At 39.8% G+C, this 288,358-nt stretch overlaps 1 protein-coding gene across 5 annotated transcripts; it reads left to right on the forward strand.

The window, feature by feature from the left end:
• Nucleotides 1–13,539: 13,539 nt before the first annotated feature.
• Nucleotides 13,540–237,258, forward strand: SIPA1L1 (signal induced proliferation associated 1 like 1). Of its 5 annotated transcripts, none has more exons than XM_065635160.1 (23): nt 13,540–13,649; nt 85,056–85,152; nt 104,807–104,883; nt 156,857–158,677; nt 168,023–168,153; nt 168,792–168,980; nt 177,624–177,798; nt 186,142–186,245; nt 188,725–188,882; nt 192,062–192,638; nt 193,759–194,033; nt 197,379–197,657; nt 206,021–206,170; nt 211,213–211,337; nt 214,088–214,206; nt 216,661–217,100; nt 223,178–223,417; nt 224,475–224,640; nt 227,936–228,179; nt 231,104–231,250; nt 233,727–233,841; nt 234,340–234,421; nt 235,171–237,258. In XM_065635160.1, exons 4-23 carry the CDS (start codon nt 157,180–157,182, stop codon nt 235,312–235,314), a joined length of 5,358 nt encoding a protein of 1,785 aa, XP_065491232.1. In that variant the 5' UTR covers nt 13,540–13,649; nt 85,056–85,152; nt 104,807–104,883; nt 156,857–157,179; the 3' UTR covers nt 235,315–237,258. The 5 variants fall into 5 exon arrangements, with proteins under 5 accessions (XP_065491232.1, XP_065491236.1, XP_065491233.1 ...); XM_065635164.1 differs by having other exon boundaries at nt 227,957–228,179; XM_065635161.1 differs by lacking the exon at nt 104,807–104,883.
• Nucleotides 237,259–288,358: the final 51,100 nt, after the last annotated feature.

The raw sequence follows: 288,358 nt of genomic DNA on the forward strand, positions 1-288,358 counted from the left end.
TTTGAATAAGCCAAATCAATTTTTGACAATGTTGTCTTTGTGATCTCTCCAAAATGCCTTCCCATCCTTCCCCCAACCCCAGTCTAACTCTTTTCTTTTTTTTTTTTTTTGGTCTGATAAGTAATTTTACATTCATTGGCATTGCTTGCTTGTAATCAGAGAGCCATTCCAGCAGCCAGCAGATGTTTAGAGACAGCATCTGCCATTCTTATTTAAACCAGGGAGGGTTTGATCCCAGGAGATGTCCTTGCAAAATCAATGGGACTGTCTGCTGTAAAAGAAATGCTTAGAAGTAAGATAGGTAGAACTGAGCTTGCAGAGGTTTCAGGGGAATTAAGCAGGTGTGCATGAGGAGCTGGCACAAGCTGACTTCACAACAGTAATTCACTCAGTGGTATTGACGTGGGAGAGAATTTCAGATGAACCGTGGAATAAACCGAGCTACTGGCAACATTCATTCCTGCCTCCTTCCTGTATGCTGCATGAGAGTGAGATTGTTTCAGGACAAAGAGCTCCACTTCCATATTTCTGTTGCAGTGCCTCTACTGTGTATGACAAAGGACAGCATACTGTAAAATAGCCTACAGCAAGGCCAGGTGTGGAGATTGTAATAAATAGGTCTGTGTCTCTTTAGAAGAATGAGGAGCTCAGACACTGCTTTCGTATCTTTACATGATGGTGGGTTCTGTAACGGGGCTCCCAGCTAGCTGGAAGCCATGTAACTTCATACCTGTGGCTAAAGTTGGTAATATGCAGCACATTGCAAAGAGGTGCTTGTGTACTTCGGGTGTTGCTGGAAATGCATGACACAGTGGAAGATTTTACAGATACCCTGCATAAACAACTAATAAGGGATTTTCGCTCGCACTAGTTGTGAAGATTCCAACAGCAGAGGAAATGAAATGCTATCTCCTCTAGAGAACCTGCTGGGATACATTTAAAGCCTCCGCTAATATGTTACACAGATGTCTGTTCTGACTGTTTATAACAATCCTCTGTGGCCGATGGCACCACTCGCAGGAATGTGATGTCCACGAGAGGTTTTCTTCAAGATGAACAGGATTTCTATTAATCCAACTTGATAGTACAGAATATCGCATTTGCTGGTAGCATAATACATGACGAAGATGCCGAATGACTAATAACTGGGTAAATTTTACTATAACCGGGTTGTAATATACAGTTTCAAAACCCTGTTTATTCAGATTTACTACTTTGATGCTTGCCTATTGACATCTTTTATTGTGATAACTGGCCACCTGCTAGTCTCACTTCTCCCTTCAACGTTTTTTTTTGGTCCAATTAGGTCTTATAAAATTTTGAAATCCCATTGGTCCCTTTTCTGTTTTCCCATATGGTTTTAGGCCGTGGCCTCAGATGCACATTATGGACATCACTCCATGTTAACACTGAACTACCCCTTTTACAGCACTGTGGTAATGTCATTTATTCCCACCTCCCAGGCCACCGGAGCCACAGAGGCATCTTTGTGTAAGTGACAGTCAGGTCCCAGGAATCCAAATGTGAGGTCCTCTTGGCTATGGCTGTGTTTAGGAGTATGATAACAGAAAAAACATTAAGCAAAAAGAGCAAAATTGGCTTATCTAGTGTCACATCAGCAGTACTTTGGGTTGCCAGGAGGAAAGCAGGATATTGGGGAGACTGAGTTGCGGTGGGAAGCCAGGCTCATTAGAAAAGACAAGTGATTTAACATGGCCCTTCACGGTAAGTGCCTGCAGCCTGCTGATTGCTAAAGCAGCACGGAGAGGATCTGTAGAGGAGATTACACAACCAACCAGGCAAGCTAGCGAAGTCTGCTATGATGGCAACAATTACAGCAGTTTCCATTGGAAAAGAGGGTGCTAGTAATGCTCTTATGCCTCTGAAGATCACCTAGAGTAAGCATTACTTGGTTTACCTGGTTTGTAAGCTTTTTTTTTTAGATTGTTTCTTTTGTCAGTTCAAAGAGGATTATATGAATTGTTGCTCCTTCACATGTCTCTATGAATTATCCTTAAGATGAGCCTTCCCACTTCAGCTGCATACAGAGACTTGAACCCTGATCACATGAATTGTAGGACAAACTTTAAATTCTGTGGGACTGCTCATGATTAAAGTCAAGAATGTGTTTGTTCTCTGGTGAAAGAGGTGGGAGAAAATATCCTGTCACAAGAACCCATATTCAATCAGCCAACAGAGGTAGCTACAGAGTAGCTGCTCTTCAGGTAGCATTCTTAAAATCAAATAACTGAAACCAAATTTTGCGGTAGCTGCACAGAATGCTATCCACAGACCATGAGGGCAATCCATAAAAGCACAGTTAATGATAACATCTGATTTTTTTTCAAATGTGATTTTTCAAACCACCAACCATAAAAGACAATAATAGTCTCAAAAATTAGCAGATAGAGAGTGTCTTGTTCTTGCCTGGTCCCGGTCGCTTTGTTGGAGTGACTGGCAAGCACTAAACCTTAAAGGGTTGCATAAAGTTTACACTAAATACCCTGACAGAGTGAAGATCGGTTTCTTGGTAGGTTTAACAGTAAGATTACTTGTATTTTGTAGCTTTACAGTGTTACCTAGAAATCCTTCTACTGCCAGTAAGAAGTGACTGTAAATGGTAGAGGTGCGCCAAGAGCCACAAAGCACTGTACAAACTTGGTCCTGTTCCTGCCAGGGCTCAGATGGGTAGTGACTCCCACTGAACTGACCTGTCATGTGCATTAAGCTGCGACAATATGTGCATATTGACACAAAAAGAGCCTAGATCAACATAGCCACTTGCAAAATGAAGGGCATAGACCGATTCGGAACTAATATTATACAATGTAAGAGAGAAAATTTGAGCCAAAAACATTAGTACAAATACTTAAGACAGTCGGAAGCGTCATGGGATGTTTAATATCCACACAGAATACAGCACTACAGCGCTAAAGCTCTCACCTGGAAGATAACATCAGGAATATTTCACTCTGTGAGCCTGCATTAATTGTGTGTTTACATTTTGAAAAGGGCAGCAGGGACCTATTTAAAAACAGACAAAAAAAAAATCCTTCATCAGCAGCCATATCTGCCTTCTAGCCAAATGCATTTCTCTGATGTTAGAGCAGGAATCTGATTTCTATTAAACCAGTATAAATCTTAAAAACCTGTCAGTCAAATTTTATGTTGGTGAGGGGTTCCATTGAAGAACTTTCCTCTCCCTCATTTCTTAGAAGCAATAAAGATAAATGAAAAAAAAAAAAAGCTGGAGGATTTGCAGCAGAAAAAACCTGCAAAATTATTGCATGTGCTTTTTCAGTTACAATGATCATGTACAATCATGAACTATTTGATTGCTTGCAAAAAATGTGAAGTGTTATTTGTTCCTTACATAATTGTCATATTTGTTTCATCAAGGCTTAAAATTATTAATATAAGCATGTTTTCAAGCAGTGACCCAGTAGAAAAATAATGAATTTTTATGCTATTTGTCAACAAACTATAACAAAGACGACATAAAGACATGAAATAAAAAGGGGAAAACAAATTGGAAAAGGGATCTAAAAGTACTTGTACACAAAACTAATTTCTTGTAATTTTAAAGTCCAATCTCAGTAAAGGTCATTTAAGTATTTAGGCAAGAAATACACACTAGGAAAAGTGCACTGCTGCATTTACAACTATCACCTTCAATTCAGAGGGCATTGCCAAAAATGCCACTTTAATCTGCTTAAATATAGATTTTCTAATTACTACCCCTGGGGCAACTACCACGGAGAATGGCCGCATATAGGATGTCTAGACAACTAATGCTTACCTCATTTTTACAATACGCTTACATTTCTATTGAGCCTAGAGATCACAGGAGGCCAGACATAAAAGTTACTAATCCATTAATGTTCCTTGTTTGTTTCGTGCAGGGTTTATGAATTGTTGCAGTGTTGAAATACAGTGACTTCAGGGGTTATCAACAGATGTCTCAGATTAATGAGTCATAATTACTGTGATTCAGCTAGGTTATGGGTTTTTTTACAGAAAAGAAATTAACTCCATCACATAATATCATAGAACAACCGCGGCAAATTTAACTGCAATATCTGCCTAGTGGGGAAAAAAATGGAACTATGTATTCCCAGTACAGAAAAGAACCATACAGAATTGAAATTGGGTAAAAAAAGGCAAAAATCATAAAACTTGTAAGGAAGATGTTCAGACAGGAAGTCCTGCAATCCATGTGCCTCATAAATAGATCAGCAGACCCATCTGTGTCATTAGGTGACTTAAGAGACACAGCAACTGAAACAACATATATTATTTCACGAAATGGTGTATGAAACCCTGTGTGTGTTTTTCGTAAACACAAAAGCTTGAAATTTGGAAAAGAGAGATAATATTTTCTTGAAACTCAAAATACCTGTAGAACCAGTGGTGAAAATATTAGGTGTTTCAGGCTGTTCAAAGTGAGGGGGAAATCTAAAGTAAGTCTGGAGATAGGGGTGCAATGATGTCACTGGGATGTCTCATTAAGGCAGACGGTCTTAGATTTTAATCCCAGGAGGGCTTTCAGAAAACTAAGAAAGAAATGTAAGGATTTATTCACCAGAAACTGGGACAGGGAATTCTACAGTTATGACAACAGCCTGAAGTACAACTGTGGCAGCTGCTCTAGACCAGAACTGTTAAGAATATAATGAACTCTTCCACTGAGTTTTAATTGAGGGGAATATATACATACATGTAAAATAGCCCCATTAATTTCTGAATAGTTTTTGTACAGCATTATGTAGGGCTTTTACCTTTTCTTGAATGAAAATGAAAGATAACTTTTTCTTCAGTTTAAAAAGCTTTTGACTCTAAAAATCCATTGTTTTCCAGTCTTGAAAATGAAAAATATTGAAATACATTTCTTCTCTGCTTTCACTGAAATGAAATGCACATTTTGGCAGCAGGACTTTGGCTGGCATTCTGAGATATAGTTCATTAGTCCCTTGGCAATTGCAGAAGATTTTTTCTTAAAACAGGGTCTCCAGGCAGTTTTTTTTCTCAGCTCCCTTCCCCAGATAATTGCCAGAGGCCCCATTTTACAAGCTCCTCTGTATTTTTTTTTTCCTGAGGTTCTGATACCACTGGGATTTGATAGTCTTAAAATGTCGTCAGTACCTCCAGCTCTCAAAGCTCCAGCCTGGTATTCACGCTCAACAAGCTCTGTGGCCACATACATCTACGGTTTACGCAAGTATACTTGGGCTTCCTCCTGTAAATAATTTTTGTCTGATTGCATAAGCTAATTTAAAAACCATTCAGCATTGAATGAACATTTATATCAACAAATCATATTTCTGTACTCTGAAACCACAATTTACAGTTAAAAAAAATAAATTTTATTGATTCTGCTTGTGAAACTTCTGTGAAGTTTGAACAAGGATGGATAGGCAGGATGGAATATTCGACCCTTGAGAAGAAAAGTTTTGTTAAGTAGCAAGAGGACTTCCTCAGAGAATATTGTTTTCAGGCCACAGGATACTTTCAAAGCTTCTGTGATTCCACAGACCTGGAGGAGCTTTAGGCTAGGCCAGACCCTTCTGTTTTACTTCTTAGCAGCAAAAATAAATCTGTATTGGTGCACTCATATTACTTGCTCATTGATTTACTTTAGATAACTCCTTAGTTTCTGCAATTATACTGGCTATAGGTTAATATAGGTGTTCTTACAACATAACTAGTTAATAAAAAGCTTGCAACACATATTTGTAACTTTACAGCATGTTGAAGAATCTTATGGTGAAGAAGTACTATGGCACAAGACAAAAATGCAATTCTCCCTCTTTCATGTATTTCATGTGAAATATAAGCTGCAAAAAAGGAATAAAGAACTGTGTATATGCCTGGCACGTTTCCTTTACAGATTCCTGCACCTGTCCTTTGAAGATAACTTCAGTTTCCTGCTTGTTCTTAGGTTGAATTCCAATTGCAGTTCTAAGTTCAATTGCAGTTTTAAGTTGAATTGCAGCTGCAGTTCTAACGTGCTCCTTTTTCAGTGGAGGCTTCTTTGGCAAAATATCTGGAAGATGACTGCATAGCGGCTGAAGCCTGCTGCACACACAGCAAATGAAGAGGAAAATGGATAATGAGTTTTGGACAGCACGAAGTGATCTTATGAGATCTTAATTTATTAATCACTTCCAGGCAACCTTCTACATCCTGCAATCAGATTTTCAGACCCTGTTGAGGCAGAAAGGCCAATCAGAACCAAAGGATGCAAGGGTGGTTGCTGGAGCAAAGTCATATGGTTTCTGCAAACCCTAGGGAGCAGATACTGGGGAGAGAAAATTCTGATTTCCCTCCCCCCCCATATATTTGTGTTGACAGAGTGGGCATGAGATGGGAAGGTGGGAAGGTCTTTTCCAGACAGAAAAGGTGAGATTCAAGCCTGAGATCTACACAAAAATTTGGTGATAGATGGTGATCTAGCATGAGCCACATGCAGCTGAATAACCAAAATAGAAGTCTAGTTACAAAGCATAGCTTGCTTCATTCACTTAATGTACTCTGGGAGTATAAATATACTTCTAAAATATGCACAGTAACTATAGGTGGCTTAACTCTTTTAAAATTGTGGAAAATAATTTCGCATTTTAGCCACGTTCCAGAATCTTTTTGTCAGTTTGGGAATGTCAAGAATCACATTCCTCCTGCTATATGAAATCTTCAGACAAACAGCAGAATGACTAACACTCTTTGCTATGGAAAGAATGAAATTGAGTATTCAGAGTTGCCAAATGCAGAATAAACAAACTGATATAATAATTTCCCCCTCTCTATCCATTATGGTGATCTCAGTTTGAGTTTCAACATCAGTACAGAAATCCTCAGACAGAACAGATTTCTGAGCCGATAACATCTCTTTAAATGTCATATTAGAAGAAGCAACTTACTCTGCTGAAAACTTGAAGTCAGTGATACCACAACATTACCCTCTCTTGGTAATGATACCATCTCCTCTCCAAAGTAATTGTTTCTTCCACAACAATTTAAGCAACAAAAGCTTGTGACTGCAATTTGTGATTCTAAGAGATTTCTCGGAACATATCCCAGAACTCCTGGTGATTGGCAGCTCTGTAAAAAGCAATAGCTAGCCCAACTATCCATCAAACAAATGAGTGGTAAGTCATTTGGAATCTCTCCCAATGCTATTCGGTCTTCTGTAGAATTTAATTCTGTTGTGTGTAGGAGAGGTTTCCCAAAGGTTAATAACTGTGTCATTTTATATTTTGCTCAGAAAACTGAGAGCTAGAAAACTGTATTTCAGGCTAATTGTGTATAAAATAGTTTAGAAAATAGTCACCTTGAATTATGGACATACAAAAATGAAATGTATCTGAAGGCTTTTTATTTTATGTTTTCAGAATGAATCATTCAAGTTTGTTTAAGAATTCTGCTCAAACTTACTAGACATTGCTAACCATACTGTTTTTTGTTTTCCTCTCTTTTTAAATGAATCTACAATTAAAGTCCAAGATAAGAGTAGGAGATACCTCCATTCCTTAGTACTCAGAGCCTGGAATTCTTTGCTGAAGATAAATGCTTATTACAAGTAGAAAGAAGAAGTTACTCTTTCATTTTGAGATGTTGCCAGCAGGAGGGTGCTGCTCTTTTCTGCCTGGACAAAACTTGCCCTGAAAATGGAGCACTTGGGTTACATTTCTCTGTGGACCAGATGAATCTCCAGCTACATCTCCCACTTTCCAGGCACATGCTGTAAGCATGCTGTTGTGACCTGTTCTTGGTGGCAATGTTCTCCCTGACTTCTGCTGAAATTTTGCCGTTTCCTAGAAAGGAAGACAGGATTTCTGGTGCCAGAGAAAGACCATAGAAGTCAGTCCTGAGACACTGTCTTTGGACAGTTTCTGAATATCATCCAGAACATGTTCTTCATAAAAGACAGAAACAACCCTTGGAGCAAGAACCAAAGCACATTTCCTCCTTCCAGCTGACTTGTCTTAAATTGTACACTCATTTGCAGAATAAAATGGACTTCCTTCTCTAGATATAAGCTGTTCAGGAAAGCTATAAAGAGGAACGCCAATTTAGATATTACATTTGAACTCAATGTACAAGTACCATCAGTGAAGAACAGCCCAGAGAAGCACAAAGAAGCAAGACTCAAGGGAAATAAGTGGTTAAGAAAGGAAGAGTCAGGCAAAGTTTGGTAGTCTCAAGGTAAAAGGGCAGCTGAGCTGGAATTGTGACCTCTTCCACCCCTATCACATTCTACTCCAGCTTCTGTGAATTTTCTCTAAGTCTAGTCCTTGAACCAAACTTTTTAATTAATGCTTTTGTGCCTCTCATGCTGAAGTTCGACACTTCTGTGCAGGGTAGGCTGACACTACCATTAAGCAAAAGAATCCTCCTTAACCTGCCCTCCTGGCTGTCTGTTCCTGTATCTGTATCATGTTCTCCCGTGTAACAAGAGAAGCATTTATTGAGGCCACGCTGTAAACTGGATCTGGCTGCAAGCTAGTGGTATTTTTCCTGCTGGGTTGGTTTCTGGTGGGTTTCTCAGAGTCAGTTGGCTGTAGATTCACGTGAACATGTGTGCAGCACAAAGGTTGGGGCAGTACAGGGGCAAGAACAAGCAGCCAGGAGGGAGAATGAGCAAGGTGTGGAGTGGACAGATCTGCCTCTTCCATTAGCAGTGCCTGTCTTGTCAGTCATTAGCAGTGTACGCTGTCTTGAAGTGTTGTTTAAGCCATGGTTACTCTGGGGTGCCTGAGGTTTGGTTTGCAGAAGCATTCACAATTACAAGTGAATTCCTGGGGAGATGTGCTTCCTTGAAAAGAAGAGGTATCCCTTGCTAACCATATTGGAAAAACAGGTGCTAGCTATTTGATCTGCAAAACGGGGATAATAAAATTACCTTACAGAAAAGGGGTAAAAATTCACTTGTTGCTGTTCATGAAACATTCTGTTCTGATAAAAGCTCCAGATCAACCTAGTTGGCAATGCATTCACCTGTCTTCAGAGCTAATGGATAACAGCATGCAGAAAGGAAGGTGGGGAGCTAAGCTCTGATTCCTCAGGCTTCAGAGAAACTGTGGAGAAATGTGTGTAATCATGTAACTGCAATTTATATTACAGAGTGTATATGCCCAAGAAATCTCAAATAAATGTATCAGCAGGTAGTATTTGATGCTTATTACTTATGAGTGTTTGACTTTTCACCCCTAATCTTTTAACATATGGGAGTTTTGTGTTAAACACAGCCTATGAAAGCACTTTGGAATTCTGCTTGTTTTAAAATACTTGAATAGTACACTTTGATGACTGACATTGTCGCATCACTTGAAAATTTGAAACAACCTTCTCTCCACAAACGTCTCCTTTGCATCATCATCATCTCAGACAAGGAAAATTTCTAATTTTCCTTCTCTTTTCTTGCACTTTCTCCTAAGTCTGTAGTACTACAACTACTTAACACATTATGCTGAATTAGTGAGCATTGGTCTAACCAGATATGTCCTTGTTCCAAGTACTGAATTAAAAAAAAAAAAGTAACACCAAAATAATATTCTTAAGCATTCTGGTGTGCATCCATTTTTTTTTTTTACAATAATCAAGGTTATTAACTGTGCCTTTACTATTGAAAAGCCTTCTTGATTCATTAAGTTAATGTGTATGTGCTTTGGTACCTCTATAAATGCAGACTTGAGACATATTCTGAGTGTGTGTTTTGCAATTTCTTTTCCGAGGATTATCTAGCTGTCTAGGTACTAAGTGGCTCTCATTAGTACAGTTTCTGGGCCTCTCTTCTCTATTCCAGTGGTTTGGCAGTCCACTGAAATGCAAAAGAACAACGCAGATCCTTGCAAATGATGAGAAAGAGCCTACTGACTGCAGAGCACGACACACAGGCTTGGCAGGAGGAAACTGCAATGTGGATGGGTTCCTCTGTGAGCCCATGTACAGCTGAGAGGTCACAATTCTGGCCTGTCAGACTTGACACTGATCATTTAATTTTGTACTTCCTACTTGACAATCCCTTTGCAACAGCCTTCAGGCTCACCCACACACTTTTTTCTGTGCTGCTGCTTTGTCACAAATGCTCCTGTATCCTCTCTTTCTTTTCAAATCCTTTTTGAGGGAAATTATTCGATATTTCTACTAAGTTAGAGATACCAAAGTCAGAAATGTTTCTTTGCATTTATTGAAAAATACGTTTTTCCCACTTCTACCTAATGTGTATTTCTCACCTTGAGTTTTAATGACCTCGAATACTTTATGCCCAATTAGTAATCACCCATGCCAATTAAATGGAACAGATTTACTTCAGGGTGAATTCCTGTAAGCTGCAGAGAGGGTTGTTTGAAGATGCCTGTGAAGTCCCTTAGAGAGTTCAATGGTGACTGTACGAGTTGCTGGAAGTTATAACTGGTGAAGTCAGAGACTTCATGTCAGAAAATGCCTGTTGGTGAGTAAAAAAAAAGAACACAGAAGTTATAGTTCACAAGACATTGCCTTTCCTGCCAAAGCTGGCTAAAGAAGTTGCCTCTTATTCCTGCCCCCAGTGCCTCAAAGCAAAACTAGCCTTTTCTTATGTCAGTATAACTGTTTATGTGCTATCAACTGGATCACTGAAATGATCCGTGTTAAAGACAATCCTCTAAAACCCCCAAGCCAATAACCCTAGAAAATAATCTAAGACCCTAAAACCTTCCCCCACACGCTGACTTCCTGGGACCATGAATGAGATAATGGACCTTTTCCATGTCCTGAAACTCACTGATCGTGGGGTCTAACAAATATCTCTACACAAATTACTTCATCTATTTTTCTGGTGTGTTGTATATCCAAATCATAATACTTCTTGGAAGGGCGTGCTGTGTACAAACTTTCACATGTTCATTGTTCATCAAAGAATAAATTACGCACTCTGTTTCAGGGTGGTTCAGATTCTTAGTCAAATTTTCCCTATGCTTCCAGTAGCTCTGGCCAGCCCTAATCAGAAACAATCCTACTACTTTTTCATAAAGCCAAACGTTCAGAGAGCAACATAAATGTTAATTAATTTACTCGCACGTTGCTCCTCTGAGGTAAATAACTGTATCATTTTCTCTTTCTGTTTAAAGGAGACTATTAAAACAGAAATGAAGTGACTTCCTTATGGTAACACAGCAAATTAGTGGCAGAAGAAGGGTTGGCATTCAGAAATTCTTGGGGTTCTTGGGGCTTTTCTACACAGGGAAACAGGAACATTGGCTGTGCATCCTTTATTCTGCAACAGCTAGTCAAGCAGAGGCCAGTGTGTGAGCGCTCTGTGAAAGGGATGGGAGTCCTTCTGTTCTGGAATTAATTGTGCATTATTGAGGCAAGGTAATTGTTTTGAAATAAAACTCCTCTTATCCCTCTTACTCTAGATCAGCATTCTGATTATTCTCTTATATAGGCAGGAGGTAAACTCTAAATTCTCCTCCTCTTCTCCCTCTCCAAACTTAGTTAATCATTGCTTAAACATAAAGGCACAAAAATGTTTGTACTTCCATATAAAGAAAATAAATGAGTTCTGGGTACCCCGAGACCTGTGAGAACATGCATTGTTCCTGAGGGCTGCTGCCCCCCTAACCGCAGTTCTAGACACCATACATGTGCAGAATGCGGTGAGAACATTGGCTCGGCTGTGCCTCCCGCCAGCAGCCCCCACGCCGTGACCCCGGCACTGGCAGATGTCACCTCTTAGACCTGGGATGCAGGGAGAGGCAGCAGGGCCTGGGAGCAGCAGCCAGCTCCAGCGCTGGGCTGCGGCCAAGGCTGTTGCCTCCACCGTGGCCTCATCGCAGACAGCACGTAGGCCGGGCTGGTGCTCGGTGTCAGAGCCTCTCCCTCCCTGTGTGACCCTTCCGAACATCTCCCTCATCTTACATTCTGACACATCAGCACTGTGTGAAGGAAGATCATAGAGACAGCTGGAGAATGCACTGGCCTCATTAACCTCATTACGGACCTTGCAAGCCACAGCTTCACTCTCTGGATTCTTCTGATGAAGACAAATTCAGTAATTGCACACCACTGTTCCTGATGCTGCAGTCACATCCAGCACTGTTGTGCTTATACTCCTGAGGACTATAAGCCTGTTTGGACTTCTCTTTGTAAGAGTGGAGCTAGAGCTGCCATTAAAAAACTTTTCATTTATGTAAAATACGCCGAGCTTTTCAGATGGCTGATGTAAGATAAATGTATTTAAATACCAAAAATGTTCTGATTTGTTTTTCTGGACTGCCAATTATCTTTTTTTTTTTTTTCATGCCAGAGCAGCACTGGAATTGGTTCTTCATCCATCCAGAACATTCCTTCTGCTCGGCACGGTGAGACAGGGAGTGTTTTTGTGACCCGGTAACACCTGCAGGTGTCATGACCTCAAGCTGAGGTACCTCTAAGGGCATGATTGCACTCTGGAAATCCACCCAGGTATTTTTACAGTACCTAACACTGTGGTATTTAAAGATCAGTACTAAAGATCCGTTAGGAACGTCTTCAGAAGCTTGCAAGCCGTTTGGATATGTACGCTTTGTTGGTCTTTGCTGTCCAGACGTTCCTGGAAAGCGGACGGGGCGAAGCCAACATCTCGGCAGTGGAGCAGCTGCTCACCACAGCTCGGTTGCTCTGGCTATCACTGTGCTGCACGCTGCTGGAACGTCGCCAGCCCAAATCAGAGACGTTTTCTGGAGTGCCCTAATTTCAGAGGCAGCTCAGGGAAAGCTTCACTTACTTCGGTTGAACTGAGATTGTTAATGTTCTGTCAAGCCAAGGACGATAACGACGACCAGCAGAATATTCAGAAAGACCCACCCACAGCTGATCTTGTTCAAAATGTGGGCCATTTGCAAACAGGCTGGTGTTCCTGCAGAACAAGGGGCGATGCTGATGCATGCTTGTTTTTTTATGTGCCTACCCATGCCATTAATTAGTTAACTATGGTGAATACCTAGAGAAATAATTCATCTTACTTTCACTGGCATTAAAAAGAGATCCATGTATACTATCTGTACAGTACTAGAAGGTTTTGCCCATGTGTCAGCAGCTACAGTGATGTTCTCCCTATAGCTCTCCAGGAAGCTGGAATTTGATCTAACGATCAAAAAGAAAAAAAATAAAAAGAGCATTTTAATGCAAAAAGTTCTGAGAGGTGCAACACTAAAGCGTATCCGGCGCGCCCCGAGGAGGCGCGTACAGGTCGCTGATATGAGTGACCTTGGCTCTGTACCCAGCGCACGAGGGGTTCCGTGAGCGCGGCCCCGCCGCCGCCCGGGGCAGACACGCACCGCCGCGCAGCTGCCCGCGGCACCTCAGCCCCGGCTCCCGCCTCCCAACTCGCAGCGGCCCCGCGGGGGAGGCGGGCGGGGCGGGTCACGGCTGGGGCGCAGCGCGCCCGGCGCAGGCCGAGCGCTTGGCCGTTGCTATGGGAACGCGCGCGGCGCCGCTCGGCCCCGCCCCTCGCTGCCGGAGCGCGGGCGGCGGGGCAGCCACTCTCGCGAGAGCTGCGGCGGCGGTGGGCGGGGCAGAGCGGAGCGGCGGAGTGAGCTCATCCCGCGCGCGGGCGGGGAGCGCCGCGCAGCGCAGCACAGCCCGGCGCGGCACGGCACAGCCGAGCGGAGCCGAGGCAACTTTGTTGGGTGAGTTACGAGCGGGAGCGCCGAGCCGGGGCGGACGGCGCGCTGTCCGCCTGCTTCCTGCCGCGGAGCCGGAGGCGGGAAGCCGCCGTGCCGCTCACCCAGGGGGTGTGTGTGTGTGTGGGGGGGGTGTGCGTGGGGGGAGCGGCCCCCAGCCCCGCGGCGGCGCGGCCCCTGCCCGCCAGCCGGCGCCCCGGGGTTGGCGGGGGCGCGGGGAGGCGCTGGGCGCCCGGCCGAAAGTGGTCTGCAGAGCCCCGCTCCTTTGCCGGGCGGGCGGCGTCCGGCCCGTACCCCCCCGGGGCGGCGGGGACCCGCCGAACCGCTGACCGGGGCGTCCCCCCGCCTTGCCGGCAGCACCGGAGCGAGCCGAGCCGGGCGCTATTTTCCGGATTTGTGTCTCTTTCTCCTCAGGAAAGGCAGCCCGGAGCGGGAGCAGCGCGGCCGGCGGGCGGGCGGCCGGAGGCGGCGGTGAGTGGCGGCCGCTCCGCTCCGCGCCGTGCCGCTCGGCGGCGGCTCCCGCGCTGCCCGTCCCCTGCGGAGGCGGCCGCGCCGAGGGCGCGCTCCCCCGCGGGCCGGGAGCGGCGCGCTGCCGGCGTTCCGGGCTCGATAAATAACTTCTTCGGCGCTGTAAGTTGTACTTCAGCCTCGTTTCTTGCTTTACTCTCTGTGGCTAGCGGGAGGGTGTGCAGTCGTGCTGGTTTTGTTCTGAGCCGGTGCTGAGACCACGGTAGTGATAACAATTAGGTAATTGGAAGGCAGTGCCGGTGGGGATGTTCTGAAAGCTCAGCTCATGAAAGAGGGGGTGGAGGAACAAAATGTTTGCGGATGGTTGATTCCTTCGCTAGGAGCCTGGAAAAGTGGAAGAACAGGGAATGCCTTAAACTGACTCTTACTGAGAGGGAGGAGGAGATGTTGATGGAGAAGCAACGAAGGGTAGAAGAGAAAGGGATAACCTTCCTCAGCTGAGTTTGTTTGCTCTTCCCCTGTTTTATGTTGCGTGAAGTCTTGATATTAGTGTTCTCGTGCTATATGTAAAAATAACTATTGTTTGCACTGAGTAACTGGGTTGCAGCTTCAGTTTGTTCAATGAGGAATTCACTCATTCATGTCTGGTAAAGCACTGATACAAAATGAGAATTGCTCAACTTAATGAAGATCTCCTTGTATAACCTTGGCCACAACATCTGTCTGCTTTATGTGGAGGAGGCATGCTTTTTACTCAAGAATACAGAGGCATTTTTGGGATAATATTGTTTATGAAATCGCTTTTAAAAGTTTTATGTGCAAAATCACTTTAAAAAATTTTAGCGATGCTGCTTTAATGAGCCCGTTACTGCATGCTGAATGTAGTGCATCTGTGAGCACGGAGCCTTAGTTGGTAATACAATGCAAATTTGTTTTCAGAGTAAAGGTGTCAGATTTCATTAGGTTCCAGATCTGTATGGATGAAGCAAGATTGACGTTTTCTTTAGAAAGCAGTCCTTTCATCGTGGAGTTTTGATTGAGGTGTGGTTTTTTTTTTTTTGTTTTTTTTTTTTTTTTTTTTGTTTTTTTTTTACTAGTTAACTATGGGAATTAAGCATTAGTTGCCTTTTATTTAAGGCATAAACCGGTTTTGTAAAAGAGAAGAGAGTCTCTCCCCCCCTGGTTTTTGCCTGTTGTCACTGCAAGTACTAACTGGATAATAAGCATCTGTGTTTTCTCTGGTGGAGGGTTTGGTTGTTATTTATTTGGAAGATATTACTGGGCTAACCTGTCTTGCCCTTCAGCTGGAGTGGTGGGAGAGACAGGTGAAAGTACTAAGGTAAAAGTTTGTGGCAGTTGTAATCACAGAGATCTATAAGTTGTATTTCACTGTCTTGACCTTCATGCCTTAGGCCATCAGATGCCGCACCAGTTATTAATCCAGAAACAGTGTGGGAATTTCAGATTTCTTTTTTTTCTTTGTTATAAAAATGCATGTGTTCTATTTAGGTAAACCGAAAAAGAAAAGTTTCGTGATTGAATGGTTTACGTAAATACTATGTCCCTACTTTATTGGTAGGTAAGTAGGGACAGAAGATTTTCTTTTTTCCGCATTTTAACAGGATTTATTTATGGCCAGTCGATTAAAGGAGTGCACTTAGTTGCTCAACAGTGTATTAAGAAGGTATTGATGCTAATAAAATGCTTAGTTTTAATGTTGCTACTTTCAGTTGTGGTTCATAGAACCACTTAGCTCATGAACTTAGAAGCAAAATGGGATGTCAGCTCTGTTGTAGGGCTGCAAAAGTCGCTTGACTAAAAAGATGAGCAGGTGTAGAGGCAGGCACTGACACAGAACTGTGACAGTATGGAGCTGCAATAGGGAATAAAAACTTAATAAAGACGCGTGTAGTTCATAATCTGCTTTTTCTATAATAAAATGTGTGATTGTTATTTCACGCGTGCGTAATTGGTTCTAGGTTTGAAGAGCCTCCCCCCCTTTCATGTTTATCTGAAATGTTCTTTTAATGTTTGGGATTAACTTGTGAGTAGCTGTTGTTTTAAAAACCATGTCCAAATGTGGCCTCTCCCCACTCCCAGGTTTTCAAGGAGTTTTTTTTTTTATCATGCTTATAAGCATTCTGCTGCTGCTTTGAGTTTTTTGTTCTTATGTAGCTCTTTTTGTCCTCTCAGTTTCATAAATGTGTCTCAAATACATCCTTTAAAATGTCTATTTCAGAATTATCAAGTCTGCCGCTATAAACACATTTTTTTTATTTCTAAGGTAGGAGAAGGGAACTTAAATTAAGAACATAAAATATTCCTAATAGTTATTTTGAATTTTAGTAAGGTCATGTTCTTACAGCTAAGGAGGATTATTTTGGATATACATTGGGAAAATGAGAGGTAGGCTAGTAAGAGAAAGGGTTGAGGCCCATTTATATTTCTCTTCTATTCATCTATCTGTTTTGTCCTATAGTATGCCATGTCTGTTCTAGAGAAGAAAAAGGAACAGTTTTCTCTGTATCAGTAGTTTAATCCCTTCAGCAAGGGGGTTGCTGCAAGCTATTAAGTTCTAACTGTTGTTGGTTGGAAATCCTGAGTACTCTACTGGGGTAAAGCAGCAGAGCTTCTGCCTGCATCAAAATTTCAGTCACACAAGTTGGCTTCCCTAATTCTGACATTTTTAGAGGTTTAAATTTATTCTTGTTGACCTTAAGTGTTGGCTGGTTGGCAAACAATTTTGATTTGTTGTTTCCTTGGCTTTCGTAGCTTTAGGCAGATTCCTTTTATTCCTCAGCAGCTCCTTAATTTAAATATTTTGAAAGTCAGTAAGATATTATTCAATTATCTGTTAATATCTTTTTATATCTTTGTTTTGTTTACTTAACTATCTCTTTTAGATTTTTATTTTATTCATTTATTCTGTTATCTGTTCGTTTAACTTGTTAATAAGTTATGACAGAAATACAGCAATACTAAGTGCAGTTACTTGTTTCATTTATCAGTATAGATTTGTATATTCTAAAATCTGCTAGGTGAGGCTTCTGTTGATTTGGCATGTAAAATTAATTGTATGTTAAGTATCTGTGAGTGGGGGGGAAATGTTATAGTGTTCTGGTTTTTATGTTTCCACGGAGATATGACTTCAGTGACTTGATTTCAAGTATATCGCTCTAAATAGCAACTTTTAAATAGTCTAAGCTTTATATTTCACTGAGCTCAGTTTAACATTGGAATGAAGACTCTCAAGCTGGAGGTTTCTAAAGTGAGATTTTATGGGCCTATGAGAGTTGAGATATTCTTTAATGAAAGGCGAGCAATGTTTTCTGGCAGTGGAACATTACCAGCAATAGTTAACTGAAGGCACAGTTGTAAACCTACAGAATGTGGCCATGGGTGAGGCTGAGCGACAATTTCATGGTTTTGACTAATGATTTTTAATCCTTACGCAGTTGGCAGTGCAAGACTAACACGGTCTTGTAGCAGTTTTGGTGTTAGCTTTGGCACTAGTTTTGTACTCTGAGCTTTGGGAAATCCTTTAGGAGTCACAGGGCACTAGAATTCATTGGTTATTTGACTGTGTTTTTGAACATGAATCAGAAGATGAAGTGGTTTTACAAGTCTATTTTTGCATGTATAAAGCTAAATTATGTCATTTTCTTAGTCTCTTTAATTTTGAATTCTGTGGCACCAGTTTGCTGGGTGGGTTGTTTGATTTAGATTCTGCCACATGTCTTTTATGCTAAGCGTTTACAAGTCTTTGTTTTCTTTATGGAAGCATGTTTTAAGGAGCAGCACTTCATTTGAATGTGGCGACATAACGCTTTTCATAATCTTGATAGTTGGTGAATTGTGTGATTGCTGAGTATTTGTCAGTGTTTCGGAAGTCTGAGTCTGTAAGTGGATCCTCTCTTGCAAACTTGTATTTGTTTAGTAAGATCAAAATAAATTTGTGACTTTTTCTATTCGTACTAGTTAATCTTATGTCGGATGCTGTGGCTCTCGTTCCCTGCACGGCAGATGGATGGATGTCTGTTTTGAAGAGAGCCAAAGTTCCTGACAAATGCACAACTGTACAGAACAACTTTTCTGAATGTGGGTTATTTAAAACCATAATACAGAAAGAAGAGTTGTTACTGGGCATAGTGGATCATGCTTAGGCCTAAGAGGCACTTTTGAAATTGTTGTTTGATGTTTTAGTATTCTTTTGGCTTTTGTCTCAGGCTCTGTAGAAAGGGAAGAATACTTTATTCAGATGGATGTTAAAGATTAGTGAAGTGCTTTTTGAAGACAGAGTTTTGTTTCATAAGTTGTCAAAATTGAAACTGCTGGCATAGAGCATATAGTTGTTTTAAAGTTGGATTGTTCTTCATTATTCCTTATGGTTTACCTTCAGTGCTTGAAAACTTTTTGGTTATTTCCACGCACCACCCCCCCCCGATTTTTGTGTTGATTGTTTACCTTTTGAGGTAACAATTTTTTTTTTTTTTACCTCTAAGTACTCATTTAGACCTTGGAGAGACTGGTTTTTATGCAAACGTTGAACTTGTACATTAATGTGGACTTTTATCTTAGTGAAAGCATTTCATGTTAATCCTGAAATATATCTTATTTTTTGCAATTGATGATGTTATAGTGGATTAAAAACCTCCGCTAGCCAAAATCAGCAGAAGGCAAGCTCTTATTCCAGCCTGCTGGAAAGCATGGGTCAGAAATTGAGTGTAACTTAGGGAAAAGTTGCTTGTTGAGTCTGCTTGGGAAACTTAGTTATATTTAAAATACTTGGCTGGCATTATTTTGTGAATTTTCACTATTTCATTTCTGGGTGGGGGAAATTGCCAAGCATCTTCCTTTGCTCTGTAGCTCGCTTTGCTGCCTGTCTCCTTGTAGTGGACAGTGGGGTTCCAGGAGGTGCCAAGGGCTGCTCTTGTAGCACTGCTCTGCTCTCTGAATTTCTTGAATCGCCATGCATTTTAGAGCACCATCGGCTGAATTAGTTGTCTTTTGACCTTTTAATTCAAATGACAGGCTTATTGTATGCTGATGGGATGTGAAATTGGATTAATACAGAACTCTTTTTTTTAATAGTAGCAGATAATATCTGTGAAACAACTGCTGTGATAACAGAACTTTCTGTATGCCGGTTGTTCACATCAGCAGCGCTGATAGATATCTTGGGTTTTCTTGTTGGTGGTAATACAGACAGCTCCCTCTAAAGAGTTGAACTTTTTTTTTTTTAAACACCTACATTTGTTGGTTTGACCTAAAGTTGCATAGCCCCAAGAACATTTTTACATTGTTCTTGCAGCTTTTCGAAATGACTGAAATTGTATTTTTGTATTGCCTGGTGTGTGGGGTGTGTGTGTGGTTTTTTTTGGTCTTGTAATAAGCTGCTGGTCTTCATGCTCACTCAACATGGTAACTTTACACTGTCATATGATGTATTGGGTGCAGGTCCATGATAGCTGGTGTTTTACAAGAGAGATTATAATTTTCTTATTTATAACTATTTTCCCCTTTCTTTCTGGTTCAAAGAGTGCTGCTTTCCTTCATCTGACTTCTGTGTTGGTATCTGTGTTTGACTTTGTCACTTGGTCTTACACTGGCAAATAATTTGGCGGAGTAGAAGTGGATCTCTGGCTGAAGGTGAGGGTGGCGAGTCTCCCAGATTGACACTTAGTATTTCAGTAATTTTCCTTTAGACAGAGTGTAGTCTGGCCTCCTAAACTGGATGTCCCCAACACAGATGTGGATTGTCGGTTTGGACAGCTATGACCACCAAGGATTGGGCCAGGTTTGCTGAACTTCTGGGGAGGGATTTCTAGCTTAGTTTCCTCTAGGAGGAATCCAGATTATACACACCAAAACAAAATGCTGGTGTAGATGCAGTTCAAAGAACTTTTAAAAATAAAGACCATCCTTGTACTTGTAGCATCTTTTTTTTTTTTTTTTCCCTCTTAATGTGAACCAGTTTTACTTTGGTGTTCATCCCCTGTCATGTCTTCTGCTTGGGTAGCAGCACTGCCACCGGTGTCAGTTTGTCATGGCTTCCTAGTGCTGGCTCTCAGGTTGCAAACCTGCAACAGGAAACTCTATTTCCTTTATCTGTGGGCCGGCCAGAAAGGAGGGTTATTTATTTATTTTCACAGAAGAGGAAACCTACGCATCTTGAACACTTATATTTTGGTAAGTCCAGAGCACAAATTTGCTTTTGCTGAAGAAATTGTGGCAAAAATCAGTGTGTGGTGATATTTCTTTTAAAAATTTTTTTTTCCACATTTCTGAAGTGCAACATGATTTTGTCTCCATGTTTAAAAGAAAAAAAAATACAATGGGTGATGAAACTCAAACTGTAGGCTTAAATGTGTTACTGTTACACAAAAGTCATTACAGTTCTTATCTCTGAACTATTTAAAGATCTTTTTATTTTTTGTGGACAAGGCTTTTCACTTTCTGAATTACCCATCTGATTTTTAAAAAAATGTTTTAAAAACTAAAATGTTTGATACTATTTTGGGAATGTTGTTGCATGTGTCAGAAGACAATATGAGACCCCACTAAATAAATCTTAGAGGGCCGTCCCTGTTTCTGCTGCATGCCGTTTAGATTTCTATGACTTTTTTTTTTTTTTTTCAAATTGGAAGGGCTGAAATTGATTTTTATGCTTTCAGTCCATGCAGAAGTGCTGCATAATTGTACAGAAGAAAGCTACGGCTTAACATTCTCATGCCTTGAAAATAAACATATCTTTGTGAATTACATGATACTGGCACTGAGCTTTTACTTTGCAAATGTATTTATCAGCTTACTGCATGACTCATAATAAACTAGTTCAATAGACTGAACTGTATTGATTGTAACAGCAGCCAGAATAAAGAGTGAAATCTGATGCTTTCCCCCAGCTTTTTAAAACAAACATTTAGAAGTGAGAAAAGATAGGAGATACTTATGTAAATCTATCTATGTAGTTTGTCCTTTCCTTGGATTTTTTTTTTCTTCACTCTCTCCCTTCTTTTGCAGTCCTTGAAGAAGGCAGTGTTGACAGAAAGTCAGTTTTAATTCCCCCCCCCCGCCCCCCCCCTTGACTTGTGCAGCATCTTGCAGAGTAGTCAGGATCTTGTACTTGACATAACTCTGGGAATTTCCTTAATGTCCTAAATCTGGTATTATTTATTGCGTTGCCATACAGAGAGACCATAGGAGAATCTTTGCTAGGATACTTTTGTTAATATAAGCAAAAGGAAAATGCTAATACAATCTTGAAACATGCCATTCATTCGAAATTGAAAAGGCCTTTTTGGGATTTTGAGCTCTGTGGGTTTTTAGAGCATGTCTGTGCAGTGAAATGAATGGCCTTTGGGACTGGAGTGCTGCCTGACACCGACACTTCCACTTTGCAATTTGAACTGTGGGAGAAGCTCTAAGGAATAGTTTGAGAGCCATAAGTTAATTCTTGCCTTATTGTACAATTGCCTCCCTATCTAGACAGAGCCAGAAGATCTGCAGAGCCACATAGGTGTGTGGTTGTGTGTTGTTTTTTTTTTTAATAGTGTACTAAAATTGTCAAGGCTTTTAAAATTTTAATTGTACTTCTATTTTTAGGCAGAAAACTTTTAATGTTAATTAAAATGCTAGATGACATTTGAGAACAGAAGAGGTTATTCTGTCTCCAAACAACAGCATTAGGATGGGGTGTGAATGTGCAAGTGTACTATATATTCCAGATTTAATCACTTGTATATATGTAGTGTTGATGCAGTAAAGACTTTCAAATTTGTTGGTAATTTAAAGTGTATCTCCAGTAAAACAAAGGTATGATAATAAGCAGTAATTAAATGTTGCAAAGGGTGTTCATCACTGTTATTTTAACAGAAGTCATTATCTGTTGATTGCTGGCATCATTAAATCTAAATTTTTTAGTATGCAAGTCAGTGCTTACATACCTGAGCAGCTCAACTGAGGTTTTTCATTCTTGCATCATTGAAGTATCTTTTTGCTCTTGGATCTTAAGTCTGATGACTCACCTCAAACTGCCAAAAACTTCATGCCTTCCAAGGCTAAGAGTGCAAATGTTGTGAATGTGGCCTTTAATTAAGAGATACTGTGTCTTTTTTGAAAGTTGAGGAGAGAGGAGCAGTCAGCTTCATTCGGAACAATTTAGCAGTTGTGCAGAGCTGACCACATGAAAAATAAGGGTTAGGTAGCAAGGTAGATGTTGCTTCTTGTAAAAGTAAAAAATGCTCAGAGATAGATATCTGAAGTGCTGGGGGAAGAAGGGGACTTTTGCTGTTCCTTATTTTTTCTAAACCTGCACTTTGCTTAAAAACAAACCCAAAGCAATTTATAGTAGCTGCCAAATATTTCCAAGCATGATGCAGTCAACCTTTAGGTGACAGGTTTCTTCAGGTTCTTGAGTTGGGGGATTATGTGATTTGGGGCTAGATAAGAGGCATCACAAACTGATGAGAGAAATCAAGGAGCGGCTGAGGAAGGAATTTGTAGATAAAATCCTAATTTCATCTTTCAGTTACATGTAATAGGAAAAGGCAGTTTTAATTAACAAGGGTCAACTTTGAAGAAATAATTGAAATTGAGTGCTGGTGGATTGCTTACTTGTTTGGAACAGGTTGCAAGGGAAGGTAGTGTTGTAAACATTAGGAAAGCTGGAGAGGATAATAACAGTAAGAATTTTTGGATCATTGCCTATTTAGACAGGAAAAAAATTGGTTCAGATAGGAGGAGTTGTAAATCATTGTAGTGTTGTTTGCTTTACCGTTGTCAGTTTTTTCTAATGTGAAGGACTAAAAGATTTTTTGCAGAACAATGAGCTTCCATTTGACATGGTATTAAAGCATCCAGAATAAGCATGACTTAGACTTACTTTCTGGTAGATAACAACAGTACTGAAAAAGCAGTTTGTTCTGTTTAAATATTGGAGCTGAAACTGTACGATCAAGTGAATTGTATCTTCTGTTTCTCCTTCTCCCTCCCTCTTTTTCCTCAGTGTTATAATTTAGAAAAGAAGGGTTCAAAGATGTCTGTGATTTTTGTAGCTTTAAAACTGAGAGAAGAATTGAAGATCTATTTGAAGGGAGGTGGGAGGAGAATCAGTAGAACTGTATACAGATGAAGTTAAATGCTTCCAGCTGTGACTGGTCTCTTAAATTTGAATCCTGCTTACCTTTGGAATGACTTGCTTTTTTTTCAGGTATTGGCAGAAAAGATGTCTAGAAGGAATTCTTACTTGAAACTTAGCTACAAATTAGAACTTCATTGCTTGTGACAGATTAGTACATGAGGGGTAGCATAGACGGTGGTACCTGGTTGCATGGTCTTTCATTCACTTTTTTTTACATGGGGGAAGAAAATGGCTTGTGGAACAGTGCTGCTCTATTTCAGTGACATTTTACAGGTGGCACCAAAAACTCTTGGCTCTGTGACAGCATGTGGGTGTTATGTGCTTGCAGGTAAAGTAATTTAATGTTAGCATTTAATAGTACTTTTGAAAGTGAAGTAGTTGTATGCATAGTATAATGCAAAGTACCCTTAAATAGTGGTTAGTTTCTGCATTATGCTATTTTCTTGTTGCTGATAAAGGAGATTGAAAAACCTTTCTATCTTAGCAGTTCAAAGCAGTTCTCCTGGGAAGACAAATCGTCTTTGTAAAGATTGTGCGTGTTTTTTTCTTTTTGAATCCTCTGTTAGTGCTGAGTGGCTTTTCTGTTTGCACTGAGTTTCTGACTTTAAAATGTTGATAGCAGTAGCTGTCTTGTTTGCTGTAGCCCTTCTTTGTTATCACTTTAGTACTCAGCTGAGTTGCCAAAAGCTCTTGAAATATATGGAAACTTCAGTTTGGTTGGTTTTTTGAATAATGGCACCCTAGGTTGCAAGGCAAAGTGTTATGTTATCCCTGTGTTGAAAAATTGGCATTGAAGATTTAGGATACTACTGAAGTGCCACTGCTGTTCAGTTTATAACCATGTTAATTAGTGCTGGATGTCATTGAGATGAACATATGCAATATTAATAAAACTACTTGTGAAATTCAACTGTTGACGTGATCTCATTGAATAGCTGTACTGAAAAGTTGCTTGACTCTTCCCCAGAAGAAAGGTAACTACAATGTGTCCCTTGGGAACAGATCATCTGGTCTCGGGTTGCCTCTTCTCTCTGAGATGCTGAATGGTTGGAGATGTGGCTGCAGGGACTGTTAAAACAGCAGTATACAGCTTTGAGCCTGCTCTCTTCTTGGGGCCTTTTCTTGTCTTGTGAACAAAAACCAGTTGTCCCAGTGTCATGATTACATGTGAGGGGAAGGCTGTTGCTTCTGGTAAAGTTAATATGATCTGATCGGCTCCTTTTCTGCTGCTGAAAAGAAGGGGGGAATGTGTGGGTAAGGTTCTGTAAATTGCTTCTACTGGTGGTAGAAGCAATTGCATCTGGGATAGAGTTTGATTTTCTTACACCCTCCAGCTTAGTTTTGGACAATAATACTACCTAACTTGATTTAAAAAAAAAAAGGGGGGGGGGAGGAGTGAATCAAGCAGGATAATTATAACAGTGACAATATGTAAGTATTTTATACTTGTGTCTGTACTTCCATGGACTGGAAAGGGCCAGAGCCCTAATCTGATATTTTAGGCAAAATACAGAATCATATACATAGCTAATGTGGTGTGGTGTAGCTGCATGATAATTGTGCTGCTCTGCATTGAGTGCACTCGACTTTACTCTTTTATGGGTACTGATGAGATTGTATTTTGATGTGCATTACTGTAATATCAGTGCCTCGCATTCATTCATTAGTTTACCTCATTGACTTTGTGAAATAAGGAAATGCAGATGCCCTTGAGCAAGTTGTTTTAATACACGCATGAGAAATCTGTGATAATGTTCAGAGCAGAAGCTGCCTTGGGCTTTAGATTTCTTCTTTGTATGGACAAATATATTCATAACTAGCTGTGAAGCTGTACTGGAGACTCTTGAGCCAGCTCTGAGGAATCTAGGGACTTTGTCTGCACTTGTCTGCAGCCTGTTTTCTGCTCTGAAGAGGGGCTGAAACCCCTTCTGTTTGCTGGGAACAGTCCATAGCCCTGTGGGATCTCCTGTACATCAATGTCTGTTAATAAACTTGAACAAAACCATGCTGGAGCATGTGGTAACAGTTTACTGGTATGGACACTTGTGGATTAGTGCTCAAACCTGTGCACCGGCCTTACTTGATTTTGTTGTTAAAGCTTTAGCTCACAGTGCCTACGTGGCATAATGCAACACTGCTGAGTCGGTGGCTTGCATCTGCATGGCATTTACTAGCAGTGGCACAGCGTTATGTATGAACCGACCAGCACAATGCTGTCCCCGAACTCGGTAAGCCCTGCTGAACGGGAAGGCTAATGTGGCTCTTGCATTTCTGGCTCCAGTGTTAGTCCAGTAGGTTTAGCTCAAAGGTCAGAAGATCAATGTTGCCAATGTAATAGCTGGTGTGCTACAAATTAAAGTAATACTGGAATAGATTGCTTTTGATTTTAATTGCCTGCGAGGCATCCCTGTCTTAGTGAACTCCTATGCATCTTGACTGGTAGGAGTAGAGAATGAGATGGTCTATAAAACTACAAAAAGAATAAAATAGACTGCACACGAAAAGAGTAAATAAAACGTGTAGAAATTGTCAAATTGGAGGCCATTAATATATATGTAAAGTATTCCTGTATATCTGGATTAATATCGGGTGTGGGCTCTCAAAATGTTGTCTGGAAGAATTGTATTCGAAAGTTACATGTGAAGCACTGCCTGGCTGTACTTCAGAGAATGTCTGTGCTGATGCTGTGCCTTCTGAGAGTCGGCCAGTGTGCCTCATGTTGTCACTCCTGCAGATTTTCCATTTAGGTTTTTGTCTGGTTCTAGCAAATGTGCAGATAGTGTCCTTTAGCTCAAAGCTAGGTCGAATATCTGTGCTGCGTGGCAGTCACTGCTGGGATTGCACAGTCTCTGTGTCTTGGATTTCTGATAACAGATTTGAGGCAGGATTGCCCTTGAAGTTTTTGGTTTTCCGTAGAAACTAACTTGTGTGGTTATGCTCAGTGCATGCCTGCCTGTTTGCTTTTTTCCTCTCTAACACTTCTTCCTTCTCCCCACTCTCCTAAATATTTTGAATTCAAAGGCTGTTGTTCTAGCCCCTTGTGCACACCCGGGGTCCAACAGGCTTTGTATGAAAAGACTGTCTGGGTGAGACTGAGCCAGTGGTGGCAAGAGCTGCAGCATGCACAAAGATCTTGTTAGTTGCCAAAGCAGCTGTGTGGTAAACACAGTTGTGTGGGAGATACTTCAGCTGGAGCTGCCCAGTCTGGTTAAGTATGACAGAGAGATTTGAAAGTACCAAGCTTCGTTATAATAGTTCATGTATAGACTTCTGTCAGCTCTTCCTTCCAAAAAATAAAGTGCAGATGATGAAAGACTGGGGGAGCCTGAAGTGAAATTTGTATTGAGACTGCTTAATAGTTTTGACAGTTAAGTGTCCTGTGAGGGCTTTTTTTCCCTTTCTCTCCAGAATTGTTCACAGTACTATTGTGTGAACAGCTTTTGTGTTGTGTGTGTTGGTGTGAGTTTTTTTCTTTGTTGTGTGTGTGTAAGAAATCACTTTGTATCAGGGAAAATGTCTTTCTTCAGCCCCTTATGTAGCCGCTATTGATGGGAAATGGAACATTGGTTACCAGTAGCTTTCTCATACCAGCTTTTCTCAAGAATAATCTTATCCAGGTGCTACTGAGATGTGTGAGTGTTTTAAGGCCAGGCTCATCCTCTGATGGATGTTTGCAGGAACACAAACACAAATGGGATCCTGCTCTCTCACAGTCCTACCAATTCACTGTCACCAGATGCTCCCGGCTTCCTCTTGGCTGACTGGTGTTTACTGGCAAGTTGCTGTAAGGCTTTGTTGAAAGGAGGTGATGTGATGGGTCTGAAAGATTTTTGTTCTTGCTTTTGCTTGTCTGACCAGCTAAAACTGTGGCATTTTTCTTGTCCAGATTCTTTCTGTTCTGTTTGAGAAGCCAAGCAGGTTGATTTGGTATCTAGTCAAGAGATTCAGAGACTAATTGTTCTGGTCTCTAGGAGACCATCCAAAGAGGACATCTGGACTTTAGGAAAAGATTTTATCTTCTGCACTTGCACCACTTTCGAGTGTTGGACAATAAGGATGCAGGTAAAGCAGGATTTATAATGATTTATTTTTAAGCTTGGGATTGATTACAAGGTAGGTTTGCAATGTGAGATATGTCCCTTTTTAGGGAGGCAAAACAAAGTGTTTATATATATCAGAGAGGGGAAGTGTTTAAATAAGCTATGTATTGACTTAAGTTGGCTGTGACAGCAGCACCATGTGAAGCAGTAAGGGAGCCAGACTCCTCTCCTTGCCGTTCAACCCTCCATTTCATCCTCTTGATCTCAGCAGCTGCTGTATGATGTGCAGTCTGGGCTCAGGAAGCTGTCATTGCTCCTGAGAGAAGAGATCTTTGACTCCTGTTCCCTTCAAGAGTTGAGGACAATACTAGTCTCTTCATTTGCACTGACTATTCGAAAAGCCTAATACTAGACCCCAAGGATTCACGTATTCTCTAGGATAATAACTTTTCAATTTTTTTGGGTGCCATGATAATACAGATTTGCAGTGTAGGTGACAGTAGTCTGTCAAAAAGCATGAACCTTTTTTAGCCATTCAGCATCAATCAGCACTGGAGTCTTGGGCCGTAGAGCTGCTGCAACACATAGCGCTTTTAACTTTCCTCTTGGTAAAAGGAGGAGAGAAAAATAGCGCAGAAAACTTTGTTAGTTGGTGGGAAGAGTGTGTAATAACATATCCAAACTTATCTTAAGGCTACAAAGTTAGAACATCGGTTTAACAATGCTACAAGCAGGGCTTTAGGACTCCCAATACTGGATAAAAAATAAAGTGGTCATATGCAAAGTATTAATCTCATAAATTATTCTGTTTGCTTTAATTAAAGCAAAAATAAAATACATAGCAGGTTGCAGCATGACTTATTTGCATTAAGCATTTTAGACCACTGTGATTTTATACTGGATCAGATAAGCACTTTCCTGCCACTGATACCAATTTGGTATCATGTTCTGGCACACTTGAAAAAATTTGATCACACCCCTAAGTCTCATTTGGCTCAAACTTACCATGGTCGGTGATGTGGTACTGCAGAGATTTGCTGTTAATGGTTGTGAAACCACCATTTCATCTTCTCTAAATTCCTGACAAATTTATCTCTACAAATGTTTGAGAAACTTTACTTTTCATTTTTTAAAATTTGTAACTAGTAAGTAACTTCAAATACTGTTTGTTTTTATTCAGTGTTTGAATGATTAAGTAGTGATGCTCTTTCCATGCATTGTACAACCACTATTGCCTGAATTGTGGAAGGATGCTTTTAGATGTGGTAAACACTAATCTTCATTACATTTATCTTCATTTTGTTCATTATCTATTCTTAATGTTATGCCAAAACCAAAGCCTGTTTCTAGTTTGTAAAAGGAGGGCAAGAAAAAACTCCCAGTGAAGCAGATTCTTTCTTGAATTCTTTTAAATTTCTTTGATAGATATAAAACCACAAATCTTTTTATCTGGAGAATTTTTTTTTTTTTTAAAAAAGGGGCCATTACAGGAAAAGATTTTAATGGGATCATAAATGCTCTATTTGGTTGTCTTATTAGACATGGCTTTGAAATGGGATCTCCTTCTGAAGGCATTTACATATTCAAAGTTCTCAGTAATTGACCTGAATCTACTATGAGCTGCTAGTTATGTTTCGAGACACAAATTGGTCTCATCTTTTAAAGTCTTTTGACCTTTCTTTGAAAGAAGGGGAAACAATCTGCTGGGATTGTGACTAAGTGTATTTTTTTTTTTTTCATACTCAGTTTCCAACAGAATAGGAGATGCTGAGGTTCATAAGTAGTGTCATGAGTGCTACAGAATGTGTCTGAATCTCCAGTGTCAAAAAGTGCAAGGTGAGGAGATTCATCTGTTGTTGTAGTGGTGGGAAAGTTTTGACAAAATGTTTATCAAGGACATGGCTTTAGATTTCATTTTTAATTTATTTTGATCTACGGCAGGCTTTAAAAATTTCCAATTATTCTCATAGGCATTGCGTTTAAATTTTATCTTTAAAAGAAAAATAAAAATCCCCAGTAGCATTTATCGGTAATGTTTAGAAAGAGGGAGAAATACTTGTTTCATTCAGTGTGGGTTTTTTTTTGTGTGTGTGTGTGTGCAATGAAACAGGGCTGTGTTCTATTTACATTTTCTACAAGCTGAGGAGTTTTCTCTTGGCTTGATTATTGGATTTCAGTAACTTAAATTTATGATATGATCACGTCTAGAGGCATCAAACAACATACACAAAATATACACGATGCAAGTGTACCTGAGATTCTGCAGATGGATGTGTGTGTACAGACTCTCCCATTTTTCTGGAGGCCGACCTTCACTGGCTCTGCAGACTTGGTCACCTCAGCGGTTCTGGGTTGTTATGTGGCAGGGACCTCTAGAGATCCTCTAGTCCATGCCTGCTGCTCAAAGCTGGATCAGCCAGAGCAGCTTCCTTGGGACACTGGCCAGTTGGGCTTTGTACATCTCTGAGGATGAAAACTCCACAGTCTCTCTGAGTGAGCTGTTTCAGTGTTCAGTCATCTTCAAAGTAATTTTTTTTTTTTAATGTTTACAGGATGTTTCTGGTGTTTAACGTGTTGCAGTTGTTAAGTATTTCTGAACATTGCTTCAGCACAGTGCCTGTCAAGGGAAAAGATTCTCCAGGATACTATTCAGAAATTGTTTAATTTCTATTCTTTTTCTGTTTGTGAGCCACATAGCAATGCCAAGCTAGTGCGATTCATTGGGTCTCTCCATTAGATAAGCAACAGAATGATAAATTCACTTTTTGATCTACTAGTCTGATACAGCTCTTATCTAATATGTTAAGCTTTCTGAAAAGCTTTTAAGGAATGTCATCTATATCACTGGTGTTCTGCTGGCCTGTAGAAGCAGGTGACAGTCCTTCTGCACGTGTGCACGAAATGTCCAGCCTTTCTGTGGAAGGTTGGCGCACACATGCTCTAGGTCTGAACCTTGCGGTTAAAGAGTTTTGATGCATACATGCGAGTCAGAGCCTGCTACAGGTCTGTGGTTTTTTTGTGTGTGGTGTTTTTTGTGTTTTGTTTTTTTTTCTGAAGATGCAGGATCTCTTTTCCTCATGAAAATGGTGGAAAAATGCATAGAAGACAGTTTATTGCTTCATCTTTGTACCTCCTGAATAGCTCAGTACTGTAGTCTGAACCATACTTCTTCAGGGAAAGTGATATTTTGTGTGCCTTGCTGTTAATTTTTCTGTTGACCCCACTTCTAATGGTAACTAAAGCGTAGCTCAGATTTTAGGTGATGGTGGTTTTGTACCAAATAGGATGTGGCACAGCTGGTTTTGGAAACCGTACTCTTTCCGTGCAGTCAGTATTTTCTAGATTTCTTGTTTTGCACTGTAGTAATTCAATAACTTCAGTAGTCAGAAAGCAGCATCAAAATCGGGATGAACATTTTGATGGGCAGTCTCAGAGCTGTAGCTGATTTAGGCTGAAAGGAACCTCTGGAGATTGTTTGGTCGAACCCCTCGTGCTCAAAGCATGAGCACCGTAAATCAGAGGTGTGCAGTGGTAGTGAGTTTAGCTTAGTCTTTGCTATAATCTTCCTTTAAGTAGATGTAGAAAGCAAGATGATCCCCCAAGCATTTTGCAGAGTAGCAAACCCAGGTGTCTCAGCCCGTCCTTGTTCCTCACACACTTCAGCTCTCTAATCGCTCGGGGTTCTCTTTTGCTGAACTTGCTTCAGTGCGTCTTGTAGATACTGGGCAGTGTAGAGCTGGACACATTGGTTCAGCTGAGGTCTCGCTGGAGCTGAAGAAAAGTGAGTGTCTCTTGCTGGGTTTAGGCACAGCGCTGACAGGCTCTGCAAGGCAAATACCGTAACTTAATATTCCCTACAGCTTGAGATGGTGTATTTTCAGAAATGTCTATTTTTATTCTTAGACGCATGAGGAACCTTTGACTGAATCATTTTTTTACCATATCACTGTTTCCAGAAAGGATTATTTACATTATCGGGCTTGAAGTAGATGTTCTAATTTGTAGCCAGACTGTTTCATGCAGCTGCAGATTTAATCAATATATTTCTCTGCTCTTTGAAGTTGTTTTTTTTCCTACATTGAACGGGGTAAGCACACATCATTTTAGTTATTTTGCTGTGTGTGGCATGTTATATTGGTTTATATTGTATTTCTTCAAGCCAGACATCAAACAAACCATTGTGGTTGTCTGACTTTGAGTGGAAAAAGTAGTTTTCTGCCTGCCTTATTCTTTCTGTCAGCTTTCAATTTATAAATTACTGTTTGTTTATTTGATCTGCATGCAGGGATGCACTTTGCACCATATTTTAATGTGTCATCATTAATAGAAGTCATGCCAGAATAAATACCTATGGAAGAAACGTGAAAGCAGACATTCTCAGAAACACTGAGTATGGGAACAAAGCAATGATGGGGAACAGCGAAGCGACAGTGTGTGTGTTTTTGTCCAGGGCTGATAAATCTTCCACATGAACCAGTGGGAGAAGACACTTTGTCCTTGCCACTAATATATTTTACCAAATTGCTTGTGACATCCCGCAGGCTGCACGGCACTGCCAGAGCAGGAGGTGGCTGTGATAGAAGCTGTCCTGGTGCGGAGTCCAGGTCACCCAGAATTCAGAATCCAACCCTTGAGTTGGGTTCAGGCCTCTCCTATGCTAACATTTTCAGTCATAGGACTTTGATTTTGGCCAAACACTAACTTTAGCTAAAACTTGCAGGGACCTGCACAACATTACTTTTTTTTGGCAACTGCAGCACTTGTGCTGTGGGCTGTCAGCAGCTTGGATCAATAGCTTTGTTTTTTAGATACCATGTGGTGTTTCAGGACATAAACACAGGCTGCAAGCTGATTTGTCCTTGTCACAGCTGTCTTGCCTTTCACCTCATGGGAAAAGATTTATCAGACATAATTATGTCTAATTGAGCCACTCTTGCTATCTCGCCAGTGTTACTTTTTTCTGTTAATTTGATCAGTGGACACAGATGAGATAAAAATGTAAACAGTGCCTATTTGAATGGCTTCATGCTTCTTGGATTATTTAATTGATTCTTTTAATCTGCCGTGAAATTATGTGGGTTGTCATGCAGAGTGTCAACCAGCTCCAGTTTTCTACCTCTTACAGTTGTATTCCCATGAGGAGGGCTTATTCTTTTATCACCTGTACAGGACAAACATATTTTTGTAATGCACCTGCAACCTGCTTTCTGTAGTCTTAGGTGTGGGCTTTCTAAACTACAATTTGTCCTTTAAAACAACTTGTAAAAGTGTGTGCTGTTCACGAGACACTGGTCTGTGTTAAAACTACTTGTCCAGAACATCTTTTTAAACCGTCAGAGTAGTGTATGTCTACTTTCTTTTTCTTAGTTTGCTTTCGTATCAGCTTCAGGTGAACACTGACTGCCCCCTCACTGCCCCCCTGCCCTTTGCTCTTTTCATGTCACCAAAAAAAAAAAAAAAAGTACCTGCAGTATTCATGGTTACAAACTTCTTAAAGTTTGAAACTATTAAATGCATTTTTTTACTGAAACTTCACTGTTCAGGAGCTTTTAAAATAACACTGGAAGGCTTATCAGCTAAGATGTTAATACAGCTAACGGTGATACTTTCTGCTTCTTTTTAATGGATTTCAATTTTGTTGCTTAGATTCCTAACCTTAATTTTGAAATAATCTTTATAGTAGATTTGGGTCAACTGGAACTCAGTAAACTTGTAGCAAACTACATTTTGGTTTATACATGTAATTCACAGAATGACAGAATGGTTTGGGTTGGAAAGGACCTTTAAAGATCATCTAGTCCGAAAGCAATGGGTGGGGAGTCTCTGACTTACAAAAGCCACCCCTATTTCATACAAAGTATGGGAAGCTGTAAAGGTGTTATTGTTTCTGGGTGAAGGTCTGGATATCCTGAAATACAAATAGTATTTGTATTTTGAGGACTCAGTGATCAGGATATGAAAATAAGAGGAAAGGGAAATAGAACTTGTTCGTTCAGATTTGAGTTTCCTTTGTTTGAACTGTTCTGTATGTGGAATTGCTTATAGGGTGGATAAGCTGAAGAAAACTGCAGTATCGTAAACTTGAATTCATTTTTCTTTCTTTGCCACTAAGTGTATTATTAAATGGTGGTGGTTGTTAAAACTGGATATTGTTAGTGGTAAAATATTAGAATGATTAGAAATATTTACGACTTGTAGCCTAAGCCAATCTGTAGATGGAGAGGGAGGTTTGCATATGTGTGGCATTTATTCTAAAACTGTGTTCTGTCATTGTGTTCCTCTAGGACAGTGGTCTACACCAGATAAGCATTTAGTGTATGTCTTGACTGGAGTATGTGAATTATGCATTTGGCTCATTTTTGCTTTTGAATATCTCGCTGGCTGTACTTGCATTTCAGTATATACCAAATGCAGGTTATGGAAACTAAACCTGCTTTAAAGTAACTGCAGCCAAGACGAATGCAGGCCTGTTTCTCTTTAGTCCCTGACTTCCCAACTGGGACATTCAGAGAAATAATCTAGCAACTGTAAATTTGTTCTTGTTTTTGGTTTCCACACCCTCAACCTGAAATACCACCCAACCTCCCAAAAAGCTGCCAGGAAAAAGTGTCAATTCCTGGTTAAAATGCCTCCTCTCTCTTGGCAATCATACAGTGTGGGAGTGCTGCTCTTCCCGTGCCAGTGTGCTTGTAGAAGGTCCAGCATGTCTCGCCCTGGCAGCTCCTGCAATGCTCTTATCAGGGTGTGCCTGGAGAACGGCGGCTCTCGCGCTGCGATCTGCATGTCACAAAAGTAATGGGTCAGCCTGGAGGGAGCTGAATGTTTCCCCGTATGTCATGTATGAAACTCTAAGGGATGCCCGTTTTTAAAGTTTCTTACACTTGGTTCATAAATTTGTATTCTTGTGACTGTGACTGATGTAAAATCGCTTGAGCAAACAGGAGAATGGGTTTAGTGCTGAGGAGCAGAAGGCACCAGTGGGGCACTAGTGTTTAATGGAACCATTGGCTAATGAACACTGGAAGAGGAAAGAAATTAATGGGCTGGAGGGATGCGCTGCTGTTGAACTCTAGACCTGTACCAGGATGTCTTTTCGTTGAGAGCCTTTACTAAGAAAAATATGCTAGTAATTTGGCATACGGCTTTATAGCGTGACTGTACTGATCCCTGCATCTCCTGAAAGGTAAACCTTAACTCCAGCCTGCGAAAAGAAGTAAAAACTGATATTAGAATGTGCTTTCCAGGTACAATCACATTTCCATATTTTTAAATCGAGGCTAATAATAAACATTAATGCTTGTAATTTTGGCACTTTATTGTGATAATGACTTTCAGTTAAATTGTGTGCCAGAAGCTTCTTGGCTATATACATTTGCTGGGACATAAACATTTCATTTTTAGAATTTACCGAAATGCAGTTCTTGTCATGTGTAAAGTAAGCAGGAGACCAAGTTAAAAAACTTGAAGTAGCTTTGTAGAGCTAAGGCTACTGCTGTACTACTGCTGAGAGACTTTGGTAAAGATCACCTTAAGTAATCAGAGGAAGATTAATTGGGGGGAAGAAAACCCACCAAGCTTGTTATGACTGGTTATTTCTGCTAATAAACATATGGATCTGGCAAGTTCTCCTCCAGTCTTCAGATTTCTGTTCCTTTAGCAGAACCAAGTGGTTCAGAGCTGTGTTGCTCCTGTGCTTGTTCAAGTTACTGCTATGGGATGTGAACAGGTGATGTTTTCAGCAGTTAAGTGCTCAAACTGATGGTTCAGCTAAAGGACGATCTTGCCAAAAGGGCATTTTTGTTTTGAACAAATTGCACAAATTGATTCCTTTTGTATACCTAAAGGAATATTGAGGCATATGGTGCGTCCATAACTGAACTTGCCATGTAATCTATCACTTCACTCTGTGAATTGCTTATATGGTTACAACTGTGACTAAAATTTTTCTTGATAAGATTTTTACAAAAGAAGAGAACACGTATGGAATATTTACCTTGGAAGAAGGTATTTTTTGTGTGTGTGTCATGATGCTGTTGCCATAAAATCAAATCTCCAACTTCTGATATATTTTAGGTGAAAACCATTCTTTGGACTTGACCAGATATTAACTCTGACAGGAATGAAAATCTGAAGATTTTTTTTTTGAACCTACAACTATCTAAAGGAGTTGATGAGCAGGGTAAGAATTCACTTATCTTGCGTAAAGCTTGCTTTTGCGGATATCCGGCTACTGTAAAATAGAAGGTGCCAATTCCTGCTATGTAAGTGGAAGAAACAAAGGAAATTATGAAGGGTAAAGACTGCAGTCAAATTCTGTCTTTCTCCATTCCAGCATAAGGCAAAATCATTGTTCTAAATACTTAAACCTGGAAAACTGTATTGGCAGACATGAAGGGCTTTCCACAGTACAGATACATGGTGGCAGAACACTAAGGTGGTTGAGGGCAAGGAGATGAATTTTTTGCTGTCTGTTCATTTTGAAATGTAAGAATAAAGAGAAGTGCCGTGTTGGTTATGAAACCTGAGGGAAGCAGGGCATTTTTTTGGTATATTTAATATATGGAGGTCATGACTGTTACTGAGGAATAACTTCAGGGTTGCTTTCGGTTTGAAATGTTGCAAAATGCATTTCATTTGAATTCGAAAAGTTGTTTTTGTTGTTGTTTTTTTTTCTTCTCGGATATTGGAGTTTTGCCTGATAATTTTTTGGCATGGAGTAGAAAGCTCACATTGTGAAGAAGCTTGAGCAGAAGTGGGCTGGGAATGAAACCTTCTATTACTTTTGAACATCTATTCCACAGTGTATGACTAAACCATATCTGGATTTTTCTATTATTTCACTTCTTTAGCTTCATAACTGTAGGTGATTCATCACAACAGTTTCTGACCTTGGTTCTTGTGGACTCTATGTTGTTAATGGACTCAAAAGTAGAATGACTTTTTAAAAAATATGTGGTAGGAATTAAGAAGGGTCTTGATGGCCAGGAAAGATCATCCTGTGGCAGAACGGACTTAGTACAGTGACTTTACACTTTGAAGCTCTTCTATTGCTACCAAAGAAAATGTAATTCCTACAATGTAGTGCTAACATGGATTTGGCTTAATTTTTTTTTAAACATGAAGGATTTCTGTCTCTGACATGATGGAGGAGCAGAAACTATTTTGCCTGTGTGCAAGTGTATTTTTTTCATGTTTTCTGAAACAGGAACAGCTGAGGGAAGAGTAAAAATGCTGTTAACATACACTGTGGTATTACAGATAAGCTAACAATTGTTTAGATCCTCTTTGCCCCTTGCAGATTAGAAAATTATTGAAAATGTTATGTTTTTCTTTAGTGCCGCCATTTGAGGAGTACTTAGAAAAGCTCTTCAGTGTAATGAGTTGAGTTATTCTTCCCGAAAATGGTTTATACTTTGTCTTTTAATTGCAGTTTGGGCTGTTTTTGGTAGAAGGGTATTTTGTGAATTTTCAAAGTTTTAGGTAACTGCTACCTAAGGTAAACTATACAGACATATCCCTTGTTAATCTGTTGCGTGCCAAACAGCTCTTTTCTGAATGGTAGTGAGCCGGTTTTATGTGCCCAAAGGAGCGACGCATGGTTAAGACAGAATATATTGTTTATTTGTTTTTATTTGAATGCTCTAAGTTTATATAAGTGCCTTAGACTGAAATGTGCTTAAGTGCAGGGTTCGGAGGCCAGGATTTCACTTGCTCTCCTTTGCAGTTTTGACATTGAGAGAAGTGTCTCCCAAATCTGTTTCACAGCCTAGGAAAGGGAATCACAATGTAATATACTTAATGATGAACCAGAGTGCCTTGTGTGTCAGATCTACACCTGAAACTACCTTATGAGTGGCCTCTCTCCCTGGCATGTCACAGCTGCAGAAGTCATTGAGTCATTTTGCTGTCTCTGTCCTCCCCACCTGGTACATACTAGTGCAACTGAGAAGGCAGTAGAGAGGCAAGAAGCTGCACCAAAAGATTTGCTCATCAAACCACATCCTAAAAATAATGTGGGAAGTTTAGGTGTTTCTGGGTCTCTCTATATTGTCTTCTCTGAAGACCAGCAAAGCTAGTAAGTACATTTTTAAAGAGCAGTGAATCAAACTGGAAATCTGAAAATGTGAAAGCAGGTGTAACTTTTATTTGTAAAACAAGAAGAACGTAAGTTGTAACAAATACAACCTTGTGAGTATAGTGCAGCTGCTGTCTCATTCTGAGAGAAATTCACGGACACAATTATTCTGTAATTCTTTTGTTTTTATATGCTTCTGCATGAGGATGTTAATAGAGGCTGCTGTGGGTCATTTTGGACATTAGGAACTTGGATGAGACAAAGTCTCTTTATACAAAACGCAGCTGTTGGATGAGAATAATCTAGTTATGTTTAATCTATGCTAGAAATCTATAAGTAGCAGATTATTTTTCTTTTTTTTTTTTCCCCTCCTGTTTGGAGTGTGTCACTTCTTTCATTTCTGACTGCAGTTCTGGGGGGTGTCAAGGAGAAACAGCCCACCTAAACAGTGTCAGTGATCTGAGGTATTTATGAATCTTCTGTGTGTTCCTGTAATGAAACTTACTGTCATGTTTTTTTCCCTCTTTCAAACCTCTATTGCAATGGCATAGGTATCACTGCCAGCTCTGTGCATGGCAGACTGCTTCTGTGAATGCATTCCAACAGGTGTGTTTTTTGTTTTTCTGGCGTTTATTTTGCAATTTAGTATGAACAGAATACTTTACATCTGTATTTCAGTCTAGTTTGAACAAGTTTAGCTCAAGTAGTGGTTGAGTTGTGGTTTTTATGGAACGATTGTTTGGCAAGCTTTGTCTGTAAACACTTTGGTGTTTTCAGCACATAGTATTTTGGGGCAGCCATAATGCAGTTGCATCATCTTAAATTATGTGCTTTACAAATAAGAGATGTTTATAAGGATTGAATGCAAGCCTTGACCAGTTGAAAATTTGGTGGATGAAAAAGAATTGAACTTCTTGTCAGTATCCCAGCCTTTATTTTAAAAACTTTTTCTTTTCATTATATGCATAGTTCAGTGTAATATGAATCTTCTGATGGTACAGGAATGTGTGGGAATTGTTTCAGGTTTTATAGGGGCTCCTTAATGCAGCATGTTGTTCAGCTTTGGTTGTTCGTCTGTAGTTTCAGGTGACTCATTTGTGACCCTTGTGACATTTCGCCCCCTCCCCTGCCCCAAATGGTGGCTAGGAAACTTTTGATTTAATAAGAGAAAGTTCTGGTAGCATTCAGGAAATGCAGAATATCCTATGTACTGAAAAATGAGAGAACAACACTTCTGATAATCTGAGGATGACTTAAACCAGTTTTGATGAATAAGCATCTACGTGTATCAGTTTTGGGAACTGTTAAATTGAAGTCTTAAATACTGCTAAAACGGTACCTAACAGTACCGTATTTTTAAAGTGTTCTACTAGCTTTGAGACTGCCAGCGCCAGAGATGACACATTTGGGGGTGTTAACATTAAAAAGCGCCTGATCTTCAGTGGATTCACTTCCTGAAACAAACTATAATTCTGACCCTGGTGATGTCCTGTGGTCACAATTTATATATTGTGGAGAAGAAAATTGCTCTTAAATTCCTTGTTAACCTCTGGTTGTCTTATTGAGATTTCACCAATTGTTGTATGCCATGGATAACTGTTTCCTGGTTTGTGTTCATGATTTTAGTTGTCTTTTTGGTGTGTTTTTTTTTTTTTTAATCCCACCAAGGCCATAATTGTCCGTAATTTTTGTTTATATGGAAACTGTGCTGTATCTCTGTCACTTTTTCTCTAGTCCCTCTATCTTTTTGAACAATGCGAGTTGCAAACAGTCAGGAAGAACCGTGGCAGATTGTTTGTGGCAATGACTTCTGTTTTAGTTTCCTTTCTAAAATATCCCAGTTCTCTTCACTTGCCTTTTGATGGTGTAAAGCTGATACTTTCAATGAATTATCCATATTGACTTCAAGTCTTTTTCTGAAGGGTTAACAACAAATGTGAAGCCTGTCAACATGTAGATTCACTTGCGGTTGTTTTTTCCTTCCTTGCCTTTAGTGGCAATGAATTTCATTTAATGTTTTATTTCACAATCAGCCCATCACTGTGCAAACCTTCTGTAGCTGTACACAGTAACTTTCAGACAAGGTTATTCTAATTCCGAATCTGACTCTCAAACTTTTTAGCTTTGCAAAGTTTACAAAAGTTTGTTATTTTACTCCATGTTTATGAGCATAGGTCAAAGTGTAGATCTGTGAGAAAGGTTATCGGTGTATCATCCTCTTCCCTTTTTATTTTTTTCAACCCTTGGTCACCATTTAAAAAAAACTTATTGCTTCTGTTTATCTACCACTTCATATTTGTTGATTGGTTATAATTTCCAGGTAATTTGTTGCTCTATCATCCTATGAGGATTTGGTTTCTTTAAGAGCCTTCCGTGAGAGATCTTGCTATTCTCCTAAACTTCCACGTGTTCTTGAACATTTTGGATGTATTATATCGAATACTTTTTATATACTCATTGTCTCCTTTAGCAAATCCTATAATAAATGGTTGGACTTCTTTCCATGGCAGTTGGGGTGCTTTACTGTATACCTTATTGTAAAGCACCGATGTTTTCCTTTGAACTGGCAAGCGAAGTAAGCTGAATAACAAAGAGTATGTCTAGCAGAGCCAAAAGGCGCACCTTGTAGTTGTGGCAATGGCATGAGATAACAGGTCAAAACACATCCGGAGTTGTGTTGTGCTGCCCTAAACCTGAGCTCCTGCACAGTAGAACTGGAAATATTTGCAAGACATGCGTTCCCTGCCAGCTGAAAGGCAACCACACCCTGACGGGTTTGCTACACTCGTGAAGGTGCACTTTAATATATTGTGAACAGTTCCTCACCTTTGCTGTGTAATGAGAAGCTGATCTAATGAAACTTTTGAAAGGAACAAGTACTATAAATCTCAGCTTTACTTAACAGGTTCTTTTGTTTCAGCGCTTTAAACCGTTGAATAAAATGTGTGACTGCAATTAACTGCGTGTGTTTAGGACTGTGAAAGAGCCCAGGTAGCACTTTTTGCCTGTTCCCTGTGCCCCAGTGCTGGGGAGGTCTCAGGAGGTGCTGCCGTCCCCAAACCTTCCTCCTCACCCACTGGATAAATCAATGTTCTGCAGATCCAGAGGTGTGGCTGAGACCTCTCAGTGTCCTGGTAGTTGGCCGATGGTCAGAGCTGTACTGTGTAGAGAGGGGGCTGGGACTGCATGTTTTGAGAGCCAGTACAGTAATGATAAATAATCATTTGCACTTGATTTTGAGGATATCTGAGAGGCATCATGTTGCATTTCAGATAGCAAGGAGAAGATGCTCTGGATAATTCTAGTCCATTTGCCTTTAGAAGTATTTCTCTGGGACTTTTAGGTAATATAAAAAAAGGAAATCTCTGGCTGGGCTCTGGGGTTGCAAAATGCCATATGTAATACTTGTGAAGCAGTACATGATTGAAGTTGTTTCTGATAGTGTCTCAAGTGATATATGTTAATTTTAGAATGATATTCTGAAAAAACACATAATAATCCTCACGTAATTAGTGTTTCATGGATGGTAATGTTCTGTGTAAGTTTACTTTGCTTTTGAAAATTAATTGCAATTACAGAATGATGCTCAGTGATACTTCTGAGATAAGTCTGTTCGTTTGTGTTGCACAAAAAAAATTTACATGACTACAAGATAAACCAAACAAATCCTCTTAAAGTTTCATGTTGGTATCCACAAAGATAAAATCCTCTTTTCTGACCCGTTCTTGGGCATGAAGTCTTGGGAATAACAAGGATATTTACTGCTTTTAATTGTACCCAAATGATGATTTTTTTTTTTTTGTGGTCAATGACTACATTTTTTTCTTGTCTTTTATTTCTAAGTGCTTTTATAGTTAGAAGTAGTGCCTGATGGAGAAAATACAGAAGTGTTGGTTTTGAAGATGTGCTCCCAAACATAATTATTGCTCAGTAATATAATGAGATATTTGTAATGTAATAATGCTTCTTCCGTTGTTCTGTAGGTTCCTGTGATGGCACTTTTACCAATTCTGTTTACTTTGAAATGAATTCTTATGTTCTAAATCATTGTTGCAGATAGCAAGCATACATTTTTATTTTTGAAGTTGTTTGCTGTTTTAAGGAATAAATCGAACTTTCGTTGATGGCAGCTCAAGTACTAGAACACAGAATGACAGTTTCCAATAGAAAGTGCCACCTCATAGAACTGCTGTGAAGCCACTAAATGTGGTTCTATCTGAAGCCTGAAGAAGATAGCAAACTATCTAACTGGACGTGTTGTTTTTCTGTGTACTCGCCGGCCATCAGTTTACCTGACTTATGCTTTGATTACTGCTTGTCCTTTGTTACTTTTGGTATTCCATACCCAGGTGGGTCCTGGGATCATGCTGCACTTCAGCAGATGGTAATTTAGAAGAGTCAGTCAGTGGTTTCAGCACTGAAGAATCTGCCTCAGATTTCATAGATGAAGTGGTCAGTAGGTAAATTTTAGTATTTAAAAAACTGGGGGAAAAATACCCCAAACCCCAAAACTTTTACTGGTAAATTTCCATAATCAAACACAAGCTCTCTTGTATCTACCTTTTAGTTTGAAGTTGATGCTTATGAGGTCCTTATAAGATATTTATTGCCACTAACTTGCTCTGCTGATGCTATTTGTTCATCATGGCAACTTGTGAATAGGGAGCTGACACATAAACTGCAGGCAGACCATGAACTGAAAATAATCTGTAAACTAACTACTTCAGCTGGAAAGTTACTGGGAGGCAAAATGATCCTTCCAAATTACCTGGCTGCAATTATGTCTTGAAACAGAGCAGTTTGGGGTAATCTGGGAGAATACAAAAGTTAAGAAATTTGTGTGCTATTCCTGGATTTTGAGTAAAACTCTATCACTGATGAATATTTACTGTATTTTTGTATGCAACACCCCCCCCCTTCTGTTTTATAAAGAGCAGTACTACTTTCTGCTCTTTTTCTTGTTAAATGTTGGAGAGAGTAAAGAGTGTGATATGATTAACCTACATTAAAATAATTAGAACCATACTTGTATAGTGGTTCTTCACTGATAAAAGAACAATTTAAGTGTATTTTTCTTTGTAATTAGGTTAATTAGCTGCATTTTCATTACACTTCTACAATCACCTGTTTTTAAAACAGAAGCAGTATTATCTCAGTATGCCATGTTACTGTGTGTAATGGGCTATAATAATAAACCACAATTCTAATTTTGAAACTATATTCAACAACACTTTAACATTTGGAGTTTTGTGTGCCAGTAAAGAAATTTTAGCAAGCTTTTTGTAGATGAGGAAGACCTTACTTAGTGCATTTGGCGATAAAAATATTTTGAAATGAATTCTGGTAATCTGAGGCATCCTTGACACATTCAGGAAAACAAATATAATGTATGTACATTTTAATTGTGGATGACATCAAGTCTCGCTAGGTATGTGATCAAGGCAATTGAAACTACATGTGGTTTAGCATTGGAGTCGAATCTCTGTGGGCTGCCTGATGCAGAACATTGTATTTATTTAATGAATGGTTCTATTTCTGAACTTCCCTTGGCAAGTTGCAGTTGGCTAGTGAGATTGAAAGATTTAGTATAAAAATTTATCTTCTAAAACTACATATTAAATTTTAGGAATAGCTTGTAAGATTGTGAAATTGCAAGATTGGTAAAACAGTGTTTCTTTCTAAAACATTTTCAAAGTAGTCTACTTATGAAAAAATTATAAACCCATAAAAATCGTAAAGCTTGAAGCCTGCTAAGCATACATGACTCTTCATCTCCACTGATAATTAGGAACAGCTCTGGATATTCCAAGGTCTCGTCTGTGTGCTGTACTAAGGCCTCCTGTCTCTTAAGAAAAGCGGCATTGTATTCTTGGATTTCTAGAAAGGTGTCATTATCAGATGGAACTAAAAGCCAGGCTTTGTTGCCATGACCAATTAATGTAGAACGATGTTATACTGCCAAATTATGTTAAGAATGGTACTGGTAATAAGCATTCCAATTTTAGACTTATTTCATTTTTCAGACTTCGCATTTCTAGAGTAGATGAGCTTTTTATTTGAAACTCTGAAATGGTTGTAAACTAATAACCTCACAAAAATATTTTATTATTTCTCAGGGAGAATTTTCAAAGATATCTTTCATCTATGTGCATACTCAAGATTAAATGATTTGTTATAGTGATTTTTATTTACGATTGTACGTTTGTGCTGATTATTGTCTTAACTTGTATTTGGCAAAACATGTTATTTTATTGTTGCCTTCTGTTAAAAGTGACTTTCACTACTTTTTTCTTTTAAATATAACCCATAAGCAGAAAGCTGGTGTTACAACCTTTTAAGTTCACTTGTTGCCACAGCATAATTGCATGAAAATATACAGATATTTACACCAGGAAGTTTTGAGTTGCTGAGAGTTTTATGTGGATAATGAGCAGAAGACTGCTTTAACGTGTCATACAGCTGTGGTGACCATGAACGAATGCTTTGAGCTTTCATTTATTGCCTAGCTTATTAACTGCCTTCGCTTTGTGGGGAACACAGTCCTATATTTGCATGGTAATATTTTTTTACTTTGCAGTGTAGATTGGGGTAGAACATCTTTGGAGCCAAATAGTTTGATCCAGTTTGAATTAGCTTACAGGTGCATAAAAACCAGGTATGGATTTAAAAGAGCAAAATTCAATTAACAAAGAATTTTTTTCCCCAGCCAGTTTCTAGAAAAATTATAGGAACAAGTAATGCAAAACAATGTGAGAACTTTGCTCATGTACTAAACATTATGCCACGAAGACCAACTTCTACATTATTATAACAATGTATATTATTATAACCATACGTAACAGTGTATTTTATATAGTCTGTATGCATATTTCAGAGTGCTTATGGTCTTCATACTCTAGGAGAGAGCTGCTGCATGCAGTACCTGTAAAGGTTGTTTTCTGTCATGTCTGGTTAATGAGTATTTCATCTAATAAGTCTGTTAGTTCCTGAAAATAATATCTGCTTGTAGAAATCTTAGTAGCAAAGTCTATCCAGTAGCTTGAGCTGCGAGTTATGCTTGCAGCTGGGTGGAAATACTGGATTTCAGGGAATCAACTTTTGAGGAATCGGGCAATAGAAGATGGTGATTTTCTTACTGTGTTTCTTTTAATGTTTCTATCTACTGCTATTGATAGTCCTATCAGAAGTATATTACTCTGCAAAAGATGAGTTGAGCTGAAGAACTTTAATCACTTACTATGCATTTCTAATGGAAGAAAATTAATGTGCAGACCTCCGGTACTATTCTTTTTATCCTTTTTATGAAGCAATCTTTCTTTCTACTGAAGCTGCAATTCGTCATCTGTTTCCAATGTCAAAGGATAGACAAAGAGCTTTGAAAGCAATAATTACTTAAAGGCATGTGAGAGAGAGATCTTGCACTGGAATCTTCAGTCTATTTTTGCTCATCCTGTCCATTAGTGGTTTTTGTATTTTGTCCACTCTTTAGCATGTTTTTTTTCCAGTTAAAAGTGAAGTGTGGGGTGATACAAACTCTGTAAATTCTTCCTTTTGAGTTACAAGGCCTTTGAAGACTTTGACCACTCATCAAGAGAAATGGATTTTCAGAGTATGAATTCTGATGCTTGCATATATTTTACAAACTAGGCTTCAGTTTGGGGCAACATTTTACTGGCATCCGTTACTACATAGCACAGAGCTGCCTTGTGAGGAGCACCGACTTCTTTGTAGGCTGCCAGGAAGTGTATGTGGGTTGGCGGCATGAATGCCATCTTTGGATGAAAATTTTCATGCCAGGATTAAGCCACAAAAAGTGGAAGGAAAAAACAACAAGGCTGAGCCTGTTACTTAAAAATATATTTTAGTTAGTTAGTCTTTCAGTAGAGAAATGCTGAAAAATAAAAGCCAGCAGTTGCTTGATGTTGCTTCACATTTAGACGCTTTAAGCTTTTCTAAAACAATTTGAAATTTCTGAGTGATTTATTTTAAAAAGGGCATTTCAAGATCTCCTGCTTGCTCACCATGCAAATGAAAGTGAATGTTATCTAGTTCAGTTAAGTTCTTTGGCTACTGCCTTTAAGTAGAATTTTAGAGTTATTAGGTGCTTTGCAATTCAGCATTTGGTTTCTCATCTCAAGTGGGAATAAAACTAAAGTCACTGTGTTCCTTGACCCACAGTTTTGTGGTAATTGTATAATGCACTCAGAATTTGTGAACACAAAAGATGAGGTGAAGGGCAAATCACATAAGTTATTTAATGAATGCAATGGGATTTAAAATGTCCGAGAGTATCACGTTTTCATTAAATATCCCATTTCCTACTACATAGTTTTCCAATATAGATTCTGATTTCCCTAGTGGAAACACATTGTTCTGAAACCACGTGCAAAAAAGTAATTTAGCTAAAATTTGGCAAAGGGTCCTAAAATTAAGTTTAAAGCCTGTATTGAAACTGAGATTTGATCTTTGTGGTAGGTTACAGAACTGACTGATTCCAGACCTTGTGTTTGAAAGTCAGCTGCCACAGCATATCCAGTTGGAGTGTCCTGTGTAGTTTTGGCTTCAGCCAAAGATAAACCAGGATCCCATATGCAAGGTGAGGCTTTGTGGTGGAGGCAACCTAAAATTGCACTGCTGCTATATAGTTCTGCTGGAGCATTCTGCTTACCTTTCTTGCAATAGTACTAATATATGGGCATAGAGACAGTGAATCAGATCAGCTTGTGGATCTGTGCAGGCTTTTTAGTTTTGTGTGTTGGTTTTTTTTGTGTGGTGTGGGGTTTTTTTGGTTGGTTTATTTGTTTTTGGTGGTGTGGTGTTTTTTGTTTTGTTTTTCACAGCCAGAGCAGCAGGGTGATGCAACTTGCTGCGTACTTGTGTGGACACAAGGGAGGATTGCGATTGTGTGGCTGAGACAGCATCTTCTGCCAACAACTGCATTGTTGGATGGTCCTAATACCATTGTAAAATTTCAGTGTTTTACTGCTTATGGTCTCAGAATTTTGCTTTGCATGTCGTCTTAATATAGTAAAATAATCTAGCTGTAGAAAAATTAAGCCTGATCAGTTTAACTGTATTCTGAAATATTTTAAGAAAACCTTTCAAATTCTGAATAGCTCTTTTCCTTCCTTCTTTTTTTCTCCATTATAAAAAAAACAACCAACCAAAAAAACCCCAACCAACAGCACTCTGAACTATTTTCTGCAGTTTTGTTGCATCAACTTCCTTTTTGTGTATGATCATTATTTCCAGAAGCAGAGAACTATGACAGATTAGTGTATTTTTTGATTTAAAAAAATTTGTAAGACAAGAAAACGCTGTATAACTGCTAAGGCCTATGCAATTAAAGTAAAAAAGTAAAAAGTTTGGTTTTTATTTAAACTAGTGATAAACACAGCATATCATCACGAAAGAGAGCTGTTTTCTGCTGATGACAGTTTATTTTTGAGGGAATGTATTCGAGTAATGCAAGAAAATTGTATCAAAATTGTGATCGCTTTTGTAAGGTACGCAGCATTTTCTGCATATTTAATTCTTTATTTTCTTCATATTCCTGTTTGGTATTTTGTGTTGGTTGCTATACTTCTGTAAAAGATTGCTGTATTGTGCCATCACTAAACAGTAAATGTTGCTTTTTATAAAATGCATTGTGTAACTTGTTTGTGTCTTGGCTTCCTTATGGAAAGGATGTCCTGTATTTGTTTACCTCTGTGGATTGTCATATTTTCTTGTCAGTTTTATAAATGCCATTGCATTTAATATTCTTATGCTTTCTATATTATGACAAAAAGATTTGATGATAGTGAGTTATTGGACTGTTCCTTATTACACATGCTTTGAAAAGAGAGCTTGACTAGAAGTAAACATTGAAGTTAGCAAATATTTCTGAAATGTGTTTGAGTGTGTTAGACTGGGGGGTGTTTAGAATGGGCACGCGTCGGCTGTGGAAAGAAAGGTGCAAAGCAGAGAAAAAGTCGGAACATGTAAGTATCGTTAAGGGAAGGAGACTCTGGTGTAGTGGCCCTGTATGACTGGAACAAGGAGGTGCGGCAGTGTTGTGGTAACAGTGGATGTGCATCCTCCTCCTTTCCTGTTTGTACCTTCTCTAAAAAAAAAAATAATAAAAACAGTGATTGGACTATTCAGTAGAGCTTCTTTTAGACAGCAAGTATGCTCATTTGGAAAGTAAGAATGGCAGAATGTCTCTAGGTTTGTGTCGGTTTCTCTGTCTCTTGCTTCCAAGTGGGTGGTTATCAGGAAATCTTGCAGTCCTGTGTCTGGTAGGGATAAGAGCAAACCATGGGTGCTGGGAAACGGTTTAAGTCACTTATGTGAAATTTAACTTGAGATTCTGCTTTAGGAAAAATGTCCATATGCTGAAAAATGTCAACACATGTTCATAGAAATGAGTAATTATGAAGTGGAACTTGACTGAGTCTCCCTTAATGTTCATATTAATTTAAAAAACCATAAAATTACTTTTTCTAAAGTAAATTGCTGAACTTTATTTCTCTGGTCCTTTAGATAACCAAATCTTGTTGATATGGAATAGTACATTATTGGGCTGTGAAAGAGAAAAGATAAGCATGATTTCTAAATGAATATGCTAAAAATAATTTTCCAGAGTGTAGACATGAGTGTTACTGTGAAGATGGTGCAGATGCTCATAATTGGATCAGTGAACATGATGTCTCCTTATCCTGTTTTAAAAAATTGTAATGAAATGTGCTCAGTCACTGGTGTTGAATGCACTGTTGCGTTAGTAATTCACAGTTTTGTCTCAGTTTGGGAGGATCTGGGGCTTTAGTTTGTTATGGAGCTAAAAAGGCTTGAGTGCCTTTTGGATGGTGTGAGGCAGACAGGGCTGTATCCAGGGTTATCTGGCCTTTGTGTTGGTGTGGAAGGGTATGAGCTGCGCTTTTTGTTTTTTCCCCAAAAAATATTCATAACAGTTTGCTGTCAAAGCAACTGTGAATTTTGGAACTGCAGGCAAGAGGTTGCTTTGCTTTTGTGTATTAGTTCAGTCATAATACCTGTAGAAAACACAAACGTTCTATTGTGAGACTCTACCTGCGAATAGATAAGGAGCAGTGAGGACTGAAATAAGGATTGCTGCTTAGGCTTGTTCTTAGATGCTTGTACTCATAAACATTTATTATTTTCTTGGGTTTCTCATGTCTTATCATGTTTTAACTGCATTTCCATTTATTATAAAAAGCATTTATAAACTCTCAGTTGGCATAGTGTCTTCAGCTGCAATGCTAGCTATTTAATAATAGCTTGGACTATAGTGTAATGAACGTTGTAAATTTTATTATGCTTTTTTGAAGTTCTATTAATTTGTTCACTTTCTTTGTCAGGTCACTATAAATAAAAGGGTGTTGCCTTTTAATTTTAAGTTTAATATCTGCTAAATTACTTCTAGGCATGTGGTTCTTTTAAAAGTATAAAACAATATGGAATGGTGAAAAGGAGAGTTTGCCTATACAAAGCTTTATTAGAGACTACTTTCTACCTGTCTTGAGAAAACTTTATGAAGGTAGGAGGGATGATGTGAAGTGGTTTAAAGTGTTTGATTCTTTCATTATTATTACCCTACAATTCTTCATCTTATGCCTTTGTGCAGGTGAGAAAGATGTCTACACCTGTTGGTGCATGCCATTGCAGCATGACTTCTCAAATTCTCAGAGAAAAACACCGTATCGAGACAGACCAAAGCTGGCTTTGAAAAGGGCCCCGTGCTTTTCCCACTACCACATAGTCCCCCGTTCCCATCTTCCCAATTTCAGCTGCAGGGATTCTGTGAGTGGTGTTTATCTAAGATAGGCTTGGCTCCTGCCTAACCTGCCGCCAGACTCTGCCCTGAAGAAGTGAGGTCTCACTTGTGTTACCCTTGGCTGTGAGCAAGTGGTTTGGGTTATTAGTATCTCTAGCTAAACTGACAGTGTACAAAACAAGTTTGCCTGGGACCTGCGTTTGCACAGTGAGGTTTGGTTAGACTTTTCTTCTCTGCCTGCTTCAAGTGCCTGCTCTTCAGGGCACAACATGACGACCAAGGTCAATAGCATGTATAAGGAAGACAGCAAAGTGTCTTCTTTTCAAAATACAACCTTTTGTCTTCTACTGTTTTCACATGCAGAGGATGGATTTGATGTTCCCAATTTTTCATTTTATGTAGTGTTAATTAGAATGATTCATAGAATGGTTTGGGTTGGAAGGGAACTTTAAAGGTCCCAAATATTCATCAGAATATTGCTGAAATGGATCCTGGATTTATGTTTGTACAGGCCAGTTTTCATTGTGACATGCTTTCAAGGAAAGGATGGGGCTGAAGGCTTAACTTTCTTTTTAAATTAAATTAATGTCCTTTGTTGCAAGTTTAGTTCCTACAAATCTTAACATGCATTGCTGGAGTCAAGAGTTTGTTTTAGCCAGACTGGATTTAGCAGCGCTGTTGCTCAGATGTAATTAGAATGCTTTTTTTTATATGCTTTGGTCCTAATACAAAGAGAACCTGGCAGCTTATTTGAAGAATAGTTTCTCTGCAGCTAGATTGGTCTGCTAAATAATTTTAAAGTGTATGTTTAAATGTGTATAGTAAGTGTTTTTAGAGCTCTCTGAGGGAGACCAGAGAGAACACCCAGGTGAGTGCTGGGCAGCACAGCAGTGAGGAGCAGATACGCAGGTTCTGGTTGAGACAGGGCATTGTCTTGGATCAGGTTTCTGTCTGAAAGTCTTCTTTGTTTGGAAAGATGGAAAACTACCATTTCTTTTATAAGGCCTAACTAGAAGTTTCTGAAAAGCTTTGAGTATAACAGCTATATGTACTGTGTGATTGTATCACACAAAATAGAGGGTAGGAGGAGAAAAAACTGCAATGTAATTCTTGCAGCATTGTGAAAACTTAAGGCTTTGTTATTTTTCAAATACTGTCTTTACATTTAAACAACTTTTCTGCTACTGCTTCCCTCTAATCTTTAGCTCTTCCAATAACAAAACAAGTGTCCTGGTTTTGGCTGGGATAATTTTCTTCCTAGTAGCTGGTATAGCTCTGTGTTTTGGATTTAGGATGATAACACAGGGATGGTTTTAGTTGTTGCTGAACGGTGCTTACACTAAGTCAAGGACTTGTCAGCTTCTCTTACTGCTCTGCCAGTGAGTAGGCTGGTGGTGCACAAAAAGTTGGGAGGGGACACAGCCAGGACAGCTGACCCCAACTGACCAAAGGGATATTCAATACTATATAATGTCATACTCAGCATATAAAAACTGGGGAAAGTTGGCTGAGGGGTGTCAACCACTGCTCAGGGAGTGGCTGGATGTTGGTCAGTGGGTGGTGAGCAACTGCATTGTGCATTACTTGGTTTCTATGCTCTGTTATTATTGTTTTATTTATTTATTTTAACTTATGTCCTATTAAACTCTTTATCTCAAACTAGGAGTTTGACCTTTTTTCCAATTGTCTTCACCCGTCTAACTGGGGGCAAGTGAGTGAATGGCTGCATGGTGTTCAGCTGCTTGCCAGGTTAAACCACAACAAGAAGAAAGAAGAGTGTCTACTTTTTAAAAAAGGGAGGTAGAAGAAGAGTGGAGCATCTGTATGCAGTTTTGGCTAGTTGGTGTGGTGGTATGTGGGTTTTTTTCTTTCCCTTTTTTAAAGATGCCAGGAACTGGTGAAATTAGAATTGTTTGCAGTACTGGTTGTTTATCTTTTCATACAACTGTAGAGCAACGCTCTGCCCCTCGAAGTTTAAAATGGAGTGGGTATTGGTTTTGAACTGCAGACACTGATTTCACCCCCTTTCCCCCTCCCTCTTTTTTTCAGATTTTAATGGTAACCTCTTGGCTGGAGCTTTTTAGTTGCTAGGGCTAGCACTAGGTGGAATTCTTCTTCTGTTTCTAGTTTGTTTTGTGGGGTTTTTTGTGTGTGGGGTTTTTTAGTTAAAAATAAATGGGAACCCAGTATGTGCAAATAGTATGCTGGAGGCAGATGCCAATGGGACAACTTAGAAACTCACCTATCAAGGTGCTGACCATGGACTACTTCCCTTGGCAAGAATTCTGCAAGAGCAATAACACGTGGTTTATCAGCTTGAATGCAGGTGGCTAGCAAGCATTAATGTGCATGCTAGCATTTTTTGTCAGTAGCGATGCTGGAATATAATGGAAAACAATAATACTGGAGAACCACCACTTTTCTGGGAGCTTGTGTGTGGGAGACTTGTGATGAGCAGGAGACTTTCTTCTTCAGAAGTTTTGTCATCAGTGTAGTTTGAGAGAAGGAACAGGTTTATTTGGTAGAAATATTAACTTATTTGCAAACGGTCTTGTCTTTAATATTTAAATCCTAAGTTGATGCTACTGAACAATAAATTCTTGCTTTCTCCAAGAATGCTGTATTTTTGAGAAACACACAGCAATATTACTTTTTGTACTGTATTTAAACACCTTTGTAGTGGGTGAAGAAATGGAGCAGCTTAAGTATATGAACCTATTGGGGGGAAAAGAAAGAAGCAACACAAACAAAACAAACCAACCAACCAAACAAAACCAAAAAACCCCAAACAAAAACAAACACAAAAAAGCCAACAAAACCAAACTCTTTACTTTCTTCCTTAGCACGTTAAAATTTTCTTTGTCTGAAGTGAAACACATTTTGGTTTAGTTGCTAAATATTCAGCCCCATTACAGTGTCAGAGTTGCAGACTGTTTCTCAGAGGAGGTTTGGGGAAGGGTAGCCATCCTGTAGTCTAAAGATACATTGTGGTTGAAGTCGAGGCCAGTAGGCAGTTGCAGATTGTATTTTGGTCACGTGATTTAGTTCACAAAAATATAAATTACAGGATTAGACTTATGTGCATGTGTGAAAGTTTTTCATTTGGCGTTTTAGGTTTGTCTGCATGCTTTCCTCAGAGTTTTAATAGCACTCAGAATTGTTAAAAAATAATTTAGAATGCGAGAGACATGATTTAGCTGGAAGACACCATTACACTTTTTTTTTCCAGAAGATAATACTCCATTATATGTTATGTGTGTAGCAATACTTCTGCAGGCCTTTATGATATGAAAACAATGTAAGACACCTTTCTGCTTGTTTGGAGTATATAAATTCCAATACATAAAATGTGGACTAAACATTGCTCTTAAAAAGGCATATATGAGTGGTGAAACAAGAATTTTCAAGTAACTACAAAAAATATATGGAAAATGCAAGAACAAGGAGGAGAGTATGAGGAAATTGGAGGTGAACTAGACCGTAAAGAGATGGCTTGAACTATTTTAAAGCAGGTGGTGTGTTTGGAATCTCTTTCGGGTTGTGACAACAGGGCAACAGCAGCAGCAGCATTTTTTCTCTTGAATGAGCTCCAAACTTTACTTAAAACCTATTATATTAGCAACAGAGTGCCCAGAGTGCTCTGGTGTCATTCTTACTGCCTGCATGCTTCATGGGTTAAGAAAGGGTTGCAGATTTCAAGTGGAGGTGGAAAAGGATTCCAAGGAAGATTCATATTTTAATCCATTTAAAATTTATTCCTGATTGCAGTAGGACATGGACTTCTTTTTCGTAATGATTAGTACATTCAGCCATGATGGACTAAGTCTACTCCTGCTGGAACTGAAAAGCAGAGAGTGCTTTGTTGTGAAAATATATGTTTTCTACAGTAAGGAAATCTTGGTCAGTGACAGCATGATGTTTACAGCAATTACAGAAAACAAAAGGCATATTCATTCTTGATGAAAGATTTGGCTGATATGTAGGAATTGTTGTATACAGAGACTAAGTCTGAACTCTGTGCATCAGCTACTTGATAAAGCCACAGACTTCAGTTTGGGCAGTAGTGGTGTCTTGGGGCAATGCTATATGACCAGGGAACAAAACCAGTAAGATGCAACTGAAGGTTTAGCACTTCTTGTGTAATGATGAAAGGTCGTAAGGTTTTAAAACTGGATTCTTTATACTGAAGAGCATGCTTCCTTATAAACTTGAGCAGTTTCCTAGGACAAAATTCAGGTGTACCAAATGATGCCAAACAAGATTTTTAAAAATGAAATGCTTATTACATATTAGCAGGGAAAGATTAGCTTTTCCTCATGAGCAACATGAGTAATATAGATACAGTTTTAATATGCCAGTTTTCTTCACTGCTACCAGCTTTCTTGGGCGCACTTGGAAAACTCGTTACTACTTCTTATTTCATCTTGTCTTTTGCCATTTTTTGAAATTGAAAGCTGTTATTAATATTGTCATGTTTTAAAACATGAATCTATTTTTATTAAACTCCAAGCCCCAAGGGCTAGTCAGTTGAAGCTGTTATGAGACCAAAAGCCTGAGATTTGATGGAGTTTGGGAAACATTGTGCCCTCTGAAAGTAAGTCAGACTTTCTGCTTTTAAAGATAACCTATCAGAAAAACCCCGTGGAAGTTGGGCTTGTGCGGCTTTAACTTGCTGCTTTGACAACCACTGCTGCTCACTTTTTTATAAAGCCTTTTTTTAACTCTGTGCGTGAGCATTTTACGTGCTGGTTCCCTTTTTCTTTAAGGGTTATATGCTTCGCGGAGTCCCTCAGGTTTTACTTCTAAGTGCTTATCAGAGAGGCCAAAATGTACCTGTTATCTTTAAGTAACAAACCCCATTATGAGACAACTGGAAAACCCCTCCATCACTGCTTCTCCAGTACCTCCTCTTTCCCAGTTCCTCTGCTGCAGCCATATAACCATCAAGCCGTTTCACCAGCACTTTGTCGGTTGTTTTGTGTGCTGTCACTTGGCCAGATGACTGCCAGCTGGGGATTATTTTTGTGTCTTCCTTGCCAGGCAATAGAGCCTTATAGAGGCAAGCTGTGTGGGAGACGGCAGCAGGGAGGGGAAGTATTTGTGGAGGTGTAATATATATATTTAAAAGTTCAAAGAATCACTTTTTGTAAGCGTAGGCTAATCTGTTATTTTCCCGGAGGATAACCTGTCTTTCTGTAGTTCAGTGGAATTAGCTAACAGTGTTTATGGGGATAAGCTCAAAACAACATGAAAGTTATATAGCTTTTTTAAAAGGTTATTTTCTAAATACTTATCTTAACCTGTTGAAGCAATTAGTGTTTTTTTTTTTTAGCCTCTCTAAAAATAAATTCTCCCACTTCTGTCAAAGTTTGTGTGTAAATGGTTGCAGTGTGGAGTAAAAAGCCTGAAAGATAAATAGGACAGCTGCTACTTACAGCAGAAGGGAAAAAATGTACTTTATAATTCTTGCATACATTTAAAAATTGGTTCACTGGGATTTTTCACTAATTAATTTTCTGAAGTAATTTGGCCCTTGGGGTAATTTTAGGGGGCTGTAAATACTCAGAGTGTTGGAGTTGAAAGAGCATTTTTCATGTGTTTGCAGAACTAATTCCTTAAATGTTCTCTTGACAGTTCATTTTTCACATCGTGAATCGTGGTCATAATCAATATCTTGCCTTTAGCAGGTAGCCTACTGTACCCTTTTTGGGGCGAGCCCCACACCTGAATTGGAATAGTAGGGGTGAACTGAAGAAGCCTTACTGAGAAATGGTGTACCAGTTGTTGGAAAATAAATACTTTTTACTTTTTTGCCTTTCTTAGAAAAACATAGTTAATTGATTAGATGATGAAAGAACAGCTTTCTTGTTTTTTGGGAGCAAAGGCTCAAATTTTGAATTATTAGAACAGAGTTCGATTAGACAATCTGTTGTAACTGGTTGAAGGTGCGATATTTGCATATCAAAAAAACCCCAAACCAACTTAGCAACATGTATTTTGCTAGGGAGTTTAGGAGGAGTCTGTGGTGCTCCAGTGTGATGCTTCCAACAGCAAAGCAGAATCATCTGAACGTTTTCTGTATCTCTTGTTCCTGTTCTTTTTCAAACTACATATGTAGAAATAGATGCTGTCGCTTCAGGGGACTGTTGGATGTATTGAATGTATTGTGGTCCTGCTGCAAATTCTCTAGGGAAATGTTAGCTTTGAAGAAGTTCACCTTCAGGCAGCATGAGGAGTTGCACAGCATTTGATGTCATGGTGGCCCTGGATTGATTTGTTTGAGTTGTTTGTTTTGTTTTTCTCTCCTGTCTCCTCTTCCCCTCCTCCCCCTGCTCCCCCCTATTAACTTTAGATGTAGTCAGGACACATTACGGACTTGAACGTTCTGCCTGAACGTTTGCAGCATTTGTCAGTATTTATCCAGGGGTTGTCCTCAAAGGGCAAATGAGGTCACCACTGTCACTGGTGTGGGAATTGGGCTGTGAGCTGGAGCTGCAGTGATACTGACCAGCCAGGGTAGAGGATGGCACAGCCCTGCAGCCTGGTCCCTTCAGGCAGTGCTGCCTGAGGAGCACCAGGTCATCGTGTGGTGAGGTGGCTCTCAGGGGTGCCTTGAGTTGGCCATGAGTAACTTCCTTTGTAACACCGCTCCTAGTGCGATTACAAAGTTGGTTTTGGTTTTTACCGTCATCGAGCAAGGATGGGTGCAGTAGTTTGGCTTAGACTGGTAGAAAATACTTCTGAACATTGGAGTGGAAGGGACTTAAAAGCCCGAGGGTATAAATTTAGTCATTTGAAACAGATTTCCATCACTGGTGTGGATAAGGTCTTTTTAAAATCACTTCCAGAAATTGCTTTTACCTGCCTGCATTGCTGTGCCTGAGTCTTTTGTGGATCAGATGTGTGTTACTAGGGAGATGATGAATTCCTGAGCTCTGACTGCAGCAGCTTAAACCAACCGAAACGCAAGGATTTGCGTGCTGCATAATTAAATGATAACTTTACAGAATTTATGCAGATCAGATAGAAGCAATCCAAACAAGGTGTTGCACAATAGAAAATGAACTTGTACATCCTTAACTATATGGCATCTTTCCCTCTGGCAGAGACAACACAGTTTCAATATTAATTGCCTAATGCTCACAGTATGACAAGAAGTTTAGGTAATTATCCTAGGAACTGGCTTTGTTTTTTCTGCACCTAATACAAACTAGGTCCTATTTTGATTTGAATTTGTTATGCGCTATAGTAATAGAAGTATTTAACAGTGTTTAATTCTTACTATGTGTGCTTTAGAATCACAGTCACAGGGAATTTTTATGTCCCTTGAGGAACATTTTGATACTCTTGTTCCTGAAGTCTAACTACTGTGTTTCCCAATAAAATCAAACACTTTATGCTACAGCCTGTATTTCATGTAGCTGCTGCTCCTGAGCATGGCGTTCACATTCTGTAATTGCTCTGTGAGTATTCAGATATAAATCTTTTACCCTTTCTTGTCTAAATCATCTTGAGGGTGGTGGGGGTTTTTGTTTGTTTGTTTTAAATCTGTATGGTGTGGCATATCAAAGCATTAGTTTACAATATGATGGCTGAAGACAGACTGCCTTTAGACAAGTGGTGTAACTTGTTACATGAGATTTTTTTGTAGCTCACCAGAAGAGAGAATGGTGATGTGTGATATTTATGAACACATGCATCCTTCTTCTGGTGGTTGCCATTGTCATTATATAATGCATTTCTTGGGTTTCATCATCACACTGAGGGGGAGTTGGGCACTTCATTGCAGCTGGATGGATTTGAGTAATAGCCAAGCGTCTCTTGGGGAGGGGCCTGCAAGTGAAGTTGCTCAAAGTTGAAAGCAAATATTTCCTCTTACTTCTGAACTGATATCTGAAAAAAAAAAGATTAGCTGGCACTTCAGCCGTGTTTCATGGATTTCTAAAAACAGAATGAATGAAGAAAATACCTCTTTGAACCAAAAGCTCCATCAAAAGATTCTTCTCAAATAACATGTTGTCTTGGCTCTTTGTATTCTGTGATTTAATGGTCAAGGTGAAGGTAGAAATCCTGAATGAAATGGCCATTTAATGTATTTTCTCTTACGGGAACAAGAGTTTATACAGTAAAATTAATTTTACTTTTTTCAAATGATTCATTGGTTTCACTAACTCATTTGAAATTGGAAAATAACAATATTTATTTTTTAAAGGGTAACCAGTTGTATTAATTTGGTGCTTGAAGAAGTTATATCATACTCAAAGGCATAATATAAACGTTTTTCCCTTGAAACTTTAGCACAAGTACGTGTTAAATATAGACATGCCCAACATTCAGGCCATAAATGGTTATGCTATGGAAAGGCATAATAACTAAGACACAGGAAACTGTGATACATGAAATGGAAGGTGAAATTCTGTGCTGCTCCTGATGGCTGGAAGCCTAAATTATACTATGGATTTTGTGCTTTAGAATGTCTGTGCCATTTTCTGGGTATGTAGTGGGACTCCCAGTAATGTGCTTTTTATTTCTGTTTTCCGAAGCCTGGAGAGCCTAGTTCTCTGGGCTGTCTATTATGAAGAGGCATTAGAAATGAAAAGGCATGCCAAAAGCTAATGTGCTGGGAATTGCAGGTGCACAAACATTTTCTCTTCAGATTTTTCGAGTCTTCCATGTACCTTCCCACTGCTGAACTTGTTTATTCCTAAATCTTTATGTTGCTCCTGTCTCTCTTCTGGTCTTCCCTTCCTATTTAGAGAAAGAACATCCTAGTTGTGATCTTAGGATCCTCAGAGTGGATGCTCTTCAAACTCTCACATGGCTTCAGTTTCTGTTGTTTTCTTTTGGAGGTCAATATACTTCTGCCTGACTTAAAAGCCTTGCATAACTCTTTGTGGCTGTGTTTGTTGTTCTAGTGAGTAAAGATTTGATTCTGGTGGTAGGACTATAGATATATATTTTTCTTCTGTGAGATATATATACACACACACACACACTTGATTATTGTGATATATATTATAAAAGTAAAAGAAAATAAATCAGAAATTATGCATATTTCCATAACACATGCAGCTACCTAGATAGACATAAGTTATGCTAGTGCAGGTTACATTAATGCAGTGATTGTTTAAAAGTCTAGGGTCTGTCTTGGTTTGTAAGCAGCTATGCTTGATTTTAAGTGTAAAACTCAAGGTAATGATACAGTTTTTGTGCAACAGTGCGTAGATCTCCTCAGTAGTACTAAAGTTAAATTAAAATTTTAATTGCTTGGAGGAAACTTAGAGAAGCTGAAATATGGACAGTGTTTCTCCCTGTTGCTAGGAGCAGGGTAACAAGCTGATGAGCACTCTCCTTCTGCTGTAAGACTATTTCAGGTTTGACAGCAACTAAACTGATCTGATCTAAGAGGAAGAGCGAGCACTGACAAGACATCTTTTCCGTCTGGGATAGGCCATTCCTGTGAATTTGCAGTTTGAATGTAATCTTGTATGGCTTAAAGCTGAAGTGTATGGTCATAGTAAATGTGACACCTCAAGAGAAAAAGTGTTTTATTCATAGTTGTGTCTTGAAATAGAATTATGTTTTGGCACTGAAGTACACATTTGGCATACAATTGAAGTGCATAAGTCGTATTTCCAGGGTTGCTTTGTCTTTTTATTTTTTCGGATGTTATAAAATGCATGCTTCATTGGTAACAAAAGATAATACTGTGAATGTGGAGAAAATTAATTAGGAATGGCTTATTTTCTAATTAGTTATGATAAAAATCAGAAGACTTGAGCCTGAAAATGAGAAGTCTTGGATCTAGATTTTGTTCTTGTCTGTTCATCTCTTGTCCAATGTTTTAATTAAACCAGATCTAATGTTGCTGGTGCTGTCCAATGAATAAAGTGTCTGTTAGTCATGCAGTAAGTTTAAGCCAGGAAAATCCATTCGTATGGTAAGACTCATAACTAATGATTGTAGTGATAATCTCAGGACTGTTTTGGTGGTTGTAGTCTAATTGGCATTTTTTAAAGTGTTGATGGAAAAAAATTAGTGGATTATTAAGCATAGTTACACATGAGTTTACTAGTATTCTGGCTAGTATAAAGAAATATTTGGGTTGTTGGAAATACATTTCTATCACGTGGACGTTCAAAACCAAGTGTGTTTAAGATGTTAAAAGGTAATGGGTTGGAAGGGACCACTAGAAGTCCCGTAGTCCAGTACCAGAATGAAGTTAATCCAGGTTGCTCAGGACTTTCTCCAGATAAGCACTGACTGTTTCCAAGGGTGGAGTTTCTACAAACGCTTGAGGTGGCCTGTAGCAGCGTGTTCGATGTTCCTGTCCAGTAAACAAGTTGCTCTGTATTCATTTTGACATTTTATTTCTGTGCGAGTAATGAAGGTTTCTGGATTCTTGAGGTCTGTAAGAACTGTGTGGCACTGGACCTCTGTGGTATCTCTGGTTGGGATACAGATTTGGATGACCTTTGGATCCACTGTAGTTGTGGAGAATGTAGCCAGGACTGAACTTCGGAGTTCATTGATTTGCTCAGCGATGGCAATGAAAGTCACAGCAGATACTTTGTCTACAAAGCAATGTACAGATGGAAAGACCCAATGGACACTGAAGTAAGTAATTGTCTTTTGATTACCTGTGGAATGACTTACCGAGGTTAAGGATTACTTGTGCTTTAGTGCTATTTCTGCTTCATCTGAACCACTCATTTCATTCTTTATGACCTCATATTGTCCATACCTTTTGGTAAGGTAAGACATGCGATATTTATTACATGGAAATGTAGGCTACATGTTTCGTTTTGTTGATAGTTACCCAATTTACTATTTCTCTTCCCCCCTTTGCTTTGATGCTTAACAGGTGACTGTATCTAGAAACTTTCCTGGATGCTTCGCTCTCTTCTTATTAAAAGAGATGGAGCAGCTAGTCAAAATTAAAACAGCTTATGTCAAAAATCATATGCTTAATTACTTGCTGTTTCCTCAACTTTGGTCTAAACATACTTATCTGGAAAACATCATTGTCCTAATACCATACTACTCCTTGGATGATTGCTCCCAGCAGTTGGTAATTTAGTAGTTGCAAGAGGGCAAGAATGCCTAATATTTAAAGGAATAAAAAAAATTCCATTTCTGTCTTGATTTAGTGGTAGTATGCTGCCATTTACATAAAAATAAAAGTGGCTCTTGAGCAACAACAAATTGCTATGTTTGTGTTCTGGGTTGGTGGTCCAGGCATGCTTTGTACATTGCCTGAGAGCATGAGAGCTGAAAACCAAAGCACGCTAGCTGTTAACTCCCAGTAACTGGCTTGCTTCGCGTGACCCAGCAAAGTGCTCCCTTGAGACCAATTCCAATAGGATGTGTTTCTTTCTTTGCTTTGTATTTTGTGGTCAAATGACTAGACAGGATGTTCCTGACCTTCTTGGGTTGTCTGTTGGTTAGAAAAAGAGCTTGTAATAAGTTGTAGAATCCTTCTGTTACTTGACATGCGTTCAGTTGTGTAGTTTTTACAATAATCGGGTTGGGACTACCCTGTCAAAAAGCCATTCTTAACCTTAGCCTAATGCTGAAACTGCCATCTGAATCTTCAATTTATGTTGCCATGTCTTGTGTGTAAACTGGAGCCTTTGCTCTTGTTACCCTTTGCAACAGAGGGGGGGAGTAGTGGAGACTGTTGAGCTTCCAGAGGTGTGTAAATGTGACTGTGTCAACTGTAACTGCCAAGAGATATTCCAAGAGAAAGGAAGCTGTTAAGCTTGAGAACAATATTTAATTTGGCAGTAAATTTTGTGTTGATCTTTCTAGGGAGCTATTAGTTAATATTATGGGGAGAAAAAAAATGTAGTCCAGGAAACACATGGGGCTTTGAAACTTGGAAACTTAACATCAAGCACATCCCAGTGTGACCAGATGTGGGTGTCCAAGCCTGCCTTCAAATCTTTCTTACAAGATGAAAGAACCTGTCTGTCTACTACAGAGGAGGTTTAATCACGCCTTTACATCGTTTCTGGAGCCTGTCTTTTACAGGTGACTCAACCAAAGCTCTAAACCGGAGGTGTCAAAGCCATTTTCACCAGGGGCCACATCAGCCTCGCGGTTGCCTTCAAAGGGCAGAATGTAATTTTAGGACTGTATAAATGTAACCACATTTATAAATATTGTGTGTGTGTATATATACATATACACACTATATGCCTGCTCTGAAGTGTTCTGTTTAACTCTGGTATTGTAAAAATTTGCATAATCCAGACTCTATACATTTGTGGATATGTGTTAAGCGTGTAACACTGAGCATTGCATTCCTATCTATCCATATAACTTTGGAAGGCAGAGATGCAGACAATAATTTTAAAGAGGTTTTGCTTGTAATTAAATCTTTAAATGTTAATTCATCATGTAGTAGGTAAAAATGTCTGAGATGTTTTTTTCATAAAAACAGCATGTCTGGTATTTAAAATAATCCTCAGTTTGATTTTTCTTCCCCCCCCCTTCCTTTCCTAAGAAGTGTTTTCTTTCATTTTCCTAATGTGGCAGTTCCAAAACTGTTGGTTCTTGCCTCTTTTCAATGAGATTCTTACTGTCAAGGCTTCTTACAGTCCTTCATGTTAGCATAAGATATGCCATTGAAAAAGAAATGTGCAATTTTCCTTTTTTTTTTTTTCCTTAAGAAAATGTGTGTTAGTTCTAGGGTGTTCTAGTCAGTTTTTCAATTAAGATGCACCTTAAAATAAAGCCAATGAATGTCCCAATTTGGGAAAACTTCTTTCTAGGAAATATTGGGAAATCTTCAGGTTCTGAAGTGCCAAATGAAAGAAATTGCAAATGAAAATTTTAGATCTCTTGTGAGGGGCAGTCCTGTGGTATCCATGTTACAGAACGCCCCTTTCTCTCATTGAAACATATCTCTCTATGCTTGCATTTCAAAAGTTTTGGCTTGTTTTTGTTATGGATGGGCTGTATATTTGGTATGTTGGTTTGTGGGCTAAAGTTCAGTAATACCATTGAAACACTCAAATATTTAGATATGTGCTGGGGTTGGGAGCTAGACTGACCTATTCATTCACTGAAAGTTTTGCGAAGTATTTGATTCAAACAATTAAAGCCATATGGTGTTTCAGGTCTTCAAATCATGAAAACTCCAGCCCTTTTCTGCAGTGTCTCCAAACCCGGTTGGTCTGTGTGCCTGAGATGTTGCCCTTGTTGTAGCTCTTTTTTTTTCCTAAATGAGTTGGGTCACTTTGAAGCATTGTGTCATTCTTTTTGGTTTTGGGTGTGTCATGTTGTTGTTTTCACTGCAGTCTACGTGTACTCTTTTTTTCCTCCAGGTGTGTGTTCTTGCTTACCATTTGTTCGAAGGGATGGAACAATGCAATGGCATAGGTGAGAAGAGACTGCTCTGTATGGTTTCTTCAGAGGGGTGCTGAAGTGCATGCAGAAGGAAATCTACAATAGTACAGCAGAATGGTCATACTAGTGTGGGTATGAACAAAATAAAGTCATTATTTTAGGTTACTTATGAATGGAGAAGAGCAGGATTTCTTGGAATTAGAGACAAAATCCAAAGTGGTACTGGAGTTAAAATCACACATAGTATGGGTGGTGCATAGAAAGAATCTGAAGTGGTGGAGGTTTCAAGCTAGTTTTTTGCACTTACTAGCCCACTTCTTGGGTTGTTGCAATCCAAATCTATTGGCTTGTTTCTGTTACCTGCATTTTTCTAGTTTGATCACTAGAATTCTTAGGTAAACACTGATTTAAGTATTTCGACGTAAAGGATGTTAGAAGTACCACAGCAATTGTCTTTTAACAGGTATATAAATCTCCATTCTGAGAGATGTGTTGCCTTTTTAAAGGAGAGTGAAATACAGGCACTTGGTATCTAGGCATGGGTTTATTTGTGGTCAAACAGTTACATTTATTAGTATCTCTAACCTATTTGCTTTTGCTCATGAACAGGAAGGGCATTTGAAATGCATCACAATCCCAAGGAATGTGAGGATTTCAGTGACTCATCTGTTTACTCTAAAACATACTGTGAATAGGTTCTACACTAACTGAGATGGTATGAGTTCGATGAAGTTCTGACTACTTGGAAATCAAGGCCCAAATATACAAAAGCAATTAATGTGAGATCTGGCTTTGTCTTGTGTGTTCCACTTCTGGGAAGCACCAGAGGGAACTTCCCCAGGTACAATTAGGAGCGTTCCTGCACCACTTCCTACGGCTCTGTCATTGTTCCAAAATCTGCTAAGGGCGAAGCGACAAAAATTAATATGGCAGTCTTTGCTCTCCCTCATTTCTGTCCAACCACAACAATTTTGCTCTTGAACTTCAGATCAGAACTGCGACCGCAGGGAGTGCCAGTTCTGATTGATGTGATGGGCACACCCAGGGTGTATGCTTAGGGAGTATCGGGGGTTTGTAACTCCTACTCATGATGTTTCATTAGTTTATCTTAGAATAGAGGAATATCTCGTAGCTCATCTGTTTTTACTCTTAGCTACCTGGACTGTGGGACTGACAAGGAAACTGCAGTTGTAGAAATGCAAACTATGGAATCCATTATTGGGGGGCGGGGGGAACCAACCAAGCCACCCCCCCCCCCTCCAAAACCAAACCAAACCCAACCAAACAAAAAAACAACAACCCCCCCCCCCAAACAACAACAACAACAAAACACCAAAAAACCCAAACCAAACCAAAAACAAATCTGAAAATATTAGCTACAGTGGCATTCAGCTGAATGCTATTTACACAGGGCTGGGTGTAGGTGTGGGCTGGGAGAGCAGAGGGAGAGGTGCAGCTGTGCAGACATGAGCCAGAGCAAATACCTGCCTGGTGATCCTGGTGGGGCTGCATTAGCCCTCCATATACACCACCAGTGGACCTGGACTTATCTCTGAGCAGACACCTGGGACCGACAGCGGCATGGCATTGCTGAAAATGAGCTTCTTATTGATAAATTTAATCTTGCTCGAGGGGCATGTGAAAGTTGTTTTCAAGCAATGAAGAGCACTGCTCATTTGCTCTGGTGTAGCCGGTGGATTTCTCTTGGACGTGGAAGTGTTGAGATGTTCCTTGCTTCATTTGTCAGTCAACAGTTGTAAAAGAGCTCTTTTATGTTAGCAAAACAAGTTAGAAGGTTCAGCCTCTCATGAAAGACCTACCATGCCCTGTTTTTTAAACAGGGTGATATTTTCCTTGGACTGCACTGTAGATTTTTCATTTCCAATTTGTTTACTTATTAATACTCTTTCCCAAAACCTTGTGCTTATAAAGGACAAGCTAGGCAATATACCTGGGATGTGTGGATTTTTTTTTTTTTTTTTGAGTCATTAAAAGTAGGATTGGGATGGGATTTTCTACCGATGCTTTAATTGAAGTGGCTGACATCAGCATGTTACATTTCTCTTTCAGTATTTCAAATTTGGAGGCAGATTATATTCAAAATACACCTTCAAGTAAAACCAGACTTGGCATTCCTGTTCTAGGTTTAAAGAAGCAGAGTGTAAGAAAATGGAGAGGTAGGTTTTATGCTCAGTATATCTTGTTGCAGATAGTGGCTTCAGGTAGATGCATTGGTTTGAATTCTGCTACAGAACATTCATATTTCAATAGACAACTTGTGCGGTCTTTTCCTGAATATAGAATTGGGACATCTTGGGAATATTTTCATGTGTTTATATAGAGTTCACTAGTACTGAGGAATGGGTGACTCTGTCTTCCATGACAAGTGGTAATGCAGAAACAACATTGCAGTACAGTTGCTGAGAAGTTTCTTTTATTCCTTGCACACCTCTGTTTATGCATTGCTCTTTGCCTGAAACAGCTAATTTTTTGAATGTGACTTTCTCTGTCCTGCAAATACAGTTTTGGCTGCATCTCTGATATTTCATGTCAGGTGTGACTAAATTCTGTAGTCTTAGTACAACGTAAGGAACTCGCCACAGAAGTATCTAATTTTTAGCTGTAAACCAGCAACTTTCTTTTTCCTTTGAGAATAGGCAGAATTTCCTGAGCAGAGTACCCAAAAGGTGTTCTGAATTCCTAATATTATATAATATTCTAATTATGTAGGTCTGACCCAAATCAAAGATGCTTTCCTCTGACCAAACAGGGAAAAAAATGGTTTTAAAATGTTTCCATTTTTATACAGTTGAGCATTAATTTTATTTTACCTTAACAGTCAGCAGCAAAGGTTAACTGGAATTAAAACCAGGGAATAGCTAGTACAATGTGTTAGGAATGAATTACTACAATAAAGGTGGACCAGGCAATATTCGTGAACAGGTTTGCAAAATAGAACTTTATGTGAATTTCCTCAAATTGAGTATACATGGTTTTGCTTATTGTCTATTGATTTACAGATATTTCTTGGGAAGGCTTTAGGGTGTTTTACGATTAGCGCGTTCTTTTGTGTTCGAACTCCAATATGATAATTTTATAGTCACCTTTAATGTTTGCTTAGAATGAATGAGTCAACTTGTGTAATATAAATGGATGAGCAGGTGAATATTGCAAGAACATCTTTTAATTTGGATATTCCTTCCCTTCCCCCACCTAACTTGTTTTAAAATTGTGGAGAAGTCACTGAAAGTTCTTCTCTTTTTTTTTTTTTAATCTAGGAAAATGTATCTACCTTGAGGATGTCAGTTCCTGATTGTAACAACACAAGGGTGTGTATGTGATTTGTGAGCAGTCCAGTTAGCTTCAGCAAGAATATTATCATAAGCAAAATAACTCATGAACATTGCAGGTGTCTCTTTAAACTAGGTTTTGTAATGCTTTAGAGTCGTAGTTTGTCAAGGGTTAAGTACATAGTTACCTGAAGTTTCATAGGTAGAAAATAACCTGAGTTTGTCTTGTTTCTGGAAGCGAGTTTAAGGACTGTTGACACTTTTTGTTCTATTCTGGTTTTGAGAATTGGTGGAACTGTAAAGAGTAGCTTGCCAAGCCTATTGGGACACTAGCAAAGCAGGGAAGTTATCTGTACCTGAAGCTTTCTTTTAATCTGGCATAAGCTGAACGACCAGTTCTACCAGCCACAAAAGCCTGCAACAGCCTTTAATTTATATTCACACATGAACACTGTGTAATTCTTGTTATTTGCCTGTTCCAGAAGTTCAGTGCAAAGCTTCCTCCTTATCCCTTTCTCATGAGACCCGGAAATCTAACCTTTTGTTTACAAAAGGTCATGTGTTTTAAAAAATGATTATTTCTTGGGATGTACCTTTTATGAGTGCTGTCTTAACAGCAGGAGGACTTATCTGTGATTTAGTCTTCATACTTACATAGCAAGTAGCTGTCTCCAGGTACTGTTTCACAACTCGCTCCAATTTAACCTGCTTTTTTTCAGGCTTTTCCTTTTTTCTCTGAGCTATGAGTACTTCTTAAGGTGATGGCATTTATCATGTTACAACTTGGAGGTAAAGAAAGATCAGACAACTTTGTTCAAAAGAAGATATTTATAGAAACATTGCGATGTGCAAATACTTCAAATTTAGGCTCGGGCATTCACCTTGAGTCCAAGTAAGAATTTTTCCTTGTGCTTGGTTTGCAAAATTGTTTCTTTGCACTTGTCTCTTTCCTCTGTATGTGTAAACTTGTGTTTCCAAATTCCTGCTTGGCTTACAATGCATTATTACCACCAGTGGCTTGGCTGGTAATGGCAAGATCATCCTGTAGTAGGTGTGACGCTTCAGAGGCACTGATATCCATGTTGTACAACTAGAAAAAATTTTGATAAACACCACCTTTGCCTCGCAGCAGATGTGTAAAGCCAGGCAGAGTGGCATGGTAACATGGAATTCTAGTTATGTTGAGTAAAGTCTATGTGAAGTTGCCTGTAACTTTACTTTTTAACTACTGTTTTCTGCTGGAGTTCCTGAGTTATCTCTGTGTTATTAGAAACAACGCTTGTGCTTGCTTTCCAACTCTACATGCTTTAATGTATTCATACCTTACACATTCAGTTCCTTCAGTCTCCCTGGATGTGACATCCACCAAATCCAGTATTTGCTGCTATGATTTCAGTATTTTGGTTTAGTTCTAGGATTTTTCTGCTTAGCTTGTGGGAGAAAAGACCATCACCACTGGCTCCTGTAATGCCTTTTTGTTTGAAGTTTGGGGTTAGAAATATGACCTCTGTTTAACCTGCATGGCAAAATGATGCATTGTGAATGGTTGTATTTTTTAGATTTCTGATTAAAGGTTAGAGTGACACAATCAGGCTGATGCTAAATAATCTTGTGTGATTCAACTTTTTGTTGATATTTAGCTTTTTCCCTTACTGTGACAGTAATAAATATATTAATGCACATGTTTGAGTAAACCTGATTGGATTGCCTGAGACTTCAAGTAATTATTTCCCTTTTTTAACCGCCTCAAAAGGAAAAAGAGTCAACGTAACTGAGCCACAGCAGTGTCCTGCAATGCCCACCAAAAATCAGTCATTTATTGAATGCTTGTTTTATTCTGTATATAAAAAGGAAGATGGCAGTATGTGTTTTATTTACATTTTAGGAAATCTGGTAAAACTAGAAATGAGTATAAATTTAAGTCAATGTAATGTAGATGGGGTTATATGACAATCTGGAAAAAATGCCCCTTTGTTTATAACTAATTTCTTTGAATGTGAGAAATAGAATAACATAGGAAGAAACTTGAATTTGTCAGTGGTGAACTGGTAGTTGACCAACACATAGTTTGAAAGATGGTGAGAACAGCTTGGTTACTATAAATGACTCGGGCATCGAAGTCCTTGTGGAATGCAGTAGGGTGCAAATGAGAGCAATGAATGAAATGTCTGGGGCACCTGGGATGCGAATATCCACCACTTCTGGACTGGCTTGTCACTGTCTTATGTATGAATATATTTATATGTGGGTTTACAACTGTAAGTAAAAGGTATTCAAAAGAAACATTGTTGTTCCAGAGCGGTGAAATTGGGTAGTGCTCTTACTACAAGATGTATTGAGTACTTCACCTCCAGCAAGAACTGAGACTGCAGCTGAGCTATAGCTTCCATCTGGCCGTGAAGGCCAAGTATTCTTCTTACCAAAAGCATGTGACCAAAAGGTCGTACATGGATCTCCTTTGCAAAGTTTGCATTTGAATTTACAAAGTTTCATCGGGTGTCTTCTTGTGCTTTGTGCAGGTCCTCGATGCTGACTCCCTGCATTGGTTGTCCTTAAAACAAAACAAAGCAGATGCTGTTTAATCATTAAGCACTGGATAGGAAACATTTGGAAAAAGGTGTTAGAAGTATAAGCAACAAAACAGGAAAGACTTAGATATTTGAGGGTCAATTTGGTTTATGTATGCTATAGTATTTGCACCTAAAACCTATTTTTTTTTCTTGATTGCTCTAGATTTGTAACTTCTGTCACAATGGTGACATTTTTTTTTTAGTATCTTTGCCCTGTTCCTACATAGATCACTACTTTAAAGCGGTTCTCATGTTAACGTGCCCCAAAGTGGCCCTTCTGTCTGAATGATGGACAATCTGTGCCTGTTTCCTGGAATCCAGTCGTCCGTTCTGGCCAGACCTGCTGAAACAAGGTGCTGTGAGCACCTAACATTGGAAGGTAATGCAGGAGTCTGAAGGTTGTAGGGTTTTTTTTTTCTGAGACCTGTTAGCTTACATGATAACTTATTCTTTGGGATGTTCTTTTCTGTGTGAGCTGCACACAGGTCTTTCCCTGTGACTGCATCTAATCAAGAAATACAGCGTTTTCTTCACTTGTATAGTGTTTGTGGTGTCCTGGTGTCTTTTTTTCTTCCAAAGCACCAATAATTCACTGAACTAAACTATCATATTCTCTTCTGGTACACATGCCAGTCGAGTTCCTTTGAATACATGTCACTTTGGAAGCATAAGTAATGGTTCTTGATGATGTGAGCCCTCTATTGAGTGTACTTCTAGAACGTTTTCAAATGCTTATTAAACTGAATCTTATATTGCTGTAAGTTTGAAATATGAAGACATTGCTTTTTTACTATTTTTCTTTTTTTTCCTGCATACCTGGTTTTGTCTTTCTCCATCTATGATTCTCTTTTGGAGCACAGATGAGTATAGCACTATACAAGCACCTGCATGTGTATGTATTTCAGATTTCTTTTTCCCTGATAGTGTTTCTGCTGCTTAGGTGGCCTTCTGTATCTTTGTTACTGCAGCAGTACTCTCAACTCTTTATATTAGAAGGTTTAAAATTTACAGATTAGTTTATTTCCCTTTGTAAAGCCAAGTCCCTCTTTTAAAGATGTCACTTGCTGTCACTAGCCTCAGAGCTAATGATGACTTCCAGATACTGGGTGTTGACATGATGTGACTTGCATGGAAACTTTGAGCTCTGCATCTTCATGCAGGAGCCTCCAAGTCATTTACCTGTTTCTTCCTTCTGTTGCTGGTGAAATTGGTGGCGGTGTATTAAACTGTTCAGAAGCAAATTGCAGTTCACTGAAAGGATGTATATTCCTTTTCCACGCTCCCCCTCCCCTCATACAGTATCAAGTCACTGCATACCATTATTAATTTATGGCCTCTTCAGGGCAATAGTTGTCATTTGATAAGATCTGCTTTGGTCTACAGGGAAATTACTGGTATTTCAATCACTAAGAGTGATACTCAGTGAGAAGTATATTAGTTATCTTTGTTAGGTCACAGACAATTAAAAATCCTTGATACTATTTTGATTTCCCTTGTTTTAAAAACATGGATTTGTTACCTAGAGCAAAATATATTAGATATTTACAGTTAGGATGCCATATACATGAGACAAGTATGCTTGTAATCCAATTTGAAAGTTGCTGAACATGTCACCTGTATCATTATTTCATTACTTTCTGTATAAGGCATTTTTCTCTTAGAAGAAAGTTAAGTTCACAAGTTATTTAGAGGGGTTTTTTTTTTTTTAGAAGTATGTTACTATAATTCTTACAAAAATGCTGTTTAATATTGGGATGTTTTTAGGAGCTAAAATGTAGTTTACCATCTTTTAAAGGTGAAAGCTGTTAGTTTTGTGAGCAGTCACTTTGTGGAATGTCAGGTCAATGCACAGTAAGTCTTCATATATTACAGGACTTGGACCTACTGATTTGAAGAAAAAAGTACACGGGGGGGAAAAAAAAAATCAATTGCACTGTCTCAAATCTGAGAAGTGCTTACTTAGCCTTTATAACCAGTATTACCACCCACCTCCTTAAGCTGTGACTAGCAGTGTCTGTATTAATTACTTCATGTGGATCATAGTCCTCTTGATCTGTGTGAGATGTACTTATATTAGGCTCTAGTTTAATGGTTGTGTGTTTGATCTGCTGAATTAGGCCCTGGTCTACCTGGTGGTGTGATGTAAGAAGATCTTATTTGAAAACTCAGCTCTAATTTCCTGGTTTAGGTATTGTTTGGCATAAGAAAATAAAAATTCTGAACAAGAACAGAAGCTTGGGAAAGTGACTTGTGGAAGCTGATTAATAATGTAGCTCCCCAGGCAATTGTAATCCAGCCTGAACTGCCAGAAACGGTGGTCTCGTACCCCCCCTGCGCTTTCCCATGTAGCCTCTTGCTGGCATGGGCATTCTGGTAGCCATTCAGCAAACTTCACTGAAAACTGCTTTTTGTTAAACCTAACCTACCAAAGATGACGTTTTGGCTTCCAGTTGAGTTGGCTGTCTTGATCTGGTTTATCATGTCACTAGCTCGTTGTTGGTGACAGCCTGCAAAAGGGCTGAGAGAACTGGAGGAGCCAAGTCTCCTGTCCTTTCCAACTCCTGCTTGCTCCAGGCTAGCAGAAGTGTGGCATTGCCCTCCAGCAGTTTAACCCTAAAGGGCTAAACTAGGATTTTGTGTGCCTCTTGGATGTATGTGTCCAAGTGCTTTTTTTTTTTTTTTTTTTTTTTATTTTAAGGCAAATATATCCCTTCGGGGAGTCAGGCCTTAGATATGGTAGGGATTTTTTTTGTTTTTTTAAAGATAGTTCCTTTCCAGTAGTAAGTAATTGGAGGACAAGCTGAAATCCTGTTAAAATGCAATAGCACGCAATTAGAGTATGTTTCCACAGCGGTGACAATTCACTTGTGTGTATGGAGGTGTGGGGTACTGGGCTGTGGGTTGGCTGCCTGGGAGGCCCTGAGAGGCCCAAGGAGAGACCCCCTGACACTCGGCTTGTCTACCTTGCTTGTGTGTCTCTGAAATGGCATAGTTCTTGTTTCACAAAAGTGCGATCAGGTGGAATGACTGAAGCCTCCATTAAGGAAGTTATAGGTAGAATACGGACCAGTCCTGGCCTGTAGTGTTGAACAATGTCTTCTGTAACCCATTTAAATCCAGTACGCTAGTATAGCTTTTGCTTTTCTGTGATGTGTGTAGTAAAGTTTACACAAGTCTGACTGACCTGGTTAATAAGTTTACTAAACTTTGACTTTTTCAAAAGAAAAAGGATGTTTAATCAAAATTGCAATATGAAGACAAACAGGAACTTGTAAGTATTTAGTTCTCAAACCTGTAGGGTCACTGGAGACTGTTAACTTTCAACAGTGTTGTTGAGACTCACTCTAAACTAAAGTTATGCTTAAATATGGCAGAGGTTGAAGTTGTATTTTGAGAATTTAGACCTAGATGGGGTTAAGAAGGGGGCTTTGCAGATGTGAACGCAGAAGTAGTATTTTCCAAGTACTTAAATAGAATTATTTGAATGTATTAGATGTTCAGTACTTTGCTAAAAGGCATTGTCAAATGTTTTTATTAAGGCACCAGCCTCTTTAACCTATGAAGGTTGGTTGATAAACATCCTCTGTTGCTATAAACATCCTCTTGACCATCTGCCAACTAAGGCCTGAAAGGAAGAAGGAAGGTAGGACCCTTTACTTGAGAGTTTGTTTTAAGGCAGATATCTCCTTATGTATGTATTTTATGGAGAAACACATGGTTTATGAAATCAGCGTAATGAAAATACAGCAGCAGCAAAAAAAAAATCCTTTTGTGTGAGTCCTGCAGTGTGGTATTCGTGCTGTGAATATAAGCATGTTTAAAAAAATATTAATGGCTGTAGTCATCGTAGTAAATTGTTTGAAAGCCGTAGGCTGTGTTTCTCAAATATAAGGACACATTTATAAACTTGTTGGACTTCACAAGAAATTCTAAAAAAAAAGAGTAGACTTTAGCCAGTAATTTCTTTCAAGTTAAGAGGCTTAGTATCTTGCTGTTCTCCCATTTCTTCCACTTTCCTTCCAGATCTGGGCACAATTGTTGGCAAATGAGTGAATGTGAATCAGAATTTGAATTGGTGGAAAATTAAATGTAAACAAAGCACACATGTGCTGGTAGACAATTTCTGAGAGTTCCTATAATATTCTTTCAATAGCTAGATTTATTTTGCATTCACTACCATGCAGCCAAATTTGTTTTCCATTACAATAAGCACTCTTTTTTTTTTTTTTTTTTTTTTTTTTTTTTTCCTTGGGGTAAATTGACTTGGAATAGAGTTTACCTTGGTTTTGCTTAGAGGTTAAGGTCACCCCAGGGCCTCCCAGGTGTCTCTGGTGCTTCCTCTCCTGATGTGCTGCAGCGAGGGAGAGTTTCAGGACTTGTTTTGAGTGGTGACATCACTCACCTGCAGTGGGGTTATTTTGTTTTATTTACCTTTATTTTGAAGGGTTATCTTGTTCTAGTAATGCTCATATTCTTTCTTTACCTCTGTTTGTGATTATGACCATTTCTTTTTCCTGAAATGGTCCATCTGTATGGGTTCTGATAGTTTTTCTCTGATTACCATGCACAGTTAAGATTTGATTGGCAACATATTAAGATTTATTTTCTGTAACTTGCATAACACAAAACTAAGTGACATGCTGGAGCGAGAAGAGCAGCAAAGCACCAAATCTGTGAGCACAGGCTGTGCTGGTGGCACTGTTTGGTGAAAATAGTTTTTCTTCAGAGCCTTGTGTTGATATTCCTGTCTTCTCAGCCAAACTATGTTTGCAGCCTTGTGCAGGGATCACAAGGAGCGTTCTTTCGGGTAAAAGCAAACACTTCCCTCTCAAAGTGCACTCAAGTAACAGTTGGGTTTTTGGGTGAGGTTCGTGACAGGAGAGATTTTTTTGTGTGTTGAGACTAGATGTGAGGAAAGGAGCCCTTACCTGTGCTTCACTGATAACAAAATATTTCAGAAAGCCAGAGAGGTGGGAGGAGTACTTGTGATCAAGGTACTTCTCTGTTTGAAAACAACCTGAGACTGTAAATTGAGACCCTGTTGCAAGGTAAGTAAAGAACTGAGGGAGCAGCATGATGGGAGTCCCTTCTCTGGAGTGAACTTTTGTGTTGTTATTCATTAAGGTAAGCAGTGTGCAACCAACCTATCTGGAGATAATGTTTGTAAAATTTTTTAGAAATGTGTTAAAAGCCTGTACATCTCTAGAGCACTGTGCTGAACGTGCCGATTGTGATCCTGTGCCGAGTATGGGTTTGCTGTGTGGTGTCTTCCCTGTGCTGTTTTCTTAATGCTTTGGCTTTACGTGGTGGTGGTGGTTGAGATGCTCGTGATGGGGATGTCCTTTTAGGTCATCATCTTACAAAGTAAGTGATACTCTTGGAAATATCGTGAAAATACATGTCTTTAGATTTGAAAACATTCCCTTCCTGCTTATACTGAATCAAAACTACAACTGGTAATTATTCTGTACCTGAAAACTGAAGTGATATATGGGATGGCGGATTTATTTATTCTGAATTTCAAATACCTTTTCATGTGACATACCAATAATATTATATTTTCTGAATATTTGAAACTGGGCAGTGAATTGTTCTGGTATGTAATTGCTAGATAACCATTTGTGACCTTTCTAAAAACTAGTTCAGTAGAGCAGTTTTACATATGAGGTATGAGATTACTTGCCGCAGGTCAGGAGAAGACCCATTAACAGAGTGCACCAGTCTGGGCTGATTTGATTTGTTTTCCATCTGTGGGACGTCAGGGCTGTGGAAGCTCATCTTCAATTCCCCTAACATCAGTCATGCTAAAAAAGGAAAGTGTGCCAAGTGTGGTAACTAGATCTGCTGCGTTTGTTTCAAATGTTTCTGCTGAATCTGTTGAAATAAGAGTCAGTCTATATCCAAACCTAACTTTGGAGGGTATTGACAGATTTTAAGCTTCCTTGTCCCTGGTAAAATTAGTATTTTAGATGAAGTTCAGGAGTGTTTTTTATCAAAATTGATGAATAATTGCCTGGGGTAACTAATTAATGGTGGGATGAGATCTTCTGTTTGGCTGTCTTAGACCTCAGTCTTCTCTCTTGGCAATCGCTGTTGTAGCAGTAGTGGACGGGATCTGAATTTTCCTAGCAAAATTGAGAATTTTCCTCCTTGGAAGCTGAGGGTGCGGAGGTGCAGCCATGCCAGCCTGGCACAAGCCCGTGTAGCCCCTGGAAGGGTGCATCTCACTATGGTCCTCGCCCTGCTCCAATTTGGCTGCTCCTTCCTTACCCCCTCCGCTTGCAGATGTGATTGTGCAGCTGCAGGATGGGCTCAAGTGAAGCGTTGACCCTGCTGAAAGCCAGTGCTTCCAAAGAAGCGGGGAGGAGAGCTCTCCCCCCATCAGTGTGCACATGCTTTATAATGGGCTCGACTGGCCTTGTGTGGCTTCAATAGGTTGTTTCTGAAATCAGCTGTTGCTTACGGTATGTCTTGGTGTTGTTTGTGTTTTTTTGGTAAGCAGGATTTGTTAAAGTTGTGCTTGTGCCTTATGTCCCTGCTGTAGATGGTTTGAATTCCATGTGGCGCTTTACTAATATTTTCTTTGCCATGCTTTTCCCAATCCCATCAGAAGCTAAGCATCATGTGTTTGTACTAATGGCACTGTCATGTTGTTAGGATTGGGTAAAATCATACGAGGCCTGCTTTCCGGTCTTCGTAAACATTGCCCATGGAGGTTAAGGATCATATAATAATCCTATAGATTTTCAAAATGGGTCTCCAAATATAGGGGGGGGTGGGGAGGGGGGGCGGGAAATCTGCTGTTGGTTAATTCAAATGGCCACAATGCAGCTGAGACGGTCATTTCTGTGAAGCGTTTTCCTATTTGTTAAACAGTTTGAAGCTTTGTGTGTTCTCAAGACAGTGCATTTTGAAGCTAATCTTGAAATTGAAAAATTTTAAATAACGCTTGCTGGCTTTCACTGCAGGCATGCAGGCAAGCTTTGTTTAGCTAGGGATAACGTGGACAGTATCTCAGGATGATTACTTGTCACTGAGTTCTTATTTAATGTAAGAGGGTAACCATTTTTTAAAATTAAAGACATCTATTTATATCTACATATTCAAAGGAATGACATGTCATGTGGAGTCCATAACTTCTACCTAACAGCGCTGATTTCTAGCTCTCCTGTTAGTATAGCTCACACTGAGCTGTGTAAAATTTTGGTTGTCTGATATGAATAGACAAATATTTTAATGAAAAACTAAAGAACAGCATGTTATTTTTTTTACCCTCAAGATTTATAGACGCTTTTTATTTTTACATTCAACTGGTGGAATGTAAACCTTTGCTGGCATGTTTATGTGAATGAATCACTGGAACAGGCTTTTCTCAAGGCACTTATTTAGAAGAGTAGTCGTGTTCTGCCTTGAAGGATATAGGGACTCAGGTGAAGTATTGATTTGTTCCTCTGTATTCTTGAATGTGATGGACAATGACTGAAATGGACTAGAGCACAAGATGCTATTTGAATTGTGAAATTGCTGAAGGAGAAATGTGGATTCGTAATGGGTACAGGTTTTGTGCTTCTGTTACTAGTTCTCCTTTTATATTTGAATTTTTTAGCCTGGCATGAGATGTAGAGATTTTTCTCCTCTCTAATGGAAACCTCTGGTGTACAGAGTGTATTTGATTAAGAAACAGATGTGGCCAGTGGGTGCTTCTGGGTTGTGGGTGAGTCAGGTGCTTCTGCTGTGGCTGGTATGAGGTGCTGAGAACGTGGTGGCCGCCTCCTGGGGCAGCGCTGCTGCTGGGGGCGTGTGGCGCCTCCTCCACGGGGCTTCTGTGGCCTGGAGGCGGGGGGAAAAAACAACAGACAACAACATTATTTACTGGCCTCTCTAACTGCCAGTGTCATGCCTCCCACACACTCCTTTTAGTTCTATGTTCTGTAACATCTGTGGCTTCTGCAAGTTCTGTAACTGCAGTTTGTACTGGCCTGGTGCTGCAAGTTCGCAGTTACATTTCTGAACTTTTCCTTAAAGAGTATCTTTTTGTAAAGTAAAAGTAAACTCAGTTTTCTGCATCTAAACAGACAAAACCCCCACCAAAACCTGTATTATCACCTTTATGTTATGGCATTGTATTAAGTCACACTTTTTCTGCTCTTCTAGGCTGTTTTTTCCCAGCACTAATGAATACTCGCTGAAGTGTAGAATCTCAATTTGTGGCAACATAAAAATGTTCCTGTATTTCATTAAGAGTGGATAACCTTGCCATTTTCTTTCTTAATAATCTAATTTCCTATATTAACAATTTTCTTGTTTTAGTTTATTTCTTAGAATTGCAATTTCTTTAGAAACAAGTGTTTCTAGTTTTTTGCTATTCTTGTTAAAATCCTGAGTTCTTCAACAGTGAATCTTTCTGTGTATCCAAGGGTGTTAGTGACAAAGTATTTTAGCTGTGGTGCTTGTAGAAAAATAAATACGCTATTTTAGCCTCTTCCCCCTGCCCAAAATAATAGCCAAAAATGTCGTTCCTATGTATCCATCCCCTAACTTGAGTTCAATGTTGTATCTTGTAATTACTCGTATACCTTCTGACCATGGTACTTTTAACAACAATGCATCCAGTGTTGGGGTCTGTGTCAAGGTGATATGTATCACATGACGTGCTGTCAATCACACTTACTCTAGAGGGTCTTCAAAATACCCAAAGTAATCTACTGGAAGTAGCCTAATTTCACAATGCTTCTGGTACTAAAAAGCAGGAAAAGTACGTATTTGTGAATTCATGCTTCTGCATATTTACTGACAAACAAGAGAACCTATGCTAAGAGCCAGATATTCAAAGTCACTTTATTTTTAACAGAAGAAGAAAAGATGTGGGTCAGATTCTCCGATATACCTGGTAAGCGTTGGCACAAATGGTTCTATTTTAGTGACACCACCTTAAGAATAGTGTTTGATTCATTATATAGTACAGTGATGTGGACTGGGTAACTTTTCTGACCTTGAGTTGAACAGTCGGAGCTGGGAATAGGCTTTCATGAATCTTTAATAGTTAGCTATATTAATGGTCTCTGGTTTCACGAGGTACTTTCTTAAATTTCTTTTTTGGTTTGGGTTTATTAAAAGTGGTATGTTCAGACTGTTCTGTAACTCTTCCTTTTCTTCCCATGAGTAAATGAGCACCGTGTTCTCAAAATGTTACATCTCATTTTATTAGTGAAACTGCAGCAGCTTTGGAATGGACAAGAATCAAGGCAGATTCAAAAACTTGCCTATTCAGATAAAAATCTGGTCTTAAAGAGTCTGCTGCTGTTCATGGCTGGGCATGTAGTTTGAGAGAAATTATATTAATGTTGAATTTTCTTTATTGTGTGTAATTTTGCTAATATTATTGGAAATGCAAAAGTAGCTGGTTCTGCTGCAACTCTAATGTTTTGTCATTTGAAAATGAATATAAAATCTAATTTGTTTTTCCTTCACCCTCTTTCCTCAGAGATCTGTTAAATTCCCCTCTATTTTAGATTCAGGCTCTTCATGGAAATTAATCATTCTGACCCCTGTGAAGTAAATATTATTTTCATTAATGGGAAAATTGCAGAACAGACAAGTACAGTTGCTTGTTTGAATTATGCAAAGCTTCTAGACATGTGGTCAAATTGCTAGACTGTGCCTGTTTTCAATAAATTCTTCATAAAACTTTTTTAATGCAAGCTGTAATAATATTGATGCCGTCTGAGCAGACAGAAAAAACTTTCTTTTTGTTTCCTGAAGAGTTACATGACCAAGAGTATAACTGAAATATTGTTTATGGAACACTTTATCTTGAAATGTGGCTAAATGAGGTATCTACTGAGAAGAGTACAAAATAGTTTGCCTGTTTTCCCAGGAAGATTACAAAGAACCCTTTTAAATTTAATCTTAACTGGGCAAAGAGTGTGAAGATCCTTTCAGGGGCGGAGAAACCCCCACTCTGGTGGAAATCACCAGCTCTACCAAGCAAGTCAAATGGGGATGGAGCTGTAAGGTGCTTGTGTTTTATGGAATAACAGGTGGTCATTTCCCATTAAATGCAAGTGTAAAAGGGCCTTCACCACTGAAAATGAAAACTCGGGGTGTGGCAGGAGAGAATATATTGAATTATTTTTGTCTCTTTTGATAGGATGGAAAAATTACTTCTGCTTTATCTCAAAGGTGGAGTGGATGAAATATTCCTTAAAGGAAGGCTCGGAACATAGGAAAGCAGAAGTTTGGTTACATATGTAAAAAAACTTGCTGGCCAAAGAACTGTATTTTTATTATAGTTAGATTTTGAATTAGGGATAGAAGATAGGATTTATGGAGTGTCAAACTTCTTAGGGATTACTAGGATTTTCAGTTTGACATTCTTTCAAAGCTTTGGAAGACTGAATAAATTCTGGTCAGTGTAATTTTTCATACTCTCGAGTATTTTGAAACTATAGTGATGTATTTAATGCCTCATCTTTTCATTTTATGGGCAGCATGCACCTATAGAACTTTTACTGTGAAGGTTCCTTCTATAGCAGATGTGTGCTGTACCTTGCTGCTGTGCTGGGAGGGGGACGGGAGGCTCGGAGAGCTGGTGCTCACAGCACTCGTGCAGCTGACCCAAATCTGCATTTGGATATTTCTGGCTTTAAACGCTTTTTATGGTGAAGTATAAAATAGTGGAACTTATGCAATATGTGTATTCTGTAGTGTACTGTGAAAGATTGGGGAAATTTGATTTCATGTACGTTGGCAGATGTTGGTACCCAACAAGGGAAACCCATTGGATTCGTGTGTGCGGCTCCTGTTTGGTAAGAGGGCTTCATGGCTTGTATCCTGTTTCCCTGAAAGTAACCTCTAGCATGATTTCTGAGGATTTTTGAGGATGGTCAAAGTATAAGCCCTAGTTACAGTTCATTAAAAAAGTCAGTTTAAATAGTGTCCAGGCAGCAATACATGTAAAGAAGTAATAAGCTTTGGAGCAAAAATTAATATAAGACTCTGTCTTATTTTTTGGGAAACAGGGTAATTTGTTCACGGTTCAGCAGTTCTCTGCCTTCTTGTTTTTGGTGTCTAATTTGTCTAGCTAATGTATTGCTGCTTACGTTATCTGTGTTATCAGTTCATCAAAATGCTGATGAAGGTCTTCATTTATAGTGAAGCTGTTACGGTCCTTTGCTACAAGTTGGAAGACTAATATTTCTGGCTGCTGTGTGGCTGCTGGGTGTCCTTGAGCAACTCCTTTATGTTCTCTTGCCTTGATTTCCCTTTCTTTGTAGTTGGTTTAATGATATTTACCTTATCTGCAAAGCACTTTTGAACCCTTATCAGTGGAAAGCTTCCTAACAGTGGCATATTCTCTATGGATGCTTCCTCTGTTTTCATTGACAAACAGCTTTAAAATTCCAAATACACAAGTCAGTTGAGATGCCAGCTCAGTTTTTTATTTAACAGCAGTCAAATGGATTTAAATTGCATATAAAAGGGGGAGCAGGGTTGGAGGAGGGCAAAATGGAAAAGGAATGAGCTTTCAAATTGTGAATGAACAAATTCTTTGCTGAATTTGCCCTTTTTTCTTGCTCCTCAGGTATTTTCTGCCGTAGACACATTATCAGTTCTTTGCTTGGCAACAGTAACTCCTCCTACAGTGGAAAATCCTGTCCTCCTCTTATAGCTTAGCTGTGACAGAAAGCTAGGCTGACAAAGCAGCAATAGGACATCCTTTTTCTAAAGAGGAGAAACTAACTTTTAAAGAGTGAAAATTGGGTGGTAAAAAGGGTGGGTCACTACTTCTTGAAAGGGGGAAAAAGGTGGACTGTGTTTGCATTTGTTATTGGTTTTCTCTATTTCAAACTTAAGTATTTGCTTTCCTTAAAGTGCTTACTGTTGTCAGGATAACTCCGAAGTTCACATTTTCATGGTTGTTCTCTATATATATTCCTTGATGTTTCACTTTGGTTAGTTCAGCATTTTCATAATTTTTGGACAAAAGCATTAACCTGCAGAGGAGATGCTCTTTCCAGTCAGCAGTATCATCTTGGTATAGGTATTTTACTTGTAGGATGTGCAGTTATATTAAAGGTAAACATAAAGTAATTTATACGCTATTACAGTCATATACTGTGTGGCTAGAAAAACCGGCCTCAGTGTGAAAGTGTGTGAGCCATGGGGGCTGTGAATAATGGGGAAAGCTTATGACTTACTGCAGTAAAATGATGTTGTAAACATCAGAAGCAGCCTTTTCAGGTAAAATCGAATTAAATGAAGTTTTTTTTTCCCTTACGCCTTTTGAGAAAAATGTTGAGAATTACAGTGATTGACTCCTGTTGACAGGGCAGCAAAGTAGTTAATTAATTAAATGCAATGTTACTAATTTTGATTGATACTGTATAATTATGTTGTCAGAGTCATTTGAGTTTGTATCAGACTGTAATTCTCTATCAGACTTTTAGTTCACCTTTGAGATGAAAAAAATCACACTCAAAATGAGAAAACCCAGACACCTTCCCCCACAACCTGAGCCGAATCTCTATTCATTCAAAAATAGAAGTATAATTCAATTTCAAATCTATTTTTCTATACTGCTATTTTACGAAAAGATATTAGAGGGCAGAAAGATTTCACTAGTTCTCCTTGTTAGCAGCATCTATCTGAGAAATTGCTAAAGGTCTTAGTGTCTGTAAAGCAAAAGGTAAATAGTCTCTCTGAATTTTGATAGCAGCGGCAGAGAATCCCCTGACAGCCCTCTGAGCTCTTCTAGAGTTTTTTTCTTTCCTAATAGCCTTGGTCCGACTGGAGATCTTAGAGCCCAAAGGTAAAAGGCAGCCTTCCAAACTACCTGGAGCTGTTTTGTTCTCAGTAAGAGGAAATAAAGCTTCAGTTTACCCAAAAGGGAAATTTATGGAAGAATACAAGAAATGAGATTATTCTGGCAGTGACTCTTGAGGCAAATGTTCTTCAGCTTGACAAGCTGAGCATGAAAGGATATGCTTGATTAGGATGCAAATTCTATGTATGTGATTCATTCGTTGTGTAATATTTTCATGTGTTTTGGGTTTATTGGAATTATATGTATATGAGTATGTAGAGGGGCTTTATTAACATGTCAGAAATATAATGCCACTGTTTGCCAGGTTGAAAGTCAAAATGGCTATAACTTCAAAGTTTAGCAGGAGTCTATATACCTTCTTATATAATATATATATAAAAAAATATAATAAATGACTCCAGTTTTCCTAAAATAAGGGATTTCCATTCTTACTACTATTTTTATACACCCTTATTTTTTTGTACTTCTCTCTGCACTGCCTTACTACTTTTCTCGCTTCTGGGGTTTTCACCATTTCATATTAATTGTTTCAAATGCTCATTTTTTTCTGGAAGTTCTACTCCTAATCAGTTTTATACCTCCCTTTGATACTTCATCCCTACCTGCCTTTCTGACCCAGAAGAATGTGTGCCTCAGCTTCAGGAGCAACAGTCTTGTGTCGTAAGGGTAATTTTAAGAGTTTAGCTGTGACTTCTAAGTGTGCTGCTTATGCTTGCTGTGTAGATTCGCACGAGTCAGCTGTCTTGGTAGGAGTAATAGCCATTAGTGCTTAAGTAATATAGTTGAAAAGATGTATAAAAATGGAATTTACTTTGTAGTAGTGTTGTTTATCAGTTTCTGGCATTCAGCATCTTCAGTGACAGCATATGTTTGGCTGGAGATGAAACTGAGGGCCCTGTGAAAGCTCTGGCTGGAGGTGGCCTTTCAGGAGTGCTGCTGTGGGGCTGTTCTCTGTTGTGGTCGTGTACTGTGGGTGCAGGAATTCAGTCATCTGCTCGGCACAGGGCTTTGAAAATACCAGCTCAAAGGCCCAGGGGAATTAGGTGCTCAAGTCCTATCTCCTTGTGACTGGAGTTCACAAAGTAGGTTGTCGGCTGGTGTCCAATGCCCTGGGAGCAACTGCATCTTCTTTTCCCTGCGATGCATCATCTTACATTTGTTGAAGCTCATTGGTGAAACTTGTCCTGGCTGTCTTCATTCCTTCAGTAGTAATTAACGTAATCATCAGCTAGCGAACTTACGTCAAAAGCCTTTTGTTTTTATTACGAAGGGAAAGACAAACCTAATAAAAGTATTTTCATAGCTTTATGATGGCACGAGAACAGTTTGTGTAGACTTCTTTGTTTAGAAATTATAATGCATATAGGTGGTGCCTTCCTAAAGAAAACTGAGCTCATTCCTTTTTTTCTTTTGAAAATCTGGAATAGTCAATAGGACGTCCTGAAAGACTGGCTCACTTTTCTTGGGAGATGTGCTGGAGGCTCTGTAGGCTGGGGAGGAAAAAGTTTTCTTAAATGTCTATGAGAAATGTCTGAACTTCTTTTAGTTATTTTTTTTCAGCCTTTTCAAATACTGTTAGATTCTGTTGAGAATAAATGCTACTTATAGTGTTTCTAGAGAGCATTCTCTTTTTTTCCCCTTCTTTTTTTGCAAAGGCTTTGGCTACAATTTCAGTACTTCCTAATGTTATTAATTACATAAGGCTTTGCAAGCTCTGAGCTGCTGTTTTGCAGGTGCCTTGCTGCTCTGTGAGAGCAGCTTTTGCAGGATGCGGCAGAGAAGTGGGGAAGCGAAGCATTCTGCGGGTGGGTAGCGGATTCTGAAACCAGGGGGCTGAATTTGCAAGGGTTCCTCGTGCTGTTTGTAGTACTGCATGTTGACATCTGTAAAGTAGCAAACAATCCTTTGAATTCTCTTCAAGTAATATATTTTAGTTGTTTCAAGGGTGATGTAAGAAAATAGCCTTTTTCAGTAGAACCAAGTCCTTTCTTTCCTCCCTCCTTATGTACGCCTACACCAATGTTTTTTCAGCTCTGTAAGTATGTTTTTTCTCACTCTCTCTGCTGTGTAGGCGGCCTTCCCAATCACAATTGAGCTTCACAGGCAATCTTTTACCAAAAAAAAAAAAAAGTCTTTACACAGCAGGTCTGTAATTTAACACCAAAGAAAATGGAGACTTCTGGGTTAGAATTATGACGCACCTTCGTAATGCTATAATAGGTGAAGAATTTTGCCCCAAAGAAAACGAGGAAGATTTTTCTTGACCAGAAGGCTACCACCTGCAGAAGTTACTTATCTGCTGCCCAAATGACTTGCCAAAATGTCAGGAGCAATCACAGGCGAATAGATTTTTAAATCTTTTACTTGCTTCATTAGACTGAGTTATAATTGAACTTTTCTACTCCCAAATTAGAATGTGATACTAGTTGAAAGAGGCAGGCTCAGTTTGTTGGTAATATGACAGCTAAAATACAGTTCTTCTGGGAATGTTATGTTATTCTAAACGTGAGTTTAGTTCTCTCTACCTTTTTGGAAACTGCTTCTGTTACACTTGATCGTTATTTCGTTGTACTGCATCTCTTTTGATGATGCTTCTCATTTTTTCAAGGTCTTAATTTCACATGCTATTTTGTAAATAAGCAAAATAAGTAAATAACCCAACTGTGAAAGCCATGTTATTAATTGCTTAAAGGAAGATAGCAGTAATTACTCTTGAGCTCTCTTGGTAATGCTGTCTGGCACTTCTTAAAGAATATTGGTTGATGCTAGTGTTCTTGACACAAGAATCCAAACTTTATTCAACTCTGTCTGGAAAGAACTGTTGGGGGAGTAGTAATGGATAACTTAAAATTATTTGCTTATTAACCTGTCAAGTTTTAGAGCTCATTATAATGAAATAAATAGATCTTGTACCATGGTTTTATATGCGGCTTAAGCTGGCCTTGCAGCTGAAAGCAGCCGTCCTTTGCTGCTCATCCTGTCCCATGCCTTTTCCGCCTCATGTCAGCACAAGTGGTTATGTATCCATGCAGTGAACTAGATTGGGGAAAATAAGGTTGGAGCAATGGTCTAGGTCTTCTCTAGTCTCCTTATTTAGAGTTGGATTTCAGTCTGTCCCTTTGATATGATTCACCACACATACCCTGTAACGCGTAAGCTTGGTGGGAGTAGAGGGGGACAAAAATTCATCGGTGGTTTGTGTTCTTCCTCCAGCTTGTGCCTCTGTGGAGTTCTCGGGACTGCGGCATAAATCTCCGTGGTTACATCTGTTCGCCCAGGCTAATTTTAGAGGACTCCTAACATATACAGATGCGAGCCTTTTGCAGCAACAGAGGTCAGATGTTGAGGCTAATGCTGAAACAATACAGTTTTTATTACAGTACCTGGTAAATAGGAAGAACCAGCTTTGAAACTTTTTCTTCCTGCTTTTTGAGACTTCTGAGAAGGCTGCAGTTGGTGACTTAAATTCACTCCTGTTCTTCCTGGAATGTGACATGTGTGATGGACTTTATGTTGAGTGGCAAGGAAGAAAGTGGGCCACAGTGCTGCTAAATGTCCCCTTTCTTTCAGGTGTAACCAAATTTTTTTTTTCATCTCCAAATGCCTGGCAGAATGTGTTCTGAAAGAAAATAACTTGGTTCAGAAAAAGGGCAAGAAAAGAAAGGTTGGGATTGTTATACTGAGAAACTTCTCATGCGGGCTCTCTCAGATGAGTAAGTTAACTGCAAAAACTTAATAGGTTCACAGTTTTATAATTCTTCGGTGTTGCTTTCTGGCTTCTTAAAAGCAGAATTTCGGTTATACCCTTTACTTTTGAAAAAAGATTTCACCCATTCATTTCCCATTCATACCCATGGTCTTTCTACTTCTAGGTTTCACCATGCTGTGATTCATCGGAAGCTGGTTGTGACAGCCACTGGGAGTTTTTGCTAAAGCTGCATGTGCCTGCCTCCTCAGGAATTTCGATAGGTAAGAGTACAGGCTCCACTTTCTGTATCATCTGACAGTCCCCCTTTGGTTGCTGTGAAAGCAGAATTGTCTTTGTGGCTGCTGGTAGCACATAGTGTTTCACGCAGAGCAGAAGGGGTGGTCTCCACCAGGATGGTTTACAGGGCAGGCTTGCTGCTGTCGAGTGCCAGACTGTATCCCAGTCCGTTGCCAAGTGCATCCTCTATATCCGAGAGGGTTTTTTTTCAGGAGGGAGATGCAAGGGGACTAGATGGCTACTCCCTCCATGCTTTCTACTAGGTATTTGTAGAAGTGTTCCTAAAGGCAGGTTGGACTCTGTTCAGGCTGTGACAGGATGCCTGGTTTTGTTATGTTTTTCTAAAACGTAGTCGTTCCTGTAGGTGGTTTTTTTTAATCTACTTGTAAAATGAAACTTGTGTTGTAGGGAAGACAGGGATGATTATTCTGAATGTGCCTGATTCTTGAAAAGGACTGGCTTTTATTTAGTTTGTGATGTCTCCTTTCAGAGAGAGATACAATCTACTTTTAGGGAGTTTATGAAAAGATAAAAAGGAGGCTGCAAGCGTGAGGTGCTGCAGTTCTGCTGATGCAGCCTTGTCCTCTGGCTGGTGTCAATGCAAGTCCTTTGCGGGTAGGTAATGACCTGGTTCCAGAGGGCATATCAGGAAGGCTGAAAAATTGCAGTGTGTGGCTTTTTGGGGGTGGGAGGGAGAAGGGATGGGAAGCTGTGGTATTGGTTTTGCAGAGGCAGACAGGGCTGGGTTAGTTTTCAGACAAATCGGTTTCCCGACTTAACTCAATGTGTTGTGCAAGCCGTAGTGCTGTCTGAAGGGAGGTGACCAGCTACTTGCTAGGGACCGCAGGTAGAACAGTGTCGAGATCTGAACTTGGATTAGTTTAAGCTGATTTGCAACCAGACAGTAAACAGATGTTAATGATCTGTTTATTAATGAATATTGAAAGCTATAGATGTAAAATATGTGAAGGAAGCCCAGTCTGGAAGTGACAAGCAATTTAATAAACATTGCTTCTAAAGAAAAAACCCTCCCTTCTAACATCATTTCCTCTGTCTGTGGGATGTCTAAAGAAACAAATACGTTTCTTATTTGTGAGAATCTGCCCTGCAGTTGTTGTTGCAGTTGTTTTGGACAATGTTGTTGTATCGAAAGTGGCAATTTAAATCTGTTCTTCTGAAATGCTGTCAGCAAAGCTGTATTGTGTCAGCAGAGGACTGCTTAGCCTTTGAGGTTTGATTTATTGTAGCAACAAAACCTTTCCTTCAGAGGACATGTATATTGGAAATAAACGTATTTGCACATCTACAGCAGCCCCTGGAAAAGGATATTTTAATTATTTTAGCTTTCCCCTTGAATCATCTTACCTTTTCACTTGGCACCATCTTTAGTGTTGATTTTTACATGCAATCATTATTGTGGTTTTCTTTGATGTATAGTTCTCAAAGTTAAAGACAGAGGGAAAAATGTTGTGTCCATCTCTTATCACAAAATACAAAAGATTGTTTTGATTTGCTTTTGAAGCTTGTGGTCCCAAGAGACACATTTTGATCCTAAACACTGTCTAGTGGGGCATGGACAGTGAAAAAGGGTTGTCTTGAGTGATAAAGTAAAGGAGTCTTTTGGTTATTGACTTACTAGTGGAAAGTAAGTGAACATTACCTCCCCTTCTTCCCACTATGTTTGGGTTGCACAGTTTTTGTTTTTGTTGAATACTTTCCATAAAGTATGTCCAAGTAACCAAACTAACTCTGTCAGCAACACTGTCACCATGTTATGTCACTGAAATACTTACTGAAGGTGGTAAGTTCCTTTTTATTATACACATGCAATTTTTGTTCACTAATGGAAATCTTTCCCAGTGGAGTTTTTTAAATCATTGAATTGTAGCTTGTAACAAATCTACTTATACAAAGTTGTAGTGTACTAGTGTAATTTGTTACACTATTAACAGTTCTGGTTGTTTGAGCTCATAAACTCATGCTCCTATAGACTCAGTCTTGTTTACTGAAATTCATGAACAAGTTTCACAGTTGGTAGTTAAATGTTTTAGTAAAGTATGTCCATGTTAACAGGTAGCTTTTTTAGAATTAGTAACATGCCCAGTAAAGCTGATTTTTGCTTATATTTCAAATAGAGATTCTATTCGGATTTGTAAAGATATTGAGGTGCAAGACGTTCAGCAGCATAAACTTAGTTTTTTTAGATTTCCCACATTCTTCTGTTAATATTGAAAGAATAAAACTTTTAAAATTCTGCATATACCTTAACCTGGGAGTACTTATTTCTCCTTGACATGCACTTAAGAGGAGGACTGGGGAGAGGGAAGAGAAAGGGATGGTCTCTGTGCCTATGTGGCTGATGTTGACCATAAGTTATATTTTGTAGGATAGCATTTAAAGCTACTGGTTTTGTCAGTACTATTCCTGTTGACAGGTTGAACCCCCTTGGCTTCATTTATCATTGGTAATAAGGCCTGGTAGTGTGGCGTAGGGCTGCAGTGGAAAAGGTTTTGCCTCAGTGATTCTTGCTCTTTCACAGGGACATGGTGCGTGGTGCTGTGTTCCCTGTAATGGGAGATGGCAGCTGTATTGGTACGGTTCCTCCAAATGGCCAGGAAGAGACGTACAGAGTTGTGTTCCTTTCTTACATTTTGCAGGTTGTAATTTTTCTCAGAAATTTCCCCAAGGTTTAGTTCGCGATTGTACAAAGAGTTTCTGCTATTAGGATTGCGTAGGTCTGTACTTCAAGCTGTTTTCCTGAGGAGTCAAAAGAAAGTTAGGAAGAACCTCTGCAATTAGTGCTGACAGTCTTGGCCTCCTTAGGTGTTGTTTGAGGAGTGTATGTATGTATTTCGTATGCATGCATGTGCATATGCACACATGCGCCTGAGAGAAAGGGAACAGCAGTATTAGATACTCTCATTGATACATGGATGTTTCCAAGTTAGCAGTTGCCTTTTGTAGTCTTCTGATAGTGCAATGATAACTACAGTTATCTTTACATGGAAAAGAAGTAAAAAGCGCTTCGTATATATTTGCCTTCTATGTTTTAAAAACAGTGCTGTGAATTACCAGAAGTTGGCATGTGATGGCTGGGAGATTGATGTATGCTAGAACTGGAGAATTGCAATTGGACCTTTCAACAGAACTGGATAATGTTCTTAATAGCTAAATATGTTCATTGTAATAGGAAATGGGTGTTCATGAGGAAAGTCTCACTTTCATTTCATTGTGTGTGAGGCTGAAAGAATTGCATAAGTGTATATGAGTGAATGAGAAGAGCCTGGATCTCATTAATTTTTGGGTTACCCATAAGCTGGCCAGGGTTTTATGCTTTGATTGCTGTTTTCTTAGTTGGGAATGACTCAAGACTTAGTGCTATGGAATGTAATGGTCCATGCTCTTTTCTGTTGACTACACAGGCCAACACTGAGGGTACATACACTGTGTCTGCAAACTTCCTGATTTCAAAATGGCTAGGACATGTGCAAGATAGCTTTAATCTAGCTAGCCTGGATTAAAAAGATTGCAAGGATTTAACAGCATGGATTTTAACATAGTGTGTTTGAGGCTGTCAAAGAATCTGAGTACTTAATCACTGCAATCCTATCCTCTGGAAATGAGTGGGCTTTGTAAAACTGACATTATTGAGTCTGTAGCTTGCATAAATGTGGAAAGCTGTTGGTAGATTAAATACATATATTATTCTGTGTATTCATTTCTCCTAGTTTTACCTTTAAAATCTGGAATGTAGAATAATTTAGAGCTAGTAGCTATGTACCTTGTACTACATATGATTACAAATGTACAGTGATTAACAAACAAGATGTTTTCTGTAGTTGATCCTGTTATTTTAACATTTTATGGGAATGGCTAGTGAAGAATGAGCAACCCTGGTATTTTGAGTATCTGCATGGCTCAGCTTGCATATTGCTAAAGTACAGTGTGCTGTGCTTCTTAAATGTAATAGCAACAGATTTCTGCAGTTAAAATATTTTTCATTGTTGCAAGTTAGTAATAAGAATTGGCAATTAAATCTGTGACACTGAACAGAGCTGGAATTTGCGAAGCAGTAAAAAAAAAAAATAAGTTCATGGACTGAACTTAAAAGGAAACAAAACAGTTGTGGTCAGTGGGGCAGAGTCTAGTTGGAGGCCTGTATCTAGTGGAGTCCCTCAAGGGTCAGTACCGGGACCAGTACTATTCAATATATTAATCAACGACTTGGATGAGGGAATAGAGTGCACTGTCATCAAGTTTGCCGATGACACCAAACTGGGAGGAGTGGCTGACACACCAGAAGACTGTGCTGCCACCCAGAGACCTGAACAGGCTGGAGAGTTGGGTGGGGAAAACTTTAATGAAATATAACAAGGGCAAGTGTAGAGTCTTGCATCTGGGCAGGAACAACCCCAGGTTCCAGTATAAGTTGGGGAGCAGTGTAGGGGAAAGGGACCTGGGGTTCCTGGTGGACAGCAGGATGACCATGAGCCAGCACTGTGCCCTTGTGGCCAAGAAGGCCAATGGCATCCTGGGGTGTATTAGAAGGGAGGTGGTTAGTGGGTCAAGAGAGGTTCTCCTTCCCCTCTACTCTGCCCTGGTGAGACCGCATCTGGAATATCGTGTCCAGTTCTGGGCCCCCCCAGTTCAAGAAGGACAGGGAACTGCTGGAGAGAGTCCAGCGCAGAGCCACGAAGATGATGAAGGGAGTGGAGCATCTCCCTTATGAGGAAAGGCTGAGGGAGCTGGGTCTCTTTAGCTTGGAGGAGACTGAGGGGTGACCTCATTAATGTTTATAAATATATAAAGGGTGAATGTCACGAGGCTGGAGCCAGGCTCTTCTCGGTGACAACCAATGATAGGACAAGGGGCAGTGGGTACAAACTGGAACACAGGAGGTTCCACTTAAACGTGAGAAGAAACTTCTCAGTGAGGGTGACAGAGCCCTGGAACAGGCTGCCCAGGGAGGTTGTGGAGTCTCCTTCTCTGGAGACATTCAAAACCCGCCTGGACGCCTTCCTGTGTAACCTCATCTGGGTGTTCCTGCTCTGGCGGGAGGATTGGATTAGATGATCTTCCGAGGTGCTTTCTAATCCCTAACATTCCGTGATTCTGTGAACCTAAACCAGAAAACAAAGCAAAGCAAACCACAAACAAACAAAACCAAAACTAACCAACAAAAAACCCTAACAAAATCAGACCAACAAACCCTCCTGTTGCCTCTCTCCCCAAAAAACTAACCCCCCACTGTCCAAAATAAACAAACAATCCTCAAACAAACAAAACAACAGAAGGGACCATAGAGTAGCAAAATTGAAACTGGGAAATGTGAACTTCATTTCTGTGTTGCCCTTGACTATTAGTGTTATTTCTCTGCCTTGTTTTTCAGCTGTTGAAGGAAAATGCTCGGTTCCTTTATATAATGTTTTGAGAAATGTGCAACTGCTGCTATTACAACACTGACCATTAGATTTCCTAAATTTGTGCTTCAGAATAGATAGACCAAGGTGAAATAACAGCATTTATTTGGAAACCACCCAGTTTCAATTAAAACACTCATGGGAGTTTGGAAATGAGCACTTCTTAGATATTTCCATGTATCTGAAAATGAAGGAAGCCTCACTTCTAGCCTGAATTTGTTTAGGAGTAGTTCCCAGTCACTGATGATTTTTAGATCTCTGCTTGATTAGAGATCAAATTCTTCCCTTCTTTCTGTGTTCTTCCTAAAGGCATTTTATTTTTTTCTCCAGTTTTTCAGCATTCTTCTTGAACTGTAAAATCAAGAACTAATTGCAGTTTCTCTGTGCCAAACAAAGTAACATAACTGCTTTGTGCTCTTATTTGATATTCTTGTTTAAACATTAGTGGGTTGCATAAGATTAGCCACAACTACATGTTGTAAGTTTCTATTGCGTACACAGATTCCAGGCAGCTAACTAGTAAATTGGAGTAATGTGCAGAGCTGTCACCTATGAAGATCAGAGTTCACACTTTCCACTTGAGATCAGAGACCAGCTTACTTTTCATTCTAATTGTACTCACTGCTTATGCATAATGCAAGACCACAACTTCATTCTGCTCCATTTGATGAAAGATAAACATCAGTTTCTACTAGACAGTGTGATACTAGCTTTGCAGATCTCATCAGCATGAGGCATTAGTCATGTCTTTATGTATATAACATAGCATACATGTATATACACATCATAATGTGAATGGTGCAGTACAGCTTTTGCATTATCATAAAATAGCAGGTTGGAAGGGAAATCAAGGATCATCTGGTCCAACCTTTCTTGGCAAAAACACAGTGTAGACAAGATGGCCCAGCACCCTGTCCAACTGAATCTTACTAGTGTCCAATGTTGGAGAATTCGCCACTTCCCTGAGGAGATTGTTCCAATTGCTGATTGTTCTCAGCGTGAAAAATTTCCCTCTTGCGTCAAATCAGAATCTCCCCAAGAGCAACTTGTATCTGTTGCCTCTTGTCTTTTCCATGTGACTTGTTGTAAAAAGGGACTATTCAGCTTCTTTCTAGCATTAGTAGTAATACAATTAATAAACAGTGCTTCCAGTTAATCTTAATTTGTATAGGTTTTTTAGCATGTTGGTCTCCTTAGTCTTATGCTGTGTATGTGTTAAGATGAATTTGTCATCAGTCATTAGTTCATTCCATCATTTCTGTATGTGAAGGCTTAGTACTAATATACAGTTCTTCAGTACCTCGAAGCTATGCTATTTATTATATTGACCTTTAATACCACCAATATTTCATTTCACTGAGTATTATTTTTTTAAAAAACAAAGGAAGCTTATAATTAGCAGAAGTTGCATGCAATTTTCTAACTCATCAGGGTAGTTGAAAACTCAGCTTTGGCTTTATATATGGTATTTTTCCAGAAGTAAGCTGAATGTCTTAATATATTTGTACTGTAACCTCTCCCATGCATGTCCATCTCCAATAGAAAGATTTCTCAATAAATCTTAAGTTAAATTTTTGCATCTATGTATATTAGAAAATATGCAAAACGATAATTTTCTATAAACTGGGAAGTCCAGGGTGGCAAAGTCTTTTAAAATTGAGAAATTGGTTGGGTAGAATTAAATTGGGATGTAGTATGGTAGATTTTTTTTTTGTTGGTTGGTTATTCTGTGTGTGTGTGCGCAGACCTTCCCAGATCATGTGAGGATGGTCCTCTTCTTCATCCACATCGCTGGATGTTGTTTGTGAGGCTGAGTGTCTGGAGCGATGCTGGCCTGGCCAGCATTTGGTGCCTTTGGTTCCTCTGCTCTGTATCCACACGAAATGAAGACAGGAAAGCTGCTTTCTCAACTGATGGTTGAGCCAACGTGTGTACTGGGCCCTGCACACTTGGAGTTGTTTGGAAGCGTCTGGTTTTGTAGCTGTGATACAAGAAATGCTGGAGAAGACACTTTTTTTTTTTTAACCAGACTTGTCAGTATTGGTGTAGCATGGCTCCTGAAAAGCTTGATTTCTTTGTATGACAGTCATACCTTAGGGGAACAGCCACTGCTGTTCTTGCTTCCTCGTGCAGCTGCGCACTTGGTGATGTGTTTGTAAAGCCCATAGCTCAGAGATGCAGTAACTGTGTGTGTATGTGTAGTAATACAGATATGACTCTTCAGAATATGAGGAAGCACTGAATAATCATTGTTTAAACAAGTGGTGTTCCTCAGGGACTGGTGTTGGGACTGGTGCTGTTTAACATCTTTGTTGGTGACATGGACGGTGGCACTGAGTGCACTCTCAGCAAGTTTGCCGATGACACCAAGCTGTGCGGTGCAGCTGACACACTGGAGGGAAGGGATGCCATCCAGAAAGAACCTTGGCAGGCTTGAGGGGTGGGCCCGTGCAAACCTCATGAAGTTCAATGAGGCTGAGTTCAAGGCCCTGCACCTGGGTCAGGCAATCCCAAGCACAAATACAGGCTGGACAGAGAATGGCCGGAAAGCAGCCCTGGGGAGAGGGGTTTGGGGGTGTTGGTTGATGAGAAACTCTACATGACCCAGCAATGTGCACTTGCAGCCCAGAGGGCCAACTGTATCCTGGGCTGCATCAAAAGGAGCTTGACCAGCAGGTGGAGGGAGGTGATTCTGCCCCTCTACTCCACTCTCATGACACCCCATCTGGAGTCCTGTGTTCAGTTCTGGGGCCCCCATCATAAGAAGGGCACAGACCTGTTGGAGTGAGGCTAGGGGAGGCCACAAAGGTGATCAGAGGGCTGGAACAGCTCTCCTGTGAGGACAGGCTGAGAGAGTTGGGGTTGTTCAGCCTGGAGAAGGCTCTGGGGGACCTTATTGTGACCTTTCAGTACCTAAATGGAGCCTACAAGAAAGCTGAAGAGGGACTTTTTACAAGGGCATGTAGTGATAGGACAAGGGGTAATGGCTTTAAAGTGGAAGAGGGTAGATCTAGATTAGATATAAGAAATTCTTCACCATGAGGGTGGTGAGGCACTGGAACAGGCTGCCCAGAGAAGCTGTAGATGCCCCGTTCCTGGAAGTGTTCAAGGCCAGGTTGGATGGGGCTTTGAGCAACCTGGTGTAGTGGAAGGTGTCTCTGCCCATGGCAGTGGGGTCAGACCTAGACGACCTTCCAACCCAAACCAGTCTATGATTCTATGATTGAAACCACAAATTTAATATTCTTTTTCCTTTGTATTCTTTCTTTTATTTTCTTAACTCTGTTCTTTTTCCTTGAATTTCTCTATTGCTTTCCGGCATTGATTTTCTTTAGCATAACTTCCCCTTTTTACTCCTCTCTTCCTCCCTTCTAGAACCTGCACTAGAGCTCATTGCAGAGGCTGGCTGAGGAGAAGGGTTGAAGTTGCAAACCAGCTCACCCTTCCTTCCTTGAGAAGGTGAAACTGCTGCTTTAGCCTCTCTGAAAAGAAGCGACTATTGGGAGGAGGTTGGTTGGAAAGAGGATGAGCTGCAAAATGATGGGAGGCTGGGTGCATTCCCAGCTGGGATTAATTTAGAATCATAAGTTTATAGCATTCTTTAAACATTTACATGCTCAGCTGTGAGGGAGGGAAGGGGGAGATATGTGTGTTTCTTGCAAATCTTTGCATCTTGTATCTGTCCTTGATTATAAAAGGGAAGCAGTGGTCGACTTAGGCTGGAAATCTGAGAGAAAAGAGCAGGTAAAGGCAATGGCTATTTAATATTTCTGCTACAGAATTAAGTTGCAAGCCAAGAGCTCCCTCTTGGATTATTCTGCAAAGCAGTTGGCATTTCTTCATTAATTAAGGCTACTCTGGGTTTTTTAGCTTTGCTTTTATTAAAATAGCTTGGATGTGGAAAGGAACGCTGAGGCTCATCACTGTCTTTTTAGATACTTAAAAGATACTCAAAAGATAACTTTAAATATTTGGACAAACTGGATGCATTTTGTCATACATTAATATATTAACTGCTGTCTTTCATCCAGAAATCCAATGTTACAATTAGCTTATAGTATTCGGTCAAGTCCAAGTTCCCTCTAGCCCAGAGGTGCTGCCTCTGACAGAGCACAGCAACAGATGCAAATAGAGGAACGTAATACAGGTTTGCTGCTTTAGGCTCTTGCCCTTTCATTCTGCTATGGCTTTTTGTAACTTGGGAAGAGCAGAACTGCATTTACTACTCAATGTAGAAATTTCATACATTAGTGTGACAAAGGACCAGTGTTCTTTTCAGGAAAGATTCCTAATGTTGTCTTCTGTGGGGTGGTGGTTGGTTGTGGTGGTGTGTTATTAATTAATGGATACAGATAGCTTCGTAATCTTCAGTGTAATGAGTTCTGCAAGTAATTGAGAAATGCCAGGTAGTATTTGTAATGGATCTGGTTATCATATGTGATTATCTGCTTGGTAAAATCACTTAACAGTGGGTACTTCAGATCTGTGAATCATTCCAGCATGTAAAATTTTCCAGGGCTTGGGTCCCTGTATTCATGGTTCGGACTTAAACTTTCCTGTGCTTGCCACAGGTAAGTAATACCTCTACTGATAGGCCCAAAGGCATGCCTACTGCATTTTTATTACCTAGTTTTACTGTTACTCCATGTTCACCAAATAATATGGCTTTGCATTTCTCTAGTTACATACCTGCAGCCCATAGGAGACAGTGAACAAAATGGCCTTCGTGCACTGAGGTCATTTCTGGAATGTTCATCTGTAGAGCAAAGAGGATTGTGGCTGACCTTCTAACGTTTTTATGTAATCAGGATTTAAGCTCTTTTCTAATTTTACATATTAAATTAAAATGGAGATTTAGCCTTTCCATTAGATGAGTGAGTTCTGAAGCAAATCAATGTAAGAAACCTCTTCAGACCCCTAGGGCTTTACTGTGCATGCGGGAAATTGCAAGACTGTATTAATACATGCTTTGAAATTCTGGTACAGAATGTATCAACAAACATCACCATTAGACAAAATTTTGAGGTCCTACAAAAGCTGCTTTGTCTTTTATAGCCAAAGAACTACAGTTACTGGTTCTGCTGTTTCCTGTCAGACACTTTTTTTCCACCATAATTCCATTATGGCAAAAATGAAACATTTTCTTCCTTGTCCTTTGGTAAGCCGTAGAGAACTGACACCTTTCTCTTCCTTTTTCCAAACAGAACCAAGCCTCAAGGGTTTGGGCTTGGTGTTCCAGCTATGAGCCTTAGAGGGACTGCTGCCTCTCTTGTCATCTGAACTGCAAATACAATTTACCTATAAAATTATTTTATTCTGAGTTAATACCTATGCAGTGGTTATGCTCCAGTTCTAAATTGTCCACTGAAGCATTGAAATAGAACCTCTTTCTTGGCCTTTGGGTTGTCAGTGAAGCTCAGGATCGTCCTAATCATGGCCAATAATAATTCAAGTCTTCCATGCTTTTTGTTTCAGCTGATCAGTCTTTAGTCTGTATTTAACTGATCTGTCACATAGTTTTCATATTTTTTTTTATTTAATCTGTATTTGCATGCATTTTTACAGTTTAGCTTTGTGGCTTACGGTATTAGTTTATTTTTAGCACAAGTGCACTAGACCTGCAATTTCAGATTTCATGTTTTAAAACCAGTGTTTGGACAGTAAATACTTCTGACAGTGAATTACAGAAATATATTGAGACAATTTTGGTAGTAACTAACATCAAGAATCAGAAACAGCTATGTCAAAATGTTTTTGCAGTTTGTGGCAGAGGAGCATACATAAGTACATTTGATTTCAGCTTTATAGTGCACAAATGGAAAGTACATTAAAGCACAGAGGGCACAGAGATGTTACCTTGTATCATGTTCCTAAAATACTGTACTTTGTATTACACAATAAGGTGGTGTTCGGAGAAGTCTTGTTCCTGGTTTGAGCAGCTGATAAGCTCATATATTTACGATCCCCCCTCTCCCCCCCCTTTTTTTTTCCCTGTGTGGTGTGTGGTTTTTTTTTTTCTGCTCCAGAAGTAGGGGAATCTCCTAGCATTTTAAAATAATGATGAAAACACTGGAGGTAATGTACTGTTAGGTAAGTTTAAGCTTTATTTCAACGTACTTATTGTAGATTTTGAGCCTGGAGATTCTATTCATGTGATTATTTTCTTTTTCCCCCCTCTCTGCATCAGTGAGGTGCTGTTTAGAAAGCAGCTTGGCAGGTGGTGTGCTTTGGAGTGGTGTCTTTCCAGTGCTGGTTACAGCGCCTCAGCGCAGAAGGGCCAGTGCCTGTGCAAACCCGCACTGCTCTTGGTCCTTCTTTGCTGGTGCAGCTCAGTTACTGCTGGGCACAGCTTGCCGTTTCAGTGCTCGCTTTGCACAGTGGTAAATGATCCACGCTGTCCCCTAGTTTTACAGTAGCTCTTCATTTGTATGGTTAGTGAAACAATAACCTCGCATTCCTGCGTTTTTCTATGTGGCTTTTTATCGTGAAGTGTCCCGCTTGCCATGCTACTGACTTCTGTGCATCTCCACTTCAACTCCTACAGCCATTAAGAATTTATGGAAAGTAATTCTGTAAACTGTTTCTTCCTGCAAAGCAGTTGATAGTACACATAAAAACTAATCTGTGATCTAGTATATATTCAGGATCGATGTCCAGTATGTGTTTTTTGACTTTGTAAATACAGACAATTCAAATTGAAAGAAAAATAAATTATTTGTTCTCTTATTGGGTTGAGATATTTTTGATAGAGGAAGTTTAAAACAAACAAAACCCCTAATTTCTATGCTGGACAGAAATACTCTTACTTGGTGTGTGTATGTGCTCTTCATGTCATCTAGGCTTTCCTAACAGCTTTTGAACCTGCTGATTTCTGTCAGTTTGATAGATAGATACAAGTTCCAATGATGTTACATTCCAAATGGTTTGTGCAGAGTGGTGGCTTGACAGGAGAGAAATCCAATGTATTGCCCTGATGGGGTATAGTGTGAGCAGTTCTCAGGGAATGGAGCTGAAAGTATTAAATCGTGGAGATGGAAGATGCTTTGGAGCATAGGGCACAAATCAATAAGAAACTGAGTTTTGCTAGTCTTGGTAGACTAATTTTTATTACCTTGTTTTTATAATATTTTTACTCCATGATTACCAAATAAATTGGCTCTGCTTGTCATCTAGCATTGTTCTAGGATAGCTATGTAATTAGTATTTTTATTAGTGACAAATGTGGATGATCTTGCAGATGCTTTTATTATATAGGATATTGTTTAACAATAGGTAAATAAAAGTCCCTCAAATTTTGGGGACAAGAGTCAGACTGAATGTCAATTTGAAGAAAAACATATACCAAGAAATTACAAATTGTATTGATGATGCAGAGGCTACAGATTTGTCAGGTAGTAGTGAAACAGAAAATATTTAGAAATATGTTTTTATGCCTTCATCTCTGCATGTTAAGCAGAACTTGTGCTTTTTAAACAAAAGCAACAATTTTACTTGTCTTTAACAGTAACACTCATGTTGTGAGTTCACATTAATCAAAGATGACCCTGAGCATAAGACAGTGCTGTAAATTCCTTTGTTAGTTGGGGAAAGTATTTTGTATTATCATCTAGATTTAGTAAGTATTTTCTTAAGTCCCTTTATTAGGCTGAGGGTATTTGCAGTGTGTGTTTTAGTACATGAATTATATTGATAAGAGTATACAGGGTTGCCAGCAAGAACAGGAGAAACCTCAGCATCATTTACCTTTATCATAACAGCATGATCAGTATAAAATGTAACACATGGGCCAATATTTTGTGGTTTTCATATAAACCAGATGGTGCTTTCTTGTATTTGGACAGGTACAGACTTCTAAATCCAGTAATAAACTTTTATTTGTCAGAATGTGGTCTAATGTAAAATCATCTTTATTCTGAGAAAATACTTTGAAAAAGAAGCTTAACTATTCCTATCCCCATCCCCAAAACAAAAAGCAAACCCCAGTCCTATGGAGTTTTATTGATGATACTGTGAGGCCTCTGGCTGATCTTTGAAACTGAAATCCCTCATGATGATGTAGGATTTCATTTCTGGACTTCAGTAGATGTTTAGACAGCTGTTTATTCTCTAATGTGGCTTTTTCTTCTTTTTTTTTTCCTTATGTTTTGTGATTAAGACGGTGTATTCTTAAGGATTTACCCGATATGTAGAAAAACTGTTGTCTAAAAATGGAAATGTCGTACCAGGTGCCATGAGCTTGAAATTACACTGCTGATTTGCCACAGATTAATATTACTGTCTCTCTGAATTATTAGTCTCTCCATAGAAAGTGTCGGGGTTTTTTTCCTTTTAGCGGCATTGAGGCTTCACAAATTTCTTTCTCATACTTGGGACTTCTTGAGTGTGGAGACTTTTGGTAAATAAGATCGGTGTTGTGATATTTAAAAGCTCTCCACCATTTGTTCAGTGTCACAAGTTCCCAAACAATAACAAAACGTAGGAGACAAATACTTTGAGAATTGTTTTCTGATGGAAAATGCTGTGTTAGGGGAGAGAGATCAGTGTTCTATGGGGCAATGATTAACATTGTCACTGTTTCCAACTTTCCATAGTGTTTATCTCCCTTCAGGTGTAATGGTGCATCCCTGTTCAGGTAGATGTGTAACTTGTTTTCTTTTACTATGTTGTTTTATGTTTTTCTCCAACTTGTTTGTCAGATTCCTGATGTTTTCTCTGTTAATGCAGATGTTAAGGCAAGAGAGATGCTAAGAAGGTTTGTTTTTAAAAATTTTACAAAATCTGTTGTATACACCAAATGGTTAATTGGGGTATTTTGAGTTCCGCTAGTGTGCCTGAAAACACTGAATTCTGTCTATAATATCAGAGAAATAGCCCTTTTTTTGTACATATGCCAGCAGTTCCCTCCTTTCCTCTTGCAGTGCTGCAGGTACTTGTCCTGTAAGTGGAGGAGTTTTACATTCCTTCTCATATGTGTCTGTTGGACCCAGACTTCATGGTCTGGTTTCACAGATGATTTAGAATAGTTCTGGATATGTAATCAAAGTATTGCGATGTCCTTCAGCAAAGATTTTCACATGATATAAGGAGTCTTGGGTTTTCAACCTGCATTTTTAAAATGCTATTCTGGCTTTTAGATCTCTGAACTAGTAAATATGCATACATATTTTAAATGGAAAGGGAGAACGCCGTCTGTTTCTAGTTTTATGGCCCTTGTAAGTGTGTGTTTGCCGCTTGGTTTTCATCTACAGTTTCATAGAAACTAGCCTGTGTGTGTGAATAACTTACTATTATCAAAATTTCTGGCAGAAAGGAATGTTGAAGAAGAAACTGGGGTGGTGGTGCTGTAAAATCTAAACAAGTTGCTGAAAGTCTGAATTCTTTAAAAGGCTGAAAGATGGTGTCATACTTTGGTATGTGCTGTGGACACTTCAGCTCTGATAGATGCTCTGAGTCTGTACTGGTTTTAATACATGCCAGGTTTTGGTGAAATATGAGTTAGTATATCATTGCTGTTTCACAGGAAAGCTGAAAAATACAATCAGAGCTAAAATAAATGTGTGCATACACAACTAAAGTCTAAATTGTTTTATATTAAAGGTGTAAATGTAACTGCTTTCTAAAAGAAAGAAATCCTCACATTGAAGCTTGTTTTAAAATTGGGACAGCTTAGAGATGAATTGCTGAATATGAAAAGCAGTAGAATTAGTGTGAATATCAAGCATTAGTGTAGAGTGTGTAACTTAAACCTTGACACTTTTTTGGGAAGTGCACTAATGAATTCTATTTAACGTATTTAGTGTTAGTTTTACAAGAAGACCAAGAAAAGAGGAGACTAAAGTTGGAAGGAATTTTTCTATTTGAGGAGGGGAGTTGAAGGGGAAGAGAAATCTGTTCGTGTGTGGTGTTGCTTAAAATAAGTCTCAAAAATGAGTTTATGCATGAAGACCATTTTTTTAATACTGTAAACACTTCTTAGAAAACTAAATATACATAACTGTATTAAGAAGAGTTTCTGTTTTCAGCTACTGTCAGTGTGTTTTTAATAACCTTAAAACCAGACTTTAGGATCTAGTACCAAGAATATGTAAGAATGATCTGTGTGGTATTTCAAAGCTAGGACAATGGTGTTGAGTAAACTTGAAACACTTTCCCACCTTCCAGAATATTTGCCTTTTGGGAGCAACATCAGGTTTATGACAGGTTCTTTCCTGCTTTATTACTCTTTAGGTGGCTAATTCTGTGGAGAGGATGATTAATTTTCTCTTTCAGACTTACAGCATTTAGTTTTGTTTTCACCTACCTGCATGGACTTCTATCTGGTTGGCTTTAGAATCCCTGATTTCCCAAGCTCACTTGGAATGGGGATTGCCTCTTCGATACTCCTTGGAACTCCTGCCCCCCCCCAGTTTGGTAGCATTTGCAGATTCTTCAAGGGGGACTCTATTTGGTCACCCAAATTAATAATGAAAATACAAAGTAAACCTTGCTGCTGGTCAGGTTCTAGTTGGACTGACTTGAAATGCTTTCGGTTTTTTTATACTGAGCCACAGCTTTATTTCTCTGAAAGCAAATTTTCCAGTAGTTATGCTTATCTACACTGATTATTTTGGTTCTATGGCCTCCAGGTCATGTTGGACAGTGTCAGAAGCATCATTTACATAAACTGCACCTGCTGCTTCGCTAAGACATTTACCTGTGGGAGAATATTGTAGTGGTTTGGTGTGGCTTCCTGACAGTAATTTTTCTCCTCTAACTTAAAATGATTTTTACCCCACTTCTTTTTCCCCAGCAATATATCCAAGTCTTCCTAAGCATCAGAATTCCATTTTTTGTCTTACCACTTAAGTTGTTTCCCATTTCGCTACTGTTAAAGGACATGTACCTTGTTTCAATATTGTTCTGGGATCTCCTGTGTTTTAGTAGTTCTCAAAGTAGATCAGTTAATAGTTTAGAAATTATTTAGACTAGTTATTGATATACTCAAGTACACATTATTGTAAGTAGCTGGATTAAACTGTGTGTTAATTTTTGTAATTCAAATATCAGATTTTTTTTTTTAAAGGAGAATGTATTTTCAGTGTTACCTTTCCTGACTTTCTTGCTGCTTCCTTGTGGAGCTCTAGGGTGTTGGGGTCCCTCATCATCTAGACCAGATTCTAAAATTGGCTGGTGATACCATGTGCCAGCACAAGGTTAGTCGTGTCCATAGGCCTTGATGGCCTGGGTGAGATCCAGACTGAATGTGGGCTGTCCCACCCAGCCTGCTATTGAAAAGCCACCATTAAGTAACTCATTCTTAATGGATTTGAGAGAGGTGTTGGTATTTTTCAAAATTAAAATATAATGCTCCTCATTTTTTGTTGTGTGTGTGATTTGTAGCCTACTAGCCCCAAAACTGTCTTGCAGAGTTTTGTTGGGCTGGTATTTGACTCGGGAAGACTTGGAGGGAATAAGTAATTCTGTGTTGGTATGGCTAACAGCCTACTTGCGTGTATGATGTTTTTCTGTTCCAATCTGGCCAAGACTAGGATTGACTTAAAGGTCTTCTTGCCTGAGTCAGAGCAGTATAAAAGAGCATGGAAAAGGAGGTTCTCAGCTTGCAAAGATAAAAAAAAAGCCAGAAAAATGAGTGGCCTGTGTGACTATTTTTGTTGTACTATATCTGTCATTTGAGCAAACTTGCTGTAACTTCAGGAACATGCAGTATTGCTGGGTACCTTATAAATATACACTGTGATACAGATCTTGGGACTGCCTGGCTGATTGGTCTCCCACATGTGATGACCGGAACCACATAGTAAAGGACTATGGTTTGAAAAGTCTGCTCAATTATCCATAACACAACTACGTCTTCTGAAGGCTGAAGCCATGGTGACTGGAAATGATCTAGAAATCTCTAATGGCTCTTTTCCTAAATGGTTGCTGTTTGACAAACCTCTTCTGTGAATTACTGAACCAGTATTGAACATCCTTTGCTGGTCTTGCCAATTACACCACTCAAACAGCACACTAAAAAAAACCCTACTCCAAGAAGATACCGCATCTCTTGCTTTATTTAATTCTGTGAAATATGCTTTACTAGTAAAATCAAGGCATTAAAGAGCAACAGAAGACAAGCACATGCAAATTCAGTCTGGGTTAGTATTTTCTTTTCCATGTAGGTTTTCTGATAACTTGTACTTGATGCATGGGCTTCTGTTTAATCTGTTGTGTCTGGGAAGGCATTTTAAGTGCAAAACAAGTAGAAAATAATTCCAAATGACTGGAGGACTGAAAATGTAGTTGTGCAGCAGAGTGTTACATTAGTTTGCCTTTTTTAACCAGAAAGAAAATGTATAGATATTTGCTAAAAATAAGATTGCAAGTCCTAAACCAACAGAGTTGTTACTGACCTTAGGAAAATGTTACAGTTTTGAGTGAAGGTCACTTTTTCTATTTATGTTCTCTTTTCAACGCTAGTGGAATTAATCTTACTTGTGAACAACTCTTGAAATAATAAATCCTGCTACTCAAATTGTAGTTATAATAATTCTACTTTCTTGAAAGTCCCAAGCAGATTTAAAAAGCTAAACCAAAAACCTCAGCTGGTAAACCCATCAGAGAATAAAGTAGGCAGCTTAACCAATAGAAGTTGCAAATGGGAGGGGGCGGGGGGAGTTAAATATTACATCCTTGAGTTTGGCCTACACGTTATTTCACTGAATGCTTTTAAGCTGGTGCCCCATTTGGAAGGGGTGGTCCCTGTTTCCCTCGTCTGCTGGTTTGATGGTTGTTCCAGGGTCTTTCACCAGGAATCATGAGAGGGGGTGGGTGTGTGAAGTTTGAACTCCTGTGCACAGCACATGTGCTTGTATTGCCCTCTTAAGTACAGGGGGCATCTCTTAAGTGCCTTGCTTAGTTCAGCTAATCAAATATTTCATGGTGGGTTGTGTTGCAGCACAGGTTCTGATGCATTTAGATACGTGTCTCACATAGTATGAAGCTGTACAGTCTAGCTCTGGAAACTGTTATGTCAGGGTTCAGTCAAGATTTTTTTTACTAATTAAAAACGATCTTTTTCTGAGTGGCTTTGCCTGATGACTGATAGTAGTGTCTCTTCATTTGTCTGCCTCCAGCTGTTGCCCTCTCCTGCCCTGCTGAACAGAAGGCAGAGTTGCTCGTCAGTCAGTCCTTAATCTGCCGAGGTTTGTGGCAAGTCTGCAATGGTGATGGTTTGCCTTAAATGCCTTTCTGAAAATGTTAGTGCCATCTTGACTCATTGGTCAGCGCCCTGGGACTTGCAGTGCAGGGAAAAAAAGAAAGTTTTTTTGTTTAGCTTAATCTGCAGTCATTTAGATGAGTAGCTCTAGTGCTCCCATCACTTGGAACTTAGAGAGGGGCTGTCGTTCTGTGAAAGAGCTGTTGCCTTTTACGCACTTTTTATCAAAGACGTTTAACTTGGACACGTTTCACACACTCAGTTTAAGTTTGCTGTGCTGGCAGCTAGGCTTGCTGGAGAACCCCTCATTTGCTTCACAGACGGTTTGTAGCACTGGATGGACATTGCGGGGGCTGGCGGGGCTCCTGAGCTTTCCCTGCTGTGTGGCTGCCGTGCCCGAGCGCGTCTTCTCCTCGCATCGCCTTCCTCTGAAACATCGGCCTCTCTGAGCTGTGGGTCTCCGAACTGAGAGCGCAGGGACAATCTGTTTCAGTACTGGTGGTGCTGTCTGTGCTGGCATCCAGCGCAGAGCCGAGGGAGGAGGTGATTGTGATTCACATACCAGGAGGCTGAGGAACGGAAAGGAAGATGATGGTGCTGGGCTGGGAGACAGAGGGCCGGGCACTCGGAGGGGAAGGAGGGGAGACTGTAAGAGCCAGAGACTGTTTAAAAGAAAAAAGGGAAAGAAGAGGGAGGGAACAGGACTAGTAAAGGTGGGAGGAGTTGATTTATAAGCAGTGAGCAAAAATGAGTAGCAAAAGGATGTTCCTGAAGAGAGGGAAAATGCAGGTAATTACTTGTTTGATTTTTAAAAAGTGCTGGATGGCTTGGACATTTCTTCTGTGAAAGTATAGCTGTTTGATACTGCTGAGATTTTTGTGGCAGATGCTCTCAGCAGAAGGTTCTTTTTAAAGGAATATAATTCTCTGACTCTTTGGCAATCTAGATCTTGAATTAGTTAAATCTGAACAAGAATATTTTATCTGTATATTTTGTTTAGTTTTATCTCTATTTTACCAGCTGCTGTGTCTTTGAAGAGAGATTTCCTGTGCCGTTCTTCAAATGCCTGTGATATTTCCAAGAGGAACCATCTTTCTGTAAGTGGAAGTCTTCTCTATGAACATAAAAATCATAATATGAATTAACTGAATGTATTGAAAGGAATACGGGTGTGCAGAGAAGTCTGTACACTTTAAAAACTGGATGGTTTTAGTACATAATATAGTTTTCATGATTCATAATTGAGAATAATGATATTGATCAGTGCTCAGGGAATTTCTTTTTTTTTGCTGTGGTCATTTGAAATGAATGGTACACTTCTATTATAAGCTTAGAGAGTGATAATAAAAGCAGTACTTGTCTCTGTCAACATTTGTGAAAAACAAGTCTCTGGAGATTTCTGAATGTTTTGTTTAATGATGAGAATAGTAAATCTGTCCTGTGTAGTGTCTGGGTGAGCTGTCTTATATCAAAATATTATTAATTGATTTTTATACTTTACAGCTGTGTTTTGGGAATAAGTACTGGAATGAAAGCCAAAAGCTCCATTCTGTATTGTAAGAGCCATTTTGGAGAAGAGTTGTGGGATTGATTTATTTTTCTGGTTTAGAAATTTTGAGCAGGAGGAAAAGGGAGGGACTTGCGCTGCCTGCTTAACTTGCCAGCAGTCTCAGGAGTTAGATCATCACAGGAGTACAGCTAACCAGATCTGTGCAAATATCTGGGTATATGAAGATAAGCACTCAGCGAGATCTTCATTTGCACTTAGATCTTTTATTAAGATGGAATTGTGGAAGTAGGGGTTTACTGAGATTGCTGAAGAACTGTGTATTTGCTTCTTTACGTATGAATACTGTGAAGGCCAGTCTTCAGAGCTTCTAGAAATACTGTTGGGTTTTTCTGTGTGTGTGTGGTGGGGTTTTTGTTGTGTGTTTGGTTTTTTTTGTTTGGTGGTGTTGTTGTGTTTTTCTTTTGTTTTTTCTTCAGTTCCTGAAACATTGTGTTTTGTCTTTGTTTTGAAACTCATAATGAGGTCAGCAATAGTCAGCAGCTGCTGAGATGGTGTTGGCAGTACATGGTACAGTGTGGATAAAGGACTATGCATGCCTATAATAAAGCTTGCTGCAGCTTGATTAAGAAGAATTGTGAGAGTTTTCTCCCCAGTTTAGAAGCATACATTTTTCAGGGAAATAAACAGCTTCACAAGTAGCTGTGCAACAGGAATTTGTGGGGTAAGTCGACTCTTAGATGTGTTTTGCCATCACAAGGAGGCATTCCTTTGAGTGTTGTAATGCAGGCTAATTTCAGTTTAGTTGAGCCATGAGTTTTCTACATGCGTGTGTTTTATTTTGCCTTTTATCCTCTGACTTACAAGGCATACATGCGTTTTTAAAAATCTTTAGGATATAGTAAAGTTTATTGAAAATGTCTGTAAACTTGAATTACAGCTGGTGGTTTTGCAGTACCCTGAAAGATTGAAGTCTTGTTTCTGCTCCTCTTTCTTCTGTTCCTCTCCCTAGTTCTCACCATCAGTTGATCTGCTGCATCATCTCAGCAAAAAGAGACTGATTTACTTTTTATTACTGCGTTCGTTTTCTACTGCTTTGGAAGCCGAATGTGTTTGTAATGTGAGGAGATGACTGTAGGCCAGAAATAGAGACGGGAGGAATGGAGGAGACGGGAGCATTTGGTCTCCCTGTTCGTGACAGTGGCAGGACGTCAGCTGGGCTGGAGCTGTCATGTTAAAACACAGCCTCGGGCTCAGTGTCAGCCCCAGCTCGGTCCTTAGGAGCCTCGTAGATGTCAATATCTGTTTTGTCCCTCACACAGGCTGAATAGATCAATGGGGTGGCATTTGGACAGCTCGAGACTATAGACACATACAATCGACATTGTTTTGTAGTGCAGGAAAACATGAAAGTCCGGGAGAATACAGCTGTGTCTTTTCCCACTGTAAAATAATTCTCAAAAATGTGCTGCAGCGCATTTTAGGACACTTTCCAGATGAAACATTGAATTCTATGGAATTATGGCTATTAAAAGTTGCTTGTAGTACCATAATTATTTCCTTTTGCGTGTGTGTGTTGTGACATAGGTATCTTGTGTTTCCCCAGCTGCTATATGCTCATGGAAGAGTCTTCCCATTAGGACCCCATTGTGGTCTCTTGAAAATAATAGTGTTTATCTGATTAAAGAGCAACTCCTTTATGGTAGGTTGTCCCTACTGAGGATATGCAGCATGCACTGGAGAAGGGTTTTCCCTTCTTTCCTCTTTAGCCCTTAGTTTTATCCTTTCTGAAAGCCAGAAAAATGGTGCTGAGCTGTGAGGAGCAGGAGACAAATATGGCCAAAGTTTGCTGCGATGTGAGAGGGAAGACAGGTCTGAATGTGAAGGTCTTGGGAACTGTGGTGGTAATGGATTGATATTGTGCTGCTTCAAACATGGATCGAAACATCTGTGGTTCTGTACTGTTTTTGTTCCTACCTTGCATTATCAACTTCTACCCAATTGTGTTTTTGTACATGTGCTAATGTTTGGAAAGAATTATGTGAATGAGTGTTTCTTTAACTGAAAGAATAGTGGCTGTTCTTCATACTAAGTTTTGCATAGAAAAAGAATGGAGTGTTTGTTTGTCTTTTACTAAAAACAGGCCCTTATATTAATCCGTTAATAGGAAGGATTTTCATATACTACAATGCAGGTAACAAAAACAAACTGAACAGTTTGTGCAGCACCCGTAGCTGAAAACTAAATCTAAGTGGCCTAGAGAATAGTTAAGGAGTAGGACTTGCCTCTCTAAAACTCAGAATCAGTTTGCAGACTGCTCAAAATGGGGGAAAACGATAGACTATCTGTACTAGCTATCCTTTGAGAGGGAGCTGGCCCATGGTTATGGAAGTGGGCGTATGAATTTAGTATTCATAGTAGTGGTACCATAAAAATGCCAGTTGCAACCTCTATTGCTTTCTACATAATTCAAATTTTAAAATTCTCATCAGGCTTTTGGTGTAGGGAATGAATGACAAATATAGATGGCTTACTGCAGAAACCTCTTGATGGTAAAACCAGCAAATAGTAGCAAGATTATTGAAGCCTCCAACACAGAAAATTTCAACCTTTTGTCTCATCTAAAAAACCCACAAACAAACAAAAACCAACAGAACCCAAAACCACAAACAAAACACCCCATTAGTGACAAAAAGTTGAAACCTTAGTGACCAAATTGCTCATATTTTATGTAAAAGGATTTAATAGTATTTCAAGTGATCTGGTTTTCAGATGTGGAAGTATAGGGAATGATTTATGTGAAGGAACTTGAACTGGGAGAGGATTTGACAAAAGGTTTGATTTTTGGTGCATCCAACAAAAACTGCAGAGCTGCTTTTTCTTCCACTTGCTTTATGTGAACACTCCGTACTTGTACCAAAACTATTTTGTTTTCGCAAGTATAATTCTTACTTGCATTTTGATCTGATCATCCAGTATTACTTTAAGTTTTTTAAAAATGCACTAAAATTTTTTTTTAAAGTTCAGATTTATGAACTTGAAGATATCAAAGGAGTAGATAGGCAAGTGATTGGGGAAATGTCCACAAACTGCAAAGGATGGAGTAACAGGAGAATGGCTAAGAGCCTGTGGTGCCACGTTTCAGTTGCAAATAACTAGAGACATAAGGAAATGAGCAGATTATTTGATGGGTTAGCAATGAGCTTAGCTGGAGCAAGGGCATCCAACAGCTTGTCAATTTGATGGATTATGCCCCAATGTTTGCTTAAAAAGAAATGATTAAAAAACCAATCCGTTGCTTTCATGTGATTTACCAGTGTTTGTTCTCAGGCTGTGGTGTGTGAACCAGCACTGGAATTTAGAGCCTGTCTATTATCTGTAGACCAAAGTATTTTTGATAACCGTGCAGTTGAGCGATAGAACAGCAATAATTAAATGTCTTAAAAAATGCTGAATAAAACAATCATAAAGAAAATATAAAACCTGAAGGTCAACTTGGAAGCATCTAATAGTCTTCTCGGTGGTCCCCAGACTAGGCAAGATGGTAGTTGATCTCTCTGACCTTTCAGCAGTGGAGCTGCCCCCATTTAACTTCAGTCATCAACCTCCTTCCTTCCTTGTTTGTATTTTTGCATTATATCATGTAGAGCTCGGGTTGTGTGTGCTCATGGTGCAGAAGGTGTGGAGGGTTGCGAATGTTCCCCTCCCACCCCAACCGCGTGTGTCTCCATGGTGCTTTTCAGAGTTCTGCCCTTAGATGTGTGTGTCTCATGAATGATGCCAAGGGGTTTGCATCAGGGCTTCGTGGAAAAATTGTCTTGAAAGAAGGCAGGTAGTTTTTCTTGAGCTGGTGCTAACTGCCTGTTTTCTCCCAGAGTTTTCCTGGGGAAGAGACACACCTCACCTTCTGCAGTTTCTGACACTAAAACAGTTTTTCAGAAATTGAGTGGCTGAGTGAAGAGCACCGCAACAGATCTTAAGGCTCCTGGCAAGACTCTTCCCTTTGCTAAGCTCACGTACGTGCTAATGGAAACTGCCTTGTATATCAAGGTACATGAGATGTTTTAAAAATATTAGCATGAATCATGGATATTGATAATTCTGCTTTCCAGCTAGTGTTAGCTGAGACATTAAATACATGTTAAGGATACTTAAAATTGCTGGGTCTTCAAGAATATAGAAACAAATGTGTTCCAGTGGGGATGTATTCATAGGTGTAGGAATTTGAAGGATTTTCTGTAACAACATACAAACACCCATCTGAAACAACCACCAGTGAGAATCACTTCTGTAAAGTTTATTTTGATAAGATTTTTTTTCCCAGTCAGCCTCCTATTAAGTTTTTAAACTTTTCTCAACCTATAGGACTGAATCTGCTTTACCTGTCAGTAAAGTTTCACTGCTTACAGCTGTGTTTGATATTTACAGAAGCTGGGTATGATAGCTTTATGTCAAACTTTCAAAGCCAAGTTCAACAAGAACACTTGCATCTCAAGTGCTTCATTGATGCTTAGCAGCAGCATTTTAAAGTGTTATGGAGAAGGAAAACAGATTCAGCCTTGTATCGTGATAGTCAAGTCTACAGTGATTCCAAGTGTAACTGGGTGTAACCAAATACTTGTATTGATTTTTAAAGTTCTTTTATAGTTGTAAAATATCTTCTTTATAAAGGTCTGCTGCCTGTTGGTGTCTTTCAGATGCTTGTCAAGGTATCACCATAGCTCTTGTCATGCGTGCACATTAAAACTTTATCCATAGGGAAAATATTTTAATTGCAGACCTTGCTTTTAAATATTTATGGGTAAAAATATACCTATAAATTGCCTCCTCCTTAAAAATAGCAAATGCAGTAAGATGTAGGCTAAATCGGAAGTGTGGACTTAATTCACCTGGCCATCCAGTCACACTATTTACATTTTACTGTGCTATAAAACATATATAGAATTTACCTTCTGTGGCAAACACCTGAGAAACAATAAGAACTTCCAAATGCAAGTTTTATATTAATCACAGTTTCTGCGTCAGCATCACAGTGCATTTTAAATGGCATAGTAAGTATTTGGTGGGTGCAAGAGGGGGACCTCAGAAAGCTTTATGAAAGAACAGAAGAGATGGGCCACAGTAACTTCTAGATGAAATAGAAGATTTATGAATGAGACTGGTGGTGTTGTGTTTTATTATGTAGTTTGTTATTGCTGTACACATTCATGTTTTGTTCTGTTGTTAAACACTCGTCAGCATTGCCTTAGCATGCTGCAGACTTTTTGCTTTTCTCCTTTTTGTAGATGCTTATTTTCCTTCATTCTAAAGGGCTTTCTAGTGTCCATAAACTGCATCTTTTCCTAACTCTGTTTTCTAGCTCGTTTGAGTTGCCTATTGTCCCATTTCTTTTTATTGACACTCTCAAAAGAGCGAGCAGAGGGTGATGATGTTGCAGGTGGTGTCACATCCTCAGAACTTTACCACAGTGGAGTACTGCATGATTGGTGTGTACAGGGTCAGTTTGGAAACCCTTACGATGGGGTGAGAGCGTAGTCTGCTCTCTGAGAGGTGCTTGGGTTCAAGGGGAGTCAGCGATGATTGCAGGTCTTTCTGCACCAGATTCTGCAAACAGGACAATCTCAGCTTTTGCTTTTCACAGTAGTCCCCTCTTCAGCAATTTCAGTAGTATTCTCTGTTATGGATGCATTAACCTCGCTTTCTATTTTTAAACTCACTGGGAACAACTGGAAAAATTCAGAAAAGTGGCATTATTAGATAAAAGTAGCATTATTAAATCAGACTTGTTTTTCTAGTGTAACCCAATAATTCAATGCTTAATGCAGGTATATTTAGATTCAAACAGAAATTTGTAGGCAACCAGTTGATTTCTGTGTAGTATTTTCTTCAGCCCATATTCGTGCACATTTCATTTGGTGTCCGTGCTGTAGAATGCCAGCTTATAAATCTACTGAAGAAAACGCATAAGAATGTCTAGTGGCTTCTTTCCTACAGTCTAGAAAAAAGTGAGATCAGCCCTGAAGTAGAAATATTCCTGGTAAATAACAAGATAAAATGGTGAAAGATGCGCTTAACCTTACCTAAGAGCCTTCATATACAGGGATGACATTGGTTTAACTAAGTCAGAGCAGTGTGACTTTGTATATTCAGTTGCTGTCATTTATTTGTATTGAAGTCACTTTGCCCCAAGCAACTTTCGGACAACCATTCGATCTATGTTTTTCTGTGTCAATTTTTCCATGTTTAAGAGTATCTTTGAATATTTTTCAATTAATGAAAATAAATAATGGATTCAAGCCAAACGTAATTACTTCTGTTCCTCCTGCTGCTTTTTGCCCCCATCACGTGTGCACAGAGGAATGCACACGCGTACAGTGGAATGAATTTTTGTTAGATTTGGGGTGTGTTAACTTGTATATACAGTAGAAAAGTTATTCTTCAGTGGTGATTGCATGAAATGTGCTTTTCGACTGGCATCCTGATGAGTTATCATCCCTGACACAGAAGTTGTGGCTCTAGTAAGTGTATCAGGTAACGAAATGATGGGGGGTTTGCCTGAAACCACTCACATCTAATGATTTTCCATAAATGAAGGTACACTTTAAGTGACAGCCATACAAAAGCTCAGCACTTCATGGCTTACTAGTTATGTTAGGGTTTAAATATTAGGAGAATAATGACTGCTATAATGGTCTGAAAAGAAAAATGGTGGTGAAAAAACTTTCCATAGTGTACTTTAAGGCTTTATTAATATGCAGCCTTTAAACTATATATCTATAAATCAGTTCCAAGATTATAGTGAAAATTATTTAAAAAGAGGCAGATAAATGGAATTAAACACTGAGTGGCCTGACCCCACCTCCCTTCCCAAGTGCTGAAATTTTTATCAACTAACAAATACAGAAAGCTGTGAGTGCTTTTTCTGTGATGCAGTTTAACGATGTCCACGTTTCTAGTAGGGAAGGGGTGACGGGCAGCAGAGTAACCTTCCTCTCTGTAGAGATCCGCAACGTAGGAATGTCTTAGACTTAAGCTTTCCTTCTGAGGAATTATCTGGAGATTTTTCATTACATTCCCCACATTCAAGAATTCAGCTCTTCTGTCTGGTTTATTTAGAGAAAATCAATGATTGATACAGAATACTCAAAGTACTTTACTCTCCTTGGTGATGGTGTCATAAAATTGTGTTAGCCATAGAAGAGATGCTTTGCTGGCACGTACTGCCGAGTGGGTCTCCTGTTTGGACTTGTCTGCTGGTGCTGGTACCAGGTGAATGCTGTTCCTGAGAGAGGCTGAAGAGCATCTTCCTGATGTCTTCACACAGAATGCCCTAGTAACCAGCCTTCTTGTTGCTTAGGTCTCCCTTCAGGTGTATTAACTCGTTTCCTCTGTTTTAAAGTGGAAAGGAGATTTTTGTTTATTATCTTACTATAATAATATTTCCTGGCAACTTAGATGAGGTTGGCACATTTTCAGAATGTAGACTCATCAGAAGCTCCCATGACTCATGAACATATAACTTTTCATCTATTTTAAGGTGGTGTGATTTTTTTTTTTTCTTCCCAACAGAGTATTACAAAAATTCTGTACGAATGCGTCTACCAGAAGTGCCCTTTTAACCAGTAAAGCTTGAAAGGTTGTGGTTTTTTTTTTTTTTTGAAGAAGGAGAGATGTTACTCGCTTATAGAAAAGAGGCACACTCGCTTTCATATGCTACCACTGTCTAATTTTTAATACCTGTCTCAATCAGGTTCTGTTCTTTTGCGGATTAATTATTTCAAGCTTTCTTCTCTGTCTATTACCAGATTTGGGAATGCAGCTTTCCATGGTGCATCTGCACGTTTTCAACCTGTGCTTAAAACACACAGGCAGAAGTATACCTTTTTACTTCCTCTGCCTGTGTTTTCTTCATTTCTTTTACTAGTGTGTGATGACCTTACCATAAGATTTACTGCAAATGGCCTCTAGCTTTTATCTGAACATGCTGACTCTTCCACCTCTACAGATTTCACTGTACAGCTGGAATAGCTGTGCTTCACTAGTTTAACATGCAAAAGGATTCATTTATTAGCTTGATAATCTCAGTGTTTCTGGAGTTAAATCGTATTTGCGTCTGGTGGAGTTCATGGAAGGCTGTTTTCTCAGTACAGAGACTGCGGAAAATACATTGTATGTAATCTTCAAGAATATTATTTTCAGTTAGTGTCATATACCAGATGGCTTTGAGACCGATTTAGCTATCTGTTTTTGTTAATCTTGCTTTGCTTGCTCGAGATCTCAAAACTTAATTTCCCTACCTGCTGATAAATGTAGGGTCATAAGAATTGCCATGTTGGGTCAGACCATCTGTTCTTTAATTAGGAGTACTAACAGATGCTTGGGATGATGATGCAAAAAAAAATTTACAATAGGCAGTTTTGAAAATAATATACTCCAGGGTATATCTCTCTGGGATCCTGTTAGTTTGGCTTGTGCCATAAAACTCAAAGACATTTGTATCTATTCCAGCTCTTTACTTTTAAATAGTTTTTTTTATTATAGTGTAATTTTATCTTTTGTGTTTCCCTTAATGCTGCTAAGCTTTTGGCTTTGCAATCCTGTGTCCCTCAGCAGTGCGTTCCTTAGGTAGAGGTATGAAGAAGTGTCCCTTCTTGTTGATGGTGAATTTGTCAGCTTTCGATTTAGTTGAATACCTTCTCTTGCTCCTGTAGTGTTCTGGGAAGGAAATTCTTGCTCTGCCTTTCATGTGTTATTTTCTATCATTTTCAGCAGAGGGGGGACGGGGACACAGCAATCTTGTTTGTCCTGATTTTTTCCCCCTTTATATTGGTATCTCTATGTGGCTTGTTGTTCTTCGTTCCTGCCTCTGCAAAACTTTCAACAAAACTGCAGTAACTGGATGATTCAAATTTCCCACTGTACTTCAGTTGAAGAAACACCATTGATTCCTGTGAGAGAAATTTTTCTCATCTTACACCATGGAAGATGTATAATTCATAAGAAACACCTTCAGAATTTTGGCTTTTAATTGAGGAATATATGCTTTGTTGTGATGGTGAGGGTGGACGATCTCTTTTCGGGGCTGGGGGTTGCGTGTGCACTTCTCTACATCTAAAATGAGAAATAGCACCTTTCCCCCCCCTCTTAACTGCAACTGGAGTGTTATTTGAAGGATTGATGAACTGAGGGACAAATGTTGATTGCTGTTAATAGCAGCTACACTCATGTCTAAACAGCAATTCCCAAACTAGGGGTTATGGCAGCTGCAGATGGGCACAGAACCTAAAAGAGGTTAGTTTGCTGTGTTTTGGCATCCTATACTGATCCAAAATACATTTAAGAGCAATCGATACAAAACCCAATTTATGTAGGTTAAGACTGTAGTTTTAAATATCTCTGCAAAAGGTGTCATAGTTCTCTTCATCCTTGCCAGTTTTGCAGGAGGGGGCTGGCTTCTTAGTGGATTATTGCCTGGGTAGTGCCAGCCCCCTTCAGTCGCATTTTTCTACACTGATGCGTAGAAAATTCATTAAACCTGAAGGTGAACTCAAGTTCATAGTGAATGAGTCAATGGGATTTGGGTGAATGACTATGAAGGCAAGTAAGAAAATTATGGGGGAGAGAGACAGATTCTTGTTAGATAAATTAATATGGAGAAATGAAGTGTTGAATCCTATCCTAACTAGCAAGGGAATGCAGTTATTTTTCTAACCTGCTTCTAAGCATTAGATAGAGCCAGCCGTCTTTGTGTTGTGTTCAGGTTTCCAAGGAGATGCGCGAGATTTTTGTGAAACTGAGAAATTGAGAAATCATGGGAAGAGGAATTTTAAATTGCATGTCAAACCACAAATGCAGTGGCAGGGAGGACCAGTAATACACAATACTTTAAGGGTAGAACTTAAAATGCCGAATGGCTGAACCTGTCTTTTTCACCAATGGTAATGATTAATGTTTAACTGAGGGCTATTTTAGGATCATAAACAACATTCCTTTCATTTTTAACTGCTTGGAGGGGAGACCAAGTGCCCAGTAATAGATGCTGTTTATTTCAAAGTCTGCAAGAATTCTTTACTTGGGACCAAAACTCCTAAAATGTTACTAAGAACTTAAGTTTGTTTAAAAATGCTGGAGATCTAGTTCTTGAGCTCTAGCTGTTTGGGTGGAGAGTGTTTATTGACTAGACCCTGCAGATTGAGCAACGCAGGAATGTTCTGTGTCTAGGACGTTAAGTGCTACGTAAGACTACATGAAGTGCTTAGGTTAACTCCTTGAGGAAACTGGAAATTTTCAGTTGTAAACCGTGTGTGTCCGTTGCATGCTTACATTTTGTATGCAAAAAGTACTTGGATGCAGCCTCAAGCTTGGGAGTTCTGGGTAGTTGCAGTGAGTCCCATGAAGCAGCTGGAAGAGTGGGCTAATTTTCTTAATTGTGAGCACATGCCATGCTTTGTGAAAGACCTCATGAATTAATAATCAAGAGCTGAATTTCTGTATTGGTGGTGGCATAGCAATTTTTATGTTATAGAAAATTTTAGTGTAGTGTTGAGATTGGATAAATGAGTCTACAGCAGGCTTGTCAACAAAAGGAGTGAGTAGCATCTCTGTTTACCTAGTGCAAAGTACATACTTGCTCCTGTGGCCTGTTGAGTCTTAAGATTTATTCTAGGCATGTGATGGTGTAGATTTGTTGTGGTTCTCCTGGCTGTATTTCTGGTTAATTTGTTTATTTGAATTCTTTTGTGGTTTTACTTCTGCACCTAAGCTATCACTAAATGTGGCTGATCAGTGCCTCTATCACTCTGGTTATAATATTATTCATGTATCTCTTACATGGCTGGGAAGCTGAGCAGACAGATAGGGCATGTAGCAGGAAATCATTGGGATATTCACTATGAATCTCAATGGAAATTCAGGAGGAGAAGGGTAAGTGGAAACCAGAAATACTGCCATGTGGATTAGAATTTGAGCTGGAAGTCTGGGGGGATTGCAGTTAGGGACTCTACGTAGTGGTGGTGGTGTGGGAAAGAGGAGTTTTAATGAGCATGGGAAAAACTTTGGCTCCAATTTAATTATAATTAATGCATTAAGTCAATCAACAGCAAACCATGTGTCTGTTGGAAATTAGTCTTCCTTGGTACTACTTGTTTAGAGAAGCCAGCAAGCATGGTAGTGTTGGGTCCCCCGCTGTCATAGTTCTACTTTGTGTTTATTCCATAGGTTAATAAAAGTTTTCTTTTCAAGCAGGCAATAATGGGACTTTTATAGATATATGGGATATCTAATTATATTTTTTAAAGTATGTCTTTTTAGAACATCGCTATATAATAAAACCCAAAAGGCAAACCACTGTCTTAAACGTTTTGGTAGAAGTAGAGAGTCCTATTCTATATTTTTATATGTTTAAAATCTCTGTTCTGTAAAATGCCTTTAGCTGGCATATCTCTTTATGATGGTTTTATGCTGATTTTCCTTTTATTTAAGTAAGTATTGTTCAACTGAATATTCTAGGAAGCATAACTCACCTCTTTTTACTTCATAATGTATCAAACCTTAATTTCATCCTGTCACCCTCTAAGATATTTGAACATTTATGTAAACAACCAAGTGAACTGAAAACTTTTGTTTATATTAATTAAAATATTAGTAATAATCATATTTGAAAATACTGTTGTTCTTCAAAAATCATAGAACACAATGAATTGCAAAAATTTTGAAAATTATGGAAAGGCTGAAGGATATATTTTCTTGGTGCAGAAGACATCTCTACCAGCTTTCTGTTATTGTAGTTTTCATTTTCACACACAGATTTTTCTTTTTAAAGTAGCAGACCTCTGAACTACAAAAATGGTGATGTGAGCTTTGTGAGATTATAGGAAAAAAGGTCGAATAGCTTCAAAAAGGATTGAAAACGCAAAACCTTTGGGAAATAGCAAAAAATATTACTGAAGGTTGCATTACTTACTGTATAGGAGCAAATACATAATTGTATGTGTAGAAATGGTGAAAGTTGCAGGGGGTGGATTATATAGGGGCCAACTGGTGAGAAGGGTATCTTGTTCTCTATTGCGTGTGGCACTACCTAGAGCAGAATGAGCTTCAGTCAGCACTTCAAGTTGTGCAGACATGTGTAGACAGCAAAGTGATTTTTTTTTTAAATTTTTTTTTGAAGTAAAAGTTCCAGTGAAACCTCAAAACTGAGAGGAATTTAAAAATGAAAATAAAATGATCATCTGTCAGAAGAGAGTCATTAGCTGCTATTCAGAACAGAAGACTCTGCTGTATGCCTGTGGCCAGCTGAATTAATATGAATGTGTTGGGGTTTTGTGTGGTTTTTTCTTTCCTTGCCTGCATAACGGAACACGACTAAATGAAAATTATTTAGGCATGGTCATAGTTGGTTAATGCCCACTTTGTATTTAACACTTTTTTGGAAGAAAATGTTTGCTTTTACTGAAAATCAGTTTTATTCTGAAGGAGTTACACATACTTTTTTTTTAAATTTACTTGATGTGTTTTTGTCTCTTCAGTTATCTCCCATATAGAACTGATACCAAGTTTCATTAAAAGTGTGGTTTGCTACTGTGAACATGTAGCTTTTTAAAGCACATAGGGATAGTCCTTCCTAAATGTAGTTCTCTAATAATTTTATTCTTAAGAACCAGTGCATGGGATATCTCAAATTGCACCCATCCAGTCCAAGGGAAGGTCTTGATTATGGTATACATTTTGATATACAGTCGGAAGAACTATTGTCTGTGTTATTTATATTTACTATTTTAATTACTAAAACTCTGCCAAATGTTATTATTCACTATCAAAATTGATGTGGTGAACAAAGAGATTTTGCAGCAAAAAGCGACAATCTGGAGAATTAATTGAGCATTCGTATAGTAACAACCTATATACATGAAAGAAAAAGCTGTCTAGCAATATAACAGCTTTTCCAGGTTAGTCTTTTAATTGTGATGTTTTAGAAGTTTTTACTTGATAATTTGTTTTAGACACAATTGAAGGTGGATTGCAGTGCTAATTGCTTGGCTGCAGCAAATTCCTGTGTTCCCCACAAAGGGCGTCCATCAAGCAAACTTTCCAAGATCCTTTTTTAACTCTGATAGGAGAGAGATCCCTGCTCCTGCCTGCATGCAAGTGCTGTGTAGACAAATGGAAATTGGCACTCTGAATAGTGAATGCTACTTGTGCAGTGATACACCAGCTGCCCCCAGATCTGCCGGTTCCCAATTCGGGTGCTGCCTCTGGGGATGGAGCTGGGCCTGGAGGTTCAGAGAATGAGACAGAACGCTCTAGTGAATGTTGGAGTGTTGTTTAACCCCTGTTGTTTAACCCTTTTAATATGCACAGTAGCTGAGCTCAAATTTATCTTTATAAAGCTATTAATTAGGTGTATGCTTTAAATCTGGATCGGTTCTTCAATACGCTGTCTGTATGTATGGCTGACAGTAGAGAAGGGACATATTATTTAGCTGCTGCTTTTGGTGGCAGTGCTGTCTTGTGGGGTGGCAGCACACAGGTCCTGTGTTGGCTCCCTGATAGCGACTGATAAAACACGGTGCTGTTGTATCCAAGGGAGGTGGGAGAAGGGTGTTTGGAGATCACTGTGTCCTGTGGAGCTGTGACGCGGCAGCTGTTAAGCAGGTATAGCATGTACTTCTTGGTTCTGGCGAAAGGAGTTTTGCTGGGCCAGGCAGGATTGCTGGCACTGAAGTCCAGCCAAGGCACTGAAAACTTAAAGTTGCTCTGAGTTTGTCAATGTTTGGTCAACTTTTAGAGCCTTCATAGAGAGAACTTTAAAAAATAAAAAAATTGAGGGTTTGAAGAAAAATGTACTTCACCTCCATGTACTAGAATTTGGGCATTATGGTTTTTGCAAGTGGTGATCATTCTCCTTCTCTCTTTCCATCAGTGAAATTCTCCTTTTTCGTTCCTAGGTGTTGTAAACTTACTGCAGCAATGTCCTGCTCTTTACTTGGGATCAGTGTTTTATTCTGAACTCTCATCAGCTGTAGAAACCTGATAGCATTTGTCATAAGAATATAAAGATACTCTGTAGAGCGATGTGTAGTCAGTTTCTTCTTCATTTTTTCTACTTCTTTTCCTTTGCCATCATCCTTTCCATGCGAATCTTGATGTATTGTGCTTAGTCCAGACAAAACCTAATTGTTTACAAAAATTACTTGCTACTTATTTACACTTTTAAATTTGACAGATCAAGAACTATGAGAAAGGGCAAAAGGCAGCCTAAGAACAAAATAGCAATCCTTTTTTGCTTTCCTGATGTGATTTCTTGTGTGTTTGCAAGCAAAGATGCAACCCTATTCTAATGGCTCTGAGCCATGTGCATCTCTGGCTGTGATAGAGAAGGCACTAAGGAAATTGTTTTCCCTCTTGGAGAACTCAATTTTGAAAGGCCTGTGAGTTTGGCCATTTGATACGAGTTACTGGGCATAAGTTTGTCACTGGGGAAGAGAAATATTTAGTTGGAGCACTTTATAAACTTTCCACTTGCCGGTGAGATCATCTTTAAGGTGGACTTTACTGGCTACTGGCTTGAAAATGCCAATGGATTGTGAGGGGAAAAAAAGTGGGAAACAGACCTGTTATGACAAAAACATGTCACATGAAGTAGCATGACACTATAATACAGGAAAGTTTGAAAATGCAGTGATGTGAGTCAACGCATGTAAAAATGCTGTTGAAGCAACATTGCTTTCCTAAGTAATAGTACATTGTCCCCTCAAATCTCGAATTTGGCCCTGTGGTGGTGGAGCATCTACCTCTGCCTTTTTCCCTTGCTGCTCTCCTGGAGGCTTGCCATTACTGTGCAGGGAAGAAGTCACTTTTCTGATGCTCCATATATAGCGTTACCTGTGCTGTTTGCATTATTATTCAGTTTGTAAAATGAGTAGCTCGTGGGTGTCTTTGGAACTAATTAAACGTCGTCCTCCCAGCAACCAATTCTCCGTAAGTAGAAACAGCAGAAGCATGATACTGTGCTGTGTCCCAGCGAGGATGAAACATTTCCCTAACTGCTGCTTCTGCCTTGGTTAACAAGTCATTTCCATTTTGTCAGCCACATTTACATGTGAGAACTCTAAGCAGAAACCTCAAGGCATAGTAGTGCTTAATGTATAGTAAGTACTATTTGCTGCTTTTAATGGCTAAATGAAATGTGCATTTCAACCTTTTAACAAGAGTCTTTGCAAACATTTTATGCAGCTTTAAAACTAATCTTCAATGTGTTTTTTTAAAGAGGTCTGCTTAATAAAATGTATTTTCTTACTAATGCTGTCACCCACAGACTTAGAGGAAATAAAATATGGCTGCAGCCGAAAGCTGTTTAACAGTTTTCTAATGAAGTGATGTTAAGAAGAAAATGAGTATTCTAGCAGTACAGACCTTTGGCAGTTTGGGGAGGCGAAAGTAAGTTCATCAGTGATGCCAAATGCAGGTGACTATGTGCAGATCAGGACTGGGGCACGTTGTTGGGGCTCTGACGGCCTTGTAGTATTTGTGCGCTGGTTCCAGCAGTCTGTCTCCTGTTAATCAGATGCTTAAGACTTTTTACAGCTATTTGACCTGCGGAGAGCTGATTTTAACTGCTTTATAATGCACAAGAGGCATGCCACATATTACTCTCATTCTGTTTTTCTCATCTTTATAGAAAAAATAGGGAATATTTGACTGAATCTGAACTAATTCCTCAAAACAAATCTTTCAATAAAATGTTATTGAACAAAAAGAGGTGGTTTTTTTTCCTTAAAACTTCTCCCTTGTCTATTTAGCGTTCACCCTTGCCTTCTAGCAAACAAAACACACTACTTCTATGAAGCGAATAATCTCTGTAATGGATGGCACAGGCTATGTCGCTCTGTTAAGGGAACCGATTCCACCAGATGCTCAGCTGTCCCTGAGCCTCCAGCTGCTGCCGCCCTTGCACTTCGCACCCAAATTGCTTGGAAAGTGTTTCTGGTAATAGGGGAGGTGGACTTTGGTGTATTTTAGGCAACGTGGACTAAAAAAAAATTTGATATTTCTTGCTGGACTGTATCACTTTAGAATTGTTTGGTCTGAGTCCATTGTTAAATTAGATGGTAACATTAAAAGAAAAACAATAGTAACAATCAAAGTCCATCCATTTCTCTTTGATCTACCACAGAATTTCTTCTGATGTATTCTTATGGGATAACCCTTTTTCTAACATGGTTCGTCTACATTCTAAAAACAAACTGCAAAAGTGGTTACTGTCATCAAGGTTGTGTATGTGTACACTTTCCTTGTGGAGCTTTGAGCTTCAAAAAAGATTTCTGCAAAACAAAGTCTCTCTCTTTTTCCTTTATTTTTAAATACTTCTGTACTAAAGCCTCTTACTGACATTGAAATTATCTTGTGATGTTTGACTCTAATTTTTTGTAATATCCAGTGAACTATTAGTTTAATACAAAAGCGTCTTTAAAAAAACTGGGTGTCCTGATTCTCTGTTACTGTTGTTCTCATTGGCAGTCATGAGGAGTGGTAGAGGAAATAGCTGAATCCCTGAAGATATGTGCTTTAGTAATAAATTCAGTGATGGTTTAAATGATAATACTATGTGGGCAGTCTTTTTGCAAGGAAATTCAGTTCAGTAGTACCAGTGTTATAACTTGGTATTATTCAGCAGTCATTATGCACAGTAAAATTCACAGCACAGTAGAAGAATAAAAAGTGACAGTTGCTTGTTCCAGTGTAAATGGCATAATAAAAAATTACGATCTGTGCCAGAATTTTTAATTCATCTTCTTAAACACAAGTATCAATAATTATTCGGACATGCTACTAAAGTGATGGTGAATATGAATGAAATTACTAAGATTTGTAGTTAAATGCATCGTTTTATTTCTTATGCCCTTCTCCCTGAGGTTCTGTAATATAAGTTTTTGACAGTCTTCAAGATAGATGGTGTTGATATCCCAGCTTTTAATGCTGCAGATGTATTTTTCAGAATACCTTTCATGATGAGTTATTCTTAAAATGGTTTATCCTTGTTTAAAATATTTATATGTTTGGCAGTTCACAAAGCTAGATGAGCATGCCAACATTTTACGTTCTTGGACTTTAAAACTAAGATTCCTCCAGTTCAAAAAGTAGAGCATATTAGAAGTTTTGGTTACTTCAGAGAGTTAAATTCCTTGATTAAATGGATTTTGTGGTTTTGAGATTCAGAGGCTGAAAATAACTATAACACATCCACATAATTTGTTCTTCTGCTGTACTAATCACTTGTGAATCTTCACAATTAAACTGAATGTGTCTCACTTTAAGGTTCCAATTGCTGCCCTTTTTCAGATTCATCTGGATTTTTCCAGTGTAGCTCAAATTGCATGGAAAAGTCTTGGAAGGCAGCTACAGACAGGGTGAAGTATTTCATGTTGGCGTGGAAGTAATGCTGTATCTGTTAAATAAATAGCCACCCAGCTCATTTATCATTTTCTGCTGTGTGGTAGCTGTGCCAGCTAGATCAGGCTGAGTATCCCTGGATAAATCCTGCCCCGTTCTCTGTGCTACCGTGTCAGTCTCATGTGTCCTTTACCATGGCTTTCTGCATTTCTCTTTGAAAAGGCTCTGCTTGTTTCTTTGCTCCTTGTGCCTAATCTCTTGCTGCTGCTTGGTACTTCTGTGGGGTGTAGAGTTACTCACCCTGCTATGTACTCAGTGGTTGAATGGATTCAGCTGCCTGCTTGGAATGTCAGCTGTCTGAGCTGATCTGTGATGACTTTTTAAAAGGGATTGTTCTGTGCTATGCTTGTGTCTGTGCGTGTTTTGAAAATTGGTAAACTTGTGAATGGTATGGTATGGTCTTGTTATATTTCAAGTGTAGGTTGTATAGCTTTTGTTTTGTGCTCACATTTTTTTTTTTTTTTACAAAAAATGAAGTTAATTTTTCTGTTGATGTAAACTGTTAGTAATTTGGCATCAGTTAAAACAAACATTTGCACTTTGCGCTTTTGGATTTAAAAGCAATTTCTATTCCTGCCTCACTGTGCTAAACTCAATCTTTGTTCTAAAAATACGGATTATCTTTTTTGTACATCAAAAATCCTGTAGTCATGTCTATATAAATGCTTGTTGACAGAGAAGATGCCATTGGTTTAGGAATCTTTCCTCAGCCCCGTAATTTGATCTTCAAACTGCGTTTTGTACTTGGTGCCTGAAAATGACCTTTTGGTGGTGTGTCTGGAACTTGGAGCTCTGCACCCATCTCGAAAGGACGGGCGAACAGACCTGCTTGTGGAACTTAAAAACCCAAGGCGCTGTTGGGATTGAGGAGGGGAAGGAAAGGTCCAGCCACCTGCGGTGGTTCTTCAGCTTCAGTATGCAGTGACACTCAGCACCGGCCCGTTGTGCTGCTGCTGCGATTAACAGAACTATGGGCTGCGTAAACGTGCACCTGTGTGCACCCTGTCTGCAGTGGTGTGGTTTTAACCAGGACAGTAATAGATCTAGTGAACTGCTAAAAGCTTGAAAGTGCATCTTGAATACACAGCGGTTTTAGTGTTTCTCTTTCCTGGGTTTCCTTGCCTATTGTTTAACATCAGGAATAAAAGACCAGATGAGTAGAAATGTCTGTACCGAATGTCTGAAGTGCTTGAGAGGAGAAAGAGTATGTGAAATATCATCTAAGATAACTTTATTACTCAGGCCTTTTTTTGGTGGGAATTTCTGTATTTTATAGGAGTTTCTTAACAATTTACTAGAGTGGTATCTTTTTTTTTCCCCACTGTCAGTGAATCCACTTGTTCCTGTTCAAGACTGTATCAGATAAAAATATTCTGGGTTGTCAGGTCTTTGAGATGGCCAAAAGGATGTAGAGCAGAGTCAGAACTGAGTTTTCTACACAGGGCTGTTACTGTTTTTAATGACACAGGAAGAAACCCATTATGAATATTTTTCCATGCCCCAAATCAGCCCATTTTTGTCTCTCTCATGCTTCAGAGGCCTCTGAGTTGGTGGTTTGCTAAAGTTTGTTTTTGATCTGGTATTCCAGTAGATGAGTCTCAGAAATTTCCTTGGAACCCTGTGGCTCCGTTTTCCCTCCAGGCTGGTTGGAGGCATTTGCCCAGTCTCCTCCCCTTAGGATTTTATTTTTGTAGGGTAAGACCTGCCATAACTTCTCCCATACCTCACAGATCGACAGTGTAGTTGTACAACGCTGGCTGAAATGTTCATCTCACTGTTTCCTTTCTAGTTGGTCTGAAGGTTTTGCTTCAGGATTGCAGGATTCATGAAACTGGTTTTAATTCAGAAGGACGACTTCAGGTTTACAGAGGTTCATCGCCTCTTCTTTTGTAGTTTGAAGAAATTTCTTTTCCCTCAAATGAATCAGAGCCAATCTCACCTTCTTTCTATCTCCCAAGGATTTTCCTGTCATCTTTTTGATAATGCTCTGAGCCTACTCAAATCCTGCCTTTCTGCCCCAGTGTAGCCAGGTCAGTTATGCAGCTATTATTTTATTAATACGGCCTTAGAAAATCTGTTGTTTCATCACCTTAAAGCAGGTGAGACATCAGTGTTCTTGGAAACGTATATCTTTATTTGATCATCATAGATAATAACCTTTCCAATATTTCATGAAGAGAAATTAAATGACATGCCTCTAAGATTTGTCTGCCACAGGAAATCGGTTTGTTTTGTCATTCAGCAGAGACTTCACTCTCCATTCCTAAGGTCTGACTTTTCTTGGAGAAGACCCTCCTTCTCTCTTCCGCTAACAAAGTAAATCAGCCAGGCTGTTTAGTATGCGTGAATTAAAATAGCATACTCTTTTTTCTGATCACTGGGGAAGTTACTAGAGTCAAAAATTGATGAGTTGTTCCAGCTTTTACATTTTTGACAGAAGATCAAAAATTGTTTCTGATTTTTATTTAGCAAATTCAATGCTAATATTTGACTAACAAGTGCAGCTGAACTGCGTGGCTGTTTTCCAACATCCATTGCTTTAGGCAACGGACAGCACTCTGCAAATTTGTATCGAAGTATTCCAGCAAATTAAGAAAATTCAGGAGTCTCCTGCGAGTTGTGGCTGAAGTGGCGCTCCTAATCTGATACAGAAGTCCTTAGGGGTTTTACAAAATACTTTTTTCCTGGTCAAAAAGCTCTTTTTACCCTTGAGTTGTATGCTTTGTTATTAATTTCATTATATTTTTAGAATTGTTTGCGTTTCTTAATGACTTAATGAGATAAAGAAAGATTCACAGTGAGTAGCACCGTTTCAATTTTCAGTCCAACTCCAGCGGTTTGGCAAAAGCTATATGGTGCAGTTCAGAGTTTAAATGGCTTCAGCCTTTTTTTTTTTTTTTTTTGACCCTGGCTGTTTGTATTGAGAGGCAGGTAATCGTGATCGAACAGTTTTATCGATCATCTTTTTTAAAAAGGTCTTTACCATATATGTTTCTTAGAAACAAACAAAACAAACAAAAAACCAAACTGGTCAGAGTAGCAAGCTCATGTTTGAAATGTGATTGAATGAAAAATCTGATCCCTTTTCAAGTGGTATGGGAGGTAGTAAGTATTTATTGGTGTTATGGAAGGGATGGTGTTGTAAGGGGACAGTCAGGATGGGATCTTCCATGATTTCAGTGATGGCCAGAAACCACTTCATTCCTTGGTGTCATTTATTGGTGTACTGACTTCTCAGAGCTTTTAGAACCACCCTAGTTCTTTCAAAATAATTGCTTTGTAAGATTGTGCCTTTGGGGAGGTTGGGTCAGTAGTAGTAATTTGAAAGAATATTGAGGTTGCAGAGTACCACTTTAATACATTGAGTTAAATCTTTAATAGTTGGTGAGCTTTGCTTAATTTACCCTGTGTGATTTCACATGTGTATAATTGCTTGGACCACCAGATTGTTGCCAAGTTAAACACTAGCTCCCCTCCATCCTTCACTTAATAAGCCTTTTGGAACCTGGGTGTGCTACAAAAACGATTTAATTGTTAGCTTTTAAAAGGCAAAGGAGGCTGTATCTAGCTGATCTAAAAGAGTTTCCAGAACTCTGCCTAATTTGTAGGTTTTAACAAAATTTGAGGGAAATACTGACAATAAATAAGTATTAGGTTGATGCAAAAGGAATTGCAGTTTTTGTATTGTTGAATTTTGCTGTTTGATTTTGGAATACATTCTTAAATGTGAGTGTTATACATCATGCAAACTATTTCTCAATCGGATTGTGACGTGTGACAAAAAGTGGACCTTATATGACAACTGGCAACGACCAGCTCAGTGGCTGGACTGAGAGGAACCTCCAAAGCACTTCCCAAAGCCAAACTTGCACCAAAAAAAGTCGCAGTCATTGTTTGGTGGTCTGCTGGTGGTCTGATCCACTACAGCTTTCCAAGTCCCAGTGAAACCATTCTGTCTGAGAAGGATGCTCAGCAAACTGAGATGCACCAAAAACTGCAATGCTTGCAACCAGCATTGGTCAACAGAAGGGGCCCAATTCTTCTCCACGACGATGCCTGACCGCACGTCGCACAACCAACGCTCTGCAGTTGAATGAATTGGGCTACAAAGTTTTGCCTCATCCACTATATTCACTTGACCGATCGCCAACCGACTGCCACTTCTTCAAGCATCTCGACAACTTTTTGCAGGGAAAACGCTTCTACAATCAGCAGGATGCAGAAAAACCTTTCCAAGAGTTCGTCGAATCCCGAAGCACGTGTTTTAACACTAAAGAAATCAACAAACTTCTTTCTCGTTGGCAAAAATGTGTTGCTTGCAATGGTTCCCATTTTGATTAATAAAGAAGTGATTGGGCCTAGTTCTAATAATTTAAAATTCATGGTTCAAAACTGCAATTACTTTTGCACCAACCTAATACATGTAAGCGGTCATAGAGTATGTCTGGCTTTACAGCTGAGACAGGGTTTGTAGTCTTGAGAGCCTCAGAGATGGAGAATGTCTCATACTTTCTGTTCATCAGTTCTATGTCCAGGAACAGAACATCCTGGCCAAAAGATTGACCTCACAGTTGAAAAATATGTATAAACATATTCATAAGCCTTGCTCTCAGCACCTCTGCTATTATTCACACCTGAGTCACTATCCCTTTCCTAAAACATCCCCTGAAAAATAATTTACAGCACAATGAATGTAAAGTGCGAGTGTATTTGTAATCTAGGTGAGTTTTGCAAAATGGCTGTTCCCTGGAATTTGTACGTTTTGTTTAGCATTCAGGTCAGATGTTGTTCTGCCACAAAGACACAAGATTTATGTTTTCACTGTGGTTTCTAGGAAGAGGGGAGGGAAAAGGCCAACTGTAGTAGTTTCATGAATAGTTGGGAGAAACTTCCCTTTGGCAATGTCACATTGACATTAAATGCTCCTTTCAAGGGCCTGAAGAATAAACTCTTCTAGATACAAAATGCTTTAAAAATTCTGAGTATTTGTCATATTTGTCATCATCAGCCTAGATGGAGTTCTGAAGTACATTGTTGATGTTAGTGAACTTTGACTTTACTGCAATTTTGTGCATTATGTAAAGTGAGACTTTAGATTAGCCTTCTATTAATAGCTGTCTCTTATTCTCATGTTTCAAGGTTATATTTGTCATTAACATTTTTCTGTCTGAGCTTCAGTTGCTGAAGTATCATGAGGGTCACAATGAAGGATGCTGTCTTACCTTTTCCATTGTTTAAATATGCTTTTTATTGCATACTTTATCTACAGTGCACAACGTTATACTAAGTGTTTTGGAAAAAGTCGAATGAAGTTACAAAGTGATGGCTCTGTAGTTAGTTCATTGAATGACAGCACAAAATGCCTTAGTTGCAAATAGGTTGTAACCTTCCTAAAATACTGCGTAGGTTGGATGATAGTACATGCTGCTAATGTTAAAAACAATAGCTTTATTTTTCCCTTGCTGATGAATTACATTGGTTTGTAAAGCACATACTAGGTATGAGGTTAAGCAGTTTAAACAGCCCTTGGTAGACAGTACAGATGATTTCTCATTGCATTTTTGACAAAGTTACTAACATTGCTTTTTACAATGAAGTTTATTTTAGAGTCCCCACTGTAAGTCCCGTAAGTGTTTCAACTGACTTCAGATGTGAATGAACCTCAAGGTTGGTGTGTGGTCGTGTGTTCGTGTTTTGTGGTGTTGGTGTCTGTTTGTGGTTTTTTTGTTTTATGGAAGTTAAAAAAAAAGTATGCACCATTCTTTGAAACCAGATTATAGTTTTAAAAAATCTGAAGTAGGAACTTAACATTTGCAAGATGGTGTAAAGGATGTGACTTTATTTACAGTTTGCCTCAGTGAAATTTTTCCAGAAAAGCTATAATCTTTGTAAGCCTTGAAAAAATGTTTGCATTTATGCAAAGGGATTCTTGAGAGCTGAAATAATATATCAGCAGATACAGTCTTTACAGATTTTCTATTTGATTCCTACTATTGACTGTACTATTAACCTAATTTTCCCTATGGAGGAAAACTGAGCAGTTTTCCTCATGTGTAGTCATTTGAATGTGTTTCCTAATAATCTGTACTGAAAGACTTTCTGATACTTGCTTTAGAGATACTGAAATTACAACAGACTTCTCATTCCAGAAAACAACATTGCCCCTCAACCCTCGTGGTTATGGGTTGGCTAAAGTGAATATTTGAGTCTATGGTTGTCATTTAAAACCATGAATTCCTGTCCCCATCCATATATATATTTATCAACAGTTTATGTTCAAATAAATCTCCTTGACACTTCACCTCAGTTCTTACAAAACAGTGTCTTGATTTGCCTTGTATTTTGGTCATTAGGTTTTCTGTTTTCTTGGATATCAGTTAAATCAGGATAACTTTACCAAAACTTTTGGAAGCAGGGACACAGAGGGTGGGAAGAGAGGTCTTGGCTTGTCCCTCTTTCTTCTAGCTGGGGAAGCTGAGGCACATTGCACTGCCCATACTGGCATTCAACTACCTGTTTGTTTATTTTCTTAAGATTGATTTATTTTGCATGTAGTTGACGAATTAAGAAGAAAGTACAAAATAAACATATCGAGTTGGTAATTTTTTCTTTTCCATTTATTTTGAAGTTTTTAAGTCGCAGACTGCTCAACAGTAAATGCACTATTTATAAGAGCTGCCTAATCCACAGAAACATGGACTAACCCAAATTCTCATTGACGAATGCTTTGAAGACTGCAGTAGAGTCGAAGAGGGTCTTTTGGAATGTTGTGAAGGTTCCACACAACATAATTTCTGCGTCTACCACAGGATTTAAATTCTGCATAGAATCCTGTAAGGGAGTAGCTTTTTGCTTCCTTACCGCCATGCTAAGCTTTTCTGACACTTTCCAGCTGTGGGTTCCAGAGAAATTGCATGGGGGGATTCCTTTGGAACCTCTTAGAGGATGCCTGGATTTGGGAATTAAATGGTCTCATGGAACATCTTATTTTAGCAGCCATTCTCCTTGTAGAGGAATCAAGTTTTTCTTCAGCTTCATGCTTCAGTATCTCCGTCAGCATTTTAAAATGTTTAGCTACGTCTCAAGGGGAATGTGGTGCGTAGAGCAATACTGCACCACATTTGTTTGAATCTATGATGGAGAAAATATATACATCTACAGAACTTATAGGAGGATTTGCGGTGTGATTATTTCCCCCCCTTTTTATTCTTGCTTCTTCAGAGATATTTAGTTACCATAACAACAGAAGGTAATTGCCAAATGCATGCTGATGGCTTTTTTCTTTTTTTTTTTTTTTTTTTTTTTTTAGTTTTTTCTGCTGCTTATGTTTGAAAGTGTATTGTATGCAGAATGAAACCTCTGTTACTCAGGAGCAATACGATAATTCCGTTAATGGATTTTATGCCGAAACTAAAATACCAAATTGATAAACATGAGGAAATATTTAGGAATGACACCATGTTTTTTATACTTTGAAGCTAAACTGTGATTTAGTGCTTATTAATGTGTAAATCTGTATTCAGGCTAAAAAAAGGACTTACCAAAAAATCATGTCTTTTGTCGGTCTTTCGAAAAAATAAAGTCTTAAACCATCTGAGATGTTATTAGGGCTTACAGAAGTGTGGCATTGTGATATGATGCATCTCTCCCTCACTCCTTTTCAGCTGGTAGTGAAAACTGTCTGTCTAAAATACCAATCCAAAAAAAGTGGTGAAACCGACTTCTGCATTTTTTCTGGTTCTGTCTGTGTCTTTTAGTGTGTTAGGGTAGAATCTGCAAATAATTGCTCTTAACAACAGTAAGTATATTGTTGCCGATGAGGAAATGGTTGTGTTTATTTGCTGATCTCGGGCTTTGTGAAGGTGAGGGGAGCACAACTGGTCACCAAACGCACCGGTAGTCAGAGCCGTCCACCACGTAGCTGAGTGGAGCAGAATGTCATGGTAGGAAATACATCTTCTCTTCTTTGTGTGACTTTGTGGTGGGCAGAGTGCTGCGTTGGCTCAGCTTCAAACTCCCAGAAAGCACAGAGCAATTGAGAATTCCAGCCAAAATGCAAAGTTATAAAAGAAAGCAAACGTTGTGCTTTGGTTTCTGCCGGGTGCTGACATTTCAGCAGCAGAGTGATGTCTTCATAGAGATGATGAGTACAGGCTGAGTCATGCCATCTTCAAAAACTAAAATTAATCTGCTGTACATAAAGTTTTTCATTGCTGTCAGCCCACTCTGAAAACTTAGTTATGCCATATTCGCTGGTTTAATTGCAATAGTTTTGGCTGGCTTTTCTCGTTTTATTTGGTTTTTGTTTTTCTTTTTAGGAAAGAGCAAAGCACACATAATTTTTCTAGGAACTTGACAACAAAATGCATCAAAACAGCCACAATTCACCTTTTCTGAGTTACTATACCAGTTCCTTGTGAACTATAGGCTTTCCATCTTAGCTTGATTGATAGCTAATTCCAGCTCATCCAAGTCCAAACGAACATTTTTCTCTTTATGGGTCAGTTAAAATCACTTCAAGATTAAACAGTAATGTAATTTGGTTTTGTTCTGGGATTTTTTTAGTATTTTAAGCAAATAAATTATGTTCAACGTTCATATTCTGCTGCAGATTCAACATTCATATTCTGCTGTCAGTAATATAAAGTCGAATCAAGTTTTAGGGTGTTTGATTTTTACCATAAATAAGGTGCACCCATGTCTATAAATGACTGGATAATCAATGTGGGAAGGGGAAAATATGTTTCCTTGGGCCTTATTCTATGTGGTATAATACTTGTTGCTCTGCTGTTTCTGAAGTGGATTATGTAGTATCTTTGTGTGTGTTATAGGAACAGTTATGGCATGAGGTTGAAGGTATAGAATACTCCTGAGATCCGGGTCGCTGAGGGAAATGAGGGAAGATAATTCAGTGGTTTGAGATTTGGACTCTCCAGGTTAGAAGGTTGCTTGTTGCGTTTCCATCATGGTTTCTAAAAACAAAACAAAAGAAATGTGGGGAGGGAGGAAACAAAACAACCAAAACCAAAATCAAACACACAACGCAGTCTGGGGGAAATGCTAGCAATAAGGATCAAGATACAAGCTTGCTTTTAAATTATTTTGGGCCTGTTGACATTTTGGTTTCTTTCTTATTTCACTTACTACATTGATTCTTTTTTCATCTTTATTTAGATGTCTTAAATTACTGATGGTTCCATGTGGTGGTGGTACCATATATGAATTTCCTGACACTGCCTGTGTGCCTGGGCAGTGTCTCCAAATTCTTGCTTGCTGGCCCCTGCCAGCTTCTGTCTCCTTGTAGTCTTTTGTTTCGCCCTGGAGCTCAGTCAGGACTTCTCTATTGAGCCAAGCTGGTCTCTCTGTTTCCGATGGGGTCCCACCTGCTAGTTCCCTCAGTAAGGTGAAGTCAGTTCTCCTGAAGTCCAGGATCTGTGCTCTACTACTCTTCCTCACTCCCCCCCAGGCTCTTACCTGCCTCTGTCTGTGGTCACTGCAGCCAAGGCTGCGTTGAGCATTGCATCCCCAGCCAGGTCTTCCTGGCTTGTGAACAGCAGATCCAGCTGTGCATCAATGCTGATTGTCCCATCAGGACATGCATCAAAAGCTTCTTATCCCTGTTGCTCTGTAATTTTGCAATAAAGTTTGAAATAACTTTTTTTTTCATTTATTAGATACTAAAATGAATCCTAGTTGATTAAAAGAAAATGTGATGATGTGTTGCCTGTGTCCTTATGGGGGGATTTCAACTTGCCAGGTATCAAGTGGGAATATCATACCTGGTACAAACAGATTCAGAAGATTTCTGAACCATGTGGACAATAACTGCTTGGTACAGGTATTAAGGGAACCGACCAGGAAAGGTGCCTTCCTAGATTTGCTGCTCATTTGCTGCACACTGGTGGCTGCCTTGACCACAGTGACCACGAAGCAGTCTGGTTCAAGAATCTATGCTAACAGGAGGAAAACTGCCAGCAAGACCTCAGCTGGGTATGAGGAGAGCAGACTTCAGGTTGCTCAGAGAATAACTTAGTAGGGTCCCCTGGGAGGTGGACTCAATGATCCTTGTGGGTCCCTTCCAACTCAGGACATTCTATGATATAAAATTCAATATAAATTAGTATATTCTGTGTAGCCATTTGCTTTTCTGTACAAAATAGAAATTGGGAACAAATCTTGGATGGTGGTAAAATACATTAAAGGCAATTTCTTTGCACATATCATCAGTATTTTATGAGGCAGAAGCAGAGGCAGATAATCTGGAATCAGTGCAAGCTTTAGAATCAACAAATTATTTTTCACGTGTGCGAAATAATCGTGGGAGACATTCATTGTGAACAAGCTGATAATATTTTTCTACACACAACTCTGAAAAGAAATTTCTGCTGTAAGAGTGACATTTGCCAATTTGTTCTTAAATTATTTCTTCCACTTTGCTAAAATGTAGTTTGTCCAAATAGGTGTTGCACAGTTACTCTGTACTTTTTTTTTTTTTAAAAATAGAGAGGTGAATATTAGCCTTGCAGGCCATTTAAGTCGTGTTGTTCTGGTGGGTTCTTTGTTTTTCTTATCTCTGTCCTTCTGTGGACAGGATTTGCAGAGGAATATCATAAAACATAGCTTTAAAGCTTGATTATTTCACCTCTTTAGTTTACCACGGATTTTACACAAGAATCTTGTGTGATCTGTGATTCACATTTTCAACTCAATGTTTTAATAGAGGCTGGAGAGATCAATAAGCAGGTCACTGCCAAGAGGTGTTAGTGTCATACTAATTCAGTTTATGTGGTGGTTCTTGCCTAAGTATATGTGCTTGAGGTATAAATAAATAACATAATAGTTTCTGTGGGATTGAAACCTACATAGGTTAAATATCCTTGTGATGTGGTACCTTTGTCTTTCAATTGAAGCTTGCCCATAATGAAAGATTATGATGCATTAATGTTAAATATTAGTTATCTTGTTTCTGATAATTGTTGAACAGTTTTCTATTTCATAAATATTTATATTGGCAATATAGTTAAAATATTTGCTAGCTATAAGACTTAAATAAAGGCACTAGAGAAAATGTGACTTGAAAGTGATGGATATTTTTCCCAAGCAATGATTATTAAATCAAGATGTTGGGCATCACCTGTCAAGGCTGGTAGGGGAAGAACTGGAAATGCTGTAGTACCTCTTCCTTAACTCATACATCACCTGTTGGAGGTGAGTGTGTGGTAGAAGAAGTGAACCTGAGTTAAGAGGCAGCTTTTGGGCTTCAGTTCTCTTGCCTCTTAACCACTGACAAACCTTCTTTCTCTGATGGAGTTGCCCGTATTTTCTTCAGGTCTTCTGTCTGATCTCACCTTCTGACAACATCACCTTATGATCTGGCGGTATTCTATTTGTACAGGAAGATGTATTTGTTGCTGGTGGTCCCATCCAGGATGTCTCCTTTTCTTCTTAAAATGTAAGGTTTTCTTATAGCCAAGTAACAAATGGAGTTTTGTCTATTTTTGTCTTCCTAGGCAGACAGAAATTTCCTTGTTGTCATCTTTCAGGGGGAAATCCAGACCTGTAGTTCTTGGTGTCTTTCCTTAATCCTAACCTACTTGACCAGGTAGGGCTGTTATAATTTTCTGTGATGGCCACTCTCTTTTAAGAGCAATTATAATTAACATAAAGTGTTTCTTCTGTGTGACATAGGTCAGCTATCTTGCAGTTGGAAGTATGGAGTGCATTTGGCTTGCCTCCGTAAAACAAACTCAAGGTTGGTTTTGGAGTTTGGGTGGGTTGTTGGGATTGTTTTTGTGGTGGTGTTTGGTTGTGGGCTTTTTTTTGTTGGTGTGGGTTTTTTGGTTTGGTTTGGGTTTGTTCGGTTTGGGTTTTTTTTGGTTTGTTCTTTGTTTTTGGGTTTTTTTGTATGTGGTATCTGACTCATTCACATTAAGCCCTTTTTTTCTCCTTTACTTGAGAAAAGATGAGAGTTTTCCCACTGCAAATTTAGAACCTTTTATAGTATTTAACATAAGGCAAACCTTAATCTGTGCATTTTTTCTAGTCTTAAGACTTCTTCTTACAGAAAATTAAGTATGTTGTTTTTTAAAATACTTTTTCATATTTTTAAAATACTTTCTCATATATTAGCTGCTTTTATGGTCTGTTAGTTACTTTAAGGCTATTCAGCTTTAAAATGAAAAGAACAATTCTCTTGGAAGAATGATACTTAGTTCCTTGCATCCTACATACAAGCTATTTGAGTGATGTTTTTGACAACCATTTTATATATCCTATTCAGAAAATTTTTTAAAGGTATTTTCTGCTCTTTTCCCCATCCTTCCCTCCTGCCCTGACTTCATAAATCTTGGTCTGCTTGCTAAAGGCAGGATTCGCATACTAGGGAAAATGTCATGAATTGCTGGTACATCTGGGGGAGTTCTGTGTTCTACTTTATCATCTCCTGTTTCTTGACAACTTCAGCTTTCAGCAGCTTCGGTTCAGAAAGGCTTGATGTTGGTACTGAATTATTCCCTACTGTGTGAATATGAACATTATTACTGCATGCTAAGATGCAGGCTGTAGAAAATAAAGTGAACAAAATATTGCGTGCTGCCATTTTAACCACACACCCAAATCTCTTGATATAATGCGAAATCCTTTGAAGTGAAGTCCGGACATCAGCACACCACAAGGTTGATTAATATCACCTTCTGTCAAATAGCGTATCTCTCCATCAGCTTGCTGCAGATGCTAATCTCTGTTTTATTTTTAGCAAACCATTAGTCTTTCACGGAGGAGTGTGGGAGTAATTGTCAAAGCCGGTGAAGGACTGCTATTTAAACCCATTGCTGAAGCAGGTGTTGGGTGGGATCTCCTTTGGTCTTATCAATTAGCAACTAATGGCTTCACGTTTTAAAGACATGTGAAAAGCAGCCCTGCCTTGCAAGTTTTCCTTGCCTTCCTTTTAGCATTGTTAGGTTGGATCTTTTGACAAATAATGCCTTTCAAATTTTCTGTTCTTTGTCAACATACAATAATTTATACTGTGTAAATCCTTTCCCTAATCTCTCGGTTCATTTTTTTTGTGGGGATCTTTTGTAGGGGACTGCATTTAGTCTGGGCTTCCTCAGGTGATGAGGCTTTTGTGATGGGCCTTAAACCCATCCATCAATACCTTTCTTTTATCCTTCCTCCCTCACTCCAAAATGAACAAAAAAACCCCAAAAAACAAACCACCACCACTTTGGATGTTAACTAGCATCTGCAGGCTTGGTTATATCTGTGGTGTTTCATGGCATGGAAGGTATATAGGGATGTATGAACTGGGGAGAGGAGCGCGTGGGCACTGCGCAAATAAACGGGGCCTGGTGGTCTCGGCAGCCATTGGTAACGTGAGTCGGGTCTGCGGGGAGGAAGGTGATGGGTTGGTTTCTTTCCATCTTGCATGTTCTCTTCATACCAGCACCTGCTTTGTCCATCTTTTCCTGTCTGCTTTGCTCTTCTGAAGCCAGTGGTGTTTGAGGAGTTTGTTCCTTCAAGTGTCTTTAAAGTTGGAGCCTACAGCTTTGTTAAAACAGAAAAAAGCTATGGTTGCATAGAAACTCTTCAGTTATCTTTGATTTATCATTGTTGGAATCCAATTAAAGAAAAAGTTTAAGAAAGGCAAGGCAGGAGAGGAAAAGATTGTACAAAGCAGAACACAGGCTCCTTGCTTTGCATTTGCCTATACCTACAAAGTACTGCAATCAAGACCAATTGTATTTGACAAAAGAATTCAGTAACTTTATTGATTCCTTTATTCCTACCTCCCTGAGAAGCTTGTTACACACACGGATATTCAGGATGCTTACGGCAGCACAAGAGAACAACTCAAAATAAACACAGTTCCCAGCAGGGGAGCTCTTAATTGAGCACAAAAAAAAAAAATCTTATGCAGAGTGGTGATCCACCTCTTTCTGGTGATGGGATCAGAGCTAATTAGGATTAATGTTCTCCTGCAGATCATAGCTGCCTCAAGTTCTATAAATGAAAAGCAGCTGTTAAAGCACCATAAACAGTAGTTAAATAATTGGCCTGCAAGCTGGCTCCAGGACCTTGCAAATTATAAAATTCTGCAAGGTTTTGTGCGGAATTGTAGAAAGAGAATTTAGTTAGGAAAAATCTTGAAGTGTAGGCAATATTGGTGCTTTTTTTTTTTCTTTCTTTCTGTCCAGTTGTCAGAGCTATGGTTATCGGATAAAAATGTGGCTGATGAAGCGGTTACTGTGTTGTAAACTTGTATATTGTTTGGATGGCCAGCACAAGTTCTGCGCATTACTGGGACTTCACAAACTAATGTTCTGAGTAGGATTTTAACGATGTACAGGACTTGTGCTTCAGTCTCCTGAATCTCTGTAGCAAATTCTCTCTCCGTTACTAAACCAGGGTGCAAATAATATACTTCTGGAAAAGGCAGAGAAAAACATTTGGTTTCATACTGCCGTTCTCCACTTTCAATAGGGCTTTTCCCTCTTACTGTAAAGTATTCATCCATGTAGCCATAAATGTTTGAAATACCACTGCCTTTTAACAACTTTGTCTCCTGGCACTGAAATAGTGGAAATATGGTGATGAAAACGTATAACAGGAGTACTAAAAATCGAACTTCAAAAGGAAGGTTACAGGATACATAGGATTAATGCCCCTATTGCTGTAATAGGATTTGTGTATCATATATATCATTTCATTGGGATATTTTTCTGAAACAGATTACGGGTTGGTTTGGAACTTTGTCAGGTTTGTTAAATAATATGAGTAATCATGAAGATATATTGACAATGTTTATCTATTGCAATATATCAAAATAACCCATTTTATGGTGTGAGACATAGCTGATTCTTGAGATTTCTTTAGATGGTTTAGTAAGAGGTTACTAGCCAAACCAGTGTTTTCTGGTGCATTCTGGTGCCTTATTTAGTAGAACTGATAAATTAACAGTAATTTGGAGGTGTTAGAGGAGGAGCTCACATTTGCAACTCATTGCTCCATCTTTCAAATACATGGTTGTCATGTTTTGTGGTGTGGTGGTGGTGTTGTTAGGAGTTTTTTACTTTTTTTCTTTCTTTTTTTGTTTCTTACACTGTGTAAGTGAATCAGTCGTTCTCTTGTCTGTTGTGAAAAGCTTTGATACATTCCAGTGTGTATCCTTAGGAAAGGGCATGGTAAGAAAACCAGTTGCTGTGCAGGTCACGAGAGCCACTGACCGAAGTTTGTCTCTCTACTTCACAAGGAACCCCATAGTCTTTTTGATTTATTAATATGGCGGTTGCATTTCTAGGGCTTGATCGTTGCTTTTTCCTCTGAGGATTACAACTAAATCCATGAAATATTTCATGGATATAGAAATCAACTTTGGCCCTTGATTTGGGAGAAAAAGGAAATAATGCTGTGGTTTTGAGGTAATGAGAAGACTATTGAAAATAAATGTATGTAATTGCATTGAATATACCTGCATGTTTGTTTCTTAGATGAAACATGAACTTGTGAATTGTTTCATGCTAGGTTTTGCTCAGTCTTGCATTAATGGTTGATTGTACCTTACTTTCTTCCTATTTATAAAGCTAAAAGATACAGAAGAGATCCATATCTTGAAGATAAATCCATACCGCTAAGAAGTTTATTTTTAGTTTGGCTAATGACTTCATCTAAGAAGCAATGTATAGCATGCCGCATACCACAGTAGTGTGTTCTCTGGCCAAAATCAGCCTGGTGATAACGGGAGCTCCTTACTGATGAACACTTTTTGCATTTGCTTAAAGAATTTAATATCTACTTGCATTTATCCTATGGCACAGCCCAGTGTACTTGGTTTGGTTGTATACAAAGTGGTTATTTCAAGTAATTATTTGACTTAAAAGTCATCTTTGTTATACTAAAAAAAACCAAAACAAAACCAAAACCCCAAAACAAACAACAAACCAAAAAAAACCACCACCAACCCAAAACAACCTTAAAACATTTCTGGTTTAAAGGTTTAACAAGTTAGAGGATGAATTGTATTAATCCAAGTCCTACCAATAAAACCTTTTTATGCAGAAGAGTAGAGGGAGCATGGGTTGAAAACAAATCAATCCGCTTTTTAAAGCCAAGTGATTATGAGGCTGAAGTTTGACTTAGGCTTCTTAACCTGTTAATTCTTGGACGCTTGTCATGACAATCTGCTCTCAAAGAGACATTCCTAGTTGTTGCCAGCGTGTGTTAAATGAGGTTGCTTAAAAGGATCCCTAAATCACAATGCAGTGATGAGTATAACCAGAAGAAAAAAAGAATATTTTTAATCTTTTCCTCCTCTTACCCAAATCACTTGTAGGAACGCTGCATTTTTCTAGTATTCCACAGTTTTGCAGTCATAACCTTTTTACCTGCCAGCATGGGAGTGTGTGAAAAATACTTTAACAATTTCTCAAAGCTTCTAAGAGTGCAGAGGAGTCTCCTCAAAGAGTTTCCACTGTATGTGAACTGCTGCTAACTGTGAAATGCTCTAGTACTGTACTGTCTGCTTACCTATGTTCTGGTTTAATAGTGATATGGATAGTAATAAATAATTTACGTTGCCAGTTCATGCATAAAAATACTATGTTTTTTACTAAAGTGCTGTTTTCTCGCTCACTCTTGTTGCCAGCATTTCTTTTTGTGCAAGTATTTCAAGATATCTGATAATTCTCTGTATGCATCAAAGGCTTTGCTCTGCTCATTTTCCTCTCTGCTGATTAACTATTGATCATTAGCTGCAGGAATTATGTGCTAATACAGCCTCTCTGCTGGAAATAAGACTGTTGGTCTAAAATAATATTTGTTAGGATCAATAACCTAGAAATGCAGCATTTTACTGCTGCCACTTTTCTTTATCAGTCAGCATCTGTTCAGACTACTCATTTGATTGTTACACCACTATATATTACTAGCAACTGAAAATACAGTAATTCATCACCACCTGATTCTGTTTCTCACAAATATTAGTGTATTTTATTGGCCTGTATAGGAACTCCTATATAGGAATGATGATAAAATATATGATAAAAATATACCTCCTAAGTACATCCTTTCTAGCTACTGCACTGATACATAATTATTTCCGTTAACAAATATTTTTCTTATTAATATTTTAAATAGTTTTCTATTTAGGAACTTTTCATTACATATTTGATAACTGGAAGCTAATATTTCTGGATGTACTCTCCTTCACAATTAGTTCTCATTGTAGTTGCTGTTTCTCAAACTTGACTGAATTCTGCACTGTGGGTTGCCTTCTGTCTTTGGAGTTCAGTTTTAGGTCACTGGTCTGTGTTCTTGATGCTTTTGTTTTCTTCTGTGGATATATCTTAAGGGAGCTTTGACCACTTTTTGAGGACACGTGGGAGGTGTGAATGCATTGCTGTTAATGTGAGTTGGGTGCTGCAGGTTAATGTCTTGCAGCAAAAGCAGCATATCAAAATGAAAATAGTGTTCCAACTAAAGGAAGTAAATTAAACTTTTGCATTATACTTTAAACATTCTTTTTTAAAATTAAGTTGATCACATCTACAAATTCTTTAATCAGACAGCATTGTCTTAATTTACTTTGGATATATAATTGAGATGAAAACACAGTGCTGAGTCAGAACTGAAGAATTAAAATATTCTTATGTTTGGTTTTTTTTGAATCTGTACTAGGAACATGAATAGTTCTCAAAGAGATGATAGATGTAACCAATCTCAATAAAACTTAATTCTCACAGGAGCAATAATGATTGCATTTGGTCTATAAAATGTAATGAACTGGAAAATTTTAGCATCATGTAACTGAGATGATTACATATATTCAAGGGGATGCTCCCAGCTGCTGTGATCTCTCAGTGGTCATTTGCAAGAGCAGTGGAAGGAGATCCATTGACTTAATTTTCACATACATTAGCACTAATGCAGCATCCCAGCTTCTTTCCATGTAACTTGTATCCAGCTTATCTCCTGCCTTTTTTCCTCTTGCTGCGCTCTCTTCCTCTTTTCATGTTTCAACATACACTTAGGACTAAAATATTTTCTCATGCCATACTTGGTACTGATGACTTTTCCCCTTGAAATATGGTAGAGTTAGTGGGGGTTGATGTAAACTCTCTGTAAGAGTGGGAAGTTATTATATCCATTTTAAAACAATGTTTTGAAAAATGGCAATGTCAGTTTTTTTGCAGCGCACTGTTTGCACAGTTCATTTATAATATGTCAACATCACAAACCGATCAAAAAAAACATCAGTTATACGTCACTGTGGCATAGTAGCAGTGCACAGCTCTGTAACATCTCCTAGCGTATGCAGATTTTTCAATTTAAGATAGATACTGTTGATGATGCAGCTTGGTGTATAATGTACTTTTCACCTTGAAATCAAAGCTTTCCTTTCTATTTTAGAAATCTTTATAGTAGCTTCACTATTAGCTGTGATAAATGAATGGATGGGATAAATAACATTAAAAAAAAAAAGCTATTATGTTTCTGCCTTCCCCAGGCACATTCTTTTTGTTCTCTGTTTATTTTGTTATTACATAGATCTTCTCAAGCTGTTAAAATTATCTGGTACCTTTCCATTCCTCTGCTTTTGATTTACATCTTCCCATTATCTCATATGGCTTTGCAAAAAGATCTTCAGTTTGGGAACTGTGGGTGGAGGGTCCACTCACACTGGCTAATGTCAGCCTGGGGAGTGCGGGTTTGTAGGCTTGCTTATGATCGGTGTTGAGAGAGCCAAAACCTCCTTTAGGGGGCAATTCAGAGAAGACCTGACTTAGATGCTCATGTTTTAGATCCCATAGGATAAAGATAGACAGACAGGTTTTCAGGGAAAGAGCTTTTTGTTAGGGCAGTTGCTGTGATAGGAAAAGTCCTCAAACTAGCTTTAAAATACCCCATTAAATATATTCTTACTGCAACTACATACATTTGCAAATTGCCAAAACATGAAAATGCTTATTTTTTGTGATTTGACAGACAGTCTTGAGATTAGGTGACATCTGAGCAGTAGGTCTTAAATGAGTATTTTCAAGTTGACTTAATTCTGAAAGTAATTTAGTTGCCAGAAGCTGCATTACTCTGTACCTCCTTAAACCTGGTGTTGGCATCCTTTCCATATCTTGTTTTCTTCCTCAGATTGGCTGCTCTGACCAATCAGCCTCTTTTTAAGCAATTTCACTACAGTAGCATGTTGATTTGGGGAGATAAATTTGCAAGACAGAAGTAATAGCCAAGCTTTTGATTCAAACTTATAGCCAATGCAAATGTAACAATTCTTAAGGGCTTTACTACTGCTTTTCATCTAAGATGGTAATATAAATAACATCTATTTCTTTAAGCTAGTTTGTCATATTAATAAAACTTGATAGTTGAATAAATCCTGGGTAAGAACATAAAAACAGCTGTTCTGAATCAGACAACAGCTATATCTTGTATGAAAGAGAGAGGTGGGAGCAAGCAAATAGTTATACATCTCATGATGTGTTTTCCCAGTTTCTAAAAGTCTGAGTGAAGGACTTCTTCTCCCAAGTAGCAAGCGATAGGACAAGAGAAAATGGCCTCAAGTTGTGCCAGAGGAGATTCAGATTGGATATTAGGAGAAAATTCTTCACGGAAGGGCTTGTCAGGCATTGGACCAGGCTGCCCAGGGAAGTGGTGGAGTCACCATCCCTGGAGGTGTTTAAAAGGTGTTTACACGAGTTTCTTACAGAACATGGTTTAGTGCTAGAGTCAGGGTATGATTGGACTTGATGATCCTGAGGGTCTCTTCCAACTGAAATTATTCTGATTCTATGATTCTTCAACTGTGTGGTGAACTATTTGCACTTGAAGCCCTAGGTGAGATTTTTTTTTTTTTTTTTAGTATGAATTTATCTGACTGCTTTTTTCAGTTCTCTGTGTTTTGGCATCCCTAAGTCATGGCTATGAGATTCATAGTTTAATTGTGCGAACTCGTTGGTTGCTTTATAGATATTTTCTGACTCTAGGGTAACAGAACTGTTTGTAATATTTCAATAGACATATCGTGAGTTTGTAGCACATAACTTTTTTCCTCTCTCTTCCTTTCAGAATTCCTAAGGTTATTTTTGCTTTCTGGGTGCTCAGGAGCATTGAATTTAGGTTTTCAGAGATCTGTCTGCAATATGCGCAATTTTTTTCTCAAGTCATAAAAAGCTGATTAGGACTTACCGTTCCATATATATAGTCAGGAAATGTCTCTTTCTTCTCTGTGTTTAAAACAACATTGAAGAGGCAATAAAGTATTTTATGCAATTCAGTCATTATCAAGAGAGATCTCTGCAGCTCTTCGCATTCCAGCTGTTTTTGGCTCTCTCACTGTGAATCTTTTGTTACCAGCTCAAGTAACCATACGTCATCAGCAGATGTTAGTGTCTTACTGTGTTTACCAGATCATAAAGAAGTGTTGAACTACACGTTCTCTAGTGTTGGTAACCTCCCTCTGTGGAAGTGATCACGTGAAGGTCCTTTCCCTTATATCCTGTCTTTATTAATTTAGTCATTTGTGAGGACTTCTTGTTTTCTCTTCTGATGGTTCTTTTTTCTTTCACAGTCTTTAGCAACTTACTTTATTAGAGAATTTAGGAAATCAGTCACATATGAAACAGATGTGTCTCATACTGGATGATTCCTTGAAAGATTTGTAATAGGTCTGCAAGGCAGGACTTCTCTCCCCATTACATCATTCTGTTATGGCTAAATGAATTACTGTATTTTTTCCTATATTTAGTTTAATGATCATAGGAGGCTTGCAGCAGTTTTTGACCAGTTGAGAACATCATGGGTAATATGAATGTCTTGTAAGAAATCTTACTCTGTTATATTACATTCTGAAGCAGCAATATTTTCAGTTCCTTTCTTCATGGATCTTATCTCTGCAGTATAAAGGATTATGAACTATATGTTAACACTCGAACTACTTGTCATTCCTGGTAGCCTGTAAGAAAATATGGCTTTCAACTGTTGACGTACAAACAAATACAGTAGGGTGAGTTGCCCTGAGCAGTTGTTGCATCTTTAATAAAGATTAAAATTAATTGGAAACATCTTGTCTGGCTGTAAAAATGCTCTGGTGATATTTTTACAGCAACAGTTTGCAAAGAACAGATGCTTAACTATGTATGTGAAGAAGTCTAAAGACTCAAATCTGGTTTGCTCCACTGCAGAATTTCTGCCTTCTAGTAATTGTATTTTTCTTCATCATATTAAGAAAAAAAAAAAATCAACTTTACTCCTCCTTCTGAGTTAATAAACTATTTGAGTATCAGAAATTTCACGTGTTTATTTCGGAGAGAGATTATTTATTAATTAATTCCTCACAGTTTATGTATGTTTAAAATCTGCAACTAAAGTGATTGTTCATCCTCAGTGGAACTTCCAGCAAGTTGCTGTTAAAGTACAGGTGAGCAGAAAATTATCTAAAATATTTACTTTGAAGAAAACCAAATATTTTCATTATTTAAGTTAGTATTTTGAAGCACTTCTGTGATCTTATGAATCCATGCTCACCAAGCTGTTTTAAAACTGTTTTTATTTTAAGCCATCTCTCACTACTCAAAAACCAATTTTTTGGCTCACTGAATTTGCTACGTGATGACTGGACGGTTAGGATGAAGGACAAAATGGAAAAAAGAAACAGGTATCTGTAGAACTAGCTATACAATGCTTTTTGCTGTACGTGACTTACTCCAGATAGATTTATCTGCTGTGCAATACCATTGCTGTGCTCGTGGTAGGCTTGAAGATTAGAGGAGGTCTAGTGAGGGTTACAACCCAAACTGAGTTGACAGGGTCTGATTTATTGATTTCCCTCCCTCTCTGGCCCTCCCCCAAACACATGTGTACGTAATTCAACTTAGTTACAGTGGCATCTTTGTGTGAAGTCCCAGAGACTTAAACTTACGTAGGTATTGAAGAGGATTTCCTTCAGTGAGAGGATAAATTGGTTTAGGTGCTCTGGTTTCCCTGTCCGCTTGGGTTCATTGTTGGAAATTTCCCTTCTAACCAGGCCTGTGGAAATTCAGAAACTGCCACTGCTGGCAGTGAAGCTCTTTTGTTCGGCCTCATCTCATGAGAGACACGTTCGTGTTTCTGCTTAGATTCAAAGGCTGTGGTTTCACACCTTGTGGCTTACTAATGAAATAATGGTAACACAGCAGGGTTCTTGAAGGTGTATAGACACTGAATTTTGTTGCTGTCTCTCTGCTCTCCCAAAGCACTGATTTTAAGTGTGACATTACTACATTTGCCTTTGGCCAAAGCCCCTGTTAAGGAGATAGGTTTTGCCAAAGGATGCTTGTCAAAATAGACCCTACACTGCTGCTGCTGTAACCAAGAGAAAACTTTATGATGAAGACTTAACAGTGCTAATATCATACTGGCTACTGAATCAGCTGCTGAAATTGTCATAGAAGACAAGCATTTTTCTCGAAGGTTGTCATCAGAAAGAACTCTGTGTTCCTGTACAGAAAGATGAGTTGCTTTCAACAGTGATGGCGTCACTGAGCAAAGCTTCCTTAATGGATGGAGGCATAAAATCATTTAGTCTCTACACAGCGAAATCAAGACCTAATTAATCTTGAAATCTAACAAGCAGATTATGGAGCACAGGTACAATCCCTTTCTGATTAGGAATTCTACCAAGAAATTACTTGTGATGCTTCAAAATTGCTGGCATTTTATGGATAGCATGTGATAGTGATAAAATTCCATTTCAAAGTAGTAGAAGACTATATATATATTAAAAAAAAAAAAGTGTGCATACTGAAGAAAATGCAGCACTGTGAATTGAGGAAGGCACATTTGGCTTTAAAGTACCGTCTGTGTTACTAAAAACTCCTGAGAAATCCTTGCAGGGCCTTCAGCTTGTGAGCAGGAGATGCGGCTCCAGCTGGTGCAGCGGGAATCAGTTCAGCTCTGCGTGAGCAGAGGGATGCACAAGCCTTCCCAGTCTGCTTTCCATAGGGGCTCTGCAAGGACCAGGGACGTTTGGTGGCAACTGGAGGAGGATTCTGCAGGTGTCACCATACTCAGTGTAGGAACAAGCTGCAACCTTTATATTTATGGATAGTTCAAGCCGATTCCTGTGGTTCAAAGTTGACTATTGAGATTTTCACAAGGGTAGGGCATGTCTGGAGAAAGTCACCCCCCCACACACACCTCACCTGTGAAAACTGGTGCAATAATGGTATTTCTCCTTTTCAGAAAGGGTTAAGAAACATTCTTGCTGAATTGTTATCAACGTGATTTTTATATAATGAACCATAATCAGAAATAGTATGCAAGGCTGATTAAGGCTGTTGATGCAGTGAAACAGGAATACACCCACACATGTACTTTCTGTAGATAATTTGCTTTTGAAGCTTTAGTATTGGAATCTAAATTATTTCAAATCTGTTTTCATTTTATGAAATTTTTTGCATGCATGTAAACCAGGAACAGATGTAGATATTTTCTTTTACTGACCATAGCCAGAAAAAAAATCACATAAGGCAAAAAGGCTTTTGCATCATACTCCGTTAGTTTTTAATGCAGAAGCCTTAAGTAGAGTCACTGGACTATGTTTGGGGAAAAAGGTTTATTTTTCTTGTTTCTGCCATATACCATAGCCCAATTTACAGAAAAGACAATAAATATTCTAAAGAATAAATTCACTTGGGCTTGAAGGACAGTCAGTAAAAGGCATCTACAGTGTTGTGAAACCTGAGGTGTACCTGCATGGGCAGGTCAGACACACACAAGTTGACTTCTTGCTTTGAGATAACTTGCAACATCCAACCATCCATGTAAATTTGCCTCTTCTGTTTAAAAATGCCTGGATGAAGTGCCAGTACTTCTGGCATATGTGTGCTTGTAATAGACTGATTCTTATTTAAATTGCAAAGTGTGTTTTTTAGGTGTCAGTGCCACCTTGCTTGCTCTTTTCAGTTTATATCCTGCTTTGCCAGCTTGACTGTCTGGATTCGTGACCAGAATTGCTTATGTTGCGTCTCACTGGTATTACAGGGTGGTGTTGGTCACTTTACACAACGGGCTGTGTGCATATTTTTCATAGTCACTCCTTAAGAGTTGGTGTATATGGCCAGCTAGGTATTATTTTCCCTTTTTAGTTACTGGAGATAACTCTCTGCCTTCAGTGAGTGACTAGTATAGCTATCCTTATAATTTAAGTACAGCCTATTTGGATGTTTTCAGTTGCTTTTATTATATAGTGTATATTAGAACTATAGAACATAACATAGCTATGTCATCAAACCAAAGGATAGTATCTACCTTTGGTCACCACTAAGATATCTACACAAGAGAGAATTTCTAAATAATGAAAAACCCGTTCTCAGTTTTCTGCATGTAAAGGGTTCTTCCTCTATTTAAGTCTTCTGAAATCCAACCTGAACACCCACTCACAGCGCAGTGCTCATGAGCAACGAATCAACAAAAATATTTATATCTAGCTTTATTATTGTCTAAAGCATACATGTTGCAATCATGCAGTATGCAGATTTCTGCTGAGTAATTGCATATTTTGGCAGGTAACTATTTTTTCTCTTTCCACATTGCTTCATTCACCTTTATTAGGACTTGAAACATTTTAGATGTAGAACAATAATTCATGTATTAGTCTGCTTCTGTGTTGTGTTCTTGTGTACATTCCCATGTGCAAAAGGAGAGCACTGTTGAAATATTCATTTATTTAGCAAAGTATAAGGCTTGTATACTTATACTCTGTTCCCGGACAGGTTTTACAGCTGTCAACTGGTTTATCCATCAGTCTTTTGCATTTCACATTAAAAGTTTGAAACATCCCTTTCAGTTTTAAAGGTGATATCATTAACAGATGTAACACATTCATCTTTATCACCAGTGCTCAAAAATTCATTTGAGTTGTTTACAGATCTCATCTATATTTTTCTGATAGATTTTCATACCCCCAAAACTGCTGAATGCTTAAGACTTTCTTTTGGTCTTAATTTTAAAGGACGTTGGAAGTACTTACAGGAAAACTAACAAGAAAAGCTGTATAGAATCATATGTGGAGGTTGAGCTGCTTATTCCTTTGTAGCCATAAAGATGGTATTTTGGAAAATAAATGTGTAATGCATGTGACTGTCAAAGGACAAAAAGCTCTCTGTGTGTTCTCAAATAGCAAAGTGAATTATCCCCAGGGATCTCTGATATCATGCATGCTTATGTTATGTAAGAGTTAGAAATCTAAAAGCTGGTGAGTTTTTTTGTGTTTCTTTGGTTTTCGTGTTTGTTTGGTTTTTTCCCCTGGTAGATTTATGATGCCTTGTAAGTTTAGATATACACGGCATGTCTGTGTCAAAAGATAACCTAAGATGGTTTTCTTTTTCAGTCTGTGGGATCATCCCCACGCTTGGCTCTGAGTGAAACCAAACATAGTAAATAATAAATGTATTCCTTGGACAAAAATTGCAACCTTTTCAGCTTAGGAATATCTGTTATATTAGAGGACAAAGACGACTTTGCCATAAGCACTGTGCAAAGTATATGTAGTGACTTACTGAATCGGCTGCTATGCCTTCTACAGGAACAGTTAGACTGAAGAAAAAATGCTATTTCATCTGGTTATAGTTTTTATTTGCATGTATGCATAAAACAGGACCTGGAAAACACAAAAGATGGTTCCAGACAGAAGATTGTGCCCAATGTTCAGTTTCCCACTTTGGGGTGGTGTATACTGGAGAAATTCAGCATACAGTAATCTGTCAACATCAGTAAAATAGTGGTCTAGATGTTTGGTAGTGGTTTAGAATCCTTTGCAAATTATTCCTGCTTTCATATAAAATCTGTTGCTTACTAATTTTTGGTTTTATCTTCTAAGATCAGTATCTAAATAAGAACACAGTTATAACTTTTTCTTTAAACACTTTGTTTTAGCTTCCTTTTATTATTAAGGGGAATGTTATATCTTTTTTTTTTTATTCTAGACTTTTAAATCAAGTTATTTATGCTAATATACCAGTATTCTTTTGAGGGCTTAAAAGTATAGTAGTGCCCAACTTATCATTTAAAAAAAGTAAATTTGCATATTGTTGAAAAGAAAATTACTGAGTTTTCAGGGTTTTTTTTCCCAAAAGGATTTATAGTGGAAGGCTGTGGAGGGTTCAGCTGAGTGCATTTCAGTTTGAATGTTCCAGTTGCCCACAATCATAAAAAGTCGCAAATATTGTCCAAGTTTTTGCTTAAAAGTCTTCCTTTTGTGAAAAAATCTTCCTTTAAGGTTTTTAATTGACTTCTTTCCTCAGTGCTGCACGCTTCACTGTATGCGCCAATAACTTGTAACAAGCTGCTGTACTTGTTGCAAGGATTATTTGAGGATTACGTGCTTCCTTGTCCAAACATGTGAACTGTTAAAAGGTTCTGTCTCTTACTCTCTGTAGCGCTTGAATGACTTTATAGTCTGGACTATGATTTTCGGTATCATTATTTTTATGCTCTCTTTACTTGACAGAAGTTTGAATACTATGAATACCTAATACGTTTCTGCCGTGGAGCCTATCCCAGGTTATTAGGTTCTGTAATTCAGAATTTCCTGTAAAACACATGATGAAAATTCAGTAGTGTGAAGTTTACATTTGTATGATTTTCTTCATATAACAGTAGTGAATGCAGATTCATTAAGCATGTAAAATGGTAGTAGTTGTAGGAACTACTGTTTGAATGACATCAGGATCAATTATAATGTTTGCTTACGTTATATTTATGTACTTCTGTCTAGAATATTCTCAGACTTGCTTTTGAGTGATAGCATTAACATCTCGTGTGTAAATATATGTAGATATATGTATACAAAAATATGTGTATGTACATATGTACACATAAAAGCAAAACACCTTTTTGGGGAAAATACTTTAACTTTGTGTGTACTATCATAAATGAATACCATTCCGATAGACCAATGGCGTACAAGACGCTCTCTAGATGGTTAATACAGGGGTTGCTGGGAATAAAGCTTATTAATTTTAGGTAAATTTTAACTTTCATTTCTGAAAAGCTGCTTTTATTTCTCCCTTGATTTTGTGACCAATCAGCCTGTGGGTAAGCAGCACTCTGTGGAGGTTTGGGAGCTGGATGACTTTCATGAAGATGGCAGAACAGCTTCATGCAATTCTTTTGCCAAATCTTGAGTTTAGGGAGAAGTAACTGGAGTGGCAGAGAAAAGGCATCAAATGGTGTTGGGAAAAATGTTTTAAACACTAGCAAAATGATCAGTTTATAGTTTTTAATAATCCTGTTATTAAATTAGTGACACAGTCTAACACCTGTTATAAGAAAAATTACCTTTGAGTTGCACTCCGGACCACTTAGAAGCAACTGGAAATTTAGAGTGAGAGACCTCAGTTTGGAAGAGGGTGTTTAACACCTCACTCAATGCTGGTATTTGTGGGATGCCACGAGGCACATGGTGACGACTGCTGGCGCTGGCACACGAGCGTGGCCGGCAGGACCGTAGCCGCGGTGCAGCACAGAGGCCACGGGCTGAGCAACATCTCAGCATTGGCACCAGCGTGATGCCAGAAACAAACCTGTGGCCGGGCTGGAGGAGGAGGATGGTGAACGAGCCTTTGTGCTGTGGAAGTGTGAGCAAGGATGCAAACCTCAGGAAAGTGCAGCCGTGGTACTTACTGTAACATACGGCAATTGCACTGAACCGTACCCATGCCAGCAAGTATCAGCCCATTCCCTTTGGGAGCTGTTTCTTGGTCTGGTGGGGTGTTTTTTCTTCTGCGTTTGGTTTGGGTTTGTGAATATTCATAGGTCTCACAGTGTCAGGAATTAGTCATTGGGTTACTTGGGCACTTTGCCACAGATAAGTAACTTTTGCAGGAGTCCACACACCAGAAAGAACAGTCTGTTTCTGGAACTGTTACTCAGGGATGCAATATATCAACAGCTAGAAACTAGAAAAGAAACATAGAAGACAAACATATCTTTTAAAAAAGTAAGGGGGGGTGGGCTGTAAGTAGAACTCTTTTGTAGTTGCTAAAAATTTATTTTCTTGAGAGATGGTATCTGGGAGCTAGAATGTTTTACTCTCATCTTTTGGCACTGGTTTAGAGTTGCTTCCTAGAGAGCAAGTGCTGCTATCAAAAATAAACTACTGCTGTTAACAATTCAATTCCAGGAATAGAATACAGTATAGCATACAGTAAGACTTGTCAGTGTCTTTTTTTCAGATCCAGTAAGCTAGCTTCCAAGAAAGGGATTCTGTATTTAATTAACTAAATGAGTGACACTGGCACCAAAATGGAACGTAAGTGTCGAAGTGGGAACGACCACATGTAGGGCCTTTTCTCTGTCTCTTTGTCTGTCTCAGTTAAAAGGAGTTTTAAAGGGTTTGCTTCAGCAACAGTTACTTGTACACTTGAGTGCTGATTAATGGTTACAAAATTAATGTGAAAACCCAGGACACAATTTTGGCTTGAGATATTCTAGTGTTTACATGGAGGCTAATGAGTGGGAGATCACAATGGAGCAAAACGTGCTGAAATGCCCAGGTAGGGTATTATAGTCCCCTGGGTTCTTCTATCTCAATTTGGTAGCATTTATTATGCTTCATTTACTGTCCTGTTATGTCATGAACACTCTACCGCTGACTGCAAACTCGTACGATTATTGAGTGTGACTTCGTGGCTCTCTGCTCAGGGAGCCAGCAGGTTCGGTGCGCTCTGAGCCCACCGAGGGTTTACGTCCATGGTCAGCAGGGCCCAAAACCTGAGCTAGCGAATTCTGCCAAGAGCCACAGCATGTGGGCTCAACCCCAGCACTTCAGCAGAGAATGGAGTTTGGAATAAAGCTCTATTAAATCTCAGCAGATCAGTGCAGGTGATCGTTGTGTATGTGGCAACAGATGGTACTCTGTTTCCTCAAAGCAAAAGTTCTCTTCTGAGGGGAGGGGAGCAAGAAACATTCAGAGAAAAAGGCAGAAACGCAGACTTGCTAACATGTAGATCAGTGGCAAATTTTGTAGATCATAGAAACTGGGGAGGTGGGGGGAGAAGAAAGAAAAGTTATAAGGAATCCAGCTTTCATCCTAGGCAGAGCTGACGATTGTTACCTTCGGTTAACAGAAAACCAGCCATTCCTCGAAGTGTAACAAAAATAAAACTGATAAGCTACTAAAATGCCAAACACTGTTCTTCAAATAGCTGTTCAGTTGATAAAAACTTCCTCTGAAATATGAACCTTTTGACTTTACTTCAATTACAATGACGAAAGTAATCCGAGGAAGAAAAGGATAAAGTTAATAATAGGTAACCACATAAAGCCAAGTCTTTCTGAAGATTAAATTGAATTTTTCTCCAAGGGATTCATTTTATGAAATTAGACATTATCTTGTTCATATAATAACTTAATTGTCTGATAAATGAATGTTCCCCACCCCCAGGATTTGATCTGTTTTAATTCAGGTAAGAATTTGTGACACAAATAGATAAAAAGCTTCCATACATAAAATATTTTTAATTGTTCTCATTTGTTTTGTTTTTTTTTTTTTTCTGGTTTAAGAGGAGCTTCTAGTTTTCACGTTTTATGGCAATGCCAGTTCTTTTCCCAGTGAAAGTTAATGACAAGGGTCACTGTCATTACTGTGTGTGTTGCACTGAGTTTCCGAAGTTGGCTAAATTTCAGTAAATTCTGTGGAACAGAGGTGACTTCACGTAGACAGTTTTAAAACTTACTTTCTGTAAAATGCTGTTACAGCTATACATGCTATTAATTGTTCCTTACCCTACAGTTGTCAGTATTTTGAAATATCCCTGGTAATATGTTGCATTTACTGCCATCTGCTATATGTTACTGTTTCAACTGGGGAGTTGGGGGGTTATGGAGGCTTCACAGAATGGAGACATTTCTAGACTTTGAAAACTGATTCCCTTCTTCCCAAATTTTTAATTTATGAATTGCCACTTTTTAATGAGGGCTGATGGTGAAATATGAAGTCTTTTTTCTGAAATATTATGAATCATAAATAATTTTGTGCCCCCAAATCAATCTCTGTTGACATCAGAGTATTAGGATAATTAGCATCTGTGATCCTACAGTCTGAAGTCTCAGCATGTTCCCAGCAGATAACAAAGTAATTATTAAATCTCTTCAAGTAAGACTCAGTTGTAGGTAAAATCACTATTTTGTAAGGAAAAAGAACGTGATCCACTATAAATTAAATCTAGGAAAAGCTGTAATAGAAGGCCTCTGAACTGGTGTCTCAGGCTTGATCTCCTTTTTTCCATTCATCTGAAAAAATAGTTGTCAAATTATCTTATTTGGTGCTTTTTTTTTTCTTTTTTCTTTTTTTGACTATCCTGAGCTGATTGTAATCCAAAGGCCCCTGGATGAAATCTTGACTGGTAGGTTTTCATTTTCCTGGTGGCTAACTTCAGTCATAAGGAATAAGAAACCAAGATCTCTTGACTTACCTGCCTTTTAAGAATGACATAGGGCTGCAAAACTATTTTGAGATTCATCTACAAGAATGCTTTAAGTTTGATCAGAATGGTCCTTTGTCCTACAAGCTGGAACCCCCGTTTTAGAGCAGGGAGGAAAGTAATGAAAGAGGTATAAATAGAATGGGAAAGAATGACTGTGTGTGTGTTTGTAGCTCATTTTCAGTTGAGAATAGACACAAAGTCCTCTGCTGCTGGTAAAAAGCAATGAATAAACTTTGTCCTAAGGATTTGAGAGCCATTTTGAACAGAACCTAGGGCTGCTTTACTAGTTAATGTGTGCAATCTGATAAGCAGATCATTGGTTTTCCAAGCTTGTTCTCTTAACTGGTTTTTAATTGATATAATCAATACTAAATTTGCATGTACCTCTTTTTGTAGGTTTTGCATATGGTTTCAATTTACAGCTTTTTATATGTATCCATTCATCTGAGTATTTTGTTGGCTTCCTCAATAAATTCAAATGAATTGGAGAAACATATGTTTTCTTGGTTATGCTGGTTTGTCCTTACCATGTTCAGTTCATATAGAAATTCATAGCTCTATCTTGAATTATATTTTTTGTATATTGAAATAGTAATGAAGTAAGAACTGCTACTCTTCGTAATTACTACTCTTGTCTTAAGAAATAGGTACCATACTGCCTATGTTGCAGTTGTAACTTATTTTAATAGATTGCTTATTTTGTTAGCAATTCTGCTACTTAAATTTTAACTTTCTGCATGTTTTCCAGTTCATAATACCATCTGTTTATTGGTTACTGATGGTCATTTAAATCAAGTATGATTCACAGTCTTTGCTGTCATGTTTTGCAAGCAATGGATGTGAAAAAATGTTAGAGATTGCCATCATTGTTCCTTTTCCATTACATCTGATGACCAGTGTACCCTGGACCTATGCTTCATGAGTTTAATGTTATCAAATGTAATGTTTTCACTTGATTTTGATTGGAGCTAATTGAACCTTTAAAGATTAGGCTGTTAGGTCTCAAATTAGACACTAGGACAGGAAGGTTTAGGTAAACAACCACAGACAGGTAGTTACAGTCTCCAAAAACTGTGACTTCAGTGATTTAACTCATATGAAGACAGGGACGGGCAAGAGTGGAGTTCAGGTCTTCAGTGTAGGATATTAACTACTACCTTAATCATTTATTGCCTGTTTTCCAGCTGCTACAGCAGATGAAGTAGGACAGCTGCAAAAACCGGCAGAGCATGAAGCAGCTGGTCCCCAGAGTGAGACATCCTTAATGCTGAGCCAGGAACAGATACAGTATTTTCTCTGAAAAATGTGCTGTGTGGTCATGTAACTAATGAGTATAACATACATGCAACAGGTCAAGAATAAATTCCACAGACCACTTAGTTATATTTTTAATATATGATTTTATCTCTCTCTCTCTCTCTCTCTCTCTCTCTCCTTGACTAATTAGGATTGTCATCCTTGGAATTTTTAAAGGAAAAAAAAATGGGGGGACAGTGGGGAACTGGCAGCATTTGGATGCTTATGTGGTTAACAGCAAGCTTGGGAATTTTTAAAGCTGCTGTGTTAACTTCTGCCCTTAAGTTAATGAGAAACTTGCACTAGTAGGTTATCTATTTTTGTAAGGACTGGCACTTGGATGGGGGAGATGTATACTTTGCTTTTAGAGATATTCATAGTGGAAGGGGAATTGTAAAGGACAGTAATCTTGGATTTCCTTGCAAGCTCTGAAGAGGAGCGTGTGGTAGTGGGCACTGTTACTTCAGCCTGGTTTGTGTTCCACCCTCAGCTTGGCTCTTCCTCCACTACCCCTTTTAGCCTGTCTTCCTCGTGCCCTAAATCCTTATCAGTTTTCATTCTGTTTTCCTTCCATTCTGCGTACAAAAGCCAGCCTTTATAGCTCTTTAGAAAGGGCAATGCAACTTTCTCTTTCATAGAGCTTATAGCATAAAGGATGTTTGCTATGCCACTGTTGAAAAGCACAGACAGAACATCAGATGATGTGATGGTGCACAGTGTTTGCATTTTTCCTTCCTTGGTCTGATTGGTGCGTGAAGTTGTTTCACCAGCTTGATCCAGTTCTTGGACTTGGAGAGTATTTGAAATTTATAAAAAGTTACAGCTGAATATTCAGTAGTTTTGCAACAGCTGCATGGATAGATTGCCTTTCTAAAGCTATTCTAATTATACAGGTGGAAAAACTGTTTCAGCAGTATCGTTGCAGAATTACAAGGAAGGTAACTGTGCTTATGTAAGTGGTTGTGCATATACAATAATATCCTACATCACTTGCACTGTTCTTGTTTTGTGTGATGCAGCCAGCGTGCATTTTCAGTATTTCTTATATGTTCAGCTTTGTATAATAGCAGCTATTTCAAAGAGGTGCTGTCTATGGCATGTGAAGTCAAAACAAGCTGTCTTTGGAGGCAGAAAGAGCCCTGGCTTGATATTTAATTACTGTGGAGCAAAGTACTCCATAGTTTTGAGCAGAGAGTGCAGAAAGTACTGGTTTCCCTGGAAGTGTCAGGAAGCCTTGTCTTGTAGACAATGCTGTATTGTCAGCGTGGTGCTGGTTCAGCAGCATCTCTCTGCACACATTTGGCAAATATTTAAAGGCCGTATTTTGTGTGATTGGTTCAGCCTTTGAAAATTATTAACTTCTTTGTGTTAAAGGATGTACACAGCAATGCAAGATTTTATCTTGACAATCTCATGCTTTTGTCTTGTACCAGCAAGGATGGATTATTTTTTTTTTTTTTTAGCTCCTCAAAGGATAGTATACTAAACACTTTGTAATCACTTTGGTACTGATGAAGTACAGGAAAGCATTTAATTTCCGTGCCTTTGTAAAGACGGATTACACAGGAGCTGTGGCATACAATATTTTGTTAGCCAGGGAAATAGATGGAACTTTTCATATGAAGTTATTTAAAAGTATGTGTTTCTGTTTATCTTTAGTCTTTTCATATGTTATGTAATCTGAGCAGAGGTAATATATGCTTTCTGGGCTATCCAGCTAATCTGCAAATAAGGCTATGCAAAACACAGAATAAATGTTATTGACAGCCGTTCTCTCTATTATCATTCCGTCATCTTTTTGTTAATTAGCTTCCTTCCTTTTTTTTGTTAGCATATCATAGTTATTTACATTAATGGAAAAGTTGAATAGGCATTGTTAATACCTAACTGCAGCTGAAGATGTATGACTTGAAAATGCTAAATTCTTTAAAGCATTTATAAACAAAATTTGGAGTCTTGATCTGTTGCCTCTATGGTTTTTACAGGACATGTATGCTGTAGGTGTCCTTCAGCTGAGGAAATTAGCTCTCTACATGTGCTTTGTAAAGCTGTCGACTAACCCAAATAAAAAAATATCATTCATCAGTTAATAAGGGAAAAAAATGTATTAAGATGTGGAATCCAGCTGTAACAGTATTTTTTTCAGAAGGCAAACCAACAATATCTAGAAAACTCTTCACTACTATGTAACATAACACGGCATTTTTGAGGTGATCATCCAGATTTAAAAGCATGTTTGCTAGAAATATTAATTCTGTGTAATAACTAATTTGATAGTTTCAGTTACGAAAAAATTATGTATGAAATGACTAATGCTTTTATTTCCCTTTTTCTCTGTTCCAGGCTTGAAAGCAGCATAAGCGATTGGATTACAACTCTGACATTTTGGAGCACAAGTGATGTTAAAACAATTTGAATGTATTGGAGCATGGCTACTTCTTAAAATGCAAAAGTTAAAGGAAATTATTGCTTATCAAAACCTACTGAATATCTGAATTTTCTAGACATCCTGCATTTAGCTGTGTCCTTAAATGTCCATGATTAAGATCTCATGCAACCATTGTGTATTTTGGAGACTATTCTCCAAAAGAGAACTGTGCATTTAAAAAGCAGAAATGACTGTGTTTCCTATTGGAACTTACTGAGGTCGAACATACTGAAAGATCATGACCAGCTTGAAGCGGTCCCAGACCGAACGGGCTGTTGCCACTGGGGTGTCAGTCGGAGCAGATGGCACCTCAAAAGTCCACTCGGATGACTTTTATATGAGGCGCTTCAGGTCACAGAATGGCAGCTTAGGATCTGCAGTCATGGCACCAGTTGGACCTCCTCGCAATGAAAGTTCCCATCACGTTACCTCTACTCCTGGAGTCCCCAAAATGGGAGTCAGGGCAAGGATTGCTGACTGGCCCCCAAGGAAGGAGAACATCAAGGAAACAAGCAGATCTAGTCAAGATATTGATACATCAAGTTGCCTTGACAGCATGTCTTCTAAAAGCAGTCCTGGGAGTCAGGGAAGCTCTGTTAACCTGAATGCTAGCGATTCTGTCATGTTAAAAAGCATCCAGAGCACACTTAAAACCAAGACAAGACAATCTGAGAATCTAGACTCCAGGTTTCTCACACCTGATGGCTATCCCAGTTCCCCAAGGAAAGCTCTTCGCAGAATAAGGCAGCGCAGCAACAGCGACATTACCATAAGTGAGCTTGATGTGGATAGTTTTGATGAATGTATTTCACCCACTTTTAAATCTGGACCGTCTCTGCACAGAGAATATGGCAGCACATCTTCCATAGATAAGCAGGGAACTTCAGGGGAAAGTTTTTTCGACTTATTGAAGGGCTATAAAGATGAAAAGTCTGATCAGAGAAGCCCAGCCACATCTAAGCTCAGTGAACTCCTGATTGCCAGTGGAAGCAAGGGTTCAGGATTCTCTCTGGATGTGATAGATGGACCTATTACTCAAAGGGAAAACCTGAGACTCTTCAAGGAAAGGGAGAAGCCACTCAAGAGACGCTCAAAATCAGAGACAGGAGATTCGTCCATTTTTCGTAAGCTGCGCAACGCCAAAGGTGAAGGGGAGCTTGGGAAGTCTTCAGATCTTGAAGATAACAGGTCAGAAGACAGCGTCAAGCCTTGGACTTGTCCAAAGTGTTTTGCTCATTATGACGTACAGAGTATTTTATTTGATTTAAATGAAGCGGCAATCAACAGGCACAATGTTATTAAAAGAAGGAACACAACCACAGGTGCATCTGCTGCTGCCGTAGCATCACTTGTCTCTGGACCCTTGTCCCATTCTGCAAGTTTCAATTCTCCAATGGGTAGCACTGAAGACCTGAATTCAAAAGGAAGTCTCAATATGGACCAGGGGGATGATAAAAGCAATGAACTTGTGATGAGTTGTCCTTATTTTCGTAATGAGATTGGTGGAGAAGGGGAGAGGAAGATCAGCCTGTCCAAATCTAATTCAGGTTCCTTCAGTGGATGTGAAAGTGCCTCCTTTGAGTCGACTCTGAGTTCTCATTGCACGAATGCCGGTGTAGCAGTTCTGGAAATCCCCAAGGAGAATCTGATTTTGCATCTAGACAGAGTGAAGAGATACATCGTTGAACACGTAGACCTCGGTGCATATTATTATCGAAAATTCTTCTATCAGAAAGGTAGGTAAATTTTATTTCTCCTTGTGTTTTATTAATGATTTTTTGTTTTGCCAACATACAAAATTCAGCTGATGGGTAATGGTATTTGCAACAATTACGTATTTTTTTTTAACCATCAGTGCTTAAACATGCTATATTTCACCCATCCTATGTGCTATGTCTAACGGTTTTAAACAGTGTTGCAGTAAAAAAATGTTGATGATTTTAGTACTGATATACATAAGAGTTAGTAATGGCTACAAAGTATAAATGTGTTGAAACACAGCTTTGGGAGTGAGCAGGGGTTGGCATTTGAAAGATAAAAAAGAAAGGAAAATCCTAAAATATGAGAACTTGCTTCCCTCCATGTCAAGACTTGATGTACCTAAGGATTTAATGGAATATGCAGCTTGGAAAGTTAGCATTTACACTGATCTTTGGACATTTAAATATCGTAATCATCCGTTAAATGGGGGGTATTTAAGTCAATAATATATATATAATATATAAAATATTATAATATAAATATAATATAAAAATAAAATATTATAATATAAAAAATAATATATATAATATATAAAATAAAGATAAAAATCTGTCTTCCTCACTGTTTTCATTATAGCCACCATTTCAGAAAGAAAACTCTAAGTTGACAGATTCAGCAGAAAGAAACTGTCATTCTATATACATAACTATAAATACACACGCCCAAATATGTTGCAATGACAACAGTGTATCTGCAAAAACAGAATAAAATTCTCTTATCACATGAGGACTGTAATTTCCGTTGGAGGTATGCAGGGAAAAAAAAATCAGATCAAAGCTTTTTTTGTAGAAACAAGCAAAACCCAAACATTACCGAGATACCCCCTCAGCAAAATGATGCTACACCGTGAGATGCAGATCTCGCTGTTTGTTCTTCCTGATTCTGAAAATGATCCAAAAGAGTCAAAAAGCAGACCAGAGTCCTTTAAAGTTTAAAAGAGTTCTGTCCATAGGATTGTGTGCATTGCTGGCGTATCTCCTGGTGGATAGAATTCTTCAAACGACTGACCTGAAGAGCGCTTGTTCCATAGCTACCAATGATCAGGGTTGGGTTTCATCTTAGTGAAAGCAGCTCAAAAGAGCTTGTTTCCTGCAGATGAAAGCAACAGGGATGCGTGGTTAAAATCAGTGGAATGTCAGTTTAAAACAATTTCAGCTTGTAACTTGTGTGTTACAGCTAATAATCTCATCTCCCGTTTTTCCTTTGCTGTGAAACACGTCCATCTATCTCCTCTTCGTCCCTGCATTGTCCCTTGGTTGGGTGGCTCTTGTCACACTTTCCGTAGGCTCCTCTTTCTGCAGCTGTCCTAGGGCTGAGTGGTGCCCTTTGCTGCACGAGTTTTGAGAGTGCAGATCCACATCTCTTGGAGAGAAGGGAGTGAGGAAAAGTGTTGGTTTCCTGAGCACAGTAAGCCAGATGTGCAATGTAGGATGAGGTACGTTTGGAGGGGAGAGCCTGAGATTAGAGCCCTTTGGCTGCGATCACCTTCCTGTCTGCTTCCCTCTGGAACAATTCGATTCCGTATCACTCTGAGTCTTGCAATCAGCAACTGAAGGTGCAGTTTCTTGTTACAGCCGACCTGATTTAATAGCATTTCAGCACTAAAAGGGAAAGACCTTTTTCCTCCCCCTTCCTTGTACCAGTTCTCTTCTGAAAACTTAACAAGCCAGTTCAGTTTACTAACCAAGCAGAAATCTTGCCATCACAATAAATTTACTTTTTATCGCTTGGTTGTTTCTCTCGAGCTTTCCTTGCAGTCAGAGAAGTGCCAAAGCCTAGTGCCAGGTAAGCAGTGAGAGTGAACAGCAGAAGAGGGAGGAGGTGTGAGGGGGATTCCAGCCCTTAGGCAACAGCAATTTATTCGTTTGGCTCATACTTCAGGGAAACCACACCCTCCTGGTACTATAGTGCCAGTCACCGTTATATCTCCGTTTCTTTCTAGTTGTAATGAAGACGAATTAGATAAAATCAAAGTAACTTGGTCCTAAAGATATTGGTGAGGGGTAACCAGATATAAAAGTGTCAGTATGTGTATGGAGTGGGTTTGAAGGGAGAGAAGCAGCTATGATTCTTTTATTTTTTTTTTCTTTCTCCTTGAACCCTGAAACTGGATTTTTAAATTCACCGTGCTCGTGTTCAGTCCAGCAGGCAGGAGCCAAGGCATTGTTCCTACTAGTGATTTCTGTCTGAAAAGAGATGTACTTCAGAAGCCTCATCAGATATACCCAAACCACAGTTCTGCAAGTACCAAATACATTTTGTTGACCACCCCGTGTATTGTCTTTCCCCGAGCAAACTTAAGGCTAATCTGAAAGAGACAGGATAGTGATAAAACTTTAAAAGCAGTGTAATAGGAAAACAAAATATCAAGGAAGTAGTTTGTAACTGAACGTTTTTATAATGTGAAGCAAGTAATGATGCAGAAACTTCCTTGTTTGAAGAGGAGGTTGGATGTTATGGGTGGAATAGACACTGACAAAAGACAGTTTCAGTGGGATCAGCTAGTCACGTCAGCAGACCTTGAGTAATTTTGTAGTCTTAAAAGTATGAAGCGAATAATTCTGGTTCAGCAACAATAACTTGTAAAGATTTCAAACCAGGAAAATTTCACCAAATTGGAGAACTACTGAAGTAATCCGAAAGCTTGTAAAGAATAAAAAGCATCGACCAAGGAAACTGTAATCCTTTAGTTTTTCATTCCAATTTGACATAACAAAGCAGATAATTTGGGACTAAGTCTATATCAACAAAGAACTGCCAGTTAAAATTATCATTGATTATGTCAGTCAGCATGATCTATGAAAATTAGGTCTAGTCACAAAAAACCCTCACCCTGTTAATCTTTCGTGTCCTAGAAAAAAAAGAAGCCATTGCATTGATGTAGTCAAGTTTAGTTTCTCCAAGGTAATTTGGTGAGATACTGACTTGACCAAAATCTTTAATTATATGGAAGTAATAGCTCATTCTTTGCGAGTATTGTTAACTTGAATAATAGATGCATCTCAAATTTTAGCAGTGTACGGGGGAGGTATCAGTGATCTGGAGTATTACAAACAGTGCAAATTAATTAAAATATCTTTAGTTAGTGTGAAATATTTGCGTGTGACACGAATGAGTCTTGGATGAGTTCATTGAATGCAAATGGATGAGCCTTTGTAAAGGAAATACTAAGGTGAAATCAACATGTTATTTGACCCTTTACAGAGCAGCAGTAAAATTATTGATAAATAATATTCTGGCTTGGTGTCCAGACTTCTAAATGTGAAAATACTGGTGGAGACAGTTTAGTGGGGGTTAGAGAAATGGTACAGATATTGGGAAAAGAACTTTATAATGGTAGATCCCAAGGTTGGATTCAGCTCCTGTACTTTACATCTGAGCTGATTGCGTAGAGTCCCTTTGTACTCAGTGGAGAGAAATGAACCTTGCAGTGCAATAGGCACTGCAGTCGTACATCCCTCAGGTCACTGCAGAAGGCTCATACGCAGCTGACTCACATGGTGATATTATACTGTAAGGAGACTAATGCTGCTCTTATATAGAAAAATATATATTTGCAAGGAGACTATTTAAAGGTGTATTTCAAAAGGTATATTTGGTAGGGGGACTTGTAATTAGAAGTCCAAGTCTAGACATCTGTAAGCACTGAGATACGTAGTAATGCTAGTGCTAAAACGAGAGGGGAGTGAATCCAGCACAAGAACAAATTTGTGGAAGTTGCACAAATTTCACGTTGAAATAAGATAAAGTTTTGAACAAAAAGGATAACTATTCATGGGAAAAATTATTAAACAAAGTTGTTCATTGTTTGAATTTTACATGGCAGTCCTGTTTTTTTGTATGACTTTTCCCCTTCTCTTAAATTCAGTGCCTGAAAAGACAATTTCTGACCTGTTTAAGTTAAGATAACAAGATCTCTTCTGGCATCTCTGTTTCTTAATGTGATATCTTTTAAGATGCCTCTTTATTGAAGGGGTTTTCAGTTGGTATAGATGTAGTGGGTAGCTGGGTGGAGTGAGCCTGGCTGCAGTTCAGTATTCCTGTGGTTTCTCACATGTGCTATTATGTATATGTGCTGTTGGCTCTTGCTGCTTGGTTGTGTCAAAGAGCAGCCCTGTAATCTGTCTGAACTACACAAATGAGATCATTAATAACAATAAAAGTGTTTCAAAGTATGCTGGTACAGGGCAAAATTTTAAAAATCTGTAATTACTGAAATAAAATATTTATCTAAACATGATGCTTCTAGGAAGGAAGGAAGAAGGAAAACAAGTTGGACTTGTTTGGTTTTTTTCTTTTCTACACAGTGGCACCAAATGTAAGGGCAGAGGGAGGGAAGATTTCAATAACCTACCTGTCAGTTTTGAGTTACTTTCTGGACTACTTTTTCCTTGTGTAGCATTCTAACATTTTTCGTTTCTCCTGTGACTGTGGTTAGTATAAAGACTTGCAACTAATCTTCTAAGAAAATAAATGTTAAGACAGCCGATGGAATTCAGTTTTGGTAAAAACATTTTTTGACAGAAAGAAGAAACAAGTTGTTCAGGCCTTACTGAAGTGTAAGAAAATGTGCTTTTTGTGAGAAAGTGAGATTCTTACTTAAATACATAAGTTTCTATCCCCTGCAATTTATTTTGTACTATGACCACAATGCTCCCATTTATTAAAAAAAAAAGGGGGGGGGGTGGGGTAAGGTGGGAAAGGGGCAGAGGGAGAAGTAAACCCTTCAGCTCACTGCTTCTGGACATAAAATTACAGTTCCAAGAGAAGAGTCGTCTTAGGTCAACCCAAAACTTCTAGTCCTATGATCTGGCAAGGGCCAGCAGCAGATACTGAAGGAAGAGCAAGAAAAGGGCAAAGACACAGCTATACTTCCTGGTGTACTTTCCCAGCCTCTGGAGATGTGTAGATAATGGACCTCTTAACCTGGCGGTAGTATCATTTGTATTTAGTAGTCTTTGGACTTGTCTTCCAGGCATTTACCCAGTTGTCTGCTACTCTGGATAAACTCGCAGCTCTCAGTGCTCCTGCAGCAGCAGGGAGTTCTGCAGCGGGTCTACGCTGGTCATAAAGAGCCAGTTTTTAATGGCTTTGTCTGCTGGCTCCTGAATCAAAGCTAGGACCATCAGATTACACAGTCTGACTGCTAGGTGGTATAGAACTGGTTTTCTCACCTTTCCTTGCTACGTGTTATTTTATAAACCTCAACCATATTATCCCCCTCAATCACATTCTGTTGCCCTTCTCTGAGTGTTTTCCAGTTGGGATCAGGGCACGGTATTCAAGACACAAGCGAACTGCAGCCTTATGTTGTATTGTTATGTTTCCTGTTTTCACCTTAAAAATTCTGAATGTCTGGCCATAACTTATCTTAGAGACTTGAATTTCTTTCCCATACATGACTAAAAGCTTTGCGTATGTGTTCTGGATGAAGTCTTATAAATGTTTGTACATTTAGCTAACAGGTTAATTATTAGCCATAAAGTATTTTTCAAGGACAGCCATGCTTATTAGCCTAACTATAGCTTGATATGAGAGACTTATTTATTATTGGTAATAAAACCATTGGAACAGAAATATTTATTTCCATCAGCTTTTCCAAGTGCTGCTCAGAAAAGCGAGCACATCGCTCTGGAGGAGCAGTCCGTGCTCTCTGCCCCCCCAGTCGTGTCTGGGAATTACAGTTCTCATGGGAAGAACCAAGAGCATCCCATTAGCTTCGGTCATCATCAGGTGGTGGTCACTAACATCGTTACCATTTAGGACAAATTTGAGTTGCCATCTCAGAATGAAAGAGTTGACTGAGAAGTAAATAGATTTCTGAGCTGCTTTTATAGCAAATGAGCTGTTGGTCAGCTTTCCTTTAGCTGTTGGCAGCCAGTAAAAAGACCCCGATGGTTTATATCACTGCATATTCTGTCCCCAGATATTTGTCCCAAATATTTTTAAAAGTGTGTATAATCTGTTCTAATGACCAGGTATAAGCAATTAATTGTTTCTCTTTGGTGTGGATTTATAAATTAACTTTTGGCTGTTGCTAGTTATGTCTTTTCAACAGGAGTTTAAGTGAAATAATATCAAGCTTGAGAAGTGTTGCTTTCAGTGAGGTTCTTTCTGGGGTGGAGGAAAAAGCTTTCATGTTATTCATGTTTGGCATAAAATTCTTGAATTATAGTTATTAAGTAGCCCTTGTTTTTACAACATAACTCCTAATTAACTACTTTAGGTCAGATATTAAGCTTGAATTTTGCTACTGCTTTTCCTGCTACAGGAGAGAGAAAGTGGTTGGATGCAAGGTAGTTCAGGACGTAGTGGAAAATCAGACAGAGATGCAAGAAACTCGGGGTGGAGGAGGAGAAAGAGAATAAAGATGAAAGAGTGAAGGACCCTGTAGTAAATGTGAACAGAGGAGAGGACAACGTGAATAGAAGAGAGGACTGAGGAGAGGAAGAAACTGCCCAGCATAGAGTCAAGGGAAAGAGGACAAAAGATGTTTCCTATTAGCAGAGAAGTGTGAAATTCTGTAGTCCTTTGTGTGCATTTTTTCTCTAGCTATCTAATTGAAAAAGCTTAATCAGATGATACAAAATTGTATATGTATTTTCACGCAGCTTGAAGCATTCCTCTTGCCAGCCTTCCTAAATATGTTTTCAAGATGTAGAATAATTTCTCCTGAGAAAACTCTCAATTTGAATTGCAGGCTAGACTGGTTACAAGGTACACAAATTTTATCATCTGTGCAGCTGCCACTACAGAAAACTGACATAATTTTGGACCCTTCTAGTATGTATTAATATATCTCTTTTCTGTAAATTTTCTATTTTATAAGCAAAGGTACATCAAGGTTTTTAAGTCACTAAGCAGTTTAGGGTGGAGATGGCTAAGCCTTCTCAGGTTTTGGAAGCTGCATAATATCCTGATAAAAAAGTGATCTAGTGTTCTCTAGTGAACATTCTTCTTCTACTACCCTGTTTCCCAAATAATAAGATGTACCCAAAAAATAAGCCCTAGAATGATTTTTTCCAGGATTTTTGAGGACGCTTGAAATATAAGCCCTACTCCAAAAATAAGCCCCAGTTAGAGTTCATTAAAAAGTCAATTTAAATAGTGTCCAGGCAGCTATACATATAAAAAAGTAAGCATCTTTTGGAGCAAAAATTGTATAAGACTCTGTCTTATTTTCAGGGAAAGAGGGTATGACCATCTCTGCCAATAAACTGTTTGAGATAGAAACATGCTGGAAAAAAGCAAGTTACTTAATGGATGAAGAAGAAAAACTAGGGTTGGCAATAAGATTTCTGGTTTTTTTAAACAACAGATCTCTGTGGCACTTGCAGAGCTGATATCAGTGGAACAATATAAAGATTTAATTAGGCTTATGTGGATGGTCTAATTTATTTGTGATTTCCCCACTCATGACTAATTCAGTCATCCCAAACTTATACCAATATTTACAAGATATTCCACAAGATATTAAAAGAATTTTGAATCTTAATTACCTCTGTGCAGAGCATTGGCTTTTGATGACTTGCAGAGGAACTTGGTGGAAAGCAGGCTTTATAATGCTGTGAGCATGTTTCTTTTATGCCTTGCAAGATCTGAAATGTTAAATGAAAAACATTAAGGAAAGGGTAATAAAATACCAGATACTGGTGAATAGAATAGAGCCCCCAAAGGTTTAAAGGGGTGGACAGCTGTGTGAAGAAGGTGTAATTCTAGGGCACAAGTAAGCTCACAAGGAGAGAGCGCCTATGTGAAGAGCACTTAGTCTGTTGGTGGAAAGTATAGCAAGAACAGTAAGTATAATTTTAAACAGCAATAGAATAAAAAAATGAGACACTCAAATTTTTACGGTCACAAGTGATTATTCATTGGAAAAAAGACTGCCATTTGCTTCAGATGGAATGTATTTCAGTATCTATTTTTGGTATCTTTAAAGATGGAGTTCTTGACAATGATACTATAATGTTTTACACTTTATAGCAGAATAGCTCATATTAAACTGCTCTAAAAGTTCTTGTTGTTTTGATGTTCTGGGGTCTTAAGAATAACAAGTAATCTGTATGTAGTAGTTCAGGCCAATATGGTTATGTTTCCTTTCAGGGCAGTTACATCTTTTTTTCATTCCACTAAAGTTCATGTTTCTTCTTTGAGTTGTTGAATTTTCACGTAGCTCTAACTTTCTATTTTTGTGCATGTATAAATTTATATATGCAGACATGTATCATATGAAAAGTGATCACATAGGACTTACTTTTCTTGTACGGTACTTGACTTCTATTTTTTGACAGTTTTCTTAAACTTTCAGGTATTTATTTAAATTCAGTTCTTGTCACTTGAGATACGTGCAACTTTGTTTATATGTTGCTGCACCTCTGTTGTCAGTCAGGATAGTTCTTAACATCCAGAAGGCTCAATAGGAGAAACATAAACACCAATGTCTTTAAATTGTTGAGCTTTAATTTTTTTAAATGCACTTGTATAACATTCTTTCATGTAAAGCTTGGCTTTACTTGTGTACAGTTAAACAAATATAAAAATCTTTTCAAATAATCTCCTGTTCAGCTAGTGAACAATTTCTCCAGCCCTGTATTCTCCTCTCTGCCACCTTCCCAACTAGGCTAGCTTTAGACTCAACTCTTAGCAATTTAAATTTACTCTTCAGGTTGTTTGACACGTCGCTGTTAAATATTTATGCTAGACACTTTGTTTCTTGTGCTTAATTCCGTTTTTCTATGATATTATGGATTTTTGGTTGGTTTTTGTTTGTGTTTTTTTACTATGCGCAAGTCTACCTCCTTTTTTAGCTTCATCAGTTTTTCCTCTTACACTTGAGTAACTTGTTTGATTTTTTTTTTTTTCCAGTTATTTTTTTCTTTTTCTATTCAAAAATAAGTTACATCCTTTGCTAAGTACAATTGTTTGCCCTCTCATTTTAATAGAATGGTGAGTTTCCTACTTCGGTGCATTTGGTTTCCTTGTTTTTATTTTTAAGGGGGAATAATTAGTTGTACTTATCTAGCTCAATGTGAATGAAACAGCTTTTGATATAAGAGCCAATGTAAGAGGTAAATCCTGTTTTAGGCCTGTTTAAGCAGAGATGCAAAGTTGAATTTCAGCGCTCTTGTATAAAAGGAGTTCATTAAAGAACTGAAGCACAAGAATAAAATCCTAGTACCACTGAAGACCTGCTCTTATTGACTCTAGTGGAGCTGGCAATTCATTTGCAGTATAGCAACTAAGTATGAAAATATAGATGAAATGTAGGAAGGAAAACAGACTTTTATTTGTGTGTTCTATTTTTTTTTTTTTTATGCAAGAACACTGGAACTATTTTGGGGCAGATGAGAACCTGGGTCCAGTAGCTGTGAGTATAAGAAGAGAGAAGCCAGAGGAAATCAAAGAAAATGGACCTCAGTACAACTACCGGATCATATTCAGAACCAGCGAGGTAAGCAGTTCAGGAATGATGGTAAAATAAGCTAGAAGTGAGCAGGCAAAACCAGGTGGTATGGATGGTTTTGTGTGCTTTGCAGCATTGATAATAGGTTTCTGTCGCCTCGACATGTGCGTAATCCAGGAATCTCCTGAGAAAGTTATGCCACATGTTTGTATTACACAGAGCACAAGTGTATCAGTGAGTGAGTAATTCCATAACATCCAATACAGAGGAGACTGTGAAGGTTGTTTTGGTTAAAGCATGAGAAACTTACAGGAGTTCCATTAGCTAGAAGCAAGCAAAGAGGAGGAAAATGGCTTTACTCCACTTCTATATGTGACAGTGGGTAGACCTGAGAAGCATACTCTTATACTTTAAAGTGTTCCACTAGAAATACTACTACTAAGTTTTCCAAGTATTAGTTTCCTGTAAAACTTAATCTGTTGAATCATTTGAAATACACTGGCTGCTCTTAGCTATCAGTGAGTGACATTTTGCAAATCAGTGTTTCCTGCAGCATAAGTTACTTAGTGTCCTCAGTCTCTATTGAGAATTGGAAAAATAGTATGTTTTGCTCCACTGCTATTGCTAATCAACCATTTCTCAGTGGATAGTTCAATACATGAGCTCTTTTTGTTTTGTGTGTGTAGCTTATGACATTAAGAGGCTCTGTGCTGGAAGATGCTATCCCTTCAACTGCAAAGCACTGCACAGCCCGGGGACTTCCCCTGAAAGAAGTCCTGGAGTATGTGGTTCCTGAGCTGAATATCCATTGCCTAAGGCTGGCCTTCAACACTCCAAAAGTCACAGAACAGCTTATGAAACTGGATGAACAAGGGGTAAGTGCAGAGTTACAGAATGAGACAATGTCTTAAACTGTCAAATTACTACCACGAACTGCACAGTTGCCTTTTAGCTTTAAGTGATTAGAGTCAATCTATTAAAATGCCTCATTTAAACTAAAGCTTGTCGTCTGTACAGAGCGTTATGTTTCGTGTCTTTACTCCAAATTATCCGGAATATTTGATATGCATGAAATCAAGTTCATTGCTGTAAGAAGTCTAAAGTTTTGGATTAATGTTATGGCAATTGTCCATTTTAATTTACTTGAAAAGAGACTAACTGTTTTTCAAAGACAGTGGGGAGGAAGGAGTTCTGTTTTGGTTTTCTTGTTCCTATTATAATGACAAGAGAAGTCTCCTGCGTTACTAGATATTTTGTTGTAATATATTGCCACAACCGTTTTCAGGATGCTATCTCTTTTTTCTTTTTTCTTTTTTTTTTTCTTCCTCTGAAACAAAGCACATGGCAAAATATTCTAAGCCTTTTCTTCATACAAGGGGTTTTCAATTAGGCAATAGTCCCCTAGTTTCTTAAAGGTGGACCTGACGCTCATTAGCGATATAGCTTAGACAAAATGAAAGTCCATGAGTAAAGTGAATTTCATTATTAAAAACTTCAGCAGTGACCTTTAACAGCTCCGCGTACTGAGACTGCCTCCTTCTGCTGGTCCTTTTTGCTTCTCATGATCGGCCTTTCCTGCACAGAATTAACATCTACGTTATTATTTCTTCTTGCTGTCAGTCTAACATTGGTGTCATAAAACTGAAGACCTAATCATTATCTGCCCCACAAGGGAGAGAATATAACTATTTTAAACAGGTTTATAAGTGACTATGGTGACTTTGATTCAGTATGCTTTCTTATCTCTTCGCTCTTTAATAATTACTGATATTTTATTTTCTTTACAGCTACTATTGAACACTGAAAGTATCTTTTCATGCGCGCCTAAGATCCCAGAATCAGAGAATGTTAGGGATTGGAAGGGACCTCAAAAGATTATCTAGTCCAATCCCCCCGCCAGAGCAGGAACACCTAGATGAGGTTACACAGGAAGGCGTCCAGGCGGGTTTTGAATGTCTCCAGAGAAGGAGACTCCACAACCTCCCTGGGCAGCCTGTTCCAATGCTCTGTCACCCTCACTGCGAAGAAGTTTCTTCTCATATCTAAGTGGAACCTCCTGTGTTCCAGTTTGTACCCATTGCCCCTTGTCCTATCATAGGTTGTCACCGAGAAGAGCCTGGCTCAATCCTCCTGACACTCACCCTTTACATATATACGAACATGAATGAGGTCACCCCTCAGTCTCCTCTTCTCCAAGCTAAAGAGACCCAGCTCCCTCAGCCTTTCCTCATAAGGGAGATGCTCCACTCCCTTCATCATCTTCATGGCCCTACGCTGGACTCTCTCCGCCAGTTCCCTGTCCTTCTTGAACTGAGGGGCCCAGAACTGGACACAATGTTCCAGATGAGGTCTCACCAGGGCAGAGTAGAGGGGGAGGAGAACCTCTCTCGACCTACTAACCACCCCCCTTCTAATACAGCCCAGGATGCCATTGGCCTTCCTGGCCACAAGGGCACAGTGCTGGCTCGTGGTCATCCTGCTGTCCACGAGGACCCCCAGGTCCCTTTCCCCTACACTGCTCTCTAACAGGTCGTTCCCCAGCTTATACTGGAACCTGGGGTTGTTCCTGCCCAGATGCAAGACTCTGCACTTGCCCTTGTTATATTTCATTAAATTTTTCCTCGCCCAACTCCACAGCCTGTCCAGGTCTCTGGGTGGCAGCACAGCCTTCTGGCGTGTCAGCCACTCCTCCCAGTTTGGTGTCATCAGCAAACTTGCTGACAGTGCGCTCTAGTCCCTCATCCAAGTCGTTGATGAATATATTGAATAGTACTGGTCCCAGTACCGACCCTTGAGGGACTCCACTAGATACAGGCCTCCAACCAGACTCTGCCCCATTGACCACGACTCTCTGGCTTCTTTCCTTCAGCCAGTTCACAGTCCACCTCACTATCCGATCATCCGGTCCACACTTCCTCAGTTTAGCAGCAAGGATGCTGTGGGAGACTGTGTCAAATGCTTTACTGACATCAAGATAGACCACATCCACTGCTTTGCCATCATCTATCCACCTGGTTATGTCCTTATAAAAGGCTATGAGGTTGGTGAAGCACAATTTCCCCTTGGTGAAGCCATGCTGACTGCCCCTAATGACCCTCTTATCCCTGATATGCCTTGAGACTGCGCCAAGGATAAGTTGTTCCATCACCTTTCCAGGGATGGAGGTGAGGCTGACCGGTCTATAGTTACCCGGGTCCTCCTTCTTGCCCTTTTTGAAGACTGGAATAACATTTGCTTTCCTCCAGTCCTCAGGCACCTCTCCTATTTCCCACGTCTTGGCAAAGATGATGGAGAGTGGTCCAGCAATGACTTCAGCCAGCTCCCTCAGCACCCGCGGGTGCATCCCATCTGGACCCATGGATTTATGGATGTCCAGATTGCATAGTTGCTCCCTAACCCAATCCTCATCAACCAAGGCAAACTCCTCCATTGCCCTGCCTTCCTCTGGGGCCTCAGGGGTACGGGGCTGCTCAGGACAGCCTCCGGCAGAGTAGACAGAGACAAAGAAGTCATTCAGTAATTCTGCCTTCTATGTATCTTCTGTCGCCAGGGCACCCACCCCATTCATCAGTGGGCCTACATTGCCTCTGGTGTTAGTTTTATCTGCCATGTATTTGAAAAAGCTCTTTCCTGTTTGTTAGGGGTGTAAGTCAGAGCTCATTGCTGTAGATAAAAAGTTGGATATCTTTGTACTACACAGATCACTTCAGGCTTTACATGCACTGAGGTTCATCTGCCATTCTTCTCCCCAGTTATGTAATACCATAAGGTCCTTTGATAGCTCCCATAGCCAGTCTTCAATACTGTAGAATAATAACTCAGTAATGTTAGTAAATTTAGTTACCTTACTATTGATCACCTCTATCAGGTTGCTAAAGTGTATGTTGAATACTGTATGTCCAAGTTCAGATCCCTGTGTTACTCTGCTGATCTTTTTCTTCAGCTCCTTTTTGTCTTTTAGCTAGTTAGATGTATAAGGGAGTTCCTTTTTCTGTACCCTGGCTATTTAAGGTTTTTAAGACCTTTTGAACAAGCTTTGTTAAATGTCTTTTGGAAATTCAAGTATACTCTGTATCAGCCTATCTCCTGCATCTGCTTGTTGGCTTTGGCAGAGATCAACACTGCAATGAGCCAGCAAACATATAAGCTTGAGGGGAAATCGTTTTACTGTATAGCCCAGGGGTGTCAAACTCATTGACTGTAGGTGGCAACTGTGAGGCTGATGTGGCCCCCGGGGAAAATGAGTTTGACACCCCTGGTATAGCCTGCTAAAAGGAGGACGGAATTTTTAGGTTCCTATGCTGCACAGTATATTCACTTTCACATGATGAGATCCGTAGAAGTTGAAGGCCTGAGTGTTTTCTTTGCATGATTAGACCAGTGATTTCAAATATTCACATACTCAGTGTTTGATTTATTATCTGACCCTTAGCCTAATGTGCCCTTCATTAAGAATAAAGTTTGTCAGGCACCTGAAGACTCAAGGATATCTTTCAATCTCTTTCCAAAGTTTTCTGTTTCAGCAGTGGAGAAAATGGAATTTAATTCATCATGGCTCAGGAGCATTTGGATTCAAGGATCAGTACCTTCCAGATATGCCCATCAAGAACCTGAAATCTCAGTAGTGTTGATGGGAAAATTTTCACCTAAAATCTAGCAGAAAGTTTACTTTAAAAATTAAATTCCAAAATTATTTCTAGTAATTACCTAATTTGAAAAGTAATTTAGCGTAATTTGCTCCAGAATTTGATTATGTCTAAAATTGTGTGAAATTAAATTATCCTTATTTCATTCGCTGTATGTCATTAAGCTCCCAAAAATATGGTGTATAGTATGGTTTTCTGTTACTACTTAAACTTTTGAAAATCATTACAGACAAGTGATAGTTAAAATTGTATTATCTACATCAAAGTATTTTCTTGTTTTGTGGTAATGAAACAGTTTGACACTTCTAACAGAAAAAGATAAGCACACTCTGTACTAATTAGAAGCTGCACTTTTTATCAATTCCAGGCTAACAGAAAAGTTTGGGTAACAGCTGCTCTACTAATTAGGTACACAGAATGTTTATCACTACTTCTTGCAGAGTGTCGAACTGTTTCATTACAGCATGAACCGGTGCCTGTTTGATATAGCAAATAAGATGTTTTGTAAATTTAAGAGTTTAGAATATAAAGTGACCTTAGCCTGACTTAGCCATTAAATTTCACCCAGTAACCCCTTCATTGAGCCAGGTTTGCATGCACCTGTTTTGATTAAGATAGGCTATTTTGGGGTTTTTTTTTTTTTAGATTTGAGTGAGGTTTAAAAGCAGTTGGTTGTTTTCATATTGAAGAATTTGAAGTTCTTTATTTGAATTTATCTGCTTTTGGTTTCCAGACTTCTGATATCTTAAGAGTCGTTTTGGTGTGAGATTTTTTTTCCAGCAAAGGTTTTTGTACACAGTGATTAAATCATCTGTTGGTCTTGTTTATGATAAACTAAACAGATTGCACTTTTCAAGTCTTTCACTGCAACATATTTTCTCTGAATTTCATATCACTTTTATACTTGAGCTCTGTCTCTCCTACTCTTTCAATATCTGGATGTGACATCCGGTGTCAGAATGGGAATGTTATTCTTGCCCCTATTTTGTAATGCCGTTGCATGTTCCTCACTTCAGATTGCTAGAGTCGTGGTAACATCTGCTGTTGTGTACATATGGCCCACATTACTTGTCACCTACTTATTCTTTTATTGCCTTTATTAAAATGCATACATTTGAATGGTTCTGTGTTAGAACGCAATCCAGTCATTCCATAGGACTGCGATACCTTCCTGGCTAATTACCATCTACTAATCTTTGCCTTGAATGCAGAGTTCATGGTAACTGACTTGAGGTTTACTTCCAAATGTGATTTAAAAATTTGAATATCAGGGCAATTACTGATTTATTCCAGTAGAAGTTTATCTTTATGGCAATTTCTCATTCACAGAAATACTGTGAAATGTCATTTGGTTTTTAATATAATTCCATATTTATAAGATAAACTTGCTGACTGGTTAAATCCAAGATATGCTTTCTGCTGTCTTTCACTGGGTACTAGACAAATACTTGAAGTGCATTTTTCCCACATATATAAATATGTAAATACTATTAGATTATTAAAATGAAGCTGCTACTTTGAGTTTTACCACAGCAGAATTCATCCTTCAACTCTTCTTTTTAGCTTTTACTTGGAGGTAATGCACTTCTAAGGACCCTAGAATTATCAACTTCTAAGGACCCTAGAATTATCAGAAGGAGGTATAGTAATGGGGGCTGCATGCTCCGTGACAGATCTGCTTTGTTCGATTCAGAAATACCAGCTTGTGTTGTCCTTATGGAACTTTTTTTTTTTGAAGTTTAGGAAATCTAAGAACACAGCTAGAAGGCATATCCTGCTCTTTGCATAGTCTTAGTTTGGTTTCTTAGGCTGACATTTTCAAAGCAATAAAGGACAGTTATTTGGTTGCTCGTGGATGCTGCAGATCCCACTTCTGTTTCTGCCCTCGAAAATAACTTCCTTCACCCAAAATTGAAGCTTAGATATTCTGGGTGTGCTTGGTGAGAATGGATTTCTTTGTCCTAACTTGTTTAAGTAAAATTGCTACAAGCGATGGTAATTAGCAGTGCAGTAAGGCATTGTGGCCCCATGAAACCTTTCCAGCCATCATATTTCCCTGGGAGTGGACAGAGAGGATATTGAAGCAGCTAATGTTGCCTGAACGGTCCAAGCCAGGACCTGCTGCTGATGATGGGGAAAGATGGCAGCTGTTCTGTCAGGAGTGGCTCTTGCCACCCTTCTTCTCTCCCCTCCTGTCTCCTCTCTGCACCCATGTCAGCAGTGGCTGGTCCAGGTTCTCTGTGACAGCACACAGCCCTGTCGGCGAAGGCGCTGAGTTTGGCAAGCAGCTTGCAGTGAGTGGGATCATGTAGTTCGCTAGCTAAGCTGAGGTCATAGGAGTGTACCTGCAAACCTCATCTAGCTCCTGTCATTCCTGAAAATAATTTAAATCTTAAACAGTCATCATGCAGAATCTGTTACAAAAAATATTTAAAAGTGTGTGCCATTGGTCTGTATCTGGGTTGTTCTGAGCATTGAATACACGGGTTGATTTTTTTTAAGGGAATGGAGACTTGAAAGAAATAATCCTAATAATAAATTGTGATATCAATTTCTGTGTGCTCAATATTTGTTTTACAAATAAATGCCTTTTTTCCAAGTCTTAATACTTTGCCCAAAATATGTAGTCTTAATTCTTGAGGGTTAGTATTTTCAGTTGTCTCTAGTGCTGAAAGAGCATATTACCTTTATAGTTACACAGAAAGCATTTTAAATCGCTAACCCTGAGAGAAAAGGAAATAGGAATGTTACTTCAAGGCACAATTTAATTTTTTTTTTTTCAGCTGCAATTTTGGAAGTTGGCCTGTGAATATTTCTTTCATAGGAAATAGATTGAGATGAGGACAGGCTGAGAGAGTCGTGGTTGTTTAGCCTGGAGAAGAGGATGCTCCAGGGAGACCATATAGCGGCCTTCTAGTGCCTGAAGTACAGGAAAGATGGAGAGGGTGTAGTGATAGGATAGGGGGTAACAGCTTTAAACTGAAAGAGGGTAGATTTAGATTAGACATGGGTAAGAAATTATTCACCATGAGGGTGGTGAGGCACTGGAACAGGCTGCCCAGAGAAGCTGTGGATGCCCCATCCCTGGAAGCGTTCAAGGCCCAGGTTGGATGGGGCTTTGAGTGACCTGGTCTAGTGGAAGATGTCCCTGCCCATGGCAGTGGGCGTAGACTTGGAGGATTTTTAAGGTCCCTTCCAACCCAAATGAGACTGATTCTATGCTGTACTCATATTTTATCATAAGAAATTTGGACATATTTAGAATAAACAAGTCAGGTAGTCGTTGTCTGAGATGATAAAATAAGGGATGTTCTGGAAGGGAAAAAAGAAGCAGCCTAGAACTGTGACTCATTACATATACGTAATTTCTTCAATGGGAATAATCAGGCCAGATTGATCTATACCCTTCTTTTTTCCTTGATTTCCTACTACTAATATTTTATCCTGGTCACCATTCATCTTTGGTAGTAAAAGAAGAATACAGTAAACTTGCCATTTTCAGAGGTTTTTAATTTTAAAATTTAATTTAATTAGAAACAGAGTAGGACCACTTATGAGGGCTTTTAAATTATCTCACTATAAATATAAATTAAAATTAGTGAACTTCAGTGTAATTATGTGGGTCTGTGTCATCCCAGCAAGTTCTCTCAAGACCTGTAATAGGGGCTTGGAGAGAATGTCACAGCATATTCAGATGACTTTGCTTCCAGTGCCCTTGCAAATAACTGTTTTCACTTCCACTGACCTGTAGCCTGTACTTGTAAATCTCATGCCAGTTTCGATAGACTTTCTTGTGATTTTGCTCTGGCAGATCTGCTTTTTTTTTATTTATTTAAAATGGAGCCTCAGCAGAAATTTGTGAGTGAGAGGAAAGACTATTTACCCTGCAATAAGTGTGTGCTTTTACTAGATGAGTTACATGTGTGAACTCCAAGGCTCTCCTTCGCGATCTGCCAGTCAGAGTTCCTGCCTGCGAAACTGGTTTCGGAGTGGCAGTAAATGGCTGTGGGTGCTGCTTTCTTCCCTCTGTAACTTCTGTTTCTGTAGTCCAGACTTAAAGAGCACAGATGTGGTCCTTTGTGTGTGTGCAGGAATTTGGAATTGGTGGGAACAATTTTGCTTTGAAGAATCACAGTTATGGTTGAGTAAAAAATTACTTTGTTCACATGTTCAGTTTCTGCTGTGTGAGGAACATCAAACACCAAATTAGAGGAAAAAATGGAAGTAAAAAGCACAAATATATTTGGAGCTCTGTGCTAGAAAATAGTGTCTTTAAAGTAGCACAAGGACTTCTCAATTTAGCTGTTTTCTTTGTTACTGCATTTTTAAGTCAGAGAAGGCCAACTGAATGGTATGGACTCTTTCAGCATTGCTAACAGGTAAATGCACTAATAGGTGAATAATTTTTATCTTCTCTTTGAAGTGAGGGAATGTTATTTTTGTCACTTATTAGTGAAATAAGCATATGCTGTGCCCTACCTTTCTGTGTGGAAGGTTTAGCATAGGATAACAACCATGGTACCAGCCTAAGAGAGAGAATCAAGTTCCTGGCGTTACTCAGCCAGGGCTTTCTATGTGGCTTGGTGCAAGACATTCACTATTTGCAATCTGCAGTGTTGTCTTCCTGAAAATATGGAGCATTAATGTTGGTTTCACTTCAGAAAGCATTTTGACATCTTTAGTTGAAATATGCCATCATTGAGGCAATTATGGTGAAGACAATGAGTATTTGGAACTAGACCAACATCTTAATTTAGACTGATAATTGTGTATTTTTTCTGTGTGAATTATGAGTCTGTTGAAAAATGTGAATCGTTAAGTTGCTGTATCACTTGGTATGCATATAAGATTTTTATCTTTTTCCCTTTGCAGTTAAGTTACCAACTTAAGGTGGGTATCATGTACTGCAAAGCCGGGCAAAGCACAGAAGAGGAAATGTATAATAATGAATCAGCAGGTCCAGCCTTTGAAGAGTTTCTTCAGCTCTTGGGAGAACGAGTTCGACTCAAGGGATTCGAAAAGTATCGTGCTCAGCTGGATACAAAGAGTAAGGCTTTTTCTTTTCTTTTTTTTTTTTTTTTCCCCCTTAAGTGAACAGAATATGATTGCTAACTGACTTTTACAGAGAGTTGTTAAAAATAACCTCTCTGCTATAAGAAGACAGTTGCTCAATATTAGAAGTGAAAGCAGAGCAAGTATGTAATTTGACCCATGCCCATATGGTCTTTCAACTCTGATAATTATTGGATTTTTGTACTAATTTGGTATGAAATTGTCACTAAAACTGCAACAAGAAACCGGTAATTATGGAACCATTATCAGCATTGCAAGTCCATCATCAGTGTGTTGTCTAAAGAGTAATCAATGCAGTTGGTTTGTCATTTTTTTTTTTTAATGATTTGCTAACAGACTGTCACCAAAAAAGTTTTGAGAACCCATCTATGTAACTCCACCTTGACAAGCTAATCTGTTGTTTTTCTGCTGCGTCTATTGCATGTAGTTTTTCTTCTAGGCAGTTTTGTCTTACTCCTACACTCAAATGTGTTCCTCTACGATTTTTCTTTTGACTTATGGAAATGAAACTGGATTTGGCAATTGTATTATCAGCTTTAACTGTAAAATATATTGCAAAAAAATGCAGTGGAAAGATGATCTCGGGCGACAGTATCTATAAAAGAAATTCCATACTTCTGAAATCAAGCTTGTGAAATACCTGTTTATCATCCAGTGTGTACTATATGCAATTTGTAAATCTCTTTAGAAAAACTCAGAAGGAAATTTTGGCCTGTCTTCATTTTCTTTGAGTATTTGAACAAACCAGTTCCCATGGAAGTCTTTTGCTATTTCCCTCACTTGCAGCAAAGGAAACTAAATAAGGAGTTGATTCATGAAAGCTGAAAAGCATTCATCAAGTTCAGTGCAGCAAAAACTGTGCTCTTGTCATGAGTCTCCTCTGACAAATACAGTAACTTGCTCTGCTTTAATGCTGCACCATTCTACCTTGTGTCCTTGATTCCTTACAGGGATCGTGTTGTCATTTTTTCAGACTGTTCTTGGTCAGCCTAATCATCACTCCTCAGAGGGTTATAAAACTTGCTGTGGTTTTAAATCTAAATTAATACCTGTTTCATACACATTTACCATTGAGCCAGCTTCCTTTTAGTTGCAATACTTATATTTCCTCTATATTTACTCCCTTGGGTGCATTTACACATGGCAGTTGTACCTCCTGTATGCTTTTGTGATATTACCCTTAATAAGCCAAGTTTCACATGGATTTCTCAGCGCTCCCCACCCCTCCCCGCAGTATTACCTGGTAACCTCCTATGTGCTCGTCCAAGTTTGAATTCAGTCTCTTCAATTTTAGTGGCTAGGATTATACACACAATTCCAGATGAGATCCAGGCAGTTTCTTGCTGTAACATTTCCTTGCCTTTATTGGAAATATATTATACAATAATTCTCAGGCTGGGTTTTCCTTTTCCGCAGCTCCCAAAGTCTTATTTTCTCAGTTATAAAAATAAGCTCTGTCAAAAATCACATGTGTATGGAAAACAGAAAAAATATTTGTTATTTCATAGCTTCTGAGTTTATATTGTGACCTCCATGCTGCTTTCCGTAGTTAAAGTAAAATCCTCTCTTCCCTTTCTTCTGCTTTAGTTATTTAAGACATCTGAAAAAGAAAAACCTTTTTTGATGTCAGTCCACACACACTGGTTTCTAGCACATGGAAATGATGTATGATTAAGCGTTGACTCATTTGCTCAGATATACCCATGAAAGCCGTAACAGTGTTTTAAGTACTTGTTTGAAATTTTCTTCTAAACTGCAGGATTTTCCAGTAATGTTTGAGTTCCTTCTTGTTGCTTCTGACTCAGGGAAAGAATTTTGTCAAGTTCTGATTTTATGTACTTTGATTTAGCACCTGTCGAATGGACATGTATGTAAACTTTAAATTGACTGAATCTCTCCAGGTTTTAAGAATTGTCGTCTTGTGATTGAGGTTTTCTACTTGTGGATTTTTCATGTTTCCCAGCTTCATTTTGTGTCTAAAAATACAAAAGTCAAGAGGCTTTACATGAACAGTTCACTGTGATCAGAGAGGAAGGAGGATGCTCGAGTGAAAACTGGTGCTTTCGTGAAGGATTTCATATGTTTTCTTTTAGTCAGGGTTTACAAGCTCACATGCATGGGACCACTTCAGCTAAAACTGCTTAGGAATGCCTAAGTTGTCTGAAATCTTTTGGGTTATCTTTTCTGCAGCCTCATTGAGGAAACACGCAATTAGACAGCATACATGAGTTCTTAACGAGCAGGTTTAGACAGCAGCAAATGTGAACAATGGTGACAAACTTAACACACTTTTGTAATATATCTTGATGGTGCTATGTTTTCTGCCAATATGCAAAGCACAGACTGGAAGTGGCGGAAGAGGTGGTGATATTTTGCCGGCACAACGCTAAGCTCTTTGGATAGCTACATTCAGAAACTGCTATTGCGTATTCTGCATAGGACATTGGGGGAGGGGGGGGGGGAAGGGAAAAAGGGGAAAAAAAAAAAAAAAACAGAGAAAAAAGGCCACCTTGTGGTAGGCAAAATTCTAGAGATGAGAAATGGTCACAAGAGCTGCCTCTCAGGTATAGGGAATATGTGAACAGCAGAATACGGACATGCAATATTTCTTCGATAGTTGCCCTAAGTAATCAATCAGTGTTTTCTGCCTTGGCCCTAACACAGGAAGGCCTGCATAGGAGGAGGTTGTGGTTTTTACCATGACTTAGGTTTACAGGGTTTTGTTGAAACAGCTAGGTCTACAGCTAAGAAACAAGCTGCTCCTTTTCCAGCTCTGTGCTCTTCTGTTGCTAGAGGTCACTGGCATGAAATAGTTTGTACAGTGTCATTACTCAGGAACTTTTCCTGCATAAAAATTCTGATTAATCTCAGCACAGCTGATTGCTAGGATGCTCTTAAAAAACAAATGTCTGTTCATTAACTTGCAAGAAAGGTCAGAGCTACGTAGGCTACTTTGCTAGTTTCTATACCTTTGACAATACTTTGCAACCTATGAAAAGCACGTGTATGATGTAGGACAGGATGAAAGGTTTTCTCAGCATGGAGGGAAGCTGATATGTATATGTACTCTGGAAATTTTCACAAGATATTTGTGATTTGCGCGAATTGGAAAAGTGAAGTTGTTCTAGGAAAGGCAGTTTCAAAACAGTTGTTGTCCTTAGAAATTTTTAGAATTAGGGGCCTAATTGGTAAGTATCTGTAACAGAGCCAGTTTTTAAAAGGTGGAATCTCATGCATCCTATTAACTGAAAGCATATTTAAGTACATTGGATCCTTCAAGGGCTTTAGCTTTGGATCCCTGCCAGTGCCACTGTGGGAAAGAGCTGCTGCTTTTAAAGTTTTATTTGTATATTTCTAGAATTACCAGAGGGGAAGCAGTCTATCTCCTGGCAGCCTGCAGGCTTTGAATAGGAGATAGAGCTTGAAAATATCATCTATCCCACACTTGCTAGAAGTTTATGGGCATCACTTTAAAGTAATAGACATCACAGTAGTCTTTCAAATTATAACTTCAGTCACTTCATTTTCTAGTTGTAATGCATGCTTTATTTCCCTCCTCCTCACTCAGTCTTATTTTTCAATATTTTAAATTGGTGAGTGCGATCAGCTGGATAATGCTGGGCCTGGTAACCTGGTGTGTCTGTCCAGAAGAGCGGTTTGAACAGGAAATGGAGACTGATTGGTGTGAGTTGCAGGAGTTTATGAAGAACGTATTTGATGAGAATATAACCTTAGCTAATAATGATAGTTTTCTGAATTAGATATTTATACTGCATGACTGTTAGTTAAGACATTAAAAGAATATAAAACTAGCACAGAATATATTAAATAGATTGAAAATCTAGGAAATGAATGGGCTTCAAATTGATGTTTTTAATTTAGGGATTGTCAATATACCACAGTGTTTCTGATGAAACAATACAGACCGATTACTGTGCACATCTTAACTTGTACTATTTAACATATTTTCAGCCACATGGAAGTAAGACTAGATTTGTTGTTGGGTCTGAGGCATTCACTGGGAGGCCTATAGTCAAGGTCAGAGGCTCCTGGATTGCTTAAGAAGCAGAAATGGCGATGGGGGCAAGTCCATCTGCATTTCTCTGTGTTTGTGTTACACATATACTTTTGTATGTTACAAAATAAAGGATTCTGTCCTAGGAAATAGTGTCTGAAATCAACTTGGATATTACAGAAGTTGAACATGAGTGCTTGGTGTAATAATTGTATAAAAGAAAGGAGAAGCAGGTTTGACAGGTGCTGAATTTGGGACAAAACTAGGAGAAATCAGAAATAAGGCAAAGCTTTTTAATAGCAATGGTAGATTGAAACAGCATTAAGCTCTGAAACTTCTTGTGCCTTTAGATATGAGCACTGCCGCAGTTTGTAGCAATGGCTGTTCATTCTCCCGCCTCATCAGTATTGTTTATTTTTTGTTTTCCTACAGTTCCTTGCAACATGTTTTCCTTTGAAACACTGAGTTAGATTTTTCTGCTCATGCTGGTTCTTACACAGCTTTCTAGTGCAGAGGTTTTAAAAGCTGCTGTAGAGGTAGGCTGACAAAGTCCTGTGGCTTCAGTGGGATGAATTTATCAGCAGTATGCTGTTGGTGTCAGTCACAGTTTTGAGCACTGTTGGTGCTGGAAGAAAACACATGGGAATCTATTAAGATGGTCCTTGTGAAGATAGCCTAGAAACACTGGAAGGACAGAAGAATAAGGTGGATTTTTAAAGGTGAAAAATCATGGGAGGAAGAGATAAGTCCTCAGCTAAGTAACCAAAGCAGGTAATGGGACAAGACTGAGAAGGCAGCATCAATAGATATGCCATAAACTGATGGCAGGAGTGGATGTCTTCAGTGTAAAAAGGTGCCAATGAAATTTTAGGTCCCTCGGACCTCTATTAAATACAAGGACATAAAAGTCGATTGCAGTGCTGCCTTACAATTCTGACCTTGAAATGATGGATACTGTTCAGTGCACAGTCTTGGATTTTACTGCAATTAAATTTGATTTAAAGCAAACACCGGTAATTATTGTTGTACTTCAGAAAAAGTATTCTGGACTTAGAAATCTGAGTGGTGAGAAAGATGCACGACCTGTAGTGGATGTGGATTTCTCTTTCTAGTTGGATTTTAATAACAGCAATTGAAGCTGTGAAGTACTTGGAAATAATTGGAATCATTAAATGTTTCATTTGGATTGTAGCCTTATTACTTACTTTGCAGAACCAGTGCTGTTCTGAGAGAGAACCCTTTCCTGCCTGAAATGAACTCATTCCAGGAAAGTTGAAAGCTTGGTTTAAATGCATAGGTGTTGTTCTAGCATATTATTTGTCAGTATTACTTTATTCTCTTCTTCTTCCCCCAACCTCTTTTGGGCCCCTTCCACTTTTTTGGGGCCTTCCTTCCCCTGTCGTGTTATCCACTTCCCTTTATCTTAGCACCTGCTTCCCTTTTCCAGTTCTTTGTAATATTTTTGCATGCTCTGTTTGTGAAAGATGGTTGTGGTGGGCTCACCCTGGCCCGCCAAAGCTGCTCTATCACTCCCTCTTCTCAGCTGGACGGGAGAGAGAAAATATAACAAAAGGCTTGTGGGTTGAGATAAGGACAGGGAGAGATCACTCACCAATTACCACCATGGGCAAAACAGACTCAAATTGGGGAAAATTAATTTAATTTATTACCAATCAAATCAGAGTAGGATAATAAGAAATAAAAACTAAATCTTAAGACACCTTCCTCCTATCCCTTCCTTCTTCCTGGGCTTAACTTCAGTCCCAATTTCTCTACCTCCTCCCCCCGAGCAGCGCAGGGTGACACGGAATGGGGGTTGTGGTCAGTTCATCACACGTTGTCTCTGCCACTCCTTCCTCCTCACGGGGAGGACTCCTCGTGCTCTTCCCCTGCTCCAGCATGGGGTCCCTCCCACAGGAGACAGTCCTCCACAAAGTTCTCCACTGTGAGTGCTTCCCATGGGCTGAAGTTCTTCATGAACTTCTCCAGCGTGGGTCCCTTCCATGGGGTGCAGTCCTTCAGGAACAGATTGTTCCAACATGGGTTCCCCTGAGGTCACAAGTCCTGCCAGCAAACCTGCTCCAGCACGGGCTTCCCACAGGGTCACAGCCTCCATGGGCTGCAGGTGGGTCTCTGCCCCACTGTGGACCTCCGTGTGCTGCAGGGGGACAGCCAGCCTCACCCTGGTCTGCACCACAGGCTGCAGAGGAACCTCTGCTCCAGCGCCTGGAGCACCTCCTGCCCTCCTCCTTCACTGGCCTTGCTGTCTGCAGAGTTGGTTCTCTCGCATCTTCTCCTCTTTCCAGATGCTGTTGCACAATCACTTTTCCCCCTTCTTAACTCTGTTACCCCAGAGGCGCTGCCACCATCACAGATGGGCTTGGCCTTGGCCTTGGCCAGCAGCGAGGCCATCTTGGAGCCGGCTGGCGTTGGCTCCGTGGGACATGGGGGACACTTCTTACAGCTCCTCACTGAAACGGTCCATGTAGCCCTCCTGCTACCAAAACCTTGCCATGCAAACCCAATACAATGATGTACAAATGAGCATATTTACAGTTAGACCAAAAAAAAAAAAAGCCGGTAAGGAGTTATGTTGATATTTAGGTGACTTTCAGGTGCATCTGTCTCCTTCAGTGTGCAGATGATAGCAGGTGCTGTGAAGTGAGAGATTAGATGATTCCCGTTCATCTCCTGTGGTGTTGTAATTACCATTAAAAAGAAAATATTTAGCTGTTAGCTAGTTTTTCATAATGGTGATGTTGAGTGCTGGAGTAGAGCTGAAACATGGAGATATTTGTGATAAAATTCTAGGAATCCTTTTTTTCTTGTTTCCATTCTATTCTGTATAGATTATTTGGAAATGCAAAACCTCTATGCAGCTATAATGTGGAAAACTTTCCATTTCATTTTATGGATGATGTTACAGTTTTTCATTTACACCAAAGCTACCTCCATTTTATTATTTTGAATTTGAAAGAAAATGAAAAGTTGTCAAAGGTTATACCAAAGATCTGGGTAAATAAGCTGTATATTTATGGTATTGTAAATGCCTTACAAATCTTAGAACTATTATCTCCTTAGTAACATGATTCCTCTGCTAATAAAAAATGTCAAGGTGTAGTATTTAACAGCTTTTTAAAATACATTGCTATAAATAGTTGGGATTATATCATATAGTAGCATGTTTATATAACTTCAAGTAACCAAGATGCTTTTTTCCATATATAAATCTAGTTATTTTTAAAATTGTTTGAAAGCAGGCTTTTTTGCACTGCAGGCAGCAGTTACATTTAATAGAATAAATTAACTATTTCAGCTTTAAATGTGTTGCTACTTAAATGAATGGAACATTTTTCAAGGTGTCTCCTTTTTTGAGAAAGAAAAAGTTAAAACAAGAAGTTCCCAATTTGTCTCTAATCAAGTGTTGTCTTCAGCCAACACTTTGTAAACTTTAATAATATCCCCTCTTCTTTTTTTCTTTCTAAACTTCATAATCCTAGTTTTTATCATTTTCTCTCCACATGGAAGTCTCTCCATCCATGTATAATTATTTTTGTGGCCTGTTTCTGGATCCCTTCTCTTTCTTCTATAACTTTTAAAATAGGGTGGCCAGAACCCAAAACAGGTGAGAGTACCTTTGGTTAATATACCAGCATCATAATGTCATTGTGAGCTTCTTCCATCATCAGCTGTAAGCATGCTAGCATCCAATTTGTGTTTTTGACTGCTCCTATCCATAAAGCACCTGTTTTAGTCAAGGTTTTATCTGACTTCATTACAGCTAATTTAGAGTCCTGATATTTTTGTTTAAAAAGCCATTCTGTTCATTCATGTATTGTGGGTTATATGTCCATTGATACTGAATTGTGCATGAGATCATGGCATTCATTCACAGTATCTGTCTCCTTTCCTTTCTGAAGGCCTTTTCATATTCCTTAGAGTTCCATTTCATTCTGATTAGCCTGAGATAACTGAGCAGTGGCTGAAAAAGTATTTCAGACTTCGTTATCTCTTTTCATGCTTACGTAGGCTCTCTTCAGGGTTATATAGTATAAATTCCCTATTCTTAACAAGTTCTTCCTTGGGGAAAGTATGTGAAATTATATGTGCCATCTCTGTGTCATTTACTTTGGCAGGTGAATAAACTCTGGGTAAGTTTTTACTTGCTGACTTTTCAGCTAGAGTCAAGGATGAATAGGAATTCTTGTCTTTCCTGATGATTTTCTTTGATAATAATGAAACTTTGTTTTTAAACACTTTTTAAAAATAATTCTTGTATTTTCTCTTTTTCTTTCACCGAAGCTGATTCAACGGGTACTCACTCTCTGTACACAACATACAAGGACTACGAAATCATGTTCCACGTTTCTACTATGTTACCATATACTCCAAACAACAAGCAACAGGTAGGATAGACCATGCCTATTTAGAATTAATTTTTCCTCCGTCTCCAAAGTAGCTGAACTATTGAATATTTATGACAACTCTAATTTGGTACTAGCAAAGAAAACACTTAAAGAATCAAAAGTAAAACTGACCATCTCTGTGTCAAAGCAGATCATTGTACGTACATCATAGGTGGATTTTTCTCCATAGGACCGTTTCTATTTAATTATGCATGATTTACTGAAAGTTTGTAAATATTATTCCATGTCAGTAGCACATCTGTGTTACATAAATAAGAGTTCAAATATTAAGTCAAAAGGACTGGTGTACTTCAGATGATTTTCAACCTTCTGCAGCAGAGTCCATTGCACATTCCGCAGGTTGTAATTTGCACAGAATCAGAGGTGACGGATAGGTGGTCCAGCACACTACACAAGACGACATGACAAAATCCTTCTTGTTGTTTTATTTTTGTTATTATACTGAGCAGATATGTAGGCTGACCTGCTTTGTTACTCTGAAGAACCTGGTCTTGTTAAATACCAGGCCATCTTGTTGTGTATGATGTGTATGCATTTTAGTCTACAAATGATGTTCTTTTGTGTTTCTCAAAATAAAACAGAAATTTACTTTAACAATTAAAGATAACACAATGTTCCTTTTAGTTTGCTTTTGTACACTAAATGTTGTACTACTAGGTTGGTACAAAAGTAATTGTGATTTTGGACCATGAATTTTAAATTGTTATAACTAGGCTCAAACACATCTTTATTAGTCAAAATAGGAACCATTACAATCAACACATTTGCCAACGAGAATTAAGTTTGATTCCTGTAGCATAAAAATCTGTGCTTTGGGATTTGACGAACTCTTGGAAAGCATTTTCTGGATCCTGCTTGTTGTGGAAGGGGATTTCTCTGCAAAAAGTTGTTGAGATGCTTGAAGAAGTGGTAGTCAGTTGGCAAGAGGTCAGGTGAATGTGGCAGATGAATGAATTGGGCTACAAAGTTTTACCTCAAGTTTTGAAGTGCTGGTTGTGCGATATGCAGTTGGGTGCTGTTGTGGAGAAGAATTGGGCCATTTCTGTTGACCAATGCCGCCTGCAGGCATTGCAGTTTTTGATGCATCTCATCGATTTGCCGAGCATCCTTCTCAGATGGAATGGTTTTGCTGGGATTCAGAAAGCTATAGTGGATCAGACCGGCAGCAGACCACCAAACAGTGACCATGACCTTTTTTGATGGAAGTTTGGCTTTGAGAAGTGCTTTGAAGGTTCTTCTCGGTCCAGCCACTGAGCTGGTCATCACCAGTTGTTGTATACAGCCCACTCTTCGTCACACATCACAATCCGATTGAGAAATGGTTCATTTTGGTTGCGTGGAAGACAACGACACTTCAAAATGATTTTTTGAATTTTTGGTCAGCTCATGAGGCACCCACTTACCGAGCTTTTTCACCTTTCTAATTTGCTTCCAATGCTGAATGACCGTAGAACAGTCAACATTGAGTTCTTTGGCAACTTCTCGTGTAGTTGTAAGAGGATCAGCTTCGATGATTGATCTCAGTTGGTCATTGTCAACTTGCAATGGTCGGCCACTATGCTCCTCATCTTTAAGGCTCTCGTCTTCTTTGTGGAACTTCTTGAACCACCACTGCGCTGTACATTCATTAGTAGTTCCTGGGCAAATGTGTTGTTGATGTTGCAAGTTGTCTTTGCTGCTACATGACCCATTTTGAACTCATAAGAAAATAGGTCGAAATTGCTTTTTGTCTAACATCATTTCCATAGTCTAAAATAAATATACAAGTAATAAGTCAGTAGCAAAAAAAACCCCACAACCAACCAAACAAAAACCACAAACAAACAAACCAAACCACAACCAACCAACCAAAGCAAGAAAAGTGCGTTAAAATTATGTATGACATAACTACCTTTATTTAAGAATGTATTCCAATATCAAATGGCAAACTTCAACAATGCAAAAACCACAATTCCTTTTGTACCAACCTAATACTTTGTAGTTTACCTTTTTCCTTCACTGTTGTCTTGGATTTACTGAAAGAAGCCTATCAGAAAATTATTATAGAGTGTGTTAAGGACAATTACAGCTATTTTTCAACTTGAAATAGAACCTAGTTCTGGCTTGTAAAAATATGTGAAGTGAGGAATGTTTTCCAGCCTCCAGTTTACTCTGATACTAGCAGGTTTTTATTGTTTTTCCTCTCTGTTTAGCTCAAAATTTTCCCTAACAAGATCTTCTGTTTGTTACACGTAGAAATGAAATTGTTACAAAAATGAAAATGCCCATGCCTGAATTTTTTTAGATGAATAATTAACATTCTAGTACTTGTCTTATAAAACTGTTTAAGTTTTCAGCTTGAAGTATCGTTTGGAATAAAAAAATGAACAATAATAATTTATAATAATAAGAAATAAGTAATCTAAAATTGTGAAAAGACTGTTTTAACCTCTACAACTTTTTTTTTTTTTTGTTAAAGCTTCTGAGAAAACGACACATTGGAAATGATATTGTGACAATAGTTTTCCAGGAGCCTGGGGCACAACCATTCAGCCCAAAGAACATCCGATCCCACTTCCAGCACGTCTTTGTCATTGTAAGAGTGCACAGTCCCTGCACTGACAGCGTTTGTTACAGGTAGTTATCACTAGTTTCACTGAGAACATGGAATTGGGGTGCAAAAGGAGGTGTTGTTCCTCTTCTGAATTCTCAGTAGGGAAGCATAATGAAAGATTGAGGGTCAAGGAGATTTTTGGTCCTGCGAATGTAGAACACTTCTTTTTAAAATGTAAATAGACACACGAGAGTATGTAAAGGAAACACAGTGAGGAAATCAGTGCTGTCAGTATGTCTCTACATACAGGCATGTGCACACACACGTGTATATAATTAAGCATTTGGGAATGATTTTTTAAATTCTGTTCTCACTACTTTTTTATTCTCTTCATTAAGAGTACGCTAGAAGAGTGTGTGTATTTTGATTCTTACAAATTCACTTTTTCTTTGGACAATTTGGGCATCTGAGCTTATGTTCCATTTTCAGTCCAACTAAGAAATTCCAGAGCACTGTGTAGCAAAAATATCTTCGTGTGACCTTAAAGTCAATATGATTTAAATAGAAAATGGTAATTTCAAGTAACATATAACAAAGAATTACAAGATGACACTCCTATTTGGCATAAATTTTTAACCAAACTGAAAGTATGTAGAAAAAAATGTTTGAGTTACTCTTCTTTTTACATTCAATGAAACTTTTTACCTTTGTTATATCTCGAACTCTTAATGTATTTTTATTTTTAAATGTTGACTCATCTCAGCAAGCTTTTCTAAAGCTTCATTTAAAATACAAAGTGTCAAAGTAATGGATTTAAAGTAGTTATCTTGAAATGAGGTAAATGTAGAATTAAGTTGTCTTCACTGAAATACAAATATTCACTTAAAGTGTTTTATTCAGTCAAGTGCTTATTCAGAGGAAGCACTAAGACTGCAGTGTTGGAGTATTCGTGTTTTTCAAGTAAGTATAGTAAGGCTTAAGAGTTTTTCCCTCGTAAGTTTTTGAATAAGCTCACACAGCACTTCCGAACTGATGCTGAACTTTGTATGTGTATCAAACTCTCCTGGAGTAGGCACGTTCATGTTGGTACTCATTTTAAGGTAGCTTGCTGACAAATTCTGCTGCTGCATAATTTATGTGGACATAGCTTGTTCTTAAACTTTTAGACATAAGTTTCATCTCTTATTCTGTACAGAAACTGATTTCGAAATGAAGGTAAAATAGGAAATACATCCACAAGGGCTACAGATGCTTTTTTTTTTCCTTTTGAATTGGGTGTTGCAAACACAGAGAAATACCTGCTTTTGGTTATTATTTTAAATAATATGACTGTATATTTTCCATTTCTTTCTTTTGAAAGGCATCGGAAAGATTTATGCTTGTTATACAATAATAATTTTAAATATCTCAGCATTCTATTTCTGGCCTTCAGACTTCTGAATCGCTTTCATTTTTCAAATGTTCACAACTACAATGGCTGGAACCTTACCGGTTACTGTTGGTGAATAAAATTTGAGAATTTTGGCTCTGCTGATAATACAGGTTTAAATTTTAATGGGAGAGCAGGGAGCAGGTAGGAAAAAAAATTGTGGGAGTGTCAGTGTTCATTTTGATAGAGGAGACCACCAGAGCTTTGTATGTTCTGTGTACTGTCTTTAAGATTAAAATACTTTACTTTTTTGTCTTCTCAGCATGAACACTTGATTTAAATTTACAAAGTTCCATTATGAAAAGTTTTTTTAGGAAACTTTTGAAATTAAGTTTAAGCTCTTTTCACTGAATTATTTGGAACAGTTTCATAGATTCATAATTCTAGACAAAACAGGAAGCCATATAGCATAAAAATGTACTGGAATTTATATTAAAAACTGTGTTAAAGGAAAAAAATAAAACACAATCTTGGCCAGTGACTCTCCCTCCCAACTAAGATAATATTTCAAAAGTCTGGTTTCTGTTGGCATTGTTCACTTTTTAAAACTTCTCTAGCATATGTTAAAAATTAAATTGTTATCGCCGTGATTCATGATACTGTAAACTTAATCATCAAACAAAATATGACCAGCCCCTTTTCATTACGTCCAGTAATTGTCTTTAGCACTTAGGCTTCTATCTCTTAATAACAGACCCTTTAGGACCACTGAAGATGATCAAGAGTCAGATGGTTGCATCATGAGCACCTCCTGTTCCGTAGTTTGATATACTGGGATACATTTGAAGGATATATGACAGTCAATGACAACTTTCAATATCAGTTGCCAGAAAATAGAATTTTTAAAAAAAAAAAAACAACACCCAAACCGGAAGATATGGTTAAAGATTGGGTGACTTCATTTTATTTTTACTATTCCTGTGTGCCCAACTCCCCAAAAGCTTTACTATAATTTCTGCAATCTCGGTTATTGATTTGGAGGGCAAATTTCTCTGATTATGTTTAAGGATTCAGATGTTAGAACAAAGTGTGAAAATAGTACCAGCCAGTCTTCCAAATGAGCCACCACATACATTTCTAGTGTGTTCAAGTTCCATCCTATTTTTCTTTCTAAAACTCAATTACCATGATATTTTGGGCACAATTAGTTAATGCCTTTTCAGATATAGTTATAGATATGTGGTAAACCTGATTTGAACTCTTGGAGCATTTCTTGTCACAGAACGATTGAAATACAGTTGTCAGTCTCTTCTTAGGACAGACTGCCAAATGAATGATACTGGACTGGAATGGCAAATCTTCAGTGCTGCCAAATAATTCTCATCCGCTTTGTATCAAAAGAGAATTGACATGGGAAAATAGTGAAGCTTGTCGGCATTGCCTAAGGCAATCTTCTTGTCAGTCCATTGCTTTGTCCGGAAACTAAAAGGAACAGTTGAAAAAGCAAGCGTCTATTTCTGTCTCCAAACTTCTAAGCAATTTATTATTTCTAGTATTTTTGGAGTCTGCCTCTATCACTAGCATGCAATATCAGCTATTGCAGTTTTTGATCCGGAGATTTAAAAAGCAGTAGTGTGATGTAAATGCACAGTTTTGTATTGAAGCTCTGTTTAAGCTGGATGCAAAAATAAGTGGCCTTCTCTTTATACAATAAGGGGGACATAATCTCCACACTGGCAAGATTAAAATATAATTATAGGCATATTGCTGAGAAAAACAAAGATAGATCGAGGGGTTAAGAAAAAAAAGGAAATGTATTTTCTGTATTCAAAAACTGCTAAATTTGCATTGCAGTGAAACACTCTGCTGATTCTTCTTTTTTTTTTTTTTTAGTGTCGCCGTGACGAGGTCCAGAGATGTACCATCCTTTGGACCGCCTATTCCAAAAGGTGTCACGTTTCCTAAATCAAATGTTTTCAGGGACTTCTTACTAGCCAAGGTCATTAATGCAGAGAATGCTGCTCATAAATCAGAAAAGTTTCGTGCGATGGCCACCAGGACCCGTCAAGAGTACTTGAAAGACTTGGCAGAGAAGAATGTTACCAACACACCTATTGACCCTTCTGGCAAGTTCCCCTTCATCTCGCTTGCTTCAAAAAAGAAAGAAAAGTCCAAGCCTTATCCAGGAGCAGAGATCTATAGCTCTGGTGCTATTGTATGGAGTGTCCATGCGAAAGACTACAGCAAGGGTATGGAAATAGACTGTCTCCTGGGCATCTCTAATGAGTTTGTAGTCCTCATTGAACAGGACACGAAAAGCGTGGTGTTCAATTGCTCCTGTCGAGATGTGATAGGATGGACTTCAACTGACACAAATATCAAAATATTCTACGAGAGAGGTGAATGTGTTTCTCTGGAGAGCTTCATCAGCAACATTGATGATATCAAAGAGATCGTCAAGAGGCTGGAGGTTAGAATGTGTTCTCTTTTTTGTTTCCCCTTCTTTGTGTTTCTCTCTTGCCCTGCTGCCAAATAAGGCTTCCGTTTAAGTAATGCTTGAGATCCCTAAAACTGTTCTAATTGTTTATCGTGACATCTATAAGGACTGTCCTGCTTTTATTTCTCGAAATCCAATATTGCTTTCACTTTTATCACATATCAGGCAACCTCAGCTGACTTTGTGTTTGTCAAAATGCCTCTAGATATTAACAAAAAAAAGGCAGAGCCTTCAGGTGCATAAATTGCTCCCACACAGTAAGTACAGAAATGTCACCATATTTCTTTTCCTTGTTTTCCTTCCCTTTCTGTGTTTTTATAGGCTTGTTGTGTCTTGTTTCAGATGAAGTTGTAAAATCTTTGAGACTGACTTATGTTGTCAGCAGGGTGCAGCCCCAAACCCTATTGCAGCCTTCAGATATTCATTCTCTGAATGCATGTGATAAACTAAAAATGCAGTGAGTCGTGGTATCTGTCTTTACAACATCTGTCTGTGCTCATTTTTTATCCAGTTGAGTTAGGAAAGAATGTGTTATGTTTCACTCTCTTTCCTGTAATTTCACAACCGTAGTTGTATCATGACCAGGAAAAAGAGAGAACCAGGTCCTGTTAAATTGCTCTCAATGTTATTCATGCTCATGGTACACGGAAGAGTTGACATAGACTCCACTTCACTGTGCCTAGAAACTGTATGCCACCACATTCTGACTGAAAGTAGTCTTGCAGTTTACTGAAACAGCCAGAAATGTAGAGTGGTTGGTTGGTTATTAATGCATAAAAGATAAAGTAGCGATACTTGCATAACACCATGTGTTTTTCTATTGTGTGCTGCTATGTATCTTCTAAAATTCCTGTGGTTTTGGTAAAAATTTCAAGGCAGAAATTGGATAACCAGACTGTACCGAAAATATTCGTTTCAGTGACAAGACCCATTTCAGCTGATTATGTGCCCAGGACTGAGATACATATTTCTTGATTGTGTCCCACTATTGGTCTTGGTAGTTGGTTGATTGTACAAAAATTGAGCCCTTAGACCTCTGTTAGCACTGAAGGTCTCTCTTTGCATTAAACTTTGTCTTCATTTCAATTCTCAGCTTGTGACTAAGGGCTGCGAAACAGTGGAGATGACTCTGCGTCGGAACGGTCTGGGTCAGCTTGGTTTCCATGTGAACTATGAAGGCATCGTGGCAGATGTCGAGCCCTACGGCTACGCGTGGCAGGCAGGGCTGCGCCAAGGCAGCCGGCTGGTGGAGATCTGCAAGGTGGCTGTGGCCACTCTCAGCCACGAGCAAATGATTGATCTTCTCAGAACATCAGTAACAGTGAAGGTCGTCATCGTCCCGCCATATGAGGACTGCACACCGCGCAGGTATTGTGTAATAGCTACATTTGGTTTGAAATTATATATTGATTTGTGGAGTCAGGGTGGGGAAGGAAACACAAGAGAATAAATGTTAATCTCCAAATACCATGGCATGGTTATAATACAGCATCCAGTATTGTAAGGCGAAAGAGGAGGGCGGGAAAAAACTGCCCATATTCAGACTCCAGGCCCCACAAAATATTCATGGAATACCACAGTCTAATAAAATATGTGAAGGACCTCATGTATCTTTTAAATTCCATGGAATTTAACATGGAAATCAAACAGCTTTTGTTGACAGTTGTGTATTTATGATGCATCAAAATTAATTGTGCATTTCCCTCCATACTTTCCCGTTTAGTAATTTGCAATGTCTGTCGATGCAATTACTGAAAGCTCTGAATAGACTTGCATTCTTCCACTTTCACAAATAAAAAAAGCTGTAAATGATGGAAGTATATAAAAGGTATGGATCTAGCCAGACAAATTGCTGCAAATTGTAGTTCTTCTTTACTCAGTAGTAGATCTTGCTGCATCTCTCTGATTTCCTATCCGTATTAAGCCTGAGGCTTGTGTCAACTGTGTTATTGCTTTTATAGCTTTAAAAAGTTGCTTGATCGGAAAGAAGCAGTAATACATGCTTTTTTTCTAAATTGGACTTTAAGTCCCTCTATTTTTCTGGAATTCACATGAAAGCTTTTCAGAATTTGTACTGCTCAGCTGCATCACTGAATGTAATTCTGATATTCCTGACATCCTGTATTAGTATCTTGAAAATGATATGTGATTTAAATGGAATGATCTTTGAGTAAAATTGCCTGCAAGCTAGCTCAAAGTTTGTGCTAGATTTGCCAAGAACAAGCGAATATAGTTATCAGTATGTCCCTTGCAGTGCAAGACTGAAAGACTGTTTTGTGCTGTTTTCTAATCAGGCGGTATCATTCTAGGGGTAGATGCTAAATCTTTGTATATTTTAGGTTGGGGCTGAACTTACGTGCATATTTATTACATTGATATGAAATTGTGTCTCTGAGCAAAAGACCTTGTACTTGAATAAAGGAAGAATCCATGTTCGTTTTCACTGTGAGCCATATTAACTCCTTTTGTAACTGGTTGCAAAACAGGAGCAGAGAGAAAAGGAGTTTTATTTGTCCTTTAGTTGTCAGTGGAAAATCAAATACATGTCAGAGATTAAAATGAGCAATGGCAGAAGGTCACCCATGAGGTATTTGGAAAGCTTTTGTACAGTATTTAGCAGCCTGAGGAAATTGAAGTTCAGCTGCAATCATAGCAAAAGGATTAGAGCAGAAAAATCTATGTGGAAAGCACAGATCCTATTATTCCTGAACTAAATTAAGTACAGCCAAAAGCAGGCTTAGCTTTAGTGTATCCAAACACATAGCAATAAGAGAAGTTACTGCACTTTTTGAAATACTGTTGTCAGCATCAGTGAGTTTTGTTGTTGTCTTGTAATGAGCTAATGTTCATGGTGGGTTATTACCCCGTTATAACATTTCATAAAGCAACTCTTTATCCTGCTTGCTGTGTCCAAAACCATTAAGGTTTAGGAACTGTCTTGAATTTGTAGCTATCCTACATATTTTACTAGAGACTTGACTTAAATACCTGCACAAAGCAATTTCTCTTTTGACAATTAGTTTTCCGAAACTGAAGTCTTTTCAGTGTGTCCTCTGGAGGTCATTCAGTATTTCTACTGCAGTATCTTCTATAGACCATAACTAAAATAAAGATCGGTTCTGCTTGGTATAATACATTTCTATGAGAAGCAGTCCCTATCCTAATAAATTGATTTGCATTAAGTTGGAGGAAGAGCAGGGGTGCAGTTAGATAAGGTGACTTGCCAACAAGCACATGTACAAGGTCAGTAGCAAGTACAAGAATATATCCAAATACCCTGATGCACAATCTAATGCCCTTACCTAGAGGCAGACCTTGTTATGGTTATATCTCTACTAAAAGACAGTCGCTAAAACATTGCCGCTGAACTCATTTAGCGGACTGGTTGCTGACCATGAAGTTAAGGACACAGCAGCAAGAGGAGATTGTGTATTCTTGCTTCTTAAAATGTAACTATAATGTTTCTGAAGAAAGAATGAAAAAAAAGAGACCCAAACTATTGAAGTGTATAGTCACAAAGGAAACAAGAGCTGAGATGTAAGATAGAAAAAACAAGGGTATCAACATTTTAGTTAGGTTGTGAGTAGAGTTTGAAAACAAATCTCCTGGTCATCCCCATCTACCATGCAGTGGTTCACATCAGGGTGTCCTGTGAGCACACAAACATTTCCTTTCAGGTGAAGTGGAGCTACACCTGCTTCAGAAGCACACCTCGTGCCTTCCGACTGCTGATTTCATTTGCAGGTCAAGACTAGAGCATAGGCCAAAGGAAAACCACAAAATGTGTGTGTTATAGACAGCAAGACTTCAGCACCGACTGTTTCACTTTGTCTGCTTCTATTAGACTGCACCACTTGGTAATGTCTGCATAGCCAGATAACAAGTTATCTGTTTTGGTTTGTATTTTAGCTTGGAAGAGATACTGATAATTATCAGTACTAATGGTGTAATCACTTGGAGGAAGAGCTAGAAAATTTTGCTCTGATTGTTTATTTTTCCTTCCCGTTAGGTACCAATCTGTGTAGATCAAGTAATCACAATTAAAAAAATGACTTAAATAGAGGCATATACATTTGTCAAGAGAAATACCAAAATTATCCTCATGGAAGATGAAGTTCACATCTACTTTCCAAATCTCTCATTTTAAATATGTGCAGAAGTTTGTCCTGTGTCTTACATGGACTGCATTAGTTTATATCCTATTTTACTCCAGTTTTTGTGGTGTCTTGTTCCTGTACGTCCTCAGAAAGCAAAGGGCATCTTTTGGGCTTGGAGTCTACAATTTTTAGCAAGTGTTTTGTCTTCATAATGTACAAATTTATCAACTGAGGTACTCCAAAGCTAAATATGTTTGAAAATAAAGTGTAATGTATTGTTTCATGGTAATCTTGTCTTTTCATGGATACCTGTGCATCAGAAAGATTTATCTCAAAAAGAACAAACATTTCAGGTCTTTGTCTAAAATGCATGACTTTTTAAATTAGGAAGGGGAAGATAACCCTTCTAGCAGATTTTTTAGCTTTTACAACCCAGTAATCAGATAAAGAGTATCAAAATTTGTTAAATATGTTTCTAAAAACCAAAATACTACATTTACTGTTTTGTAGAATTGATTCAGCTCTGTCTTCAGATCTCTCTCCTTGTGAACAGGAGACATATATATCTATTTATTTTATTTATTAATAGCAGCATGTTAAATGTCTTCATTTCCAGGAGTTCTTCAGAAAACTACCGTATGCCAGTGATGGAATACAAAGTGAATGAAGGAATGTCATATGAATTCAAATTTCCCTTCAGAAATAATAACAAATGGCAGCGAAATGCAAGCAAAGGACAGGGACCTCATGTGACTCAGGTACCATCCCAAATACAAAGTCCAGTAACATCTAGGATTGGCTCTGGGAAAGGAGAAGGGAAAATGCCACCCCCGGAACGAGCAGCTAATATCCCCCGAAGCATCTCTAGTGATGGGCGCCCGCTGGAGAGCCGGAGGTACGTGTCTTCTTCACAAATGGCTTTTCATTGCTACACAGAGGCTTGTCTGGAGAAAAGCACTATAGATTTATCTAAGTATCTGAAGACTGCTTTTAATCTAGGCTTTAATTAGTTAAAAGGCAATGTGAGCATGAGCAAAACATTAGCCAAAAGGAAATACCTTTCCTGGCATGATTAACCACAAACCAAAGGGTTACAGGATTGTTAGGCTATGTTTCCCTGTGTTGGATGGTATCCTAAAAATGCTGCATTGTTATTTAGGTTTTAAATGAGTTACAATCAAAGTTTTAGATCCAAGTGTTCATGAACTTCTACGTTTTGAAGAAATGAATGGAAATTTTATCTTGTCCATGCTGGACGGAATCGCCTGAAGCTTACAAGGCAGAAATAGCATTTAACAGGGTGTTCAGCAAGAGAATTCTGACCAGCACAGAAAGCATATTCATCTGATTGTGAAGTTTTCAGACTTTTTAAGCTCAAGAAGAGATTATTTTAAGTTTGCATTTTTCCAGAGTGGCTTGGGGTTGGTTTGGTTTTTTTGGTTTGGTTTTGTGTTTTCTCTGTGTGTGTGCTTGCAAACAAGAAAGCAATTGTTATTAAGGTAAATGTATTGGGCACATCCTGTCATAGTACTTGCATTCTGTCATGGAAAAAAATGTATTTGATAGTATTCTAATGAACTGTCCTTGTTTTGATCTTCTACACAAATCTGCCACTGTCTCTGCGTTTACAAAGACATCTGTTGAGGGAAACAAGCTCATAGCTTCTATTTTTTATTTTGGACAATTCCTTTAAAAAAAAAAAGCTATAGAGATTGTGCTTTATGTTACTGAAAGATTATATAGAGCATAGAAATAAGATGCATATTGTAGAAAACTTTTAAGAGGATTCTAATAATTTAAATTAAAGGATTTTCACATCCTGAAGAACTGGGGATAAAAAGTAAAATGTTCAAAGATGGTATGGCCAAGACTAAGAAACTACCAAGGTGAAATTGAAAGTACTATGTAGGACACCTTGTTAAGAAATTATGATAGTTGGTAAGGACTTCATTTTCTTTTTTTTTTAATTAGACACTATCATACTTCTGCACTCAAACTGATTAGAGCGTGCCCCCCCCGTTGTGGCTTTATGTGAGTTCAATGGATGTATAACTTAAAGCTCCCGTCAGTGTGAGTTGCAAAAGAATATTTGCCATACTGAAAGCAGTAATAATAATTTCACAGACAACCTGATAAGACTGTCTGTGAAAAAGGCTGCAGAAGCCAGTGAGACAATGGACTTGGCTCTCTAATGATGTATTTGCACCAACATAAAAATAGCATGGCTTCAGTCCATATCTGCCTGTTACAGCTGAGGGCGGGCAGATCCTGAATTTGAAGGAGTAGAACTTGGGGTGCTGGGGTTTTTTTTGCTCTCTCCAATGCTGTAGACTTTCACTCTGTAACGATGGAAAGCTCAGTAATACCCGCACAAAGTTAAAGGCGGTGGCAGAAAGTAAAATTCAGTGGGGTTGGCTGGTTTTTACAGGCACTTCCATATCTTCATGGTATTAACCAAAGAGTTTTGTCTAGAGTCTCGTTTCCTCGTGCCAAGGAGCATGAGCCTTTGGCTGCACTGAGAAATGCAGTATTATTAGCTGTGTTTTTCTTGTGCATAAAATTCTATGTGGGCAGCATTGCATGCCTAAAGCATCCAAGATTTATCCAGTTGCTGTGTGCTTCTAGAGGGAGTTATGGCCTGACAAATGTTTGCAAAGTGAAAATTACATTTTCATATACTCAGTATTTGTTTTCAAAAAGTGAAACTTTGTTCATTTCCATCATTTTCAAGGCATGTAGCTGGGATTTTCCTCCTCTAGACATTCTTTTAAGTATTTTTTTCATTATTCAAAAAGGGTCCTATGGGATCTTTTCATCCTTAAAAGTGTATAATCAAAGTAGCTTGTAAGTTTGGCTGGGAGTTTTTTCCAGTGCGTGAAGAATGTCTCCTCTCTTATCTTTTTGGTCTGCTAAGCATGTTACTCTTGGCTGGATCAAGTTTAAATATCGCAGCAGCTCCATACGGTTAATGTATTTCCAGTTGAAGTGAAGAAAAATACATTTTTGTCATTTTAAAGGAATACTGGGAGGAGGGCGAGAAACAAAACCAAAAAAACACATGCAAACAATAAGCTCACTCCAAGCTTCATTTGTCTCTTCTCTGCATGATAGAAGAAATGCTTTTGGGGAAACTCAGATACTTCTGTTCTTACTGTGTAAAATCTCTAAAATCAACGAAGGTGAGATTTTCATAGCCCTCTCTTAATTACTGTCTAATTTAAATTTTCATTGCTAACTTTCATACTTCCCATAGCATAAAGATCCCTGTGAGGAGGTGCTGGAAGCTGTGTGTGTTCTGGCACAGATGGCAGCGGTGCCCTTGCACTTTACTCCCTGTGATCTGTTCTTTGCTCAACTCTTGGTTGATTGGAGAGATGGAGGACCAAGGGTAACCTGGTAGTTGTGAGTACTGGAATCTATAACTGGTGGTCCCTGTGATCCACAAAGGGCTCTCTAATTAACAGGATTACAAACATGACCCCTGTTGATATTTTCACTTTATTGCATTTAACTATGTTAAAAATAAATAAAAGCTGCATTACCGGTGCTGAGAACAGGAGGTTTTCACTTTACAAACATGAAATCATCTTGCCTCTTTATGGAGACTGCTGCTGTAGGTGGGAGCCTGGAAGTCCATGATCCTGAGAAGACAGACAAGTGCCCAATCCTGTGCCTAATCGGCAGAGTACTTAAATTTGTCTCTCTTGGATTGTCCTCATGTATCCAACTCGCTGGCTTGTACTTAAATTCTCCCTGTTTCTCATAGTATCCCAGGTGCTTGAATGTATTCATGATTGATCTGCATATTTGTAGGCAGGAGGCATAACCCAAAATTTTATAAATCTTAAAATAAATCTCTAATGTTACTGCAACACTAAGACTTAAAAATCGAATAATATAAATGCAATAAATTCCAAGTTATGGCTTCTTTCATGACATTAATTACTCCACACGGGACACAATATAGCCTATAGCCCAGAGTAAATATCAGTGTGATACATTAAGGAAAACAACAATAAAGCACATATATGTGAAGTATGCCAGAGCTAATGTTATTGGAGAAGATGTAATTTTAGAGCTTGATATTTTTTTTCCCCCTCCCAATTTTCAGTTTTTATTTTATACACTTGGTTTCGAGACTTTATTAAGAAAGAAATGTGCAGGGAAAGGACATAAGATAGTATTAGATTATAATGTCGTCTTAATTAATTTGTTGAAAGCTGGAACCAGTCTTAACTAAAACTTGATTCAACAAACATTTGAAAAGTGTGAAATCTAGTGAGCAACGCACACTGGGGGACTTGTGCACTTCAGTGCTGTGCTGGATGAAAGCTCAAAGCTGCAACTGGAAAATTTCTGAGCACAGTCAATATTTTAAACCAAATGAAAAAGTGAATTATGGCATGACTGCAGTCAGGCACTGACTGTAAAATTCCACAGTATGGAAGTATTAAAACAATATTCATTAAGACTGGTATTAGGTCTTACCGAGGGCTTTGGAGCAGAGTCTTCCCCTAAAACTTCATAGTTCTTTGAATGATGCCTGCCTATAGTCAGCAACAGTAACTGTGCCAGCAGTAGTTTATAGGTTAATTTCTGCAGATAGATTCTGGTTCAAACTGTTCTCATATTATATAAATACCCTAATCTGCTGCTGCTTAGCTTGGATCAGTGACGTTTTTCCTAATATGAACAAGCAAGTGTCTGTGCTCATCTTACCACCTGCCAAGTGAGCGATGTAGCACGTGAGCTGCCTACCTCGCAGGCTTTGAAGATTTGTATTCCAAAGTTTTTGTAACATTCTTCAAATTAAAACACGTACTAATGTGAAATTATGTATTATGCATTTCCTACTGGCACCAGGACCTAGAGCTGGATGTAGCAGTGGAAAATCAAAGGTTTGTTTGTACACCTGGCTATATGGCCAAACTCTTGTATTCCAGAAACATCTGAGAGGTGCCATGCTGTGTCATGTCAAGAGTGGGTGTCTCTTGTTTGACAGTGGCCATCAGCAGGGACCAGGGAAAAGCATAAGGAATGCTTAGGGGTGTAAAGGAAGATGCCTCACCAGCTCCGGCAGTCTCCCTGCTGGCTGCTCTCGAAGGTCACCCAGAGCCAGATGCAGCTGTTCTGCTGTGTTCAACAGCTGTGGATGGGATCTCCTCATCCAGCTACCTGCTAATTGGTCTCTTGATAGTTCCAGGTCTCCTACTTACTTATTTTTTTTGTCATGAGGCATAATGAATAATGATTTTGTTTGCTTGATCCAATATAATTCACATTTGGACGGATTTAAGCAGATATGATAATATTCTCTATAATCTAGAGCCTTATGGCCTCTTCTCTGTTTCTTCATGCAAAAGCCATCTGGTTGTCCTATTGCCTTTATCTTTTCTTGTTATAATAGGTGTTTTCTGAAATGCAATGATCAAATTTAAGAAAAACATTCAAGAAAGTATACAGCGTGGTGTGAGAAGGTACAATACGACATCATAATTGCATTTTCTGTTCCATTCGCTATCCCCTTCCCCAAAATTGCTGATGCTCTTTTTTTCCTTTTTGAATGGTTTATTTCCTTTTTAACATGAGAGCATGGAATCAGTGTTTTCAGAGAACTGTCACATCTCACAGTGTTATCAGGGTTGCAAAAATCACACACGTGGAAGGTAAACATGCCAGAATTAAGATTTGCTGTGCAATTTTATTCAGAACTCTTGTGTAATCATATTTTCTGATACTTCCTTTGATTAAATTATGAGAAATTCTCTTAATAGAGGACATCTGCCTCATTCAGTTCACACAGTGGCTGCAGCTCATTAAAGAAGAGCTATTTAATATTTTATTTTCCTCTTCATTATTCCATCCCTTATTTACTGGATGGCATTCAAATCCTACTGTAAAGATGCAATTATTAATTCCCCTCAAAGCTTTACAGTGGTGCCCATTACTATAGTTTCTGAATGCTTCATGGGTATTAATTAAACTTAATTTTCAAAACTCTTGTGTGAGAAGAGATGTCATTGGCCCTCGTCAGATTAAGAACAAAGGCAGAGAGAGAAATTATGTTCTAATCATTTGCTGTGTCCTATTTTAGGCATCTTATATTTGGAAGTGTGCCCAGCATTGTTAATTTTTTATATATTCAAATTACAGCTTCAGTTGACTTCAGCTACTTCGGTAAGTTTAAATCTCGGAAGTAAATCAGGCCTCGGAATCAAATAAGGCCTTTGAGAAACATGCAGTTAATGACAATGAATGGAAAATTTTCTTTAACAAATGTGCCAGTGGCGATATTGGAGTGCTGCAGCACGAGCAAGAGAAGGATTCTGTTTGCCAGGTCAGCGTGGCAATGCCTCGACTCTAAGGCCGCCCCTTCCCTTCTGCCAGCCTGTGCCGCCTTCGCTGCTGAGCCGTGTGGCTCTTGCAGGAGAAGTTGTAGCGCAAAACCAAACTGCGTGGGGCAGAGGTCCTACGGGAGGAGGCACCTGTGAGTGATCTTACAACTAAAGACCGCCTCAGGCTGCAGGCACAAAGTGTGCTAGACTGACATTTTTCTTATGATGTGTATATTAGACACCTCTGCATACTAAAGACACGGGGAAAATTACAACTAATAACATGGAAATTAATTTATTAAGAGCAAGAGGGTTGCTTTTGATGTCTGTGTTGTCATGCTAAACAAAATAAATGTACGTCCATCTCACTCACTGCCTTCACAAAAGAAGATTTTCTTCCCATGCTTGGCAAGACTCAACCAGTCCTTTCAGGATGAATGAGATCTGTTAGAATTAAATCATGCATGGTATAATCCCAGTTCAATTGACTGCAGTGTAATTGTATCTGTTTAATGCAATGGATGCTTGGCCTATTTTTAAATTCAATTATGGCACTCATGCACTTAACCATTTTGGAATTTCTTCTTAAAGCTGTCTTTTGAAATAGATAATAGCTTGTTTTAGTTTGGATTTTAATTATAAATAAAAGACAAGCACCGAATATCTTAACTATAGGGACATACTGCTAACACAATACTCCTTTCTTCTTGGGAAGGTGCCTTTCATCAACAGATTTCAAAGCAGCTCGAAAAGTCAATTCAAATTAATTTACTCTAAAGTTCTTTTGTCTTATTTATATGTTTCACATAAAATTAATGTATTTCGCTATTAATGGCTTTTTAGTGCTATTGTGAAATGTAGCAACAAAATGTATTGCTGCTTTAAATAACAGGATGTCCTACCTGTCTGGTTGTTCATTGCTGTTCTTCAGACCACATTTATAATACAATTTTGTTTGCCCTTGAGGTCTTTCGTCTTTGTGAATGAGTTATAACTCCATGACATAGTTCTGAAATCTTGACGTTCATTCTGAACAGTGTTGTCACTTTTTGGTAAGGCACAGGAATTAAAGAAGAGGCATAGCTGGATCTGAAGTGAAAATGTAAGCATTTCCCAACAGGAAATCGTTTTACAGAAATTCTTTGAGAAGTAATTGGTTTCCGTGCCATAAATTCTAATTTAGTATTGGGAAAAAAGGTCATACTTTTAAACTGTGTATTGCTCTGCAAGCGTAACTGAATATAACTGTGTGTGCCTATACAGATGGGTAAGTGCTATTGAAAGCACATGTTTTTGTTAGTAGAGCTATTTTTTTTCTCTTCATAAGAGTTCTGCTGGGAAAATGAACTGCTTCGCTCATGGCTTCTCAAGTTTCCAACTCTTGAACTGTCTTTGCAACCAAATATTTCAGAATTGTTGCTTGATAAATGTGAGAAGTTAAATTCAGTTTGGTAGACTAAAAAGGAATTACTGGATTTAGTGTGGTACTTGTGACACTCAGGTGTTTGATGGTTCATTTCTTGTCTGGGTAAATGAGTTACTATTTGTGATATGCGCTTTATGAAATTCCAGATGATCAAGATGTTTGGTCCAGTCCTACTGTTTCTTCCCTTTTAAGATTTTGTTAATGTACTGCTTTTTAGCAAAGTATTGAGAGGAGACAAGGCACATTTGAGACACATATATTTATACACACACGCACTCTCTTTAGATATATAGGCATACATAAGTAACATTAATCATGCAATGCTTTTTTCATTTTCAAAAGAGTTTTTGAACTTCAAGTTCTTACAGTATTGTGGTCAGAGCTAATGAAAATCTGCCACTCCTTTACAGATACAGTTTAAAGTGGCTAGGCTACAATCTTGTAAATCCCCAGACCCAAATTGTGTACTGAGGCAACCGTCTCTGTTTTTCACTGAAGTCAATATGCATTTTTTTAAATGTTAAATTGCTATTTAACTTGTTATCATATTTTTCTTAGTTAAAATGAGTAAAGGTTTGTGTTCACAGGAGGATTTTGATGTTCCTGGATGGTCTAATTCAAACTCCACTTAAATCACTGCAGAAGTTCTGAATAGCTTCAGTCACTACTGAGTAGAACAAAAAACTAGCTACCAGCAGCAATTCAGTTGGGGTTTGGGAAACAAAATGCACAAAGCAGAAAATTATCTAAAAAAAGCGTTCAACTACAGAACAGGATATACAAGTTGAGCAGTACAAGCCTGCTGCTTCCAGCCATTCTGCCCAGGTGCATGTGTCGCAGTTCTAGCACATTTATTTGCTGTATGGCTATTCTAACAGAAGGCAGTTTAATATGACTCAGGTCTGTATTTTCAAACAGAGTTCTGATATGTGGAGTTAGTTTTATATTAGAATGTTCAGTTTCTAGGGGGGTTTTTAAAGTCTGTCTTAAAAAAAAAAATGCATTTTTTAGCCCTTGTGATATAATGTGGACAAGTTTGGTGCCATAGAGATAAGCTTGATGCTCATGGAAGATTTTTTGTAGGCAGCTTACTACAGTTAGTTTAAATTCCAGGCAAGAGTTTGTTTTGAGAATTAGAAATTTTTTGTTCTGTTTGGTATTTGGGTGAGGAATGACATGCTTCATTATTCCTTACAAGCAATCCGTAAAATCAAATCAGGACTTCAGAAACTGGGTTGTGTTCCTAGTGTGTGCTGGGATTTTCCTCCCACGCTTGCCTCTGCACTTACCCCCCTCCATCCAGCTTTGTACAGCTGATTTTCCACGGTTTCCAATAGATTAATCAGGGGAAAATGTCTGATCCTTCGACTGACTTCATTTCTACTGTCTCCATGGTGCCATGTTCTTTGCTGATGATTTGCGTGATGTCCATCATGCTTTGCACTACGATATTGCTGTTCGATACCGCTGATTGACTGGTTCACTTGCTCTGAACAGGTTGTCTCCCGGTTCCGATGTCTACGTCACAGTTTCATCCATTGCCTTAGCAAGATCGCAGCAGTGCCGTAATTCTCCAAGCAACTTATCATCCTCAAGTGAGACTGGCTCTGGTGGGGGCACATACAGACAAAAATCTATGCCAGAAGGGTAGGCACCAGACTTTTTTCATATTCTTTTCAGGAAGGCTTTTTGTTCTGTGTTCCATTTGTTGTAATGTATGTATGTTAAACTAAAGGAGTGCTTAGACAGCCTCCTGTCAGCTGTTGTTTACACGCGTTAAAAAGATGTTTGTTTTCAAATATCATTGTCATGCTTCTTGAAAAAGTTTTAAAAAAACCTCTGCTTCCACCTCTTCCCTTTGCTACTTAACCTCTCTCTGATCCTAGTCTACAACTGCTCAGGTTATGATACAAAGGGACCTTTATGTATTAAAAATCTTCATTAAAGCTACTGGTTTCATGTTGCAAATTGCTTCATTTCACAGGTTGAGATTCTAAAATAAAAAAAGTAAAAGGTTTGGGACTTTAGCATTCTGTGCTAGTAGTTGAAGCAAAGTAGTGTTGAGTGCAACTACGACTTCAGATGTGTAGGCACAAAAGTGCTAATTAATCCAAAGCTAGCATCTCTTTCACATATTCACAGTCATCCTGTTATAAGGCACTCTCTTCCAACTTTCCAGAAATCTTCAAACTCTCTGAAGTGATCCAATGTCAACGTAAGGAGCAACTTGCAGAGGAAGAAATTAAATCTCTGTCATTCTCAGAGAGCACTGAAGGGAGCAATAAATCAAACATCTCCAAGTAGGGGAAAAAAATAATTGGCAGCAGGAAAGCTGTTGGCCACATTCCAAATTACTTCCTATAAAGAAGATAAGGGGCAAAACTGCTGATAGTTCACACTGCAAAGCTTCCCTCTGAAGTCTCCTTGAGTACATAGTAGGTCATTGTGTGTGATTCATTCTGGGTTGGGTCTTTTATCAAGTGGAAGCATCTCTTTCTCTGTTTTAAAAAATATATTATTAAGATTAAATACCATTGTCAGGAACTGCTTAGTAAAAGGCACCATCTTTTGCCTGTTTGGACACCTGTAGGGGGACACTGCTCGTGTCAGTCCAGAGAACACTGTTCTGAGCATGTGTTTTTGAACAAGTCCTGCTTCTTGCTCCAGGATGCTGAAGATTTGTCCTTGCAGCTCAGTTTGTGGCTTTCCAAAGATGTCATCTCTTCTCTGCTGCAGACCTACGTGAAGGCTTTGATTCATGAGACTAACAGGCCTGTTCAGGCCATTATTTAAGTTCATGCTCAAGTCCTACTGACACAAGGAGATGTGCTCTAAACCCATTAAACTTTGCAGTAAGGAGACTAAATAGAAGTGTGTCCAGAGCTCTGCAGCTGGAAGAAGCACTTAACCTCTTTATACACTGCAGACTTCCTGGCACATCCGTGCCAGCAGCACTTAGGTGTTGCCTTGAATTCTGAAGAGCAGCTTGTGCTCCCAATAACTTGTCTGCTCTTTTCCAACTACATCATTTGCTCTACAAAAAAGGTATTGCTGCCATATGTCCTTAGACTATCACAACCATAACTGCTTGGGTTAGGAAGGGATTTTCAGGCACAGTGGGGTTTTTGTTTTGAATTGGCCTCAGAGCGCATCAGCACCCATCCCAACCCTTTTCCATCTTTTAAGTTAATTATACACGTATGTTTACTATGACATTCTTTAAGCGTTTTGCAAGTTCAGCGAAAAGATGTGTCCTAAAAACCTTGCATATAGTGTCTTTTTGGTTTTGAGTTTTTAATCAGGTGCAGGGAAACACTGTTTAAATGGAATAATGAAAGAAGTAATTAATACATGAACTTTGCATATTCTGCATATTCTTTGTTGGATGCTTTTTTAAAAAAAGTAAACTTATTTACTAAACTCCAGTTATTGACTATTATTTTCTGTTCTTATAGGAAGAAAATTTTGCCTCCCATACTGTTCTTGTACACATGAATCATTTACTCAGCACTTCCCAAATATTTTCTACCAGCTAAATGGAAAGCACAAAAAAAAGTAATTATGAAGGGACTTTCCCTTGCCTCAGTAAGCAAAGTAGCGTCTGTCACACTGCTAAAAGTCTTTGCAGTTTCATGTGCATCTTCTGGCCTCTCAGATGAATCTCGACAGATTTAGGGCAGCTCTGTAGTGATGTTCAAGGTACCAGGTAGAGCTGGTCAGCAATTAACCTATATATGTTGTTAAAATAGGGGAAACCTGTATATGTTATTAAAATATGGGAGAGATATTGTAGCCTTTGATTGCTAAGGTGTTAGAAGGATGTAGGTACGTAGCTGAGGAAGCACCATGTCCTGAAGGTCACTTTCCTGAGCTGGGGCTCCCGTGTGCTCCAGGTGTGCCAGTCACTGGAATTTCCCAGTGCAGGAAATCTCTCCTGCATAATTTGTGTTTACATTTCATTCTTATTGCATGATATGACAGATTTGGAAAGTCTGTGAAACTTAAATGACTGGGAGCAGGGGTGTGAGTCCTGTCTCTGTCAGACATCGGTAAAAGCAGTACCTGCTGCCTCTTCTAGATTATTGGTCTGTATCCTGAGCTGGGTGTAGGCAAAAACTTCACTACTTTCAAAAATATCAAGATTGGTCTTGATGTATATATAAGTGTTTTGTATACTTATCCTGCATTTACCTGAAGGTACATGTATGTAATAAATGGCTGTAGAATGTAAAAATGAAATTCAAAAATACCAAAATAATTGTTTTTTTCTTATGACATATATATAAAAATGTATATTTAAACAATCTCACTGTTCTTTTTTTCCTTTGAGTTTTTGGGTTCATTCCTCCGTACTCTAATGGGCTATATATTTAAGCAGCATAGAATATAGCACCACCTGCATTTTTGTTCTTGTTTTTAAATAGCCCGGTTTGTGTAAAAACATTACTCTAAAGACATTTCTTGCTGCTCCATTAGTAGAGCAATTATTTTAATGAAATAAAGTTAGAAACATTGTGAGTTTGTATATTTCTAATCTTGAAAAAAGATCCCATATCGTAAAACGTGCCAAATGCAAAATTGACTGCTTCTATACCGGTGAACATTAAGGGGTTTAGGTGAGAGGACAATGTATAGAAAGTAAAATATTGGTGCAGTGCAGCTTCATCACACTGAGGTTTCTTGGGATTTGGACTTTTTCCTTTAGATACCAACTTCTAGTTATTTTATCGTGAAAATATATTCTTCCCAAAATCTTAAAAGTTTGAAAATTACCTCAGATCAGTATATAAAAAACCAATCAGCTTTTGAAATGTTGCATTCATTAAAGAATCAACCAGCTTTGAAATGTTGTGTTTAGACTTTTTATACATCTGTTGAATTGATCTCGAATTCATTATGTTTAATTTAAGTATTTGATTAAGTGAAATGCTAGCTAGTGTGTGTGAATAGAAAAGGAAGATCATCACTCACCTAGTGCAATTTCAGTTTAAATTCTTTGTAATCAGAAGGCAGATATATCCAGGTTTTCTGCACTTTTTTCTAATTCATCAAACTGTACGTTCCCTGTACCAGGGAGCAGTGAACAAAAGGGAAGTAGGGTCATGTTTGGGTAAAATTTAGAGGGCCCGAATTTCAAAATGTGACATTTTGAAGCTGTACTGCATGTACAGGCGTGTTCCAGATCCTTGTCTTTAGGGGTGGGAGTGTGATTTCGTTGTTCTGAGTCATATGATGTTGCTTTGGTGGGTTCATTTGAGTTAACAAGTAAATGAACTTTCAAACGGAATAGCTACATGGATCTTGTTCCGACATTTGGGCAGATATCTGGTTTACATTGGAGGTCATGTGAGGCTGTCTGTAGCTAGTAGAGTGAGTAGAAAGCAGTTTAGTTATTTTCTGATATTTTGTTAGATACACAGAGCTAGAGAAGCTCCTTGTTATACAGAGAATATATCAGCTTGTTGTAATTATTTTGGGTGTTACTCTGTGTGTGTAGAGTTTGGGAATTTTTTTTTCCTTTGAGGATACGTATTATTATTTAAAAAAAAAAAAACCACCACACCTCAGAAATGCATTATTCTTGATAAATTCTTAATGATTGATCTGCTAATTCTGAACCCAACTAAAATTCTTATAGACTAAGTGATCTCTCTGTAATAGGTAATGGTAGATGTAACTCTTACAGGCTTTTAGGCATATAAAGCATGTAGACTTCAGTGTGGCACACTGTGACACAGTGTGTCTGCTTTGTCATTAGATTGACCTCCTTGAATTTACTGTATCATTATTGAGCTTTCTGAAATCCATCTGACTAATCCAGCAGGATTTACAAAGTACACAGAACACTGTTTTCCTTCTGTTCTGTATGTTTTCTTCTACAGCAATAGATACATGTCTCACTGCTTTCCTACAGCTGTATTTAGTTTACACTGGTCCACTCAAATTATTTTATGATGAAATAATTTACAGAATTTATAAATCCCAGGTTTTGGGAATCCTTAACCAATACAGTCAACTTTATAAATGCTTAACTAAAATATTTAACAATGTGTTATTGTCCCAAGTGAATCTATGTTGTTTGCAAATACATCTGCATAACCTAGGTATGACCTTACTAGTCTTTTGCTTAGAACCCAGGAAACCGTCTGAGATCCATGGGATTGTTCCAACAAACTTTCTGATGCTTCCTTTGACTAGTTCAAGGTAGTCCTTTCCCAGTTAAAAGGACCCATCCTTGGTATCTTTTCCCAATAAACACACCTCATTCCCCTGTGTGACTTTTATCCAAACTTCTAAGTTTTACTCACTGTGGTCAATTTTCTGTAGCCATGTAATGGTCTGATCATGTTTCCACGTAAATGTCTGCATAAATGAAAATTAATAATTTTCTTTCTGGATGGTTTTGACTTTTTTTAATTGTATGCACTGTAACTAGATGTTCTTGATCAAAGATGTTTGATAAATTAACGTGTGCTGTAATCTTATGCAGTAAAAGTGCTAAATGGGTCCTGAGAGCTGCCACAAAAATGAAGCGGAAAAGCATTATAAACCCCTCAAGCAGTTGTGCTATGCATTGGTCTGCCCTGTTGTTTGACACTAACTTCTTTAAAGTACACTTTTCCCCTTATGTGAGATTTATGTTTATGTACAATAATTATCTGCTTTGTTTTTTTGGGGTGTTACAACAGGTTTGGAATTAGCCGTAGATCCCCAGCTTCCATTGACAGGCAGAACACGCAATCAGATTTGGGTGGTAGCGGCAAATCCACACCCAGCTGGCAAAGAAGTGAGGATAGTATCGCTGACCAGATGGGTAGGTAATTAATTCTTTACAATGAGCAAGTGGTGCTAAGCAGAAGGTGACTTTGGCAATACTTCTGCGTGCAGAGAGAGAACTGTCTTAAGCACTGTGTTTTCAGTGTCTTTGAAAGTTAACCTTGTTCATCAGGATGAATAATTAGGTCTGGAGCATATACTAGCTTCTGCAATCTGTTTCCTTGAGGCCTATGAGTATCACCTGAGGGAAGAACTGATTTCAGTTCTTCATTTGATTGTGGGACTAAATCTACCTTAATGCTCTTACCCTGAAACACTCTGTCCTTTTAGAAGCAGTTGGGTAGACACGCTAATTAATTTGCCTTGCTGTTGAGGATTTGTTTGACCTTACCTACTCTCCCGAGTGACTTGGCTTAGTTTAATTTTTGCTTAGTTTGTCTAAAGTGCTTATGATGTTCCCTTTCGAACGGTGCTATATAAATGCAAATCAATTGTTTGTTTGTTTGAAGCTATAAAATACTATGCACAAAATGGAAAAAAATGCAATTAAAGTTTAAATAGTTAAGTGAATCTATAGCTTGGTAATCGCCTTCCGCCAGTGTATACATTTTCATTGCACTTGGCAATTAAGCTGTCAGCTGAGGGAACATATGAACTACATAAAACAGCTGGGTACTGAGAATTTGCATTGCTAAACTTTCATTTGAAGTTTTTGCACATTGGCCTTTTGCAACAGCTACGGCTTGACTTCAGTGGATACCAATGAGACTGACAACAAAGGAAATTGATTCAACATGATGGCCATGGTCGAGATTGCGAGATTCTTTTTTTCTGACTTTGTTGCCATAGATTAAACAATTTCATACTTTTTCTGTTGCACGTATAGGTCATAATTTTACTGCATCACAGCTTTTGTTCTATATAAATGGACTAGTGTTGAACACAGAATAAGGTTCAGTGAGTTCAGCAGGAGCTGAAGGCAAATGCCAACCTCAAGTTCTGCAGATGTACTTTGTTCACACACCTTCACAACCTCAGTGAGCTGTGCCTTGGTATTGAAGCCATCTGTCAGTCCCACCCTCACAACTACCCCCATACTTCTCGCTAGAAAGCTGTGATTATACTGATCTGCAGTTCTCATTCTGACAGAACAATTTTTAATCACATATGTTTTGGTACTGTGTGACGGTGACGACATGTGTAAAACTGATCTTTTGCTCAGCATTACTTTTGCAGACCCAACAGTTGGGTGTTGGTGCTGGCACTGACTGGAACTGCGAGCAAATTCTGTTGTACAATGTCAGGTGTCACCATATTAGTGAAGTAAATAAAGGAGGCCAAGAAGAACAGGAAAAATTGTGTGGTAGAAGAAGTGGCTCCAGCATTTGGCGAAGGCTGAGAAATACATACTGACATATAATCCCTGTATTTTATCTCTTGCATATTGTCCTGCATTCATGGAGTTGCAGTTGGAAGCTGCATCTCTGACTGGAAACCTTATTGCCAGTTTGGTGAATCTAGGTCAAAGTTTGGTTCTATGACAAAGACATTTCCACTTGGGATAATCTGCCCCAAGATAAATAAGGCATTAGGTGCAGGGAATCCACACACTCACTCCTTCCTGGCCCATTCTTAGCTACAGAAGACCTTTGTTCTTTGTGCACCAGCAAGGCTTACTACCACTCGCCAGGGGGAATCAAGTTTATTTAATTTTTTAATTTTTTTAATATTAAAAAAAATTACATTTTTTTAAAAAGCTATTAGTGCTGCAGATCAAGATGGACAAACTGTGGCTGTATTGGGGAAAGCACTGCTAATTACCACCATGGGTATTGTTATGTATTTGTTGTTCATAAGCACATGTTCTACTTAAAAAGCAGCATTTTTAGAAGTGCGGAGTTTTGCATAACCACAGGAAAGAAAATACATGTAAAAGTCACAAGTGAGAGAGATTCTTTTAAAATACTGACCTTGGGGTCTGAGAAGGCAGTTACCTACCTGATGGGCTGTGTCTGAACACCCTCTAGACCAACATAGTTATCTCCTGGGAAAAAATGAGTTTAATTGGCAAAAAGCACTACTGAGTGTCCATGTAAGACACGTGATTTGAATTCCATCTACTTTTTTCAGGCTTAGTTTAATAAGTATTCCTTTTGTACATCTATGCAGTTTCCACATTCACAGCCATCAGTTTTTAAGGGAATATTGTGATTCAACATTATTTTTGTCTCTTCAATTAGAAAATGTTTACTTAACTCACCTTAATTTTGATGAGATATGTGTAGTAAACAAGAGATAGTTGTACTGTAGAAAATGCATTTAAGTGATCACTGTAGACTTTTGCTATTGTCCTGCCTTGCGTAGGATACAATTTGAGGAAATGTGGATCTTTAGGTTTTTTTAATCTCTTGTCTACAGGCAATGTGCATGTAGACACAAAACGTCAATGCACTGTCAATATTGTGCTGTTTATTGCTGATGTAGCACTGTTGGACATTAGGGGCATGATACCATTCAGGCGGTTCTAACAGCAGCCAGGATGGTGGCTGCTGGCTCTTCATCAAGTCTTACTGATTTACGCTGGGCAGGAATGGGCCCTCACTTACTCACCTGAGTTTTGTCATAATATGTATTTTTTTTTATTTGGAATTAATTTCATATTAGGTATCCAAAGTTTTGAGGTGATGGTAACACTGGAAAAGCTGCAGTGGAAAGTGAGGTTATGCATTTTCTTAGTTTGTTGCACTGCATGTGCTCTTCAGTGTATCGTTGTGTGCTGTGTTGCAGAACCAACCTGCCATGTCCCAGCAGTATCAAAAGTCCTGCCGTCCTTCAGAGAAAGCCCCAGTGGAAGACTGATGAGACAGGATCCTGTGGTTCACTTGTCTCCAAATAAGCAGGGTCATGTAAGTCGTCTGAAAAAAGGAGTTATTTAATGTGCTGCTTTTGCTTTATAAGCTCTTGATGCCAAAAGTGTTGTTCAAAGTTATATTTAGAGTGTTGATTAAAAAAGGAAAAAAAAAATCCTCAAGCCCTGTTCCCTACTAGAACATGGAAGAAGCAGTAGAGTAGACCTGTTGTTTCCTGAATCCTACAGAAGCTAAGCACAGCCTATGGAAATATTTATTAGTTAATAAAGTTTTGTTACCAGTTGAACAGCAACTTGTTGCCTGTTATCTTGTGATAAGTAACGTATTTGTTGGAGTTTAGAAAGGTATTCCTAGGCCTCGTGTGAGACTTAAAGTTTACTAACATTTTTATAATGCAACACTCAGAAAGCTGCTTCTTTGAAACAGAATAGTCATCTTTGTAATTTCTCTGTTTTGCTCATCTAGTGTAACTATTACTTGCCATAACCTGCTTTGCACACTGTTGGAAGACATTGTCTGAAAGATCTGCTGGAATCCTGGCAGGGAAAGAAAAAAAAAAACCACAACACTGTCTTATTTCATTCATGTTTAAGGTCTAAATAGTAAATTCTACCTTTCTGGTCTCCACAGAGTTAGATATTCATACCTCTTTGGAGACCGTCAGTTCCTGATTGATATACAGAGGAGATAAAATCTATAATGTTCATAAATTTAATATGTCTTGAAAATTATTTAAGTCACTAGGAAAAAAAAAAGTTAAACATTAAATTACCCAAAAAGCTGTATCACTTTTTTTTATTTGTACAATCAGCTAAAATATGGAGCTGTGTTGCCTGATCATATGGAAAGTATTAGTTGCATTTATTTAGACATGAGAAAGTTTTTAACTGGCTTTGATATTCGTTCCTGCTTACTGCCATTCTTCTTTCAATACAATTGGCAGTGTTGCTTTTAGGTTATTAATTCATAACAACATATTTATTATTTAAAAAAAGAAAACACACACCTGTCTTCATATTCTTAGGAGCACAAACTAGTTTTTATATTTAGATTGACCTGTTTTCCATGAGATGTATTTAACCATATAATGATGTAATACATAACTCAATAGCTTGTGTGGAAAGTGCAGCACTGGAGTTACTAATGCTTGCATTCTTCTCATTTAGTCATTGTTAGAGTAAATCTTTATTATGTGACAGATGGATGGGGGGGAGTGATGCAGTTCCTAATGAAGAGCAGTAACTTTAATTAGAGATAACTAGGAGTCCAGATCAACTTAATATTCCTCCTGTTTTTCTGTCAGTTGTTGCTTTAGTATAATAAGAAATGTGGATGCTGAGATTTCTTGCTCTTGGTATACGCCTATTCTCTATGTTCCCTCTTTTCCAGTGAAAACAGAAACAATATCTATTTTTTTTTATATTTGGCTGGGATCTCTGCCCATGCATGTTCAGTAGAATTCTGGTAGACAAATAGGAAGGGTGGTTCTAAGTCTCCCCTCCATCCTTTCCCTTATTCCTAGGCCATATGGTCACCAAACAAGCCCATGGCCTACTGAAAAACTCCTTCAGTTCTGGTTATACAGATGATCAGAACTTGGGTAAATTCTGTAGATGGAAACTAAAATTAAGAAATTCAGATGGATATAAATACCCCAAAGGTAGGTGAGCTACTAAGCAGTGATGAGTGTATGGCAAGAAATTCTTCCTGGAAGGGGATATTCCACCAATGCCCACTATGGAATTGAGAACATTGCGTTTCTTCGCAACAGTTGGCTGTAACCACAGACAAAACACACAAATCAGCCAGACTCTGGCATGCCCTGATGGAGCAGTTTAAAAGCTTCCTTTCTTGCAATTCTGCCTTTTGAAAAACAATTTCAGATTAGTTAAATTAGCGTTTCAGTGGTCATTTGCAAAGGACACTCCTGCTGAGGAGCAAATATACCCTCCTACAAAGGGACAGGAAGAGTAGTGGTTATTTTACCCTACTTCAACCTCTTGATAGGCAATTGGATTATTAAAATAATGTGCACTTTCTGTGGAAGGGTTATGCTTCATGTTCTAAAACACTGAAGTCTTAAAATTAGAAAATTTTTAGTTCTAGCAGTGTTAAACCAAGTCAAAGTCTATGCAACTTAGCCAGTATCACTGGTGTAGGCTGAGCAGAGCTGTGCTTGGAAGGAAACAGTGTGAAGTATTTGGGGGCAAAATACAAACAGTTCTGACTTTCCCTGAATAGTTAAGACATGGCTTCCAAATCCATATGAGAGGTTTTTGTGTGCACCCAGAACAGAGCACATGCATTGTATTGGAATTAAATTTTTAGAGTTTATTATTCTCCTCAATTTATGTATCCAACACCTCAAGGTAGAAGAGCTCCTGGTGTGCAGTGGTGACTTCTGTAACCATTTATTTCCTCCTCTTCTTTACTGCCATTATTCTGAAATAAACTTATAAGCGTGGGGTTTTTGGATTATTTCTTCTGTAGTCGGACAGCCACTACTCCAGCCATTCCAGCAGCAATACGCTCTCCAGCAATGCCTCCAGTGCTCACAGTGATGAAAAATGGTATGACAGTGGAGAGCGCACCGAATCAGAGCTGAACAGCTACAACTACCTTCAGGGCACTTCAGCCGATAGTGGCATTGACACCACTTCCTACGGACCCAGCCATGGCAGCACTGCCTCCCTGGGAGCAGCAACATCTCCCCGCACAGGGCTAACAAAGGAGAAGGTGGCACCGCTGTGGCACAGCTCCAGCGAAGTGGTCTCCATTGCAGACAGGACATTGGAAAAAGAGAGCCACATGGACCGAAAGACCGAGTCTTCACTGAGCCTGGATATTCACAGCAAGAGTCAGCCACCCTCCAATCCTCTAACGAGGGAGAACAGTGCTTACAGTCTTAGTGATGCCATCTCACACACAAGGTAATTTTCACCTCTCATGAGAATGACCCCTCCACACTCATTTTCCCATTCTCACTCTCTAACCTGTCAAAAGTGAGAAGTGGATGTTGGAGAGAGAGGTTTCTATTTATGTTAACTAGTGTTTTTTAAAGATCTCACTGCGCAGAATGCTTGAAAATTAAGACCACCTTTAGTCTTCACGTCTGCTACTGCTTATAACAATAAAAAATGTCTTTGAGAGCATATTCCATACTGCTGCTACTAAATGTAAGGCAGAAGTGTCTGATGTGTTCATAAGGAATATTTTGCAACAGCTGCAGTTCACATGTGGATCAGAAAGGAGATCAGTCTGTGTTATTAAAGAACAGTTTAATATGGGGGTATTTTAGTCTTGCAAGTACACATTTTGGATGCTTTGCATTTTTTTTCACCAGTTTTGTTTAGAAATCTGCTTTGAGAGCAAGTTGCTTGGGAGTGCTAGTATGTAGATTTAATCTCATTCTGCTGCAAGCTGCTGGGTATGACACATTACAGTCACCTTCCCTCTCTCCCTCGGTTTTGCTACTTGTAAAATTTGCAATATCAAGTACATGTATGATGTGCTTGAACACCTCAGGTGGAAGATACCCACTTGACAAGTTAATCAGAGCTGCTAGAGGGAGAAAATATTTTAGACCATTTTCCTGACCTATTTCCTAGGAAGTATTCAGTGTGATTTTTTTTGAAAAATACTCATAGTGTGTCATACTAGCAACAAAGAAAAACCCCACAGGTCTTTCAAGGAAGTTGTGTGATCATCATAATTTGTGGCCTGGCAGAGCCTGACTTTTGCATTTTTATTCATAAGATGCCTCTGTTTTGAGTGTGCAGCTAAAATGCCTACAGATGGGAAGTCTGAAGCAATTTTTGCTCATTGTTTTGAGCAAAGCTACATTTATGCAAGGCTAGATGTGGATCAGACAGTTAACAACTCCTCATACAGTAGCTGCAAGTAGGGGTTGTCATAGAGACTGTAATGTAGTGAACGGTCTCCGTGTACTTTGTCACGGTAATTTTGACTAAGTAGTCTATTAATGGTGGTCCCGTTATGGTTTTCTGGATCTCATGATTGGCCATTTTTGGCACTAAAGCTCATATTCAGTTGGTATAAATCCCACCCAGGTCTTTTGAGGCTTTCTAGTAGCTATGCATGCATGAAGGACTTGAAAAAGTCTATAGCAGACACTATGCAGAGGGATTTACTTCAATTTCGGGCGATGTTAGCATGTGTTGTGAAGCATTAGAACACGCAGCTCAGGGAAGTGGTTGAGTCACCGTCCCCGGAGGCGTTTAAAAGATGTATGGATGAGGTTCTTAGAGTTGGGTTATGTTTGGACTCAATGATGTTGCGGGTCTTTTCCAGCCTAAATGATTCCATGATTCCGTGTGCCCCTTTCAAGAAAGTAAAACTGTATATGGTGGTTATTTACAGTTTTATCCCTTTTATTTTAAGGCAAGCATGCTTATATGCATTTTTTAATGTTAGTTAGGATATCCTATGAGCCCTGTGGTACTTTTCTGAATATAACTAGCAGTAGCATTAAATGTGAGATTCTTATACAAAATGCTAATTGTAATAAAGATGTCAGCATTTCCATTTGGAAGGATTTTTTCAGAAGTGATTCAAAGAAGTTTGGAAAACTTACATGTAACTCTTGGAAGCTTTATTGTAAGGGTGGGCCTAAAGGGAATGGCATCATTGTACATCTGAGGTTCTAGTTTCTTCTTCTCTGAGCACCAAATAGGATTAGTTCAGTAGAAAAGCCAAGGAAATTTAATAGAAAGAAACATATCTTCACAGGGCAGGCATACCGTGACAGCTCTCAACTTCATCTCCCATGGATATACTTGGTAACCTGATTGCAAACTTAAGTCTAGGATGTTGTCTCATTATTTCTTATAGCATAGCGTTGGGTCTTCAAACATGGTATTTTCCCTGGTTGATCTGGATTAATTTACGTGATGTTTCTCTGATGATACTGAAATGATTCTCTACGTGTTTTTGTGGGGCTGTTACTGAAATCTTCAAGATGAAGGTTCACTGGGCTTTATGCTAAAGAAAACAGTTGGCTTTTTTCTTTTTTTCCAGTTTCATTTAAAAATCAGGTGTTAAAAATGGAGCTCTTTGTAAAGAGGAGTAGTAGCAGTTTATAGAATACATGGGGCATGATACTTGAGAAATATCGCAATCCTTGCACCCACATAGTTTATTTTGGTGAAATAAAAACAGACTGACTTTTGTTCGTTCTTTATTTCTTGCTTTTAAAGAACAGAACATGTGTTTTGTGCCTCACAATAAAGCAAAGGCGCAATCTGGGCTAAAAAGCTTTCATTTTGTTTCTTGTGGCGTCCTCACTTGGTGGCTGCCCACTGAACAGCAGAACCTGAGGAAACCCTTGGTCCAGCTCTTTGCTCCCAGCGTTCCCATAGCTCTTTCTCTGGGGGCACAGCAGCTTGGAGCTGGAGGCTTCTTCAGCTGGCACTTCCAAAATGTAACCACAGCTGCCTGCTCCAAAGAGGTGAAGGAGGAGAGACCGAATGATGATTCTGAATAGGTGACTTTCCATGAGAAATGAACAGCTTAATTGTTGTGTTTCTCTATCAGTTTCTAAATCGTTATCCTTTGTAGGTTCTCACTTTTTTTACCTTTTGCTAGAATGTCTGTAACATCTTCAGAGTCAGGTTTCTGAGCAAGAAGAAAAGGAATTTGGCCCTAAATAACTCGGTGACAAACGAAAAGAAAATAACCATAAATTAGAGTGTTTGTGTCTGTAGAAGACAGGAGCAATAATTAGCGTTCAGATCATTTGATGGTGCATAAAAGAACTTGTACCTGAGAATTAGTGGCAAAATGTAAATTACAGTGATTAACTTTTACAGCAGAGCTTCTGGTTGGGTTTTATTTTTCTTCTCCACCCCCATTGCCAGAGTCCTTCCTGATGACTGTACAGGTTTCTCATCACATCCCTGGAGAATTGCATTATGCAGGCCAGTAATTATACAGAACCATTATAGCTGAATGTCATTAAATGAAGCCATATGTGCTGATGGCATGAATTCCCTAAGAAAAAAACAAATAAAATAGAACTTTCACTTCCACCTAGACTGTATGGTTTCTTATAGTCCTCTTACCAAAACTAAAAGGAAGACTCTGGGTATTTCTAATCAAGTATCTTTTTCATTACTTCTAATAATTTTACGATACTCTAAATGTTATTTAATGATAGTAGAATACTTTTATGAATGGCTTATCTGCAATTCCTGCAGATTGTCATGTAATATTTGAATTTTTCCTTAATGTAATCCTTGATGTCTCAATAATTGAGGTAGGGGACCAGCTGTGGCTGTCTCTGTGTCTTGAGAATGAGGACTGAATTTCTTCCAGATATAATCAAGCTGATCCAGGTGTCTGTTACAGTATGAGGAGTCCTCTGCATGCTTCCTGGTGTTGAATACTCTAATATCTTCCCATCACTACCACAGAGCTCCAGCTCTGATTCAGTTATTCTAGATCTTATCCAAAGCATTTGCTGACAGTTAACAAGTGTGTCTTTGCATCTATCAGTACCCTATTGACCTGCCTGTTTTTACCTGTAGTGTGAAAAATTGCAGTCATATCCATGGTTCTGTGCATAGTTCCTGAAGCAAAATATCCTCCCAAAATACTATATTGTAAAACCACAACTCAAAATGTGCAATACCTTTCAAAGAAGAGTGTATTTAAAACTGTATCCTAATTTTCTTGCTTATTTGCCAGGCTGCTCTTGGCATCTATTACATGACACACATTAAAACGAAGTAATAATATTTTAAATAAATGCATATATGCAATATGATATGTAATAAAATAATCTCATTATTTTATTATATATACATATGCATTTTATGTATACATTTTATGTAGAGCATACCAAACATCATTTTTTACCCTATTTGCCTGGTAATTTTAAGGATCAACACTACCAGTCTATCTAGGTGGTGTTATTGGTTTTTATCAATAAATGTTTTCTCACAACTGGCACTTCCTTGAGAACTACCTGATGGATTAAAGAATTCTGAAATGTGATCAGAACTTCCCTTTTGCTACACTGAAGCAAAAGACTTCTCCATTTTTGAGTGTATATAGAAGGTTGTAAAAATGACAAAAAAATAGCCCCATATGTTTTCTTTAAAGATGTGCGTCTTCTCCAAATCGTGGTGGTTTAATTTTGTGGTGGTGATGTCCCACAGATGGGCTGGTTTACTCAGCGTGTGTAGGAGTTTTCCTTCAGTATTGAAAAAGAAGAGTGAAGGGAGAATGAAATTTGCTGCTTCTCCCCCTAGATTTTATTTTTCTCTGCTTTCTTGCAATATGTTATGTTTACTTATATCTGCTACAAATAAGAAGGTTGTGGTGTGCAGTGCTAAATATACGGGCTTGATGGACAGGAAAATCTCTTCCTGTATTTTCCCAGTCTGCCATCTTTTCTGTAGGCCCTTCAAACGTAGAGATGGAAGGAAGAAAAAAAAAAAATTCTATAATACAAAATCTATATTGTAGTCATTTGATTTGCGCACATATGGGAGGCTGCATCTTGCCCCTGACGTGAGGGACTTTCCAGCCATCCCCAGGTACGAGAGATGGAAGCAGGGGCTGCAGCAGCCGGTGCCGTTTGGGTGGGGAAGACTACAGACCACTCAGACTCCTCATTAAATCCACAGCACTTACATGTTGCTGCTTAACTAGAGCCATATGAAAATGAAATGCAGTTGAAGGTGATTTTTTTTTTTTTTTAGACTCTTATCTGTTGTCAGTGGTGAGAGAGGAGAAAGTGCAGAGCATTAATTCTCCTTGTGTATCTGAGACACCTAATTTAAGAGCAGGGGAATCACCTCCTAAGGAAGTTTCTCCATTGACTACAGCAGGAGCAAGACAAGTGGCATACACTAGATAACTGGCTTCTATAAGGCTAAATTTAGGTGAGATTATTTTTTCAGGTGGCAACATAAATTTAACCTTAAAGTCTTTTTGTCTGTTTCAGCAAGATGTAAAAATGCATTTTTATCAAAATATGAAAAGACTTGAAGGATTTTCTCTTAAGCTGGGAAAGAAAAGATTACTCAGTGACTCTATTCAGTCTCCCAGCTAATTTTTATTTCTCAGTCAGAAACCATTCTTTAGCACGGGGCCATCTGTTTCATATTCCTTCCTTGCAGCATTGGATACAGGGATGTAATGTGACTGAGTTGTGTAGAGGACTCATAGAAAACTGGTCTCGGAATACATAACACTGTTTCAGTACTAACGTTTTGCATGAAGTTTTCCTGTAACTGTACTTGGAAATGCCCGACATTTTAAGGTTGTTATAGTCTTAAGTCCTCGTGCTTCTGGTATTATGCAAGTTCCATCAGATTTGCATACCAGCATAACTAAAGAGTAGCTCCCATCTAAAGCCCTCCTCCTTCTTTCAGCAATACGCTGCAGTTGATCATCCCAACTCTTTTTGCTCCGTAGATAAATTGTGATACATGTTAGAGACCCGCTTAAATTTCTCAATTTAAGAGTCTTTTTTTGCAAATATTAACTCCCTTTCAGGCAAAATCCAGGAAGTCCTGCTTTGAAAGAGATAGGGGCTTCTTCTTTGGTTTGTTGTGGGGTCTTAAAGAGATGTTTCCTGTTGCTTAAGTTCCTTCAAAATATGTTTTCTTCCACAACCAGGAATCCCAGCAAGAAATTGGACCTGGGCTCTGTTTTGCTAATTCAGCTGCAATCTCGTGTATTACTTTAAAGCTGCCTACTGACTGTGAACTGTAGATTTCCCATTTGTGAAGAGGAGTGAGGGGATGATGGTATATTGCATCCTCAGAGGTTGCTTACAAAATATTTCATTACTATGTGAGATGTTTTTAATAAATATTGGTGGGAATGCCCTTAAGAAGAGCAAAGTGGTTTTGCTATTCTACCTGCTGTTGATCCAAGTAACATCTTGTGCTCAGAGTTCTGCTTTAAAAATAGTTAAACAAGGTGCATGTATACACATATGAGGCAAATTTTGTCTTTATTATGTTTTTTCTCATAGTACCATGAGCTCACGACACTCTGCCAGCCCGGTTGTTTTCACCAGTGCCAGAAGCTCACCTAAAGAAGAGATTCATTCTGCTACTTCTCCCCAGCTCGCACCTTCTTTCTCCTCTTCCTCTTCTTCCTCATCTGGTCCCAGGACTTTCTACCCTCGCCAGGGTGCTACTAGCAAGTATCTGATTGGATGGAAAAAGCCAGAAGGGACAATAAACTCGGTGGGGTTTATGGATTCAAGAAAGTAAGACTGGTTTTTGGTTCTCTTGTTTGGTTATTTGCTTTAATTGCAAAGAAGCATTGAGATCTGTGACACTTCTCTGTATAGAAGAGCTCAAGACTATTGAATAGAATGCTTCGTCTTCTGTAGAACTTTAATCTAGAGTTCTGCAGCAAGGCTTAAATATTTGATAGTTAGGTAATCTCGTTCCCTGTTGACTTGTAAAAGATTTTTTTTTATCATTTCTAGAGATGTGTATGGATTTGAGTTCTATTAAGGCTTACCTTTCCTCAGGTGCTCTTAAGGGTGATTCAAAATGCTATTTGAGGAAATATTAGAAATCCTCCTAACATAGAGCCTGAGTTTTCCTTAAACCTCTCATCCATGTAGTGGTACCATGCATTAGCTCTGTAGCACTCCATGTGGCATTGTTAAGATTGCTGCCGGTATCCAGTGTAACTGGCTGAAAGCAAGCCAAGATCTCTCCGTGTTGCAATATGCAACCATCTCTTTTGGAAAAGAAATTGAGAAACAACTTCCTAGTGAAAATATTGTTCCTACGAGTCTAGTATGACTGAGAAAGCAAGTGGTTCAGAAAGCCCATTTCAAATATTCAAGCCCTATTGACTTTTATTGGGTCAAGCACAGTATCCCTAGATGATACCAATAGCTGGCTGTCAAAAGGAGGTAGTGAACCTTTGTTATAACTGTGTTATAAAAAGCCAGTTAAAACATATAAGAAACTTGGTGATTTGCTGGTTTGGGGCTCATTGAAGACATTTATATTTTTTTAGTTTTGTACAGAATACACATTATCTAATAGATTCAATCTCTTATTGGGAAAGTGTTACGATAACCTTTAAGTGTATTGCTGGTTGATGTTTTTAAACAAGTTTATTGCTTCAACGGGTATTCATTAAGATGAGGCTCTGCTGTATTAGTGAAAGTCCTTCGTCTCTTCCATGCCCTCTACCTAGCTTTTTTTCTTCGAAAATCTCGAGGGTGCTATAATTTTTGTTTCATTCATGCCTCCTGCCCCAGGGATTTGAGACCTGAATGTGTCTGTTCCGTTTCGTTTAAGACGTCACCAGAGTGATGGCAGTGAAATGGCCCACCCTCGGCTGCGTGCTTCAGCGAGAGATCTCCGAGCATCACCAAAACGAGCATCCAAGTCCACTGTCGAAGAAGAGCTGAAGAAATTGATAGATCTTGATAGCCCAACACCTGAGTCCCAGAAGAATTTTAAGGTATGTTAGAGAGTCTGTCATCTGGCCATCTCCTGTCACAGTTAAGTGAAATCTGAGAACACCTGAAGAGCAATGCACAAGCCCTCTTCTGATCAGAGTCATAGTTCTGTTGTTACAAAACATAAATGTGTAAAGTTACACTTTATAAGGATTTGATGGTTGAGTTCATTGCTGCCTAGGCATATCGACTACTACAACAAATGCTTCACGATTTGGAAAAGGATGAAGGTTGTGAAACTCTAAGATTTCTGTGTAGAAAATGCTGAGTGCTTTCAAAGCAAAGCTGAAGCGTTCATTCATACAGGGCTTACAGGGTTGGACTTTGGACTCAAGAGTTTCTCAGGATCTTTTCTATTCTCACCCATGACAGGAAAATAAAATGCAAAGCATTCCCAGAATTCTCATCATGGACAGAAAGTCATCTGTTTGTCACAGACTTATCTACTAGAGAAATACATTTGGGGAACAGTCACTGCAATATTATTACAGTTTTGTGTGCAAATTTGAAGAGACTGGTACGCCAAATTTCAAACATTTAGGATTGCTGGCTCATGGGAAATCCTGTAGTGTTGTTATGCATTTGAATTGTTCTTCTCTGATTGCATCACTAGGCAGTGATTTGTTGACAGCATTGAAATCCTTGCAAAAGCCATGCTTTTATGCCTCTTTAATCCTGTTACTGCACAAGGACAAGAATGCTTCCTAAACTTAAGCAAATATTTATACAGAATAAATAGCTAGAAACATTTCTCGCTGTGTTTCAAAATGTGTATAATAACCCCAGTGCGTTTATTAGTTTTAAAAATCCATGATTTTGAAGAGAACATCTTGATTTGTACAGTCAGTGCCTAGCAGCTGGGGCTCATCACCAGGACCCCAAATGCTTTCCACAGCCACTATGCAAAAGAGAGAGCTGCAACTTCTTTCTTTGCTTATGAAAACCCACAGTGGCTTATTAAAACTTTGTAAGAGCTAGGTTCTGTACACAGGTTATTTCAGATGTTGCTTCTGAGGCCAGAGAAAAAACACCCTTGCCAATGGCAAGATATATTTTCCTTAGGTTAGTGGTAGTTCTGAGGGGAGTGGGACCTGGGCAGTGCGAGCATCTCCTGTTGGTTCTTTTGAGCAAGAGGATTGTTCTCATTCCAAGAAATTCCATTCCATTTAAAGAGATGGCCTGAAGACCATGAAAAGTGTGTATGTTCCCAGGTTTGTTTTTCTGCTTTGGGGTTAGTGAATCAGTTCTTACCCTGATCTTTATTTCCTGGTGACTGTAACTAGTATGTTAATTCCGGTTATACTTTTGATAATTTTCAGCAAGTTGATAACATTCTATCACACCAATAAATTAAATCTTTTCCATTTTAAAAGTAACTGTCATTTCTGCCCACTGCATGATTTATATTTCATCTTACAGAAAGTTGCTCATATGGCATAAAAATTTTTGACAGTTAAAAAAAAAAGGAAAAAAAGAAAAAGGAATTATAATGCCCTTCATTAGTTCTCTGCACAAAGACTGAAAATCCTCCTTCTTCCTATCTGTTGTCTGCCAAAGGCTTTGTTTGCTAGTAGAATTTGTTCTAGGCTGTGATTTTGTGTCTTGTGCATTTTTTTAATTATCTTTCCAGCCTTCCTTATCTCCTTATGCGTTACATCTTCCCAGACAAGTCACCCTTCTTTTTCTCTTCCCTCTGCTCTGTTACCAGAAGACAATTCCTGCTCATATTGCCTCTGTTCGACTCCATCAAATACTTGCATCTGTGCAACCTCTTAATCTCAACATCTGATATTAACTGGTGATTCCAGCTCCTAATTCTTTGACACTGAGTGAATTATACCACCTTCGAGTAAATGCTGCTTGACTTGGCAGCCTTTTCTTTCCCTTTGCCACTTCAGGACAAGCACTGGGAGATTTCACTGGATCATAACATGAACCTGCTGGTTTGAGCTTTTAAATTTCAGCATAAAAACCAGCTTATCCTCAACATAACATAGTGACAACTGTGTACCAGAAGGTGTCATTTCTGTAGTGCTAACTATGTAGGGTTCATACTATGATGGGCATGTCCTGAGGAAGGCAACGCAGAATGGAGAATTTGATGTAATGGAAGTTGGCATCAGATGTGGCTTCTCTTTCCTTCTTTGTTTTTTGATGATAGCAGGTTTTTGGAATCTTAATTGTTTCTGGTCCTTAATCATAAATGCGCAGCAGTCTTTTAATATCAAAATCTGTAACGTTTGGGGGAAGAGGGAAAAAAGGCATATTATCTTCCATTCTACAGTACCAATAGACCCTCCTCCATGTTCTTCTCCCACCTGGTAGTGTGGGATTTTGATCACAGGAATAAAGTACCGTCTGTTTAAACATTCTTTTTTCCCCTTTCTGAGAAGAGAGAACCATTTTTATGTGCAAATGAGCAACCCTTTATAATGTTTAATCACCTTTTCCAGAAATCGTATTATATTCTTTTTTGTTTAAACTTGCTTACAGAACAAATGAGGGTGGTGAGATCATCCTTTCTATTTGCCATTTCTCCAGGAAAGCCTTTGGACCAAACTTTCACTAAACCATAAAGAAATGTCATATTTTAGAGATAGTTACATCGGGACAGGTGTCATGAAAATCAGTGTCTCTGCTGATGGGCATGGTTGTGCGCTCTGTGGCAGCAGCTCGCTGGCACTGGCCAGAGAGTTGGTAGCTCCAGGCTAACCCACCGCGCGGCTTTCTCCGCTGTGGAGCATGGAGGAAGCTGGCATGATGGTGGGGGTAAGACACAAGTTTTCTCATTCATGGGACTATTTACTTCATTTTGATTCAAATCCTTCTGAAGAATCAAAGCGGTGGTGGGCGTTCCTTGTCGTTCAGTAATAAGAGACTTCTAATGAGTCGGCGTTTGCTGGTGCTCTGCCTGCAGAAAGGCAGACGCCCCCAGGCAGAAGGAACAGCTCTGGTTTATGCAGCATTCAGTCCATTTCTGTAAACATTATCTCTGCTGCACATCGGCTCTAGAATCTGCAAGGGCTGCCTGAGATTCCCACTTCAGGAGAAGTTTTAAGGGTATTTAAAAGGTAGAATGCAAGATAGACTAAAAAAACCTGTATATGTTAGCCAGTTATAATTTCCTTCAAAGCAGATTCCTTTAGTTCTTTTTCCTATCCAGTCTGAAAAAAAAAGTTAAAACTTGCTATCTTATTTAAAAAAAAAAGTTTTAAAAAGCTATTTCAGAAAATACTTCAAAATTTTCTTTATTGATTTTTTTCTCATTTCTTTTTATTTGTTTTTATCAATGTATAGTCACACACTCTGTCCTGTCAGTCTCCCTTTCCCAGCACTCCTACCACAAGGCGTGCCTTGCAAAGGACTTTGTCAGATGAGAGTATTTACAGTGGTCAGAGGGACCACTTCTTCGCCTCGCGGGCCTCGCTCTTGGACCAAGCAATGCCAAATGATGTCCTGTTCACCAGCACATACCCTTCTCTCCCAAAGTCGCTGCCATTACGGAGACCATCATATACTTTGGGAATGAAATCACTACATGGTAAATGTATTTCACGTTTTTCTACTTTCAAAGGAATCCTTCGTTAATCGTGTTATGGGAAAATGTTTGTTATAGCAATTAGTACTTCCATCTTGATTTTGCTAAAATGAGGAGAGTCAAGTCACATGCCTGAAAATAGAAAATAGGATGGGAATTATTTTTTTTTTCCTCACTTCAGTGGGTATAAGACTGCATGAGGTAACTGCAGTTACCTTTCGCCATTTCTTCCAGGAGACATCTGGACCAGTTGAACCAATGGGCAAATAACACATGCCTGGCTATACACCAGTGACAACTGCAGGTGTCAGTTCTATTAGCCTGGGATTATGGGAACAAAATACTATTAGGAAAGTAATGATATGAAAGTGGATAAATACTAGCGGACATTTGGATGTACAGCTGCACCAGATACAGTTTTTATTGCACAAACTTTTTACATTCACCCCGTTACCCTATTCATTTTGCAGGACTTCAGTTAATTATTTTAGTCACACATCAACAGCTAACAGGAAAAAGTTATTGGTAAACTGCTGTCAAGAAGGTGCTCAGCTTTCCCCGTTATTTTACTGAAAAGTCTCAGAAGGATTATCTGATAGATTGTGTGTTGCTGCATGTGAATGTCTCAGTGGGTGAGAAAGGGAATTTTCACAGGTTCCCGCTGTACCTCGTAGCTACATGTCTACTAAATGTATTTTCCAGAAATAGAGCTAGATCTCACAGTGTAGGATTCTGCAATGTTTTCTGAAGAACTATGTCTGCTCTGATTTATTCATGTTTTTTAGTGTGTTTCAAGAGGAAAAGGCAAAGCTATCAATAGGTTGAACTCACTATAGCAAGCCCTAAGCACAGTCTTTATTTAGATACACAGGATACATTTGACAGTGAAGCCTGCTGAAGAAATCTATTTTAAATTCTTTTCATCTGTCTGCGATCACCAGGCACCAGTTCTCAGTGTTGGACCTGACATTTTCATGAGCTGTTGTTTCTGTATCACGTATTTCTTGTGTAAGAGTTAGGAAACTGAGCTCCCTTCACTTCTGCTTTTTATACACACTAAAATAACTTTGCAGACTTGATTATGCTTGTAACTGGCTAGTGGATTTGGCTTCTGAGGGCTTGGGGTCAGAAGATTAATGATGCCATCTGAGTAGAAGTGGAAAGCAGCACTTGGTCTCTTTTCATTTAGATGTCTGTATTTTCCAAAAGGAAAACCACAAAACCTTCTTTTGCTGTCACGTTCTATTCCATCCCAAACCAGTTAGTCCTCCTAGTGCGCAAGATTTATACATATGTCAACAAAACAAGATTTTCCATTTTCTGTAAAAGGTAGGCCTGCCTGATAAAAGAGCCAGTGACACAAATTGTCTCCCCCCACACTTGCCTTTGCTGAGAGAAGGATTAAGTAGAGCTGGATATTTAATACCACAAGTATTTGGCTTCCAGCTATTCAAAATTCTTTAAATTCAAAGATCTGAATAACAAAGAATAGCTATTCCAGAGCACCTTCATTTGTTTTGAAGAGGGACAACAATGAGCTAAAAATATTCTTATTTTCTCATCTGTCTTAATTAACGATCCAACTCACACTTTTAAAACAGGTAATTTTTCAAATGGCTATGTTTTTTCCTCATAATTCTGTGTGTCTTTTCGCTAATTATAAATATTTTCATGTTAAGAACTTCCCAAATAACTGCCCTCTCCTGAGGAGATAATGCAAGAGTCCTCAGTGTTAATGTAGAGCTGAACTTATGTTTATAAAAAGTAAAGACACACAGAGACAAAAAAAATATTCAAGATTTTTGAGCAGATAAGTGAATGCAGTGTAGCTTTTCTGATCATTGCTTCCCATGCAGCAATATTATTTATCTGAAGAGACATTTGTCTTCCAGTGGGCTTGTGTCCTGCCCACCAGGCTGTCTTTCTGTTTGCTCTGGTCCAAATGGATTCTTCACTATACCCTTCTCTGCAGCATCCTCCCAGGTGCCCAGTCCATCTTCTCAGCCTTACATCTCTGGAGCTTCTAATTGCACCTACAAATATTTCAAAACTTTCTTTATGCCCTGACAGAGGGCACAAGGAAGCAGGTGCTTGCTGCTTCTGAGCTTACACATGTGCTGACTGACCAGGCATTGCACATTTTTTGATTATCCAGCCAGTAAACTGAAATAAAGTAGATAATTGTTGGTTTACAATTTGATCTTTCCTTAATTAGTGGCAGTAATTCTACTGTTTCACTTTGCTAGGCACCAGTTCGTACAAAAATTACAGGGACTTCATCTCTTTCTTTCAAGCTTGCCAATTTTTTTTCCATAGCGGGCCATGTATTATACCACCTTATAGGTAGGTGGGCATGGGTATTTTTCAGTAAAGATCAAGAGGTTTCACTAAACTGCTCAGAGATGGGCAATGCTTTGTAAGTCATTTGAAGGGCTTTCTTGTTCTGATTCATCTTGGTAGACCTAAGTCTGCTCTCATTGGTTTACAAAATTGTAAAGAGAGGAGAGAGAAGAAAAAAAAAAAACCACTCAGTTTTGCATTTTTACAGGAGCAAATATGTGTCAGGGACCATAGAAGCCCCAGTGAGCTACAAAGCCCTCCAGAGTATCTTCAGCTTGTGCAGAAGCAGGAATTGTTGGGTACAAGAGTGCTGCCCCCAGCCCCAGCGCTGGGAGGAGGCAGAGTGGCTTTTGAAGTGCTAAGCTGTGAAGATTCAGGCAGGTTAGAAAAGAGCTGAATGTCCTGGTGAGAAGCACTGTCTCAGAAAACTGGCTTGTAACATGCTCTGTTTGGTCAACTACAGTTGATCAAACTGGTTCCGAAAGTGCTATCCCAGAAAAATTAAAAATAGGGTTAGTATTAGTACTAAGAAAGGAATTGTGGGGTTTTCTTTTATGGAGTTTATAATTTGTTCTGCTGTGCTCTAGGAGAGTTTTCTGCCTCAGACAGCTCCCTCACAGATATCCAGGAGCAAAGACGGCAGCCCATGCCAGACCCTGGTCTTATGCCGTTGCCTGATTCTGCCTCTGATCTGGACTGGTCAAACTTGGTAGATGCTGCCAAAGCTTTTGAAGGTAAGTTTTCAGAATATAACACTTAGAAAGGTGGTCTTTGTGCATGCTTTACTAGGGAGTGGGTGGTTGTTTTGGTGTGGTTTTTTTTCACTCGTTCTTTTGTTGCTGTTACTGTTTCTACATAGTCTGAAGCTAAAGCTAGTTTAAAATAGCAATTCAAGTCTTAACAGCCTGAAGCTTTGTATGTAGTTCTCAGAGACAATTTCTTCATACTGGAATCCCTCTGTGCTACAGTTTGGCCAAATTTCTGTGAAACTGGCTACTTTTCATTTCATATAGAACAGGTGCAGACATCACAGCTAGGGTGGAAAAGACATCTGACACAGAAATGGAAAAGTAAAGTCAAATAGCAGGGGAAAAGCATACGAGCACACTAATGATTGCTTGCTTACTGCACTAGCAAGAAGTTTCTGTAGTGCAGCTGAAGTGCGCTGCCAAGGTAATTTGGGAAATACGCCTTGTTGGTTTAGACTTTTCCATTGCCATTCTTCCCCTTGTGTTCTCTGAGTGCATAGATGTGCACATGTCTTTCATCCTATGGCACTTTCCATCTGCTTGAAACTCAGGAAACTGAAGAGAACTGTAAGCTGCCTAGATGTGTTCGAATTTAAAATTAAACACACTTCAGCCCAAAGGGAGTTTACCTTACAGTTACTATAACACAATGGAAAAGTCTTCTAGGTGCATTAAACAGAAATGCTTTTTCCTAATCCCTGCATAAATGCTGTCCCACCTTCGTGGAAGTGTTTTCACTGATCCTAAATCTTTTAGACATTATTCTGCATGGTTGGAGAAGGTTGTGAAGTAACTTGCTTTCTGGGCTCTTCTGTGGTAGCAGCCAAATGCTTCCATAAGACAGCGCATGTCTAAGCTGGCGTTCAAGACGTACGTGTGTGCCCTGCGCTGTTGCTGTAGGAGTTGTAGGATCAGCATGTCTCATATTTCTGCTGTGCAGCGTTGGGAAAGAGTGTTCAAAGTAAGCCTTAGTCCCTAAGAGGAGATGAATTTGTAGTTAATGTTTTTTTCACCACCATATAGAGGTGAAACCCAGGTTTCAATGCGTTTCACTGTGATCAGCAGTTTCTGTTTAAAAGATTCCCCCTTTTTGGTTAGATTTATTTGACTGTCCTCGTTAACCTGAATCCCTCACTTTTCTAGCCCCCAAACTCACTTGTGTTTCTCTTTAGCAGTGTGAACAAAGGTCAGTATGGTGGAGGTAACAAACTGACACCTCAGATGAAGCAAAGCTGGGGCGATGTGTTGGCTGGCACCTTCATCTCACTGCTGTAAAAATATATTCAGATTTGACTTGGAGGGGGAACAGCTGTCTGATGTCAATATAATTGCAGTCTCTAGTCTCTGCCAGGTGCCAGTTGGGATTGACAAGTACCAGGCAGCCTAAATTCTGATTTGTGATCCTGGATGCCTCTCTTCTACATCATTGATTGGTGTCTTCAGCACATGCCCTTGAAGTTACAAGTAGTGATATCTGCAACTAGCTGAAGCAAAAGCTGCCCGGATCCCTGAGCTACACCAGCCTTCAGTATTTTCACTCAAAGGAAAAAAGAGAGAAGTGGGAAAAATTGAATCAAATACCAAGGCGCATTAATTTTAGTGTTGTTGAAAGCACAGAATTAAAATTTGCAAAGCAGGAAAAGATGCTATTGTTCTATTTCCAGTGAAAGACCAGCAGCTGCTGAGGGAGAGAGATGTTAATTTATTAAACTAAAAAGTGTTTCTGTTACTGTCTGTGCAAGGAAACTCCAGAGGTAGGGACAGTCAGTAGTTCAGTCACAACCACATGTCATAGTGATTTAGAGATGTGTTTAAAAGATTTGAGCAGTTACAGGACAAAAGAAATATAGACGCAAGGGAGGAAAGAGGCTTCACATTTCAATCTAAGAATGTTTTCTAAAGCGTAAGGAAGAAATTTTGGGTTCTGAAAAATTACGTTGGTCATTTTGCTTTCCACATGTAAATTATGCACAGTGAGCTTTTCTTTCCTCAAGAAAAAGGGGTCCTTTATGGAGTTCCTGAGTTACTGGGCAGTGTCATGCAGTTGTACCCAGGAAGTTCTGCACAGTGTGTGTTTGTTCCTGCTTGGCATCTTGCCTCTCTTGGAACTGGCCTTGGGTGGACTCTCTGAGTGTTGCTGGGGTCTCTCTGCTTTGCACTCTCCAGCATCTCCCTCCTGGAGAGCTGCTTAGCCCGAGGGTGATGTATGATCTGTGTGAGTGTGCAGGGCTGTGCCAGAGTTATTATAGTACTTGCCTGTTGAATCCAATCCAGTGGAGAACCTGGTGCAAACACTTGCAATGCCGGTTTGCCTCCGTCAAGTGGATATTGGTATGTCATATCATCACCTTATCTTGCTTGAGACAGATTGCTATGAGGTCGTGTCATGTAGCTGTTGTGCAATACATGAAAAAATAATCATCACTGCTGCCACTGTTTTTCTCTGTGTTTGCCTTCTCAGTTCAGCGAGCTTCATTCTTTGCTGCTGCTGATGAAAATCACAGACCTGTGAGCGCTGCTTCCAGTAGTGATCAGGCTGAGGACCAGCTTACTGCACAGATAAAGCCTTATACAGGGTAAGTAAATGCACCAGATATGCAGGCTTCCTTAGCTACAAACCAAGGAAAAAAGTAGGAACGTCTTTATTTGGACGCTATCACCAGGCTTCACAGAAGAACTCTTCACAAGGTCATGAAGATGGTGGTGGGAAGTGAAAACAGAAGAATCATAAGTACAGTTTAACTTTTTTGTTGGTTCTTTCTTGTCTGAGATGGTCAGGAACATGTCCAAAGTAATGGTAATTCAAGGCGCGTATGATGTGTAGAAGTGGAGTGATGTAGAGAAGTCAAGTGATGGGATAGCCCTACTTAATAATGAATTAAATTTCTTCTGTTCATTAATGCGCTGCATGTCATGTACTCTTTGTTAGGTTCTTTTTGTTCAATTTTGTGAATTCTTAGTGTACTCAAGTGCATACCTATGTAAAGCCACTTGGTATAGACAAGGCTGTTAGCTACCCTACAGGAACACAGTAAACCATATCAACACCTATTCATGTTCCCTGCTTTCAACAGTAAAGAATCTCCTCCAACTCTCGCCTCTAAAGTGGACCAACTGGAAGGTTTGCTGAAGATGTTGCAAGAGGATTTAAGGAAGGTAAACACTTAATCTACAGAAAAATCTGAGACGTATTTAGTGCTGATGGGCAGTGCTAATAACTGTGTAATCCTGCTTTGCCATGCCTCAGCCTGTGCCAGTCTTATCCTTGTATAAGAAAAAGACATTTCTTTACTACTTTTCTCAGACCATACTTCTAATTATGCAAGGCTAAGGTGGTGTTTGTAAATCTGTAGTGATCTGATTCCTCTGCTTAAATTACGAGGGTGATTCAGAGTACCTCCACTCTGAATTCAGGTGGCACTGCAAAAGTCTCAAAGTTAGTCCATGTAAATATATCCTGCTGATGTTGAAAAGTTGACAGTATTATCTAAACATAATTTCTTCTATGGAAGCTTTCTGTATTCTGTTACTGCTTGCTTGGTCCAAGAAGGATCTGCTATGGTCAAATGAAAAGTCTCTTCACTGGGGAGGTATTCACAGGAATATTTCCTATCCCTTATTTAACCATGAACAGTTGTATATACATGTTGTGCATACAGAACAGGGCATGTCCAGCTTTATTTCACCACTTGGGGAGCCAGCTTCTGTGTTAGTACTTAAAATAGAGAAATCCTGCTCATTAAATGTCGCAAGTGTCCGTTAGGTACAAAACTGTGTGTTACTGCACGTAGAATCCTTACAAAGATGAGAATCATCCTTTCTTAAGAGTGTCTTGCCGGTCTATATAGGTAGGAATCATCACCTAAAACTTCCACTAAGATCTGTATTTTTTCCTCACGTCTAAGGAAAAAGAGGACAAGGCCAATCTCCAGGCTGAAGTGCAACATTTACGGGAAGACAACTTGAGGTTACAGGAGGAATCCCAGAATGCAACTGAGAAACTGAAGAAATTCACCGAATGGGTTTTCAACACAATAGATATGAACTGAGAGCAGTGTACGGGGAAGGAAACTATCTGTTATGAATATTATTACTGGGGACTTAAGCTTTAATGCCACCTTAACCATGACATGTGAAAGTATAGTCAGAGCACTTCCCTGTCCTTCATCTTCCGATAACCCTTTTTTGCATCTCTGCGTGCACTCAGAACAATTGCAGATCAACAATCAATGTCTGCCTTTTGTAGAAAAATTAAAGTAAATAATTTTAAAAAGGTAAAATAAAAGTTTAACTGCTAAAATGTGAATGTCTATTTTTTGCACATTGTCTCTTTATCTGTTATGTACAAAAATGATTTGGAGGCTAGATCGGGCTTGCTCTTCAGTCTGCCTCTGTTTCCACTAACTCTTTTCTCTCTGTTTCAGGTAATCTGCTTTTCCTTGCAGCTTTGGCAAATATTATGACATCTAGAAAATTAGAAAGAAATGTTTATTTTACTGCTCTTCTTACGTTGTTTTCTGAAGTATGGCACAGACAAAGGGATGTAATGCAATGTTTTAGGTGTCTCCTTAGCAATTTGCGCTTGGTTGCTAGTGCTACCTTCCCATACATTACAGCGCGTGACCATAGTGTTGGTATGGTACAGAACAACCAGCATCGTAACGTTTGGAGAGCGACTAGAGACATGAGCCATGGGCGAGGTGTATTATCGCACATCCATTGCGTTGCCATTTCTGTCAGCCTTTGTTTCCCGCGGAAACAATGGCTGCCAAGTAGCTTTACAAACAGCAAAACTGGGCGTGCTGCCGTTCATACTGCAGCGGGCAGGCAGATTGATCCTGAGCACGGCTGCTGTAGCGCGGCAGCGCAGTCCCCTTCCCTTCCAGGGGAAGCTGTTACTTGCATGTGTGCAGAAGACTTAGGCTGAAGTTGTAAAGAGATTTAAGATTTCTTTGCCCTGAACTGTTTCCATGAAAATCCACGTAAACCATCTCCATGCATTTGCCCTCCTATTCTGTTTCTCTGGACTTCTCAAATCACAACACATTTGAGAAATGTTTATTCAACTTGTGTTTTATTACATGAGAGGTCTTCTAAATCTTTGACTATGGTAGACAGAGGAATATGTAAAGGTGAATTAGAGAAGTGTATTTTTCAAAGTACTGGGATAGGGTTGGAGCTCTGAAATCCCCAATCCCCGGTGAAACTGTCTAGCATGAGATTTCCCAAACCGCCTCATGCCAGGAAAGTTTATTTCTTGTTCTTTGAAGGAACAGTTAACTTGCCACAACATGTTACCTCTCCAGAAAATACCTTTTAGGTGTCAGAACACGATTTTTAAGTGCCGCAGTCTGCACAGGCATTGAACTGTGCAGTCTGCTGAGAAACCTTTTCTACTCCATTCTGAGGATACAGTCAATACCTTAATAACTATTGCCTTGCACAAAGTGCAGTCTGGGGGTTAATTTCAAGAGCATCCACTCCCTCCCCTTTACCACATGCTCAAATAGACAGATTAAAATCATCAGGCATAGTCTTGTCACAGAATCTTCCACGTTCTTTTCAACTCCCTTTTTCATGCTCTTTAATCTTGCTCCACACAAGTACACACTACACTTCAACCTCAAACTTCATTTGTGATGCTAATCCCCATGGAGTTCTTCTCTAATGTTTTGTCATGGAAATGGATCTCTTTGGAACTATTTCTGGAGTGCTTTTGTAAAGGTTTAGAATGTCTTGGGTTTTTTAATGACTTGTATGAAGGAGATTTATATAATGCCTGATATTATTTGTAAATGGGAAATATTGCTAACATCTCTGAGCATCCTGAAGTCTTGCTTTTATTCTCTTTTATTTTTAAGTTTGGTTTTTATTTTATTTCAAAAAAATATTTTGGGACTTGGGGCAGACTATTTATTAGAGTTTTGCAACAGAGTTCTTCTTGTATGATGCCACTGAAGGCTACTTGTAAAATTCTGACAATAAAACTCATTTTAAAGGCTCTTCTAAACCATTTTCTTGTGATTTTGTTGGGTTTGTTGTTTAAGACTTTTCAGAGTGCATTTCTTCCTGCTTTTCGTATTGTACCGCTTTTCTCAGTGCTTAGTAATAGAGGAAGTTTGTTCTCCATCATACTTCCACGTTTTTATCCTTTGAAGGCCATTACTTGGTATGTACACGCACACTTCATCCCTAGATTTTTTTTTAACTTGTATTACTGCAAAAATAGTTTTTCTTCCCCTATTTACAAGGTTTTTCTACCTTTAACAGTGACTCTGAGCTTCACCAGGCTGATATGGTAAAGGAGGAGCAGTGGGTTTTTGTCATTTATCACAGTTTTAGAACTTGGAAAAATCGAAGCTGATTTAGGTCAAAACCAAACTCGTCTGGCACATCTGCCCAAGGGAACACACAGCTTTCAGCATCCCAGAGCCCAGCCTGTGAGCACACAACATGACACGTTAGGTTTGTTTTGCAGATCTCCTCCTTTGACTTGGAAGATGACCTTGAACATGTTTCGAACAGACCTTTTTTTGGCTTGATGGATCAGTGTTCTACACAGCTCAAAAAATGTGGAACCTAGATCACTTTGCGAGAAAAGTGTCTTCCAGGTTCGCTGAATGGATCCTTAAAAACCACATGGGGAAAGAAAATCCATCTCTTCCTAGCAGTGAAGTTACCTGACCAAGAGAGCTCTGAAGCAGCAAGAACAAAAAGAAGCATCCAATTGAAAAATATGGGTTGAGTCTCGGAAAGAAAACTCGATGCTGTTTTACCACTTTTATTGGATAGTGGTAACTGAGTTGAAGCACAAAGTTTCCTGCAGGTCAAGGAGGTGCCCTGCCCATGTTCATAACGAAGTCACGCCAGAGGTTCCCATGCTCCACCATGCACGTGGCGAGGTCAGCCTAGAGCAGGGCAAGATCGAACTTGCCAGGCGTCTCCTCACAGCCTGAGTAGTTACTGGCCTAGACAGAAGGTGGGTGGCTGTGGGAGGAGTGTGGGTAGCAGGGGCAACCTTCCTATTTAATTTCTCCCAAGAAAGTGATGTTTTATATTTCTGGTAACAGTTCTGTATTGCTTGTTCCAATGTGTAGGTGGTGTTCTCCCTGTGGCAGTGTTTTGGACAGCCAGATGTGGCTGGCACAGCAGCAGAAGGCTGACTTCTCCCAAAATCCCCAAACCAGGGGGGGGTCACCACAGGGGGGCTGTCGCTTGCATGATGGTGGTTGCTCTGTGGGAAGTGAAGCAGGGTGTAGGTACCAGTGGGTATCGGGCTGAGGTAAGCAGTGAGCTGTGAGGCTCGCAGGAGCTGGGATTGTGAGGGGAGAGGCTGGTGGAAAGGAAACTGGGGAGCTGGTTATTTGGGTTAGGGGAGAGGTGTCATGGGAGTGAAATGCCGTGCATCCAGGTATTGCTCCTCTAAAGCCTGGGCACTGTATGACAGCCTATTGTTTCTGTAGGAAGCCTTTTCCCCAGCTTTTCCTTTTGTGGGAAATGCCCTCATGAACCACGCACCGCCTGGGAGGGTTGTCTTCTCTCTTTTTAAAACCTTTATATAATCCTGTTCTCATCTCTTAGTGCTTTCTTTTGGGTAGACAGTTAACAAATCCTCTTTTAAAGCAGTCAGCTGTCTCCTAGTAGACACTTCTTTATGGTTTTAGTCCTGTATGTGAGCAACTTGTGGGAACAGAGGCAGTTGCTGCTTACCAGCTGGTACAGCATCCAAAATCGGATTGTCTGGAGAAGAGGTGGCACTCCCTCCACCACTGCAGCTGGAGCAGAGACATGGGGTTTACTGAGGTGGTTACTAATGGACAGGAGCTGGGCAATGAGATGATGAGGCTTGTACACCTGTACCATCAGCTTTTCCTGATATTAGCTGTGGTGAGGAAATCCTTGCTGTGCTGAGGCAAAGCTGGAGGGGAAAGAGCTCATAGAAATATTTATTCAGAGCTCTGCAGTAAGAGCCCACTTCCCCAGCAGAGGTTTCAGCTTCAGCTGGGCATGAGGGGAGCGAGGCGGAGGAGTTTATATGATTTGGACTCGCTGGAGGCCACGATCTGGATTTGGAGCCCTGTTTGCACAAAGCAGGCAGTGCGTGACGGCAGCTGTCTGCACCCCCTTTCTGCGGTGGAGACCAGCTGCAGCAGCTGTCCGGGGCAGACAGACCCTAACCCTTTCCACCACAGTAGCCTGAGGGAGTCATGCTCAGCTTTGGGTAGACACAGCTCAATGCTGGGGGACCTTGCAGATTTTGGCCCCACCCAGCATGCAAAGTCACAGCAGGCAAGTGTCTCCCTCTGGCACCTCCTGTGCTTGCATGGACCTGTCTCCCTGCAGAAAGGGATTGCAGTATGTCACAACCAGCTTGTGCTTCTCCCACAAGTTTGGTGTCTGAATGATTTAAAGTAGGCTGGGCTGTTTGTGGCATGGCAAAGTGTGGACAACTCGAGTGGGCATTCCCACAAGGAGTAAGACTGGGGTGCTGCAGTGAGCTGCACAGCCTGCCAAACCGCAGGGGTAGGGGCTGCAGTGTTTGTGGAAGGTAACTCTGGTTGGAAGGATCTTCAGGAAGTCTCTTGTCCAACCTCCAAACAAAGCAGGGTCAGCTCTGAGGTCAAACCAGGCTGCTCAGGGTTTTATCCAGCTGGGTCTTAAAAACCCAGCTCCAATGATGGAGACTGCACGGTCTCTCTGGGCAATGCCTGAGTGTCCTCATCATGGAAAATTTTTCTTTTTATCAGAGTAATCAGTAGAAATGTATAACCTCAGCAGCAGTTGCAGGCTGTGTTTTGTCTGTGTCCCTCCAGGAGCTTGTGACGCAGGAGTCAGTACCCTCCCCAAAAGTCTGTGAGCTGTGCCCTGCCTGGGGCCGGCAACAGAGCACCCACGTTTGCTTTCTCTCTGCTGAGCCCGGCAGGAAGGAGGGTCTGCTGCGTGCTGAGCCTTGCTTGCTCCACTAGCTTCTACTATACAGTTATGATTTTTTCTAGAGTATTCTTATATCTATACTCAGTATCACCTATTCATGCTTTAACCAAGGCCTGGATTGAGCCCTCTGGTTCTGCCTCTCTGTGCTGCCTGTGGGAAGGACACACGTGCTGCCGGTGGGAGCCTTGGCTGCTGGGCAGATGATGCTCTTGGCAGCTGAAGGAGGCCCTGTCGGCTTTTTGCACACGAAGTCAGAGACTGAAACCAGGATGTGTTCAAGAACTAGGACTGCATGCGGTTTCCTAACCTCATGTCGTGATAGTGGCAGATGCCACCAACTAGTAACTAAAAAGAGGCTTCATGCCATGGGGCAAGAAAAACCCAGTGGTTTGTTCTGGTACTGTTTTAAACTTCATTGTTCTTTCCTCTTGCTTCCTCCCACCTGCTCCTGCTCTTCCCTTCCAGCAGTTTATTCATTTTGTCTGGTGGCTGGTGGCTGCTGTTGTGCCACCTGGAGCCTGGTTGGCAAGAGTGACTGCTGAGCCAGTGCTGCCAGCAAAGCTGGGGCTGCTTCAGGCTGAGCTCAATGGAGACTGAGTTGAGCAAGTGTAAATAGTTTAAATAGTTTTTAAACAGTAGTTTAAATAGTTTTCTCCTACTCATGACTTTAGGTGAGAGGTGTTTTCTTCAATTTGCAAAAACTGTTCAGTGTACTTATATTCTTTTATAAGCTCAGAATTTTGAGAGGCCAAAGGGTCCCAGGTGTCAGTTCAGTTACTCAGTGCTGCCTTTTATGTATGTACGTGTGCCCAACTTCAGTTTGCCACATGTACAGCAACATCAGTAGTTCAGTGATTCTTTGGGTGCTAAATTATCATAGAATCATAGAATGTTCTGAGTTGGAAGGGACCCACAAGGATCACTGAGTCCAACTCCTGTCCCTGCATATGACAACCACACAGTTCACACCATGTGTCTGAGGGTGTTGTCCAGTCTCTGCTTGAACACTGTCAGGCTTGGGGCCGTGACTGCTCTGGGGGAAGAACCTTTTCCTGATGTCCAGCCTAAACCTCCCCTGGCACATCTTCCTGCCAGTCCCTTGGGTTCTGTCACTGGTCACTAAAGAGATCAGCGCCTGCCCCTCCTCTTCTTGTAAGGAAGCTGCAGACTGAGATGAGGTCTCCCCTCAGTCTTCTCCAGGCTGAACAAACCCAGTGACTTTAGCCGCTCCTCATACAGCTTCCCCTCCAAACCCCTCACCAACTCCATAGCCCTCCTCTGGACACTCTGCAGTAGCTTAATATCCTTTTTACCCTGTGGTGCCCAGAACTGCACACAGGGCTCCAGGTGAGGCCGCAAAAGCGCAGAGCAGAGCGGGACAATCGCCTCCCTGCCCGGCTGGCAATGCTGGGCTTCCCTGAAGAAAAGAGCTTGACCGCTCACTTGATTTTGTGAAAGGGGTTGAGGCACATTTGCGTCTTCTTTGTATCTCACACCCAAAACTGAGTTTGCTTAACTGGAGCTGGGAGGCTCAGCTGATAACTTATCTGTATGGGAGGAGCAAGCCGCGTCATGCCCAAAGATATACATGCTGGAGAGAACACCTGGGATCTGTGTGCCCACACACAGCAGAAACAACCAGCGTGTGCTCGCCTGGCGCTGCATCGTGTGGGGGATTCAGCTCGGACCAGCCCTGCGCAGAGGAGCGACCCAGAGCTCTGCTGTGGATGGCAGTTTGGGGAGATTTCAGTCTCTTATTTTCTCCCTGACCCGTTGCATTTGATCCTAATAGTGGGATAATATAAATATCCATCTATTGGGTTTTAATATTCTTTGTAGATACTTTTTTCTTTTTCTTTTTTTTTTTTTTTTTTTTAAAGAGGTTAGGGTTTTTTAAGCTGTGCAGAAACTTTTGATAAATGCCATTCTTCCTGTGACTGCTTTGCATTGGTAGACACATCAACCACCACAATTGGCGAGTCCTGGTAGTGTTATTGATTGGCAGACTGCTTTGTGATCTTCCTTACTTTATATTATTCCTCTGCTCTTGCTCAACGTGCAGCCTGGACTGGGGAAAAAGAAGGGGCAGAGAAATGTACATAGAACTGGTTTCTTGCCCACTGAGTCTTTGCCTCTTAATGTTGATGCTTCCCTGTGTTTTGCCATACTTGGGACTGTTGAAACTGAAGAACTTTGCATGTGTGAAGTTTTTCAAGACGACCTGGAAATCCCTGTTGAAGGGCAAACACCTGAGAGCAGCAGCACGCTGTGCTTAACTGTACAAGCACCAAGCAAGAAATCACCTCAGCTTCTTGATGAGAAGCTTGATGAGGTTACACCTGTAGCATGGAAAACATTAGTCTGTGATTTCTCTTTCAAGGCTTCCATTGCTTAAAAGCAGCACTGAAACTAACATCAGTTCCAGAGCTCTGATTTGTTTGCCCTGATTTCCCAGTTAGATCTCAACTGATGTGCTCTAGTTAAAACCTGCAGGTTTTAGCCAGATTTGTTTTCTGAGCCATCTTTTTTAGACAGTCAAAATATGTATGGGACATATCTCAGCCGAAATAGAGGAGACTGATCAGACTCAGAGCGTGTAGTGTGGGTTTCTGATGTGCTGTAAGATGTCCTGTCACTCTTGCAGGTCTCGAGTGTGTTACCTGCATCATGTTATCTTTGTGTCTGGAGTGGGCAGAAATGATGGGAAGTGCCTCAGAGAAAGGTGCTGGCAGGCAAAAAGCCATCCCTGTCTGAGGTCAAGAAAAGGCAGACAAGTTTCTCACACATGAGACAAGTTCCTCACACACAGCCAGCCTGGACAAGAGCCCTTGAGGTGTTTTCCCAGCAACTTAGTGGCCAGCAGAACAGGAAAAACCAGGGCTGGTCTCTGTGAGATGCCAACCATTGCAAGACAAGGCAAGGGAGAGGCAGAGTGAAACTCCGCATGTGAGCACATACCAGTCTCCCCGTTACAGACGTTTCCCAAGGGAGGAGCAACAGCGGAGTCTTGGAGCATGCCTTTGGGAACAGAGAGAAAATTTTCCTTCAGCTTCGTGAGGTTTTTTGGGAGGGGATGGGAAGTTGGTTTGGTTGGTTGGGTTTTTTTAAGGCACGGTATTCACTTGCAGCCTAGTCCGTTTGAAAATAGACCACATTTTAGCAGTTTTATACAGGACAGATTTGAAAAGATCAATTGGCAGTATCTAAATACACTGATAAAGGATTTATTGTTTTTACAAGGTGCTGAACTGGGTGAAAGGCCTAATTTTTGCTGGTTCCTGAACGTCACCTCTGTCCCCATGTGTTGGGGAATAACAACAAGGTTTCCCCTTACATAGCTTTGTACTTGTGGGCTTTGTAGCCATGGTCAGCTCAAAACAGGAGGCTTGAAGGGAAAAGTCATGCTTTCAGGAGAGCTGCTTTTTGGGTTGAGGAAGAAAGCAGAACAACTTAAGTCCTTTCGGGAGATTCCAGAGAGAGACCTGAAAAAAAAAAAAAAAAAAAAAAAGTTGGAAAGCAAGAAAACTGGCCCAGATTTCTCAAAGGCGCAACAAGGCTGATGGAGCCTGTGTGGCATCTCCCAAAGGGCTGGAGCAGGTGAGGCGCCAGCCAGCAGCAGCCCCAGGGACGCCTGCCGGGACCACCTCTGTGCTCCAGCAGCCCTGGGCCAAGGCTCCAGGCTGAGCTCAGGAAAGGCTCTCTGACCACTTTTTAGACTGTTGCGTTTGGAGACGTGGCTGTTAAGCCAACCGTAATCAATCTCCGTGCTTGGGGGAGTGAGCTGGTCCCCTCTGTAACCACTAACGAGCTTTGCCAGCCCGTGCCACGCTGGATGCAGTGAGAGGTTTGTCCATTCTAGAAGGGATTTTTTTATTCTGCCCTGTGTTTATACTTTCTAGACATTTTGCTGAAGAAAGGTGTATTGATTCTCAGCGTGTCTCATAGCACTGAAGCATGCTGGTTTGCTCAAATACATATAAGTGCTTCAACAAATCATATTTCTGATGTTCACATTCTTATGTCAGAAAATGATGGACGATGCATTCCCCTTTTAAATTTGATTTCTTTACATGCCTGATTTGTGTCTGTTTGATTGGAAACTGAACAAACCAGCAAATTTTATCAGTTAAAAAGAATAACATTAAGAGATAATAGAAAAACAAATAAGTTAATTAGACCTTACTTTCTGTTTGAAATGAAAAAGCATTCTTTTTGGTTAGTTAATTGAAATTATTGATCCAGGTCCCCCTGTTCCATAACTTTTGGAATTGCTAAGGTTTTTTTTAACCTAGACTAGAAAAAGTGGGGGGAGGCCTTCTCCAGTTTGAATGAGCTGATCATGGCATTGCACTAGTTGGAAAAATTAGGAATATATTGTCTGCATCCATACGAGGGGTGCCTGTCAGTGAGAGACAGCTATAGAGCTTCAGTAAACATTGATTCCAGGTTCTTAGGGATTTCCATCATTTCCTTGGGTTACCTGTTTTTTCAAGTGTCACTAACAAATGTTATGTTGGAGTTATTTTCATATAATTTCAATATTGGCAGACCATAGCGTATTTCATATGTATTGGTCTGTGCTGGCATTATTTTAAAATGGTAGGATCAGGAAGCTGAATATACATCCTGCTGGGAACAGGGTCTGGGGAGCCAGGGTTGAAGGACCCTTCCCAGATCTGTCGTACTCTGATGCGAGGCCAGTGGGGATGTCACAAAGCTCCACGGCCAAAGCACTCGGTCGTTCTGCACAACCAAGCTTCATGGCACCAGCACTCATCACTTAACTGCTATCATGTACTCAGGAGGTTGAAGCCTTGTATGTAAAACATGACCAAAAATCACTTTCTACAATGAATTTACAAATTAAGGCATTCAAAATTAGTAGCAAACTTTGAGGACATCTTAGTCTTACTGCCATCCACTTTCCTCCAAGATCTCTACGGTCTTGGTCTGACAACACCTACCAGGAGCTACTTGACAGGTGAACTGTGGGAGGTACAGTAATCCATTAATTATTTGTTCGTATAAGGCTTTTGTAATCAAACTATTCAGCACTTGTTGTGCTATTTATCAGCCAGTCTTGCAGAGACTTCTTAAATCATGAGAGCGTGTTTTCATTTGCCTGCCGTGGAATAATGCGTTAATGCCAAATCCATTTGTTTTCACATTTTCAGGGAATGATGTAGCATCGCAGACAGAACCAGGCCAATTCTGAAATTTAAAAAAAAAAAAAAAAAAAATCAGATTGTGGAGACATAGGATGTTATGCTTCCGGCCTGTCTGTAGCCATCTATGTATTTAATGCCTTGCTGATGGCAGCTGAATGTTTCTTCTGCCACTGTGTCTATACTGTGAGCTAGTTTTAAGTTTAATTTCTGAGACCAGACACATTAATAAATTAGTTCTTATTAAACTGAAGTATGTTTTAGTTATCCTCATCTGGACATGAAGAAATACCAATAAAATATTTTTTTATTTATTTGACAGAAAGCAAGTACTCTATTTGCTCTGAAGCAGTGCTCCCCATCTGGGGCACAGGCGAGCTCAGCGGGGTGGCAGTGTTGGATGAGATGGAAGCCAGCCTGGCTTGGTGTTCAGCACTGGGTGTCTGGGCAGATGTGCAAGGTTATTCCCCTGCAATATACCTACAGCAATTTGATTTAGTGAATTCCTGACCAGAGAGGTCACGTTTGCATGCAAAAGCCCTCAGTGGATTTTCTTGCATGACCTTTCGGTTTACCTCGTTCAGAACCCGTGTAAGATTCCTGCATCTGTCCCACAGTGACTCTGCAGCCAACCCCCAGTTAGCTTACTCTGAGTTTCCACCCACTAGTTCACCTCATTCTCCTCAGTTTATGCAAGGCAGGGACAGCAAATGATCACTCCCTGTTTACTGCCCCCAAACCATTCATGATTTAAAATACCTTTATTGTATTGTCCTTCAGTTGTCTCTTTTCCAGTCTCAGTCTGGCCTTAGTCTTTTTGTATGGAAGCACTTTCAAATCTTTCCCATTGCTCTTCTCCAAGAACTTTACGTTCTGCTAAGTCCTTTTGCAGTTGGCAGGACCAGAATGCATGCAGTCTTTGGGATGCAGATGCACCACCATGTTATCCCAACATTCTCCATTCTGTTATTTCCAAGAATCAGCTCAAGAGCCCGTCTTGATATAATGAGGTCAGCACTGCTTTTCCCATGTCCATTATTTTGAATTTCTAGGTTGCAGCTTTTCTGCTGTTTTCTCACCTTGTCACTTGGTAGCATATGGTTGTTTTGCAGCTCTTCACAGTTAACCCTTCTGGTTTTACTCAGCACGTCCTCACGCCACCAGCAGGTTTGTCACATTTATTGCCCACTTATTTGCCATGTAATGTACTGAATCCACAGAACATCACAGCCTTCAACACTTATCCCTCTGATACTGCCCTGGTGAACTTCCTCCGTTGTAAAAGACTGCTGCTTATTTCCGCCTTTTGTTTCCCATCCTTTAATCATTCATCCACTCCTTATCCCATGAGAGTTTATATTCCTAGAGAACCTTTGGGGAAGAAGCTTGCTTCAAGGCCCGTCAGTAGGATAAGCAGGTGCTTCTATGCACTGAGACTTTCTTGTCTACATACTTGATGTCTGCTTCAAAGACCTCTAATAGAGTTCCAGCAAGAAGACAACGTGGGAGGTAGAAAGGGAGCAAGAGGGTGAAAGTGCCAGTATTACCTCCCTTTTGCCAAAGAACCCAGTGGGTACAGAGTCTGTCCAGGATGCTGAAAGACTCTGCTTCACTACCTCCTTTCTCTAAGGGGATTTGATATTGCATCTCCCAGGGAACCATCCTAACTACCAGACTATTAGCTTAACTTGTCTTTTCTCCAAGCTTTTCTTGTTAGATCTCTTTCATTTGGCTTAAAATATGCACTGGCTCAGGGATGGGAATGTCTAGCATGGTGACTGTCATTTCAGTTCCTTTTTATCCATTGCTGTTTCAGTGAATATTTGGTTCCTCCAGTTGAAAGTGGAACCAATGGCAATGAAAAAGACTGACAGCAGAACTGCTTACAGCCCACACATGAGGATGCTTGATTAAGAGAGAGATGTAAATGTGAAAAGGCTTGCTCTGGCTTTTGCAGCACTGCCAAATAGAGATTTCAGCTGCCTCCTTTACAGTGAAGTCCAACTTCCGTCATCCACCTGCTCCTATTCCTCCTAGAGAACACCTTAAGCTATTGAACAGTCTTGCTCTGTCTTCAGACACTTTGAGAGATTATGTATACGGGGGAAAGCTTGGGGACAGAACTTCTGGAAGTGCGAGCAATGCAGGCATGTGTGTGCCCAGAGCTCCTGTGATGAGGAAAGGAATGGGGACCCTAACATCTAGGAGGCAAATTGGAAGGAGAGACTCCAGAAACAAGGAGGATTACCAAATTCTGTACTGCACTTGTAGGAGGAGTTGAAAACCCAATAAAACAGGATGGGGAGAAGGCAGGTTTGGGGAACACAAAGTTGGGGAAGGACTGGCAACTAATCCCTGGAATGAAGGACAGGACAGCAGGCGGAAAAATAGGTAAGCGGGTGTGTGAAGGGACATGAAGAGTCCCCAGCTGGTGTGATGTCCTGGGATCCCCCTGTTAACACCTCGCCATGTCTGAGGCCTCTCGGTGCTCTGACAAGCCTGTTTTCAGCCCCGCTTCTGGCTGGAAGGAAAGGTCCGTGTCTGGTTTAGCTCTTCAGAGCATTTTCCTTTCTTGTTGATGTCACACTCCAAGCAAGTGCATTGTGGATATTCACAAGGTAGGAAAAGCAGAGATGAGCAGTGCCAGGTGATGATGAGGGAAAAAGGATGCGACTGAAACCAGGTAAGTATAGGAGTATTATAATTAAGTCGAATGGCAGTTGATGAGCAAGGAAACTTTTTCCCTTTGGGCTTGCAGTAATGGTGTAAAGCTCTGTAGAGGAACGTTCGCCCAGCTCAGATCTTTGGCACTCCTGTCCTTAGGACATTGCAGATGGGAAATCAATCATAGATCTCTGTTGCCCAGGTAAAACAAAGCACTTGCTCTTATCCTACAGAGACTAATCCTACTGTGTTCCCCAAGGATGAGCTAGGCCTAATAAGACCTCTTCTGTATCTGATGTCTGTGATAAAGCTGGAAACCCTTACTAGGGTATTAGCTGACACAGTGGTTACTCTAATGCACTTTGTAATTCACTTTTTATTCATGAGGCCCGACAGCTGTTTCCAAAATATGCTTCAGGACTGCGTGGTCTCCGTTGAGAGGTTTCTTCTTGCTGTGTCAGGTACTTTGAGCATCGAGAGACAATGATAAAAATGTTTGTGCATGGCAGCTTTCCTCCCTGTTTTTAAGAAGGCAGAAGAGAGCGATAAGCTGTTGTCAAGACAGAGTCAGGAACATGGTTTCAGGATTCTTTTACTCCCTTTGGCCTCAGATAATAATTTAGACTTAACTGCTTCTCCTGTCACAGCTATGATTTCTTCAGATACTCTTGGAAATTGCCTGGTCCAAGCAGCTTTCTGAGTGTCACAAGGCTTCTTCTGTTTAACTCTCGAGTCACTGCACTTACCAAGCGGCCAATTCGGGGAACAGTCTCGCGATGGCTGGGAGCTGCTTGGATGGGGCAAGAGCCCCTTGACTTGGAAAGGACTTTCAGCAGCAGAGAGGGTTTCTGCTTTGTGCTGGCTGAAGCTAATAGGAAGATCTGTACTGAATTCAGGATGTGCCGGCTCATGTGGAGCAGGATTTTGTCAGCTTGTGTGGCTGTCATATTGTGATATGGTTTGCCTTCAGTGGCAGTCAGGCACTAGGAGAAGAGGAGCAGATTGTGCCCTGCCAGGCAGCCTGATGCAGTCGGAGGAATCAGACATAGTTGAAAACACCAACCTTTGTCATTATGAAGGAGGAGGTGGTTAAAGCCACAAAATACTAGCCTTGTCTTTACCATGTTTTTCTGACTGTGGTCTGAAAAAAAAAAAAATCCATTGGAAAGATGAAGAATGTAACACCTGAGAAATACCTGACCTTTGCCCAGCAATTTTTGCATATCCAGGGCTTAGGAGGAGGTAAAAACTTTGTTAGGAATGCTAGCTTTTTCTGTACGTGCTTGTGCTGAGTTGGAGAAGTGGCAATGGGTGCTCTGGACCAACACACGGGGTGTAATTATGTGCTCTCTGTTCCTGTGGCAGCTTAGTTAGGGCTGCTTCTAGCCGAAGTCCACTGGTCCACTGAACACAGGATCTTTGACCTTGACCACAAGAAATCAGCCCAGGCCTATCTGTGGGTCTTCTCTATAAGTGTAGTTCCCATAATTTGACTAGAACACATTGCTGTATGTCACAGGTGTTGTTTTTAAGTGGGACTGAGGCTCTGAAACAGGCAACTTTCAGTTGCTGCCAAATCCACCTCCCTAACATTTCAGGCACCCTCAAAGGCTGTTACAGCTGGCCTGGCAAGACACTCTGTCCTCTTACCTGTCACAGGTAATCAAAATTCTGGGTCTGCATCCACATACAGAGTTACCAGTGAGAGCCATGCAATGCTCTACTGGGAAGCAGGCTCCCTGCTGGGACGGGCGAGCAGCCCTTTCCCCCCTGTGCGTGACAACCCTGGGGTGGCAGCCCGGGGGCTCTTCTCGCTCCCAAGGGAGCAGCGTGGAGAGGCCCAGCGGGGCAGATGTGCGGGCTGGTTAGCTGCAGAGGAATGCCCCGGTGAGCTACTTGGAGGATTTTTTTTTTTTTTTTTTTTTTTTTTTTTTTTTTTTTCCCCCTTCCCATGAAGTAAAATGAGAGAAAAGGAAGGGAGGGTCCCGCACTGGTCCCCGCGGTGCGGGGAGCTGAGCTGCACCAGCGCGGGCGGAGCAGCGGCCACGGCCGGGCACCTCCTGCACCGTTGTCCTCGCCCCGCTCCCGGCTCAGCCCCGTGCACCCCCTCGTCTCGGGCAGGGTTTGCTCCCCTCCGCCCGCAGACACCCGTGTTGTCCCCGCCGTGGGTCTGACCCGGCCCCGTCCCGCACCCGCGGCAGCTCCGTGCCCGCGTGGGGCCGAGCGGGACGGGCCATTGGGCAGGGCCGGGGTGCCCCCTGCTGGTGCTGCGGCCAACCGCGGCAGTCAGCTGCGCGCTGCCCGGGGCGCAGCAACGGCAGCTGTTGGCAGCTGGACCGGCCCCGCTGCGCCCCCGGCCCGCGGAAAAGCGCCCCCGGGCCGGGCGGTCAGCGCTGGCAGCCCCGCTCGCCCCGGTCCCGGCTGCTCCCCCCGGGCCGCGCCGAGGCGGGAGGTGCAGGCGGGGATCCGGGGCCAGGCCAGGACGTCTCGTCACAGCCCCCCCGCCCCAGTCCTTCACCCCTACCGCTGCCTTCTCTTCACACACAGCCCTCCCGCTGTGCTTGGTTTCTTTACTTGCTTTCCCCGCTCTGCTACTGTCACTCCGTTTCTCCTCGGTCCCTGCGAAGAACAGCCCCTGGCTGAATATCTCTCGCTTGTGGCAATTGCATCTGAACACGTGTTAAACCTAAAGGGCGAACCCCCGAGCTGTGCTGATGGCGTTGGCTGTGCTGCTCTTGGGAGTGGTTTCCAATAATCCCCCCTACACAAAAGTTGTCATCCACTTCTAGCACACAGGAGGCTGTTTGCTCTAAATGGGTAATAAAAATGCTGTTATCTCCCTGCCCTTCTACCTGTAGAGATGGACACTGCCCTGCTACATGGCAGTCAGGTGAAATGCGTAGCCCCTCGGATACGAGGACAGGCAGTTGTTGCAGAGGTTTGTGCTGCTTTTTTTCCCAGCAATGTGGCCATTTTGGAAGGAATAATCTTGTGCAAATAATTTCGTGCCTTTGTCCCAGGTTCCCAGTGAAGAGATTGGGCACAGGAGCTCCACTTCCCTTGTGAAGTGTTTTGAAATGTGCTTATAAAAAAACTTATATAGGAACAGTGCTCTCTGCTAATGATGAATGTTGTGTAGGAGCAGTGTTACTGCTACCTGTATGGAAAGAGATGGAGCAGCTGCATGCTTGGCAGTTGTGTTGAAGCCCAGGTTATTGTAATAAACTATTCTCCTTTGAGGGCCTTAATGCTGTCTGCTGGGAAAAAGATCCTGTTTCTTACAATTATAGTTTTTAATCTATGTGTCCACATGTTATTTCAAGCATAAAAGTTGCATTTTGTTTCTTTAAGAAATCAGAGCTGATTTATCTTTGGTTTTGCAGCTGTGTTTCTGAGAGACAACTGTGTTTCTCAGCTAGCAAATGCTATTAATGTTACATAGCTGTCATGATAAAAAAGAAAGCATGCTGATAGTTTGGTGGAAGTTCCCTGGTAAGAGAAAGCATGTAACGCTCTTATTGCATGATTTCCCTATTTTCTCATGCTCCACGTCTTCCACAGATGCAGCCTGGAGATTAAAAGAATTGCAAATCCTGGTTTTCTTGTGAAACCCACTCTCTTCTCAAGAACGTTCCTTTAACTTTTTAGAATTGTCAGCTGTGTTCAATCCCTGTTTCTCCTCCTACCTTTTTATGGCTGTAAAGCATTTTAGATGTGTAGTGTGGTTGTCATAGGCCATTTTCCTCCCGCTGTGTTGAATCAAGGCTGTAGACAGCAGAGCTTCTTCTCAGCAGGTGAAATCAGCTGTCAAGTGATAAGAAATGTGCAGTTCCTGCCTTTTACATCCACTGTTATGGGCTAATGGATGTAGTTGCTAATCTTAAAGCAGTAGCAGATGCAGAATACGCTCCGCCTGTGTCTTAGTGTTTCTTGGGATGAAGTTTTCAGCTGTTCAGCAGGGCGTAATGTGGTGGTAGGGTCAGTTTAACCTGTAAGCATCATGTGTAAAATTGTTGCTGCAAGTGTTCCTCAGCTAAAAGAAAATGGCTGATTGATTTTTGATGTTTCCAGTGAAGTTATGTCAGCATGAAAGCAATGTTGGAAGGTATTGTCCATATATGAACAGCTGGAAACGTGGTTTGCTCACAGGGTTTATAAACCAGAGCTTTTGCCACACATAGGAGGTTCTTTCCTTGAGGCAGCTGACAGCTTGCTGGACCCAAGGAGCAGCTGGGTGCAGTGTGGGGCTGCTACCACTGCCTGGGGCCACAAATTTGCAGGCACACCAAGCACATCAATTAAGAAAAAAGAGCAACAGCAGGAGATGTGTCTTCTGTAGGCCTGTGCCCAGCAGAGTCCTGAAGACCAGCCTGTTCTTCCTCCTGTTTATGTCCTTTGCCATCACTGTCGAATGCTTTCAGACCTTTTCCTACAACAGGCTCAGAGCTGAAGTGCTCAGCTGTATTCAGAACAAGTGGTTTGACGAGTGATGAAAAATTTGTCCTTACAGATTTGTCTGCAGAGGAGTCTATCTCAACAATTTCCCGAGGGCAAGTGAAGTAAAGCTAAGATGCAGAATTTGTTAATGGGGTTGTATGTGGCATGCTCTGGTCTTCCCAGCAACAAGCAGCAAGAATCAGAGACAAAACTGCATTTACCTGCTGCTGGGAGCTCATCCTTCTCCTGCACCTGCCTCACCTCTGCTAAAAAGAAGTGTAGATCAGCAAAGCTGGGGTACCACCAAAAACTGACCTTCGAAACAAGGATGAGTGAATGCCAACAGGCAGCCTGCCGAGTTAGTGTCTTTCTCTGATGAACTTTGCTTCTTTCATCCTCATTGTCTTTCTGCTTGTAAGATATGCTTTGAGAATCTAATTCTTGCACTTGATGCCTAGTAAGCAAATGCAATTCCCCAAAGTCCTGCTAACGTCATGGTGGGAAAGAGGCAGTATAATAACTTAGTGGTAGCAACTCATGCAGAGTCCTGCCTGTCCTCCTGGCAGCTGCAGCACTTTGCACCATCGCTACTGCCATGATGACATGAGGTTATTCCTTATCCTATGTAACCTTTGCAAATGCTGTAGCCCAGCAAGGAGGATGCAGGGTAATTAAACACTGCAGTCTTTCTCTCTGCTCAGCCAATGCAAGTTATTTCATGTTCCCCAGCTGTTCTTCTCAGAGAGCCCATCACTTGCACTGTGAGGAACATAAGGGTCTGTCAGGAGGCCAAAGGCGATGCAGTCAGCAAGACTGGCCCAGAGATCACGTTGACACTCAAGAGGACAGCTCGACATACATCATCTCGGGCTCATCCTTCACATCAAAATGGCCTCTCTGGTCACCTTGGATAGATCGCATTCCTCTGCCCCACAGAGCTCACAGTATTTGAAGCCAGGTTGAAGAGGCTCATCAGTCCCACAAGTACTTCACAGTCAGTGCACAACCAGCACTGTGCAGTGTTATGGAGCAGAGAACAAACGTGTAATTGTGGTTGGGAAGCTTTACACCTTCCTACAATTATTTTGTTCATCTGAGCAGTAGCTGTGGAGCAGGTTCATAAAACCTAACACTGTAGGTCTGAAATAAATGTGTTTTATGTATATCAACATTGAGAAGGTGAGCAGATTATCAATTATGCAAATGAGCAGTTATCTTGAGTATGTGGTCCACACCAGGCCAGCTACCTCAGGTTGAAAGCATGGTTAAAACCTGATGCGAATGTGGAAAGGAGACATGGAGAGAGGCTGCTGGTGCTTAAAAACTTGTTTTAATGCTGTAGCGAAGGCATGCTCAGGATGGATTCCCCTGACTTTTTACCCTCCTCCCCTGGCCCAGCTCCTCCCAGGAGTTCAGAAGCCCGTCCTCTGAGAAAGCCTAACTGGGAGTGACCCCAGGCTGCAGTGCTGCCCCAGACCTCTGCAGTGGTGTGGTCAGCATCTTCCCAGCAGACTGGAGGAGATGAGTGGGACCAACAGTGAGAGCAGAGAAGTTGCCTGATGTTGCATGCACCCAAATTTGAAGAAAGAAGGCATCAAAGAGCTCTGATGGCTATTTCTGGTCAGCAGAGAATAGTGCCTGACATGCTTTGTTATGCACCGAGCTGAACCACCTGCTGCAAGCGCTTGTTGTGCCTGCTGGAAGGCACTGGAGGCGCTTCAAGGGGGCACCATAAATTATAAATCTGTGCGGCACCTTGCACAATTCAGATTAACTTTCCTGATGCTCTCACTGTTGTTGCAGTAGGAAGCTATCAAATAATAATAGTAACAGCATTATGCTGCCGCCTCACAGGAAACAGAGTAATGTTGCAGACTCTTGTCTAAAAATATGAGGATTAGATCATGAACTAAGAGCTGTCTTGGCCCGGAGTGGCCTGGAGTCATTCTGTCCTCCTGCAAAGTACATCTGAGGGTCAAGTCTTAACCAGCCAGTTTGTGTGAGGAGCACAGAAGTCTTGTCTTTTCATCCAGACCTGCTTGTGCCACAATACATTTTTTAAAATCTCTGGTTTGTTTATCCCTTTGCAGAAAGGGAAAAGCAGAAATGCAGCTCTTAAACTACTTTTCAGTAGCTTCTTGCATGCAGAGGTTTATGGTCTGAGCTCACCTCTTTCCAAAATAGTGCTGTGCTTACAGTTTCAACCTTAAGGTATTTCCCTATGCTGGATATGCCCTGGCCTTCTCTCTCCATTGAGTTATTATCTTCCCCGCAGGAGACTTGGCTGTTGACGTTTCAGAGTTGACATTAATGGGGCTGACCTGGACCGCTTGCCCAGGTGAGTAAGCAGAGCAGAAGTGCTTCTGCCCAGGCTTCACATCACTCGTCTGCAGAGCCGCTTGTCCTGACTGACACAACAGCCTGACTGTGCCCGGTGCTAAGTGCATAGGAGGGAAAGGCCAGGTCGTGGGCTGGAGGGTTTTTTCCTGTCCCACATCCATCAAGATATTGTAGTTATGCTTTGTGGGGTTGCATGCTCAACACACAAGGTTTGATATACTGGACTACTAAAAATAAGGATTGCTTTTATCTGCAGCTGGGTTTTGTGGGGTCAGACTAGCACAAATACGTTTGCACGGTGCTGCTTTTGGTGTAAGCAGCCTTGCCTGCCCTCGGCTGTGACGGCCCCATCCTTCCCTTGCCAGGGCTATGTGCCTCACATGCTCCCAGTCGGGCTGGCCGACTGGGACTCTTGACCCACTGGTGTCAGCCCGGGGACCCTGACTTTCCTCAGCTGGCCAGGGCACAGTCCATGCAACTGGCCAGCCTTTGGACACAGGTCCAAGGCAACAAACCAGCATCCAGTTTCAGCCTTATGAGTAACAAACTGTACTGGGTACAGCTCTTCTGTGGGCTCAGACCTGATTTCCCAACCGCATCACACCTCTTGGAGTTGGAGCAGCTGGAAGAGGGGACATGATGGGCTGTGATCTCCCCCCGAGGGACAGGGGAATGCGTCCTTCACTCAAACTCCTCCACTCTTCAGGTTTTCTGTGCTTCTCTAAGGAAGCCTGTGTGGTGCCTGCTCCTTGCACCCACTGGGTGGAGCAGCTCCCTTTTTATTATTTTTCGCATTGCCTGCCGGCTGCTCTTCCCCTCCAGAAAGGCTGGGATCCAAAAATACCACAAAGCAAGCAGAGACAGGGAAGGGGCAAGGCAACACTGCAGGAAAAGCTGCTTCTGGCCAGGGGACAAAGCTGAATTTTGCCAGAAAAAAAGGTTAGCAAATGTCTCTGTATACAAACAAGGTGAGGAAAAAACAATCTCTGTGAACAGCTATTGCTTAAATGGGAGCAAAGGGGCCACTTCAGGGCCTCCAAGCTCCTTAAAATCTGTCTTTAAAAACAAAAAAGCAAACATAAAAGCCAAAGTCTTCCCAAACGTTACCTTTGTAAGCCCTATGACATCAGTAACTTAGTGATGTAGCCACTAAGGCAGAACATCAGTCAGAAAGGGCTCCATGGCTGTGAAAAGAACTACTCAAGATAGTTTAATCTAAATTATTTTCTTTAAAATTTGTCTGTTAAGGTGAATAGTTGGGAGGTGGGGGTTTTAAATTTTGATTTTATTAACAAATTTAAAAGCAAAGAAAATCAAAGTATTTTGACAGGAAATAGTTTAGAAATCTGGATGTAGGAGGTTTTCTTCATTTATTTGCTTGATAGCCACCTGATTCCTCCACTTATTCTCCACTTCAGGCAAAAGATTGCAGGGAATATTTTAAAATGTTGAATGAAAAAAAATCAACTTGAATATGTTTTCTTCACCTTTGTGGTGGTTATTACCAAAAAATGAACAAATTCAAAACATGTTTCTTCTTTCCACAGTAAGGGAAGGAAGACACTCCTGCATGCATCCTGTCACAGCCAGCAGCATTTAAAGGATGCCCGGGAGGTTTTCACAGCCTCTTTTCTTTCTTTTCCCCTGGAACTGCATGAAGCATCTAGAGAAGAGTCCAACGGGAGTGAAAGATGCTGCAGCCACCATGAGCTTCATCCCATGGGGAAGGTGTCCAGAAGAGAAACATAAAAGCCTGACTCAGGATCCCCAGGGCCTGCTGGGCACTGCAGGATTTGTGGTAAGCAAATTCATCTTCAGCATGGGTAAAGAAATGACACTCCTCTAATCCCTTTCTTTCTCTGGGTAGCAGCTACACATCTCTCATGTGTAGCTCTCTTGGAACAGTTGTCTCTTCTTCCAGACTTCTCTGGTAAAGCAGATCTAGCCACAGGAGGGACAACAGCCCCTGAGGAAAGCTTATCCTATATTAGCTGGTCTCCAATGGAAGTGAGGGTCACCTGAACCCACACCCTTCCTATACATTTACTACTCTGCTTTGCCAGGAGGTGCCTGTACCTCCTGTAGGGACCTGTCTGTGAGACAGACAGGCTCATATGGTGAGTTTGTTCCTGTGACTGTTAACATGAAGAATCAGTCTCTGCATCAGTCCAACCCCAGTGAGATGGTTGTCTCTTTGAGGACTAGGTTAAATTTCTCTGGTCTCAGGCAGGAAGATATGGTAAAGCTCTTCCTACAGGAGCCCGCAAACTTGGCTCAGCTAAAAAAAATCTTCATGTGTCATTAAACAGATATAGGTATCAAAGTCTCTGAGGTCTCGTGAGTCTTACTTAACACCAGTGCACATTCTGAGTCCAAAACAACAACATTATTCCCCTAAACTGTTGGTTTTGGGATCTGCTGTGTCAGAAGGACCACAGCTAGAATTAGAACATACTTCAGCATCAGGAGTGCTGCTGCTGGATTCTTCTGGCCTAGCGATGGAAAAAGCAGAGAATATTTTTCTCTTCCTTCGCTATTGCTTTTTTTTTTTAGTGCCCAGTGCAAGCCAGAGAGCTGTCAGTCCCTTTCTTGGTTAAACTTCCAGCTTCCAAAATGGTCTGGCCCACTCCCTATCCCTTTTATGCTGTAGGAACTTCTAGTAACGTGGGAGAAAATCCAGCCCACCTACAGCTTTGATCTAAGCCATTTCAGAACAGGGAAAAACCTAAAAGTATTTCTTTAGCTGGGGTGATCAATGTGGACACTGTGGCAAAGGTATGATCCATGTTTTGAAAAAAAATATTTGGTGTAGCTTAGTTGCACGTTTTTGTACTGTGACACATTGTGACTTCTGAAGGTAAATTTTAAGAGGATAGCAGTAGGAGGTTGACCTAAGTCATGAGTGGTCTTTACTGGAGCGAATGTGAATGGAGTTATCCCAGCAATAGGATGGCAGATCCATGAGTAGACAACAACTTTTAGTAACCTGTATCTGAAGAAGGCAGAATGGGCTGAAATCAAAGGAAATGGCATATCAAGGTGCTGTGTAGGAGCTCGACTGCCCAGGCTGAGGAGATGGGATTCTGGGTGCTGGGGAGCCGAGAGGCAAATAGAAGAGGTAGTAAGGGGCAAGCTTGCTTTATGGACCCAAGGCAGTCCATATCTCCTGTGTGGACAGTAGGCATGGGCCCGCTGCATAACGTTGGTGATGGTCTGGCAGTTAAGAAACGCATTTTTATTGTCACAGAATGCCTGTGTATCAACACCTTCCTTCATCGCTTGTTCAAAAAATTTGGTTTCTCATCAAGTCTTCCTTGAAACGTCTAGTGCAGGCGAGGGAGGACAGCTTGTTAAAATTCTTTCGCTTCTTAATTTCTTTCAGTGAATCCTTCCCTGAAGAGCTTCTAATGAGACTGACCTTTATTAGCTAATTAGGCTTATTGAAATGGCGCAATCATTTTTTGTTGGTTTGGGGTTTTTTTTCTTTCTGTGTGTATTCCAGATTAAGTTCTCATCATTAGGCAGGCTGGAAGGGGACTTGTAACCATGTGTGGAGGTCAGCAGTGCAGAGTCCACCACACGTCCCTGCCCCAGCTACTGAAATTGGCAGGGGAGCTGTGCCACATGCTGCCAAATAACAGTTTTGACTAGACTGTGATAGTATTGACTTAATTCTGTACCTATTTTTAGCGAGTTGCATGCTTATGTATGTGCAAAACAGTTGCTAGAGACCAACCCAGAGTTTACCGATAAATTCAGCATTAACAGTGTTACAGGGTTACAAGAGTAATCCAGGCCATTGGCCTGTGCTGTGCTGTCCTGCTTGAATAACAAATGGAAAAACGTCTGGAGGTTTAACAAACATTGGAGTCGCTTTGAGTTGTTGTTGTCAGCCCGACTGCCCTGTGGGCAGGCCCCAGGTTGGTCGTGGTTGTCACTGCTGCCAATCTTTGATAGCTCTTCCAGCAGACTCCGTCCTGGTTTCATCCATCTTTCTCCGTATCTGGAAATGGAAGTGGCACACGCAGCAGGGCGGCACGTGGTACTAGCAAGCTGGGGGAGCAGTATAACTACAAGATGACCTCTGCTGTCCCTACCCGATTCCTGCATCACCCTTTTCCACTTTGGGAGCAACAGCGGGGTAATTAACTGTACCATGCACCTTTACAAGGGGTAAAAAAATTACAGCATTCATCAGACAAAATTGACTCCGCATCCAGCTGCTAGTTTTAGAAAATAATTCTTACAGGATTACTCCATGACGAAGGGGAAAAAAAAAGTAATACAACAAGGTAAAGTTTCCTTTTGATAATTACTGTTAACTGAAGCCTTTTGATGTTGGTATTGTTGGTTTCTTAAGGTTTTGTTGGTTTTCTGAGGACCTGAGCATGAATCAGTTTTATTTATAATCTCAACCTTGACGCCTCTTGCTGTTGAGAAGTTTGAACAGTGTTGCAGACGCTGTCATAGGAACCTTTGGCTGAGCTCCTCCTGAGGATGAGTGGGGAGTTTTCCTGTGCTGAAGGCTCAGACCCAATAGATTGGTTAACACTTCAGCCATCCACCAAAGTGCTTTAAGCATGTGTTTAACTTAGGGGCACTGGAATTCTCTTGCCTTGTGTACTTACCTATCTTTTTTCTTTTTCTACACAAGAGGAGTGACGTATAACAATCAATTTTAATAGGAAAGTTTTCCAATAAAGCAAAGCCATTAAAAAGAGGAAATTACAGTAATGTAAGAAAAACTTAGTAAATGGCTTGTACTTAATAGTAAGTGCCTCTGCTGTAACACACACATTAGGTGAATCTTAAGGGAATTAATGGAATTCTCCAAGGCCTCAGTTTTCTTTTTTTCTTTCATGGAAAAGCAAACTGTGTTTTATTAATATTTTATATGTATAGGATTTCCACAGTGCTTCAGTCTCATCTTATCACCTTGTGTGCTGTGAGCTAGACATGGCGTTGCTTCACCAGCCCACCTTCCTCTGTGCTGATCCTGAGCTGCAGGACTGGCAGCATCCCCTTTGAAGAGCCAATGCCAGTTTGCATCTTGTCCATTCTGCCCATGTGCAGCTCCAGAACATCATCCCTCGTCTCTCCTCTTTAGTGGGTTTGATGTGTTGCCAGCAGATTTGGCATACAGCATTTACCCGCTGACAGTAAGTCAGATTTATATTTATGTGTATTACTGTAGCAGAGAAATGAATAAATGTAGCTCCCAATCTGCTTTCTCTAGGACTTCTGCATTGCTACTGTCCTCCCCTTCTCTTCTGTGTCCATTCCTCACCTCCAGAGCAGTGTGGCAAGTGGGACAAGGGCAGAAAGGCTGAGCCTCCTGTCAGCTAGTGACAGAGTAGCAAGGCAGGTGGCAGAAAATGCAGGGTGTTCTGGTGAGATGGCTCCTAGCATGGTCACATTACTGTAAGTAACCCCAGTAGTGTGCATTTAGTGCAGTGAAGTTACTAGAAAGTTTTTGTTAAATTTCTTTGTTAGACTGATTGCTATGATTTTCTGGGGACTAGAAGTACTTATGGAAGCCTTCCCAGTAATTTCCTTGCCTAGCAGCTTTCTTTTTTGGAAAGGCAACAGAAAGCCTTGTGTTCAAGGAGACAACTGAAAGAATCACAAGTCTGACAATAAATGCAGACCTATTTGTGACATGGTCCAGTAACTGTAGAAGCCACAAAGACTTCCAAAAAGCCCTGGCAGAGTTCTTCCCACCCCAGATGGGGGAACTACAGCGTCCGCCAGAGCCAGTGGCTAATGCAGGTTCCTGGCAGGGCTGAGCCATGGTGAGCAGCTTCAGAGCATTTTACTTCTGCTGGCTAAAGCAGGGAATCGTTTCACATTTGCATGTCCTCCCCCAGGAACAGAGAGGGACGGATAAAGGCACGGACACCGTATCTCTGCAACCCCATCCCCGTTTTGGGAGTGAGATTGTTTGCTCTGAATTAAACCAGCTCAGAGACATCCTGCTGGCTGTCCCTAACACAGCTGGGAGAGCCAGGCACTGTCACACAGAGATGTCCCCATGCACGTGCCTGGTGCTGCAGGACCAGCAGCTGCCACAGGTGCATCCCAGGGACTCCTGAGTGCGCAGCACCGGCTCACTCCTGACTGACGTGCCATCACTTGGGAGCCCTCAGAAATGTTTAGGGACATAGGTTGGTTTTATCCTCTCTTGAGAGTGGTATAAAATTACTTTATGCAAGAGTTCTAGCTGTGATATACGCTATTTATCTACTGGCCACTTTCGCACGTATCAGAGAAGTAGAAGACATCATCTTATTTAATGAGTGACCTGAAATATTTTCCTATAAGGCCATGAAAATTGAGGGAAATGGCACTTTCTAAAAATATAGGGACAGCGGCATAGACTCTCTGTCGTAATTTATGCTCTACGCTCATTGGAATTCAAACTGACCATGGTAGCAAAATAAGTCATTGCCCTGTGACTCAATTAGATATCAATCTTTTTCACGTTCTCTTGGCAACAAACACTCTACTGTGGCTATAACAGACAGAAGATGATCATGATCTACAGAATAAGTTATTTCCCATTCCACAGTTCGTGTTTCTGTTGGTTATTTGCGTCAACAAATTCTTAAAACACTTTCCTGAATAAGGTCACTCAGTGTAACTTCTTAATAAAGGTACCAGGAGGCAGTTAGAGGTGCTGTTCACCACAGTCATGAAGACAATCCATCTTTTTATCCTATTCATGCTGAATTTTCCTGAGCAATGTTGGCGATGATGGGCACTGCTGATTTCTTATATGTAAGCTAGGTTGTCCACAGTGTGGTCCTATTGACTTTGTTGCTTCAGTGGGGCTCCCTGTAGGAACAGGCATGATCTGCTAGGAATCTGCGCTATCAGTGAGTGTTTCTCCTGCATGGAAAATTCTCTTGTGAGGATGTTCTGTGATCCACCACTACCAGATTATTGCTAAATATCGCCTGGGTAAGGAGGAGGTGGAGCGGAGAATGAGGTTAAGGGACACTTGTAAGGAGAACTGACAGGACTTCTGTTGGGATTTATATTACTTGGGTTGTTACTGCAGTAACTCCCACTTGAATGCATGCAGATTTTGGAGGTGATAGCCTCTATTCTTGCTCCCTTCCTCGTGGCTCCTTCACAAAGTCTGTTTGCACTGCGCCCCAAAATAGGTATAGCAGCTGACTGCAGGGTGTCAGCAGAGCTTTTGCTTCTTGTGGACAGAGCAGGGTGTGCACATGGCTCCATGTGAACGTAGATCCTGGGACTCAATGCAAACTGAGCTCCGCAGAGATCTTAAACTTCACACTTGCATTCGTCTTCCAACCTTTTTGTTTTACTCATCTCTTTTGTATAATTATTTCCTTGATTTTTCATCTGTTGGGTTTTTGTTGTTGTTTGGTTTTTTTTTTTTTATGAGTGTTACTGATCTTGCTGTGATCTTAAATATTCTTGGGCTTTGGACTTCAGTTAGTACTTCAGCTTAGTATATTCGCTATCTTTTATATTTATAATCTTCCTGGATCCATTCTGAAAACTGTATTTCAAGAGTGTGTGTTGAAGGAGTGGTGGAGGGTGAATACCAGAGATTCTACATCAGTCACAATATTTGCCCACTGCTTGGATAAAAGCTGTAGAAAGACCGAGGGATTTGTCCTGAGAACTTGTGAGCAACCATTTCCAAGACGTATAGTCATATGGGTTTGATCTGCCTGAAATTTTTTTGAAACTCATTTGAAGTCTGGACTGGTATTTAGGTCAAACTGTAAATCATCCACTGAATAGTTCGGTAAAGTGTTGAAAGAGCACTTCAGCAATCTGAGGCAAAATATGGAGCTTTGAAATAGCTGATAAAATCTATGATGTCATTGGGCTTTGTCACTGTAGTAAAGATGTAGGTTGTCTCTGCTCCCTTGGTGGTCAGGATCTAGGTCTTGAATTTGGAAAACCTGAAATTCTCCACCCTGAGATGTCACGTTAGTATCAGGCATGCAGTTTCCAAAGTCTGATATTGTTTAATTAGGGCGATTTAGCATTTGCTACCTGCCTGCCAGGTTTGGCAATGTCTCCAATTGCACTGTCTCACTCCCTGGGAACACTCAGCCCTGGGTGCAGGACTGGCCGGTGCTCTGTGGGTCACCACCGTGGGGTCCACCCCGTCACTGCGGGACAGCTGGGCCACCACAGGCCTTTTTGGCAGAGCCTCAAGGAGCAATGCTGGCACTGGGGCTGACCATGCAGCAACTCAGCGCCAGAGGGATGGAGCTCCCCGCCAGCATGTGGCTGAGAGGGAAAAAGTTCCCTTTGTTTGTCGTCATCCTTTCTGCTCTGCAAAGGAAAACTGGCCCTGAAAGCCGATGGCATTTGATGTGCCAGTGGTGGCAGCAGAACTGAAAGCTGGACAGTATCCTTGGGGTAGGCTAGAGTAGATAAGCTGTCTCTTGTCAGACATATAAACAAGCACTAGAGTCCTTCCTTCATCCCATTTGCCATGAGCAGCTGGGGTAACAAAATAAACTAAAAATGGACTGTAAATCATTTTAGTTAGGGCACTACTGCTTAATAAAAGTCTATTGCAGAATAAATGATTTCTAGGTCACCTCTTGGGTGAGCTTACAGGTGTTGCTTGAACTGGAAAAGGATGGCCGGGCCTTTTTTCCCTCCATACACTGCTTAACCCTGCAGTCCCAAAGGGCAGTTATGTCCTCCCAGCTCCCTAGGAGCAGGATCTGCCCCTGTTCCAGCACTGGCAATAGCACTGGCAGGTCTTAAATACCAGGAACAAGTTCAGCAGGGAGATGACAGGGGCAGTCTGAAGGCAACACAGGCCTGCTCTGCCCATCTCCACCCTGACATTTCATCCTACATGTTACCTCACTCTCAGATAGTGGCTTCTTACGTCTGCGGTGAACTCGCTTCAGAACAGACCCCACCAGTGTCATCCCGCTGGCCAGCACTGCCTTCAGCTCTCCCACGGGAGCTCTCCCACAGTAGTTTTGCTATTCAAATAGTCCTCTGAAGAAAAAAGCATCACTTTACAAATTCATCTGTCTGCCTTCTTTTATTCTGTGTGTGCATACATATGTGTGTGTGTACATATGCATATATGTAAATTTGCCATCTTCAGGAGCCACTCTCAAGGGCAGCAGCAGACTTTCCCCACTCTTCGAGCTGGAGCTTCCTGCAGGCCAGTAGATCCTGGCTGTGTTTGCTCCTTGTGGTGATGAAGAACCACAGGCTTCACTGGCTACGATGCTGTTTGTATCCCACTGATTTGAGCAAGGGTGAAAAAAGAAATAAAACCAAACCCATAACATTTTCCTAGTCTTCACCAATCAGGATTGATATGCTCTGGTAAAATGATGGCGGAAGAATGATGGGGGAATACTAAAGAATACTAAAGAACACTAAAGTCACCAATAAATATTTAAAAGTGCATGGTGAAATAGATGTTGTTTTTCTCAGAAGGAAAAGAAATCTTTGCAGCAAAGGGTAGAAGCGGGGGGGTGGGGCAGGAAGGAGGAGGAAAGAACGCATTTTTGTTCTGTATAATTTGGGACCTTTTAAAGAAGGACAGTATTTCCTATTGTGATGGGCAGATACTTGCAGATAATCACCTCAATGCTTTAATTAGCTGTGCTCAAAGGCCCTTCCATTATTTAGATCTAGGGTTGTGTATGTATTTTTTAATCTCTGCATTAATGCCCAAAGAGAAACACCAGGCTCTGCATGATCAGCCACCACTATCCCCCACCATTCTTGCTGTGAGGGGAAGCATCTTTCTCCTACCATCCACCACCTCACGTTAGTGCCTTGTTGTGGTGCCCATGCTGCAGACCTGTGCAGCCTCTCTCTCACCAGTGCCCTTTGTAAGACTTGGGAACATATTCTGCCCACAGATAAATCTGCGTGTAAATCTAGAGGGTTACAGCAGAACTTTTATATTGGGCAGGTTCTGCATAAGTTCTGAATACAGTTAACAAGGAGCTGTGATAAAAGTAAAGGTTATGTTTTATAGAAAATACATCTGTGAGAAAACTTAGCTGCCAGAATGAGAAGTATCTTTTCTCAAGTGAAACATGAATACAGCCTTTTCCAAAGAGAGGTTTTGGAAACTTGTTATTAACTTGCTGTGGCTGGAGTAGAAGTCGGACAATTCCATTAAAAAAGCCGGAATGTGGCCGGGTGCACCATGCAGCTCCCAGTTTGAGGAGAAGCTGCGTACGATTCATGTGTGGTTGGAGGGCTGGGTCCTGCCTCGTGGGGGTGCAGGGAGAAAGTTGCACTGTGTGAACATGGGTACCGTGAGAAGAGCGGCTGTTTGCTTGGTTTTACCTTCACTTTGAGCATCAGAGGCTGCTCTCTGTATATGCATGTGTCTGTGCTGTACTGGAAACAAATTGGGTCTTTCAACAACTGAAAATACTATTCAGTGATGCCTGTGTAAAGGTCTGTATGTGCAAACTTGCCTGTTTTTATGTATGATTGACCTGTGTGACAAAATGTAAAAACACTCATCTTTAACAGTTATCTGCATCTCACCTTTCCATCCAGCTCTCAGCGGGACATTTGGGCATCCTGCCACTCTGAGCAGCTCCAGAAGTGTCATTTGCTGTTCATTGTAGCAAAGAAACCGTCATTTTCCGTAAGGGTCATTTCTAACCTTGAATTTTCTCGTATTTCTTACTCCACAGAGATGTATTCGGGCTTGACTTACTTTGTTAGCATGATAGATTGGATGTAATTCTTTACAACTAGCAGCTTTTTTTGTGATCTAAAGAATAGATTTGTTATAGGTTTCAAAGTTCTTGACTCCGTACAACTAAGAATAAGAGTTTTATACTACTGAATATCTGGTCTTCTTCTGAGACTTGGCACTAGTATCTAGTTTCTGAAGACATCAAGTTGCTAGGCTTCGATTTTCTAGCAAGGTAAGTATCTTAAAAGAAATTTCTGAAGAGCCTTGAAAAAATCACTGTAAAAATATACATTATTGGAATTAAAGCTGATGAAATCACTTGGCTTTATGTGGGGGGAAAAAAAAAAAGAGCATGAAAATATTTTGTAACTCTTTAAAATTATTTTTCTTCATTGCACTCTGAAAAAGAATGCTGTGCGCTGCTCTTTGTGCAAAGTTTTGACCAAGACTTGCTCAGACTAACCTATGCAACACAATGGCTCCACCACAACTTTGCACAGTACTCTTCCAAAATTCATAGTCATGAGACCTCTGCACCACATTAGCCATTACGTATTCCTATTGCATGTATATGGTCAGGAAACACTTTGTCATATATCAAAAACATCTGTGTGTTTTTCATGCATGAAATGCAAATGTCCTCCCAACAGTGGTTTGGATCATAAATTTGTTTGCTGAATGGTGTTATCTCATTGCACATTTATGACTGTAAGAATGTGTTCTAGGTAAATGGAGAACAGATTTTGTACTCTTCAGAAATCTCCTCTGTTAGTTCCAGCGTCTTGGCCAAAGTTGTTTAAGTTGATGATGCAGATAAATAATCTCATGGCTGTCCTGGCTTTACAGGAAAAAGGAAAAAGTGACAGGAGCATGCTTTGTCCAGCAGCATTGCATTTTAGCTGAAATGCACAGCTCTAGAAGGTTTGTTGCATATAAACGTGACATGTTTTTCCCAGTTAGCATGTGTGTACGCAGAGCAACACTGATCTTTTTTATTCTTGGATGGGTGTTACTGCCCCAAACTCTATATACAAATGCATTGATTCTTTGTCATGTAATCTTTATATTTGCTTACACTTATGGAAAATGCGTTTTGAGCACATACATGCCTATTCAGTGTTTTCCACTCACTGGTGATGGAGGTGGTGTTGCGCACTCATTTTGAGCTCTCTTTGCCAAGACAAATGCCAACTTAACATGAAAGATGATGGAGAATCAGACAGTAAAACCTTTTTGCATTAAACAGCTTCTGTCAAGTCATTTCATTACCCTGTCACTCGTACACAATACACCCTACAGCTGAAGCATGTGATCTGCTTGCTCTCCTTAGGATTGGTACGAATTCCCCAAGATGCTTTTAGGACTACAAATCAGTCAGTCCTTTCCATCAGCACCTCACCTCATGACACCTGCCTATGCTTTGTGAAAGATAGGCTATTTCTACCAAAAGGGTTGGTGTTTCTTCCAGATCGCCATGCACACTTAGAAGTATGCACTCCAAAACCACGCTTCCCTTTTGCCAGTGAACATTTAACTTGGATTGTGTCAGCACAGTGTCATGACCTGCCCAAGAATTTCTCTTCCGTGTTGTCAATACTGTACAAAATTCAACTCTTGCAACTTTTCTATTCCAATTATCGTTTTAAACAAACCTCAAGTTGACAGTAGCACGGTCATTTCAGGAGTGTAGGATCTACTTTTTTCATTCCCAAGCATCATTACACATCCCTCTCTCAATGTGAGATTTTTGCGTCAATCGAAAACATGTTTCTTTAGCAATTTGCTATGGATTTTTAAAACTGACTGTATCTGATGAAGGCAAATGACAGGATAACTGTGCCAAATTTCCATTATTTGTTGTTTTTTGAGTTACTAATTATAAAATCATAGACGGGAGGAGGGTGAGCTTGGTGGACACTGGGTGCATTCGGAGACCTTCAAAGCTACTGCTGGGATCAAGGAATTAAACCCTGGCATGGTGTCAAGATGAAAACACCTGCAGGCCTTCAGAAAGGAGAAGGACGTAGGACGTGACTATTTTGAAAGAATGTGACAGTGCCAACTGTTCTTGGAGAGACCATGGAGGACCAAGAGGGTTTGACAGCAAAATGGGCAAAACTGTGTTTGACGGAGAGTGCTCTGCTTCAGCAAATGCTTGCACCAGGAAGGAAGAAGAGATGTTTCTCCACAAATTCAGACTAAACTGAGCTTGCCTTTCTAGCCTTGTGGTAGTCACACACACAAACAATCTCGAGTACTTCATAACACTACACAGTGCCCATGGGGAGCACTTCTGTTTTGCCTTGCATGTTCCGTTCAACTTAAATAATTTGTTGAGTGAACAGATGTCTGGGGCCCCATATTTCTCTGAGTAATAAGTTGCTGAGCTTAGCGCAGGATGAGGGTTGTGTCCTGGGACTTCTTGGTGGAAGAGGAGGAATTTTTCCCTGCATATTTGTTTTTTCTTTTGCACAGCAGCACAGGACTAGCATTGCAAACATGCAGCCCAGGTTGTTTCAGCTTAAGACTGTGGATCCCTAGTGCATGCCCCTATTCTATAGGCAGCTCCAGGGAAGCAGTCAAGTCATTTGAGGTTTTTTGTGAATATACAGTGAGGAGATAAACCTCCTTCTGCAGGTCTTCAGCTTTCATACAAGAGGATGTACTGCGGGTGGGTGACAATCTGACAGTAACCCTTCATCAGAAGGGAGTGAGGGAGGGAATCATGATCTGCATGGTAAGAGTTGTGGCTGTTAATTACCAGAGCAGGTGAGGTGACGACATTGTAGTCTCACTGCACCTGATGTCCTCTTATCTGATCTGTCTTCCTGTAGCTGACAGTGTATTTCTTCAGCTTAGTTTCAAGTAAGTACACTGTGCAATGTGACCGAGATAATGTCATTGCGCCCATTACTAATGCATATGCATAATTAAATCCAGAGGGCTAATTTGCTGCTTTGGAAGCTTTTTATCATCCAAGTGGAAAAATGGGATTCCCAGGCAAAACTCACTTGCAAAATAGAGGCTAAGTTGTGCAGAGGACTTAATTTTAGTGTTTCAGTGCTTAGTTCTTGGTGTCCTGATGCCCAGTGAAATGAAGACTGAGAGTAGGTGTTTGCTGGTACATCCAGGAGTGACAGAAACACCCCACAACCAGCTCTTTGGACACACTTTACCCCTCTTTCTCATCGCCTCTTCCTGATGACGGCAGTGGCAGTTTATACCCCCACACCGTCCCCTTCCTGGAGCTACAGTCTGTGCTAGCTCTGGGTTGTCAAAATTCCTATGGGATCCCAGTTAGTAGATACAGCTGCTAGAAGAGGAACGCCTTACCTGTGAATCCCTGTAGAACTGAAATACTGAGTTATTCAGTGCTGTCAGGACTTGAATAGATTTGGGCAGGCCCAGAGGCAGAAATTTAAGCAACCAGAGAGCTTCGCTCATGGGATCTTAGGTGTCCTGGGAATTCAGCCAGCTCCAAAGTTAGGCGACAGCTGAAAAGGGGACTCTGAGGATTTGCATTTTCAATGAAGGAAACATCTCTCTGCAGATTTAGCCTGCATAACTATGCAGGATGGGAGGCAACTGGGAGCCAGCATTATATTGTCTGAGCAAAGTGAAGCCCAAAATTCCCCTCAGTACTCTTCTGTCTGTCAGAGTTCTTGTTCAATAGCTGAAGACTGTTTAATTTAGAAATACATGCGACAAAGTCCTCCGGGATGCACTGTGGGTAACATTCCTGCCCAGGACCTCAGAGAACTGACTAATGGAAATGAACGAGACTTCCCATCGTGACCCTCTACGACTCTGGCTCTGGATACAAGGTAAGTATTACATGCAGCTGAAATACATAAATCTGCTGCAAATTGATTCTGCTTCACAGAAACTTAGTTGCTTTCCTTTATCCCTGTGTCTTTCAATGGAATTGTGTTATTGAACTGGGAGTATTTCTGGCACCAAAAGACTTTAAGGGCTAATATAAAGATGGAGTATGAAAGTCTGGATTCCTTCAGGAGATAACTCTGGAATATAGTGCTATACTGGGAACAGAGACTGGTGGGAAAAGAAACCAATGGTCTTTGAAGGATGGCAAAAAATGTGTATGTGAAAGACTCATTTTTACGATGCATTTGGGGGATCCCCAGTTGGCCAAAGTCCAGAATTTGTATTTTAGTAAAATTTTTATGAAAGAGGGGTGAAAGCAGATAAAATACTTGTTAGATCCCATTAGAGATACCTCTGATCAGGGCTGGCTCAAGATCTTGCAGTGATTTGGACAAGGCTCAGCTTTGCTGTGGTAGAGGAGTAATGTAGCCAGCTGATTTATCCAGCAGAGGTACAAAGACAGGCAGAGCAGGACAAGCAGCCAGAGAGGTCAAGGAATGCTTGTTTGGTCTTGGTGTCCTGCTGCCTGGAAAGTGGTCCTGCCACTGGACCGTTGCCCTCTGGCTGCTGTGAGACTTGGGGATCATTCCCTCATGCGTGTTTGTTGCCCTGAGCAAATGCCTAACTTGACCTTCATCTAAGGTCAGACTTTGGGACCTCTGACCACTTGTTGCCCAGCTGGGCTGTTTCATACACCAGATTTCTGGAGAGGTGCCGCTTCTGTTAATCGGGTCCTTCCTAGGCACTGACGTTGAGAACCTAGAAACAGAAGGGCCCACCTTCACGTTTAAGACAAAATATTTCTCCGTCACATTTGCCAGCAGGGGTAAGGAAACCAGCAATGGTGGAAATCAGACCAGCAGGTTTCACTGCCTGCTGTGATAGCAGTGCCATAACAGGCTGATACTAACAGGGACCAGCAACCCTCTTCTATATGAATGCACATATAGTTTCCATTTCAGCCCTTAAAGGTGAGCTCTCTGCGAGTGAGGATTTTCATCTCGTCATTACTGTGTTTGGCACACCATACACATTTCTATCTAAGATCTTCAGTTCTTCCATGTTGCTTTTTTTTTGTAGTTGCGAAGAGTTAGAGGTCACTGTGCCCAAGCAGAGATGTTCTTCGAAGATGGAAACTAGGAAAACTAGGACAATAACCCTCTGGCATGCTGCTAGTAATGAACTGCATTTGAAAAACATTTTTTTTTTCTAAAGGAATGCACATAGTTCTCCTAACAGCCTTTTGGTTACGGCATTTATTATCTTCTGAAAGTGGCTGGGGTTGGTGAAGCATAGAGAGCATAGGCCATGTGTCCAAGATGAGGCTGGTGCTGGAAGGACATCACAGGTGATGGTCAGTGCTGTGCTCCTGTGCTATTGAACACCAAAAGAGGGGCCTCTGATTATGAAAAATGGGAAATAATGGTTGAAGATTATCAGAGCAGGTGGAAGCAACGTAAATACATCAGGAAAAGCCTGGAGGCTGAGGTAAGACTGAAAACTGAACATAAATCATTTCTTAATAGCTTTTGATGGATATCTTTCACCTGAAAGGTTTCTGGAGTTTAACACTTTTCCATGGAGTAAGCTACAACTACTGTCCAGAAACAATAAGCAACCAATCCCAAACTTCTGGGGTTTGCTTTCCTAGCTAAAAATAATAATTATTGTATCTTTCCATCTACATCAATCAGTAGTTAGCCTTTTTTTTTGTTTTCCAGAAACAGTGTTATTACTCTGCATATTCCAGAAATTTGACTGAAAAACCTTAAGCATAAAGAAATGGAAAATATTATGTTCTATCGACTTGGCTTCGGCAGGTACAGCATCTGCTTTAATTAATAATGATGTATCTCCGCAGATCAAGAATAAAAATACAATCCCCACTATCAATCCTTACATTAAATTTTCAAATAATCTATTCAATATTAACTAAATATAGCTACAGTAAAATAAAGATGAAGCATTTGTTTGTTCATACTCCCTCAGCTATGAAGGGCACTATTCTGTTTGTTACATCAAAGATTTCCTTTCAAATTCACCTGATTTGAAAGGCATGGTTTTTCCTGACTCTGCAAGTCAGCAGAGAAAGTAGCTGTATTTTATCAAATTCAGCTGCACTTTTCTTGCTGAAGCATGTTCAAAAGCCAACAGATCTATTTCTGTGATTCATTGCAGTCCATTCTGCTGCTGTTCAGTTGAAGGAAGCTATTTTTGTAATTATTCAGTAGCAAATTTATCAATTTAGTTAGTCGTGAAAAAATTCCAGATATCTCTTTGCTGAAGGCTGATAAATGGATCCAGAAGAAAATTGTTTCTCTACAAAAGGGAGTGAGCTGGCCTGGGAGAGGCTTGCACACAGCTCTGAACCAGCATCACCAAAAAAGAAAAACTCTGCTTTGAAGCAAGAGAAGGGCAAAAAGTGGCTTTTGCATATGTTGAGGCTTTTGCATGTGAATTATTTGGTATTGTATTAATCAATTTGTTGTATTTATTATGAGAGAAATCTTGAAAAGGGTCTCAAAATATTAGTCTGATGGGTTTAGCTGGTTCAAAGAAAAAAATTGGAGAAAGGCTGAAAAATGTCTAAGAAAATCCCTTCTGACTGCTTGAGGGAGATGAAAATTTTTGTTTCTTTAAAACATAGGAAAATGGCCTCTCATCAGATTTAACTGTGGTGACTATTAGAGCAAAACCCAACCAGCATCCCCATGATGGGTCTGTGACTGTCTCCCTTTTGTGGGCTGAACAACGTCTCCATTCCAGGAAGAAGGACATTAGTTACCACATCAGTTCTCAAGACCCAAAGCAAGCAACTAGTTATCATTGTATTTAGCATATAAGAAACCTTCCTTCTAGAGCTGTAATGAACCGGAGAATGGGGAGAAAATATGTGTCTGGGTTCACCTTTTGAGTGATGCTCCAGGCATCCCAGTGACCGAGGACAGCTGCACCCTCTCTACATCTCGCAGGCTAGAGCCCTGCCAGGGCTTCCACAGGCAAGGGAATACAGCTCAGGGGATTGCCCCATGGATGGTGATAATGGGGCCCTGCTGGGACGGTTTCCTCGTTCTAGGCTAGGACAGGTCAGGGCACGGATGTGGGGCTGCAGCGGGGGGCACACTGGCAGCACTGGATGGCAGTGTTACACAAGTTCAAGCTGGATTTCTTTCTTCCAGGCTTGGGAATACAGACAAAGCATGCCTTGCCTGTGACTGGGAATGTGTGTTTTTCTGAGGAGGCACCTGTAAGTCCTATTGTGATATACTCATGGCTCTTTTGACCAGATTCACTTTGTTTCCTTCTCCCATCCTGTCTCTTCTTTTTACCTGGCTACTTTCCCATGCTTTCTTTCCTCCCAGCTCTCATTTTGTTTTCCTCTGTATACTAGGGTCTTTCCCATGCCTCTTCTGAGCTGATCGGGCACTAGAAAGGTCACAGAGCTAATCAGCAAGCTTTGCCACTGCAAAAGCAATATATAAACCCCCAACAACCGCAAACCCAACAAAAACAGTTTCCCCTCCTCCTTCTAGTTCTTTAGCTTCAGGCAGAAAGAACTGGAGACAAGGATAGTGCATTGGCACCAGCCCAGTCTATGGGTATTTAACATTAAGCCTGCTAGAACCAAATATACTGCAGGGAAAGTACAGAATTTGTGCAGCCAAGAGTTTACTCCTGTTGTGGAGTTTGCCTGTCACTGATAGTGGCACAGAGTAGGAATTCCAGGGATGGTACTAAACCAGAGCAGCAATGCATGTGTAATCCTGGTACTGATATACACACCAGCACCGTCACTCCAGAGACGTGCAGAACATACCTCTGGCAGGGAGACAGTAAGGCAGTAAAAGCAGCCGAATAGGTATCATTGTGGCTTTGTTCCACCTGCCTGGATGCTGAGCTGGGATTTTTCTCCTTTTCATCTCATTTCTCATTGTAATACCACGGTCACACTTTAATACAGCAAATATAATTACAGTGCAGTTACACTGTGTGACTCTGTTTCATGATACCTATAATTACCATTCATTCGTGTAGCTAGGAGGTTAGTTAATTCAGTGAATGAATTACTTATCAGTCTACTTTCTGAGTTACTATCTCACATTTTAATTGCAATGGTACTTTTTGCACATATATCTGAGGGTTCACTTTCACTGTATGACAGTCGTTTGTGTTTTGTTAAGCTTATGATTGAATACAGCCTGTTTCCAAGTTTATGGTATTTGTTTGTGTGGCAGTAGTATGTCAGGTCAATTTAAAAAGTTAAATCAATGTCCACACTGGCAGTGCACACCTATCAGTCCTACCTGAAACCCCTGCCCTGCTGAAACACGTGTATATCCTAAGCAGTACAAGAGGTGTGGTGGGGTTTGCTGTCGTGTTTATTAGCCTCCCTGGTTTACATGCACTGCTTTAGAGGTGATCCAGAGCTGCCTACATTTCAAATGACTGGCAAGTAGCATTTTTTTGTTTTAAATAAAAATGTTTTGCCCATTTTAGTAGCACACAAGGATTGGTCACACTTCAAAGGGTTCTCAGGCTGAAGTCCTGTGGCCATTTGATGTTAGAAATAGGCAGCTCCCTGCTCCTTTCCTTCCCCTCCTCTCCTGCCTTTGGTCTTTATCCCCAGATAAACTTGCTGGCTGGAACCAGCAGCAGCAGCTGGGCCAGCAGTGAAGATCTGCCATACATTGCTGGAGAGCTACCTCAGCCAGCCTGGAGCCACTGCAGCATGGCCAGGCCAATGAGCCTCTTGCTCTATGCTTTCCACCTGCTTGACTGTCTTCTGCCATGCCAGGACCTCCTTCCAAAGCCCTGTGCAGAAGTCAGTTGCATCCATTCTGCCTCAGACCTCTCTATTCCTTCTCCCTTGGTTGTCTATATATGTTTTATTATTTTTCAGGCAAAGAAAACACAAAATGAAACAAAAAAAAATGATAAAAAATGTATCGGAGCCAAGTAGAAAGCAACAGAAAGACAGTCAAAGGGTCATTTCCAGCTTGTATTCCTAATCTCCCCTTTTTTTTATACCTCCCCCTTTTCCTTATTTCCCTGCTTCTGTTCTTTCCACCCTTCCCTTTTGAAATTTTCTTTTGCAACTTCCCGATCTTCCATTCATCTATCTAGGCTCTTCTTTATAACCTAATGTTTTTCTCCTGGGGAATTAGATTACAAACCCAGAGACAACCTGTCTCTGCACACTAGAGGAAATTGTCACTTGGTTTAGATTTCTTTGTGGGTCTGTGACTGCAGGATTTTCAGAGGATCTTGGAGTACAGAGGCACTCACACCTCTAAAAGGCACTGGGGACTCAGCATCTAAATCTTCTGATACTCCAGGAGCCTGTTTGAAACCAGGTGCTGTGAAAGGACCAGGGGGCACAAACCACTTTGGTTTGTCATGCTAAAGGGCCTGGGCTCAAGTCTTCCCTTCCCGCTTGGTGAGTACCAGCTGCTGGAAGGGATGGGGGCAGGAGGTCGTGATGGGAGCTGTGCCTTAGCCAGCTTGTAAACTCTCTTTGTACGTGTACAAAAATTAAGGTAGTTATATCTCTTTTAGTTTGAGGCAGTTTGTGTGCTTTTGCTGTTTATGTGTATCTAGAAGGAAATTGCAGGCAAGCGCCTGCCAAGTATATCCCTGGAAATATTTTTGAAACTGTCGTCCACAGGCATTGAATATTGAGGCTGTTTAATCTCTCTCCCACTCTCTTTCTCTCTCTAAGCCCCCACCTCCCACTTTCTGGCCTGGTTTTTGTAGAGAAAAGAGTTTGACTTTTTACTGCAGTGTAAAGAATTAGTATATCACTATACTGGTCAATCTTTCATTCTTTATTAAATTACAATTCATGTATTGGCAACTTTTGAATTTCTAGGTGACTGTGATAGCTGTGAATCTTGGGCTCATAACTGGTTACAATGCACAGAGGCAAAAACTCCCAAGTTAATGGTCTTTCTGAGGAACTGACTGATTTGCTTTTGTGATTGGATATAAAAACACTAATTGTGTTCTGAAGGGCTTCAGCTATTAAAACCAAATTAGAAGGAAATACAGGACTGTCTAAATTATTGGTGCTGCTTTTAACAGCCATGGCCAAAACCACTGGTGACCGCTGTTTGGCAACAAGCTTACCTTGCATAAGGTTGACTTTTTAAAAAGTTGCCTGCCATGTTCCTTCAAAGCTCTGTCACCAGGCTATGGGGACTTCAATCAGTGACACTCTTCTACATTTTTCTCTACAGTTCAAGTTTTTAAGAGAAGTTACCTCCAATACTGTGGTTCAATATTTTATCTGATAGAGCAGTTTTATTACTATTATCGAGTGTTTACTGAGCGCTTGCATCGTGGCTGATGCAGTCCCTGAACAGGACAACTCAGTGGACAGGGTGTGTACCTGCCTGGGATGTTGCAGAGGTGGGGTCTGGAGAGGGGTTGCACTGGGTGTACCTGCTGTGCCCGGGCAGTGCGCGGCTTCACGGTGCAGAGGTGCTGTCAGCGGGGTGAGAGCCCGCAGCTCCGACCTCTGGCACCAGCCGAGAGCAAAGATGTTTCCCTGGAGCACAGAATTTTACATCTTTGCACAAATCAAAATTAGTAGTTATCAACCATAACCATTGCCTGTACTTGCGCCTTCCTTGACAGCCGAGTAACAAGCAAACCGAGTCCTCGAGTCACTGCTCCGATACATACATTTTGAGTAAATTAAAAAGCTGCAGTTGTTTCCTGTCGGGGTTAATGAGCCTTTCATTTTTGCAAGGTGGTGCATATCAGGACAGTCATCAACTTGTATTTCCTCGCCCAGGTGGCACACGCTGCTTCAGGTGAGTGCCACCGTTGTCTCTCAGCTGCTGCAGCTGCATTTCTTCGGGCCATGGAGCTGGTCTCTGCTTCAAATGAACCTGTGTTAAGAAGCTCAGGTTATTTCATGTCACACCTCGTTGCTTATGTTTTTTCTCTTGCTCTATGTTTTAAAGTGCGTTCTTGCGCTTCAAGAAGATGGAAATATACTCAGGATGAATGATGTCTGCAAGATAAGAATACATCCATTTCTCATCCTGAGTTTACTGTGGCAACATACTGTTGATACATCTTTAACAAGCAAAAAAGCAATTTTAGTTTATTTCAGCTCAAGGTTTCACAAAATGTTGAAGTGGTGCTGAGTCTAGAGCAAGAGTTGACGGCAGATTCTCAGCCTGTCTGCTGGATGGGTGTATGGTGAGACAGCTTTTGCAAGCTCCTGTAAGAAACCTGAACCTTGGGAAAAGATTGTCCAGTCTGTTAGATCCTACTACTCTCCCTGAGACCCTATTTTCTCACATGCTATCAAAAAATTAGCAGAACAATAATACCTGTGTATGCCAGGTTTTGGGTCCTCTAACAGAGTGACAAGCAAGATGCATCAACATCTAATACACACTGTATTTTATTAGCCTCCAAGTAAATCCAAAGGAAAGATAACTGAGTCTGTCCCTACCAGTAATAAAGTATGCTCGAAAATGGATCACTCTTTCTGGTGGGTTTATATTTACTCTTTTTGGAGGTGACAGGGGAGACCTTAAGAGGAGAAGAGGCATAGGGTTTTCTTCTCTCAGTCACTGAAGTACTAAAGAAATATTCCCACCCATTAAAAGGAAAGTGTGAAAAGTTATTTTAAAAATGTGTATTTCTCTATGAGTCTGTCACAGCACAGGACACTGAAGTTTTATCTTATTTTTCTGTGACATTACAAGCCAGAATGCTCACCTAATCATATCAAGGATAGAAAACTTCTTTTCCTTTTGAGATACAAAGCAGAGAATTAGTTTCAGAAATAGTTAATTGCAGCTTTTCTGGGAGTAATTGCATTCCCCTATCCCCAAAACAGTTAACGGGGAGACTGCCAGTGTATTTCTGCAATTAACAATAATTTAAGAGCTTTCCCTTCAGTGAGGAAGAGCCCCATGTTTGTTTGCAGTATTCAGGCCACAGAGATTCAGTTTCTGTAGTGGACATAAGCTGGTACCACCAGCCACAAACACGCACGTTGCATTTTGGCAGGTGGAGCTGCTGATGTTCCCCATTAGGTGAGGAAATGTGTGGGGGTTGCCAGTCTCCGCAAGGTAAGTGCTGTTTTGGCCAGTGTCCCAGGGCTGTGGCATCACTGGAGGAGCTGCAGCACAGCGAGGAGTTGACGTGGCACTGCTGCTCCCAGTTCTTTTCCTTGTGGCCCTGTCTTACCTGCTCCTGGGCTTCTCCCCATACCTGGTCGGGGAAACTCCTGCTGGAGCTGGGAAGCCAGCAGTTAAGAGCCAGAGAGAAAATCATATTCTGAAAGAGTTTTGGAATATGAACCTGCAGAAAATATGCAGCCACCGCCCCAGGGAGAGTGAAGAATAACTAATACAGCTTCCTCTGGAAAAACACCTCATCTTTTCCCAGGATGCAGCCCTCACTTCTGGCTGCCCACCAGAAAAAAATCCATGAAACATAGGACGGCCTTAAAACAGGTAAAAACATAATTTGGAGAATGGCAAGATTTCTGTATGAGAACAGATGGAGAAGGTGAAACCTGAGTATTTTACTGAATAGAAGAGTTTCAGTGTATACGGTTTGCACAATGCCAAGCAATACAGAGGAAATACATGCAGGTCCTGTGCATGCTCCTTGAATGCACTAACAGGGGAGGCCTGAAGGAAAAGGGAGGAGAAGTGGAAAAAAAAAAAAGAGAGAAGGGGGTACTTTTATCTATTTTTTAACTAACCTACAGAAATCCTTGCCATGTTCTTCGAGAGTTTTGTGGAGTTCGAGACCAGCTATCACTTACACAGTCCCAGTTGCTTTCCTTGGGGCAATTAAGTAACTGCATGACCACAAATAATGCTGTGACAAGCAAGATTGTATCAGGATCCATCCTCCTTGAAAGCCTTGGGAAGTACTATTAAACAGTGTGTTGAGTGATATGAAGGCTGCTGAAAGATTTTGCTTTCTCTTATTATTCACAGGATGCCAAGAGTTTGGGAGGCTTCAGTTCCCGATTCCAACTTAGCTCTGACATCACATAGAGGGTTTAGGGTTTTTCTAGTTACTTGTTTCTTGCTTTAGGGTGTGCTTCTGTGAGCAGCTCTCTGCAGAGACAGGAGAGGGGGTTCAGCTCAGGAGATGCTGCCTGTGGTTGTACTCACCTTTCCACAGAGGCTGAGAGGCCGCTGCTTTCCAGGAGATCTTCATCTCTAGCATTTTATTGACTTGAGTTGTCCCAGTGACTGTTCCCTCAGAGTCCGAAGTCTATATAACATTCAAAAATCAGTACATCCCAGCAGTCCTCTTTTGGTAGCTGCTGAGATCTGAGGCTACGTGCTGAGGCTCTCCATCCCTGCCAGGGAAGGGACATGGACAAGAAGCATCTCTGAACTGAACCAAAACTGGATGCCCAAACTCCATGCCCATATTCTGCAGAATTTCATGTACTTTTTACTGACTTGTACTTTGTGCTACAGAGCATAAAATTCACCATGGTTCACAGAGAGCCCTCCTGCATTGTAGGGCTTGGAGTCCTCTCTCCATCTCCATTTTGGGACAGATAAAATCGCTTTTCCAGAAGATGGGAGGGAAGAGAATGAGAAAAGAGTCATGTGAGGATTTTGCCACTCCTCCTTTTTCCATTCTTATTACAGGAAAGCAGCCTTTGAGATTTTCTTTGGCTGAATTCCTTTATAACCCTCATTTGTAAAAACATGTCATCTCAGATTACAATCCGGATATTTTTCTGTCAAAGGAGAAGAGAGAAAAGGTTGGTGGTAGCAGAGGATATATTGACCTGCTTCCATCCTGAAAAAGGAAATAAGCCCTAAGGGTTTGGTTTACCCTCTGGAAAGACAAGAGGTTTAGATTTATCTGTGTATGTTCCGGACATGCCCACGCTGTACTGTTTGTAGCTGGACATGCCAGACCACCAAAGACTTCAGAGACTGAGTTACCACATTTGTCCAAAGAGCTGGGTAAGGTACCCATCTCCCTGCTTGGGGCAGACCAGGAGCTGTGCCAGGTTCACTTGGGCTTGTGTGCCTGGAAGAGCAGGAGAGCCTGTCCAAGGTCACAGGCTGCAAGAAATGCAGAGCAAGAATTGTTTACCCTTATTAAAAAATGCCTGTCATAACAGTCCCTAGTCCCGGTCAGTCTATGTCTGATGATATAAATATTTAATGAGAGCTTCTAATGCTCCATTTTTTCCTCCCTTATGCATCCCAGTATTATTTCATGTTCACTGAGTCCTGAGGAAATGATGGCACTGATGACAGCAGGAATAATGAGGATTGTTGTGTACAGCTGAGCATTGCAGACAGAAGGCAGTAATTTGGCAGGGAGAATATGAGAGATTAATTCTGTGTTTATGAACTGTGTTTATGTATTTATGTACTCTGTATTTATGAACCATAGTTCATATAGGAACTATGTATTCTGAATTCAGAATAAGAATTCTGCAAAGCTAGACCCAAATCTGTGTTTAGGAATGCTGTTATAACTTCTGGACAGTAAAGAAAAAGAATGTGTAAGCATTTCTAGGGGGAGACTTGAGAAACACTGCTTTGTTGCTCCATCATTATCAGAGTTAGTTTTCTCGTAACCATGATGCAAGCCTCCCCATTTCTTTTCAAAGAAATGCATAATTCCATGTTGACATTATGGAAGAAATAACTGACAGAACATGGGTGCCACAGTCATGGCAAGTATGAGAATATGAGAGCTGGTTGAGAAACCGGGCACAGCATATAGACAGCAAACAACAAAAGTGTTCAGGGATCCCCTTTTACTTGAACTTTCCCCACATTCATTATGGTTTGTGATGAGTAGAAAGTGAAGGGCTGGACTGAGCCACCCTCCTGTGGTTTGTCTGAAGTCCTGACACATCATGTAGGCAAAAAAGAAACAGGACGCCGTGCTTTTATGCAGGTATAGAGGGTCCGAGCTGACCCTTGGTGATGGGGAGTAGTTGTGGGGGTTGGGGCGGGAGTGTGGACAGAGTAACATCTGAGAAAAAAAGAAGGTGGGGAAAAAATTACTGTGAACAGCATTGTATTTGCTTTCCAAATAAAGGGAGAATGAGAAATAGGAATCCTGTTGGCACACAAAATCAGTCGTGGTCTTTATTTCCAGAGACTGTTAATTGCAGTAAACAGCAGTCTACATGCAGTGTCCCAGGTCTGTGAAAGCACAAGTTTAAGTAGAGAAGTGCATTTCTTACAAAGGGGACATGGCAATTTTCTTCTTAATAATGCGATCAGGCAAAACGCAAGGTCCTGCTAGCCTACATATATATATATACTCAAAATCTGTAGTACCTGTTAAAATTAAGGCAGAAAAGCTGAAGGAAGAAGAGACTGAGTAAAACCTGCGATGTGCTGGGGATTTTTTGTAAAAGGGTAGTTTTTACATTTATGGTAAAATCCAGGTGTCACAATACTTCTGAAAAGAGGATTTTACTCTCCAGTCTTTTTCACTGGCTCTGGGTATTTTTCAGCAGTTGCTGTAGAAGCGTTCTCTGTGTAAATAAAGTTGTGGGATAGACAATGGGCAGCCTACAAGTACAGGACATTCCCATGGCCTTTATACCCTCCATGGTATTTTTCCCTGCCTAAGGCTACTTAGAACCTTAATCCAGCTTGGACCGAAAATGCTTCTAATGTGGAGATTGGTCTAGCTGCTGTATTAAAACCCCAAAACTTCCAGCTATTTGAAACTTCCTGATAATGCAGTCTGTTAAAATTTTGCCAAAATCGTGTTCTTAAACTGCAACAGCTAAAACTTGGATACCTCCATAGGAAACTTGTTTTAAATTCTGGTGCATATCCAGGGTTGTAACACTTCTGTGGGGAAAAACCAAACCAAACCAAACCAAACTGAAACCCCCAGCTTTAAGACAATCAGGTGAAAACTAGGAAGATATCTCCCTACAGTGGATTGTATCATGACCACAATAGGATGGTCTAAGGCAGCAACTGAAGGGGTCAGGAAGCTAAAAGCTGGGGTTTTGATTAGTCTCTCTCATTTCCATTTTTGTCTCTCACGTTTTCTTTGCAGTTATCAGTTTCCTTTTCAGGAGTTTTTCCTGAGAGTGCAGCAGTTGTAGCTAGCAATGTAGTGTACAGGCACTGAAAATTTTCATCTGCAGGATAAGTCACTGAGAAAAATTGTTTGATATTACTGACAGACTAAGCCTGCTACCCCTGCAGCCAATGCTGTGTGCAAAAAGTATCTTTGAAGCTGGTCCTATTTTTTCCTAGTGAGGTAGTTTGTGTTGCCGTGTGTGAAAACTCTTATGCATTAAATTGCTGGTCCCAGGATTTCTTTTTAATGGTGGCTGCAAAGCCAGAAACCTTGGATTTCTTGAGGTCTCCTACATGACATCTATAAGGATTTTTCAATGCAACAATATTTTTTGCATTTTCCTTTTGCATTTTCCTTTGTAATTTTTGCCACTTTCCTTTAAAAATATGTAACAGGATAGGTCATTAAATGTCAAAAAAAAAGAAGCATTCGGGCCCCAAGAATTAGGTGAGACATGGTTCAGCCCACTTCTTTTATGCTTCGTGTCTCCTCAGGTTTAGGAAACAATCCTGAAGGCTAATGGTTTGTCCAAAGCTTCCATGTTCAGGGTGTTTTGCACAAACAAGTCCATTCTGACTAAAATCCACTATCCGAGTTTCTTTTCCCCCAGCTCCTAACAGCTGGTCTGAGCTGGTTGTCCAGGCCCTCCCCAAAAGAAGGAAGAGATGGTGTCAACTCTGGAGGGCAACACATCCCATCATCAAATCTGTATCTAAAATAGGTGCATTACTTGCCCCCTGGTGACTATAAAAGGGAGTCTGGGACATTGTCTTAGGGGAGGACCCAACTTTTTACCCAGCAGAGGTCATAAGGTGAATCAGTCACTTTGTGTAGGGGAACAGTTCCGCTACCTGGGTCCATGCACCATCCCCATCAGATAACATGGTCCTTCAAGGCTGAGCACGAGAATAAACAGAGTACTTTTAGCTTTGCTTGGATTTAATTTCTGATAATCTAAATTACTGTGAAATTGACTGGAAGATTAACATACATACACACCAATTTAGCAAAGACCAAACAAGTGTGGCTGTCTTTAAAAAGATGCACTGCCAGGGAAGTCAGGGAAGAGCCAAGGCTGGGTTTTGTCATGGAGCATGGGATTTTGAACTGTAGATTAAAAATTAAACCTGCTGAAAATAATTAAAACCAGACAGCTTAAAACATGTGGGCAGGGACTTATGCATGGAGGCTAGAGGGTAGGGAGGAGATAAATATGCAGAGAGAAGGCAAAGGTGACAGTTTGTGTTGCATCTAAAATGAGCTAAAAACCAGTAGCTTTTTTCAAAGGCAGTCTTGCACCCTGTTCCAGCTGCAGAGTCATCTTCATTTGTTGCTTTTGTTTTCCATCAGATCTGCCAGCCAAATCAACCTGTCCTGTAGCCATGTGGCCACTAGAACAATCTGATGGAAGCGTGGGGAATGTGTGGCCAGGACCTGGGTGAGGAGGAAGCATTTTGGTAGCAGGTAGCTCTCAGATCAGTTGCATACGGAACTTGCATTCCTCACCCCGGTGGGCTGGTGAGCTGGACTGGTTGTTGGAGGCTACATGCACGGGGGGGGCACTGGGTCAACATGTAGCTCCTTGCAGATGTGGCCAGGATGGTAAAAGTTTCATCTTCATTGAGAGATTTCATAGCTACAAAGCAAAACAAAAGCATGAGGTGTAATAAGGAACAAAAGCTTGGCTGTCATTTCAAGGTGACATCTGCACTCCCAGCTAGGCTAGATCTCTAAAGGTTGTTGCTACTTTTTTTGTTCTTGGTATTTTACTTAGAGCTATTTAGTTTGGAAAGTCCACACATCAGACATGCAAAAGCAAGGAAAACTTACCCTGCTCAGGAGGGAGAGACACTGGAAATACTTTTGTGTTTTCCTGATCATTCCAAAAACTGAATAGCTGAGCATCTAAGAAGAGAGACTTTCCTTCGTGTTCTGAAAGAATAAGGAGGACCAGCTGATTATAACAGAGTGAAGAGAGCTCTGTTTTTTTAGCATGTGTGGGTAGATTATAGCTCATAGCCACATGAGCTGATCTGTGGGCCTTTTCTAAATATGTGCTAACAGTCGTAGAGGGTATTATTCCTTTGCACAATATGGGGTTCAAAGGAGGTCTCTAAGTCACTGCAAATACAAAGTTTTTACTCAAAGTGAGGTGGTCCAATGGAGTATTAAGGACTTTCTCCATGTTTGAGTGTTTATGCTTTTCTGTGTGTTTTTGCCATCAGCTGCCGAGCCAAAATCTGAGAAGCCTTTTTGGAAGGGAGGACAATGAGAGACAGGCAGTATCTAAAAGAGTGACTACCTTCTGTGGATGCTAATAGAAGTGCACTTCAAGATATTTCCTACAATTAAGTATTTGAATGAAACATGAAATTTGCTTTACCTCTGCTCAATCTCCTTTGACGTCTGGGTCCCATTAATATCTTCATAAAAGAATTTCCTGAAGGGAAAAAAAAAAGAGTTTTAAACAGCTATTTTGCAGGAGGTGAATTGTGAACTTGTAAATATTTGTACCAAAAATGTGATGCTGAGTTGCATTGGCAGGCCATACTCAAACATCGGTTATAAATATTTCATTGTCAAAATGTAAGGATGAGTTGCATGAAGTTCCACAGAGGATTGCTCTAGGTCTGGCAGTATTCATTAAATTCATTAATGAGGTGGATGATGACACAAAGAGAATCTTTATTAAAGTTGCAGATAATTTCAAGCAGCAAGAGACTGCAAGTACGCTAGAAGCCAGGATTATAATTCGGTGATCTTGATAAATTGCAGATATGATCTGAAAAATGTGGGTAGCATTCAACATGAATAAGAGCTACATTTAGACAGGAACGAGGAGCTGCAGAAACATAGGACAGCGAGGAACTGTTTTCACAGCAGTTCTGTGAGAAAACATCTAGCAGGCATCCTAGACCACAAATTGAACAGAAGGCAACAATGCTGGGCTGGTGCAAAAAAAGAATGCCACCCTGGGCTGTCTGGGCAGGAAGGGAGTGCTCTGCTCCACGCTGGGGAGGCATCAGCAAGAGCTGTGTGTGCACTTGTGGACACAAGAAAAATGTGGAGCAGCTGGAGATGGTCCAGAGGAGGGCCATCAGAGTGGTGAGACATTGAAAAAACAAGCTGTAAGGAAAGAAGATCAATGTTGTCTAATCTGATACAGAAAAATGGGTAAAAGTGGTAAAAAATGCGAAATTCTGCTCCAAAGAGAGCAGTGATAATCTGCTTCCTATATCCATGACGGAGGAGAAGAAATAATGGGCTCCAGTTTTAACTGGAGAGATTAATCTTCAATATTAGGATGAAACTTTGTATAGATCACGTTTCACTAAACACTAGACTAAATTTCCTGGAGTGTCTATGGCATCTTGAGCACTGAATGTCTTTGAGGACTTGTCAGGAGTAATGTAGGCAGAGCTGAGCCTGCCTTGAGCAGTGGGACAGACTCAGTGACTTTCAGTCCCCTTCTCTGTCACAATTTGATAATAAGAAGCAGAATAAAATGCAAAACCCCACTGAATAATTTACATGTTTAGTTAAAATTAACTACACTATTCTGAATATGCATCACTGCAATCAGCTTCTGGGAATTTAGCCTTCAATCTCTAAGAATGTAAGCAGGAACAAGTTGAAAATTTCAGACTTTTTAACTTGTCAAAATTTGGGCAGATTTTCACAGAACAGCATATCCTCATAACCAAGGACCATCTCCCTGATACATTTTTAACAATAGCCTCAAAACATGGGCATATTCAATTATAAGAATATATTCAATATGGGAAAAAAGCCTTTTAAAATCATATCTCCTTGGAAGGAGTTAAAGTGTTTTTGCTGAAACATTAAAAAAAAAAAAGAAGATAGAAAATAAGAAGTCAGCCTTGTGCCATTCCATAAAATGAAACATTTTAGCCCAAGCCCAAGCAGTTGAAAAATGGCAGAATTTCAACCATGCCTGCTATAGTTATTTACGTGCAAGTGGATTCAAGGACTCACTATTTCATTAGCGTTTATAATGCTCTTCAAGATCCTGACATGAAACCTATTACATCTTTTAACGATTTATGGAGTTGTTAGTGGTGATACAGATCTGAAGCAGTTTCTTGGATAACTAGAAAAAAATATAATTAAACCTGTGTTTTTAAAAATAAATCCTAGGCATTATTTTGAATTATGCATTGTGCAAGTGTGTTGTTCTCACATTCTAGTTTAACAGAGCAGAACAATTTGAAATGTGTTTTAACTGAATCAGGGTGCATCAATCTATTATAATAGCTTAGCAGGCTGAGCGTTGAAGTAAGGAGTGTGTTTCAGGGAGAGAGCTGCTCATGGAGCTGTTCTGGCTGGAAAGGAGGAAGATGAGACCAGAACTGAGCCCTGGGATCCATCTCATATTTCACACTGCTGAGATCTGCAGAAATGGCATCTGGATTCCTGCCTTTGTCGTCAAGGGAGATTCACAAAGCTAGGGAAGGTGAACCACCGTTCAGCAAGGCAAACCTTCGGCAAACCTTCTCACAGTGTTCTTGTGCCCAGCAGAGAGAAAGTTCTTTCTGGCACAGCTCTGAGCATCTGAGGTTACATTCCAGCTTTGAATCTCCAGCAGCTGTATCTACCCACCATCTCTAGTGAGAGCCTAGAAAAATCAGGTTTCCTGGGCTAATATCTGTTTTTTGAGTCCTTCTGCCTCCCACTTCCCACTCATTTTAGTGAGTACTGCACAACTGACCCCCACTCAGGCAGATCTCCTCCACGTGCAGTACTTTCTCAGCAGCAGACAAGCTGGAACAATAATGGAAAAATAATCCATTAATAGCCACTTGAATTTCCAGGTGAGTTTTAGGGATTTTTCTTATTCAAATAGTAGAAATGTTTGACTGCTCAGGCTTTACTGCTGTTACTAGGAAAAAAAAAGTAACTAAATATTCACCAAAAGCAAATGTCAAATGTTAAACTCCCCTGCCAAAACCAGAAAATGCACTGTGATGTTTAGCTACATAAATTAGGCAAAGAGGGAGAAGTGGCACCATGTGATTTAGATAAAACTTAAACACCCTGCAAATTTTTGGTAGCTATTTGAGAAAAGAATTTGTATATAAAAGTGTATGTGTATACAAAGTGAATATAGGTAGATACAAAACCACACAGATATGCGTTTCGATATCTGAACTGTGTTGGTGGCTACTATAAATCATCCAGGTGCAAAAAACCCCATGTTTGACGGTGATGTTTGCAGTTTTTCCTTATGTTAAACACTTTTTTCAAAAGCAAGACATGATATAGTTTCTGCTGTGACAAATGCTTTAATAAGGCACAGATAAATAGTGGTGAGAGAGGGTATCGCATACAAACGGCATGATCAGGGCTATGAAAGGCACCTACTGTATCTTGCTAGTTTAAAGGGCGCTTTTTTTAAGCACATTTCATGCCTTCCTCCACATTTCAGGCTCCTCATTCCCACTGCACAGCAGCTCCCATCACAGCTTATGTAATTAATCATCATAAAACCTATTTCAACAGAAAAAGGTCCAAAGGAAACTTTTGCAGTATCACAGAAGACAATAGCCATGGATGCTGTGATTTTTTCAAAGTAAGTATTCCTTGTGCATGTTTTCCAGTCCAGCAGGTAAAGACTGACTGGAGAAAGCCTGAATTCTATAGGAATTCACACATTTCTGCCACTTAGTGCTGTGAGCTTTCACAGTATTTGAACACTCAATATAGCAGAAGTGGAGGCTCTGCCTGGTCTTGGAAAACTTGTCAAGTTCAGATCAGATGGATGGAATCTGGGCAGAAGGCTGTTCTTGACTAAAGGAGAGAAAAGAAGAAACATGGGTAGATATCAAGGAACTGATCTCCTGGTGAACCAAAAGAAGTGGTGGGGAGATTTTAGCATATTCCTAGCTCTTCTAAAAAAAGCTAAAATCCCCTTTAAAGACCCACCTCTAGCACAGGAAAGAATGGGACTGTGCTAATCTCCTCAGTCTGCCAGTGCTCTGATTTGTTCAGATGTGAGATTTCCAAGACAGGAGAGAAAAGGATGTCTCTGCTATGCTTGGGAAAGAACCAGAATGTTGAATAAACTGAATCTTTCCCCTTCTGATTAGTTGTATTGCTCTTGGTCCATTTTGGAACTCCAGGTGAGACAGTTTCAGGCAAAGCTTCTTACACAAACCTCTGTTTAATACTTCCAGCAAACAAGGTCTTCTAGACTATCTCCGATGTATTTGAAAAGACTGTGAATTTTGGTTTCCCCCAGTGTTCCTCTTTGTTGATAAAATTGAACAGAGGGACCATTGCTAATGCTGTTCTGATATTTTCAGCTATACACAAAGTATTACTCTTCATACTTTTGGGTTTGTGATTTCTCTAGATTCAAGGCACAAGATCTTCCATGCCTGAAATTCCTCACTGTGTTGATTTGGTGGTTTTTTTGGTTGTTGTTGTTGTAGTGTTTTGTGGTGGTTGTTTTTTATTTTTGTTTTTGTTTTACCCCTGTTTGTTTGTTTGTTTGTTTGTTTTCCTGAGGGTACAAGTCAATGAGAATTTTGTTGGAAGTCACACAAAATTGAAGAAGCATTAGTGCTGACACAAATTTCATGTTTGCAAAGACGGCTGAAATTCTTTTGCACAAAGGGAGGAATTCAGTGAAGCTCAACAAGGCCAGTGCGCTATTAAGTTGTTTTTGTTCTTTTAGCTTGCATGACCATTATAGATGTAGAAGTATACATTTGGCTTGATGCTGTTTAACTCATGGCCCAGAAACTGCCAGTATACATTACCTGTGTTCTTCAGCCTGGCATGTTCAATTTCTACAAAACACGTTAACATGGATCAAAGGAAACCTCTTATGGGCAGAGATCCCCACGGGAGAATTCTCCCCAGAGAGAAAGCACT

Source organism: Caloenas nicobarica, chromosome 5 (assembly GCF_036013445.1).
Source record: "Caloenas nicobarica isolate bCalNic1 chromosome 5, bCalNic1.hap1, whole genome shotgun sequence".
Taxonomy (NCBI): domain Eukaryota; kingdom Metazoa; phylum Chordata; class Aves; order Columbiformes; family Columbidae; genus Caloenas; species Caloenas nicobarica.

Bases quoted from the DNA above. Each gene is read 5' to 3' on its own strand.
- SIPA1L1 (XM_065635160.1), top strand. From the start codon at position 157,180: ATGACCAGCTTGAAGCGGTCCCAGACCGAACGGGCTGTTGCCACTGGG. The intron at 217,101-223,177 runs GTAATTTTCACC...TTTTTCTCATAG, and splicing joins GATGCCATCTCACACACAAG to TACCATGAGCTCACGACACT. The intron at 231,251-233,726 runs GTAAGTTTTCAG...TTGCCTTCTCAG, and splicing joins TGCTGCCAAAGCTTTTGAAG to TTCAGCGAGCTTCATTCTTT.